This window comes from Bufo bufo, chromosome 6 (genome assembly GCF_905171765.1).
Source record: "Bufo bufo chromosome 6, aBufBuf1.1, whole genome shotgun sequence".
Classification (NCBI taxonomy): domain Eukaryota; kingdom Metazoa; phylum Chordata; class Amphibia; order Anura; family Bufonidae; genus Bufo; species Bufo bufo.
The window spans coordinates 248,379,791-248,623,583 of NC_053394.1; the positions used below are offsets into that span (position 1 = coordinate 248,379,791).

At 45.2% G+C, this 243,793-nt stretch overlaps 1 protein-coding gene across 1 annotated transcript; it reads left to right on the forward strand.

Moving 5' to 3' along the window:
• Positions 1 to 122,701: 122,701 nt before the first annotated feature.
• On the forward strand, positions 122,702 to 242,754 carry LOC121004077 (sphingosine-1-phosphate lyase 1-like). The gene is made up of 14 exons (XM_040436157.1): positions 122,702 to 122,864; positions 151,540 to 151,705; positions 165,848 to 165,915; positions 167,478 to 167,625; positions 170,550 to 170,629; positions 171,594 to 171,722; positions 179,005 to 179,093; positions 181,048 to 181,156; positions 202,322 to 202,420; positions 204,710 to 204,856; positions 206,819 to 207,057; positions 215,355 to 215,501; positions 241,092 to 241,212; positions 241,385 to 242,754. Exons 1-14 carry the CDS (start codon positions 122,853 to 122,855, stop codon positions 241,523 to 241,525), a joined length of 1,695 nt encoding a protein of 564 aa, XP_040292091.1. The 5' UTR covers positions 122,702 to 122,852; the 3' UTR covers positions 241,526 to 242,754.
• The last annotated feature ends 1,039 nt before the right edge of the window (positions 242,755 to 243,793 follow it).

Sequence of the window (243,793 nt, forward strand, 5' to 3'; positions counted from 1 at the left end):
GAATAATTAAGTAAAGCTGTTAAACTTTACTAAAGCCTGCACTTGACTTATTCTCCACCATTACTCATCCCCTTTATTGCTTTGGAGCCAAATCCTGGGGAGCGACGGTATCCAGCACCGTGACACACACAGAAAACTATTGAGAACACACCACTTAGCATTCTGACAAACCTGGGACACGATCGGCCCTGAGGGGTGGCACGTTGCATTATGTAAGACCTTCTGTTGCATCATCATGGTTCTTTATGCTATTTACAGTGGCGGAAATAATTATTTGACCCCTCACTGATTTTGTAAGTTTGTCCAATGACAAAGAAATGAAAAGTCTCAGAACGGTATCATTTCAATGGTAGGTTTATTGTAACAGTGGCAGATAGCACATCAAAAGGAAAATCGAAAAAATAACTTTAAATAAAAGATAGCAACTGATTTGCATTTCATTGAGTGAAATAAGTATTTGAACCCTCTAACAAAAAAAGACTTAATACTTGGTGGAAAAACCCTTGTTTGCAAGCACAGAGGTCAAACGTTTCTTGTAATTGATGACCAAGTTTGCGCACATTTTAGGAGGAATGTTGGTCCACTCCTCTTTGCAGATCATCTCTAAATCCCTAAGGTTTCGAGGCTGTCTCTGTGCAACTCTGAGCTTGACCTCCCTCCATAGGTTTTCGATTGGATTAAGGTCTGGAGACTGACTAGGCCACTCCATGACCTTAATGTGCTTCTTCTTGAGCCACTCCTTTGTTGCCTTTGCTGTATGTTTTGGGTCATTGTCGTGCTGGAACACCCATCCCACGACCCATTTTCAGTTTCCTGGCAGAGGGAAGGAGGTTGTCGCTCAGGATTTCACGATACATGGCTCCGTCCATTTTCCCGTTTATGCGAATAAGTTGTCCTGTGCCCTTAGCAGAAAAACACCCCCAAAGCAAAATGTTTCCACCCCCATGCTTGACGGTGGGGACGGTGTTTTGGGGGTCATAGGCAGCATTTTTCTTCCTCCAAACACAGCGAGTTGAGTTAATGCCAAAGAGCTCTATTTTGGTCTCATCAGACCACAGCACCTTCTCCCAGTCACTCTCTGAATCATTCAGGTGTTCATTGGCAAACTTCAGACGGGCCTGCACATGTGCCTTCCTGAGCAGGGGGACCTTGCGAGCCCTGCAGGATTTTAATCCATTGCGGTGTAATGTGTTTCCAATGGTTTTCTTGGTGACTGTGGTCCCTGCTAATTTGAGGTCATTAACTAACTCCTCCCGTGTAGTTCTAGGATGCTTTTTCACCTTTCTCAGAACCATTGACACCCCACGAGGTGAGATCTTGCGTGGAGCCCCAGAGCGAGGTCGATTGATGGTCATTTTGTGCTCCTTCCATTTTCGAACAATCGCACCAACAGTTGTCACCTTCTCTCCCAGCTTCTTGCTAATGGTTTTGTAGCCCATTCCAGCCTTGTGCAGGTCTACAATTTTGTCTCTGACATCCTTGGACAGCTCTTTGGTCTTTCCCATGTTGGAGAGTTTGGAGTCTGCTTGATTGATTGATTCTGTGGACAGGTGTCTTTTATACAGGTGACTAGTTAAGACAGGTGTCCTTAATGAGGGTGACTAATTGAGTAGAAGTGTCTAACCACTCTGTGGGAGCCAGAACTCTTAATGGTTGGTAGGGGTTCAAATACTTATTTCACTCAATGAAATGCAAATCAGTTGCTATCTTTTATTTAAAGTTATTTTTTCGATTTTCCTTTTGATGTGCTATCTGCCACTGTTACAATAAACCTACCATTGAAATGATACTGTTCTGAGACTTTTCATTTCTTTGTCATTGGACAAACTTACAAAATCAGTGAGGGGTCAAATAATTATTTCCGCCACTGTAACTATTACACCCCTGACTCCTGTTACAGTATTAAAAAATTACTGCCTATAGGCGAGATATGCCCTGAACCTTGAAGAGGTCTAATTGGTTCCACTGACATATATGAGGAGACCAGGAAATATAAGGGTAGATTCACAAATAATTTTATGGAGGATGTGTTGAGGCTGATTTTCCTGCAGGTTTTTCAGCCAAAGCCAAAAGGGGATTCGAAAGGAATCAGAAATATAAAGGAAGGACATATACCTCTCCTTCCTGCTCGATCCACTTTTGACTTTTGTTGAAGGAAGGAAGATCTACAACGTTATCCAGATCCCCCCCCCGCCCCCCCCCCCAAGTGAATAGGGCTGAGCTGCAATACTAAGCACAGCCGCTATACAATGTAAGGCTCTGTGCTTGGTAAGCTGCAAGAAGGCAACGGCTCTCACAGAAACGCCACAGTCTTCTCAAAACAGCTGATCAGCCCTGTGTGTTGGACCCCATTAATCACATACTGATGACCTATCCAGAGGATAGGTCATCAGTAAAAAAAATCTTGGAAAACCTTTGTAAGTTGGAAATAGAAATAGTTGACCGTATGCTTACTGTGCTCCTTCTACAGTACACTTAAATGTCAGAGCATGTACTGTACTGAAAAAGGTCATGGGTCGCTACAGTGTTCCACCTGTTCACTTACCATGTAACTGAAAGGCTCACATCGAAATTCAGCAATATCCAATAAGTAGAATTAAAACTCAGCATAAGCTGAATTGTGCAGCGAGTGCATGTCTATTTTAGTCATATGCAGTATGCGAACCCAACCACCTATTCCGCCAGTCAAGTCAGACGTTGTTACATTTTGGACAAGTGCTCACAGAAAATAACAAGTGAGTATGTTAGCTTCACTGACTTCAGACCAGCCAGGTGTTCCGTTAGGACAATATACAGTCATGTATGCTTGTATGGAGCATACATTGGAAGGCCAACCTCTTTAGGCTGGGCACACACTTTCGATAGCTGTGTTAGCCAAATACTCTTTCAATTGGCAGGTATTCTATCCAAATACCCCATACACGTGTATGCTTAACTTGATCAATCATGCAAAGTGTTCTGAATGGGGATAGGAAAGTAAGTTTCTATCAGATTGGGTATGGTAAAATTCAACAGTTCAGAAAAATCATAGCCTCAAGACTCTCCCCTCTCTTATCCTCACTGGTTCACAATGACCAGGTGGGTTTTATTAAAGGGGTTGTCTCACTTCAACAAATAGCATTTCTTATCTAGAGAAAGTTAATACAAGGCACTTACTAATGTATTGCTATTATCCATATTGCTTCCTATGCTGGCTTCATTCATTTTTCCATTACATTATACACTGCTCGTTTCCTTGATTATGACCACCATGCAATCCAGCAGTAGTGGCCGTGCTTGCACACTAGAGGAAAAACCACCGGCCTTTGTGCGCTGCTGTGGTCCTGGCCTCCAGGGAGGTGAGCACTTTTTCCTGTAGTGTGAAAGCACGGCCACCACTGATGGATGGCAGGGTGGTCGCAACCATGGAAAGGAGCACTGTATAATGTGTTAATAAAATGAATTTAGCCAGCAAAAGAGCAATATGGACAATCCCAGTATATTAGTAAGTGGCTTCTATTAACTTTCTCTACATGATAAATGTGACTTGTTGAAGTGAGACAACCCCTTTAAGGTCTGAGAAGCACACGATTAAAAAAAATAAAACTGTGTTGTTCAGATTTTATCGTGGGCTGGATTTTTTTGACTGATAGGTAGGTTTGGTAGAGGGACCTACCAGTCCACACCCTTACTCCAGAACAGCTATTCCACGTTGCCTGAGGAGATCCCAGGTGTGTCTACTGGGTCATTACTGGGAAATAGAGGTCTCAGCCTCAGTCAGGGTCAGAGTATGCTGGCTATCTGACCGTATAGCTGTGCAAAGCCTAATCCTTATGACATGCTGAAAGGCATAGGTCAGAGAGATGTTCTCTGTAGAGTTAGAGCCCAGACGGGCAGGTGTTCATTTGATGTTTTGTGTTATGCCTTATGTGCTGTAGCTTCACCCTAAGTGTCGGTTAACTTGGATGCACTGGATTGTGTTGTTCTGGATGAAAAATAAAATACCATTTGGACTTTTAACCCTTGAAGTCTGAGAGTCTGTCATTCCTGACCCCACTGCAAGTACACATATACTGACACTATATACATATAAATGAATGCACAGTACAGAGATCTTTGTAATGATCTTTGTAACCTGGCCTGCAACCATGATGAAAATGGGTCATCTTTTACATCTTGAAGAAAGGTTTCACCATCAACATAGATGGGGATTTTGTACTGTAAAAGCAGTGGGATTATGGAACACTCTGCCACAAGATGTTATGATGGCTTATTCATTTGTAAAGATGGGTTATTGATCCAGAAATGTAATTTGATTGCTATATTTGGAGTTGGAAAATTGTTTTTGTAAAATTGAGTAAGATGTCGCACTAAGAACACTCAAACGACACCAGGTGCTCCTGTAAATTGAGGCCACTCACTCAATTTAGAAAAGCATATACGTATATAGGTGAACAGGGCACTCAAGGATAGCTGCGACCGTGTATTTTAAGCAAAGATGAGCTTTATTGATAATATAAATATATTTGATGCATAAAACAATCAAGAATGCAGTAGAATAAATAGGTTATTAATAAATAAATATAATGAATATTCGACAGAGCAAAGGCTATTATTCGATTAATCAGCAAATATTCAATAGTCCAATATTGTAAATCTTGGATCCAATGATTGTGAACATCCAAAGACTTGTTTGCAATAAGTCTATTCGTTTTTTACTTTCATATTGAGACAACAGTCATATGCTTTGCAGTTATTCAAATAGTCTAGAATAACTGTATTTTGTGCTGTGATAACACTTTTTTTTTTTCTTTCTCCAGGGGTTGCACAGGTGAGCAATTAGGGTGTGGCTGTTTAATTAGGGTGTGGCTGTCTAATTAGGAGACTTTAAAAACTCAGCAGTAAGAACAGCACAGCCTTTTTGATTCCAGAGGGGAAGCAAACCAGGCTGGTGCAGTGAGCTGCATTTATATTAATATAAGCAGATATATAACGCGAGTTTGACCGCGACGCGTGGTTGTGTAAGTGTGTGACTTAAGATTAAGTGACTTTAGATTCAGGGACTTCAGAGGGGGACTGCAATTAGCCTGTATATTATTACTACATTGTATTGTATTTTTTTCTTTTGTGGTGTAATCCCCATTTAGTATGTGTTGCACAATTGACAACGCAGTCCAGTGCACATCTTGCATGATGTATGCAGTCCTGGAACAGCCGTTCCAGGGTGAATTTCTTTGTTCAAGATGTGAGCAAATTACCCGTTTGGAATCGCTAATCGAGTCTCTAAATGGGCAAGTTGCAACACTGAGAGGCATTGACAATTTGCAAAAAAGTTTGCTTCTCACCGAGCAAGCACTCTTTGGGGTAGATGAGGGAGAGGGTGACAGAGAGGAGGCTGAGGAAAGTGAGGTAGCTAGCTGGGTAACATGGGGGATGTCAGTCCAGGGACGGCACTGCTGCAGCCGGACACTTCCTCTGCCAGTCAGGGGAATGTCAGCTCCGGTAAGCAGGGGACCAGGAGAGCAGGGCAGGCCAGACAGGTGCTGGTAGTGGGAGACTCAATTATTAGGGGAACAGATAGGGAAATCTGTCACAAAGACCGTGATCGCCGAACAGTGTGCTGTCTTCCTGGCGCTAGAGTTCGACATATCGCGGATCGGGTTGACAGATTACTGGGAGGGGCTGGAGAAGATCCAGCGGTCATGGTCCATATCGGAACCAATGACAAAGTTAGGGGTAGGTGGAGAGTCCTTAAAAATGATTTCAGGGATTTAGGGCAAAAGCTTAGGGGAAGGACCTCAAAGGTAGTATTTTCCGAAATACTACCGGTACCACGGGCCACACAAGAAAGGCAGCGGGAGATTAGGGAAATTAACAAGTGGCTCAAGAACTGGTGTAGGATGGAGGGGTTTGGGTTCCTGGAGAACTGGGCCGACTTCGCTGTCGGCTACAGCCTCTATCGTAGGGACGGGCTGCACCTCAATGGGGAAGGAGCAGCTGTGTTGGGGAAGAAGATGGCTAGAAGGTTGGAGGAGTGTTTAAACTAGGGACTGGGGGGGAGGGTAATTACACTATAGAAGGGGAAGATAGTGCAGATAGAGACCGGGGGCAAGGTAGTGGGACTGGGGGAGAAATGGAAGGAGGGACAAGAACAGTTCAGAAGGAAAGGTGTAGGGTAAAAAATATACATAAACCTCTCATATGTATGTATACTAATGCCAGAAGTCTGACTAATAAAACTGGTGAACTGGAATTAGTGATGTGTGAGGAGGACTATGACATAGTGGGAATAACTGAGACATGGCTGGATGATAGCTATGACTGGGCAGTTAATGTACAAGGTTATAGTCTGTTCAGAAAGGATCGTCAAAACCGGAGAGGTGGAGGGGTCTGCCTTTATGTAAAATCTTGTCTAAAGCCCACACTCCGTGAAGATATAAGTGAGGGACATGAACATGTGGAGTCACTGTGGGTAGAGATACATGGAGCTAAAAACAACAATAAATTACTAATAGGAGTCTACTATAAACCACCTAATATACCAGAGTCCACAGAAAATCTACTACTAAACGAGATAGACAAGGCGGCAAATCATAATGAGGTGGTTATTATGGGGGACTTCAACTACCCAGATATAGACTGGGAAACTGAAACTTGTATATCTCATAAAGGAAACAGATTCTTGGCAATAACCAAAGACCATTATCTCTCCCAACTGGTTCAGGACCCGACTAGAGGGACGGCCATACTGGACTTAATATTAACCAATAGACCTGACAGAACAACAGACGTGCAGGTTGGGGGACACCTGGGAAATAGTGACCATAAAGTAATAACCTTCCAATTATCATTCAAAAGAGCGTTTCTACAGGGAGAAACAAAAATACCAAACTTCAAAAAAGCTAAATTTAGCCAACTAAGAGAGGCCATAGGCCTAACTAACTGGGACAAAGTCCTCAAAAATAAAAATACAGCCAAAAAATGGGATATCTTTAAAAACATCCTAAAATCTCATTGTGAGAGGTACATACCGTATGGGAATAAAAGGTTAAGGAACAAAAAGAAACCAATGTGGATAAACAGAACTGTAAAGAAAGCAATAAATGACAAAAAGAAAGCATATAAAACCCTAAAACAGGAGGGTAGCACGGAAGCACTGAAAAACTATAAGGAAAAAAACAGAACATGTAAAAAACAAATAAAAGCGGCCAAACTAGAGACCGAGAGATTAATTGCCAAACAGAGTAAAACTAACCCTAAAATGTTCTTCAATTATATAAATGTTAAAAAGTATAAATCTGAAGGTGTCGGCCCTTTAAAGAGTAATGAGGGGGGAGTCGCAGAGAGCGACGAGGAGAAAGCAAAGCTGTTAAATATTTTTTTCTCCAATGTATTCACTGAGGAAAATAAACTGTCAGATGAAATGCTGAATGCTGAAATAAATTCGCCATTAAAAGTGTACTGTCTGACCCAGGAAGAAGTACAACAGCGACTTAAAAAAATCAAAATAGACAAATCGCCAGGACCGGATGGCATACACCCCCGTATCCTAAGGGAATTAAGTAATGTCATAGCCAGACCCTTATTTCTGATATTTGCGGACTCTGTACTAACAGGGAATGTCCCACAGGATTGGCGCATGGCAAATGTGGTGCCAATATTCAAAAAGGGTCCAAAAACAGAGCCTGGAAACTATAGGCCGGTAAGTTTAACATCTGTTGTGGGTAAACTGTTTGAAGGTTTTCTGAGAGATGCTATGTTAGAGCATCTTATGGGAAATAAGCAAATAACGCCATATCAGCATGGCTTCGTGAGGGATCGGTCATGTCAAACTAATTTAATCAGTTTCTATGAGGAGGTAAGTACTAGACTTGACAGCGGCAAATCAATGGATGTCGTGTATCTGGACTTCTCCAAAGCATTTGACACTGTACCTCATAAAAGGTTAGTATATAAAATGAGAATGCTCGGACTCGGAGAAAACGTCTGTAAGTGGGTAAGTAACTGGCTCAATGATAGAAAACAGAGGGTGGTTATTAACGGTACATACTCAGATTGGGTCACTGTCACTAGTGGAGTACCTCAGGGGTCAGTATTGGGCCCTATTCTCTTCAATATATTTATTAATGATCTTGTAGAAGGCTTGCATAGTAAAATATCAATTTTCGCAGATGACACTAAACTGTGTAAAGTAATTAACACTGAAGAGGACAGTATACTACTACAGAGGGATCTGGATAGATTGGAGGCTTGGGCAGATAAGTGGCAGATGAGGTTTAACACTGAGAAATGTAAAGTTATGCACATGGGAAGGAATAATGCAAGTCACCCGTACATACTAAATGGTAAAACACTCGGTAACACTGACATGGAAAAGGATCTAGGAATTTTAATAAACAGCAAACTAAGCTGCAAAAAACAGTGTCAGGCAGCGGCTGCCAAGGCCAATAAGATAATGGGTTGCATCAAAAGGGGCATAGATGCCCGTGATGAGAACATATTCCTACTACTTTACAAATCACTGGTCAGACCACACATGGAGTACTGTGTACAGTTCTGGGCTCCTGTAAACAAGGCAGACATAGCAGAGCTGGAGAGGGTCCAGAGGAGGGCAACTAAAGTAATAACTGGAATGGGGCAACTACAGTACCCTGAAAGATTATCAAAATTAGGGTTATTCACGTTAGAAAAAAGACGACTGAGGGGAGATCTAATTACTATGTATAAATATATCAGGGGTCAGTACAGAGATCTATCCCATCATCTATTTATCCCCAGGACTGTGACTGTGACGAGGGGACATCCTCTGCGTTTGGAGGAAAGAAGGTTTGTACACAAACATAGAAAAGGGTTCTTTACGGTAAGAGCAGTGAGACTATGGAACTCTCTGCCTGAGGAGGTGGTGATGGTGAGTACAATAAAGGAATTCAAGAGGGGCCTGGATGTATTTCTGGAGTGTAATAATATTACAGGCTATAGCTACTAGAGAGGGGTCGTTGATCCAGGGAGTTATTCTGATTGCCTGATTGGAGTCGGGAAGGAATTTTTTATTCCCCTAAAGTGAGGAAATTTGGCTTCTACCTCACAGGGTTTTTTTTGCCTTCCTCTGGATCAACTTGTAGGATGACAGGCCGAACTGGATGGACAAATGTCTTTTTTCGGCCTTATGTACTATGTTATGTACTATGTTACTAAAATGCATTCCCACATTTAAGGCCATATTATTAACATATTCTCGACTTGTGTTTTTTTAACCCTTTCAGTTATCACAGGTCCTGGCAGCTGCACCTTCCTGCAAACTACACAATTCTCTCTGTCGCGTCGCAGTCGCAGCATGTCACATGTCGCAGTGCAACACCATAGACTATCATTATAAAAATTGTCGCGCGACATTGGTGCGACATCAATGCCTTGTGACACATGTAGCAGTGCCCTATCTGTCTTATTGTCGCGCGACACATGTTGTCATGTAGCCCTAGCCTAAAGCTGACCTACAGCAGTGAATAAAAATGGCTGGGTTGTTATGGAAAGGAGTAAAACTGTGTGTATGTGGAGACTAAGGGCCTGCGAGCTTCTATTGGATGCTAAGGTACATGTAACCATGTGCATGGCAGTTGGGATATGAAGAGAAAGACTGGCAGGCTTCTATTTGCTAATGCAGGTCATCTTTTGGGAATATCTCATGAACGGTCTTAGAGAATTGAGACCCAGTCTAAAACCTTCCCAGACACCTGATGTACCTATGTGCCATATTTGGTGACGATCGGTCTAGTCGTTTGGTTGCGCATAAAGAACAGACAGACGTCAGGACACGTGTAACGACATGTTACTGTCACGCATACAGGGGAGGGGAAGGACACAGAACTAGGCCTCAAGGCTAGGGAGAGGGAAAAGGTCACCTCCTAGGAAGCCCCTAAACCTGGCCCTGACTCCTGTCAGTATGTATAGACCCTGAAGGTGGGAAAATACTGAAATGCCCTAAGTAGTGGCAGAGAATGAGACTACTGGTTCCTTCCCAGGTGAACGAACCAGCGTCTCCCTGAGGCCTAGTAACAACAAGCACAGGGGAACAACCAAATACAAAGAGCAGTACAACCTATCTTATAGAAAATGGATGAGCACGAACACAGGTAAGGTCCACACACCAACTCTTCCAAATACAAGCAGAGAATATCAACCGCATGGAATGAAGTGTGAGACCAAACTAAGTAGGGAATGCAGTAATGACCACGGGCTGCACCTGACAAGAGGTGTGGTCATTACCAAACCACAACACTGAGAATCAAGAGACTGTCAGTTAACCTCACGTGCATTCAGTCTCTCCGATCTTCTAACCTCTGTCACAGAAGGTACCATGACAGTTACCTCCACAGTATTCTTTCCCAGATAGTAAGTGATATGTGTACCAAGTTTAGTAGAAATTGATCAATGAGTTTTTGAGTTACAGAGCAATATGTGTGTAGCAAAAACAGTTGGCGCATACAAACTCCATGCAGCTGCTGTGTAGGGGTGTATGAGCCCCACAAGATTTCTTTCCAGGTAGCAAGGGATGTGTATACCAAGTTTAGTTGAAATCGATGGTTGCGTATTTGAATGATAGCGGAACATACATACATACACATATATATACGTCCTTCTTTATTTATTATATATATATACAGCATATATGTATGTATGTATATACACTGCTCAAAAAAATAAAGGGAACACTTAAACAACACAATGTCATATTCTAGGTTCTTCAAAGTAGCCACCTTTTGCTTTGATTACTGCTTTGCACACTCTTGGCATTCTCTTGATGAGCTTCAAGAGGTAGTCCCCTGAAATGGTTTTCACTTCACAGGTGTGCCCTGTTAGGTTTAATAAGTGGGATTTTTTGCCTTATAAATGGGGTTGGGACCATCAGTGGCGTTGAGGAGAAGTCAGGTGGATACACAGCTGATAGTCCTACTGAATAGACTGTTAGAATTTGTATTATGGCAAGAAAAAAGTAAGCTAAGTAAAGAAAAACGAGTGGCCATCATTACTTTAAGAAATGAAGGTCAGTCAGTCAGCCGAAAAATTGGGAAAACTTTGAAAGTAAGGGCTATTTGACCATGAAGGAGAGTGACCGTCATCCACAGATCCCCAGTAATAGTGCCATCCACAGACCACCATTAGTTCCAAAGCCACCAAAAGCACACCTTTTGGTTAAAAAATATTTTTTTCTTATTTTCCTCCCCAAAAACCTAGGTGCGTCTTATGGGCCGGTGCGTCTTATAGGGCAAAAAATAGGGTAGGAGGCTCATACCTATTTGCTTAGTTAAATCCAGGTGGCGACTTTTTTTGGGACAGGCAGTGTATATACACTGGTAGTCATATATTTTAAAATGTCAAATGCGGCTTAGATTTTAAATACTGCAGCCATTATTCCAGTCTGGAAGAAAACGCAATTCCGTACTTTATAAAAAAGTCTTATGAACACTCGTCGGTCTTGAATCGGTAATCACAAAGTGCAATTGTGCACAACGGTGGCGTCCCACCTAATTGAGCAACTATGTTGCTTTGTTTTACCTGGCCAGTATGTCCTTATCCTACGTCCGGACCTGAAGAGATCTCTGAATTCTGAGATCTCTGATTCTCTTCAGGTCTGGACGTAGGATAAGGACATACCGGCCAGGTAAAACAAAGCAACATAGTTGCTCAATTAGGTGGGACGCCACCGTTGTGCACAATTGCACTTTGTGATTACCGATTCAAGACCGACGAGTGTTCATAATACTTTTTTATAAAGTACGGAATTGCGTTTTCTTCCAGACTGGAATAATGACTGCAGTATTTAAAATCTAAGCCGCATTTGCCATTTTAAAATATATGACTACCATTGCTGCTATTTGTCTTTGTTCATGTGAATTTAAGTGATTTTATTGTATTTTATATTTTAATGGTATAATTTACTGTTATATTCTATTTCTATTGTGGGAACCTCCCTTAAATAAATAGTTTGATCAATTCACTCCATATTTGAGTGCCTGGTTTAACTTTTATATATTTTTTGCAACTTCTTTCTGTGACTGTGTGGGTCACATAAACCAAGAGCACCTTTAATCCATTACCCAGCTGTAGCGATCCACAGATACCGTACTCTGAGTGTATATACACTCACCTAAAGAATTATTAGGAACACCTGTTCTATTTCTCATTAATGCAATTATCTAGTCAACCAATCACATGGCAGTTGCTTCAATGCATTTAGGGTCTTGGTCCTGGTCAAGACAATCTCCTGAACTCCAAACTGAATGTCAGAATGGGAAAGAAAGGTGATTTAAGCAATTTTGAGCGTGGCATGGTTGTTGGTGCCAGAAGGGCCAGTCTGAGTATTTCACAATCTGCTCAGTTACTGGGATTTTTACGCACAACCATTTCTAGGGTTTACAAAGAATGGTGTGAAAAGGGAAAAACATCCAGTATGCGGCAGTCCTGTGGGCAAAAATGCCTTGTGGATGCTAGAGGTCAGAGGAGAATGGGCCGACTGATTCAAGCTGATAGAAGAGCAACGTTGACTGAAATAACCACTCGTTACAACCGAGGTATGCAGCAAAGCATTTGTGAAGCCACAACACGCACAACCTTGAGGCGGATGGGCTACAACAGCAGAAGACCCCACCAGGTACCACTCATCTCCACTACAAATGGGAAAAAGAGGCTACAATTTGCACGAGCTCACCAAAATTGGACTGTTGAAGACTGGAAAAATGTTGCCTGGTCTGATGAGTCTCGATTTCTGTTGAGACATTCAAATGGTAGAGTCCGAATTTGGAGTAAACAGAATGAGAACATTCCAGCAGGATAATGCACCATGTCACAAAGCTCGAATCATTTCAAATTGGTTTCTTGAACATGACAATGAGTTCACTGTACTAAAATGGCCCCCACAGTCACCAGATCTCAACCCAATAGAGCATCTTTGGGATGTGGTGGAACGGGAGCTTCGTGCCCTCAAATCTCCATCAACTGCAAGATGCTATCCTATCAATATGGGCCAACATTTCTAAAGAATGCTATCAGCACCCTGTTGAATCAATGCCACGTAGAATTAAGGCAGTTCTGAAGGAAAAAGGGGGTCCAACACCGTATTAGTATGGTGTTCCTAATAATTCTTTAGGTGAGTGTATATATATATATATATATATATATATATATATATATATATAGTGAGAGAGAGAGAGAGATCCAGGTTATCTAAAGGGTTCTCTTGCTTTTTTTTGCAACTGTATATATGCGACACAAAGATGTCTTTGTATATTTCTGTTTTAGCTGTCATTTTTACTTTTTTAGTGCATTTTCCATGTTTCGTATTCGTTTAAACGGGATTGGATTTCAAACTCAATGTAGTTCTGCATCAGCAAACTCCAAGCATTTTCCACTTCAAATACTGTCTCATTTAGACATTTATCACAACGCTGACAAACCTGAACTTGCGTCTTTGTATAGAATGACAAGCCGCACAGTAGTTGTTTAATGATTTACTATTTGCTGAGTGAGCACATTACACAGTAGACTATTCTATTCAAATACAGGTAGGTTTATAATACACTTAAACTTGGGGATAAAACAAACTGGAGACTTAGAAGAAGTTCCATTTTTTTTTACAGTTAGAAACTATTGAGCTATGCTGAGCCATTGTTTTAAAATCATGTGACAACAATCATCAAACTTTGCCATTTGTTTCCATGTCCTGTAATGGATACATTGGTATGAAGTGAGATACACTGAAAGCAATGTACAGTCATTGACAAAAATGCTTGTAGAGGACACTTTTGAGTGGTGTACCTCTTAGGCCTCATGCACACGACCGTTTTTTTTTTGCGGTCCGCAAAAACAGGTTCCGTTTTTCCGTGATCCGTGACCGTTTTTTCATCCGTGGGTCTTCCTTGACTTTTGGAGGATCCACGGACATGAAAAAAAAGTCGTTTTGGTGTCCGCCTGGCCGTGCGGAGCCAAACGGATCCGTCCTGAATTACAATGCAAGTCAATGGGGACGATCCGTTTGACGTTGACACAATATGGTGCAATTTCAAACGGATCCGTCCCCCATTGACTTTCAATGTAAAGTCAGGAGTTAATATACCATCGGATCGGAGGGAACGCCTCTATGTTAGAATATACTATCGGATTTGAGTTAGAGCGTGAAACTCAGATCCGACAGTATATTCTAACACAGAGGCGTTCCCATAGTGATGGGGACGCTTCTAGTTAGAATATACTACTAACTGTGTACATGACTGCCCCCTGCTGCCTGGCAGCACCCGATCTTTTACAGGGGGCTGTGATCAGCACAATTAACCCTTCAGGTGCCGCACCTGAAGGGGTTAATTGTGCGTATCATAGCCCCCTGTAAGAGATCAGGGGCTGCCAGGCAGCAGGGGGCAGACCCCCTCCCTCCCCATTTTTAATATCATTGGTGGCCAGTGTGCAGCCTTCCCCCCGGCCCCCCCTCTATTGTAATATCATTGGTGGCCAGTGTGCGGCCCCCCCGGCCCCCCCTCTATTGTAATTTTATTGGTGGCCAGTGTGCGGCCTCCGTCGGCCCCCCTCCACCCCTCTATTGTAATATCATTGGTGGCCAGTGTGTGGCCTCCCCTCTCCCCCCCCCCCCCCGATCATTGGTGGCAGCGGAGATTCCGATCGGAGTCCCAGTTTAATCGCTCTGGGGCTCCGATCGGTAACCATGGCAACCAGGACGCTACTGCAGGCCTGGTTGCCATGGTTACTTAGCAATATTACAATATTAGAAGCATCATACTTACCTGCTGCGCTGTCTGTGTCCGGCCGGGAGCTCCTCCTACTGGTAAGTGACAGATCATTAAGCAATGCGCCGCACGGACCTGTCACTTACCAGTAGGAGGAGCTCCCGGCCGGACACAGACAACGCAGCAGCCAGCAGGTAAGTATGACGCTTCTAATATTGTAATATTACTAAGTAACCATGGCAACCAGGCCTGCAGTAGTCTCCTGGTTGCCATGGTTACCGATCGGAGCCCCAGAGCGATTAAACTGGGACTCCGATCGGAATCTCCGCTGCCACCAATGATGGGGGGGGGGGAAGGGGGAGGGGAGGCCGCACACTGGCCACCAATGATATTAATACAATAGAGGGGGGGGGGCGGGGGGGGCGCACACTGGCCACCAATGATATTACAATAGAGGGAGGGGGGGTGGCCGGGGGAGGCCGCACACTGGCCACCAATCATATTACAATAGGGGTGGGTGGGGGGGCCACACACTGGCCACCAATGATATTACAATAGAGGGAGGGGGGGGGGGGCCGGGGGAGGCCGCACACTGGCCACTAATGATATTACAATAGGGGGGGCGGGGAGGCCGCACACTGGCCACCAATGATATTCAAACTGGGGAGGGAGGGGGGTCTGCCCCCTACTGCCTGGCAGCCCCTGATCTCTTACAGGGGGCTATGATATGCACAATTAACCCCTCAGGTGCAGCACCTGAGGGGTTAATTGTGCTGATCACAGACCCCTGTAAGAGATCGGGTGCTGCCAGGCAGCAGGGGGCAGTCATGTACACAGTTCGTAGTATATTCTAACTAGAAGCGTCCCCATCACTATGGGAACCCCTCTGTGTTAGAATATACTGTCGGATATGAGTTTTGACGAAGTGAAAACTCATCTCTGAAAAAGCTTTTATGCAGACGGATCTTCGGATCCGTCTGTATGAAAGCAACCTACGGCCACGGATCACGGACGCGGATGCCAATCTTGTGTGCATCCGTGTTCTTTCACTGACCCATTGACTTGAATGGGTCCGTGAACCGTTGTCCGTCAAAAAAATAGGACAGGTCATATTTTTTTGACGGACAGGAAACACGGATCACGGATGCGGCTGCAAAACGGTGCATTTTCCGATTTTTCCATGGACCCATTGAAAGTCAATGGGTCCGTGAAAAAAAAAAACGGAAAACGGCACAACGCCCACGGATGCACACAACGGTCGTGTGGATGAGGCCTAAGTGAGAGATCATTGACTGCTAGACATGCCTATTTGACACTCTCGAAGACATTTTGCTCCGTTGACTGACTTTGAGAGTTGGCACATCAAGGGACTGAGAGAAGCAGAATGGTCGTTTTGACAAATCTATACTGTTCTGACCTAGCTGTTAGGAGGTGTCAGGAGCAGTGGTTAAGTGAGGACATGTACACACAGCGAACAGGCTCCGGATGGCCCAAACAGACCACCAGAAGAGAGAATAATTTGATCAATTCAAAAGCATGAGCATTGTCATTGTCCATCAAACAGACACAGATGGCACCTTCATTACACACCCCTGTCTCTACCCAGACCATTTCCAGGTACTTAGCCAAAGGACAAAAAATGGTGTCATGGTGCCCATTACATGTCACCTTCATTTGTGGTGATGTCATGAACAGAAACATGGACTGCTGAAACTGTAGAGTCTTTAGTGACGAATCCAGGTTCTGTTTGGAATTCAATGACAGTTGGGTTTGAGTATGGAGGCCTTAAGGTGAGCACTTCAATCTTGTCTTTACTGTGGAGTGACACACTGCTCCAACTGCTGGTGTGATTATCTTACGAGCCATCGAATATGACAGTCAGTCGCCCCTAGAAGTGAAACAAGGGACACTAACAGCTCAGCATATGTCCGGCCACATGTGTTGCCTCTCATAGCAGGGCTTCCAACTGGCAGGATAATGCTCGCCTACACACAGCTAGGGTCTCCCGGGAATGTCTGTGCTAGATTACTACACTTCCTTGGCCTGCCCTGTCACCAGATTTATAACAAATTGAGCATTTATGAGACCAGCTGAGATGTCACCTTTAGCAACCTACGATTGCGCAGGATCTAAAACTCCAGCTGCAACATCTGTGGGGAAATGTGCCACAGGATACCATACGGTACCTGTATGCCTCTATGCCCAACTGTGTCTCATCTTGTATTCAAGCTGGAGGTGGGCCAACAGAGTACTAGAGTCTCCTTTCAATTGTACAATTTTCCCAATAAACTTATCCTTTCTCTCTACAAAAAAGTTAATAAATTGGGGGTCAGTCAGCACATCCAGTGCACAGGTGCGCGTTGCCATGGCTGAAAGCACAAAGGCAAAAAATATACAATGCAACAGCACTCTGCAAACCAAATAAAGTACAATAATGGCAAAATAATATAAAGTATTTTGGTGCAAGTGCTATGCTATTAAATTTGAGATGCTTGGCAAATATATTTTGTACAAAATTATTTGGGCCCGTCTGCCAAACATCAAGGCGATCTCAGTAAGACGGGAACCTAACACTAAATACTACATTAACTGGTGCCATACTGGCCTCCGCTACATACAGGGAATGCAGGTTCCACATGCATGCCGAGCCCACATCGTATTATGTCTCTTATGGTGCCAAATGGCCTCCATTATATTCAGGAGATGCAGGCTCCACATGCATGCCGAACCCACACTATATAATACCTCTTTGGTGCCTGGCCTCCTTTCTCTCTAATATTGTACTTACATATATCATCATTACTAGTGTTCAGTGAATCGACATTAACGAAGTGGAATTCGATCCGAATTTCAGGAAAAATTCTATTCACCACAAATCCAAATTTCTTCGAGCTTCATGGTAACGAATCAATTTTTTCTAAAATGGTGGTTAAAAAAAAAAACATCAGATGTCACTGCGCCCACCCAGCGTTATGATGTGGTGAATTGGCACATTTTCTTCAATCAAGATGGTTGGGATGGCCTCTTAACTATCAAATGGATGAGATGCATATGTAGGCTGAATGTGGGCATCTGAGGGGTTAAATTACGTGTGTGTGTGGGGGGGGGGAATCCCCATAATTGTGCCTGCTTCATACAATGGACCACCACTGATGGACTGCAGGGTGGTCATAACCATCGGAGCAAGCAGTGTATAATGTGCTGGAAAAATTAATCAAGCCAGGAAAGGAAGCAAGATGGACAATCACAGTACATTAATAAGTGCCTTGTATTCACCTTGTCTACATGATAAATGCTATTTGCTTTAAAGATAAATCATCAGCAGCACAGGGGCACACCCCCAACTGGTAATAAATTGTGGCATGCTCCATATTACTGAGATATTCTCTACTAAAAGCATTGTGGTGAAGCATTTTCAAGAAACAAAATTATAAGATTATTAAATTAATTTTAATCTTGCCAACTCCTGAAACATTCAGAAGACTCCAGAAAAGAAGAGAGATCTCATGGACTCCCAGAAGAGTTGGCAAATCTCCAGTGCACAGCATAAACTTTAATTGTATGAGGTGTCGCGAAACTGTGCAATGAGAATCAACCCAGGACTAACATGTGCAATGAAGAGGAAGAGCTACAGCAGGTAAAGGGGGCACTGCAAGCATAAATAAGCTGTAATATGCAAAAGCGGGCATAGGTGGAGCTGTAAGGCAGAAAGGGAGTGTGATATGCACTAAGGGGTATGATTAGGATCTGCACACTCGCCTCTCCCAGTGGGCAAGTTTTAAAAGTTTGCAAGTACAGTCAGGTCCATAACTATTGGGACAGCGACACAATTCTAACATTTTTGGCTCTATACACCACCACAATGGATTTGAAATGAAACAAACAAGATGTGCTTTATTAATTTGATTTATGGTATTTACATCCAAATGAGGTGAACGGTGTAGGAATTACAACAGTTTGCATATATGCCTCCCACTTGTTGAGGAACCAAAAGTAATGGGACAATTGGCTTCTCAGATGTTCCATGCCCAGGTGTGTGTTATTCCCTCATTATCCCAATTACAATGAGCAGCTAAAAGGTCCAGAGTTCATTTCAAGTGTGCTATTTGCATTTGAAATTTGTTGCTGTCAACCCTCACGATGAGATCCAAAGAGCTGTCACTGTCAGTGAAGCAAGCCATCATTAGGCTGAAAAAACAAACCAAACCCATCAGAGAGATAGTAAAAACATTAGGTGTGGCCAAAACAACTGTTTGGAACATTCTTAAAAAGAAGGAACGCACCGGTGAGCTCAGCAACACCAAAAGACTCGAAAGACCACAGAAAACAACTGTAGCGGATGACCGAAGAATTCTTTCCCTTGTGAAGAAAACACCCTTCACAACAGATGGCCAGATCAAGAACACTCCCCAGGAGGTACAGTGCTGTCCGTTGGATTGTCTGCCTTGAGACATTGCCACCAGCAGAGCCCAGATTCACCAGGATGGCCTTGGTGGTGATCCTTGGATTCTTTTTCACCTCTCTAACTATCCTCCTGGCCAGCACAGGTGTCACTTTTGGCTTCCGACCACGTCCTCTGAGATTTTCCACAGTGCTCAAATGTAAATAAAAGCTGAGAAATGTTTTTTTCCACAATAATGCCTCTTGTACATCGTCTTATTATCTTTTGGGAGACAACTATGTCATTTCCCATCAAAAAATTACTTGCTGGTTGAATAAAAGTAACTTTAAGTCAAAATTTGCCAGGGGTATAAATAATTATGGGCAGCACTGTAGGTGTATGTGTGTCAAAGTTAACAATCAAGAGAAGACTTCACCAGAGTGAATACAGAGGGTTCGCCACAAGATGTAAACCATTAGTGAGCCTCAAAAACAGGAAGGCCAGATTAGAGTTTGCCAAACGACATCTAAAAAAGCCTTCACAGTTCTGGAACAACATCCTATGGACAGATGAGACCAAGATCAACTTGTACCAGAGTGATGGGAAAAGAAGAGTATGGAGAAGGAAAGGAACTGCTCATGATTAGAGTTGAGAGAACCCGAACTGTAAAGTTCGGGTTCGTACCTAACCTTAGGGTTTTCGACACCTGGACCCAAACCCGAACATTTACGTAAAAGTTCGGGTTCGGGTTTCGGGGATTTTTATGGCGCTTTTTGAAAGGCTGCAAAGCAGCCAATCAACAAGCGTCATACTACTTGCCCCAAAAGGCCATCACAGCCATGCCTACTATTGGCATGGCTGTGATTGGCCAACTGCAGCATGTGACCCAGCCTCTATTTAAGCTGGAGTCACATAGCGCCACCCGTCACTCTGCTCGGATTAGTGTAGGAAGAGGCTGCAGCTGCTGTGAGGGAGAGATCAGGGAGAAATCTTATCAAGAACAGTTTTTTTGTACTCAGCGATCTACAGCAAATGTGTTTTGTGGGTGGAGTGCACAATTTTTTTAAGCCTGCCCTGAGCAAACTACTACTGAAAACGAACTTTTTTTTCTTCAGTTAGTCAATATCAATACATAATCGGCATCCATTTTATGCAACGATAGTGCACCAGCACAGGCTATCTGCATGTCTGCAAGTCCAGAAATACTGCTTTTTGCTTACTGAGGTTAAAAAAATACATCTGTTGAATATAGTGCACATCTGGGATTACACGTGCATAAGTGATTGTCACATTTAGGCCAGAAATACGACTATGGCATACTGGGGTGAGAAAAGCCTCTAATATATTGCACATCTGGGATTACACGTGCATAAGTGATTGTCACATTTAGGCCAGAAATACGACTTTGGCATACTGGGGTGAGAAAAGCCTCTAATATATTGCACATCTGGGATTACACGTGCATAAGTGACTGTCACATTTAGACCAAAAATACGGCTTTTTGGTTACTGGGGTGAAAAAACCCTCTAATATACTGCACATCTGGGATAAGACGTGCATAAGTGACTGTCATATTTAGGCCAGAAATACAGCTTTTTGGTTACTGGGGTGAAAAAAACCTCTAATATACTGCACATCTGGGATTACATGTGCATAAGTGACTGTCACATTTAGGCCAGAAATACGGCTTTTTGGTTACTGGGGTGAAAAAAACTCTAATATACTGCACATCTGGCATTAGAAGTGCATAAGTGACTGTCACATTTAGGCCAGAAATACGGCTTTTTGGTTACTGGGGTGAAAAAAACTCTAATATACTGCACATCTGGGATAAGACGTGCATAAGTGACTGTGACATTTAGGCCAGAAATACGGCTTTTTGGTTGCTGGGGTGAAAAAACCCTCTGATATACTGCACATCTGGGATAAGACGTTGTCATGGTCTTACCTTCTTGCTGTTCTCCTTCGTTTGACATGTGCTGGCGGCCATCTTGGTTTCTGGGTTTCTTGTAGCCTCCCACCCTGCGGCTCCTCCTTCCCACTGGGAGGAGCTGGATGCCTAGCTCATATATATAGGAGGTCTGTGGCTTCAGTTCCTTGCTTGGTCCTCCTGTGTTCACATGCTTCTAGACTGCTGCTGCTTCTGGTTCCTGATCCTGGTTTCGTCCGACTACCCTGCTGGTTCCTGATCCTGGTTTCGTCTGACTACCCTGCTGGTTCCTGATCCTGGCTTCGTCTGACTACCCTGCTGGTTCCTGATCCTGGCTTCGTCTGACTACCCTGCTGGTTCCTGATCCTGGCTTCGTCTGACTACCCTTCTGGTTCCTGACCTCTGGCTTCGCAAAGACTCTGCTTCGGTTTCGCCATCCGTTTGGACTTTTGCTTTACAGCTTTATTTTCAATAAAGCCTTCTTATTTTCACTTATCTCTTGTTGTACGTCTGGTTCATGGTTCCGTGACATTAGGACCAAGCCATGAATTCTGACGGTACAGGGCCATCCTCGCTACCCACGCTGGTTGCCAGAATTGATCAGCAGGATCACCTGTTGGGTCGGTTCGCTGTGGCGTTGCAAACCCTGCTTGAACGCACGGCTCATTTCGCTCCCGTTGCCGATGGGTCGGTTGTCGCTCCTGGGCCCGCTCCTACTGCCGCTCCGGTTGTTGCGCCAGAGTCTACCCCGACACCTGTTGTTGCACCTGCGGTGTTTCGGGGTATGACCAGTTCTGCCCCTCTTCCACAGCGCTTTGGGGGAGAGCCAACTCAGTGCCGAGGTTTCCTTAACCAGGTGGGCATTTATTTCGAGTTGCTGCCACATGCCTTTCCTACTGAGAGATCAAAGGTGGGCTTCTTGATCTCGCTGCTCTCGGACAAGGCCTTGGCCTGGGCCAGTCCTTTATGGGAGAACAACAATCCGGTGGTTGCCGAGTTTTCCGGTTTTGTTGCTTCTCTTCGGAAGGTATTCGATGTGCTGGCTCGTGCTGCCTCTGCTGCGAAGCTCCTTATGTCCATCAGACAGGGTTCACGATCCGTAGCTGAATACGCCATTGAGTTTCGTACCCTGGCAGCAGAGGTGGGCTGGAATAATGAGGCTCTGGTCGCTGCTTTCTCTCATGGTCTCTCGGATGCCTTGAAGGATGAGGTTGCAGCTAAGGACCTACCAGTGGAGCTCGAGTCTCTTATTTCTTTCCTGATTTTGATTGACACCAGACTCAGGGAGAGACCTTCCTTTAAGGAGAGCCTGCGGAGGTTTTCTAACAGATTGGCGCCTACGTTTGCTGTCCCACCCGTGCCTCCCTCTCCTCCCACGCCTCCTGGGGATGACTTGTCTGGGGGTGAACCCATGCAGCTGGGGTTTGCTCGCCTGTCCGAGGGGGAGAGGGTACTCCGGAGACGCGAGGGCCGATGCATGTACTGTGGTCTCGGTGGGCATTTTCGGTTGGCATGTCCGAACCGTCCGGGAAACGCTCGCACCTGAGATCCTGTCGGGGGCAGATCTTGGGTGGAGTCTCCTCGTCCCCGGTTTCCCGTGTTGACAAACCACTGATCACTGTTGTCCTCTCCTGGGTCGGGGGCTCGGTGACGACCCAGGCGTTGGTGGACTCTGGTGCTGGTGGTTTGTTCATTGATAGTGTGTTCGCTGCCGCTAATTCCATTCCTCTGCAGGCTCGAGGTTCCCCACTGGCTCTTGAGGCGATAGACGGCAGACCCCTTCTGCCGCCACACGTGACTCATGAGACCCTTCCAGTGGGGATAGCCATTGGTGCCGTTCACAGAGAGTCGGTCTGCCTCCAGGTTATTTCGTCTCCACACTACTCGGTGGTCTTGGGGTACCCCTGGCTCCGGAAGCATAAACCGACTTTCGATTGGAGATCGGCCGAGATCCTCTCGTGGTCACCGCAGTGTGGGGCTAGTTGCATCCATGGGTCTGTCAAGTTGCTGTGTACTTCCTCGGACTCTCTGTTGCCTCCTGAATACGAGGAGTACCGGGATGTATTCGATAAGGTGCGCGCGGTTGCCCTACCTCCGCACCGCCCATACGATTGTGCCATAGAGTTACAATCTGGTGCCGTTCCTCCTCGTGGCAAAGTCTATCCACTGTCGGTAGCGGAGAATGAGGCCATGGAGGAGTACGTGAGGGAGGCGCTTTCACGCGGACACATTCGCAAATTCTCGTCCCCGGCAGGGGCTGGATTTTTCTTTGTGAAAAAGAAGGGCGGTGAGTTGAGGCCTTGCATCGATTACAGGGGTCTCAATCGCATCACGATCAAGAACGCTTACCCGATACCCTTGATTTCCGAGCTGTTCGATCGCCTTAAAGGGGCCACGGTCTTTACCAAACTCGACCTGAGGGCGGCATATAACCTGGTAAGGATCAAGGCGGGCGATGAGTGGAAGACCGCGTTTAACACCAGGACCGGTCATTATGAATCCTTGGTTATGCCCTTTGGGTTGTGCAATGCGCCCGCAGTCTTTCAGGAATTCATCAACGATGTTTTCCGTGACCTGTTGCAGCAGTGTGTGGTGGTCTATTTGGATGACATCTTGGTATATTCTGAATCCATGGAGGCCCACATTCTGGATGTCAGACGAGTGTTGCAACGGTTACGAGAGAACAAGCTGTTCGGTAAGCTTGAGAAATGCGAATTTCACCGATCCCAGGTAACCTTCTTAGGTTACATCATTTCCGCTGAGGGGTTCTCCATGGATCCTGAGAAGGTTTCGGCTGTCTTACAGTGGCCCCAGCCCAGTGGTCTTCGTTCCCTGCAGCGCTTTTTGGGCTTCGCCAATTATTATCGGAAGTTCATCAGGGACTTTTCCATGCTAGCCAAGCCTCTCACGGATCTGACCAGGAAGGGCAGTAATTCCCAGGTCTGGCCGCTCGAGGCCATCCGAGCTTTTGAGGCTCTAAAGTCCGCCTTTGTGTCGGCTCCGATTCTGTCGCATCCCAACCCTGGGTTGCCCTTTGTCCTCGAGGTGGACGCGTCTGAGACGGGAGGAGGCGCCCTTCTGTCTCAGCGTAGAACACCAGAGGGTCCTCTGCTTCCTTGTGGGTTTTACTCCCGGAAACTGTCTTCCGCGGAGTGCAACTATCAGATTGGTGACAGGGAGTTATTGGCCATCGTGCAGGCCCTTAAAGAATGGAGGCACTTGCTCGAGGGTTCGGTGGTTCCGGTCCTCATCCTGACGGACCACAAGAATCTGACCTACCTTTCTGAGGCCAAGAGATTGACACCACGTCAGGCCAGATGGGCTCTGTTCTTGTCACGTTTTAATTACGTGGTCTCCTACCTACCCGGTTCCAAGAACATCAGGGCGGATGCCTTATCACGGCAGTACTCCGAGCTGTCCAGGGAGGAGTCGATTCCGACTTCGGTCATACCTCCGAATCAGATCTTGGCCGCCATTCGCACCAGCCTGACCTCTCCCCTGGGTGAGCAGATTTTGGCGGCTAAATCTGGTGCTCCCTCTGGGAGACCCAACGGCAGATGTTTTGTGCCTGAGGAGTTGCGCACTCGGTTGTTGCGAACCTACCATAACTCCAAGACCGCGGGGCATCCTGGAAAGAATCAGCTGTCCTGGGCTGTTTCACGTCTGTTCTGGTGGCCTTCCCTACGTTCCGACATCGCCGCATATGTAGCGGCATGCTCCGTTTGTGCCCAGAGTAAGTCCCCTCGGCACCTTCCGTTGGGCCTTCTGCAACCCATAGCCACCGGGGAGCGCCCATGGTCACACCTGGGGATGGATTTCATTGTGGACCTCCCTGCATCCCGAGGCCATACGGTCATTCTCATGATTGTGGATCGGTTTTCCAAAATGTGCCACTGTGTTCCTCTCAAGAAGTTACCCTCTGCACAAGAGTTGGCCACGATTTTTGCCAGGGAGGTCTTCCGGTTGCACGGTTTGCCCAAGGAGATCGGATCGGGGGAGTCAGTTTGTGTCCAGGTTCTGGCGCGCCTTTTGCTCCCAGTTGGGGATTCATCTCTCCTTCTCCTCGGCCTACCACCCTCAGTCCAATGGGGCCGCAGAACGATCCAATCAGGCCTTGGAGCAATTCCTTCGTTGCTATGTCTCCGATCACCAAGACAATTGGGTTGACCTCCTGCCTTGGGCTGAGTTTGCCAGGAACACGGCGGTGAACTCTTCCTCTGGGACGTCTCCCTTCATGGCCAATTATGGGTTCCAACCTGCCGTGTTACCGGAGGTATTCTCTCCCCAGGATATTCCGGCTGTGGAGGATCACCTTTCCGTCCTACGTGCTTCTTGGGTACTGATCCAGAAGTCCCTTGAGGTCTCTGCGCAGCGCCAGAAACTCCAGGCTGATCGCAGACGAGCGCCTGCTCCTTCCTACCAGGTCGGAGACCGTGTATGGTTGTCCACCCGCAACCTCAACCTTCGAGTGCCCACTCCCAAGCTGGCGCCTCGCTTTGTTGGTCCCTTCCGAGTGCTTCGCAGGGTAAACCCGGTAGCCTATGCCCTTGCGCTTCCTCCTGGCATGCGGATCTCCAACGTGTTTCATGTCTCCCTGTTGAAGCCACTGGTGTGTAATCGTTTCACTTCCTCGGTTCCTCGGCCTCGTCCGGTCCAAGTGGGCAATCGTGAGGAGTATGAGGTGAGCAATATCCTGGACTCACGCCTGGTCCGCGGTCGGGTGCAGTTTTTGGTCCATTGGCGTGGTTATGGTCCAGAGGAGCGTTCCTGGGTTCCCTCCGCAGATGTCCATGCTCCTGCCTTGCTCCGAGCCTTCCACGCACGCTTCCCTCTGAAACCGTTCTTTACTCCGCGGAGGAGGGGCCCTTGAGGGGGAGGTACTGTCATGGTCTTACCTTCTTGCTGTTCTCCTTCGTTTGACATGTGCTGGCGGCCATCTTGGTTTCTGGGTTTCTTGTAGCCTCCCACCCTGCGGCTCCTCCTTCCCACTGGGAGGAGCTGGATGCCTAGCTCATATATATAGGAGGTCTGTGGCTTCAGTTCCTTGCTTGGTCCTCCTGTGTTCACATGCTTCTAGACTGCTGCTGCTTCTGGTTCCTGATCCTGGTTTCGTCCGACTACCCTGCTGGTTCCTGATCCTGGTTTCGTCTGACTACCCTGCTGGTTCCTGATCCTGGCTTCGTCTGACTACCCTGCTGGTTCCTGATCCTGGCTTCGTCTGACTACCCTGCTGGTTCCTGATCCTGGCTTCGTCTGACTACCCTTCTGGTTCCTGACCTCTGGCTTCGCAAAGACTCTGCTTCGGTTTCGCCATCCGTTTGGACTTTTGCTTTACAGCTTTATTTTCAATAAAGCCTTCTTATTTTCACTTATCTCTTGTTGTACGTCTGGTTCATGGTTCCGTGACAGACGTGCATAACTGAGTGTCACATTTAGGCCACAAATACCGCTGTCATATAGAGTTAAAAAAAAAATTGAGTGCAATACCCTACATCAGGGTTTTTATTGGTGGTTAATTATTTTTAACAGACTTAACCACTTTTTACTTTGCTTTGTAAACACTAACTATGAGGCAAACATCTAATAAGGGACACGGTCATGGTCAAGGTGTTGGTGGAGCCTCTGGTGCAGGGAGAGGACGTGGCCGTTCTGCCACAGCTACACGTCCTACTGAACCTACTACCTTAGGTCCCAGTAGCTGCCAGAATCTACAGCGATATTTGGTCTGGCCTAATGGCGTTCTAAGGATGGTAAGGCCTGAGCAAGTACAGGCGCTACTCAATTGGGTGGCCGACAGTGGATCCAGCATGTTCACATTATCTCCCACCCAGTCTACTGCAGAAAGCGCACAGGTGGTGCCTGAAACCCATGCCCATCAGTCTGTCACATCACCCCTGTGCATATCGGGGAACCTGTCTGAGCCTCAAGTCATGCAGCAGTCTCTTATGCTGTTTGAAGACTCTGCTGGCAGGGTTTCCCAAGGGCATCCACCTAGCCCTTCCCCAGGGGTGGAAGACATAGAATGCACTGACGCACAACCACTTATGTTTCCTGATGAGGACATGGGAATACCACCTGAGCATGTCTCTGATGATGATGAAACACAGTTGCCAACTGCTGCGTCTTTCTGCAGTGTGCAGACCGAAAAGAAGGTCAGGGAGGAAGACTGGGTGGAAGACGATGCAGGGGACGATGAGGTCCTAGACCCTACATGGAATGAAGGTCGTGCCACTGACTTTCAGAGTTCGGAGGAAGAGCCAGTGGTGAGAGCGAGCCAACAGCGTAGCAAAAGAGGGAGCAGGGTGGTGCAAAAGCAGAGCAGCCGTCGCCAAAACAGTTCGCCTGCTACTGGCCTAAATCTCTCAAAATTGTCTGTTCTATTGCTGGGTCACATGAACCCCCTTTTGCCGTGAATGAACCCCTGCTGTGCCTGGGTGACAGGGGCCTAAATCTCTCAAAATCCTCTGTTCTATTGCTGGGTGACAAGAACTCACTTTTGCCGTGAAGGAACCTCTGCTGTGCCTGGGTGACATGGGCCTATATCTCGCAAAATCCTCTGTTCTTTTGCTGGGTGACAAGATCCTCCTTTTGCCGTGAATGAACCCCTGCTGTGCCTGGGTGACATGGGCCTCGTTCTCTTAAAATCCTCTGTTCTATTGCTGGGTGACATGAACCCCCTTTTGCCGTGAATGAACCCCTGCTGTGCCTGGGTGACAGGGGCCTTAATCTCTCAAAATCCTCTGTTCTATTGCTGGGTGACAAGAACCCCCTTTTGCCGTGAATGAACCCCTGCTGTGCCTGGGTGACAGGGGCCTAAATCTCTCAAAATCCTCTGTTCTATTGCTGGGTGACAAGAACCCCCTTTTGCCGTGAATGAACCCCTGCTGTGCCTGGGTGACAGGGGCCTAAATCTCTCAAAATCCTCTGTTCTATTGCTGGGTGACATGAAATCCCTTTTGCCGTGAATGAACCCCTGCTCTGCATTGCTGACGGGGAACAAAATTTTGTGAAAACATCTGTTACTGATCGGAAGATGCGCGACTACAAGCGCACGCTGCTGATGGCATTCCCACCTGACAGTGGGGGCAAAGTGGAAGCACAAGGCAAAGGCAGAGGAGGAGGAGGAAGAGGTCGCCAACGCAGCTGGGGCACCGCCAGCACCTGAGAAGGCAGGGTTAGCATGACCCAAATGTGGAAAAGCTTTGTCAGCCTTGGAGGTGCTGACCTGCCCTGCATCCAGTGTATAGTGTGAACGTGTGTTTAGCACGGCAGAGAGCATTATCACAGGCCACAGCCAATGTGGACAAGCTTACGTTTATTAAATTGAACCAGGCATGGATCCCACAGGACTTGTCCGTACCTTGTGCAGAATAGACATTTATACCAGCCTCAACCATCCATTCTTGTACTCAAGTGCACTTATTCTTTGTTTTATTTTGTTATATGTCCCAATATTTTTAAAAATAAAAAATAACAAAAATCAGTGTTGGCTACCTATTCCTCCTTCACCGCCGCTTCCACCTACACCGCCACGTCAACCTACACCGCCACATCCACCCATCCACCGCCTCATCAACCTCCTACTCCTAGATCCAGATTGTTATTTTTAATTTTTCTGTATTTTATGTTATTTTAAGTCATTTCCCTATCCACATTTGTTTGCAGAACAGTTGCCATGCTCTTAACCGCCTCACGTCCGCCCATAGGATATAAACGTCCTATGGGTGGACGTCTATTTCTGACAGCACGTTTTAAAACGTCCTGTCAGAAATAGCAGCTGCACGCTAATCGTGCAGCTGCTGATCGGGTTGCCCGCTGTCAGTGACAGCAGGGCAACCCTAAGACAAGGCAGGGACAGTTCCCAGGTGTCCCTGCCTTCACGATCGCTGCAGACACAGCGCTCACCGAGCGCTGTGTCTGCAGAGAAGGAAGCGCTGTGCGCTTCCTGTTCCGGCCCGGCGGTCATGTGACCGCCGGGACCGGAGAGTGCAGGGGCTGTGTGAGGTCTCTCAGAGACCTCGATCAGCCCTGCTCTGAGGCTGTACAGCGCAGGATTGCTGCTGTACAGCCTCTCTAGGGGTGCATTTGTCCTGTAACTGGGGCTACTATCTCAGCCCCAGTTACAGGAGAAATCAACTGTGAAAAAAAAAAGAAAAAGTGAAGCAAATGTCCCCCAGAGGTCTTGTATGACCTTATGGGGGACGAAAAGTGTAAAAAAAAATAAAAAAAATAAAGGGTTGAAAAAATAAAATAAAATAAAGTTTCACATGTAAAAAAAAAAAAAGTTCCCAAGTTAGGAATAAAAAAAAAAAAAATTAAAATAGAAAAAATAAAGTAAAATAGACATATTTAGTATTGCCGCGTCCGTAAAAACCAGCTCTATAAAAATATCACATGACCTAACCCCTCGGGTGAACACCGTAAAAAAAAAAAAAAAAAAACGGTGTCAAAACAAGCAATTTTTGTCACCTTGCATCACAAAAGGTGCAACACCAAGTGATCAAAAACGCGTATGTCCCACAAAATGGTACCAATAAAACCGTCACCTCATCCCGCAAAAAATGAGCGCCTACATAAGAAAATCTCTCAAAAAATAAAAAAACTATAGCTCTTAGAACATGGAGACACTAAAACATAATTTTTTTGGTTTCAAAAATGCTATTATTGTGTTAAAGTGAAACAAATAAAAAAAAGTATACATATTAGGTATTGCCGCGTCCGTAAAAACCAGCTCTATAAAAATATCACATGACCTAACCCCTCGGGTGAACACCGTAAAAAAAAAAAAAAAAAAACTGTGTCAAAACAAGCAATTTTTGTCACGTTGCATCACAAAAGGTGCAACACCAAGTGATCAAAAACGCGTATGTCCCACAAAATGGTACCAATAAAACCGTCACCTCATCCCGCAAAAAATGAGCCCCTACATAAGAAAATCTCTCAAAAAATAAAAAAACTATAGCTCTCAGAACATGGACACATTAAAACATAATTTTTTGGTTTCAAAAATGCTATTATTGTGTAAAACTTTAATAAATGAGAAAAAGTATACATATTAGGTATCGCCACGTCTGTAACAATCTGCTCTATAAAAATGTCACTTGACTGAACCCCTAAGGTGAACGCTGTAAAAATAAATAAATAGAAACTGTGCTAAAACAACCAATTTTTTGGTCACCTTGCCCCATAAAGTGTTATATTGAATGATCAAAAAATCATATGTACCCAAAAATAGTACTAATAAAACTGGCACCTTATCCCCTAGTTTCCAAAATGGGGTCACTTCTTGGGAGTTTCTACTGTAAGGGTGCATCAGGGGGCTTCAAATGGGACATGGCATCTAAAAACCATGTGGAGTTCCTTTCCTTCTGCGCCCTGCCGTGTGCCCATACAGCAGTTTACGACCACATGTGGGGTGTTTCTGTAAACCGCAGAATCTGGGTAATAAATATTGAGTTTTGTTTGGCTGTTAACCATCGATGTGTTAGAGAAAAAAATTGATTAAAATGGAAAATCTGCCAAAAAAGTGAAATTTAAAAATTTGATCTCCATTTTCCTTTAATTCTTGTGGAACGCCTAAAGGGTTAACAAAGTTTGTAAAATCGGTTTTGAATACCTTGAGGGGTGTAGTTTCTACAATGGGGTCATTTATGGGGGTATCCACTATGTAGGCCCCACAAAGTGACTTCAGACCTGAACTGGTCCTTATAAAGTGGGTTTTGGCAATTTTCTTAAAAATTTGAAGAATTGCTTCTAAACTTCTAAGCCTTCTAACGTCCTAAAAAAATAAAATGACATTTCCAAAATGATGCCAACATAAAGTAGACATATGGGGAATGTTAAATAATAAATATTTTATGAGGTATCACTTTCTGTTTTAAAAGCAGAGAAATTGAAATTTCGAAAATTGCGATTTTTTTTAAATTTTTGGGTAAATTTGGGATTTTTTCATAAATAAAGGTGAAATATTTTGACTCAAATTTATGACTATCATGAAGTACAATGTGTCACGAGAAAACAATCTCTGAATGACTTGGATAAATAAAGGCGTTCCAAAGTTATTACCACATAAAGTGAGATATGTCCGTTTTGCAAAATTTGGCCTGGTCAGGAAGGGGGCAAAGGGCCCAGATGGGAAGTGGTTAAGCACGTTTTGATGCCTTTTGCAGCCCTCTAGCCCTTTACAGGACTATTTTAGAGCCATTTTAGTGCCCAAAAGTTCGGGTCCCCATTGACTTCAATGGTGTTCGAGGTCAAGTTCGCGTCCCGAACCCGAACTTTTTTTCAAGTTCGTCCGAACTCGTCCAACCCGAACATCCAGGTGTCCGCTCAACTCTACTCATGATCCTAAGCATACCACCTCATCAGTGAAGCATGGTGGTGGTAGTGTCATGGCGTGGGAATGTATGGCTGCCAATGGAATTGGTTCTCTTGTATTTATTGATTATGTGACTGCTGACAAAAGCAGCAGGATGAATTCTGAAGTGTTTCGGGCAATATTATTTGCTCATATTTAGCCAAATGCTTCAGAACTTATTGGACGGCGCTTCACAGTGCAGATGGACAATGACCCAAAGCATACTGCAAAAGCAACCGAAGAGTTTTTTAAGGGAAAGAAGTGGAATGCTATGCAATGGCCAAGTCAAGCACCTGACCTGAATCCGATTGAGCATGCATTTTACTTGCTGAAGACAAAACTGAAGGGAAAATGCCCCAAGAACAGCAGGAACTGAAGACAGTTGCAGTAGAGGCCTGACAGAGCATCACCAGGGTTGAAACCCAGTGTCTGGCGATGTCTATGCGTTCCAGACTTCAGGCTGTAATTGACTGCAAAGGATTTGCAACCAAGTATTAAAAAGTGAAAGTTTGATTTATGATTATTATTCTGTTCCATTACTTTTGGTCCCTTAACAAGTGGAAGGCACATATGCAAACTGTTGCAATTCCTACACCGTTCACCTTATTTGGATGTGAATACCCTCAAATTAAAGCTGACAGTATGCAGTTAAAGCACATCTTGTTTGTTTCATTTCAAATCAATTGTGGTGGTGTATAGAGCCAAAAATGTTACAATTGTGTCGATGTCCAAATATTTATGGACCTGACTGTATATTTGTAAGGCTTGTTAGTGTATGGTTCAAAAAGCAAATAAGCAATGTATTTATTTTTTATTTAACCCCTTAAGGACCCAAGCGGTACATATACGGAGTAACTGCATGTGACTTAAGGACCAGCGCCGTACGTAAGGACCAGCGCCGTACGTACGGCGCAAGGTGCGCGGGGCTCTGGGGAATGATCGGGGGGAATCGGGGCAATATGACTGCTCTTACCGGCAGGCAGCCATGCGGGGTAAGGGCATCATGGTACAAGCGCTGCGATTGGCCAGTCAATGAACACCGGCACATCGCAGCGCCGGAAGATGAAAAAAGCTGCGGGTCGGGTGGGGGTCAGAGGGAGGTGAGGCAGGGGACACCGGTGTTTGGGGTCCCCTGCCAGGGCTGCAATTGGCTGGAATTAGGCTGGAAATAGCTCCCTGTATGTAGCCATTCTAGCTGGTGACTGCATGCAGAGAGGTTCTGTGCTTCTGTTGGCTTGCTAGGACTTGTGGTGCACCACCACTGCGCTTTAATCCTTTCCTGCTCAAAGAAGAAAAAAAAGAAAAGAAGAAGAACATCTGGAATTGCTGCACTGCTTATTATTTTTTCATTTGCAGCTGTTCCAGATCCCTAAACCACCCTCCCCCGTCCTTTTTTTTTTTTACAATTTTCCAGCTCTGCACCGCGTTTTATGCGTGCGAGCTGTGACCGCCAAGTGCTGTTCAGTGCATACCTGCCTGATCAGCACCTGGGGATTATTCTTTGCGCATTTTTTTTTTTTTCACATCTCTTTTTTTTTTTTTTGCCAATTTTTTGGTTGAAAAAGAAGAAATTGTAGTTAGGGCGTTACATAAATATAAATAGAGTTCTATATTTCTATATACCATTTTAAAATTGTATATATATTTGATTAATTTTATAGGACTCATTGCACATTTCTGCACATGGCACTTTACTTATCTGTGTAATATGGGATTGGAGTGCCGGCAACACCACTGTGTGGGGCCGGCATTGCCTGGGCCCCTGTGGCACACATTTGTGAAAGGTCAGATTATGTAAATATAGATTTTTGTATTTTATATGTCAATGTACTCTATTAGATGTTCCAGATGTGTATAAGATATCATGGTATGTATATTAACATCATATGTATTTATGAATATTTGATTAATCATATATAGTATATGTCTCTGATATGTTTGAAAATCATAGGACTTTGACGTTATGTAATATTGGGGAAAAGACTGCGATAGGATATAGCCATATTATAGACTCTCATATAGACTTAGGATATCTACCGCTCGACTCCAGTGCGCATCGCGGGTCAGGGGTGGGCGGACTTGCACCATCCCGTCATCAGTGCTCCTTGTAATGTCAGACGTTGTGCTGTTCTCGCTGGGATCACGTAGACGGAAGGGCGGAAGTCCCGTATTAGCCATACCCATGAACTATCGCGATGCGCCGAGAATAGAGCAGGCATCATGCAGATCACGTGAGTGCTGGGAAACGAATCATTGGCCATAGGATAGTTAAAAAGACCTCCAATTAAACATTGTAGCCAAACCAAGGGGAGCATGGGAGCGTCTGACATGTGACGCTAGGCTCTGCCCCCCCCCACGCCCGCTGCCCGGACCGCTCGCTAGCTCCGACTCTGAAGCGCCCGTCCGGGATGCATAGTTGACTTTGTCACCGATGCCCGATGTCTGATACCTGATGCCCTGATACCTGATGCCCGGGTTCTGACCCCTGTCCGCTGCTGCTGGGAAGGGCTTGTCAGGGGATATCGCTGTTTGGATGGCCAGCCACCGGTGGAGTTGCCACTGCTGAGGAACGGAGGACTCAAACAGAGGAGGCGGTGAGCTAATGCTGGAAGTGGAGTGGCTGTGATTGCGGTGGTGAAAAGGGGTAAAAAGAGGGAGTTTGCTGCACCTGTTTAAGTTTTGTGGGGCTGTTTGTTTCCTCTTCCCCTGGGAAATTTGAATTAAACTGAACTGAAGCCGACTATAATGCCAGATAGAGGTGTTCTTGGAGCCGAATTAGGTGCAGAGTGAGCCCACCGTTTGTTTATGTCCGTTTTGATGCCCCCCACTCTACAATAAATAGAGTTAGTAATATTATAAAAGGGGTGGAAGAAAGAAAGAAGGAGGGACGGAGAGAAGAGAGAAGGGGGAAAAAAGAAGGAAACAAGTAAAAGAGAGGGAGTGGAAGCTGGAGTGTGGAGAGTGGAAGATGGAGGTTGTTATGTAAAACTCGGTAATATCTGTATTTGGGGGTTGAGTGTCCTTTTTTTTTGTTGGAAGAAAGAAAAGTAACAAGTGAGGGAGGAGGGAAAAGAAAGAAAGAAGGAGTGGAGGGGGGGTGGACATATCCAGTCGGTTGTCGACTATAGTGCACAGCAGCCGTTATATTTATACCCCTATTGCTAACTCCATCTGGATTTTGGATCTTGACCCTAACCCTCTGAAGAAGCTCTTTCTACAGAACTAATCCCCCTTTTAAAACCTCCAAACTCTCCCGGGCTAACCAGGGAGTAATCTGCTCCTTCGTATTTAGCAGACATTGTCTCCGCCGAAGTTGTGACCTTTTTTTTTTTACTTTATTTTTGTGGACACAGTTTTTTTTGGATTTATTTTATGTGATATCTCTGGACATTAGGAAAATGTGTTCACAATTTGGACGTTGGACCCCTTTTTTTCTTCCCCTCACATTCCTTTCCTTGTACTATTAACAGTCTTTGTGACTAACAATTCCCTCCTTTTTGACTAAGTTGAATGTATGTTTATGTTTAACTGATTGTTTGTTACAATATTTCAGTATATTGCAATTTAAAGAGTAAACTCAAAATGCCTCCTAAAAAAAAGGAGGAACAGCGCGGCCCTACTGGTGGTAGGAGATCAGTAACAGGGTTAGAGAGTGGGTCTAAACAACAGGGTTTAAATAAATTTTTAGTTCCGAACTCGCCAGGTTCCAATTCTTCACAGAAAGAAAAAATTACAGATGTAGAGCCCCAGGGCTTGACGCATGAGAATGGGTCTACTGGTGGAGTGGGAGTGCAGGGACCCTTGGCGTTATCTACAGAGATAGATGCAGGAATGGAAAACATAATGGGTAATATAGTGACACAGATCGGGGCAGTGCAAACTGATGTCAGTGTAATACGGGATGAGATGGAGAAAATAAGGCAACGATTGCATGAGATGGAAAAAAGGATTCCCGCTTTGGAACACTCTGTTCAGAATTTAGAGAAGGAGGTTGAACAGCAAGATGGAACAAAAATTAATAAACCAAGAAGATAGATCAAGAAGAGCCAATATAAGATGTGTATGGATTCCAGAACGGGCAGAGGGGGATAACTGTATTGAATTTATGGAGGGATGGATAAAAGAGAATTGTAAGGAGGGCATTCTCTCCCCACTCTTCGCTATTGAAAGAGCACACAGGGTCCCCACCAGGGGCGGACTGAGAACCCTCAGGGCCCCCGGGCAAAATAAATCAAGGGCCCCCTTACAGGCCCCACCCATGTTCTGCTGCAAGCCCCACCCTTGTCCCGCCTCCATGTCCCGCCTCCAGCCACACCCTACACAATCTTTAATAAGATTTCAAAGTTAAAGCGACACAAAAGGCACCCAGACCCCTTCAGCTCATTGCAGTGGTCTGGGTACAGTGTCCCTTTTGCAAATGGGGGCTCTGTGGATGGCACTGTTGTGGGGGCTCTGCGGATGGCACTGTTGTGGGGGCGCTGTGGATGGCACTGTTGTGGGGGCTCTGTGGGTGACACTGTTGTGGGGGGGATCTGTGGGTGACACATATATAGCACTTTATGCTATATATGTGTCATCCACAGATCCCCCCATAACAGTGTCGCTGTGAGTGAATGACCCCCAATACAGGGTCTAGGGGCCGGCATCTGGTGTTGTAATGGCAGCAGGGCCCGGTGCAGTCACTGTATTTTATTACACCGGGCCCCGCTCACTGTAATTACTAATATTCATATGTGAACAACTTGAAATCCTCTGCGATCCTCTCCCTCTGAGCTCTCTGTACTCACAAACTCAGTAGCAGGCCGGGCGGCAGCGCAACTCACTGACGTCACGCGCCTGCTCCGCCTGCTTCATTCATAAAGTGGGAGGAGCAGGCGTGTGACGTCAGTGAGTTGCGCTGCCGCCCGGCCTGCTACTGAGTTTGTGAGTACAGAGAGCTCAGAGGGAGAGTATCAAAAAGTTTTTCAAGTTGTTCACATATGAATATTAGTAATTACAGTGAGCGGGGCCCGGTGTAATAGAATACAGTGACTGCACCGGGCCCCGCTGCCATTACCAGGCCAGCATAACATTCGGAATCGGGGTGCTGGGCACAGTGCTCCAGGCTAAAAAAAATACCTAGTAGCCATTGGCTCCTGAACTGAAAAATTTAGGAGCCAAATAAAATTTTTAGTCGCCAAATCAAAACTGAATCAAAATTTTGGTATCGTGACAACGCTACGCCGATCAGATTGGCGTAGGGTTGTTTCGATACCAAAGTTTTGATTCGCTTTCGTCACCATAAAAAAGTATTGCGATACTCAATACCGTGCAAAAAAACACCAAAAAAAGCTGCGTGCATTTTATCAAACGTTCGGCCCATAATAGAACAGTCCTATCCTATTTTTTTGGGGTGACAAGGTGACTAAAAATGGCGAATGCTCACCGCATAGGAGATATTTTTTAATAATTTAATAGTTTGGACTTTTCGGACACAGCGCTATGTAATATGTTTATTTATTGTTTATATATTTTATATGTAAAATTGGGAAAGGGGGGATTTAAACTTAAAGAGGACCTTTCACCTGTATAAACTATGTGAACTGAGTATGCTGCCATATAGAGCGGCGCCCGGGGATCTAACTGCACTTACTATTATCCCCGGGCGCCGCTCCGTTCTCCAATTATAGGCTCCGGTACCTTTGCTTTTTAAGTTATAGTAGGCGGAGTCTGCCCTTGTCCTGTGGGCGTCTCTTTCTCCTAGGCTGCAGCGCTGGCCAATCTCAGCGCACAGCTCACAGCCTGAGAGGTTTTTTTCTCCCAGGCTGTGAGCTGTGCGCTGCGATTGGCCAGCGCTGCAGCCTAGGAGAAGGAGACGCCCACAGGACAAGGGAAGACCCGCCTACTATAACTTAAGGAGAAAAGGTACCGGAGCCTATAACGGGAGAACGGAGCGGCGCCCGGGGATAATAGTAGGTGCAGTGAGATCCCCGGGCGCCGCTCTATATGGCAGCATACTCAGTTCACATAGTTTATACAGGTGAAAGGTCCTCTTTAATATTTTAGGGTACTTTCACACTAGCGTTTTTCATTTCCGGCGTAGAGTTCCGTCACAGGGGCTCTATACCGGAAAAGATGTCTTCAGGTCAGTCTTTTTGACTGATCAGGCAAAAGATAAAACCGCAGCATTCTACGGTTTTATCTCTGGCGAAAAAAACTGAAGATTTGCCTGAATGCCGGATCCATCCTTCCGGTTGAACCGTGCGATTTTCGCGCATGGTTGCTAGGATGAAAATCTATTCACTGTATTACTTTCCCTTATAACAACATGGTTATAAGGAAAAATAATAGCATTCTTTAATGCAGAATGCGTAGTAGAAGGTCAATATAATAAACATTGGTGGCGCAGTGCGTCCCCCCCCCAACATAATAAACATTGGTGGCGCAGTGCGCCCCCCCCCAGCACCCCAGTATAATAAACATTGGTGGCGCAGTGCGCCCCCCCCAACGTAATAAACATTGGTGGCGCAGTGCGCCCCCCCTAATATAATAAACATATCAACATTAGTGGCGCAGTGCGCCCCCCCCCCAACATAATAAACATTGGTGGCGCAGTGCGCCCCCCTTCCCTAGTATAATAAACATATAAACATTGGTGGCGCAGTGCGTCCCCCCCAACATAATAAACATTGGTGGCGCAGTGCGCGCCCCCCCTCCCTACTCCCTAGTATAATAAACATATAAACATTGGTGGCGCAGTGCGCCCCCCCTCCCTAGTATAATAAACATATAAACATTGGTGGCGCAGTGCGCCCCCCTCCCTAGTATAATAAATATATAAACATTGGTGGGCAGTGCCAATGAGGGTTAAAAAAATAAATAAAAACATTGAGTGCGGTGCCCCCCCCAGTATAATAAACATTGAGTGTGGCGCCCCCCCCCAGTATAATAAACATTGAGTGCGCCCCCCCCAGTATAATAAACATTGAGTGCGGCCCCCCCCCCAGTATAATAAACATTGAGTGCGGCGCCCCCCCCCCCAGTATAATAAACATTGAGTGCGGCGCCCCCCCTATAATAAACATTGGTGGGCAGTGCCAATGAGGGTTAAAATAAATAAATAAAAATTAACTCACCTCCTCCAATTGATCGCGTAGCAGCCTGTCAAAGGACCTGTGGTGACATCACTGTGCTCATCACATGATACATCACATGATCCATCACCATGGTAATGGACCATGTGACGGAGCTCAGTGACGTCACCACAGGTCCTAAAGAAAGAACAGGAGACCGGCAGCTGCGCGATCAATTGGAGGAGGTGAGTTAATTTTTATTTATTTATTTTAACCCTCATTGGCACTTCCCACTGAGCCACCAATGTTTATTATAGGGGGGGGCCGCACTCAATGTTTATTATACTGGGGGGGGGCGCCGTACTCAATGTTTATTATACTGGGGGGGGGGGCGCACTCAATGTTTATTATACTGGGGGGGGGGGGCGCCGCACTCAATGTTTATTATACTGGGTGGGGCGCACTGTGCCACCAATGAAGATAACTGAGCTGTTAATACAAATACAGGAGGCGGGTGCCGGAATCAAATAGCGGCACCCGACCTCTATGACAGGGAGCTGCGATCAGCGGCAGTTAACCCCTTAGGTGCCGCTCCCGGTCATAGAGGTCGGGTGCCGCTATTTGATTCCAGCACCCGCCTCCTGTATTTGTATTAACAGCTCAGTTATCTTCATTGGTGGCGCAGTGGCCACAGCCCCTCCCCCTGTCCCTCTTCTTATTGGCCGCGGCAGCAGCCCAGGGGGAGGGACTCTTCCACTCTGCGCTGCTGATAAGAAGTGATAGTTCAGCTTCTGTCTGTGCCCGCCGCTGTATTCAGAGCTGTGGCGCGGCTCTAGTCGCAAATGGAGCCCTGGGGGATAACATTAACACATAATGTTATTCTGCGGCGGGCCCCCATCCCGCCCGGGCCCTCGGACCATGCCCGAAGTGCCCGACCGGTCAGTCCGCCCCTGGTCCCCACAAAAAAGCGGGTCCCAGGGGATTATCCCAGACAGATATTGGTGAAATGTTTACTTACTAAGGACCGCAATATAATATTATCTGATGCTAGAACCTCAGAAAAATACCAGATACATGGTGAAAAGATAAGACTTTTTCCAGATTATTCAGCTAATACTAATGCCCGTAGAAAAGAGTTTAGAACTGTTAAAAAGAGATTAAGGGAGGCAGGCTTAAATTATAGTTTACTCTTTCCGGCAAAAGTAAGGGTGGAACATAAAGGAAGGACCGTTTTTTTTCAGACACCGGCAGAGGTTAGCGAGTGGGCGGACGGGATGGGCCTTTGAGGTGGGGGATGGTGGAGGGGATAGGGAGCCAATATGCTAAGATATGGAGTCGCCTCGACTGCTGGCAAGCAGAGAGGGGGGCTATTTCGGGTGGGGGGGTACTTTTGGGAAGAGGGAGAGGGGACGCTTTTTTTTTCTCTCTTCGCTCTCTGCTAGATGGTTAGGATCCTTTCGTTGAATATGAGAGGTTTACGAGAGAAAGTAAAGAGATATGCTATCTTTGAGTGGATAAAGAGGTTCTTGCCAGCCATCGTCTGCCTCCAAGAGACACACCTAGACAAGGAATCTTTAAGGTGGTTGGAGAGGAGATGGATAGTGGAAGGGTACCATTCGGTATATACTACCTATTCTAGAGGGGTCTCAATTTTGATACATAATAAGATTAAATTCGAGTGTGTTGCGTGTGAGGCCGACGACTGTGGCAGGTTCCTCTTTTTACAATGCAATATACAGGGTGGGCCATTTATATGGATACACCTTAATAAAATGGGAATGGTTGGTGATATTAACTTCCTGTTTGTGGCACATTAGTATATGTGAGGGGGGAAACTTTTCAAGATGGGTGGTGACCATGGCGGCCATTTTGAAGTTGGCCATTTTGAATCCAACTTTTGTTTTTTCAATAGGAAGAGGGTCATGTGACACATCAAACTTATTGGGAATTTCACACGAAAAACAATGGTGTGCTTGGTTTTAACGTAACTTTATTCTTTCATGAGTTATTTACGACATGTCGCCGAGGTTAATACGTGAGGAGCGGATAGAAATTGTGTTGATGTCTGGTGAACGCAGTAACCGGGTCATTGCATCAGATTTCAATGCAAGACACCCTACGAGACCACCCATCTCCCATGCTACAGTTAGCAAACTGCTTGCTAACTGGTTCAGTGTTGGATTTGCCAAAATGTGGACGCATGAAATCTGTCTCTAATGAAGAAACATCAGTGGCTGTCCTAGCTTCATTCAGCAAGAGCCCACAGCGTAGCACTCACCGCATGTCACTGGAGAGTGGCATTAGTCGAACATCCCTTCGGCGGATATTAGCTACTCACAAATGGCACCCTTACAAACTCCAGCTACTGCAGCATCTCAACGAGGATGACATAGATCGGCGCACTGAATTTGCAGAATGGGCAAAACAAAAATTGGAACAGGACCCTCAGTTTACGCAGAAGATTTTGTTCAGTGATGAGGCAAACTTTTATGTGAATGGTGAAGTTAACAAACAAAACCACCGCTATTGGTCTGACACTAACCCACATTGGATAGATCCCTCCAAGACTGTTAGAACAAAAAAATTGATGGTATGGTGTGGTATATGGGGTACAAAGATAGTGGGGCCATTCTTCATCAATGGAAACCTCAAGGCCACTGGATATGCGAAATTGCTACATGATGATGTGTTTCCCTCTTTATGCACTGAAGCTGGCACGTTCCCTGAGTTTTTCCAGCAAGATGGTGCACCACCACATTATGGGTGTCAGGTCCGAGCATTCCTAGATGAACAGTTTCCTGGAAAGTGGATTGGTCGTCGTGGGCCAGTTGAATGGCCCCCAAGGTCTCCCGATCTGACCCCCTTAGACTTTTATCTTTGGGGTCATCTGAAGGCAATTGTCTATGCTGTGAAGATACGAGATGTGCAGCACCTGAAATTACGGATACTGGAAGCTTGTGCTAGCATTTCTCCTGCGGTGTTGCTATCAGTGTGTGAAGAGTGGGAGAAGAGGGTTGCATTGACAATTCAACACAATGGGCAGCACATTGAACACATTTTATAAGTGGTCAGAAACTTGTAAATAACTCATGAAAGAATAAAGTTATGTTAAAACCAAGCACACCATTGTTTTTCTTGTGAAATTCCCAATAGGTTTGATGTGTCACATGACCCTCTTCCTATTGAAAAAACAAAAGTTTGATTCAAAATGGCCGACTTCAAAATGGCCGCCATGGTCACCACCCATCTTGAAAAGTTTCCCCCCTCACATATACTAATGTGCCACAAACAGGAAGTTAATATCACCAACCATTCCCATTTTATTAAGGTGTATCCATATAAATGGCCCACCCTGTAGAAGGGGTTAAAATGGTAATTGCAAATATATATATTCCACCACCATATAAGCCAGATGTCTTGTATGAATTGCATAGATTTATGTTGTATAGACAAGAGTGTATACTGATTGCAATAGGAGATTACAATGCGGTAATGGATCCACTCAAGGATAGAATGTCTAGCAGAGGGGGAAGAACACAAAATGTAGATTTGTTTAAACTAGCCCAGGAATTTAATTGGATTGACGTTTGGCGGTTTCAGAACCCGGAAGAAATCATCTATTCCTGCTATTCTAAATTACATCAAACCTGGTCAAGGATAGATATGGCCCTGGGAAATAAAAATCTAATGTCCCAAAATAGGATTAAGATAAAGTATTCGCCCATGGCTTTATCAGATCATAGTGCTGTGGTAATGGAATTGGATTTGAATAGAAGGAATATTTTGCCACTGTTCAAGTTTAACTCTCACTGGTTATCGTTGATTCCAGATAAAGAAAGTATAATTGAGGAATTAAAAATCTTTTTCTACGAGAATAACAATTCTGCTAGCAGATTGATTGTTTGGGATACTGCCAAGGCATATTTAAGAGGACTGCTGGTTAAAAGGGTTATTGGAAGAAAAGTACTAAAGAAAGGGGTAACGCACTGGAATTTTTTTTTGAATGCACCCTACTGAATATAATAGGAAAGTATGAGAGGAAGAACAGGAAAAGTTAAAAATACATCAGCTAGATAGAAGCAGGAAGGAATTGTTGTTTCAAGGCCTCAGAGAGAGAAAAGGTCGGTAAAATTTTAGCAAATATAGTAAAAAATCAAAGAGGGAAATCCTGGATAGGAGCGATCAGAGATAAAATAAATAAAACAATTAGTTCCCCTGAAGGAATTAAAAAAGTTTTTGTGGAATATTTCCAGGAACTTTATAAGTCTAGGGTACAATACTCGAAACAAGATTTGGAACTATACTTAGACCAGATTGCTTTGAGAGAGATATCTCAGGCCCAAAAGGAATATTTAGAAAAATAAATATCGACGGTAGAAATAAATGAGGCTTTGGGTAAGGTGAAACGATGGTCTTCCCTTCGAAATATACAAAACTTTCTCCCAGGTGCTAATACCAGAATTAAAAATAACATTGTGTGAGGCTCAAAAAATAGGGGATTTACCAGATTCTATGAAAGAGGTTACATTAATTCCAAAAAAGGGTAAAGAATAGTGATGAGCGGGAGGTGCCATATTCGATTTCGCGATATTTCGCGAATATTCGCATGAATATTCGTGTTATATTCGGTGAAATCGAATATTCGCAATTATTCCAATTATCGCGAAATTATTTTTTCGCATATTGCGAAAATTTATCTTGATAGTATAAGGCAACGTTCCTATGCTAATGACTATGGCTAGGCTAATATGTGTATTTTACGAAATTTCGTAATATTGCTCTAACTTCGTCTCTTAGAATATTACGAATATTCTAAAAGACGAAGTTAGAGCAATATTAAGAACATTTGCAAAAGTCGAAATTGCGATGCGAGTAATATAACACGAAATAGTCGCATGAAGATTTAAACTTAGCACTGCTATATTCCATATTCTAGCCTAATATGGAATATAGCTGTGCTAAGTTAGCACTGCTATATTCCATATTAGGCTAGAATATGGAATATAGCTGTGCTAAGTTGAAAAAAATAATTTCGCGATAATTGGAATAATTGCGAATATTCGATTTCGACGAATATAACACGAATATTCATGCGAATATTCGCGAAATATCGCGAAATCGAATATGGCACCTCCCGCTCATCACTAATATGGAATATAGCAGTAAGTTGAAAACGCCACTGACTGGAGCAGCCAGGAAGCCAGGAATCCAAAGGACAGGTAAGAACAACTTTAGGGAAGTGGGAAAGAAAAAAATATAATAAAAAAAAAACGAAAAAAAACGAATATTCGATTTCGCGAATATATAGAACGATATTCTAAATATTCGCGAAATCTCGAAATTGCGATATTCGAGAAAAAAATTCGCAATTCGAATATTCGCGCTCAACACTAGTAAAGAACAACTAGACCCCGGGTCATATAGACCAATATCCTTGTTAAATACGGATGTTAAAATCTTAGCAAAGGTCTTGGCAGATAGGCTTTCTAAGGTGATCAAAGTTATAATCCACGAAGATCAGACTGGTTTTATACCTGGTAGAACAATATATTCAAATATAAGAAGGCTGTTCCTTAATATTGAGGCTAATAGAATAGAAACAGGTGAGAAAGCTGTACTTTCATTGGATGCTCAAAAGGCATTTGATTGTATTGAATTGGAATATTTGTGGGCAGTTTTGAAAAGGGTTGGTATAGGGGAGGGATTTATAAGATGGGTACAGCTTATATATTCCAACCCGAGGGCTAGAGTGATGGTGGACGGGAGCTTGTCCCTGCCTTTTGCCCTTTATCGGGGCACTAGGCAGGGATGCCCTCTCTCCCCATTACTATTTGCTATTGAGCCCCTGGCAAGTATAATAAGAAACGATAGGGAGTTTAAAGGATTTCAATATGCGGAAGGAGATGAAAAATTATTAATGTACACAGATGATATTTTACTATTTATGCACAATACTGGGGACCAGTTTAATAGAGTAATAGATATAATAGATAAATTTGTTTTTTTTTTCTGGTTTAAATATTAATTGGGGGAAATCCCACATGATGATATTAGGAGATGTCCAATCACAGGGAGATTTAAGGGTGCATGTGCTTGAAAAACACGAGAGTTTTAAATATTTAGGTATACAAATCTCCGGAAGCATAGAGGATTTTGAAAAGCTAAATGTACTCCCCGTAATAAAAGAACTTAGAACCAAAATACATATTTGGAAAAGATTACCGTTGTCAATTCAGGGTCGGGTAAATTTAATAAAAATAGTTTTCCTACCAAAAATACTCTATGTTCTACAAAATGCCCCATTGAGATTACCGCAGAAGATTTTTAGGTTATTGGATAGCCTAATGGGGGATTGTATTTGGAAAGGTGCTATCCCTAGGATAAAAAAAGAAGTCCTCCAGCTCCCAGTAAGAGAGGGTGGATTAGCTGTTCCGAATTGGTTTTTCTACTATTTAATAACACAATATAGTCAGATAAAAGGTAGTTTGAACGGTTTAGTGGGAAGGCAGGAATTAAATAAATTGGGTTGGAGAGAGGAATGGAATCACTTAGAGGTATTGGAATCAGGCACATTAGGGAAAAATAATACAGCAAATAGAATATTAAATTCACTGGAGTATATATGGGTGGAAGTTAAAAAAATATTAGAGATTAAAGGTTTTTTGCACTATACACCTATTTGGAAAAATTTCAATTTAAAGGCATTACAAACGATTAGGACCTATATAGACTGGGAAAGAAAGGGGATGAAGTATTTAGGCCAGATATTTGAGGAAGATAAATTGAAGGACTTCAATATATTGGTTAGGGAGTTTGGGATCCCCCAAAAGGATTTTTGCAAATATTTTCAGCTTAAGAATGCATTGAGGACAGTGGTGCAGGTAGACAAATATAGAAAGGAACAATCAGATAGACTATATAAATTTACCAATGGAGGAGAGAAAAAAGGAATAACTGCAAAAAGATATAGAATTTTGATGGAGGGAAAAAAAAAACGGATTATAATACTTGCCGGAAAGAAATGGGAGAAAGAACTGCAGTCTTTTACGGAAGAGAAATGGAAAGACGCCCTTAGAAGTTATGTTATAGTGTCGGATAGGGGTTCACATAAGATATCACAGTTTTTTTATAGTGTATAGATTGCATCGATCCCCTTGGATTTAAAAGAGAATGGGCGTGAGAGCTTCAGATAAGTGCCCAAAATGTAGGGGAGAGAAAGCAGACCTAATGCACTGCTTTTGGAGATGCCCTAGATTGTTTAGATATTGGAAAGAAATAGTAGAGTTAGTATTAGTACTTTTGGAGGTTCAAGTGTTTGAAGATCCAGTAGTTTGTATATTAGGGGCAACTGAACATCTGAAGTTAAATAAAGAGACACGATTGGTTTTGGGTAAAGTACTATTTCAAGCTAGACTCCTTATATTAAGGAAATGGGTAAAGGAAGATCCCCCGACAGTGGGACAGTGGCGAGAAGCAGTTGTCAATTTGATTAAAGTGGAACGGCTTACTGAGTGCTATATCAAAAAATCTGAAAAACTTGATGAAATATGGAAAAAATGGTTATATTAGGGCTGGAAGTTACTTTTTTTTTTTTCTCCCGTCCCTCTCCTTCTCCCTAGGGGTGGTATTAGGGGTAAAGTAAAAAAAAAAAGAAGAAAAAGAAAAAAAAAAAGTTATTATAATATTCATTAATTTGTAATACAGACTTTCTTATTGTTGAATTGTTGTGTTTTGTGCATAAATGTATATGTTTTTATAAAATTGAAATAAAAAAATAATAATTATTATTAAACATTGTAGCCCCTCCTCCTGAAGAAGCAAACGCGAAACGCGCATAAAGGGGCACGCCAGTCAGCGACCACCAATCCTGTTTGATACATACCTGGGGCATCGGGTAAGAGAGGATTAGATTGTTATACCACATTCCTTGGACAGAGTTTAGATTGGTGTCGTGACTGACTTTGATTAATCTGCTGTGTTCCATTTCACATACTGGGAATGTATGGGTATTAGCCAGCATGTACTGTAGTATGTGATTCCCGGATGCTTGCCAGGTATGCATTATGTTTGACTGTTAGGACTATCTGAGAGGAGATGTATATAAATGCGCAGATGGTCACTCTCTCTAAATGGTAGTCCATGTCATATGTTGTATGTGGTCTCACAGGATATATATGAGCTGTCGCTTCTGGCACTTTATGTTGTTTCCACATGTCTGTATATGTGTATGTATGTTTTTAATGTAAATTTAATAAACTTTGATATATTGGGTATTTTGGTACTTGATCTCTGTGTTGATAATACATAGATATAAGTAAATTTTTAGCACTAGTGAATTTTTATACTACAGTTTCTACACTCACGCATGATCTGTGTGCGTGCGTACGTGCGTGCTGCAGAGCACCGATCAGTAATGTGCTCATTTACATCTGCACATTTTTGAGTTTTTTTTTGTGTGTGTGAAAAAAGAACTGCAGTTAGTGGTAGTTAGATATATATATAAATTTCAGTTAGTGTCAGTTTAGATTTTTGCACGAACGCCATCTGCGTGCATGCATTTTTCAGAGCACTGTAGTGAATTTTTATACTACAGTTTTTGCATGCAAGCACGATCTGTGTGCGTGCTGCAGAGCACCGATCAGTAGTGTGCTCATTTACATCTGCACATTTTTTTTGTGAAAAAATACCTGCAGTTAGTAGTTAGATATATATATATTTTCCTCCCAGCATGTGCGGCTGGGCTGGTTTCCAGCCAGGTGAGGTCAAATTCCAGACTGGTGTTTAAGTGCCGGTCTGGGTTTTGGCAGAACCTGGCTGTTCTTAAATAGGCAGATGGTGTCACGAGTTAGAGATCCAGCGACAGACCTCTGCGTCGTCAAGCAATAAACAAATGGAAATCATGTACAGACACACAAGAGTTTATTGCACAAACAAAAAACAGGGAAGGCAGCACAGACAAAACATGAGCTCTATGTACCGTCAGCACAGTGGGAGAAAACCCCCACTGCGCCACTGTCTAGTAATACTCCAGAGGGGCGTGACTAAGCAACTCTTGGTATTCACTAGGGCCCCAGATGGTAGGGTTAGGCTTTGCAGCCGGAAGTTGCCAGCGTCCACCCCAGAGCGTGAACTAGACAGTGACAGCAAGAACGAATGGACAACAGGTACCAGAAGGTACCGACAGCACATAGGCAAACATAACAGACAGGCAAATACAAACAGGGCAACTAATAACACAAGCAGGAGTACATAGCAAGGAAACAGGAGTGACTATGAGCAGGGAAGGACTTGCTCCACCAGTAGTAAACTGCATGGCCTTGCCCATGGCACTCTGCTGCAAAGAAAGGTGCAGCAAGGGCTTGCTGAACAGAGACATAACATAACACAAGGTGACTCAAACATAACTGGCAGAACAGATAACAGAAAGACAGGAAAGAGGACGGGAATAAACAAGTAGGAAACCCACAGAGCACAGACAGACACGGATCCCATGGGTCAGCAGCATGGGAGAGTGAGTACAAACAAGGAGCAGAACAAGACAACACACACCAGGAGAGCTGACACAGAACTGAGGAAACCTCAGCCTTATATACAGGTTCCATGGGTGCAGTAGCGAGGCCACACCCATGGAGCAGACAGAGAGGATTAACTCCTAATAGGCACACAGGGGAGTTAACCCATAAAGAACCACAAATAACACACAGGAACGGAGCTGCAGCGAGAGCATAGACAGAAGGTCACAGCCAGAGGTAACGACTGTGACAGATGCGCTCAGCAGAGAGGTCTCTGTTTATGGGATCTGAGGCTTTGTGCCGTGATAGAGGGCTAAGAGCCGCACGCTGGGGAAAGCCTGCTGTGGACTACTGGAGCCAGAACTGCCAACAAGGTGACTTGTGTTATATGAACTTTCCATTGTGTGTGAATTACCACCAAGACTGCAAAGTTACATGCTGTTTTGTGCAATTTCCTCAAGTGTGAATAAACACTGAAGTTTTTAGTTAAGAACTTGTATTTTGCCTCTGTACTGTGCCCGCTTACCCTATCTACCAGAGTGAAACCCCACAATTGCTGGAGAATGCGGGCAAGAGCAGTGAGGCTAGCATGAACGCCAATATTTTTGGTTTCTGCATTTTTTCAGGCACGTCGTACATTAAACCAGCTGTATTACAACCAGTGCCCCACGACAAAATGGAGGTTGTTGTGAAGGCCCTCATGGAGGCTAATCTGCAGCAGCGAGAGACAAACCTGCGGCAACGTGAGGCTAATAAACAGCAGCAGGAGACTAACCAGTTGCTGCTACAACACGTGATGGCTTTGCAGACAGCAGGAGCAACCCCGACCCTCCACGATGCCTGGAAAAAAGTCTGTGCAACGATTCCTAAGATGACCCCTGCAGATGACATCGGAACCTACCTGGTGATGTACGAGAAAGTGGCCATCAGGGAAAAGCTACCCCGTGACCAGTGGGCTGAGGTCGTCGCTCCTCTCCGGGCATCCGATTCCCAGCGGGTGTATCTCGACTTGTCGGACGATCAAGCGGCCGACTACAAAAAAGTAAAGGGTGAGATTTTGGCAAGACTGGGGGTGAATGTGTTGGTCCGGGCCCAGTGGGTACAGCAGTAGGGGTTTAAGCCGGCTGAGCCTGCGAGGACCCAGTATTATGACTTACTCCACCTCTTGCAAAAGTGGCTACAGCCTGATGTGCTGAGTCCCACGGCTATGCTAGATAGACTATTGGCTGATATGTTCTGGAGGGCTCTGCCACCCTGTCTCCAGCACTGGATCGGCCAGGTGTCTCCTGGCAATGCCCTAGAAATGGTGGACCTGATGGAGCGCTACAAGGCTACTGAGACTGTTACAGGGGGTTCTTTTGGGAGGGGGGCAGTCAAACCCTGTAAATCTCCATCCCAGACCCGGCGACTTGTACCAACCAAACCCACTTGGGGTGTACCCTCTACGGACCTGGCTCCGATAGTCTTCTGGCGGTGTCAGGAGCCAGGCCATGTAAGAGCTGACTGTCCCAATCAGGTGGAACCCATGGATACTAACTATGAATACCATCTGTCGCTATATGCCAGGAAGCTGTGTGCAGCAGTTACCCCAAAAACTCTAAAACAACTGTGCCAGGTGGAGGTAGGAGACACTCCAGCGGAGGCTCTGCTGGACTCAGGGAGTCTGGTATCCCTAGTCAGGGCTCCCCTGGTACGGTCAGTGGAGTATACTGGCCGGAAAGTTAGGGTCATGTGCATCCATGGAGACTTAAAAGACTATCCCACCGCCCTGGTGTCTCTAATCACAGGGGCTGGCAGATGGACTCACGAAGTGGCAGTTGCCCCAAATTTACACTACAAACTTATAATAGGGAGAGACTTCCCAGAACTGTGGCCTGCTATGAGAGAGACTGATACCCATGAGACAGGGGTAATCCCGGCAGAGTGGCCTTGCTCCGGGGGAAAGTCAGAACCCTGGGAACCTGAGGCCGAAGGGCCAGCGGTAGGGGTGACCGCCACTTCGGTGGAAGAGGGGGAGACAACCCCGCTAAGTGTGATGGTGGGAGACGTGGAGGACTTGCCGCCGGGTCCTGAATTGGCAGACATCAATGTCTCCGGTGATAATTTTGGTACCGCCCAACGTTGGGACCCAACCCTATCCCGCGCCTGGGAAAATGTTAATAGTAGATGGTGAACCACAACAACCTGGGGCAGAGTCAGTGTTTCCCTGTTTTGTGGTTCATCAGGATATGAAGTATCGGGTAAACCAACTACGGGGTGAGCCTATTGAACACTACAGTTGGTGGTCCCCAAGGATTATTGCAAGCTTGTGTTAGATCTAGCCCACCAACACATTCTCGGGGGTCCTGGGGCTGCAGAAAACTCAGGATCGTATTCTACATCGGTTTTACTGGCGCAGCATATTCAAAGAAGTGAAAGAGTTTTGTAAGTCTTGCCCGATCTGCCAGATAACTGGCCCCCAGCCACATTTCCGTAGTCCCCTAGTACCTCTCCCGATTATCAAAGTACCATTTGACCAAATAGCTATGGACCTCATAGGCCCAGTACCGAAGTCCGCCAGAGGGCATCAACACATCTTAGTCATTCTAGACTACGCCCCATACCTCAGCCAAACTCATAGCTAAGGAGTTAATGGAGATGTTTTCCCAAGTAGGACTACCTAAAGAGGTTGTGACCGACCAAGGGACCCCTTTTATGTCCAAGGTGATGAGGGAACTCTGTAAGTTGCTGCACATAAAACAACTACGAACGTTCGTTTACCATCCGCAAACGGACGGTCTGGTAGAACGGTTTAATCAAACATTAAAAAATATGTTGAAAAAGGTAGTGTCTGAAGATGGGAAGAACTGGGACCTCCTTCTGCCCTATCTCATGTTCGCAGTGCGAGAGGTACCCCAGGCCTCTACTGGGTTCTCGCCCTTCGAACTGCTATATGGCAGACACCCTCACGGTCTCTTGGATGTAGCCAAAGAGGCATGGGAACAACAGCTCACTCCACATAAAAGTGTCATTGAGTACGCAACCCAGATGCAAGATCAGATAGAGACAGTATTGCCTCTTGTTATGGAGCATATGGAGGCAGCTCAGCGAGCCCAGATTCGGGTCTATAATCGGTAGGCTCGGGTCCGGATTTTCAACCCGGGTGATCAGGTTTTGGTTCTGGTGCCGACCGTGGACAGTAAGTTCCTGGCTAGGTGTCAGAGGTCCTACGAGGTACTCGAGAAAATTGGAGATGTAAACTACAAGGTACCCGAGCCAGAGCGCCGAAAGCCGGAGCAGGTTTACCATGTGAATTTACTCAAACCGTGGAAAGATAGGGAAACCTGTACAGAAGACAGCCCGCAGCCGGGTTTTCTAGGAGAAGCGGTACCGACCCCTCTGTCTGATGCAAGAGAAGCGGCTGCCACAGTAAAAATTGCTGACAGCCCCTCCTCTAAATAGACTCAGGAGGCCAGGGAGTTCGTTAGTCGGAACACGGATATGATCTCGGACATCACTGGAAACACTTCAGCATGACATTGTCACTGAGCCTCAGGCAAAAGTCCGATTAAAACCATACCGGGTACCCGTGGCTCGGCGACAAGCCATATCGGGGGAGGTGCAGCTAATGTTGCAGCTAGACGACATTGAGGAGTCAAAAAGTGAGTGGGCCAGTCCTATAGCATTGATACCCAAGCAGGACGGGACGTTTTGGCTTTGTAACAACTTTTGAAAACTTAACGAGGTTTCCAAATTCGATGCATATCCCATGCCCCGGGTGGATGAGCTCATTGAGAGGTTAGGACAAGCCCGATATTTTTCTGTTTTGGACCTCACAAAAGGGTACTGGCAGGTGCCCTTAACGGAGGCTGACAAAGAGAAAACTGACTTCATCACGCCTGAGGGGCTGTATCAATATAAGATCTTACCCTTTGGTCTGCATGGCGCCCCCGCCACTTTTCAGCGACTAATTGACATTGTGCTTCGTCCACATCGTCGGTACGCTTCGGCTTACCTGGACAATATTGTCATCCACAGTACCGACTGGGAAAGTCACCTACCCAAAGTGCAGGCTGTAGTGGACTCCCTTTGGAAAGCTGGCCTAACTGCTAACCCAAAAAACTGTGCGATAGGGTTAGAAGAGACTAAGTACCTGGGGTATGTCATTGGGCATGGAGTCATCAAACCCCAAGTGAACAAAATAGAGGCGATACAGAATTGGCCCCGACCTGTCACAACTAGGCAAATAAAGTCATTCCAGGTAATGGTGGGCTATTACATGAGGTTTGTTCCCCACTTTGCTACTCTAGCCGCACCCTTGACAGGGCTCTTGAAGGGATGAAAATCAGTGATGGTTCGCTGGGATGATCGTGCGGAAGAGGCTTTTGCCGCTTTGAAGTCGGCCCTGTGTGGGTCACCGGTTCTGGTGACGCCCGACTTCAAGAGGGAGTTTGTGGAACAAATGGAAGCCCCTGAAGTAGGCCTCGTTGCTGTACTGTCCCAGGAAGTCAACGGGGAGGAACATCCCATTGTCTTCCTAGCCCGCAAGCTCACCCCAGCCAAAACCAGGTACAGTATAGTGGAGAGAGTGCCTGGCTATCAAGTAGGCACTCGAGTCTCTCCGCTACTATTTGTTGGGGAGAAAGTTCCCCCTGGGGACCGACGTGCAGGGACAGACGTGAGAGGGCGCTAGGGACAGCAATTAGAAAAACCTAATTGTGAAAAAAAAATGAAAAAACAATTTATAAGTGCAGGGAAAGGATAGGGAGGAATCATTTCGCAGCATCTTAGTGCAGGGAGAGACGTCAGAAGGCCCTAGTGACAGTGCAGGAAAACATTATTTGGGGATCCAAATAGCCATTATACAGCTCTGGCATTCTAGCAAGTGTTATGTTGAAAAGCCTTTAGTGGCTTGTATCTGTGGAAAAAGAAAAATATATACGCATTTCACTTCTGCAGTTATTTGTGAAGAAAGAGTTTAGCAGCCTAATTCAGTACAAAAAAGGAAAACTATATCCGCATTTCAAGTAATAGGAACCAGCGGCTCAACCTGTAGACCGGATGGAGGTGGGTGCTCACCTCTCGGTCCACCCAGACCGCACGGCAGACAGAAATTAGTAATAAAGAAATGAGGGGCACTCCTAATAAGGGAACAAAGAGCGGTAATCAAGATGAAATATTATCCAATTAAAATTTAATACACATACACACATCACATCCAATTGTCATATAAAAACATTTCATCAATAACAATAAAAAGTAGAAAACCAGGTGGGGTCCTGAAAAATCCTGTTGCAAATGAAAGTTCAAGGGTTCTGGGATACTGCCCACAATAAGAATAAGTCCCAGCCGGTCAAATGGACCTGAATGCAATTCCAAAAACGTGTAGTTAAATAGTATCAGGTGGAGGTATAGTTGCCACACAATGTCCAGCCTCAAACCTCCAGGGCAGGAGGATAGATGGTTAAATCAAGTCCTGTAGATAATCGCTTTGCAAATGTAACAAAAATGTAGCGAAATGTAGCGCTTATCCAATGTAGCGAAATAGCAGTGAATGCTTCTTACCATATGCCTTCAGTAGGCTCGTTGTAGTGAAGCGAAGTAGCAGCCAAACACAGCTGAACGCGGCGTCCCACGTGGTATGGAGTCAGACGTGACGTCTCACGTGACTCACCAGCTGGAGTTATGGTAGCGTATCTTGTTACGCTTACAAACACCACCACCAAAAATATTTATTTTACATAAAATATCCTGCAAGTAGGTACAACATACAAATGACAATGCAGATGCAATCACAAAAGCAATTGGAATATAAACGCATAAAAAACGCACATGCGGTCAGGTGCGTTTCTGATGCGGTTCTGATGCGTTTTTTCAAAAAATGATAAAAACTGTAAAATCAGCCTATAGAAGGTTAAAAAAGCATACTGGATAGTAAATAGCATCAAATAAAACTCTGAAAGAATAGTATAATCAAAGGAAAACAAACATATCCGTCAAATTCTTATGGAAATCTCTATGGGTCGGAAAGGGGGGGGGGAGCAGGGCAGGGAGGAAGGAACAGAGTGCTGATAACAGCCAAACTCTGAATCAACATCACTACCCGGCTCACCACCCGTTCCTCAGAGGAATCCAAACAGTTCCCATTCGGCATTCAAGCCTCTGGGGATCAGGGATTCAAATTCAAAAATCCGGCGGGATTCCTGCCTGGACATGGCAGCCACATGATTACCACCTCTCCATGGTTTCTTGACTCTCTCTAATGCAAAGAATTGCAAGGACGAGGGATCACAATTGTGTATATCTTTAAAGTGTTTAGAGAGGGAGTGTAATAGATACCCCTTTTTAATATTGGCCAGATGTTCTGCCACTCTCTTCTTTAATGTCCTCTTTGTCCTTCCTATGTATTGTTTATGGCAGCTACACTGTAGCAGGTAGATAACATCCGTTGAATCACAGGTTAGACATTCATCAATGTCAAGCCTGAAGGAATTCTGAGTGGAGGTGACACTCGTAGTTTTCCTTGCGAAATTCGTCACCTTACAGTTCCCACACCTATGAAAGCCACCAGTTCTAAGCCAATTATGGCCTTCACTTAAAACTATCTTACTGTTTCTCAGTGTGGGTGCTACTTTTGCTGCCAGTGTAGTGGCTCTCGTATATGTAATCCTTGGATCTTTAGTGAGAGATGAGCCTATGATCTTATCATCCAGGAGGAGATGCCAATGTCTCCTGATGATTTTTTCCCACCTGTCGGTACTGTGAATGATAAGGTAAAATCATCCTCAGTATCTCATCTGTTCTGGATATACATTTTGGAACGAAAAAGTCCTGCCTATTCATACTCCTGACCTTGTCTAGAGCTTTGTTAACTGTCTGGTCTGGGTATTCTCTATCCAGAAACTGTTGACCAAGGGTAGTGGATTCTTCTTCAAATTGCCTCTGGTCTGTGCAATTACGCTTCAGTCGCCTAAATTGGCTGACTGGTATGTTTAACAACCACTTGGGTAGGTGGCAGCTGGAAAAGCGGATAAAGCTATTCCTAGCTACTTCCTTGACAAAGGTACTACATTTGATCAACGTTCCCTCAATTGCTACTTTGATATCTAGAAATTCAATTTCTTTATAGCTAATCTTTGGGGTAAAAATCAAATTTCTTTCATTCATGTTGATTTCTACAAGAAAATCATCAAGGGTCTCCTTAGTACCTTCCCAAATGAACAGAATGTCATCAATGTACCTTCGCCAGAGCACCAGACTCCCCCCCCAACCTATGCCCAATGGTCTCATATTCCCACTGTGCCAAGAAGAGATTGGCATAGCTGGGGGCGAATCTGGTGCCCATGGCGGTACCTGTCAACTGCAGATAGAAATCCCGCTCAAAAGCAAAATAGTTATGTGACAGGATATATTCTACTCCTTCCAAGATGAACATCATCTGTTCATTTTTCAAAGTGTTATCCCTTTGGAACAGTTTCAGTAGTGCATCAATCCCCATCCTGTGTTCAATTACAGTATAAAGGGAACTAACATCAAGTGTGCCCAGCATCCACCCTTCTTTCCATTCAAGAGATTCAAGCAATTTGACAATATCAGTCGTATCTTTGATATAAGAGGCGGTAGTTTTGACCAATGGTTGAAGCCAGCGGTCAATATATCGCGATAAATTAGATGAAATAGAATCGATTCCCGAAACTATTGGTCTTCCTGGGGGACATTTCAGATCTTTATGGATCTTAGGAAGACAATAGAAAACGGGAATCCTTTTTTGTGTATCCATAATATATCTCGCCTCATGATCCTGCAGGAATCCTGCCGTAGTTCCCTTATCACTAAAATTCTTTAACTCTGTATAATATTCCTCTGTAGGATTTCCTTTCAATTTCTGGTATGTAGTCCCATCTTCCAACTGTCTTAAACATTCACCTCTGTATGCTTCTGTGTCTAAAATAACTACCGCTCCGCCTTTGTCGGCAGGTCTGATAGTGATCTACACGAAGGGGTAGACACGCAAAAAAAAAGAAATTATCACAATTCACCGAGGAAATATCAAACATAATTAATATCAGCACTACCACATTGACTGAAGCACAGACACGTCTTCTGAATAAAGGTTTGAAGTTCTCTCCGACCAGGGCCCTCGACAAATTTTCCACATATGTTGGTATTGAGAAGTTTGTACGTAGGCTCTGCTTGAAGAAATACTTTCTTAAAAACCCGGTTGCTGGCATGACCCCGGATGCTCCAACTTTCATTTGCAACAGGATTTTTCAGGACCCCACCTGGTTTTCTACTTTTTATTGTTATTGATGAAATGTTTTTATATGACAATTGGATGTGATGTGTGTATGTGTATTACATTTTAATTGGATAATATTTCATCTTGATTACCGCTCTTTGTTCCCTTATTAGGAGTGCCCCTCATTTCTTTATTACTATATCCGCATTTCACTTCTGCAGTTATATGTGGTGAAAGCGTTCATTGTCCCATTTCAGTACAAAAAGGAAAAAAAATATGCATTTCACTTCTGCAGTTATATATGGTGAAAGCGTTCAGTGTCCTATTTCAGTACAAAAAGGAAAAATATATACGCAATTCACTGTTGCATTTATTTGTGAAAGAGTTTAGTGGCCTATTTCAGTACAAAAAGAAAAAATATATACGCATTTCACTTCTGCAGTTATATGTGGTGAAAGCATTCAGTATCCTATTTCAGTACAAAAAAGAAAATATATACATACTTCACTGTTGCGTTTATTTGTGAAAGAGTTTAGTGGCCTATTTCAGTACAGAAAGAAAAACATATACGCACTTCATTGGTGCATTTATTTCTGCTAAAAAGCGTTTACTGGCCTATTTCAGTACACAAAGAAAAAAATATACGCACTTCACTGGTGCTCTTATTTGTGGCAAAAGCGTTTAGTGGCCTATTTCTGTACAGAAAGAAAAATATATATGCACTTCACTGGTGCATTTATTTCTGCTTAAAGCGTTTACTGGTCTATTTCAGTACAAAAAGAAAAATATATTCTCATGTTCACGTCGGTGGTTATATGTGTTGAAAGCATGGCTGGGAGTCAGTAGGGTGGCAGCAGTGGGAGGTCAGGAGCCAAACGTGCCCGGGGTAGACCACCTGATTGGCAGCAGCCTACCTGCCCGGGAAGTAGTGGTGCAGGGGTTCACGGAAGTAGCGGCAGTAGCAGTCAGTCAGTACGGCGGTTATATGAGTTATTTAGTATTTCAGTACAAAAATAAAAATATATTCTCAGTTCACTTCGGCGGTTATTTGTGTTTAAAGCGTTTAGTGGCCTATTTCAGTACAAAAAGAAAAATATATTCTCAGTTCACGTAGGCAGCGGTTATATGTCTTGAAAGCGTTTAGTGGCCTATTTCAGTACAAAATGAAAAATATATTCTCAGTTCCCTTCTGCAGTTAAATGTGTTGAAAGGGTTTAGTGGCCTATTTCAGTACAGAAGAAGAATAATATATACGCACTTCACTGGTGCATTTTTTTCTGCTAAAAGCGTTTACTGGCCTATTTCAGTACAAAAATAAAAATATATTCTCAATTCACTTCTGCAGTTATATGTAGTGACGGACGAACATCGGCCGGGAAGGTTCGTGAACGCGATCGCGCAAACGCGATCAAATGTTCACGAACCGCTAGTTCGCGGCAGGCCCCACTCACTTTAATGGCAGGCGAACCTGAAAAACCTTCAGCTCATATTTGCAGCCACCAAATACTTAGTAGAAGTGTACAAATAGTCCCACAACATGGACAGTGACATACTAGAGGGGGATCAATGACAAAAATTCCAACAAAAAATATTTATCTTAATCAGGGGACATTTTTATGTGTCTTAAAGGGAAATTCTCTGAAATGTGCCCTGTTGGACCCTAGAAAAATTAGGCATTCACCTGACATAAAAGAAATTGCGATTATGTGGCTCGAGGTACATTATGCGTTCACTGAATAACAATTTTTACTGTAGCCCACATTGTTTTTTTTACTTTTTTGGGGGGGCAACTGGTATATCACACCAGTAGAAATTATTTGTTCCAATGTCGTTTGTCACTATCTGTAGCTGAGGTAACGCAGCAAAACTGCAAACCAATGCTGCACTACCCAAATGCACTAAACAGAAAGTATATAATTGGTATATAACACCCCTGCTTCAATCAGTTTTTTTGGGGGGCAACTGGTATATCACACCAGTAGAAATTATTTGTTCCAATGGCGTTTGTCACTATCTGTAGCTGCGGTAACGCAGCAAAACTGCACACAACTGATGCACAATACAAATGCACTATAATATACTTTCTATGTTAGAAAGTATATTATAAGTATATTACACCGCTATCGATAGCACACCTATACCGGTCCTTAAAAGGACTTTTGTGGCCCTATTAGCTAGCGTTTGGTGTCCCTAACACTCTATCCCTGCTCCACACAGCAACCTTTCCCTACACTGGCAAAAGACTGAATGTAAAATGGCAGCCAGATCAGGTTTATTTATAAGGTAGGAGGTATGTCCATGTGCTGAAACGTCTGAATTGGCTGTCCTGTACTACCTGATGGATGTGTCATGGGTCAAAGTTTTTCACAATGTAAAAGAATATGGCGCCGGCAGACATCTGCATATGTTCCCCCGTTCGTCGAACCGCAAGACGAGCAAACGACCGCCGGGCGAACCGCAAGGCCATCTCTAGTTATATGTGTTTGAAAGCGTTTAATGGCCTATTTCAGTACAGAAAGAAAAAAATATACACACTTCACTGGTGCACTTATCTGTGGCAAAAGTGTTTAGCGGCCTATTTCAGTACAAAAAGAAAAGTATATACGTATTTCACTTCTGCAGTTATTATTATTTCAGTACAAAAACAAAATATATTCATAGTAACATAGCATATAAGGCCGAAAAAATACATTTGTCCATCCAGTTCAGCCTGTTATCCTGCAAGTTAATGCAGAGGGAGGCAAAAAAAACCTTTGAGGTACAAGCCAATTTTTCCCACTTAAAGAGGACCTTTCACCTGGAAAAACATTGTGAACTAATTATGCTGACATGGAGAGCGGCGCACAGGGATCTCACTGCATTTACTATTATCCCTGGGCGCCGCTCCGTTCTCCCGTTATGTCCTTCGGTATCTTCGCTCAGTAAGTTATAGTAGGCGGTGTCTGCCCTTGTTCTGTGGGCGTCTCCTTCTCCTAGGCTGTAGCGCTGGCCAATCGCAGCGCACAGCTCACAGCCTGGGAGAAAAAAAACATTTGACATGTGTCACTTTATGTGGTGATAACTTTAAAACGCTTTTACTTATCCAAGCCACTCTGAGAATGTTTTCTCGTCACATATTTTACTTCATGAAAATGGTAAAATTGAATCAAAAAATTTCATTTTTATTTATAAAAAAATACCAAATTTACCCAAAAATTTTAAAAATTCGCAACTTTCCAAATTTCAATTTCTCTGCTTTTAAAACAGATAGTGATACCTCCTAAAATTGTTATTACTTTACATTCCCCATATGTCTACTTCAATTTTGGATGATTTTGTGAATGCCATTTTATTTTTTGGGGACGTTAGAAGCAAAACCCACTTTTTAAGGACCAGTTCAGGTCTGAAGTCACTTTGTGAGGCTTACATAATAGTAACCACCCAAAAATGACTACATTTTAGAAACGACACCCCTCAAGGTATTAAAAACTGATTTTACAAACTTTGTTAACCCTTTAGGTGTTCCACAAGAATTAATGGGAAATGAAGATGAAATTTCACAATTTAACTTTTTTGGCAGATTTTCCATTTTAATCAATTTTTTCCAGCTACAAAGCAAGGGTTAACAGCCAAACAAAACTCAATATTTATTGTCCTGATTCTGTACTTTACAGAAACACCCCATATTTGGTCAAAACTGCTGAATGGCCACACGGCAGGGCGCAGAAGGAAAGGAATGCCATATGGTTTTTAGAAGGCAGATTTTGATGGACTGGTTTTTTGACACCATATTCCATTTGAAGCCACCCTGATGCACCCCTAGAGTAGAAACCCCAAAAAACTGACCCCTATTTAGAAACTACACCCCTCAAGGTATTCAAAACTGACTTCACAAACTTTGTTAACCCTTTAGGTGTTCCACAAGAATTAATGGGAAATGGAGATGAAGTTTCCGAATTTCACTTTTTTGGCAGATTTTCCATTTTAATAATTTTTTTCCGCTAACAAAGCAAGGATTAACAGCCAAACTAAACTCAATATTTCTTGCCCTGATTCTGTAGTTTACAGAAACACCCCATATGTGGTCAAAAACTGCTGTATGTCCACTCGGCAGGGTGCAGAAGGAAAGGAATGCCATACGGTTTTTGGAGGGCAGATTTCACTGGGATAATTTTAACTTGCCATGTCACATTTGAAGACCCCCTGAAGAACCCCTAGAGTAGAAACTACAAAAAAATGACCCCATTTTAAAAACTACAGGATAAGCTGGCACTATCTTAGGGTACAGATCAATATGACTACTTTTTTGGGTTGTTTGTTTTAGTTTTACATAAAGCATTTTTGGAAAAAAATGATTTTTTAGTGTCTCCATATTCTGAAAGCCAAAGTTTTTTTTTATTTTTTTGGCAAATGTCTTATGTAGGGGCTCATTTTTTTCAGTATGAGATGACGGTTTGATTGGTACAATTTTGGGGTGCATATGACTTTTTTATCGCTTGCTATTACACTTTTTGTGATGTAAGGTGACAAAATGGCTTTTTTACACTGTTTTTATATATATTTTTTTACGGTGTTCACCTGAGGGGTTAAATCATGGGATATTTGTATAGAGAAGGTAGATACGGACGCGGCAATACCTAATATGTATACATTTTTTTATTTATTTAAGTTTAATACACTAATATAATTTTTGAAACCAAAAAATAATCATGTTTTAGTGTCACCATAGTCTGAGAGCCATAGTTTTTTTTTATCTTTTGGGCGATTCTCTTAGGTAGGGTATCATTTTTGCGGGTTGAGATGACAGTTTGATTGGTACAATTTTGGGGTACGTATGACTTTTTGATCGCTTGCTATTACACTTTTTGTGATGTATGGTGACCAAAAAATTGCTTTTTTACACTGTTTGTTTTTCACTTACCGTATATACTCGAGTATAAGACGAGTTTTTTGGCACATATTTTTGTGCTCAAAAAGCCCCCTCGTCTTATACTCGAGTCTAGGTCTGTATTATGGCAACTTACATTGCCATAAGACAGACCATGACATGTTGGGGGCCGGAGAAGTTGTTACTTACCTTTACAGCTGCTCCGGTCAGCTCCCAGCACGTCCGCGCGGCACCTCTGTTAAGCTCCCAGTGTAAATCTCGCGAGACACGCGGGCCGCGAGATTTACACTGGGAGCAGACCGCGAGATTTACACCGGCAGTAAGTACCGGCCCCTGCACAGCCTCCCCTGGACAGCCCCCCCTCCCCCTGGACATCCCCCCCTCCCCCTGGACAGCCCCCCCTCCCTGGCCAAGTATGAAGTAGGGAGGGGGGGAACAGAAAAAATAAATAAACAACCAGATAAATATTAAAAAAATAAATTAAAAAAATGCCCAGTTGATGGGAGTCTGACTCCCTGTATTTAATGCAGAGTGTGTGTGTATATAATGCACACACTCTGCATTAAATACAGGGAGTCAGAGTCAGACTCCCATCAATCTGAGTCACCCTCTTGCAGATGTGTGTATATAATGTAGAGTGTGTGCATTATATACACATACACTCTGCATTATAGCTGCATTTCCCACCCTAGTCTTATACTCGAGTCAATAATTTTTCCCATTTTTTGGGGGTAAAATTAGGGGCCTCGGCTTATATTCGGGTCGGCTTATACTCGAGTATATATGGGTATTTTTTACGTCATGTGGTATTTTTATAGAGCAGGTTTTAACGGAGTATAATATGTATACTTTATTTTTTTTTTTACATTTAACACAATAAAAGCATTTTTGAAACAAAAGAAAATCATGTTTTAGTGTTTCCATAGTCTGAGAGCCATAGTTTTTTTTATTTTTTGGGCGATTGTCCTATTTAGGGGCTCATTTTTTGCGGGATGACAAAAACAGCTTTTTTTTTACACCATTTAATTTTTTATGGTGTCTATCGGACGGGGTTGATCATGTGATGTATTTATATTGAAAGAACTTAAGAATATGAAAGATGTCATTATAAAACCTGTGGACAAGGGGGGCAATGTTGTGGTCTGGCCGGTGCAAATGTATGAAAAGGAGGTGTTCCGCCAATTAGGTGATGGGTCCTGTTATCGGAAACTGGACTGCAATCCCATGGTACAATATAAACTGGAACTGGATGGAATACTTAGGAGTGCATATGAGAGTGGTATAATCAGTGAGAAGATGTGGGAGGGCCTGGTTACAGATTTTCCAGTGCTTCCCACATTTTACTTACTCCCCAAGGTACACAAAGACCCCAGATTACCACCAGGGAGACCCATAGTATCTGGAATTGGGGGTCTGTGTGAGACGATCTGTCGCTTTGTGGACTTCTACCTACAGAGATGTGTAGAGACTTTACCCTCCTTTGTCCGTGACACCACTGATGTCCTGAAGAGACTTAGTGGGATGCATTTGGACAGCGACATGCTCCTCGTCACATGCGACGTCGAGTCCCTGTATACGTCCATCTGTCGCGGCCACGGACTACGGGCGTTGCGATTCTTTTTGGAAACAACCAACTTGGACAGAGATCTAATTGATTTGGTCATGACATTACTAGAATTCGCATTGACACATAATGCGTTCACGTTCAAAGATCGTTACTTCCTACAGCTCCGGGGAACGGCTATGGGGGCGACTTGTGCGCCCTCATATGCTAATTTGTTCCTTGGGCTGTGGGAAAGAGAGATAGTCATGAATCTGGAGGGTCACGACGCCGTAGTCTAGTGGTCGAGGTATATTGATGACGGTTTTTTCATCTGGCAGGGCTCGACATCGCACTTGGAGGGGTTTCTACATGATCTCAACCTGAATAATCAGAATATTAAAATTACGTTGAATTATAGTAGGGACCATGTAGATTTCCTAGACCTTGCGATTACTGTGGAAAATGAGGGCTTCCTAGGTTTTGATATACATAGGAAGCCCACTGCGACCAATTCATTGTTGCTCTCCTCTTCCTCACATCACCCACAGGTCTCTCGTGCTATACCCATTGGTCAATTTTGTAGGGCTAGGCGGATATGCTCCAATGAGGCCAGTTTTTGAACGAGAGGCAGAGGACCTATCGAGAAGATTCCTGGAGAGGGGTTATAGTAAAAAAGTGATCAGGAAGGGATACATTAGGGCTAAGAACTCCTCCAGGGATAATCTGCTAAATCATTCCCCCCGTAAAAAAGGAAGAGATCATGGCTTCCCCAGCTTTATTACTAACTTTAATGCTCAATGGAGACAATTGCAGGATATCCTCCAAAGACACTGGCAGGTCCTTCGAACTGACAGGGACCTAAAGAAAGTCATTTCGGAGAGACCACTGGTCACCTGGAAGAGAGCAAAAAATCTTAAGGACATGGTGACTAGGAGCCATTATGTGGCTCCGAAAAAAGGTGGTCTCTTTGGTGATAAGGGTCCACAGTGGGGATTCTTTCCATGTGGAGACTGCACTGCATGTAAGTATATGGTGAGGACGGATAAGTTCACTAACACAAGCAGGGAGAAGGAATATAAAATTGTACATCCCATCTCCTGCAAAACAGAGGCAGTGATTTATCATGCTGAATGCCCCTGTGTTCTGATCTACATTGGGATGACCATAAGGGCACTCAAGACGAGGGTTTCGGAGCATATTCGTGATATTAAGGTGGCCGCTGAGATCACTGAATGTGACAAACTCAAAAAACTGAAACCAGTGGTGAAGCACTTTAGGGAAGCCCACAACTGTAATCCTAGAGGTATCTCTTTTAAAGGGATTGACCGTGTACGACTAGGGATCAGGGGAGAAACATAAAACGTTGTCTCCTCCAAAAAGAAACAAAATGGATGGTTCTGCTCAATACTGTAACTCCTCACGGATTGAATGAGGCTTTGAGTTTCAAATCCTTTCTTTAGTTTAGTTTTTATGTTGACTTCTTTAGTGATTTTAACTGTTTTCCTATTTATACAGTTTCTTGTGTGGCCATATGACCTGATGACTGGAGAGATGTGAGGAGAGAGATGATTCGTATACATTGTGAACATGGCGATGGACCATCATGGAAATACTATGACGGACCTTTATATTTATGACTTGTGCCTTATACATTTTGTCACTGTTATGTACTTGTGAGTCTATTGTCTATCATTAGACCTTCTTTGATGTTAATATTGGGTTGTCCAATTATTGGTTATAATATAGTACTCTAACCACACTATGTGTATTGTGTCGCTAATGTGATTTGTGATGCCTCTCTTGTTTTGTGTATCCACTCATAATCGGCTTTATAGCCCCAATCACACTGGCGATACAATTTTTCTCACTTTAATGATCAAGTAGGATCACTTTTGTATTTTTGTTGTTTATAATTTTTATGCACATAGCACTTTATATGAGATTGTCCGTGCTTCCGATCCATGTTGTGGGTTGGCAGTATGACCATCTCGTTCTTTTCAGTACTGTTTTGCTTTACACTAGGATCAAACTATGCAATTCAATTATGATATTTACACGTTTATATTATAAATTCTATGTATCAGGTTCTCATGCATTAATTAATCAACTATTTTGTTCGCTATGAATTTTTTACCTTTATGTACTGGGGCTTGAGGACAGTAGGGTACAATCATGATATATGTGATTATACAGTGTATATTATGTATTCCTTATTGCCATCTACATTCCCATGATCATGTATGATTTTTATCTATAGCAACTTTTGTATCATGACTACATCAATGGGACATCATTGTCACGAGTTGGAGGTCCCAGGAGAGACCACCGCGTCGTCATGCAATAAACAAACGGAAATCAGGTACAGACACATAAGAGTTTATTGCACAAACAAAACAGGGAAGGCAGCACAGACAAAACAAGAGCTCTATGTACCGTCAGCACAGTGGGAGAAAACCCCCACTGCGCCACTGTCTAGTAATACTCCAGAGGGGCGTGACTAAGCAACTGGTATTCACTAGAGCCCTAGATGGTAGGGTTAGACTTTGCCGCAGGAAGTTGCCAGGGTCCACTCTGGAGCGTGAACTAGACAGTGACAGCAGGAACAAATGGACAACAGGTACCAGAAGGTACCGACGGCACATAGGCAAACATAACAGACAGGCAAATACAAAACAGGGCAACTAATAACACAAGCAGAAATACATAGCAAGGAAACAGGAGTGACAATGAGCAGAGAAGGACTTGCTCCACCAGTGGTATACTGCGTGGCGTTGCGCATAGCACTCTGCAGCTAGGCGCTTGCTGAACCGAGACATATGAATACACACAAGGTAACTAAGAATACAAGCAAGAGTTCATGCAAGGGAGCAGGAGTGGCAATGAGCAGAGAAGGACTTGCTCCACCAGTAGTAAGCTGCATGGCCTTGCGCATGCCACTCTGCTGCAAAGGCTTGCTGAACACAGACATATGAAAACACACAAAGTAACTAAAACATAACTGGCAGAACAGATAACAGAAAGACAGGAAAGAGGACGGGAAAGGACGTAAATGAACAAGTAGGGAAACCCACAGAGCACAGGCAGACAGACACGGATCCCATGGGTCAGCAGCATGGGAGAGAGAGTACAAACCAGGAGCAGGACAAGACAACACACACACACCAGGAGAGCTGACACAGAACTGAGGAAACCTCAGCCTTATATACAGGTTCCATGGGTGCAGCAGAGAGACCACACCCATGGAGCAGACAGAGGATTAACTCCTAATAGGCACACAGGGGAGTTAACCCATAAAGAACCACAAATGACACAGGAACGGAACTTCAGCGAGGAGCGCCGAACAAGCAATGACAGAAGGTCACAGCCAGAGATAGTGGCTGTGACAATCATGTTTTTTGGCCAAATTATGGCATATACATAGCGCTAAATGGCATGTCATGTAATAACCGTGATATTATCTATCTACTTTCTCTTGATGGTATTTATGCCTAGATGTATTCAGATGTATTCAGCTCCGTATTTATGCCTAGATGTATTCAGATGTATTCAGCTCCGTATTTATGCCCTCCTAATAACTGATATCTCCTATGTAGACTCTCTATACAGGGCTCCCCATTGCGGGGTTAATATATTAGATATACTTTGGACATCCTATTGATAGGATCAGTTGATGCAGCGCTATGCTGTGATGCGCTCCTCCTGATGAGTGCGGCACCGTCATTGTGTACTCGACGTGCATCATCAGGCATGGAGCGCTCGGTAGTAAGTATCAGCTGTTGTAATTGTCCATTATGATCACATGCCCTGGAGCTATATGGTGGATACAAATAGGGGGATATGGCCACACTCTCATTTACTTCCTGACGAAGCTGAGGCGAAACGCGCGTCAAGGTTCTTAGCCTGTCCCGTGCCTGCTGCTTTTACCCTCCATCATGTCTCATGGTATGCTTTAACTCTATATCTGTTACCCACAGATGAGCTCCTTCATATCCTTTACAATAAGGCTTGGTGTGTGTTGTCTCACTTATGTGAGGGCTCTATATGTTTTTCCCTTTATTGCTAGACTCTAGCGGATGTTTGATTATTTGTCTCATTACATTTTGGGCTGAGTTGAGACTCATCTGGTGGTTATGCAACGGGGTGATGATCACATGAGCTAGAATAATCATATTTTATGGGCTATTGTGTTGTGAATCACCCCGATGCATACTACTGGTATACTTGACATGTTTTCCACCTTCTGGCGGGTAGCAGCGACACCGGCCAGTGGATAGCGGCGTCCGGTTTTTCTGCTGACTCTTCATACCCTTTTCTTGCTATCTTTAATATTTTAGTAATCATGATATGTTTATTATAATTAAATAAAAGTATATATTTTTTGAATACACTGGGCATTCTTTTGTTGTTTGTTCAACAACACTATAGGTTTATATGGTTATTCATTCCCTGCCCTAATTTACGGTTTTACATTGAGGCTTTTCTATTTGGTTCTATATTTATAGAGCCGGTCATTACGGACGCGGCGATACCTAATATGTGCGTTTTTTCTTTATTTATTATAAAATCAGAGGAAAGGTGTTTTTTTTTTTTACTTGAAACTTAATATTTTTTTATTCAAAACACTTTTTTTTAAAAACTTTATTTCTGGGACTTCAACTTTTGAGTGTCTAACCCCCTTCTGCAATGCATTACAATACATCTGTATTGTAATCCATTGCCTGTTCGTGTACTACAGTGAGTAGTACACACACAGGTTGCCTAGGACAGTGTTTCCCAACCAGTGTGCATCCAGCTGTTGCAAAACTATAACTCCCAGCCTTTGGCTGTGCGGGCATGCTGGGAGTTGTAGTTTTGCAACAGCTGGAGGCACACTGGTTGGGAAACACTGGCCTAGAAGACCCAGCCTGAGGCTGGATCTCCTCTGCACCCGTAGAAGGCAGGTCCGATGCTATGCAGGGCATTGGGCAGCCTCTGCACGGCATCGGGCTGCCTTGTCACGCATCGGGTCCCCGCCACAGCAGCGCGGGGATTCGATGCGCTGCTTCACCCGCCGCAAACAACTTCTATGTCGTGGTCAGAGCTGACCGCTGCATAGAAAGGGTTAATCCGCCGGCATCGCTGTAAACAGCGATGCCGGCGGATACAGCAGGGGCCCAACTACCAGGGATTGCCGGACCCCTGCAGTGATCATCCCGCCGTGCATGTATGGCGGAATGCATTCTGGCAATGCATCCCCCGCCGTACATGCACGGCGTTCTGCATTTAAGAGTTAAATTGAACCAAAACTTGATTAAAATTATAAGAAAGTAAACTTAAATTTGCCAATATATTATCCCAATCTTCGAGGGAAATTCACAGACAATCAATTTGCCAAGCCTTTTGTGCCAGATAACATGTATTATTAAATCGTGTTTTAAGCAACACTTTATAAAGTTTTTAATTTTAACCTTCTGTTCTGTCCCATATTCCCTATAAATGAATAGACTAAGCGGCCACTCTGTGGCCTCCTCATGCTGCTGCCACCTTCACAATCCCTCGTCGTCGTGCCACTCTGTGGCCCCCTCATGCTGCTGCCACCTCTGCAATCTCTCGTCATCGTGCCACTTTGTGGCCTCCTGATGCTGCCGCCACCTCCACGCTATGTCACCTTGTCACTCTGTGGACTCCTGATGCTACCGCCACCTTCAAACTATGTCAACTTGCCACTCTGTGTTCTCCTGATGCTGCTGCCACCTCCATACACTGTCATTGTTCTTCTCGGTGGCCTTCTCCTGATGCTGCTACTGCTGTTGCCACCACCTCCAGACTCTGTCATTGTGCCACTCGGTGGCTTCCTCATACTGCTGCCACCTTCACACTCTGTCATTGTGCCACTCGGTGGCCTTCTCCTGATGCTGCTGCCACCTCTAGACTCTGTCCTTGTGCCACTCTGCGGCCTCCTACTGATGCTGCTGCTATCGCCACCTCCAGACTCTGTCATTGTGCCACTCTGTGGCCTCCTCATACTGCTGCCACCTCCACACTCGGTCATTGTGCCACTAGGTGGCCTCCTCATACTGCTGCCACCTCCACACTCTGTCATTGTGCCACTCAGTGGCCTTCTCCTGATGCTGCTACTGCTGCCACCTCCAGACTCTGTCCTTGTGCCTCTCTGTGGCCTCCTGATGCTGCCGCCATTACCACACTGTCATTGTGCCACTATGTGGCCTCCTGATGCTGCCGCAACCTCCAGACCCTGTCATTGGGCCACTCAGTGGTCTCCTCATGCTGTTCCTACCTTCACCATGTCATGACTGGGCCAATATTTTGCCTTTCGGCCTGGCTGACATCATCTTTTGTTTGGCTCTTCTTCTGATCTGTCAGAAGGAAGGAAAAATGAGACGCACAACGGATCCTGCCTCTTTAGCAGCTGTAAGGCCTGTATGGTCCTATCAGAATTGGCTTATGATTTGGTAGCCAAAAGCAGGATTGGGTACAAAACACAGAAGACATGCAAATATTTCATTCACGTGTCATCTCTGTTTTAGATCCAGTCCTGTTTTTTTGGCATTAGCAATACTGATGGATTATTGAGCAAATGCTGACCGAGTGTATTTAAAAGAAGAAAAACTACCACAAGAGGACACAGTTTTAAATTAGAGGGGCAAAGGTTTAAAAGTAATATAAGGAAGTATTACTTTACTGAGAGAGTAGTGGATGCATGGAATAGCCTTCCTGCAGAAGTGGTAGCTGCAAATACAGTGAAGGGGTTTAAGCATGCATGGGATAGGCATAAGGCCATCCTTCATATAAGATAGGGCCGGGGGCTATCCATAGTATTCAGTATATTGGGCAGACTAGATGGGCCAAATGGTTCTTATCTGCCGACACATTCTATGTTTCTATGTCTATGTTTCTATGAGTGAAGGCGTATGCTCCACAGACAGGATCAGTTTTTTGGGGGTTATTGTCAATCAGTGACGTCAACACAAACTTACTGCTGACACCCTCTACACTCGGTCGGCTCTACTTGTATAAGCGTTTAATAGAACAGGTTCTGATAACATCTATGTGGAATCAGCTGGCAACGTAATTCACCGCAAATATATTCGGATCGAACCGAATTCTTCCCGAAAAATTAGGCGAACTGGCGAATCAATTTTTTTTTTAATTCGCTCATTTTTAGTTACCACCTCTATGTGGATAACTATTGTACCAGCATACCCCTATTCACGTCCATAACTGCCAGAGGTACTGCGGCTTGCTGCACAGTGTGCAAAAATCAGAGAGGCCTCCCTAGATCCCTGGTAGGGCAACCACTGAGAATGGGGGAAAGTAGGGCTCTCCTACTGACCACCATTCACACTAATGCCAGCTTCCCTGCTCCTGTACGAGGTACCACAACCACTACCCTCCTTTATGCTCCCTGTAATATTTCCACTTTATATCTCTGATTTAGTCCACCTCGCTTGCATATTGTCACGGCTGAGGATGGGGGAAATCCTCAGCCGTGTGGAGCCCGGTGATGTTACAGCTGCTTGGCCATGAAGACAGGATTAGGGAGCAGGTCACCTCCTAAAGGCATCCCTAACCTGACCCTGACTCCTAGCTACATGAGCCAACCTTGATGGTAGGAGGGCTCATGCTCCGGAACCTAGAAGTCCCTGCTAGCCCTCAAGATGGCCCTAAGCTAGGAGCTGAGTAAGACAGCCCACTCCTCCTAGACCCGGAGGAGCAGGAGTCTCAACGGCCAAGCTGCAGGAAAAGGGGAGACATAAACAGCTCTATGGATATGGCAGGTGAACAAAGAGTTCCACCTACCTGCCACAGCCTTGCTGACTGGATCCCTGTGTTAGCAGGGTGCAGATCACAAACGCATCCCCACACAGGGACCCAGATCCATAGCTGCACAAAAACACATATAAAACATCACACGGACATCACACATAACTAGAAATAACTTAAAGCGACATTATGGTTATGACATTAAGGTTTATGACCACAGGGGTGGCTCTTACTGGCAGGTAATAAATACATGAGGCTGCTCTCAGCTAAGCATGGCTGAAGCAACCTGAAGGCCTGCAAAAGCAGTGAGGCTTTATAGGCCAAGAAGCCACACCCCACAGTCGGACACACCCAGTGCACACACACACACTAGGAAGGAGATTAACCCTTCCAACACCAGGGAAGGGAAAACACCACTTAAAGGAGACGTGCACACAATAACATAAAAAGGAAGTGCACACATACACACAACTCAAAACCGCATGCACAACGTAGCGAGCTGCAATGGCACAGCTCAGCCTGCTACGCTGCCACATACACACTGTTGCCAGCGGCAACCACAGGTGAGGCAAATACCACAGCCCTCACCTGTGATTGAACACCAAAGAAAACCGCTGACAACCGCATGCGGTTCAGGAGTCATAGCCATGGCCGTGACACTCCCACCCCTCAAAGCCCCCCCACCAAAAAAAAGACACGTGAGGGACTCACACAAGGGGATGAGAGAAGGGGACGTCCACTCTCAGGACATGGTTCCCAGAAAGTCGCTGTCAGCTGCATCCTCTCCCAGCACACAACACAGCCAGTCCGACGAGGCCTGCAGCCCACACCAGCGACACGGAAATGGAACCACTGAGAGTGGACGAGGGGACTCTCCACTCACGTCCCCACTCCAGTCGCTGCCAGCAGACACTCCTAACCAGCACGCAGCCGGACCACTTACGGAGTGCTGCCAGCAGACGACCAGAGATGGGAACATGGAGAGGGACGAGGGATCCCCAACACGGACGGTAAGGTGGCGGGGAATAAGCCACCAACCGTGCCGTTAACGGAGAACCCCCAGGAACGCTCTCCCTCCGGAGAACGCGCATGCAGGCCACAAGGATATGGCACTGCATGCTGCACCCTCTTTCGAAGGTATGCATACCGCATACCAAACACACACCACGTGTAACTAAAATCAGGGGGAACGCCAAACGAGGCAACGATGATGGCGGGGAAAGCCACTCACCGCGTCGTCAGAGGCGAAACCCCCAGAACGCTCTCCCTCCGAAGAGCGCGCATGTACCCCTTACACAGACGGCGGTACATGCTTCACCCTCTTTCGAGGTGTGGTCATACTGTCACGGCTGAGGATGGGGGAAATCCTCAGCCGTGTGGAGCCCGGTGATGTTACAGCTGCTTGGCCATGAAGACAGGATTAGGGAGCAGGTCACCTCCTAAAGGCATCCCTAACCTGACCCTGACTCCTAGCTACATGAGCCAACCTTGATGGTAGGAGGGCTCATGCTCCGGAACCTAGAAGTCCCTGCTAGCCCTCAAGATGGCCCTAAGCTAGGAGCTGAGTAAGACAGCCCACTCCTCCTAGACCCGGAGGAGCAGGAGTCTCAACGGCCAAGCTGCAGGAAAAGGGGAGACATAAACAGCTCTATGGATATGGCAGGTGAACAAAGAGTTCCACCTACCTGCCACAGCCTTGCTGACTGGATCCCTGTGTTAGCAGGGTGCAGATCACAAACGCATCCCCACACAGGGACCCAGATCCATAGCTGCACAAAAACACATATAAAACATCACACGGACATCACACATAACTAGAAATAACTTAAAGCGACATTATGGTTATGACATTAAGGTTTTGACATAAAGGTTTATGACCACAGGGGTGGCTCTTACTGGCAGGTAATAAATACATGAGGCTGCTCTCAGCTAAGCATGGCTGAAGCAACCTGAAGGCCTGCAAAAGCAGTGAGGCTTTATAGGCCAAGAAGCCACACCCCACCGTCGGACACACCCAGTGCACACACACACTAGGAAGGAGATTAACCCTTCCAACACCAGGGAAGGGAAAACACCACTTAAAGGAGACGTGCACACAATAACATAAAAAGGAAGTGCACACATACACACAACTCAAAACCGCATGCACAACGTAGCGAGCTGCAATGGCACAGCTCAGCCTGCTACGCTGCCACATACACACTGTTGCCAGCGGCAACCACAGGTGAGGCAAATACCACAGCCCTCACCTGTGATTGAACACCAAAGAAAACCGCTGACAACCGCATGCGGTTCAGGAGTCATAGCCATGGCCGTGACACATATCCACTTTCCAACAACCACTACATATTCTTTTCTGTGAGACAACTGTTAGGTCAAAAGTGCCCTTTCCACCCCTTAAAATGTTTGTACGGGGGTGCTCTTTCCAAAATGGGGTCACTTTTTGTGGTTTTAAATTTCTGGAGACCTCAGAAATCTTTTAAATGTGACATGGCACCTAAAATCCATGTCTGCCAGTTCAGGTCAACAAAATCCATATTTTGCTGTTTGACTCTAGAGCCCTGCTGTGCGCCCATACATCTTCTTTTTTTTTTAGCACATATGGGGTGTTTCCGTATTCGGGGGGAAATGGGGAACAAAATGTGGGGTGCATTTTGTCCTGTTACCCCTTGTGAAAGTGAAATTTTTTTAATATTTCCTTTTCACAGCCAAGTGTTTCCTAATTCTGTTAAACGCCTAATGGGTCAAAGTCCTCACTACACACCTTTAAATATTCCTTGATGGGTGTAGTTTCTGGAATAGGGCAAATTTTTGGGGGTTTCCACTGTAGGGCCACCTCAGGGTGTCTTCATATGCAACATAGCTCCCAATTACCATTTCAGCTAAATCCGCTCTCCAAAAGGCATATGGTGCTCCTTCCACTCTGAAGCCCATACATCAGTTTTTGAGCACACATGGGGTGTTTCTGTAAACTCCAGATTCAGGATAATAGAATTTGAGTTTTGGTTGGCTATTAACCCTTGATGTGTTGCAGAAAAAAATAGATTAAAATTTAGAATCTGCTAAAAAAGTTACATTTTATATGTCATTCCCATTTTCCTTTAATTCTCGCGGGGCACCTAAAGGGTTAACAAAGTTAGTAAAATCAGTTTTCAATAGTTTGAGGGGTGTAGTTTCTGAAATGGGGTGATTTATGGGTGGTTTCTAATATGTAAGCCCCAGAAAGTGACTTCATAACTGAACTGGTCCTGATAAAATTGGGTTTTGGAAATTTTCTTGAAAATTTTAAGATTTGTGGGGGCGGAGCCTGCGCCTGAACGAGATGGCTGCCTGAATCAACTGCTCCGTTATACACATCACCCTACTAGCCTGTAATCACAGCGTGGAGTAACCAAAATGGTTAAAATAGGTGGCTCAAAGGCTGGAGAAGCCGCTGGTCAGCAAAGAGCATCTGCAAGTGGCGGCGAAATGGATAAATTTATCAAGAAAGCAGCCGTTGCCCGAGAAAGCAAGATGGCGCCGGAGCAAGATGGCGCTCCGAATCGCAGACAAGCGGAGCAACCAACACAAAACTGGGATAGCGGAGACGACTTAGTCAGTCAACCTATCTCCCGCTCATACCTGAAAGTCTCCTTAGCTTCCTCACTACCTTCGGCACTTGAACTGATTAGCTCGGACTTATCCTCCATCAAACAGGACATGAGGCAGATAGGCACGAATCCCTGGAAGACGCCCAGGCAAGAGTTATTCAACATCAACATGCACTGTCACAAAGCATCTCTTCAATTCAAAAGAATTTAAATACCCTGTACACCGCTATTGAGGACCAGGAGAACAAAGGTAGGCGCAACAACTTTTTTTTCGCGGTATACCTGAGACTGTAGCTGCAGGCGACCTCTCTAACACTGTAGTGCAGATCTGCCTATCCCTCCTAGGCCCCGATACGGCACACAAAGTTATCCTGGAAAGGGCCCATAGAGCCTTAAAACCAAAGCCTGCTCCCTCTGAACCGCCCAGAGACGTAATTTGCAAATTTCTGGCATTCCCAGTTAAAGAAGCGATTATGTTTAAAGCCCGTTCTAGCGGTTCAATTCAGTGGGATGGCAACAACATATACATTTTTTAAGACCTGGCCCAATCTACTCTGAGAAAACAAAGAGCTATCAAGCCACTAACCGATTGGCTCAGAGCCAACAAAATAATTTACAGATGGGCATTCCCCTTTGGCATCTCTTTTATGTTTGAAGGCTGCAGATTGTCCATAACCTCTTTCCAGGACTTGGAAACAGCATATGACCTCCTAAGATGTGGTCCTTTGGACATCCAAAACTGGGACCCTATCCAAGACCTATCGGACTTGCCGATCCTACCCCACGTGGAACCATGGGAAAGACAACGCACTCCAAAGTCTCAAAGAAACACCCCTGGACCGACTCCAAGATGTCTTCCAGGGGTCCCCTCTGTCGTCAGATATGATCAGGGCACATATCACCATCCTGCCCAAAGAAGGAACAGGTCCAGCCCAGTGTGCAAGTTACCGCCCCATATCTCTGTTAAACCTGGATTTAACCACCTCCCGACCGCCTATCGCACGGATGCGTCCGGAAGGTGGTTGATTCATTCCTCCTGGACGCATCCGTGCGTCATCTCGCGAGACGCGAGATTTCGGTCAGAGCCGGCCCGCGCATGCGCATGGCGGGCCGGCAAAAGTTAAAGAACAATTTCGTCACCAGCCTGCCAGCAACAATCATTGGCTGGCAGGCTGGCGATTTTCAAAAAAACTAATCACAAGCCGTATAACAGATCATATTAGTAAATATGATCTGTTATATGGCTTGTCTGCTCCTCTGCTGGTTGGATCCAGCAGAGGAGCAGACTGAACTGTGAGTAGCACCAACAGTACACTGTAGCCCCAGATCACCCCCCTGCACCCCAATTAACCCTTTGATCGCCTCTGTCAATCACTAGTGAAAGGAAAAAAAGTGATCAGTGTAAACTGTCACTTTTTTTTTTTCACTGGTATTGACTGTTAGGTTTTAGGGATAGTTTAGGCCCCTTGGTTAGGTAGTTTAGGGATCAGTTAGCGCCCAGCCCACCGCACCGCAGTCACTTATTCGCTGTTTAGCGTATCGCTAATCAGCATTTGTACTTTTATAGTATCTGTAAGTGATCAAAACTGATCACGGTCAGATCTATAATAGTATTAGTGTCACCTTAGCTCGCCCTCCACCCAAAACGCAGTGTTTGCCCGATCAGGCCTGATCGGTCGCCCACACGTGCGTTCACCCACGCCCGCCCCGCCGCAGTGACAAAAAATATATATTTTTTGATCACTGCACATTCACTTTACACGCGCTGCGGCGATAAAAAAATCAGTTTTGATATTTTTTATCAACCGCAGCGGCCTCCGGTACTTCGCTAGCCTCCCCTTTGTAAGACAGGATTGCTTTTTTTCTTGGGTAGTCTCAGGGAATACCCCTAAATTTAGTAGTCCAAAATGTCAAACAGGGGGTATTCTTCTGAAGAGGCCTACAGGATTCTGACCCAGTCGGATGAGGAGTGGGAACCCTCATCTGACGAATCTAGCGGGTCAGAATATGAACCTGTAGAAAGCAGTGGCTCTCTGACCCAAAGTTCGGACGAGGAGGCTGAGGTCCCTGATAGCACCAGGCGTACCCGGCCCCGTGTCGCTAGACCACAGGTTGCGCAGGATCCGCTTCAAGAGCAGCAGAGTGGGGCTGTCGCTGCCGGATCACGTGGTGAGGCATACACCAGCAGCGCAGCCCTTCCTGGACCTAGTACCAGCACTGCCGTACAACATGGTGAAGTAGCGAGCACCAGAAGGGCAGTTAAAGCTGGTACGGTGGCACGTGCAGTAGTTACCCCGTCGCAGCCACCGCACAGACAGGCCCGTAAAGCCCCTAGAATCCCTGAGGTGCTGGCAAACCCTGATTGGCAGTCACCAACTTCAGCCGCACCATTAGTTCCCCCTTTCACCGCCCAGTCTGGAGTTCGGGTTGAGACGGCTCATATCGGTTCGGTCCTGGGATTTTTTGAGCTGTTCTTGACTGCGGAGCTCTTAGACTTAGTTGTGGCAGAAACAAACCGGTATGCCACACAATTTATAACCGCCAACCCGGGAAGCTTTTATGCCCAGCCTTTCCGGTGGAAACCAGTCCAAGTTTCCGAAATTAAAATTTTTCTGGGCCTTCTCCTCAACATGGGTCTAACTAAAAAGCATGAATTGCGGTCATATTGGTCCACAAACCCAATTCATCACATGCCCATGTTCTCTGCTGCTATGTCCAGGACACGATTTGAGACCATCCTGCGTTTCCTGCATTTTAGCGACAACACAACCTCCCGTCCCAGAGGCCACCCAGCTTTTGACCGGCTCCACAAAAGCGTGCCCGGTATAGGGTCAAATTGTATAATCTCTGTGAAAGGGCCACAAATTTCGTGTCTATGAGGGAAAAGATCAGACCCTGGAGCCGGTCGGTTGCCCTGACTACCTGGGGAGCAGTGGGAAGACAGTCTGGGACTTGGTGTCACCCTTATTCGGCAAGGGGTACCATCTTTATGTGGACAATTTCTACACAAGTGTGGCCCTCTTTAGGCATTTGTTTCTAGAACGGATTTGCGCCTGTGGCACCGTGCGACCTAGTCGCCGGGGCTTCCCCCAACGGCTCGTTACCACCCGTCTTGCAAGGGGGGAGAGGGCTGCCTTGTGTAACGAAGAACTGCTCGCGGTGAAATGGAGAGACAAGCGTGACGTTTACATGCTCTCCTCCATTCACGCAGACACGACAATCCAAATTTAGCGAGCAATCCGTGTCATTGAAAAGCCCCTCTCAGTCCACGACTATAATTTGCTCATGGGAGGGGTGGACTTCAATGACCAGATGTTGTCTCCGTATTTAGTTTCCCGCAGAACCAGACGCTGGTATAAGAAGGTGTCTGTATATTTGATTCAATTGGCTCTGTACACCCAAAGCTATTAAAAGAGCTGGGATACACCCAAAGCTATTAAAAGAGCTCAGCGTTGAACTAGCAAAACCATTAACAGATTTATTTAACCAATCGCTGGCAACAGGAGTCGTCCCAGAAGATTGGAAATTAGCAAATGTTGTGCCCATTCATAAGAAAGGTAGTAGGGAGGAATCGGGCAACTATAGGCCAGTAAGCCTGACATCAATAGTGGGGAAATTAATGGAAACCATACTTAAGGAGAGGATTGTGGAACATCTAAAATCCCATGGATTGAAAGATGAAAAACAGCATGGGTTTACTTCAGGGAGATCATGTCAAACTAATCTTATTGATTTTTTCGATTGGGTGACTAAAATAATAGATGGAGGAGGTGCAGTAGACATCGCTTATCTAGACTTTAGTAAGGCTTTTGATACTGTCCCACATAGAAAGCTTATCAATAAAGTGCAGTCTTTGGGCTTGGACTCCCATATTGTTGAATGGATTAGGCAGTGGCTGAGGGACAGGCAACAGAGGGTTGTAGTCAATGGAGTATATTCAGACCAAGGTCTTGTTACCAGTGGGGTACCTCAGGGATCTGTTTTGGGACCCATATTGTTTAATATCTTTATCAGCGAAATTGCAGAAGGCCTCGATGGTAAGGTGTGTCTTTTTGCTGATGACACAAAGATTTGTAACAGGGTTGATGTTCCTGGAGGGATACACCAAATGGAAAAGGACTTAGGAAAACTAGAGGAATGGTCAAAAATATGGCAACTAAAATTTAATGTTGATAAGTGCAAGATAATGCACCTGGGCCGTAAAAACCCAAGAGCAGAATATAAAATCAGTGATACAGTCCTAACCTCAGTATCTGAGGAAAGGGATTTAGGGGTCATTATTTCAGAAGACTTAAAGGCAGGCAGACAATGTCATAGAGCAGCAGGAAATGCTAGCAGAATGCTTGGGTGTATAGGGAGAGGCATTACTAGTAGAAAGAGGGAGGTGCTCATGCCGCTCTACAGAGCACTAGTGAGACCTCATTTGGAGTATTGTGCTCAGTACTGGAGACCATATCTCCAGAAGGATATTGATACTTTGGAGAGAGTTCAGAGAAGAGCTACTAAACTGGTACATGGATTGCAGGATAAAACTTACCAGGAAAGATTAAAGGACCTTAACATGTATAGCTTGGAAGAAAGACGAGACAGAGGGGATATGATAGAAACTTTTAAATACATAAAGGGAATCAACAAAGTAAAAGAGGAGAGAATATTTAAAAGAAGAAAAACTGCTACAAGAGGACATAGTTTTAAATTAGAGGGGCAAAGGTTTAAAAGTAATATCAGGAAGTATTACTTTACTGAGAGAGTAGTGGATGCATGGAATAGCCTTCCTGCAGAAGTGGTAGCTGCAAATACAGTGGAGGAGTTTAAGCATGCATGGGATAGGCATAAGGCCATCCTTCATATAAGATAGGGCCAGGGGCTATCCATAGTATTTAGTATATTGGGCAGACTGGATGGGCCAAATGGTTCTTATCTGCCGACACATTCTATGTTTCTATGTTTCTATGTTTCTATGTTTCTATGTATGTTTCTGTATAATAGTTTTGTTCTCTACAGTAAGGCTGGGAGAACACGATCCTTCCTCAAATTCCAGGAAGAGATCATCGAGAACCTCCTGTATCCAGAAGGTTCCGTGGCCCCATCCACCAGTGTAGTTAGCCGTCTACACGAGCGACATTTCCCCAATGTCGTTGCTGGTACCTCAACCCAACCGTCACCCCGAAAAAATTGTCGTGTCTGTAGCAGGAGTGGAATAAGGCGTGACACCCGCTATTTCTGTCCTGACTGTCCTGACCACCCTGCCCTATGCTTAGGAGAGTGTTTCCGGAAGTACCACACACAGGTACACCTAGCATAGGGATCACATCTCACCAGGACAGGCACACAGGGCTATTAGGGCCCATTCACTCACAGCTGCTGCAAACGTCTCCTTTCACATGGGACAAAGTGCATAACGTACTTCGCCACATCTTTGGGCGATTTGCGCTTTGCACATTGACCCATAGGGAAGGAGAGGTTTGTTCTATAAAGGTAAAAAAAAAAAAAACACCAGTAAGCAAAAAGGTTAATGTTCAGTTCAAAAAGTTAAAGTTTATATGTTCTCTTCCAAAGTTAATAAAATTATTGTGTTGCGGCCTGGTTTTTTCTTTTTTTACCTTCCAGGTGGACCAACCGATCGACTAGCTGCAGCACTGATGTGCATTCTGACAGAAGCATTGCGCTGCTGTCAGATTACACGCAAGTCGGTATATGCGGCGCTGCAAGACGAGATTTCTCCTCTGCAGTAAAAGATACGTTTGCCGAGGCATATGAGCTGAGGAGGTGGCGGTGTTCCTATGCTTTGGCAAACACTTTGTATATAAAAAAAAAATTAAAAATCCCGGCAATGATTTATTCATCCACATCGATTGATGTGAATGGAGAAATCTGGTTTGCCAGGGTATACGAGCTAAGTGGGTATGGATGTTGGGCGGAGCTCCTATGTCCTGGCGGACGCCTTTCCCCTCCTTTTTTTTTTTTGGCAGAGATTTTTTCATCCACATTGATCGATGCGAATGAAGAAATCTGTGCCGTTCATTTTTTTCTTTCAGCCCAGAGGCTGAACGGAAAAAAAAAATCTCATTACCCGTATGCTCAATATAAGGAGAATAGCAGAAACTCCTAATGCTGGGCATACATGTAATGATTGCGGAGACCCTCAAATGCCAGGGCAGTACAAACACCCCACAAATAACACCATTTTGGAAAGAAGACACCCCAAGGTATTCACTGAGGGGCATATTGAGTCCATGAAAGATTGAAATTTTTGTCCCAAGTTAGCGGAAAGGGAGACTTTGTGAGAAAAAAATCAAAATAATCAATTTCCGCTAACTTGTGCCCAAAATTTTTTTTTTCTATGAACTCGCCATGCCCCTCATTGAATACCTTGGGGTGTCTTCTTTCCAAAATGGGGTCACATGTGGGGTATTTATACTGCCCTGGCATTTTAGGGGCCCCAAAGCGTGAGAAGAAGTCTAGTATCCAAATGTCTAAAAATGCCCTCCTAAAAGGAATTTGGGCACCTTTGCCCACCTAGGCTGCAAAAAAGTGTCACACATGTGGTATCTCCATATTCAGGAGAAGTTGGGGAATGTGTTTTGGGGTGTCATTTTACATATACCCATGCTGGGTGAGATAAATATCTTGGTCAAATGCCAACTTTGTATAAAAAAAATGGGAAAAGTTGTCTTTTGCCAAGATATTTCTCTCACCCAGCATGGGTATATGTAAAATGACACCCCAAAACACATTCCCCAACTTCTCCTGAATACGGAGATACCACATGTGTGACACTTTTTTGCAGCCTAGGTGGGCAAAGGGGCCCACATTCCAAAGAGCACCTTTCGGATTTCACAGGTCATTTACCTACTTACCACACATTTGGGCCCCTAGAATGCCAGGGCAATATAACTACCCCACAAGTTACCCCATTTTGGAAAGAAGACACCCCAAGGTATTCGCTGATGGGCATAGCGAGTTCATAGAATTTTTTATTTTTTGTCACAAGTTAGTGGAAAATGATGATTTATTTTTTTTTTCTTACAAAGTCTCATATTCCACTAACTTGTGACAAAAAATAAAAACTTCCATGAACTCACTATGCCCATCAGCGAATACCTTGGGGTGTCTTCTTTCCAAAATGGGGTCACTTGTGGGGTAGTTATACTGCCCTGGCATTCTAGGGGCCCAAATGTGTGGTAAGGAGTTTGAAATCAAATTCTGTAAAAAATGGCCAGTGAAATCCGAAAGGTGCTCTTTGGAATGTGGGCCCCTTTGCCCACCTAGGCTGCAAAAAAGTGTCACACATGTGGTATCTCTGTATTCAGGAGAAGTTGGGGAATGTGTTTTGGGGTGTCATTTTACATATACCCATGCTGGGTGAGAGAAATATCTTGGCAAAAGACAACTTTTCCCATTTTTTTATACAAAGTTGGCATTTGACCAAGATATTTATCTCACCCAGCATGGGTATATGTAAAATGACACCCCAAAACACATTCCCCAACTTCTCCTGAATACGGAGATACCACATGTGTGACACTTTTTTGCAGCCTAGGTGGGAAAAGGGGCCCACATTCCAAAGAGCACCTTTCGGATTTCACTGGCCATTTTTTACAGAATTTGATTTCAAACTCCTTACCACACATTTGGGCCCCTAGAATGCCAGGGCAGTATAACTACCCCACAAGTGACCCCATTTTGGAAAGAAGACACCCCAAGGTATTCCGTGAGGGGCATGGCGAGTTCCTAGAATTTTTTATTTTTTGTCACAAGTTAGTGGAAAATGATGATTTTTTTTTTTTTTTTACAAAGTCTCATATTCCACTAACTTGTGACAAAAAATAAAAACTTTCATGAACTCACTATGCCCATCAGCGAATACCTTGGGGTGTCTTCTTTCCAAAATGGGGTCACTTGTGGGGTAGTTATACTGCCCTGGCATTCTAGGGGCCCAAATGTGTGGTAAGGAGTTTGAAATCAAATTCTGTAAAAAATGACCGGTGAAATCCGAAAGGTGCTCTTTGGAATGTTGGCCCCTTTGCCCACCTAGGCTGCAAAAAAGTGTCACACATATGGTATCTCCGTATTCAGGAGAAGTTGGGGAATGTGTTTTGGGGTGTCATTTTACATATACCCATGCTGGGTGAGAGAAATATCTTGGCAAAAGACAACTTTTCCCATTTTTTTTATACAAAGTTGGCATTTGACCAAGATATTTATCTCACCCAGCATGGGTATATGTAAAATGACACCCCAAAACACATTCCCCAACTTCTCCTGAATACGGAGATACCACATGTGTGACACTTTTTTGCAGCCTAGGTGGGCAAAGGGGCCCACATTCCAAAGAGCAACTTTCGGATTTCACTGGCCATTTTTTACAGAATTTGATTTCAAACTCCTTACCACACATTTGGGCCCCTAGAATGCCAGGGCAGTATAACTACCCCACAAGTGAACCCATTTTGGAAAGAAGACACCCAAAGGTATTCGCTGATGGGCATAGTGAGTTCATAGAACTTTTTATTTTTTGTCACAAGTTAGTGGAATATGAGACTTTGTAAACAAATCAAAATTTTTTTTAAAAAAAATCATCATTTTCCGCTAACTTGTGACAAAAAATAAAAAGTTCTATGAACTCACTATGCCCATCAGCGAATACCTTAGGGTGTCTACTTTCCGAAATGGGGTCATTTGTGGGGTGTTTGTACTGTCTGGCCATTGTAGAACCTCAGGAAACATGACAGGTGCTCAGAAAGTCAGAGCTGCTTCAAAAAGGGGAAATTCACATTTTTGTACCATAGTTTGTAAACGCTATAACTTTTACCCAAACCATTTTTTTTTTACCCAAATATTTTTTTTTTATCAGACATGTATAGCAATAAATTTAGAGCAAAATTTATATATGGATGTCGTTTTTTTTGCAAAATTTTTCCACTGAAAGTGAAAAATGTCATTTTTTTTGCAAAAAAATCGTTAAATTTCGATTAATAACAAAAAAAGTAAAAATGTCAGCAGCAATGAAATACCACCAAATGAAAGCTCTATTAGTGAGAAGAAAAGGAGGTAGAGAATAATATGTGTCTTCCCAGGATAAAAGACTGCGGGGGCAGTTCGCCTGGGTACCGCTCAGGAAGGAAATGCAAATGAAATGAAGGGGAGCAGTAACACTTTAAAATATAACTTTTAATGTGTCTATTCTCACACAGGAGTAAAAGACCCCTTACAAACAAAAAAACACACGTACAAAAAGACAGACGAGACGCCTGGAGGGTTGTGCCGCGTAAAAACGCTGCGCACGGATCCAGGTGCCAACCTCCCTAGGTCTATGAACAATTGTACAGGCCTATAGTGGAGGAACCGTGTGATTCCTAGTATCTATGGTGTATGAGATAGTAGGGAATCAGGTAATTTAGAAGTGGAACGGTCTTACCAGTTCTTAAGAGAGCCTCACTTGAATAACCATAGGGAATAGGTTAATGCAGGAGGAGGTCACAGAGTGTGGGTAGGTGCTCCGTCAGATGTCCATAGGTGGATGAAACATCCAAGGTGTCCAGACGGCTGGGTACGAGAGTAGCCTCAACGAGAAACTAACCCTAGTACCTCCCTGCTTGACTTAGCCTGGCCCTGATGACCTATCACGGGGTCCGTGCCCCGCAAGGGGTGGCCCCGTCCGGAACCTTGCCCTGTTGTGAAGACCCTAGGTAACCCTAACAAGGGTAGCTAGGGACAGGATGCTAATAACAAGGCCGGTGAAAATACAAAATTAATAAGGTCTCAAAGGACCATGGGAAATGGAAGTAAGCACTATAGGTGCATATATATCGATATGTAAGCGTGTCCCGACGCGTTTCTTTATTGTCACATATCTTAAGTAAACTTATAAACCAAAAGGCCCCAAAAAGTCATCAGGGGACAAGGGGCTTAGTATTGAAGCTCCTGCCGATCTAATTAATGCCACTGTATAAGGTATCTCAGTGTAGCAAATAAATGGGGTAATTGTTTAAAGAAACAAGTAATATACTCCACATCAAAAAAGGATCATTGGCAGTGTGAGGCATGCACAGTAGTGTACCTATGGAGAAACATAGATAGAGACAATGCAAATAAGCATCTAAATCAAAGTACCCATGCTGCCCACACGGTGGTGGGTGCGAGTAGGTACTCACATAACTGCTGGAGCAGTGGCATCCGATATCCAGAGTTGGCGGCATGAGGGACAATCTCCCCTTCCTAGACATCACTGTTTCTAGGGATGATGTGGGCGGGTTAAAAACAACGATATATCGCAAACCAACGGCAACGAACTCACTACTGAGGTGGGACAGCTGCCACCCCGCGCCACTGAAACGTGGAATCCCCTTTGGTCAGTACATTCGTCTCAGACGCAACTGCTCTGAATATAGAGAATTTAAACAACAGGCATCCATCATGAGAGCTAGATTTTTAGAACGGGGCTACCCAGACAGAATATTGAAACAAGCATACCAAAAGGCCTTGGCACGTAGTAGAACAACTCTCCTATATCAAACCACACGCCCTAGTACAGCTTCAACAAAAACAATAAGGATAATCGGCACCTTTGACTCGGCTGCGACCCAAGTGAAAGGTATTCTGGGACGCAACTGGGAGACGCTTTTGATGGACCCAGACCTAGCCGAAATCCTGAGCCCACACCCCTCAGTAACATTCAGAAGGGGGGTCAACCTAAGGGACAAATTAGTACACAGCCATTTCAGTCCCACTGTGACCCAAGGGACATGGCTGGACAGAAGTACTATGGGTTGCTATAAATGTGGCCATTGTAGTTTTTGTGAATGGCTGGTCAAGGGCAAATCTTTTGCGACGAACCCTCCGGATAATGCCTACACGATCAAACAGTTTATCAACTGGCGCAGCGTGGGGGTCATATACCTACTTAGCTGCGAATCTGGCCAACGCTATGTGGGCAAAACCCGGAGGGAACTGCGTAAAAGGATGGGCGAGCACCTAGGAGATATCCGTAACGGAAGGGACACGCCGGTAGCTAGGCATGTCATTTCGGTACATGGTGGCCGCACATCTGCCATCAAGTTTATGGGTATCGAACGTGTGAATAAACCATCTCGAGGGGGGGATTGGGACAGACGGATACTCCAGCGTGAATGCTGATGGATTTTCAAACTCAATACATCCCACCCCCATGGTTTGAACGAACAATTACACTTTGGATGCTATCTATAAAACTCTTATCATTGTGCCAGTCATGAGGAATTTCACTTATGAGTGGAGCAGCGTTGATTATGTGCAGTTTCATTCATAGTGCTTTGTTTATCTCTCTGTAGACTGCAACATTACATTTTCCTGTTTAGCCGCTTGTCTCTTTCCCCCTCCAGACTAGGTGGTATGTCAGCCCACCAAAATGTCCTATTTGTCATATATATTGAGGGGTTTATCTCTCCCCCTTTGGGGATGAGCTGTGTAGTAGCCACCCGGTTTATAATTTATTTCTCCAGGTTTTGCTCCACCCCCCCTATCTGCAGCTATTGCTGTAAGCGACGCACCACTCTGAGGTGGTTCGAGGACCTTTGCCAACTCCCCCAACCTTAGTTGCGCCGGGCGGCCCGGTAGGCATGACGACGCTGTCGCGTCACAACAGATGCCTCCCCCTTGGCCTTGCTCGTCTTTCGCCGTGTCTCTGTGCGCAGGCGCCCTGTGGGTACGCCGCACCCCCGTTTGGCCCGATCATGTGACGTGATCCGGTCACGTGGGGCGGCGTCATACATGGCGCAGGCGCACTGACCGGCCTCTCCCCTTCCTTCCATTTAAATACAGCGCGCCTTTGCACACATGCTAGGCGTGCTATATAGACGGACGACGTGGTGCACCTCCATGCCGCCAACTCTGGATATCGGATGCCACCGCTCCAGCAGTTATGTGAGTACCTACTCGCACCCACCACCGTGTGGGCAGCATGGGTACTTTGATTTAGATACTTATTTGCATTGTCTCTATCTATGTTTCTCCATAGGTACACTACTGTGCATGCCTCACACTGCCAATGATCCTTTTTTGATGTGGAGTATATTACTTGTTTCTTTAAACAATTACCCCATTTATTTGCTACACTGAGATACCTTATACAGTGGCATTAATTAGATCGGCAGGAGCTTCAATACTAAGCCCCTTGTCCCCTGATGACTTTTTGGGGCCTTTTGGTTTATAAGTTTACTTAAGATATGTGACAATAAAGAAACGCGTCGGGACACGCTTACATATCGATATATATGCACCAATAGTGCTTACTTCCATTTCCGATGGTCCTTTGAGACCTTATTAATTTTGTATTTTCACCGGCCTTGTTATTAGCATCCTGTCCCTAGCTACCCTTGTTAGGGTTACCTAGGGTCTTCACAACAGGGCAAGGTTCCAGACGGGGCCACCCCTTGCGGGGCACGGACCCCGTGATAGGTCATCAGGGCCAGGCCAGGTCAAGCAGGGAGGTACTAGGGTTAGTTTCTCGTTGAGGCTACTCTCGTACCCAGCCGTCTGGACACCTTGGATGTTTCATCCACCTATGGACATCTGACGGAGCACCTACCCACACTCTGTGACCTCCTCCTGCATTAACCCATTCCCTATGGTTATTCAAGTGAGGCTCTCTTAAGAACTGGTAAGACCGTTCCACTTCTAAATTACCTGATTCCCTACTATCTCATACATCATAGATACTAGGAATCACACGGTTCCTCCACTATAGGCCTGTACAATTCATAGACCTAGGGAGGTTGGCACCTGGATCCGTGCGCAGCGTTTTTACGCGGCACAACCCTCCAGGCGTCTCGTCTGTCTTTTTGTACGTGTGTTTTTTTGTTTGTAAGGGGTCTTTTACTCCTGTGTGAGAATAGACACATTAAAAGTTATATTTTAAAGAAAAGGAGGTAAAATTCATTTGGGTGGTAAGTTGCATGACCGAGCAATAAACGGTGAAAGTAGTGTAGGCAGGGCCGTCTTTAATATTGATTGGACCCTGGGCAAGAATTTACTTGGGCCCCCTGGATCCCGCCTTCCCACACCTTAAAAAAAAGCGAAAATCCTATACTCACCTGTTTCCTTTCACTGGCGCTCACTAGCTGCTGGTACGGCGAGGGATGGTGCAATGCAGACGCGCACACCTCACCGCGTCCTGGCACAGGCGGGCGTGATGACATCATCACGCCTGCCTGCGCTGAGATTTCACTACCAAATAGACCTCAGGCCTGTAGTCTATGACAAGTCTTGTCGCCATCTGCAAATTTTAAGGCACATTGGCGACCATTTTGCTCGCCATCTGGAGCGCTGTATTGCATCAGTGACATGAACACTCTCCACATATAATGATATATTACATCAGTGACATCACCGCTCTCCACATATAATGTTATATTACATCAGTGACATCACCACTCTCCACATATAAGTGATATTTTACATCAGTGACATGAACACTCTCCACATATAAGTGATATATTACATCAGTGACATCACCGCTCTCCACATATATGTGATGAGCGGTGATGTCACTGATGTAATATATCACTTATAAGTAATATATTACATCAGTAACATCACCGCTGTCCATATATAGGTGATATATTACATCTGTGACATCACCGCTCTCCACATATAAGAGGCATATTACATCAGTGACGTCATCCTTTGGCGCTGGGGTGCGCAGCCAGGGCCGGCCTTAGGTGTTCAGGCGCCCTGTGCGAGCTAACCTTGTGGTAGTGTTACCTGCAGTCCTATGTAAAACCACAGATAACACTAGTGCTAAATAATGTAGTAGTGTTACCTGCAGTCCTATGTAAAACCACAGATAACACTAGTGCTAAATAATGTAGTAGTGTTACCTGCAGTCCTATGTAAAACCACAGATAACACTAGTGTAGATCATGTGGAAGTGTTACCTTCGTCCTTAGTGTGCCTCCCTGTGTCTATCGCACGGACTCCCTGCTGGCGCTGCCTCCTCTTCCATCTTCTTCCTCTTGTCCCGCACAGAACGTTCTGAAGCAGCTGCGTCAAGACATAGGAACACTGTGGGCATGGTGATACACACAGGGAGAGACACACACACACAGGGACGGACACACACACACACAGGGACGGACACAAACACACACAGGGACGGACACACACACACACAGGGACGGCCACACACACACAGGGACGGACACACACACACAGGGACGGACACACACACTGGCACACTCAACATCAGCAGCAAGGAGTTAAAGTCCAACCCTTAATGCCCCCAAGATCCCGGGGGGGGGGGGGGGGGTTGATGTAGTAGCAGGAAAGCACACACTGTCCCCCTGTCCTATATGAGCCCCCCCCTGTCCTATATGAGCCCCCCCCCTGTCTGTCCTATATGAGCCCCCCTCCCCTGTCCTATATGAGCCCCCCTCCCCTGTCCTATATGAGCCCCCCTCCCCTGTCCTATATGAGCCCCCCTGTCCTATATGAGCCCCCCCTGTCCTATATGAGCCCCCCCTGTCCTATATGAGCCCCCCTGTCCTATATGAGCCCCCCCGTCCTATATGAGCCCCCCTGTCCTATATGAGCCCCCCCGTCCTATATGAGCCCCCCCTGTCCTATATGAGCCCCCCCTGTCCTATATGAGCCCCCCCTCCCCTGTCCTATATGAGCCCCCCCTGTCCTATATGAGCCCCCCCTGTCCTATATGAGCCCCCCCTGTCCTATATGAGCCCCCCCTGTCCTATATGAGCCCCCCCGTCCTATATGAGCCCCCCCCGTCCTATATGAGCCCCCCCCGTCATATATGAGCCCCCCCTCCCCTGTCCTATATGAGCCCCCCCTCCCCTGTCCTATATGAGCCCCCCCTGTCCTATATGAGCCCCCTGTCCTATATGAGCCCCCCCTGTCCTATATGAGCCCCCCTGTCCTATATGAGCCCCCCCCTCCCCTGTCCTATATGAGCCCCCCCCCCCCCCCCCCATGGCTACCAAATACCTGTAAGTTCAGTTGCTTGGCTGGCTCAGGCTGTCTGTTGTGGCTGCCGGCTGGGGCTCCGCCTCCTTCCTCTCTCAGCCTGTGCGGCAGCTGCATCACGCTCCAGCAGCCACTGGTCTGCTCTGTTAAAGAGACAGGCAGGCCAGGCAGCAGAGCGGAGCGCAGAGCGGCCCCGGGCCCCGCCCCCTCCTCACTCTCTCTTTCTATAGTCCGGTCCTCCGGACCATGACTTTGTTATGTTACATGGCCGGCGGGCGGCGGCGGCAACAAAATATAGGGGGCCCAAGTAAAATCCAAGTAAAATGCTGCTTGGGCCCCCCAGGAGCAACTGGGCCCGGGGCAGCTGCCCCTTTTGCCCTGCGGTAAAGACGGCCCTGAGTGTAGGTCAGAAGTGTAAAAAGTGGCCTGGTCTTTCAGGGTGTTTAAGCTATAGGGGCTGAGGTGGTTAAAATTAATGGACAAAATGCTCGCCAACCGCCTCTCACCTTTCCTTCCCACTCTGATACACAGAGACCAGACAGGTTTCAGCAAAGGTCGGAAGGGAAAAGATAATTCTGCGAGAATCATTAACGCCCTCTACCACCCAGAAAGAACTCCATCCCCCTTGCATTGCTGAGCACGATGCAGAAAAGGCATTTGATAGTGTCAATTGGGATTTCATGCGCCATGCTATGATCAAATTTGACCTTCCAATGCCATTCATATATGCTACATTTGCCATGTATACAAATGCCTCTGCATTGGTGCTGGTTAATGACATTAGCTCCCCTACATTCGGTATTCGTAATGGTACTAGACAGGGGTGTCCTCTATCTCCCCTACTATTTGTCATGACTATGGAACCACTCCTCCAAGCCATCAGGCAAGAACCTAAAATTGAAGGGATTAAATTGGGCAAACAAGAACACAAGGCAGCTGCCTTTGCCAATGACTTGCTGATTCTAACTATAAACCCGCAAACTTCTCTGGCTGTCATCTACAATTTACTAGAAAAATTCAGCCCACTATCCAACTTCAAAATAAATATGAATAAATCTCAGGTCATGAGTGTAGACCTTTGCCTATCCATGACAAATTCCCTAAAAGCCATATCACCCTTTAATTGGGAAGCCCCGCACATCACATACCTGGGGATTAAAATAGGCCCAGACCCGAATGACCTCTTCAAACTCAACTACACCCCTTTACTCCAAGCTATAAGAGATCAATTGACCCAAATTGATCTTCAGACTTTATCTTGGTTTGGTAGGAAAAACTTAGTCACCTCCCTGGTCATTCCCAGACTCAATTATCTACAACAAGTACTCCCTATCCCAATACCTAAAAATGTCTTCACTGCTTTATTAAAACAAATCCGCAGATTCATATGGAAGCAGAAAAACCCTAGACTAGCGACACCAACCCTCCAGAGACCTAGAGTTATGGGAGGTATAGATCTACCAAATGCCCTGCTCTATAACAAGGCCATTCACCTAGCCAGAACACTAGACTGGTTTCGTAAACCGGTACACAAATCTTGGGTCGAAATGGATTCATCGACCTTCCACTTTTCATTTAGGTCACTTTTAATTGGAGATTCAAATCATACCAACCTCTTCTCCAAATCCAATCCTGTGATAAAATCTACTATTGAGGTTTGGAAATGGTTCAAAAACTCTAACTGGGGTTTCCCACTCCCATCCCCTTTAATCCAATGACGGGATTTGATAGATTTAGCCGCAGTGGAACTGAAACAAAGTCTCCCACTTCAGCTAAAAATGTCCCAAATTCCCATTGTGTCATTTTAAGACAAAGAAGGTGGACTGATAAATAAAAGAAATAAAAGAGAAATCGCCACATTATTATCCCTTTCGAACGTTTTCCCCTCCCTAACTTCCTTCCTTCATTTCTATATAGCACAGAATATCCCTCTCCAGGTCCTTCTCAGGCCTATCTCATGGTTTGAGGGCTGGATTTGCAACCAGCACCCTAAAAAAAAAAAAAACAATCTCACATATATACAAAAAACTCATTGTACCTGTCATGACTCTGAAACCTGCTTTTATAGGCCTTTGGGAAAGGGACTTAAACACATCCTTCTCGGCACAAGACCTATCAAAGCTTTTTATCTCTCCACACAAATCATCAAGGTGTGTACTTATCCAAGAGAATGGATATAAAATCCTTACAAGGTGGTACAAAACACAGGACATTACATCTAGATACGATAGCACTAACCTAGATAAGTGTTGGAGATGTGGAGAAGAGAGGGGTACCTTCTTCCATACATGGTGGTCATGCTCCTCAATACTTCCATCGTGGGAAGAACTATTCAAAAAATGTAACAAAATTTGCAAAACCACTATCCCTCCTTCTCCACAACTAGCTCTTTTGAACCTACCACCTTCAGATTTAGCTTATAACATCCCTCCCCTATTCTACATTCTACTTACGGCTGCACGCCTCCTTATTCAACGTTTCTGGCTGTCAGCTGAACTCCCTACTATAGACCATTGGACGGGGAAGGTAGATGCTATCTATAGATTTGAAGAGATCGCTGCAGCAGAATCACGTAAACTACTTGTCTTCAGGTCCAAATGGAAAAATTGGATAACTCATAGAAATATTATTTTTAATGATTGACTCCTGTTTAGCCGGTCGTGTACCAGATCATAATATACACTATGTGCTTCTGATAGCCGAGGGTTGACTATTAGTTAATTTATGACTAGCTGCAATATAAGTGTTTACTTGCCTGATATATTCTTATTGATGTAAAACTGCATACCTTCTTCATTGTATGTACCCATTTCTCTACAAGTTACAGTTGTTGAATCGATAAGATTCTTTTTCCTTTTAAATGTCTGCACATTTATACTTAATAAAGCTTAAAATAAAAAAAATAAAGATTTGCTTCTAAACTTCTAAGCCTTCTAACGTCCCAAAAAAATAAAATGTCATTTTCAAAATGATCCAAACATGAAGTAGACATATGGGGAATGTAAAGTAATAACTAGTTTTGGAGGTATTACTATCTATTATAAAAGTAGAGAAATTGAAATTTAGAAATTTGCAAATTTTTCCAAATTTTTGGTAAATTTGGGATTTTTTCATAAATAAAGGTGAAATATATTGACTCAAATTTATGACTATCATGAAGTACGATATGTGACGAGAAAGCAATCTCAGAATGGCCTGGATAAATAAAAGAGTTTTAAAGTTATCACCACATAAAGTGACACGTGTCAGATTTGCTAAAAATGGCCTGGTCCTTAAGGTGAAAAATGGCTGGGTCCTGAAGGGGTTAAACTTATATAGTTCTTAACATTTTACTGATTTAAAGATTCAGCCCTCCTAAACAGAACTGCACACAAACTCATAGGTGTACTAAGACCTATTACAGCATCCATGGAAGTCTATGGGAACATACCTAGGCATGCAGATTATGCTATGTTCTATGGGATGCCATATTGTAAAGGTACCTTTTCATACAAGCACTTCTAGGAAAAATGTCTGTTATATGGGGTGATACTGCTCCTTGTAGAAAACGTTACAATGTAAATGAACCTGCATTTACTACAAGCATCAGGTTGGCATTCCAAATCCTATAATATACCAGGCGTCTTTTTGACACAGTAATAATGCACAATGTACAATGATATGCTTTATCAATGCCACTTTATAAATATACATACAAATATAAATGAAATCTATGCATTAGATTGAACAGATAAAGCCATTCTGGACATGTTTAGTGGAAGTCTCCTCTCTCAGGTCTATACATCTGGTGAAAAAAAGAAAACGGTATAAAACACAGCTTCCAATGCATTATGTGCAAACCTGTCAGCTGGATCAACCCTATTAAACAGGCACAGTGTCTGATAGGGCAGATCCTGCTGATGAAAGCATACATTTCTTATGTAAGTTGGTTGTGCCATTAAAAATTTTATTATGCAAATTACATGTTCACCGCATGGAGGGGTGTGCCCCTTATTGTGCAATATCTTGTACCACCCTCCTTATATTTCCAGCATATCCCCTGCTTATACAGGGGGATGTGCTGCTAACCATCGATCATTTTTGCAGACGTGTCGGCTGCTTGATTTCCTCAGGGCAATCATTACAAATGAATGTAAATGGCCCTTTATATGTGCTCCATAGTGTTACAAGGCCCTGCAGGAGACCCTGTACATGTGCTCTGCAAGGATTTAGTGCAGCAGGTTCAGGCTGGACCTTTGCTTAGGAAATCACTGCTCCTGGCTGTGCCCGCTTCTCTAAAGCCTGGCATAGCAGATTGGCACAGGCAAGCGATGTGTGCTACTGCCTGTACAGCGCCCATGGCGGTCCCACAGTGAAATCCATACATCCAGTAGTCAACGGTGTACAAGTGTAAGGATTCCAAAGACTTTGGGTGCCTATTTTGTAAGTAAAATTGGGAAAAAGTATATTGCAAAAATTAATTATATGCCATTAAATAATAAAATTAATCAAAAATGTAGGTAAACTTTAAAGGGAATCTGTCACTGGTTTTATGGTGTCCTAACAAAGGGCAATATAAACTAGTGACAGATTCTCTTATCAAAATGATGGGTCGCTTTCTTTAACTGCCATTTCGCTAAAATCTTGTGCTAAACAGCTCCAGCGCATGCCAATAAGTCCCCATATTCATGAGCTCCCGGCTCCCCCCGCCCAAATGCTGCTGATTTATATGGAAAAGGGTCAGAGGCTGGTGGGTGGGTAGAGAATATCAGGACTCATTGGCATGCGCTGGAGCTGTTAGAACCTAGCAGCAGAAAACAGATTCCTTTTAGGCCCTTTCACACGGGCAAAATTTCCATGAGGGTGCAATGCGTGAGGTGAACGCATTGCACCCGCACTGAATCCGGACCCATTCATTTGTATGGGGCTGTGCAGATGAGCGGTGATTTTCACGCATCACTTGTGCGTTGCGTGAAAATCGCAGCATGCTCCTCTTTGTGCGTTATTCACGATACGCAGGCCCCATAGAAGTGAATGGGGCTGAGTGAAAATTGCAAGCATCCACAAGCAAGTGCGGATGCGGTGCGATTTTCACGCATGGTTGCTAGCAGACGATCGGGATGGGGACCTGATCTGTATTATTTTCCCTTATAAAATAATAGCATTCTTAATACAGAATGCTAAGTAAAATAGGGCTGGATGGGTTAAAAAAAATATTAAAAAATTTAACTCACCTTAATCCACTTGTTCGTGCAGCCCGGCTTCTCTTCTGTCTTCTTCTTTGCTGTGCACAGGAAAAGGACCTGTGGTGATGTCACTACACTCATCACATGATCCATCACCATGATAAAAGATCATGTGATGGACCATGTGATGAGTGCAGTGACGTCATCAAAGGTCCTATTCCTCAAAGAAGAAGACAGAAGAGAAGCCGGGCTGCGCGAGCAAGTGAATAAAGATGAGTTACATTTTTTTTACATTTTTTTTAACCCCTCCAGCCCTATTGTACTATGCATTCTGTATTAAGAACGCTATTATTCTCCCTTATAACCATGTTATAAGGGAAAATAATACAATCTACACAACCCCGATCCCAAACCTGAACTTCTGTGAAGAAGTTCGGGTTTGGGTACCAAACATGGCGATTTTTCTCACACACGTGCAAAACGCATTACAATGTTTTGCACTCGCGCAGAAAAAACTAGCATTTTCCCGCAACGCACCCGCATCTTATCCGGGCCAAAAACATGACGTCCGTGTGAAAGAGGCCTTAGGGTCCATTCACACGTCCGTAGTGTATTGCGGATCCGCAATACACCCAGCCGGCACCCCCCATAGAACTGCAATTGCGGACAAGAATAGGACAAGTTCTATTTATTTGCGGAGCCGCGGCCCGGAAGTTCGGGGCCGCGCTCCGGAAATGCGGATGTGGAGAGCACATAGTGTTCTCTCCGCATCTCTTCCGGCGCCATAGATAATGATATCCGATATTGCGGAATGGATGCGGACCCATTTGCGGACGTGTGAATAGACCCTAAAGGGAAGGTCATAAATTAAAGGGGTTGGCCACTTTCTGGTTACTGTTGACCAATGTGTTTGTGAGATGATTACCGTATTTTTCGCTTTATAAGACGCACTTCCCCTCCCCCCCCAAAAAAGTGGGGGGAAATGGCCGTGCGTCTTATAAAGCGGATACTTCGCTGGCCGCTATGCTGCACAGCGCGGCCAGCGAAGTATCAGTGTGGAGGGAGGAGGCGGGAACAGTCATGGCGGGGCCCGGTGCAGTGACTCTACTCTAATACACCGGGCCCCGCAGCTGTTAAGTACATTCAATCCGAATGGGTCCGCAATTACTGTACTGTACTTACTGAAGTACCTTATGTATAGCATTAAGACGGCGCAGACCGGCAGCTCCCTCGGTCATGCGCCGCCTGTCCCGCCTGCCTGTTCATTCATAAAGTGAGATAAGCAGGCATTCGGGCAGGCGGCGCATGAGGAGGGAGCTGCGGCGGGCGGCGCATGACCGAGGGAGCTGCCGATCTGCGCCGTCTTAATGCTATACATAAGGTACTTCAGTAAGTACAGTACAGTAATTGCGGACCCATTCGGATTGAATGTACTTAACAGCAGCAGAGCCTGGTGTATTAGAGTAGAATCACTGCATCAGGCCCCGCCATGAGTGTCTCCGCCTCCTCCCTCCACACTGATGCATCTGATGGGGGATCTGTAGATGACACTTATGGGGATCTGTCAATGACATAAGTGTCATCCACAGAGCCCCATAAGTGTCATCCACAGATCCCTATCAGTGTAATCCATAGATCCCCCATCAGTGTAATCCACAGATCCCCCTTCAGTGTAATCCACAGATCCCCATAACAGTGCATCATCCACAGATCCCCCCATAACAGTGCGTCATCCACAGATCTTTCCCATAACAGTGCTTCATCCACAGATCCTCCCATAACAGTGCGTCATCCACAGATCCTCCCATAACAGTGCGTCATCCACAGATCCTCCCATAACAGTGCGTCATCCACAGATCCTTCCATAACAGTGCGTCATCCACAGATCCTGCCATAACAGTGCGTCATCCACAGATCCCCCCATTACAGTGCGTCATCCACAGATCCTCCCATAACAGTGCGTCATCCACAGATCCTCCCATAACAGTGCGTCATCCACAGATCCCCCATAACAGTGCGTCATCCACAGATATCTTAAACCAGTGCGGCATCCACAGACCACCATTATTTCAAAACCTACCAAAACCACACATTTTGGTTCAAAATATTTTTTTCTTATTTTCCTCCTTAAAAACCTAGGTGCATCTTATCATCAGGTGCGTCTTATAAAGCGAAAAATAGGGTATATGGCACCTACTAACATAGCCTTTGATTAAATGCTGTACCATTTTCTATTTTATAAGGTATTCTCCATTCTTTACAAAGTCATTTGTGCTGTGCACACAGAGGTTCTGTCTATAAAATGGCTGACGATGGAGGGTCATGTGACCAGATAAATCACCTCCATGTGATGTCTCCTCCATCCAAACACACTGCACCTGCACTAAACTCCCAACAGAGCAAGTGCAGATGACAGGTGCAATGTATTTGAATGGAGGAGACATCACATGGAGGTGATTTGCCTGGTCACATGACCTTCCATCAGCGGCCATCTTATGGACAGGACCTCTGTGTGGACAACACAAAAGACTTTGGAAAGAAAGGAGTATACCTTATGAAATATTGAAAATTGTGCAGAATTTCAACAGAGACTATATTAGTAAGTGTCATATACTCATCTCACAAACATGTTGGTCAGCAGAAAGTGTCCAACTCCTTTAACTTTTTTCCAGTACATTATTTTCAGTCTAGTAATAGATATGTAATGGCAGCTGTGTACAAGATAATAATTTCTTAGGACTTTGCATTTCATCCCATAAAAATGGTCTCTGAGATAATTTAAAATCTCAAACGAGGCTCCCAGTTGTCTAAAATGAAAAATAAGGGTGTATTCACCTCTACACCTCTAGACACCTCTACCTGTCTACAGCGCCACTCTCTGCCAATCACTTTTCTCATCAGTCTACCAAGATTGGCTGCAGCAGTCATGTGCTGTACACCTGTATGTCACTGTGTACATCACAGTGTCACTGATGTGCAGAGTAATGTGGAAGTGTATGGCAGCAACGCAGAGAATGGTGCTTGCAAATTTTCTTGGATTATGCAAACACTGGCCTCATAACCCATGGAGCCCCCCTGAAAACTACAGAGCGGTTAGTTGGAAATGCGATCTGCCGATCCATTCATTTTTATGGGAGTGCCAGAGGTAGGCAAGCACTGTCCTCGCCTATCTGCAGCACTCCCATAGAAATGAATGGAGCGGTGGTGCACATTTCCCACCAGTCGCTCTGTCCATTGCAGGGAGGCTCCATGGAGTACGGGGCCCCCATTCTCATGATTGGTGGGGGCTCCAGTGGTAGGACCCCTACCTATCTAATAGTTATCTCCTATCCTGTGGATAGGGGATCATTTTCTCTAAACAGAATACCCCTTTAAGGGAGGTATGCTGCCATGGATTTTCAGCTTGTCATATTGCTGATCTACATAAATGGGGCTTTCCTTGCCGATTTCATGTAGATTTGGCGTCAGGATGTGACATGGCATTACATTTATTTCTACAATGTGCACTTAAAATCTGCAATATAAAAATTTGCGCCATATGATCTATTATGTATCTTCTTATTTAAATCAATAGGAAGATGTGGTTGCACATATTTCGTGTGGGCTGACCCTTGAAAAATATGCTGTGTCAGCATATCTGAAAATATAACTACTTTGCTTTATTTTGAATATAATGCATGGACAGGGATGTTAGAGAAATGTGTAATATACGTCACTAGGAAAAGATGCTTCTTTGTTCTAGAAAACAGGGTGTAAAGAGTGCAAAGCTCTAACGGTGTTGCTAAGGAGAGTCTGTCTGTCCTCAGTTCTACACCTCTGTGTAACATATGGTGGCTTCCAGCCGGCTCTTGTCTCCACCTCAGTCCCTGACTATGGACACTATCACCCTGCCTGTATAACTTGTTACACACGGCCGTCTTTAGTGCTCAGTAAAACGCTGAAGACAGAATCGACTTAACAATGCTCAGTTGGAGCTTCTAGTTTTTTTTTACCACTAACAAAAACACCATAAACACAATTAGCGTTCTTTGCATACCATATGCATTTTTAGATTTTTAGTGGCATTTTTTTTTCTGGCATTTTTTCTCTCTATAAAGAAAGAGGTGAGAAAGCACTTGAAAAAAAAACAAAAAACGCCATTGCACCAACATATTACATAAAATAAGCCAGAGAGACAAAAATTCCACCAAATAGGCAAAAATGACAGTACCAAAAAAAAACACTTGTATGTCCTAAATTTTTTCCCTCATAGAACATCTGGAGCTGAAGCTTTTTATGCAAAAAATGCACAAAAGATTAATAAATAATTGTGCGCACAATGTTTTTTTTTTTTTTATGCCATATCAGTTTTTTTTTTATTTCACCAAAGCCAGAAACAGATCCCGGAAGAAGAAATATAAGCCCCTGCTTTATGTTCATTGGCTTATACTGCATGTCCCATTCCATGTGAATCCACTTCTGGCTTTGGCTCATAAGAATGCATAAAAAAGTGCCACAAAAAAATGTTGTGTGTGTATAACTACCATTAATCGTTGGATTTCTGAATCTCTATGTAAAAACTTACCATGAGCATCAATATTCTTCAGAAGTGTCAACTTGCTCTGTGCCTTTCTCCTATATAAACTATAAAGGACATTGCAGAATCACTTGCGTTTCTAGATGTCCACATTTATAGGGGGTACCGATAGAATACAGACTACGTTATTCCACAAGAGTACAGTGAGTATTAGTCTACTACAGTGGGAGAGCTTTCATCCATACTCACTAAAGAGAGGTAACCCAAAAGGCCTATTTCTGAGGGTTTGCAGAAACTGCTCCAATGATGTGTCTTTCCATCAGGAGTCTGCCAAACTGGCCAGTAGGTTCAAAGAAAGAGGATATCCCTCATGTATTGTTTTGTTCTGCTTATAAGTAGGCAAGCTTTCAACCTAGGAGCCAGTTACTAACAGCCAAATGGAAAAAAGATGACTCTGTATTATACAGTAGCTACATATGATGCTCAATTTGAAACCGTACCAAAGATTATCTCTAAGTCCTGGATGCTACTCTGGACAGATCCAGATGTATCAGAATCTATCTGAGTTGCCAACAATTACATATAGAAGAGGCCGGAATATACGTGACTGTTTAGTGAAAAGTCATTTTTAGTCCCCCAGAGAAAGCACTACATCGAATGGGACTCAACGTAGTGCCAGATGCAAAGCCTATCAGTATATCTGCGTCAGGGGTGGACTGGCCATAGACCCTACAGGGAAATTTCCCGGTGGGCCAATGTTCAGGGTGCCACCCAAAGCTGCCACTAGGTACATAAAGATCTAATGATCTCAGCATGAATTAATGTAGGAGCATCAGGTACTTATACGCCCGGCCAGCGGCCGCAGGTGCCCTGTTGAGTTCATCTTTATAACCATCTTCAGGTTCATACTGCGGTGGGGGAGGCATTGTGGCATTTCATTCTGCTGGGGTGCTATTTTGTTTTGCACTACAGTACTGAAGACCCCACCTACTTCTGTTGTCCATGCCCACATTTGTTGACACTGCCTACATGTGTTGCCCCACCTTCTGTCAGTTTGGACCCACCTACAACATGGGGCCACTTTTTTTTTTTTTCCAGGGCCACTTTTAGTTCCCAGTCTGCCGCTGATCTGCGTTGTAGGTAGACAATATGAGACCAGAGACTTTGCTAACTGTCATAGGAGGGAGGTTGTGTACCTTCACCAATGCATTTGTGGTCTATGATATATTGGTAAGACGGTTCGGGAGTTCCGTACCGTTCTCCTGAAAAACACTGGAGATATAAACCATCAAAGGGACAAACCAGTTGCTAGGCATGTTAATGGTAACCACAATCATGACCCTAATGTACTTACGGTAGATTCAGTGATTGAGGAAATCTGGGAACCGCTGCCACAAGGTAATTGGGATAAGAGGATTTGTAGAGACAGAGTAGCTATATGGGATGCAGACTGTGGGGCTGACTATTTACTTGGCCTATTTCTATCGGGGGGTGTTTGCATGGTAATTGTCTTGGTTTTTGCCTCTTAGAGTATTAAACTCCAGGCCCCTCTATTCTCTAAGGCGGCATAGCTCCTCCCCTGTCATGCACTGTGGTACGGTGTAGTCCTTTCTTCACTTATGCGGGATAATAACCTGCCTCCCTGTTGCTTTTTCTTCTCATTTGTTTCTATTTGTATAATTTGAGACAATTTTCACTCTCATTATTAGTGTCTGTACTGTTTGTTTGAGGGAGCAGGTCATTGGATGTGTGGTGGTTACTGGCTGTGTGATAACGGCTGGTACGGTGGTTTGCCTATAATTACTACTGCAACCTATTCAGGGTGCGGGCATGGCTGGCTTTAGGCACCAGTGGTCTCTGGAAGGGCAATAAGAATGTTTACAGTAGATACCTGTAGTGTATTCTGACACCTCCATTACGGTGACTTCCATAGTCACATGTTTTAAGCCCTATGATTTTTCATTTTCTATTATTTTTATAAAAAATTTTAACAACCAGCAAGATACTGAAAAACATTTAACATTCAAAAATGTTATGGTACCATGCAAATGGCAGAGCCATAGTAACACCATGTTTCTCGGTACTGCACAGTATTACAGAGATACTCTTCCCTAAGCAATGCTTCTAAATGAGAATACCTCTGTAAAATGGCATCCAGTAGAGCAGGTCACAATTATCAGTTCAAGCGCAATCAGTCACAAAAATACTCTGTATCACATTAGAGGCATCCAGAAATTTAGTGTAAACCGATAGAGTGTTTTAGATACCTGCATTACAGCTCTACATACCTCAGAGCAGGGGCTCTGGTCCAAGGCTCATGGGCCCTGGTCCAAGGGTTCAGCTTGGGGCCCCCCCTTTTCTCAGTGTTTTGTGGCTAGGGAAGCACATATGTAGTGTCCCACTACGTAAGGGTTGGCACTACTCAAGGGTCAATTGGGTCACGTTTGTTCTCCACCTCCTGTGGAACATGGTCATTGTATTTTATATAGCATTTTAATGTATATTGTCATGTTATTTATGTTATCTCCTGTGTACCAGGCCTGTTAGGGGTGTAATTTCTCCTCCCAAGCTGTAGAGGTAGCTAGGGAACCCCTTATATATATAGTCAGGTCCTGTTCAGAGAGGGTGGGGAGTGTTCAGAAGCCTAGTTGTGCACCTTTAGCCCGAGGAGTAGCTGAGGAGCAGCTTCTGACATGCAGCTAGATAGCCCAGGCTTCTAGCTTGCCTCCAGGAGAAGAGTCTGCCTCCTGAGAAACTAAGTTCCTATAAAAGTACAGTGCAGAGCCAAGTTGATTCCAGCTAAACAGAGAGAGCTGAAGGGCAGAAGGATATATTTACAGCAAGGAGACATATACGAGAGGAAGTTTTCCCTAACCTAGCCAGCAATAGGGCATACGGGCCTTGGAGAAAGTCAGACAGGATTCTGAGGAAAAGTGCAGCCTGATCTGTAAGTGTTTAACCCTCTGAGTATCTTGCAAGAACATTGCCTGCCATTTGATATCAAGCCTGCCTGTCACAACCCTTTTACACGTGGAACTGCCTAAAGACTGTAAATAGTTAAACTGTTCAGTAAAAAGAAGTTTTGGTTCACTGCAACTTGTGTTCCTCAATTATTACTACAAGAAATCGGTGTGCCACCGTTACCGGCACTGGCGTCACGAACCTAAAGGGATCTTGCCCCCGGCACATTAAACCTGCAACACCCAGGGCACCTCATCTACCACCTGGCCTGGTCCCTTATACACAGAGAGTGCCCCAGAGGATCCATGTGCCAGCCTCTCCATCACTGCTAAACGCCTGCCCAGGGTCACCTATAAACTGTGAGTACCAAGAGCAACCTCGTTCTGCCTATTAATCGTGACCTCACATTCGCTCACCCTGCAGGGCTGTGTACTGCACATAGCCTGCGGCAAAAAATTTAAACAGTAGACCCCCCCCCAACCCAAATTCTTGACCTAACCCCTTCCCTCCAGCCAGAGCTATAACTTGACCAGCATGCACTTGCTATAATACTGGTGTCTTCTTATGTGGCACAAGGGTCTTTGGGCCCGCTCAGGCTCCTGGGCCCGGTAGCGACTGCTACCTCTGCACCCCCTATAGCTATGTCCCTGCCTCAGAGGTTACTTGTGTGGTCACAACAGGACACATCATATGTCATTACAGTCAGTTTTGAAAGGTGGGGACCTGGGTGATTTTTTTTTAAATGAAGGGCCAGAAGCACCCAGCTGCCATTCTGATGTGATCGGCTTTGCTCAGCAGTCTGGATTCGTAGAAGGTCCGTACACCATTAACGCTGCGTCTCTGCAGACAACCAAGCAGAGCTGATCACAGTCAGTGGGGCACAAAAAGGATCTGACAGTTTGTTCAATAAATGTAGACCAGTTCCTTAAACAGAACGTGCTTCCTCCTGAGGAAAAGCTTACTGTTGGCTGCACATAAAACAAACCAGGGGGCATCCTGTTACAACATGTCGTAGACTGATGTAAATTACCAGTTGCATAACTATGGCAGCAATAAATCCTCTTCACCTAGAGATGTGTTGTTACAATACATACAGGTCTGGTGAACTATAGAAGATTAAGATGTGGGGATATACTTACTATATAACAAGGCATGTGCTGCCAATCAGTGTTAGGGCCACCACCTAAACGGAGCGAGGGTCACCAGCCATCAGTTGTAACAAGTCCATTTTCTGGCATCTACTGCCAATGTAACCTTTGAAACATCTAAGAAAGAATATATAGAGCAGTACTCCAAAATAAGTTGTAATTAATATTTAGGGAAAGTAGGTTGGTAGAGGGGAAGGTGAGAGCTGCTGTGTGCTTCAATGTAATTAATATTTAGTATCAGAAATTCTGCAGAACATCATTATGAGCATTTCCTGATGAATTAAATGAATTGTAAATACCATACATGTCTGATTGGTGGGTGTGCGGAGCAAACTTATTAATAATGTCACAGACAGGTACAAGATACATCAAATTTTATCACAAAGGTGCACACTTCGGATTTGGTGCATCTTAATAGACACGTTGGGCATTTTTATCTAATTTAAGCCACCTCTTGGTTGGCCCAGACTAGTTTTAACAGGCAGTGGGTATGGACCCACTGTACAAATTGACCGATTTGACTTTAGGCTAGTCCTAAGGGCGTTATCTTGGCAATCCTTTGGTTTTCACCCTTTAACCCCTACTTAGGGATCTGGCTTTCACTGCAGGGGACCCACCAGGCTGCTACCTCTTGGAATAGTCTATGTGTAGTTAGCAGATGACCCATAGGGTCAGAGACACTTCTGCACACAACCAATGGGTCAAGCAATACTAGTCGGTAAACAGGCAGAGGTCAAGGCAAGCAGAGTTTGTGCAATTCCGTGAAACTATCTGAGGTCAGGGAAGGCAGAAAATGGACAGTATGGTAGACAGGCTAAGAACAGGGTAGGCAGAAAAGGAACAGTATGGTAGACAGGCTAAGATCAGGGTAGGCAGCAAAGGAACAGTATGGTAGACAGGCTAAGATCAGGGTAGGCAGCAAAGGAACAGTATGGTAGACAGGCTAAGATCAGGGTAGGCAGCAAAGGAACAGTATGGTAGACAGGCTAAGATCAGGGTAGGCAGCAAAGTATCAGAGTCGGTGAACAGGAAGAAGTTCAGTACACAGGCAATTAGAATAGCACATCTTCCCTGATTAAAGTAGTAAACTAGGAACCTAAGCTCAGGCAAGGAGTGGGAGGGATGGCCAGCATTTAGGGTCCATTCACACATCTGTATGTGTTTTGAGGATCCACGGATCCGCAAAACACAGACATCGGCAATGTGCGTTCCGCATTTTCCGGACCGCACATCGCCGACACTATAATAGGAAATGCCTAATCTTGTCCGCAATTACGGACAAGAATAGGACATGTTCTATTTTTTTCGAAAACGGAATTGCGAACCCGGAAGTGAGGATCCGCATTTCCGGATCCGGACAGCACATAGTGTGGCCCCATAGAAATTAATGGGTCCACAATTCCGTTCCGCAAAATGCGGAACAGAATTGCGGACGTGTGAATGGAGCCTTACAGCAGAGGCTGATTAATAATTAACAGCAGTCTTGCAACTGCACACTGAGCAAGGAGAAGAGGGGAGTGGTGATGATGGCAGAAATGAAAATAGTAGTAGTAGTAGTTCAATGCATAATGTTCCTAATAGAAGTAGCAGAGCAGAAACAGACACAGGCCGCCAATGTAACACCGGTACTTTGTGGCAACATTGTGGTGCACGTTCTTAATAAATCTGGAGCATATTAAGATGCCTCTATGACATGGCTCCTTTCTGCAAAAACTGTGTAAAACACTTTACAAATCTGGTATCTGGCATGTATCTCATTTTTTTGTGCAATTTGCTCCAGAATTCTTGCATATGAACCACAGTAAATCTGCCACATTATTCTCATACTATGACATCACTATGTGCAATAACCATTTCTTGTGACATCACTGTGTTCGTTATCTCTGCACTGTGACATCACTGTGCCGATTATTCATGTCCAGTTAATTTGCTTTGTTTATTACCCCTGTACAGTTACATTACTGCGTTTTCCTTTTTTACAGAGTATTACCTGTATCACCATTTACCGTATTTTTCGCCCTATAATACACACTTTTTCCCCCCCAAAAGAGGGGGGGAAATGGCAGTGCGTCTTATGGGGCGAATGCTGCTATTTAACACTGATACATCGCCGGCCGCAATGTATTAGCGGGGAGGGAGGAGGAGCTGGCAACTGATTTTGGAATGGCAGCGGGGCCCGATGCAGTCACTATATTCTATTACACCGGGCCCTGCTCACTGTAGTATTCATATCTAACGTGTAGGCATGGGCGCTTTGTTAAACTATAGCAATCCTCTGCAGCAGTAGAGAAATCCACTGTAGTACTCACTTGAAATTCCCGTAGCAGGCAGGCCGGGTGGCAGCGTAATGTCACTCACTACGTCATGCGCCTGCTCCTCCCACTTTATGAATGAAGCAAGAGGAGCAGGCACGTGACGTAGTGAGTGACGTTACGCTGCCGCCCGGCCTGCCTGCTACGGGAATTTCAAGTGAGTACTACAGTGGATTTCTCTACTGCTGCAGAGGATTGCTATAGTTTAACAAAGCGCCCATGCCTACACGTTAGATATGAATACTACAGTTAGCGGGGTGCAATAGAATACAGTGACTGCATCCGGCCCCGCTGCCATTCCAATATCAGTTGCCGGCCCCCAGCCCCTGTATTGGGGGTCATTCACTATTTAGACAGAAACACTGTTATGGGGGGGATCTGTGGATGACACATATATAGCATAGGATGCTATATATGTGTCATCCACAGATCCCCCCTTAACAGTGTCATCAACAGATCCCCATAACAGTGTCATCCATAGATCCCCATAATAGTGCCATCCACAGATCCCCATAACAGTGCGTATCCACAGATCCCATAACAGTGCGTATCCACAGATCCCCATAACAGTGCGTATCCACAGATCCCCATAACAGTGCATATCCACAGATCCCCATAACAGTGCGTATCCACAGATCCCCATAACAGTGCGTATCCACAGATCCCCATAACAGTGTGTATCCACAGATCCCCATAACAGTGCATATCCACAGATCCCCATAACAGTGCGTATCCACAGAGCCCCATAACAGTGCGTATCCACAGATCCCCATAACAGTGCGTATCCACAGATCCCCATAACAGTGCGTATCCACAGATCCCCATAACAGTGTCACCCACAGATCCCCATAACAGTGTCATCCACAGATCCCCATAACAGTGTCATCCACAGATCCCCATAACAGTGTCATCCACAGATCCTCTCCATAACAGTGCGTATCCACAGATCCTCTCCATAACAGTGTGTCATCCACAGATGGCCCCATACCAGTGCCATCCACAGATCCCCCCATAACAGTGCCGTCCACAGATCCCCCCATAAGTGTCATCCACAGATCCCCATAATAGTGCCATCCACAGATCCCCATAACAGTGCGTATCCACAGATCCTCTCCATAACAGTGCGTATCCACAGATCCTCTCCATAACAGTGCGTATCCACAGATCCCCATAACAGTGCGTATCCACAGATCCCCATAACAGTGCGTATCCACAGATCCCCATAACAGTGCGTATCCACAGATCCCCATAACAGTGTCATCCACAGATCCCCATAACAGTGTCATCCACAGATCCCCCATAACAGTGTCATCCACAGATCCTCTACATAACAGTGTCATCCACAGATCCCCCATAATAGTGTCTTCCACAGACCACCATTAGTTCAAAACCCACCAAAAGCACACCTTTTGGTTCAAAATATTTGTTTTCTTATTTTCCACCTCAAAAACCTAGGTGCGTCTTATGGGCAGCTGTGTCTTATAGGGCGCAAAATACAGTATATACTTACATGCAAGAAGGTGTCCATTCTGCTACCAAGAACCGGCATGTACCGTGGAAACAGAAATGAGTGTATGCATCTGGACATTCGGCAAATAAAATCTTAGATGATGCATTTGCTATAAAGTAAGCTGAAAAAAATGTGGAAAAGAATTTAATACTGAAATGCGATTTAATAGCCTAGATATATAAACCTTTTGTATTGATTGGATAGGTCATCCCAGGTTCTAGTTCTGAATAGCTTACTTTGTAATATAAGGTGTTATAAATGTGAGAAGATCTGAACCTATAATTTGTGATAATAGCTCACTGTGAAATGCAAGAATAGAGTGTACAATCCACACAATCCCTTTATAGCACTTAAAGAGGACCTGTCCCCTCTCCTGACAGGCCCCTTTTAAGAACTACTTGCATCTCCCATGTAATAACAGTTCTGGAGCCTCTATTCTTATGACTCCATGTTGTGCCGTTATGAACGAATGCTAGCAGTTTGCAATGAAGTTCCCTGCACAGTCTTACCCTATCCAATCAGTGGTGCCAGTAGCAGACTGTGCAGGGACATACCCCTAACTGGTAACACCTACCATTTTTTTTACAGCACATTATAATCCCCTTAACGTAGGGATATCACCCATCATCAACAAATAATTCAATTCTACAGTATATATATAATATCGTAATTAATTTGAACTCCTCCAATAATGCCCCCCAGTAAACATAATGCTCCCATTAGTGCCCCCTAGGAAGAATAATGCCCCCATTAGTGCACCCCAGAATTAATGCCCCCAGTTAGAATAATGCCCCCCATTAGTGCCCCCAGATAAAATAATGCCCCCATTAGTGCTCCCAGTTAAAATAATGACCCCTATTAGTGCCCCCAGTTAGAATAATGCCCCCCATTAGTGCCCCCAGTTGGAATAATGCCCCCCATTAGTGCCCCCAGTTGGAATAATGCCCCCCGTTAGAATAATGCCCTCATTAGTGCCCCCTTCTTTGTTTCTGCAAACCAATTCCACTTTTCATTTTTTAGCGCTCCTTTGGAAAATGAAAGCATCAATCTGACTGGTTGCTAGGGACAACTAAGCCAGTTTTCCATTACACCAGCTTTCATAAATCGGGTTCATTGGGGGACATTTACTTATCATGTTGTGACAGAATTATGGGGTAAAATGTGCCCAAAAAAAAAATGGCCTTTTCATTTGCGCCAAATATATCAAAAGTTTTCTCTTTACTTTTCCCCAGAAAGAATGATACATGCCAGAAATATATTTTGAATGTCAAAGTGGGTGGAGCTACCAAATTTGTGCATATTGCATATATTACGACTTATTTATGAACTTAAGTTCGGCTTAAAAGGCGCAAATCGTAGAGGTAGATTAAGCCTGCTTATGTGGTATTGATTACAGTTAAAATGTCGCACTGCACATCAGAAAGATGCAACTTTTTGACTAAAAGTCGCATGTCCACACAGAAAAACAATCAAATATAAAACGTGGTGCAGATCTTAAAGTTTAAAAATCTGCATATAACTTGTCTAATCCCAGAATGCGGATACATTTGAGATAGATGTAGAAGAGACCTGTCAGCTCCCCGCCCTCTTCCTGTCATCAGTTTGGCGCAAGCAGACGTGATATTCTGACGTCATCACATCATGAATACGAGGCAAAAGTAGCAATTTTGTCATTAAAATGTTGCAAATCAGCCTCTAAAAGTCGCACATTCTGCTGCTTTGGGCCGAGTGCATGAGGACTAAGTGGAATAAAATAACAAATAAAGTCATAGTTACAACTTTTCTTCCTTGCTGTCTCCAGAGCAGTGCAGACATCATTTTCCTGGTTGCCGTTCGTCACCGCGCAGTCAATCGCTTGCCTTAGCAGTGTATGGCATGTGACTTCTGAGGTCAGTGATTGGCTGCAGTGATGATGTGGTGTATACATGATGTCATCTTTGCAACCAGGAAAACAAACACCGGTGGGAAGGACTGGAGCATGACGCAAGAGGCCACAGGTGAGGAAAGCGAAAAGTGTGACTTTATTACATTTACCGCTGCTGGGGAACTATTTAGTTAACTTGGACAACCCCTTTAAAGTTCATTTTATTTTATTTTTTACAATTTCTTGATTCATTTGGGTGGGTATGGGTGTATGACTTCACAGCGTCCAGACTGCAGAGCAGCAAACGCTGGAAAAGCAGTTAGGCATCAAGATTACCGATTCAGATTTGCAGTACAACCATTTCCGTGTCCGTGATGACATCCGTGACAAGATGATCAGTGTTTCATCTGCGAAGATGTCTATAAAGGGGGGGTTGTTGGTCCATGTCTGTTTTTTGCCCTTCTTGTTTCATCTATATCCCATGTGCAATGCTGGGCTGAAAAATGGATTTTCAGAGCATCTCCTACCAATGGTCAGTGAAAACCACTGAGAGGACACTGATGTCATCCATGTTCTGTCAGTGATTTCCACAGCCCTATAGGAGATTTGTTAAACTGGTGAAAAGGAAAACTGGCCTAGTTTCCCACAGCAACCAATCAGATTTCAGCTTTCAGTTTCCAAAGGAGCTCTGACAAATGAAAGGTGGAATCGGATTGGTTTTGATAAATTTACACTTCAATGGACATGTTTAGGTCAGCATCACAGACCAAGTTAGTGCATTTCTCCATTGCTGTGAGTCAGTGGATGTGAGAACAAACACATGTGTGAACGAGCCTAAGGCTGGATTTTTTAAACCAAATCCAGCAACGGATCTTAAATGGAGGGCAGATGTAAATGAAAGACTTAAATCTTTTCTTTTTGAATCCTCTCCTGGCTTTGGCTTCAAAAACTGCATAGAAACAGCTGAATGTGTGACTGCAGCCTTAGGCCTAGTTCACACGAACGTATGGCTTTTATAGTTTTTTGCGGTCCGTTATTCACGGATCCGTTGTTCCGTTTTTGAGTTCTGTTTCTGTTCCGTTTTTCCGTATGGCATATACAGTATACAGTAATTACATAGAAAAAATTGGGCTGGGCATAACATTTTCAATAGATGGTTCAGCAAAAACGGAACACATACGGAAGACATACGGATGCATTTCCGTATGTGTTCCGTTTTTTTTGCGGACCCATTGACTTTAATGGAGCCACGAAACATGATTTGCGGCCAAATATAGGAAATGTTCTATCTTTCAACGGAACGGAAAAACGGAACTACGGAAACGGAATGCATACGGAACACATTGTGGTTTTTTTGCGGAACCATTGAAATGAATGGTTCCGTATACGGAACGCGAAAAAACGGCCCGTACACCCGCAAAAAAAACGTTCGTGTGAACTAGGCCTTAGTGTGTGTTTATGCAGCAAGCCCCCGAGGAGCCGGTGCAGAGGATGGGAGTGATAATGACCCTGATGAAGTGTTGTGTAACTGGGGCCGTTGCTCCCTTGGGATCAGTGCAGTGAAAATATACAGTAGTTTGAAGCATGATGCCAGGGGTGTACGTATAACAGTCTCTTTTTACTAAGTGCAAAATATAACTCCTGCTACATCCAAACGCAGAGGATTCAAAGTGTAATTTCTGGCACCAGTAAGAAAATGTGGAGGCAGGTGGGATAGCTGCAACTTAGCGCTTGTGGATGTACAGTACAGACCAAAAGTTTGGACACACCTTCTCATTCAAAGAGTTTTCTTTATTTTCATGACTATGAAAATTGTAGATTCACACTGAAGGCATCAAAACTATGAATTAACACATGTGGAATTATATACATAACAAAAAAGTGTGAAACAACTGAAAATATGTCATATTCTAGGTTCTTCAAAGTAGCCACCTTTTGCTTTGATTACTGCTTTGCACACTCTTGGCATTCTCTTGATGAGCTTCAAGAGGTAGTCCCCTGAAATGGTCTTCCAACAGTCTTGAAGGAGTTCCCAGAGATGCTTAGCACTTGTTGGCCCTTTTGCCTTCACTCTGCAGTCCAGCTCACCCCAAACCATTTCGATTGGGTTCAGGTCCGGTCAGGGGTCGAGTCGAGGGGGAATGCGTGGGAACGGCGTTCCTGCACTTTTTTCATGGCAGGAACGACGTTCCCTTTCAGGGCAAAAGGACCAGGAGGGGAAGCGGTGAAATCAGATTCACAGGGGGCGGAGAGGAGGCGAGGCCCTGCATGACTCGCACTGTGCAGGGCAGGCTAAGTGAGGAGGGAGGAGGGGCGGCTTCAGTTAAGGACGGAAGAGGAAGCTGTGTGCAGCAGTGCTGGGCTGGCTGCGAGTGACTCACTGACTGACTCCCCCCCCCCTCCTGGCTGAGAGCTCCCCTCCTCCTATCCTGAGCCTGCGACTGCCTGACTGCTGAGGTGAGCGTGGCTGGACCATCCGACCGGACCGGGGTCCTGGTGGTCTGGTACAGACCAGTCTAAGTGTCTGTGATTGTCCCTGACTGAGTCCGGGGGCCCTAACCCGCCTGGTGGGTGAGCCGGTGGCCAGCAGCCCCAGACCAGACCAGTCAATACCCCCTCCTTTATCTCAGTCAGTACTCTCATCAGATGTGACTGCAGGCCAGAAGCGATCGATCAGCCAGGATTAATGTGCACAGCCTGGGTGGGAGGCCCCCCTTACCCTGGCCTTAGACAAGTGACAAACTGCCCCCCCCCCCTCAATCTTAGGCAAGTGACAAACTCAGCTCTGCTACATCTACAATGAGCAACTACAACAAATGTAATGCCAAACTGCAGTTCCTCTATGTGATTTTGATGCCTTGGATAGCTTCCACTGGACCCAGTGGGTCCAGTGGAAGCTATCCAAGGCATCACATAGAGGAACTGCAGTTTGGCATTACATTTGTTGTAGTTGCTCATTGTAGATGTAGCAGAGCTGAGTTTGTCACTTGCCTAAGAATGAGGGGGGCAGTTTGTCACTTGCCTAAGGTAGGCCTCCCACTGTGCACATTAATCCTGGATGATCGATCGCTGCTGCTCTCACATCTGATGAGAGATTTCCTAAGGGGGTATTGACTGGCATTAGGGACGGGCTGGTGGATGAGGGCAGCCACCCGGTCCTGCCTATGGATCACCCAGTTTGCACTTAGCTATGCCCAGGCCCCATGCCAGGGGGTCCCTGATGTATTAACTGACCAATAACATGGAGATCCCAGTGCCAGCTGCCTTGCTGGTGGACGATTGGCATATACTTATGCTGTGGGCCACAGTAGAAATATATGCCAATCGTCCACCAGCAAGGCAGCTGGCACTGGGATCTCCATGTTTATTTCATATTTAATTTTGCAGTTGTTTGTGTAAACTGGCACTTTACAATAAATGTTGCACTGAATTTTCAGCGAAATATATATTTTTTTTTGGTGGGGGGGGGGGGGGGTTTGCAGTGGATCTTGGGTGAGTTCCCACACTTTTTTTTCCCAGGACTTGACCCCTGGGTCCGGTGACTGTGGAGGCCAGGTCATCTGGCGCAGCACCCCATCACTCTCCTTCACGGTCAAATAACCCTTACTTTCAAAGTTTTCCCAATTTTTCGGCTGACTGACTGACCTTCATTTCTTAAAGTAATGATGGCCACTCGTTTTTCTTTACTTAGCTGCTTTTTTCTTGCCATAATACAAATTCTAACAGTCTATTCAGTAGAACTATCAGCTGTGTATCCACCTGACTTCTCCTCAACGCAACTGATGGTCCCAACCCCATTTATAAGGCAAGAAATCCCACTTATTAAACCTGACAGGGCACACCTGTGAAGTGAAAACCATTTCAGGGGACTACCTCTTGAAGCTCATCAAGAGAATGCCAAGAGTGTGCAAAGCAGTAATCAAAGCAAAAGGTGGCTACTTTGAAGAACCTAGAATATGACATATTTTCAGTTGTTTCACACTTGTTTGTTATGTATATAATTCCACATGTGTTAATTCATAGTTTTGATGCCTTCAGTGTGAATCTACAATTTTCATAGTCATGAAAATAAAGAAAACTCTTTGAATGAGAAGGTGTGTCCAAACTTTTGGTCTGTACTGTAGATGTCCACTAACAGGTCTAGAATTGCTTTATCTGGCCTAGTGATAGTTTCGGGTGATGGGTGTCTGAGCCATTGTCCCTTTTCTTACAGGGGTCTATTATGTAGATTTTCAGCTGTTCATTGAGTTGTCCCATCTCTCAACTATTTGCTTGAGGCTGAAAATGAATTGGTCTCTCTGGAGAAACCTTCAAAGGAGCAGGAGCTCTGAAGTGTGCTTCCTCTCCCTCCGTATCTCAGCAGCAACTCCCCCTACGGAAATAAATCGGGATCAGCCGACTCCTACCAAGTGGGGAGGAACAGGATGGTTAGCCCTGTTACTGCCAACCATACCTCTTACTGGAATAACAATACATAATAAATAACTACATACAATAGAAATAAACAATTTGCAGATAGGTCTGTGGTACTGCATTTATGAGTGTCTATTAAATCTCTAGATTTTATTTCTTGTTAGCTTAATAGATACTCTACCTGCAATGGCAAAAAGAACCCCTCCAAGCATGTTTGATGTGTAGCCGCAATTACACGTTTGAACGCAGGGTCCTATTCTCTATAAAGTAAGGACAGTAAAAGAGGTATTCTGGTATCAGCAAATAAAGCTTGCTCAAATAAAGTCATTTTATAATATACCTGTACTTTGTACCAATTCCTTACATCTTTCAAAATCTCAGCTGTCATTGAATGGGAACCTTCAGTATATGGTGAGAATCTGTTCTGGTCATGTGAAGATGACTTCCATAGGTGGACATCAGAGATCATCACATGGTGAGGACAGATAGTCCTCCTCTGGAAGTAAAGAAGGAGGGATCCTATTCCATGACAACCATGCGTGTACTTGCAGAAAGTGGTGAAGCCCTTTAAGAGGTTTTCTAATATAGGTTGGTTTAAATATTTCATGATTTACTAGCTTTTTTGCTCATACATAATGGATTACATTTTAGTCAGAGGCGTATGTCCAAAATACAAACATTTATTTAATATGCATAAAGCTTTAATACTTTACTCTCCAAAGATCAAACTTCCCATTAAAAGGCATTCAGACAGAAAAGTACCAGTTGAGCGACCGCCAGCATAGCTCGGCTCTTCTCTTCCTCATAGAAGGTAAGTGACAATTCTACAGCGGTCACTCAATGAATTCACTTTGCCCCCTGGATTGCTACTACAATATCGGAGACGTGTATTGTACAGTGGAGCATTCCTACAGTTTCACTCTATTTTTCTATTTTTTTACATCTGCACAAACTGGAATTTATGAATTACCATCTATACATATCTTTGTTTTGTGGGTCTGCTGCATTCTTACCATTACCACATGTACAAACTTACGGAATTGTGCCACCATTAAATGCTATTTTAATATATTTAAAGGGGTTGTGTCACTTCAGCAAGTGGCATTTATTATGTAGAGAAAGTTACTACAAGGCACTTACTAATGTATTGTGATTGTCCATATTGCCTCCTTTGCTGGCTGGATTCATTTTTCCATCACATTATACACTGCTCATTTCCATGGTTACGACCACCCTGTGGTGGCCGGGGCCGTAGGAGTGCACATAGGCTGGCGCTTTTTTCTATAGTGTGCAAGCACGGCCACTGCTGCTGAATTGCAGGGTGGTCGTAACCATGGAAACAACATATTCTCTTTATTTCATTATAATGGCACCCCCTGGTGTTTAATCTGTATAGTAATGTGCACATCCAACTACTGAGGTGGTGACGTATGCTTAGTTCAATCCTCCACCTGTCACCCATCATATCTACTGTTAGGCCCCTTTCACACGGGCGAGTATTCCGTGCGGGTGCAATGCGTGAGGTGAACGCATTGCACCCGCACTGAATCCGGACCCATTCATGGGGCTGTGCACATGAGCGGTGATTTTTACGCATCACTTGTGCGTTGCGTGAAAATCGCAGCATACTCTCTATTCTGCATTTTTGACGCAACGCAGGCACCATAGAAGTGAATGGGGCCGCAAGCAAGTGCGGATGAGGTGCGATTTTCAAGCATGGTTGCTAGGTGATGATCGGGCTGGGGACCCGATCTGTATTATTTTCCCTTATAACATGGTTATGAGGGAAAATAATAGCATTCTGAATACAGAATGCAAAGTAAAATAGTGATGGAGGGGTTAAAAATAAAAAAAATTAACTCACCGAGTCCACTTGATCGCGTAGTTGCGGATCTCTGTCTTCTTCTGTAATGTTGAGCTGCCGGCTAAGGACCTGTGGTGACGTCAGATCACATGGTCCAATCACATTGTCCCTCACCATGGTGATGAACCATGTGATTGGACCATGTGATGAGCACAGGGACGTCACCACAGGTCTTTTGCCAGGTCCTGAAGATAGAACAGAGACCGGCAGCTATGGAGCAGGTGAGTTAACTTTTTTTTTTTTTTAACCCCTCCATCTCGAATTTACTTTGCATTCTGTATTAAGAATGCTATTATTTTCCCTTATAACCATGTTATAAGGGAAAATAATAAAATCTACACAACACCTAACCCAAACTTCACGCATTTTACCGCAACGCACCCGCATCTTATCGGGCCCTCACACCCCACGCTCGTGTGAAAGGGACCTTAGAAACTGTGACAGTTACAGGAAGGGAGCTGTAGCAGAAAGGACACACCACCTGAGCCTGAAGAGAATTGGAGCAAGGAATGGAAGAAACTCTGGATCCATGTGAGGTACAGGGCTGGTTCCTACTTTGTTAGGCTACAAAAAGTCGTTTGCTGTCAACAAATTGCTGATCCACAAAACACGGATACCGGCCGTGTGCGCTCCTCATTTTCTGCGATTTCAAACAAAAATAGGACATGCTCTATATTTTATGCGGGGCCACGGAACAGAACTACGGATGCAGACAGTACACAGTGTGCTGTCCGCAACTTTTGTGGCCCCACTGAAATGAATGGGAACGGGTGTGGAACAGGCGCAGTCCCAGAAATACGGTCTTCTGAATGCACCCATGTACTATATTATGTCTGATTTTCAGTCATGGTATAACCCTAGATATTTTTTCTCTTGGTATAAATATGGGGCTATTGACTTAAAATGCTTCCTGCATAGATTTCCGCCATGAGTTTACAATGAATGTACATATTGTTAGCATTCAAACATTTGTCATAGGACCTCACTCATAGTAACACCACAAACAAGATCACAAGGCTCCATTCATAGGAACCCTGCCGATCACTAGAAAAAGGGTCCAGAGTCCTCCACTTTTCCTTATCTGCATGACCATGGTGAGAAGTTTTTTGGAAGTTACAGAAAAGCTGAGCTTTACTACCGCTTCCTACAAACATCTCCTTACCATTGTTGTGCTGGTGGTGGAGAAAAAGGGGACCTGAGACCCCTGCTCTAGTGGTCACTTAAGCTAGTTGAAAAAATACTGAAGTTTTTGATTTAATTACACATATCACGGGAGTGGCGTGGATTTCTTATACTTGGGAGGACTTTCCTAGCGCTGAGCACCAACATTTTTAGCCAGAGTAATGACCAGTTATCACCCTAGTGATCTGTGGAGGCCTCTGCAATGAAACATCTAGTCTTGACCGTAAACATTAGTCTTAAGTCAATGAAATCAGATGATATCAACAAAAACCATAGATAGTTGGGTGAAATTTTGAAGAACAACAGGTTGAACAACTGTAAGGACCAGTATGGACTAAAATGTGTATGGCTGTGTCTGCAAAAGGATTGTTCACCAGATGATTGTTCAACTGATGTTCTTCCATCAACCAACTTCTATCTAATGTGTATGGCCACCTGAATTCTTGTGTATAGGTGATATATGTGTTTGGTGGGAGAACCCTTTTTAACACAACAACTTACTCTTCTTAACCACTTCCTGACATCTGCCGTACATCTATTCCAAATATGGCTGGATAAAGAAAAAAAATGCAAAAAGTTTGGGACAAAAATGTGATTTTGCCACAGTTTTATTTTACGGGGTTTCATTTTTACAGTATTCCCTATGAGATAAAACTGACCTGTTATCTTCATTATGTGGGTAAGTACAATTACAGCAATACCACATTTTATAGTTTTTCTTCTTTTTTAACACAAAATAAAAAAATAAAAACTTTGGAAAATTTTTTTTTTTTTCTTTGCATCGCCATATTCTGATGCCCATAACCTTTTTTATATTTATGTCTACGGAGTTGCAGAGGGGCTCATTTTTTGCAGGGCGATCTGTAGTTTTTATTGATACCATGTCTGGGTGTATATAACTTTTTGATTACTTGTTATAAAATTTTTTTGGGGAGGTGAAGTGACAAAAAAAAAATAGCAAATTGGGCATTCTAATTTTCTTTCCCCGTTACGGTAAACACCATATGGGATGATTTTGTTTATATTTGAATAGATCTGGCATTCTGGAATGTGGCAATGCCTATGATCTTTATTTACCGGATATATTTATGGATAATTATTTCAAACTTCCTCCATATTTTACTGGTTGGGCCATAGGATGACACCATGTTATTGTTTTCAGTTATATTATTCCATGACCATCTGCCAGTTACTAGACATAACACTATTGTAGATTTGGCCCAATAATACTGCTTTTCACTTTCAGCGCCCTCCGATGGATGTCCAGATATAATAGTACATTTTGTCTGTACAGCGTGTACCTAGGGTACCTGGTTAAGACACTGTATATCTAGAAACACACAACACAAGAATTAAAATAATAAGAATCATGGGAGATTATGGGGTCATTTATCAAACGGGTGTAAAGTAGAACTGGCTTAGTTGCCCATAGCAACCAATCATATTCCACCTTTCATTACTCACAGCTCCTTTGGAAAATGAAAGGTGGAATCTGATTGGTTGCTAGGCTCAGGGTACTGTAAATGTATATTGGCACTTTTTGTACATTTTTATGGACTCGATTTGAATATTAAAGAAATCCTTGAAGGACATGCTGCCGTCAACTATGTGTGGATTATCTAAGGAGCAACTGTAGAGGATCGGGGGTTGCTGACTGGCTGGGCATTCCTGAGGTCTGAAAGGTATACTAGTGCTGCCTTCACCCTGCTTTTACTGCTATATTACTAGTGGTCACCACTCTAACTGAGTGGGCAGGTGCCAGAGCTAGGAGGCGTGAATTACTAGCAGCGCCATACCACCGGCTGATTGTATAGTGGCCTGTCTGGAAAGGCTTGGTTATACCAATCATTAGCAACATCAAGGGATGACTGCGGTATGATCTGTATGGTCTAATCTTCTCCACAGTTCTGCCCGTGAGACGGACTTGTGCCACTGAGCTACATGCACCCTCTCGCCTCGGCTTCTGCAGGCACAGTGTACAATAGAATGTGAGGACCAGCTCATACAGCACACGTGTGAGAATCCTACCAATGTGATCGACAACCAAACCACACTGCGCCATCGTATTGTTTGGCCACACCATATGGCTATTTCCCTACCCCTATATGTGTTTTATTTAAAGTATATATCTATTAAAGTTCATTTTTGTTTTCCTCTTTTTTTTTTATATTGATGACCTATTCTCAGAATAGAGAAAAAAGACAATGCAACAGCACTCATAAAGTACAACAATGCCATAGTCACAAAAAATATTATGGTGCTAATACTACGCTTATTTATAAAGTGAGATGCTTGGACAATGCATTTTGTACAAAACCATCTGAGCCCGTCTGTCAAACGTCAAGGCGATCTCTGTAAGACGGGGACCTAACACTAAATACTACCTGTTATGCGCCATAATGGCCGCCATAAAGTTAAGGAAGTGTTGGATCCACATGCATCCACATCCACTCTGCCTTTTACCATTTTTGGTGCCACAATTACTCCCTCCATTACTTCCAAGGGATGCAGGTACCAACATGCATGCCTGAAACTGAAAGCCAAAACGCGAGTGTGAAAGTCTAATTACTGAGAGGTCAAAAATACTTATATAAGCCACATTCTTATCAGTAAGATAAGAACTGAGCCATAATGAGTGTTTAGGAGGTCAGAGAGCAGAGATAAGGAGCTCCTGGTCTGACAGAAGATTCAAAGGGTGCCTGTCAGCCCTGTACAGAAAAAAGGAAGCCGTATTTTTAATAAAGACCAATTTAAAAAAATACATTTTAGCTCAAAATGAGTACAATGCAATAATTAACCCATTAACGCAGAACGCCGTGCATGTACGGCGGGGGATGCATTGCCAGAATGCATTTCGCCGTACATGCACGGCGGGATGATCAGGCGGGCACCGGAGCGGTGCGCGCCCGATCACTGCAGGGGTCCGGCAGTCCCTGGTAGCTAGGCCCCTGCTGTATCCGCCGGCTGGATCTCTTCGGCACCCGTAGAAGGCAGGTCCCGATGCCGTGCAGGGCATTGGGCAGCCTCTGCATGGCATCAGGCTGCCTTGTCACGTATCGGTTCCCCGCCACAGCAGCGCGGGGACTCGATGAGCTGCTTCACCCGCCGCAAACCACTCCTATGTCGCGGTCAGCGCGGACCGCGGCATAGAAAGGGTTAATCTGTGAGGAAAAGGAGCTGTGGTGACGTCACTGCGCTCATCAAATGATCCATCACCATGGTGATGGATCAAGTGATGGACCATGTGATGAGCGCAGTGACCACAGGTCCTTTTCCTCACAGATAAAGGCAGAAGAGAAGCCGGGCTGCGCGAACAAGTGGATTAAGGTGAGTTAAATTATTTTTTATTATTTTTTAACCCCTCCAGCCCTATTTTACTAAGCATTCTGTATTAAGAATGCTGTTATTTTCCCTTATAACCATGTTATAAGGGAAAATAATTACATCTACACAACCTTGAACCCAAACCTGAACTTCAGTGAAGAAGTTCAGGTCTGGGTACCACATTCAGGTTTTTTTTATCACGCGCCTTAAAAACGCATTGCACCTGCGCAATGCACCCGGGACGCATCCTGAGCCAAAACTTGACGCCCGTGTGAAAGAGGCCTAAGGGGTTAAAAAAAATTGCCCCCAAAGGTGTACATAGCCTTTAAGGGTACTTACGCCAGTTTTATAGCACAAGTTACACCTGGAATCTACGCCTGCTTCTAGCGGGTATACATTTCAGACACTGGCTCACAGACCCGCCAAGATGCACCCCTCTTAATAATATTTGCATATGTCACACTACCATTATAGAGACCAAGACTGGTGGTAGAAATGCCAGTCTTGATAAATTCCCCCATTAGGTTTGTTTTTCATGGTTTTGAATTTTATGTGTTTCTAGTGTTTTTTGTTTAACTTTTTTATTCACACATTTAGTATGCTTTCTTAAAGGAGCTGTCCAGCCCTTTTTAAGTGATGGCCTATTCTCAGTATAGGCCATTGACAGCTGATCGGCAGGGTCTGGCAACCTGCACCCGAGCTGATCAGCTGTACTGTATAGCTGCTTCACTGGAAATCGGTGTTAGAACTTTACAGCGCTGTCAACCCTTAAAAAAGGCTGGACAATCCCCTTTAAAAGGGGTTTCCAGGTCTATTAAACTGATTGTGGGAGTCCGACACCCGGGACGCCACCGATCAGCTGTTTGAGAAGGCACCAGCACTCCTGTGAGCACTGCGGCCTTCTCCATGCTTACCAAGCACAGCGCCGTACACTGTATAGCGCTTGTGCTTGGTATTGTGCTCAGCCCCATTCACTTGAATGGGGCTGATCAGTACCTAGGCCAGTGGTGGCAAACATGCCAGATGCGGCTTTCAGAGCCCTCTCTGTGGGCACCCGCACCCTGAAAAAAGTCAATGGTGTACCAATATGCCTTAGACTTTCCCTCCATTCATCAGCGCAGGGCGCACTACGAACAGCGCAGGGCGCACACTGAATGTAGACAGGCTGTTATGGCTAAGTGATAAAGTACATGGAAGATATACTATACTGTACTGTAGTATTCAGGTTAAATTGCTGTGTTGGCACTTTGCGATAAATAAGTGGGTTTTGGGTTACAGTTTGGGCACTTAGGGGCACATTTATTAAGACTGGCATTTTAGACGTCTGTCTTAATAAAGCCCTAGGCTGGCGGTGGATCCGCCAAAGTTCTGAAGATACGCCGGCCTCCCCATAACTTCCCCCGCCAGTTCTAAATGTCAGACGGCTTCCTTGCTGTCTTACAGTTAGACCATTTTCTATGCCTAAAACAGGAATAGAAAATGATGAATGAGACGGGCCTGCCGGCCAGTCCTCTTCCACGCCACAATTTTAGACCTGGCGTGAGCGGGGCGAAGTCGTAGACAGCGGCCCAACTAACCACTGATAAGTACGTTCGGGCATATCTGGGAGTGCCCCTTTAATAACTTGGCATATACATGAAGATATATTGAGTTGAGGATCAGGCCGTATTCTGCTGCCCATGTTTTGTTGGCAGTGTACTAAGACATGGCAGTAAAAGAGAGGCGCGCCAGCTGGGCACTGTGTAATCAAAGAGGCATGCACTGGATGGAATGGATAATTGTGTGATTAGAACGTTCCCTTTCCATCTAACTAGCATAGTACTCTATATATACCAGACCGCCATTAATAATGTACGTACGCTTTTGGATCCTATCCAGATGTTAAAGCACTGCATGCCTTATGGATCCACAGAGAATGAGCCCCAGCTTCTCCGCAGAGCGGTCTGGGAGGTTGGCTGGTAATACGGCTATTGTACCCGTTCACCCGAGGCAGAGGTGCAGGTCGCTTCCCTGGTCCTGTATCTTAGAGGGATTGTCCAATTTCAAGTATTTTTTAATAACCCCCTCCTCATCCAGTGGGACCTGTCAAGGGAAACATACTTACCTGCTCTCCGATGCTTGTTTCCGGCTATGAGGGTCCTGTCTTCTCTGCGCTTTATATGTAAACTTCTGCCATGGATGGGGGTCACGTGCAGGGGCGGGCTGGTAACTTAAAGTGGCCCTGGAAAAACATAAAAGTGGCCCTGAGTCCAAATTGACAGAAGGAGGGGCAACACAAGCTCCAAGAAGGCAGAGCCAATAGACGCAGGAGGGGCCAGCAATACCGTAGTGCAACACAAAATACCGCCCCCGGGAAACCAAATAATACTGCCCTAACACCATACTGAGGACAGTGATACGGTGGAGTTCAGGAGGGTCAAGTACCTGATGCTCTTATATGAATTAATGCTGAGGGCATCAGATAGTTAGGAACCTGGCCAGCTGTGGTGAGGAGGGCTTGGGCGTCCCCCTGGGCATCAACCTGCCAGGAAATTTCCCTGTAGGGTCTGTGGCCAGTCCGCCCCTTGTCATGTGCACTGCTGCAGCCAATGAGGGGCCTTAGCGGTCATATGTCCCAAGCGGCACATCATCCAGCAGTGACGTGTCATTTGGGGACACATTACCGCTACGCCAAGTCATTGGCAGCAACATGTCCGTACCGGGCATCCACAGAGCCAAAACCGAGTATCGGCCCAGAAAGTGAGCAGGGTGCACCACTGGGTGCATGGGTTTTCCCACAATACAAACATATCCCCTATTTATACGATACAAAATATAGGGGGTCATTTAACCAATCAGAGTCCACCTTTCATTTTGGACGGCTCCTTTGGAAAATGAAAGGTGGAATCTGATCGGTTGCTATGGGCAACTAAGCCAATTCTACTTTACACCAGTTTGATAAATGACCCCCATAAATAAGTATCTGATCTGTTGGGGGTCTGACCTCAGGGGCCCCCGCCAATCACAAGAACAGGGCTTCCATATGGAGCAGCAGGCTCTATAGGACCACTGGCTGTTCATGGCAATGCATCCATACTGGGGCACCATGGCACCACTTATGTTCGGTGGGGGTCCCAAGACTCCCAACAGTCAGACCCCCACCAATCTGATATTTATCAACGTTCCTATGTTTAGGGGATATGTCTGTATTGTGCGAAACCCGGAAAAGTGGCTGGCTGACACACCCTGGCACCCGGGAAAGCTGGGTGGACTGCTCTGTGGAGTGCTTGCTGCAGCCTCCTGTACTATATATGATAACAAACTGCTCTGCCCACATCCAGTGTCTGCGATCAATTACTTGGGGGATCGTCCGATACCGCTGCGCTGAGGTAACCCTTTTCAGCTGCACTTCCGTCCCTCCGGCGCTAGATGTCGCTGCAATCAGCGGCCGTTATTAACCCCCAGCATCGCGGGTTGGCGCCGTTGCTATGTGCGATGGCGTCGTTTCCAAGCGTGAGACAAGGCACCACGCCATTTCCGGCCGGCTGTGAAGGAGGAGTAAGTGAGGGAGGCAGGAGGAGCTGGCAGAGCCGACAGGCAATGAGTAGCAGAGCTTTAAATCAGGGGAGGAGAGCAGGCCGCCGCCGGAGATAGGAAGACCCAATATCAGCTGCCTCCCTCCTATCTCCAGTCCCTAGACAGAGGTCACCGTCCTGACTGACGTTCCCGACATGGACTTCCAGGTGAGAAAACTTTCCCGCAAGTGGTTCCACTGAAAAGCAGTGATCTGTGATTCCCCTGCTGCCGTAAATAGTGCCGGGCATGCTGGGAGTTGTAGTTTCAGTGTATCTGGGGATCACACAATACAATTATAAGTGGCAGGTATTCAGGCAACTTTATGGAAGTCCATGGCTGCTTGGCAGTCTTGCTGGGAGTTGTAGTACCTAAGCTGGGGAGGCTCAGGGCAGTAGTCTTGAGGCTGCTCTCCATTGTCTTTGTTTTCTTGTTAAACTCTGTAGAAGTGATACCTGTGACCTCAGTATACTGGCAATATAGATCCATCACGTGATGGACACTAGTGGCCCCCCGCGGACCCCAATGACTAAGGCCTCTTTCACACGAGTGTGACGGATCTGGTCCGGATGCGTTAGTGCGAAGTGCGTTAAGTTTTGTCTGCAATCGCAGGTGCGATGCGTTTTTCACGCGAGTGATAAAAAACGGAAGGTTTACAAACAACATCTCTTGGCAACCATCAGTGAAAAACTGGTACCCAGACCCGAACCCGGACTTCACTGGATTTGGGTTAGGCTACTTTCACACTTGCGGCAGAGAGATCCGGCAGGCAGTTCCGTCGCCGGAACTGCCTGCCGGATCAGGCAAAATGTATGCTAACTAATGGCATTAGTAAGACTGATCAGGATCCTGATCAGTCTTAAAAATGCCTGATCATTCGAAAAAATGCATTGAAATGCCGGATCCGTTTTTCCGGTGTCATCCGGCAAAAACGGATCCGGCATTTATTTTTTCACCTTTTTTTCAGTCTGCGCATGCGCATACCGGAAGGACGGATCCGGCACTAATACATTCCTATGGGAAAAAATGCTTGATCCGACATTCAGGCAAGTCTTCAGTTTTTTTAGCCGGAGATAAAACCGTAGCATGCTACGGTTTTCTCTTTTGCCTGATCAGTCAAAACGACTGAACTGAAGACATCCTGATGCAAACTGAACGGATTACTCTCCATTCAGAATGCATGGGGATATGCCTGATCAGTTCTTTTCCGGTATAGAGCCCCTGTGACGGAACTCTATGCCGGAAAAGAAAAACGCAAGTGTGAAAGTAGCCTAAGGGCTCTTTCACACCTGCGTTCTTGTCTTCCGGCATAGAGTTCCGTCGTCGGGGCTCTATGCCGGAAGAATCCTGATCAGGATTATCCTAATGCATTCTGAATGGAGAGAAATCCGTTCAGGATGCATCAGGATGTCTTCAGTTCCGGAACGGAACGTTTTTTGGCCGGAGAAAATACCGCAGCATGCTGCGCTTTTTGCCCCGGCCAAAAATCCGGAACACTTGCCGCAAGGCCGGATCCGGAATTAATGCCCATTGGAAGGCATTGATCCGGATCCGGCCTTAAGCTAAACGTTGTTTCGGCGCATTGCCGGAGCCGACATTTAGCTTTTTCTGAATGGTTACCATGGCTGCCAGGACGCTAAAGTCCTGGCAGCCATGGTAAAGTGTAGCGGGGAGCGGGGGAGCAGTGTACTTACCGTCCGCGCGCTCCAGAGTGATGTCAGGGTGCCCCAAGCGCATGGATCATGTGATCGCATGGATCACGTCATCCATGCGCATGGGGCGCTCTGACGTCATTCTGGAGTGCCCCGGGAGCCGCACGGACTGTAAGTATACTGCTCCCCCGCTCCCCGCTCCTACTATGGCAGCCAGGACTTTAATAGCGTCCTGGGTGCCATAGTAACACTGAACGCATTTGGAAGACGGTTCCGTCTTCAAATGCTTTCAGTACACTTGCGTTTTTCCGGATCCGGCGGGCACCTCCGGCAAATGGAGTGCACGCCGGATCCCAACAACGCAAGTGTGAAAGAGGCCTAAGGTATTCTGTAGATTTTATTATTTTCCCTTTTAACATGGTTATAAGGGAAAATAATATCATTCTTAATACAGAACGCATAGTAAAATGTCAATTGAGGGGTTAAAAATATTAAACAAATTTAACTCGCCCCATCCACTTGATCGCGCAGCGCGATGACGTCAGCGAAGGTCCTTTTGCAGGTCCTTCAAGAAGAACAAAGAGGATCCCGACTGCGCGATCAAGTGGATGAGGTGAGTTTATTTTTATATATTTTTTAACCCCTCAATGGACATTTTAGTAAGCATTCTGTAGGAAGAACCATGTTAGAAGGGAAAATAATACAGTAATTTTACTTTAATGGGGTCCAGGATTGCTCATCACTATTTAGTAACATCTTCTCCTTAGCAACCATGCGCGAAAATCACACCGCATCCGCACTTGCTTGTGGATGTGATGCGACTTTCACGCAGCCCCATTCACTTCTTTGGGGCCTGCGTTGAATTAAAAACGCAGAATATAGAACATGCGATTTTCACGCAACGCACAAGTGATGCGTGAAAAACACCGCTCGTGTACACATCCCCATTGAAATGAATGGGTCCGGATTCAGTGCTGGTGCAATACGTTCACATCGCGCATTGCACCCGCGTGGAATACTTGCCCGTGTGAAAGGGGCCTAAGGGTGTATTCACCTTGCCCTTTAGTGTGCATTTATCATATGTCCTGGAAACTCCTGGCACATACCGTAACCAGACCTATAGGCTCCAATGTAGGCCTCTGTTCGCCAAGCTTTCCATTTTTTACACCATGCAGTATTTTTTTATTTTTTAAATACTTGATTGAGAATAAATAATGAGATACATATAATTGTAAGCATATCGTACAGTATCAACAACACTAAACTGTACGTGAGAAAAGTACAAAAACACTGAGTAGGTATAACTGACATACGAAAGGGAACCTGTCGCCTCCGACAAACATCCCAAGCCGGCAGCAGTACCTGAGACCAGTGATGGTCAGTTCGCAGTGTTCGCCAGCGAACAAATGCAGGCTGCCATCTTTAGTAAGGTAGACTCACCCGTCCGGCGATGCACAGGTAAGCCCTTACCTGTGCCAGGAGCCGGTCTGAAATCAAATGCAGTCACCGGGAGCAGGCAGTTCCGAGAACAGCCCGATGAAGGCCCCCGGCGGCTGTTCTCAGAACTGCCTGATCCTGGTGACTGCATTTGATTTCAGACCGGCACTCGGCACAGGTAAAGGCTTACCTGTGCATCGCCGGACGGGTGAGTCTACCTTACTAAAAGATGGCACCCGCATGTGTTCGCTGGCGAACACTGCAAACTGACCATCACTGCTCCTGAGAGTAGCTAGCAGCCTGTTTGTAACGATCATTTTCTTCCTGCAGGTAGTTGAAGCAGAAGCTGTAAAAACGATCTTTAATCCCCTTCCGGCGCGCTTCTCTAGTCAGGCAGCGGCCTCCTTGCTTCAAGTCACGGTAACAACGCCCCCTTCGCTGGGACTGATAGCGCATATGCACAACAGTTTGGCTGGCTTTGCCGAACTGCCGGCTGTCAATCACAGCGAAGAGGCACGGAAGGGGGCGTGGTTACCGTGACTTGAAGCAAGGAGGCCGCTGCCTGACTAGAGAAGCGCGCCGGCAGGGGATTAAAGATACTTTTTACAGCTTCTGCTTCAACTACCTGCAGGAAGAAAATGATAGTTACAAACAGGCTGCTAGCTACTCTCAGGTACTGCTGCCAGCTTGGGATGTTTTCTGGAGGTGACAGGTTCCCTTTAAGTTGAATAGATGGTATGATCAACTACATATGCATATCAATCTAAGAGTATAGCAGTAATGGCATAAAAAAATATAGTTAGCCTGGTTACATGGTAAGAACATTGGTGTTAAAATGGTTGTGTTACTAGGAGTAAAGCCTCTGTGCGAGCCTCTGCTGCAGCTATTTCCTCAAATCTATATATTGCATCTATCTTCCCTATCCAAAGATCATGTGAGGGAAGTTCTGCTTTTAACCAAAAGCGTGGTATAAGAAGGCGAGCTGCCTGAAGCAAGGATGGTATATTGGAAATGATGTTAGAGGGAGGCCTAACAGAGCTATTTGAGGGGAGGGGTGGATAGACATGTTGCGTATCTTGTTACTTTTCCTGAACACATCTTCCCACCAGCTTAGGATGGGTGGGCAGGGCCACCATATATGAAAGAAAGGGCCCTTTTCCCTTCCACACCTCCAACAAATGTCTGAGTTTGAGCTACTATATCTGTATGTGATATCTGGTGTTTTGTACCATCTCGTGAGAATTTTATATCCATTCTCCTGGATGAGTACACGACGTGAAGAAGTATGTGGAGGCAAGAACAGTTTGGACTGTTCAGATAGACAGAGACAGGGATGTCTTAAGATCTCTCTCCCAGAGACCAATGAAGGCTGGTTTTGGCATAGGAATGGGATTATTAAGTTTTTTGTATAGTTGCGAGATTAGTTTCTTTTGAGGGGTATGACTACATATCCATCCCTTAAACCTAAGCCTGGTGAAGGACGTGTTTGGATACATACGAAAGAAAAAAAGAGGCCAGGGAAGGAAATGTATTGGAAAGAGGTAGTAAAGAAGCAATGTCCTCTCTATTTATTAGTTCTCCTTCATCTTTGAAGAAGGATAGGATGGGGAGTTGGGACATTCTCAGCAAAGGTGGAAGACTTTGTCTTAATTCCACTGGGGCTAATTCTATCAAATCCCTAACCTGAATGAGTGGGGAGGGAAGTGGAAAACCTCATACTGAATTTTGGAACCATTTCCACACCAAATGTGGTTTTAACTACCGGATTAGGTCTTGTATTGTTAGGGGCATTTTTAGTGTCACCTATAAGTAGTATTCTAAAGGATGACTGGAAGTTCAAGGATTCCATCTCAACCCAAGATGTATGTGCTGGTCCACAAAACCAGTCCAAGACTCTTGACATATGAATAGCCCTGTTATATAGCAGAGGGTTAGGTAAACCCATACCACCCACTGCTCTTTTTCTCTGAAGGGTTGATATAGCTATCCTTGGACCTTTCTGTTTCCATATAAATCTGTGTATCTGCCTTGTGAGAGTTGTGAAGAAATCCTTTGGTATAGGAATAGGTAATACCTGTTGTAGATAGTTAAGTCTAGGGATGATTAGCGAAGTAGCCAAGTTTTTACATCCAAACCATGATAATGTCGGGAGATCTAGTTGGGTCAGCTGTTTAAGTATAGATTGGAGTAGTGGGCTATAATTAAGCTTGAAGAGTGCTTGGATCTGGACCAATTTTTATCCCTAAGTACGTGATATATGGAGTATCCCAATTATAGGGAGAGTTAACTTTTAAGGTCATTTTTAATGAGGGGCACAGCCCTACACTTAGGATTTCAGTTTTTTTCATATTGATCTTGAAATTGGATATAGGGCTAAATTGTTCCAATAGATTATATATAAGAGGCAGCAAGGTCGTTGGGTTTGATGTCATTATCAATAAGTCATCGGCAAAGGACGTTTTATGCTCTTGTTTGCCCAGTTTAATTCCTTCTATTTTGTTCTCCTGCCTGATGGATTGGAGAAGCAGTTCTAGTATCATCACAAACAGCAAGGGGGACAGTGGGCATCCTTGCCTGGTGCCATTTCGGATCCCAAATGGGGGAGATATATTATCATTCACCAGTACTGCTGCCGAGGCATTGGAGTACATAGCAAAATTGGCATTAATGAAATCGTCTGGAAGGTTGAATTTGATCAGGGTATGGTACATAAAGCCCCAGTTGACCCTATCAAACACCTTTTTCCGTTTCAGTACTCAACAATACCAAGGGGAGGGAATGCTTATTTGCGTGATACAGAACGTTTAAAATTCTAGCTGAGTTGTCCTTGCCTTCTCGCCCCTTGATGAAACCTGTTTGGTCTCTATGAATCAGAGTGGGGAGAAACGGTGAAAGACGGTTGGTTAGCATCTTTGCAAGTAATTTTAAGCCAACATTTAGTAATGAAATAGGGCGCTAGCTCGAGCAATACGCTGGATCTTTACCTTCTTTGGGGAGGATGATAATATGGGCTCTTGTCATGTCAATAGTTAGAGGGGAACCCCGGAGGAAGTGGTTGCATATAGGTAACAGGTGTGGAATTAACGATTTGCTAAAGGTACGGTAGTAAAGAGCTGGGAAGCCATCAGGGCCTGGAGCTTTCTCTCTTGGCAGTTGTTTTATGGCCATTGCCAGTTCTTCTCAACTAAAGGGGGAACCCAGGGCCGTTTTTTGGACGTCATCCAACTTGGGAAGTATTATAGAGCTGAGAAAGGCATTAATAGATTCCGTAGGGGAGGGGTTATTTTTTTCCTATCTCGTGTTGGGGAATATTATAGAGTGAGTGATAGTAAGCCTGAAATTGTAGGGCTATGTCCTTGGTTGTTATGGCTGTTCCTTCTTCCGGTTTATTAATTTTACTTATGTGATTGTGTGATTTCCTCTTTTTATTATATACCATGATAAATATGGAGGCTTTGTTGCCGTGATCAAAATATTTGAATTGGGAGTGTAAATAATATTTAGCTAAAGTGGTATTAAGGAGGTTTTTTACTTCGGATCTGCTGTTATTGAGCTGGGATAGATGTGTCTCCACCAAAGTCTGTTTGTGAAGACCTTCTATTTTTTGACTTTTTGAAAGGAGTGTTTCCATCCTAGCTGATTTTTTTTTTTTCTTTTTAAGATATGTTCCCATTTTAATAAAATGGCCTCTTATATACGCTTTGTGAGCATCCCATATCGTATGATGGGATGTCTCTGGGAGTGAGTTCAGATGAAAATATTTGTCTAGAAGGTTTTGTACCTGTTCTTTAAGGTCCTTTGTTCATTGAGCCTCCATTTGAAAGTCCGTGGGGCTACTTGTGGAGTTGTAATGGACAGATGTATTGGGTAGTCATCTGAGAGGTCTATAGAATCGATGTTGGTTCTAGTACAGTACTGGAGGTGTTCTCTGGATAAAAATAAATAGGTCATACCATAGACCAGACTATGTAAATTGTGGGGGAAAAAAAGGTATAGTCGCGACAGTGGGGATTCAAAATTCTCCATGCATCAACCAACTGGGAGTTGTGGAACTTTTTGCGTAGGGAGTTCAAAGCTTTGTAAGAAAGTCGATTTTTGGCATGATGAGTCAATCAGTGGTTCCAAGACTAGGTTGAAATCTCCTCCCATCACAACCACACCTTCTCTAAATCCCTCCATAATTGGGAAGGCATTTTTAAACCATGTATGTTGGTTAGAATTGGGAGCATATATATTGATGAACTTAAACATCTGGTTACAGATTGTGCCTTTAAGCATATTATAACGACCTTCATGGTCCTGAATATGGGAGCAATATTGAAATGGGAATCCCTTTTTGAAGCCAATACTAACACCCCTGGAGGCCAAGGAATTTGATCCACAATGATACCTTATTGGGAAATTAGAGTGTGATAAGTTGGGGTAGTGATTCAATTTAAAGTGTGTTTCTTGGAGGAAAATGACCGAACTTCCTTTATTTTTTTTCAATTGGGAGAAGATTAGACATCTTTTTAGAAGGTGAGTTAAAACCTTTCACATTGTAGGTAGTTACGTGTATGTCAGTCATGATTTAGTATATAAAGGGGATCCTTGAGCTATAAATTAATAAATGGTGTGGATTTCTTAAAATATAGATATAATACTCAGCCTCCAAGAGTGTAGCCGACCTCCCTGTAGTGGAGTCCCATCTAATATGTTCAGTACCAGTTTGTTCACAATTATACCTACTGAAACAAAGGATGAACAAGAACAAGAAATAAAAAAGAAGCATAGAGTAATGCACATGCCATTGCTAACAGGTAATACATTTTCGTCATAGTATGAAAAGTAGGACGATTAATATATGGGGAAAAAGAACTATGTTCTTGTTTAGTTCACCCTAGATCAGAATTGGGGATCGGGTCAATATAGAAGAAGTATTGGCCAATGGAGGCCATTAATGAGGTATATTAGCATAGTGGAAGTTGGCTGTTAGGAAAGTGAGATAGAGCTTATGAGAATAGAATGGTTTAAAGTATATTGAAACACTGTACTGAGAGAGGACAAGTGCAACCATATAAGTAAGTTACATCCCCATAGGAAGGCGTCTGGAGGATGGTCCCAGGTTTCCTCTTCTGTTCCTCTGTGGTTTTGGGGTACGCTGTTTTTCCCATGGTTCAGCTTGAGGTAAGTCCGGGAGGGTAGTTAAGTCCTGGACAGGGTCCCAGTTCTGGATGTCAAGAGGGTTAATTCCCAAGAGATCGTGTGCTGGATCCAAATCCTGGAAGGAGTTGATGGAGACTCTGCGGCCCTCATACATGAAAGATATGCCAAATGGAAAAGGCCTTCTATAGATTATTGACCAGCTGGACTCTTCTCCTTAGTGTCGAGATAATTTTTTCTGCGACTGTCACGTCGCAGTCGCAGCATGTCACGTGTCGCCGTGCGACACCATAGACTATCATTATAAAAATTGTCGTCGTATAGTCCTAGCCTAAAAGTGAAAAACGCATGCAAACCGTTTTTCACTGATGGTTGCTAGGAGATGTTTTTAATTCTTCAGTTTTTTTTCACATGTGTGAAAACCGCATCTAAACTAATAGCATCCACGTGAGAAAAAACTGAAACGCTGAATGCAGTCGCAGACAAAACGGACTGCACTTGCTTGTGAAATGGTACAAGTTTCACTGAATGCATTTTATACTCCTCCCTTATAGAGCAAGAGAAGCTGAGCAGATTCATTTATAGTTTTGTGGGAAAACTTTGTAATTTATACATTTAGGCTACCTGTATGCAGATGCGGTTTTGGAAACCATATCCACAGGGATTTTTGTGCAGATTTCTCTAAGTTTCCACACCAAAATCACAGCAAAAATCACAATTTCGCACAAAAAATGCTCAAACAGTTGACATGCCAGTAGGTCTATTTCTGCACAGAAAAAAACGCAAAGTGTACATAAGATTTGTCTGGTCTCCTTCATTTTGGCGGTACTGTATTGGGGCCCATTCAGACTGCCGTAGTGCTTTGCGGATACGCAAAACACGGCTACTGGCCGTGTGCATTCTGCAATTTGCGTACCGCACATGGCCACAACAATAATAGAAAATGCCTATTGCGGACAAGAATAGAACATGTTCTATCTTTTCTGCTGAGCCGCGAAACGGAACCACGGATGCGGACAGCACACTGTGTGCTGTCTGCATCTTTTGCAGCCCCATTGAAATGAATGGGTTCGCACCCGTTCCGCAAAATTACGGAACGGATGCGGACTCATTCAAACTGCCGTCTGAATGAGCCCTTATGCCAGGGCTCGACAAATCCCGGGCGCCAGGTCGCCATGGCGACCAGGAATTTGGTCCTGGCGCTTGGGTATTTGTCAGCCCGTTTTCAAAGATGCGCTCTCGGCGCGCACCATGGTTTCCTGAGCCGGCACAGTGGAGAAGGAGAGGAGTCCCTCCCTCCCCACTGTGCGCAGCTGCCGCTGACCACTAAGAACAGAGTAGGAGGAGGAGGGGAGGGACTGTGGCCACTGCGCCACCAATGAATGTGCCGGCCATATCCCGGCCCCTATGACTGCACGCTGTGATCCGCGCGATTAACCCCTCAGTTGAGGGTGTTATCCGCGCGGATCACAGCGTCCTGTCAGAGGTCGGGTGCCGTGAATGTTCTTCAATCTCGACTCTCGGCAGTTCCGATCGGTTACCATGGCAGCCAGGAGTCACGCTACTGAAGTCCTGGCTGCGATGGTATGTTAGTAAGCAGCATTATACTCACGTGCGCCGTGGCCGCCGGGCGCTCTTTCTTCTGTCTGTGCGGCTCATTGCTAATGCTTATAGCATTAGCAATGCGCCGCACAGACCTATGAGAAGAAGGAGCTCCCGGCGATCACGGCGCACGTGAGTATAATGCTGCTTACTAACATACCATCACAGCCAGGACTTTAGTAGCGTCCTGGCTGCCATGGTAACCGATCGGAGCCCCAGCATTACACTGGGGGGGCTGATCAGAGGCTGGTGGGGGGGGGCTGATCAGAGGCTGGTGGGGGGGGGGCTGATCAGAGGCTGGTGGGGGGGGGCTGATCAGAGGCTGGTGGGGGGGGGCTGATCAGAGGCTGGTGGGGGGGGGCTGATCAGAGGCTGGTGGGGGGGGGGGCTGATCAGAGGCTGGTGGGGGGGGGGGCTGATCAGAGGCTGGTGGGGGGGGGGCTGATCAGAGGGTGGGGGGGGGGGGGCTGATCAGAGGCTGGTGGGGGGGGGGCTGATCAGAGGCTGGTGGGGGGGGGGCTGATCAGAGGCTGGTGGGGGGGGGCTGATCAGAGGGTGGTGGGGGGGGGGCTGATCAGAGGCTGGTGGGGGGGGCTGATCAGAGGCTGGAGGGGCTGGGGGGGGCTGATCAGAGGCTGGAGGGGCTGGGGGGGGCTGATCAGAGGCTGGCTGCCATGGTCATCTCCCTGCTGTTGTGTGCACAAAGCACAGGGCAGCAGGGAGAGTGTAAAGTCCTATTCACCCTAATAGAGCTCTATTAGGGTGAATATGACAAGGGTTCTAGCCCTTAAGGAGGCTAATAGTTATTAAATAAAGTTAAAAAAAAAATTTAAAAAAAAGTTTAAACACCCCCCCCCCCCCCAAATATAGAAAACAATATATTGCGATATACATGCTTAAAATTATATCGCAATATAGATTTTATGACGCGGCTCCGCCTGGCTCCTAACTTTTTTAGCTGGCTCCTAGATTCCAAGGAAATTTGTCAAGCCCTGCCTTATGCTGTGGAAAAATGTGTGTAATCTGCAATGTGTGCAGGCACCCTTAAGTATCTGCTTTTTCTGGCTTCAGTTGTACAAAGGGTCCTCCTTATCAGTAAGTAATAGCTATCTACACACTAACTTAGGGAATGCTATAAATTGCTTATAATAGCCAAATGTGTCCTTCTGAGCTCCGAAAGAGCAGAAATTTAATGGAGTTCCCTGGGCTTCAGATATTGATGACTTATTCTCCAGATGGGTCATCAATATCAAATTGGTGGAAGGCCAATACCCAGAACTAGGGTTTAGTGAATTGAGATTTGGATTATAGATTCGAGATTGATTCATTAAAAAACGTTGTAATGCTGTTTCCATACAGCGTTAAAATGTATGTGCTCCTTGAAGGAAAACTTAGTCTCAACCGAAGTTGCGCATGACTTCGGTATTCCTCTCTGCGTATTTAAAAACATATTAAAATAGGAATTTGAAGTTGGATTCAGTACTGAGGTACCAGCCAGTACCAAAGCCTACTTCTGATTTCTATACATTTTAAGGGCTCATTCACATGACCGTGATGCAGAGGTTGCAATAACGCCTGTACAAGCGTCATTGACTCCTGTTCAGGCCATTTTACTCCCTGGAAAAAGTCTAAGGCGTACCAATACACCTTAGATTTTTCCCCCACATTCATCAGCGCAGTCAGCGCTGTGAATGGCATGGGCAGCGCAGCGATGCTGTCTGTGCCTGAAATAACCAATAACAAAGCTCTGTACGGCAAGGAGCTATGTTATTGTTTGGTATGAGCGTGCAATGGATTGATTACAGGTCTTGCAGCAGGGGAAGCTGCTGGAAGAAAGAGGTGCCAGCTCCCGTGGGTGGCTGTAGTAAGGAGAGCCGGGTTCGCTGCCCAAGGCCCCCGGGAAACATGGCAGGGCCACTGGAGAGCTAAGGAGCAGAGGACTCGCGTGACTGGTCTGAGAGAAGCTGCCCCCGGGCCTGTGACAATGCCAGGACGGAGAAGTCCTCCTTTTTAGGATGGGACCGCGGCGCTCAGGCATGGTCACTTTAAGGAGGCAGGGCAATGTTTGGATCACACTGTGACTGGCTGCGCAATTGACATCAAGCTGCCCTGCCCAGGTAATTCTGGTTTGTGCTGGAGCCTGGTGGGAACTAGTCGGGAACAGAGGAGAGCGAATCATGATGGGACGTGACTGTCACGGGTGTGCAGCTGCGGACTGCCGCTGCAGAGGTGCTGCCAGCCCCTCCCCCAGGCCGCTGAACACCCCCGGGTCAGTCAGAGGAGTATTTTTTCTCTTCTGGAAAAAACGTAGTGCGACCTCTGACCGTATGAATAGGTCAGCATCGGTTCTGCAAAATTCTGGAATGGGTGTGGACCCCTTCATTTCTTTGGGGCTGCAAAAGATGCGGACAGCACACTCTGCAATTGCAGGACAAGGAATAGGCATTTTCTATCATAGTGGCTGCCATGTGTGGTCCGCAAATTGCGGAATGCACATGTGCCGGTATCTATGTTTTGCGGATCCGCAGTTTGCGGGCCGCCAAACATTACGGTTGTGTGAATGTAGCCTAATGCTGCACACAGAAACAGCATTACAAACAAAAGGGGTCAATTACTATGCTGAAATAAATTAGGCGTATTTCAGGTGCAGATAGTGGCACAGCGATTAGTTGCGCCGCTATCTGCGACTTCACCCCACTTACGCCAGGTCTTAAATTGTGGGTGTGGCATGGAAGGGCCTGCAGGCGCGTCTCATTCACCATTTTCTATATCTGTTTTAGACGTAGAAAATTGTCTAAATGTAAGACCGCTTCCTTGCGCATCTTCATAACTTCAGCTTTATTAAGACCGGCGTAAATGTGCCCCAAAATTTTTAACGAGTCGACTTTGGCATTATTATCCGAAGCTCGATTTGCTCAACCCTACCCAGCGACCCCATGGTTGGTTATTTTCAGCTGCCGCAGCACCAGGTACTCTTTAAGCAACCTCGTTCCCATTATACGTGGAGTAACCAAACAGGTTTTTCTGCTCTACATCTGGTCTGGTAAGCAGATTGTTGCCTCATATATTTTTATTTTTGCTGTTTGTATAATTATTGCATTATTAGAGTACCATGATGATGACATGTCATTGCAAAATGGAGGCGGTGATGGAGACGATCTCATTGACACACATTCATCACACTGCTATCCTTTAATAATTCATTCTGAACTGGTCCTGCAGCTTAGTAATCCACCAGCACAGAAGTCAATAGGCCTCCTGTATGAAAAGTCTACAAACCCTCACGTGGCTTTATTTGGTCTACACATCATCTCTACCATGGTTCCTATAATCACCGGACGCTACTACCAGCTGACCTCTTTACAGATGAGTATCACTTAGGATACGACCACACCACGCGATCATGTCATGGTTGTAATGTCAGCCATGTTAAGTTCAAAGACCTGAGACTTCACTGTTCTGTGGGTCTGTACAATTAATGACCTTGGGGCACCTTCAATACCTCGCGGCCATTAACAATACAGATCCACTAAACGGTGTGGTTTTTGTTCATTTAGGCTACTTTCACACTCGCGTTTGTTGTTCACCCCCGCCGATCAGCTGTTTTAGAAGGCACTGGCGCTCCTGTGAGTGCCGCGGTCTTCTCCTTGTTTACCAGGCACAGCGCTGTACATTGTATAGTGGCTATGCTTGGTATTGTGCTCAGCCCCATTCACTTTAACGGGGCTGAGCTGCCTCTAGGCCATGTAAACGATAAACGTGTCGTCATTGGCTTATAGGGAAAATGGGTGAAGGCTGTGGCGCTGTCGCAGGAGCGCCGGTGCCTTCTCAAACGGCTGATTGGCGGGGGTCCCGGGAGTCAGATCCCCACCGATCAAATACTGATGACCTATTCAGAGGATAGGTCATCAGTTCTAAAGTCTCAGAAAACCTCTAACTATAAATAACTGTATATCGAGCCCTAAGGTGAGATGCAGAGCACCAGAATTATATATACAGACCTATAGTGACGTATGGAGCACTATTATTACACATACATAGTAGTGCATAGCACCCTTTATACAATGGGAGGAATGCTGTTATGTCATGTTATCGGGCAGAGCTTGTGCATAGACTGTACCTGTTATTACAATTGTATATATGGATGAGGAACAGTACTAATAATGCCATATGGTGTAATGGCTCTTCAGCGTCATGAATGCCCAGTGTATCAGGGGCGACCTGATGAAGTCCTAACATGACTGGCCCACTGGGAGTTCGCCCTCTTGGGGTACAGCCACACTGTCAGTTTTTTGCGTACAGTTTTGGAAGCCACATCTCTAATGTCCACCATTATCCTGGGGCATGCTTCTGAGTGCTTAAGAAAAGGTTAAGGAGCAGATTCTCCTCTACTTGCTGAAGACTATCAGAGAACTGAATACTAGACATTCAGTATGCACAAAGAATGCTATACACTTGAATAGGAAGGAGCCATCCCATGGAAGTGAATGGGATGGCTTCTTGTAATTACACTTGTTCGCCGCTGCGATGTGGACACCGAGCAGGTAAACAATGAAGGGAAGGATGCACTCACACAAGCTGAGCTTTCTCTTAAAACCGCTCATCGGCGTGGGTGCCAGGTGTCGGACCCCCGCCGATGTGATATTGATAACTTATCCTAAGGATAGGTCATCAATATTAAAATCAATTAACTTCCTGCACACGACCGTATCCATTTTGCTGTTTGCAAAACTCTGATCTTCTAGATATGGATGCGGTCCGTGTGCCTTCCACAATTTTCACGGGAGCCACTGTAAGAAAAAGACTATCTTTATCTGTAAATTAGACAAGAATAGGACAAGTTTTTAATTTGTGGCCCAGCCGTATGGATGCAGACAGCACACGGATGACATCTGCTGTGTGCTGTCCATTTTTTGCGGACCCATAGAAGTGAGTGAAAAATTAGTGATTCTTTTAGGCCAGTGGTGGCGAACCTATGGCACGGGTGCCAGAGGCGGTACTCGGAGCCCTCTGTGGGCACCCGCCCCCTGGAAAGAGTCTATGGTGTACCAATATGCCTTATACTTTTCTTGCAGCGCACTGAATATAGGCAGGCTATTATAGCTATATGATAAAGTACATCGAAGATATACTATATTGGACTGTAGTATTCAGGTAACTTGCCATGTTGGCACTTTGAGATAAATAAGTGGGTTTTGGGTTGCAGTTTGGGCATTCGGTCTGTAAAAGGTTCGCCATCACTGTTTTCGGCCCTGTTAAGACTGCATGATTTTGGGCCCGTTATCGGGAACAAGTATTTATACAAGCACTTGATCGTGAGAATTGGCGCGTATAATCATGCATCCGATCCGCCAAGCTCGTTCATCGGCTGATGGGCATCTTTCTTCAGGATGAAAGATGCCTGATTATCGGCAGCGCATCCCTAGATAATGCATAGAAGTGAATGAGGGTGGAATGACAGGTGTAATGGGCTCTTCCCACATTGAGTTTACATCGGCCTATGTAAGACACTCGCAATGCCCGAACATTGAGCGGTGTAATGGGCACTTTAGGATCAATGGCCAATTTGCCCCTCGTCATAATCATGATATGTTGAAATGTTTACCAAATGATTGTTTTGTCTTTAGGTGTGTAATAACTGATGTCGTAGAGCAGTGAGGGGCAGTCTAATTACCATTCAGAGTAGCTTCACAAATATATCTGCTGACACGGTCAAAGGGGTTCCTCTGTTCTTTTATGCCACCATAAGCTTTGTGACCGAATTCCATAAAGATAAGACATCTGAATGTTGCTTCTTCTGAAACTCTGTATAAAGGTGCTGATAAAATAAGGATATCGCTCCCATATCTGGACCTTACACTTTGGTGCTAGTTCTTCATGGACCTTTGAGCTACTAATCAGCATTGCTAAGCACATATCAGGTAGTTTTGTCAAAAGTTTTTATTCAGTGAATTCATGTAGCGGGCACATCCTGATTTATCATGCCTTCACTTCAGAAGTTGCCAATTGGGGCTTTTGTGGCTTTTTGGGCTCACTTGCACAAAATGTTTGCGATTTTTCCATTCAGTTTTTAAAAATTTACAATCTCATTTCAGTAGTAGGGTAGAGTAGGAAAACTGGAGGAACTTTTCTTGACAAGTGTTAGGTCCCTTTCACACAGGTGAGTTTTCCGAGCGGGTGCAATGCGTGACGTGAACGCATTGCACCCGCACTGAATCCTGACCCATTTATTTCAATGGGGCTGTGTAAATGAGTGATGTTTTTTACTCATTACTTGTGCGTTGCGTGAAAATCTCAGCATGTTCTATATTCTGCGTAAATGGCGCTGTGTAAAAATCGCATAGCATCCGCAAGCAAGTGCGGTTGCTATGCGATTTTCACGGATGGTTGCTAAGGAGATGATATTAAATAGGGACGTCATCGCAGGTCCTGCAAGAAGAAGACGATAACGGCTGCGCGATCAAGTGGATGAGGTGAGGTTGTTTTTTTTTTTTTTTTACTTCAAGGGACATTTTACTTAGCATTCTGTATTAAAGAATGCTATTATTTTCCATTATAACCATGTTATAATGAAAAATAATAAAATCTATAGAACACCGAACCCAAACCCGAACTTCAGTGAAGAAGTCCGGGTTCGGGTCTTGGTACCCAGGGCTACAGATGGCGACAAGACCCGCAGCCGCAGCTCTGCCGTTGAATACAGCGGCGGGGCACGGGAGATAATAGTTCTCTGCCCCGCCGTCGATGTTCTTCTCAGCAACGCAGTGGAGAAGGAGTCTCTCCCTTCCCCCTGTGCTGCTTCTGCTGCTGCCGCTGCCGCCAATAAGAAGAGAGACCGGAGAAAGAGGGGAGGGGCTGTGGCCACTGCGCCACCAATGAAGATAACTGACCTGTTAATACAAATACAGCAGTCTTGTGCCGGAATCAAATAGCTGTCACCCGACCTCTATGACAGGGAGCTGCGATCCGCTGCAGTTAACTCCTCAGGTGCGGTACCTGAGGGCTTAACTGCAGCGGATCGCAGCTCCCTGTCATAGAGGTCGGGTGACGGCTATTTGATTCCAGCACCCGCCTCCTGTATTTGTATTAACAGGTTAGTTATCTTCATTGGTGGCGCAGTGCCCCTCCCCCCCCCAACACCCTAGTATAATAAACATTGGTGGCGCAGTGCCAATAAGGGTTAAAAATTATTATTATTTTTTTTATTAACTCACCACCTCCAATTGATCGCGTAGCTGCCGGTCTCCTGTTCTTTCTTCAGGACCTGTCAAAGGACCTGTGGTGATGTCACTGAGCTCATCACATGGTCCACATGGATCATGTGATTAGCTCAGTGATGTCACCACAGGTCCTTTTCCTCACAGATGAAGACAGAAGAGAAGCCGGGCTGCGCGAACAAGTGGATTAAGGGGAGTTAAAAAATTTTTACAATTATTTTTAACCCCTCCAGCCCTATTTTACTTAGCATTCTGTTTTAAGAATGCTATTATTTTCCCTTATAACCATGTTATAAGGGAAAATAATTACATCTACACAACCTTGAACCCAAATCTGAACTTCAGTGAAGAAGTTCGGGTCTGGGTACCACAGTCAGTTTTTTATCACGCGCGTGCAAAACACATTGCACCCGCGCAATAAAAACTGAACAACGGAACGCAATCGCAGTCATGACTGGCTGCAATTGCGTATCTACTGGCGCGGGTTTGCCGCAATGCACTCGGGACGCATCCGGAGCCAAAACGTGACGCCCGTCTGAAAGAGGCCCAAGGCTACTTTCACACTTGCGGCAGTGTGATCCGGCAAGCAGTTCCGTCGTCGGAACTGCCTGCCGGATCCGCCGATCTGGATGTGACTGAAAGCATTTGTGAGACGCATCAAGATGCGGCTCCGTCTCACAAATGCATTGCAAGAACAAATCCGTCTCTCCGCTTGTCATGCGGACAGACAGCTCCGTCTTGTATCTTTTTAGACATTTTTACCGGTATTTCCTATGGAAAAAAATGGCATTCAGGCAAGTCTTCAGTTTTTTTTTTTGCCGGAGATAAAACCGTAGCATGCTGCGGTTTTATCTTTTGCCTGATCAGTCAAAATGACTGAACTGAAGACACCCTGATGCATCCTAAACGGATTGCTCTCCATTCAGAATGCATGGGGATATAACTGATCAGTTCTTTTCTGGTATAGAGCCCCTGTGACGGAACTCTATGCCGGAAAAGAGAAATGCTAGTGTGAAAGTACCCTAAAATATTAAGTTTAAATCTCCGCCCCCCCCCCCCCTTTCCGAATTTTACATATAAAATATATAAACATATTACATAGCGATGCGTCCGAAAAGTCCAAACCATTAAATTATTAAAAAATATCTCCTATGCGGTAACAGAAATAAATAAATAAAAACCATGCGATTCGCCATTTTTTAGTCACCTTGTCACCCCAAAAAATAGGATAGGACTGTTCTATTATGGGCCGATCGTTTCATAAAATGTGAAATGCACGCGGCTTTTTTTTTTTATTTTGAATTTTTGCGTGGTATTGAGTATCGCAATACTTTTTTATAGTGATGAAAGTGAATCAAAATTTTAATATCGAAACAACCCTACGCCGATCTGATCACGATACCAAAATTTTGATTCGGCTCCTAAATTTTTCAGTTCCGGAGCCAATGCGGAGCCAATGGCTACTAGGTATTTTTTTTTTTTAGTCTGGAGCACTGGTACCACATTCAGTTTTTTTTATCAAGCACGTGGAAAACTCATTAAAACGCTTGCACTCGCGCGGAAAAAACTTAACAACGCAATCGCAGACAAAAGTGACTGAAATTAAGTGCGCACTCGGGCGGGTTTCCCGCAACGCATCCGGACCTGTTCCGCAATGCCCGTGTGAAAGGGGCCTTAGGTTTAAAGGAGGTGTGCAAGCATTTTATATTGATGACCTATCCTCAGGACAGGTATGGGAACCTACTTCCTCTTCATTACAATGCCAATCATCTCGGAAGTGCAGTGTAACGACGAGCACTTGCTCCCTCCACTTGAATGGAGCGAGTTCTTGTAATTATACTATGCCGCCGCTACAAGGGAGACGAGGCATAGCATAATGAGCATGGAGCACCAGCTGATTGGCGGTGGTGCCTGGTGACTCCCACTGATCAGATGTGGGTGAAATCTCAGGATGAACCTAAAATGCACTCTAACCTTTACAGGTGAACTTAATGTAACCTTCTGTAAACTTCTGAATGCACATGTCCAACTGTTAAATGTTTCAGAAATTTTGCACAACTTGCTGTTCTCTAACAAGGAGCTTAACTGCAAAATTCAAAACAGGTGTTTGATCCACGAATTGCCCAATAAATTTCCTGGTACTATTAAAATTGGTATTTGAACAGTCCTCCTCATCATGCTGTTCACATTTTGACATCATGAGTCCAAGACGACACCCAACAATTGATCAACAGTACCTTGCCATTGTGAGGCTTCAAGGAGGATGTTCTCAGATGGAAGTGGCCACTGAGTTTAGAGTTTGAGTGTCATCAGCAGGTTGCAACAGATATACATAGAGACTGGAAGAGTCACAGAAAGGCATATAAGTGGATGTCCTTTGGCCACATCCCACACTGATGACCGCTTCATTGTGAATAATGCCCGGCAGAACCGGATGATGAATACCACACAACTCCAGGCACATTTCAGGAAGGTGAGCGGCACCCAAGTGTCATGTCAGACCATTTGAAACCATTTAACTCAGCGTGGTCTGCGTGTTAGACGACCTGCAAGGGTACCCGACCACAGACGTCATCATCTTGCATGGGCCAGGGAGCATCTACGCTGGACGAGGGACCAGCGGGCCTCAGTGCTGTTCACTGATGAAAGTAGAGTCACGCTGAGAAGAAATTATGGCCGCCAACATTGTGGAAGTCAAGGAGAGCACTTTGCATCAGCTACTGTTATCACCAGATGAGCCTCTGGTGGTGGTGTTAGTGTGGGCAGGTGTCTAGTCAATACAGAACTGCCCTACGCTTTGTGAATGGTACAGTGACAAGCCCATACTACTTGAATAACCTCATTAATCCAGTCATTGTGCCTCTGCATTAACAACACATTAATTTCATCTTCGTGGGCGAAAATGTACCAGCTCATCGAAGTCGCATTATTAGGGAACGGCTGCTGGAGACTGGGGTACCTCAAATGGAGTGGCCTGCACTTTCTCCAGACCTTAATCCCATTGAAAACCTATAGGATCAGCAGTCGCTGGGTAGAGGCTCGTAACTCTGTACCCCAGAACCCCAATGACCTAAGGGCCACCCTTCAAGAAGAGTGCTATGCCTCAGCAGACAATAATTTGACTTGTGAACAGCATGAGATATCGTTGTCAATCTGTAATAGATGCTCAAGGCCACATGACAAGTTATTGAGACAATGACATTTTTTGTGGAGATATAACCACCACTGTTGTTGGCTTTTGTTCCAATCACCCTTGCATGCTTCTAGTTAAATGTCCTACTTTCATGATATAATATCACTATCCTACCCAATAAAAGTGTGCCTGCGCTGTGTCCGTGGTGATCTGTTAAGTGCGCAGTCCAATAGAATCACAGCGCACCAAATGCCGCCCTGAACTGCCCAAGTCAGCGCGCCACCAGCCAATAAAAACACAGCGCACCTCAGGCCTCATGGACCGCCCACAGCAGCAACGCTGTCCTATCAAAGCCACCCCACACGCTGCCTGTACCACCCACAATTGTGCCAGCCAATAAACACAGGGCGCACCACACATCACCCACAGCAGTGCACCGTTATTATTGTGTGCTGTGTCAGTTTGAGCGCCGCCATTACAGTCCTGTCAGACACGCACAGCAGATGCTGCTGCCAGCAGTATTAGCCACCAGTTGCTGCCAGTGGTCTCAGCACCACCAGTCAGTTCCAGTCGTATCAGTCAGTGCCGCCAGTCACAGTGACAGCAGTCAGTGCCAGCCGTCTCAGCCACCAGTCACAGTGCCCGCAGTCTCAGACACCAGTCAGTGTCAGCAGTCTCAGAAATTAGCCACAGTCTCAGCCACAGCCGCAGTCTCTGCACCACCAGTCAGTGCCAGCCATCTCATCACCACCAGTCACAGTGCGTGCTGTCTCAGCCACCAGTCAGTCGTCTTAGCAATCAGTCGGTGCCACCAGTCACAGTGCCAGCAGTCTCAGCCCCAGCAGTCAGTGCCCGCCGTCTCAGCCCCAGAAGTCAGTGCCCGCCGTCTCAGCCCCAGCAGTCAGTGCCCGCCGTCTCAGCCCCAGCAGTCAGTGCCCGCCGTCTCAGCCCCAGCAGTCAGTGCCTGTGACACATATTACAGCCACATATAAGCTAGTATTTCAGTAGCAGAAAATATTACAAAAGTATAAGCCTATATTACTGGGACTTTCAACTAACAACATTCCACCCAAAAAAAAGGACATGTCAAGTAGGACAAAAGACAGACAATGAAATCCTACAGAAGCAACTTTTCCTGGAGAAACGGTCAGCTCAGCAAGTAAACATCAAAAAAAGAAAGGCTGAAAAACAAAGTAAAAAATGAGCAAATTGATCAAATTAAGAAAAAGAAAATGAATGTCACTAAAACTCTGGGAAAAGGTGTTGTGGTCTGATGAAACCAAGGTTGAACTTTTTGGCCATAATTCCAAAAGATATGTTTGGCGCAAAAACAACACTGCACATCACCAAAAGAACACCATACCCACAGTGAAGCACCATGGTGGCAGCTTCATGCTTTGGGGCTGTTTTTCTTCAGCTGGGACGGGGCCTTAGTTAAGGTAGAGGGAATAATGAACAGTTCCAAATGCCTGTCAATATTGGCACAAAACCTTCAGGCTTCTGCTAGAAAGCTGAACATGAAGAGGAACTGCATCTTTCAGCATGACAACGACCCAAAGCATACATCCAAATCAACAAAGGAATGGCATCACCAGAAGAAGATTAACGTTTTGGAATGGCCCAGCCAGATCCCAGACCTGAATCCGATTAAAAATCTGTGGGGTGATCTGAAGAGGGTTGTGCACAGGAGATGCCCTCGCAATCTGACAGATTTGGAGTGTTTTTGCAAAGAAGAGAGGGCAAATCTTGCCAAGTCAAAATGTGCCATGCTGATAGACTCACACCCAAAAAGACTGAGTGCTGTAATAAAATCAAAAGGTGCTTCAACAAAGTATTAGTTTAAGGGTCCATTCACACGTCCGTTTTTTTCTTTCCTGATCTGTTCCGTTTCTTGCGGAACAGATCAGGACCAGTTCTGGACCCATTCATTTTCAATGGGTCCTGGAAAAAATCGGAGAACACAATGTGTGCTGTCCGTTTCCGTTGTTCCGTTCCGCATGTCCGATTTAAATATAAAACTTGTCCTATTCTTTTCTGCAAAAATCGGATCCTGGTACAATACAAAGTCAATAGATCCGCAGAAAACGGAAGACATTCGGATGTCATTACGTATGTCATTCGTTTTTATGCGGATTCCGTTCCTGGAAATTACATTTTTAATTTTTTTATTTTTTTTTATTTTTTTTAAAGAAATCCAAACAACTTTATTTGCTTATTGAAATTTATACATGTTTCCGTTTTTTGCGGATCCGCAAAAAACGGATGACATACGGAAACATTTTCAGGAACAACGGATCCGAAAAAAAACGGACCGAAAATCGGGATATAGAAAAATACTGACGTGTGAATGTAGCCTAAGGGTGTGCATACTTATGCAACCATATTATTATTATTTTTTTTTTTTCCCTCCACTTAAAAGATTTCAGTTTGTTTTTCAATTGAGTTGTACAGTTTATAGGTCACATTAAAGGTGGAAAAAGTTCTGAAATGATTTATCTTTGTCTCATTTATTTATTTTTTTACATCATAGAATCCTGACATTTTAACAGAGATGTGTAGACTTTATATATCCACTGTAGTTATAATACCGCCTGCATAATACCTTTCTTTAAGGATAAGGCTACTTTCACACTCGCGTTTTGGGCGGATCCATCATGGATCTGCAAAAACGGATCCGTTACAATAATACAACCGCGTGCATCCGTGAATGGATCAGTTTGTATTATCTGTAACATAGCCAAGATGGATCCGTCATGAACTCCATTGAAAGTCAATAGGATACGGATCCGTTTTCTATTGTGCCAGATTGTGTTATAGAAAACTGATCCATCCCCATTGACTTACATTGTGTGCCAGGACGGATCCGTTTGGCTCGGTTTCGTCAAGCGGACAGCAGAACGCTGCAGGCATTGTTTTGGTGTCCGCCTCCAGAGCGGAATGGAGATTGATCGGAGGCAAACTGATGCAATCTGAGCGGATCTTTTTCCATTCAGAATGCATTAGGGCAAAACTGATCCGTCTGAACGGATCTCACAAACTGAAAGCCAAAACGCCAGTATGAGAGTAGTCTAAGACAAACTTATCATATATGCAACATTTGATAAATGTAACATAAAGTACTCCAACACCTGCTCAAGCAAAACTGACTTTGCATATTCCCCTGATAATAAATTCCCCCTGCGGTCTTTTACATGCCCTGTGTGTTCCTTTGTCTCTGCTAACAGCCGTATGACTTCCTCCTAAGCTGTGGTTGCAACATATGAAGCAGACTAGTCTGTGCCCCCACCTCTTCCCTCTCATGAAAGCTGCTACTTTCACACACAAAACCTTTGAAATCATGATTTTATGGTGACTCAGAATGCAGTTAATCCAGCAAAAAGTCATATTTGCTGATTTAGCCTTAAACAAAGTAAAGGTTTATTGGATCGCATTACTTAAGCGCTTGTTTTTTTGTTTTTTTTTGTTTGTTTTTTCTCTCAAAGGAGTATTCCCACATCGGCAGTCGTGGTTAAACTCGTTAGCTAATGTCAATTGTATGAATTTTTGCAAATGCCTTTCATTTTCACTATTGCACTCTTACGGGGCTCTTGAATCTTGTCCTGACTCATTCTGGTGGTTGCCTGGCTGGGTGGGGAGTCGGTTAGCAAAGTCCATCTCCAAAGCCCACAGGAAGATGAAAGGTTAACAGTGGTAGGTGGCACAAGGGGCAGAAACAAGTGCTTCCCCTGTCTACAGCCTTTCTGGTTTGCACACCCTGAAAACCTGCATGTTTTACCCCCTGTACATGCTCTGTTCTGCTGTGTATATCCTCCTTTTGATTCAGCAGGACAAGTAGCTATGTGAAGGACTTGCACAGACTCCGTAGCGGCAAAATTCAAGTAGATTTTTAATGAAGACTCAGCATTCTTAGTCTTACCAGGAAATTCACCGATAAACCAGGCGCAATGCCTTGTAGAGCTAGCTCAGCTGATTGTAATGATACCTGTTACTTGGTGAAAGAGTGCTTTTAATACATATGCAAATGAGCAGTTAAGTGCACTGAGGGTGGGACAAAGTCGGTCATTGGGAAATCCACCCAAATGATTTGTCTGACAGAAGGTTCAGATGTGAACAAACAGAGTAGTAATTCTACCCCAAATATGACCCTTTAAACCCATGTATGCTTTACCTAGGGCAGATTTTCTGGAACAAGCGTTTCTGCGAATGCTCGTTCCCGACAATCTGCCCATCTAAATGTGCCGCCGATGAACGAGCGAAACACTCTTTCATCAAGTGATCCTGTCGTTTCTGGTCAGCAGATTGTGCCCTCTAAACAGAGATCTGCATCCCAGAAACAATGCAGCTGTATGGGGACGAGCAATCGCATTAGTGATCCCTCATCCTCATACTGTGGAGGTAATCGCTGCATTAAAGCATCACTTCACCTCCACTGAGCGAGCAGCTGACTTCCTTCCCGACAATCGGCTGTTATATCGGGACGTATAAACCTTCTAGTTAAAGTACTATTATCTTGGTTTATTTTTATTTATTTTATGCACTTATATAGCGCTACTATATTCCGCAGCGCTTTACAGACATTAGCATCCAACTGTCCCCAATGGGGCTCACAATCTAAGGTCCCTATCAATATGTCTTTGGAGTGTGGGAGGAAACCAGAGTAGACGGAGGAAACCCACGCAAACACGGGGAGAATATACAAACTCCATGCAGATGTTGTCCTTGGTCGGATTCAAACCTAGGACCCCAGCGCTGCTAGGCACTGAACCACCGTGCTGCCCAAACTGAGCTTTACTTTTGTTGGTGATGAGTCGGTTAGCAGGACTTGTAATTGAGTGCACCTCTCCCCCATATTCCTGGGCCGTTCAGAGATGTTGTACTTGCCTCGCTCCCCGCCACCCACGTCGCTTCTCATACCAGCGCGGATGAAAACATACAGCGTCGGGAAGGGGGGGGGGGGGGAGCAGCCAATAGCAGCTGAACCCGGACAACCCCTTTAATTGCAGACCCCATCTAAGGGTCCATGTGTGTGCGGTGTTAGGGGGTATAGCCATTGGCTGAGCATATCGCAAACAGTAATCTAAAGTTTTTCGGCAGCTTTAGGTTATGTTCCTGCTATGTTCTGAGTATCATGGCGCTGTCCACGCACATCAAGAGTGTCTTTTGGGATACGTTGGGCTGGTATATGTTGGCATACCATCTCTTCCCCTGCAAATGAATACAGAAAATGTGGCAGAGGAATGCATCACATGTATACCCCCCCCCAATATAATATATGTAGAAATAATATGCTGATCTTTTAAAAACTAAACCCAATAGGCTATATGAACCTTTTTTTCTTCTGTGCATTTCACTTTTGTCCTTTCCAAGTCTGCTTCATGTAATTTCCAGCTTTAATACCCTGCCAAAGCTTTTAACCGAGTTGCTTGGGCCCTTTTTTATTTTTAAGTTTTTGAGCATTTTATTTTATTTTTTGTGTTTTGCATGTTTCTCTCTCTCGTTACCCTACTTTCTCCTCACTTTCTTCAGTAATGACATAAAAATGTGAATGCTGAAATTAATCTTTATCCATTGATGATTTTGTTCATGGTAACAGTCATACTCCTGGTTGATCTTCAGATCTATTAGATGATAGAGGATGGTTTGCTTGCTTGCATTTTAAGCCTTAGAAATCAGCTATAGCTATAGCGCTGTTAACATTTGTACCATGCACCCAAGAGATACATAATGGAATCTCATCAACGTAACACAAGTATGGCCCAGCTTAATAGCATCTCAAACTTAAGCTGGATTTGCACAGACCAACCTGGCAAGCAATTATCAGGAAGGAACTTTTCCATCCTAATAACTGCCTGCTCGTCAGTGGAGCTCAGAGCTGCATTTGCATTCAGTAATCTCCTCCACAGTATGGGGTCGAGGGATGGCTACTGCAGTCACTCATCCTCCTTCAGATTCATTGTTTCTGGGCATCAGATCCACAGCACGATCTGCTGCCCAGAAATTATGATTTAATGTGATCATTTTACCCATTGAACAAGAGTTTGGCTTATTCATTGGGTGATTTCTGGCACATTTACATGGGCCTTGCTACAAAGCTCATTCCTGATAATCGGCTTGACAATTGGGCCATGTAAATCCAGCATTAGACTGCTTAAGAGTAGACCAGGCAGGTAGAAGGTGTGCCAAATTTATGACGATGGCTCTTTCTGTATGATAGATTTGGTGCATCTTATTTTAAACATATTAGACATTTTTCCTTATGCCACCTCTCGGTTGGCTCACTATAAGCCAGTATTTTGGCCTTAGAGTTTAGGCTGAGCTGAAAGGCTATGTACACCTTTTGGGGGCATTTTTTTTATTATTGCATTGTACTCATTTTGAGTTAAAAATAAGTTTTTTTTTCAGTTGATCTTAAAAAATGTTGAGCTATTTTCTCTGCATTGACTTGAGATTCTCTAGTAGCCTGCTGCTGTTTTCTGATAAGAATGTGGCTTAAATAAGTGTTTTATGACCTTTTTAGTAATTTAGAGATAAGGGTTATTAGATGACCGGCACAAAATGAAAGTACGATTCACGCATAACCCTTTGTGACAGAATGGCTGAATATTCTTAATAAAGACCAATTGAAAAAAGATTTTTACCCCAAAATGAGTAAAATCCAATCATAAAAAATTGCTCTCGATGGTGTACAATATCCTTTAAGCTAGGACTAAGCTTGTCACGATACCAAAATTTTGATTAGATTTCGATACCATAAAAAAGTATTGCGATACTCGATACCACTCGAAAAAAATAAAGCACCAAAAAAGCTGCATGCATTCTGCATTTTATCGAACGTCCGGCCCATAATAGAACAGTCCTGAAAAAAAAATGGCAAATCGCACAGTTTTTATTTATATTTTTTGTTACTGCATTCACCGCATAGGAGATTTTTTTTATTTTTTTTATATTTTAATAGTTTTTAGGACTTTTCGGATGTGGCGATTATGTAATATGTTTATTTATTGTTTATATATATTATATATAAAATTGGGAAAGGGGGTGATTTTTAACTTTATTATTTATTATATTTTTTTTATTTATTTTTTTTACTTTTAATTTAATAACTATTTCTCCCTTAGGGGTTAAAACCTGGGATCTTTTGATCCCTTGTCCTATTCACCCTAATAGAGCTCCATTAGGGTGAATAGGACCTTACACTCTCCCTGCTGCCCTGTGCTTTGTGCACATAGCAGCCAGGGCTTCAGTAGCGTCTGCGATTTTACTGCTGGGGCTCCAAACAGAATTGCCACCAATGAGGAGGGTAGCGGACCCTGTGGCCACTGCCACCAATGACTTTAATACTGGGGGGGGGGTTGAGGGGGTGCACTGCGCCACCAATGTTTTTAATACTGATGTTGGTGGAGGGGATGGGTGCACTGCACCACCAATAAAGATGACTAACCTATTAATACAAATAAAGGCAGCGGGTGCCGGCTGCAGAATCACATAGCCGGCACCCGGCCTCTATGATAGGGACCTGCTATCCGCGGCAGTTAACCCCTCAGGTGCGGTATATATCCGATATATGCAACCTGTGTAAAAGGGTTCTAACTAGGGTTGCACCTGGTATCGAATTATCAATACACAATCGATATTTTTGTACCCGGATCGATTAGATACGGGGATTTGCCTTTTACCGATAATAGGCAGCGCTACTGCACAGCCTAGTATCAGAGAACATGGCGCGTGCTGCTGTCAGCGCACTCAATGTTCCCTCAAAAGCACAGTGGAGGAATCTCTCCCTCCCCACTGCCGCTGCAGAATCGCATAGACGGCACCCGGCCTCTATGACGGGGGAACTGCGATTCTCGGCAGTTAACCCCTCAGGTGCGGCACCTGATGTGTTTATTGCTGCGGATCGCAGCGCCCTGTCATAGAGGCCAGGTATGTGATTTTGCAGCCTGCACCCGCCGCCTATATTTGTATTAATGGGTTAGTTATCGTCATTGGTGGTGCAGTGGCCACAGCCCCTCCCCTCTTGTCATTGGTGGCAGCAGCACAGTGGGGAGGGAGGGAGAGATTCCTGCCCTGTGATTCTGAGGGAACGTGGCGCGCGCACTAAGAGCAGCACGCGCCATGTTCTCTGATACTAGGCTGTGCAGTAGCGCCGCCTATTATCGGTAAAAGGCAAATCCTCGTATCTAATCGATCCTTGTACAAAAGTATCGATTGGGTATTGATAATTTGATACCAGATGCAACCCTAGTTAGGACCCTTTTACACAGGTTGCAGATATGGCCATTTATTGGGAATTAATGTTCATATGAATATTCGTTCCTGAATTGGCTCATGTAGAGCTGCCACTAATCATCTCTCAAGGTATCGCATCTTTCAAACTGCGCCAAAAATAACTATGGTTGGCAGCATGTTGCCCCTTTAGTAGACAGGATTGTGCCACTGAAAAACAAGGAAAATGCATGTGGGCGAAGTCGAACCATCGTAGTAATGTTACTTACTGATCATTGCTGCATGTGTGAAAAAAGGCCCTTAGTTGATTAGATGACCAAAGACAAAGTTGCTCTGAAAAAGACTGTGCATTACTGTGCAGACTTAGAAAAAGAGCACAAGTGTTTGATTTCTATTTTTATTCATGTTTTCATATAAATGTTTTTTTTTCTTACAGAAAACCTTAATGGATTATAAAGAAATTGCTGTACAACATGTGCTCGACATTCGAAGCTTTATCAATGATTCCTTCAAAGAACTTGAACCATCCCATCTTATAACACTAACTGTTGCCTCAACACTGGTGACCATATGGACGTACAACTTCATATTTCAACGTGAAAGTAAGAATTTATTTCCAATGTAGAAAATCGTAGCAAAAATTGGAAAAAGAGAAAACATAACATTCTGTAGGTCTCTTGCTAAGGCTTATCCTAAATTATTATTTCTGCTTCACTAGTTCAAATGTATTTTAATTATCTTATTTTTCACTTTATAAGGTGCACCAAGATTTTAGAAGAGGAAAATGTATTAAAAAAATATTTTTCATCGGCTCTAAGATCAGACATTTCCCCGCCCCCCCAAATCGGGTCCCCAATCTTTATTAGACCTCAGATCAGACCCCCAATCTGTATCAGACCTCAGATCAGACCCCCAATCCTCATTAGACCTTAGATCAGCCCCCCAATCAGACCTCAAATTAGATCCCCCAGTCAGACCCCCAATCTTTATTAAACCTCAGATCAGGCTCCCAATCTGTATCAGACCTCAGATCAGATACAGTAGTCTCGGCTGGAGATGATGAGGAGATGCCAAATGTCCGGTCTGTGAGGTATGATATGATCCAGGAGAAGGACAGGTCAGTGATGCTAAGAGATGAGAGAGTTTGTAACAGAAGGCAGTGGTCAACAAGGCAGAGGACAGGTCAAGGAGAAAGGAGGACAGAGTAATGTTTTTCGGTTTTGGCTGTTAGCAGGTCATTTGGTGACTTTGGTAAGGGCAGTTTGTCAAGTGGTGGGGTCGGAAGCCGGATTGTAGACTGTCAAAGAGGGAGCAGGAGGAGAGATGAGGACAGTTTAGAATAGACATGTTGCTCAAGTAGCTTTGAGGCATATGGAAGAAGTGATATAGGGCGATAACTGGATAAAGAAGATGGGTCAAGTGAAGGCTTTTTGAGGATGGGTGTAATGGTAGCATGTTTAAAACCAGAGGGGATTACACCTGAGGTTAGTGATAGGTTGAAGAGATGAGTTAGGGCTGGGATTAACACTGTGGTGAGATTAGGGATGAGGTGGGATGGGATTGGGTAAAGTGCACAGGTGGTAAGATGTGATCTGGAGAGTAGGGTGGAAAGTTTTTCTTCTGTAATGGTGGAGAAGCAGGTTTTGGGAGAAAAGGACTGAGTAGTTGTGTAAGGGAGCTGTGGGGACTGTGCACTGAAGCTTTCTCTGTTGTTGACTATCTTTTGTTTGAAGTATGTGGCAAAGTCCTCAGCTAAGGTGAGGGTGGGGGCGTTGGGGGACGGAGAAGGGAGTTGAAAGTGTTAAATAATTGTTTAGGGCTGTGGGACAGGGAAGATATGAAAGATGAGAAGTAGGCCTGTTTTGCATCGGCGAGTGAGGATTTGAAAATGAGGAAGGATTGTTTGTATGTGGTGAAGTGTTCCTTAGAGTGGGATTTCTTCCATCGCCTCTCTGCAGCCCTGGAAGCTTGTTTGAGTTTTTTGGTCAGGTTGGTGTGCCAGGGTCAGGGTTGTCTGTTTTGTTGCAAATAAATAACAGATGAAGGCTCCAGCACTCACTTTTGTTGAAGTGTCATTTTCTCCATTCTTTATTGGTAGGTATTCACAGACAAAAATATTTGCCTGTATTATATGAGGATAATATACTAGATATAGTACTCAAACAGGGCTGTAGAATTGCATCAAAAAGACCAACTACAATAGGGAATACCTTGTCTCTATCATTGTTTGTACGGGAAATACACCCACAAAAAAATACATGGTTAACATACAAAGGATTCACACGCTGCGGTAGCCAGCGATGCCGCACCTGCAATTATGTGCAAAATACAGACCACACACAGACATTTTAATATCAAGTCTTACATCAACTGCAATACAAAAGCTGTGGTCTACGTGATCTTTTGTGAACAATGTGATAAAATGTATATAGGGTGTACTATAAGAAAATTAAAAAATAGAATTTTGGAACACCTGAATTATATAGAGAATCCCTCATATACTAATATATCAAATGCCGCAAGACATTTTATAGATAAACACAATCGCAGTGCAAGGTGTTTTAAAACATTTGCGATAGAACATGTAAAAACTCCGGCTAGAGGAGGAGATTTTAGGCGTCTAGTAAACCTCAGAGAGGCCTTCTGGATATTTAAACTGGAAACAAGGCACCCAAAGGGAATGAACATGAGGAGGGAAATCATGCATTTCTACTAGGTAATATAGAGAAGGTGAGATGCGTTTTTCTCGTGCTTTTTTCCATTGGGGGACACAGACCATGGGTATAGCTTGAGGTATTAGTAGGAGGGACACTATGCAAATGAAAGAGCTCCTCCTCCTCGGGCTATACCCCCCGACTCCACCAGGAGGAACTCAGTCTTTGCTTATTGTCCGGTGAAGGAGGTTGACACGATCACTATCTCTACTCCTTTTTGTTATTTTCTTTCTAGATGGGGACACAGGTCGGCATGGCGCCTTCCTGGTCCCCCGTGGAGTGCCCGCCGCCGCCCTTGGACGCTGCCTGGCTGCCTCCATTGCCCCCAAAGAAGACAAGTGGATCCGGGTTCGACCTGCAGCTCCGGTTTCCCACCAGCCACTGGGTCACCTGCTGCCACCCTCCACCAGAGCACTGCACTCCTGGGCAAGGAGTCAGAAGCCTAAAGAGGTGCATCCCTGCTGGTCCTGGAGTGGAGGGAGAAGATCTGCAGGAGCAGATAAGTATACCTGCATCCCTGCCTTACCCCTCCCCCCTCCACCATTCTCATTCCCCTGAGCTGCCTGGGTGAAGCAGAGATAGGAATCCTTCTGGGGGCACGTTGGGCTCTTTATTAGGGGCACATATTGCCTGCCTTTAAGGCAGGCTCAAAGGCATCTGGCAGGCTATGCGTGGCACTTGCCGGCATCGCTCTTTTTTTTCTCCTGAGCAGGGACGCACCACAGAGTTCGGCGGTGGTACTCACCGCGGCTGCGCTGGCTCTTCCCTTCTTAACCCAGGGACATTAGCCCCCGATACATGTAAAGGGGCCCGGGTAACGATGGGTCAATTTTTTTATACGGCGCGCGCGTTCTTTTCGCGCCGTTATGATGCGACCGGGGGGGCGGAGCCTCTGTTCTGCTCTGGCACTTCCTCTTGCTGTGTTCGGCCGTGCAGTCCGAACTCTCGCGCGACTTCCCTGCTCCTCTCAAATCAGGAGAATGGCGTAAAAAGCCGCCGGTGGTCCTCTTCTTCTCCCCATTAATACAGCTTTCTGCTGTATGAGTAAATGCCATGCCTTTGATGTGACAGATACAAATGGGCGTTATGAGACCTGGCTGCTAAGCTAAAGCAGGTGTGGGGATAAGTCTTCCCCTTAGTTTGCCATAACTTTTTTTTCTCAGGCCCCACTAGGGTCCTGTCAGATGTGCCATTAAACCTTTTTTTCGTCGCCTGTCTCTTGTGCTCTGCTCCTGGACAGGATATCCTCCATCTCTTGCTCAGCCCAGTCCTCCCTCCGCATGACGCTATCCTGCCTCTCTGCGGAGACGGCGGTACTACAGCTCATAGCTGTGTGAGTTAAGGTCTTGACCTCTGATGTTTAAAAAAAAAAAAAAAATTTAAAAATTTCCCATCTGGGTTTACAAAGACCAGCGGTCCCCGCTTGGGCATCTGCCATGTCCAGCGCAGCCGCTGAACTGGTCTTAGTCGCCAAGGCAGCCATGTCCTTTAATCCTGTGGCGCTAACCTCTCCATCTCTCTCAGTGGTCCCCACAGTGGGTGCCTGACTACGTAGAGGCAGCGTGAGCGGCAGCATCCCACCTCGGATGTCTCCGTCTCCCCCCTCGCCTGTGGTGCTTTCGGACTGCTCTTCCCCCTCCCCTAGGGAGAGCAATCCGAAGGGGAATTATCCGGCTCGGATGAGCCAGGTCCTTTTTTGGACTATAGGGCATTTTCAAATCCTGTGACGCCAACCACCTCTCTGTGGTTTTTCCACAGAAGACGCCCGACTACTAACAGGGAGCGTGAGCGGCAGCATCCATCCTCGGATGGCTCCGTCTCTCCCCCCTCGCCTAGAGGCGCGTTCGGACGACTCTCCCCTCCTCCCTTAGGGAGCGCAAGTCTGAAGGGGAATTTCCGGCTCTGACCAGGTCATGGAGCGTGACCCCTCGCCTAAGCTCTCCACCGTGGTGGCTGACTTAGTGGCGACTGTCTGAGACACCCTTATTCTCCAAGGGGATTCTCCTCCTTCCACTGGTCAGGAGTTCCCCCCTTTTTTCTGTCCAGGGAGTCAGAGACTACCGTGTTCCCGGTCCATGAGGGATTTTTCCGCGGTCATATCCAGGGCCTGGGGTCGTCTTAATAAGGTTCTCGACCACCCAGCGGGTGAATATACTTTATCCTTTCCTGCTGATGGCGAGGAGAGGTGTCTCCTCCCCCTAGGGTGGATCCTTGGTGGCCGGATTAGCCAATTATATGGCTCTCCCTGTCTTAGACAGTTCCTCTTTGTAGGATGCTGTAGACAGACGCATAGACTCTCTTTCCAGGTCCTTTTCTTCACTGGCAGGCGCGTCCCTGCGACCTACCTTTCACTCAGCAGGGGTAGCCAGTGCTCTCTCGGTGTGGTTACAGCGCCACCACCAGGAACTGGCGGAGCAAGTTGCGTCTACTGACACACTGGAGTTGGTTCTCCAGATGTCTCAGGCTTCTAAGATTCTTTGCGAAGCTTCTAGGGACATTGTTCCCCTCTTTGCCCGCAGGTTGACCATCTCTGTCACTCAGTGCGAAGAGATCGGATTAAAGGTGTGGGACGCCGATGCCTCCACCAAGCGTTCCCTCGCTAATCTCCCCTTTGGGGTTTCCAGACCTTATGGGGATCAGCTAGACAAGTTCATCTCTGCATGCCTTTTGCCGTTTCTCATCTGGTAGGCCGTCGCCTGCTTCCCCCGCCGGGGGTCTCAGGTCGTCCGCAAAAAGGCCTTCCTTTAAACCAGCCTTCCCGGCACTAGAGGGCCCAGTCAGCTCGCCCTGCTGCGCCCAAGCCTATCTGCATGTCACGATTGCGGATTCCCACCAACGATTCCTGCGCTTCGCCATTAGGGGTCGACACTGTCAGTTTGTCACCCTTCCTTCGGTTGGCGACCACCCCTCTGGTCCTTACCAAGGTCCTGGACCGCTCATGGCGCTTTTTCGTACCAGGGGCATTCCTTTGCTGCCCTATTGGGACGATATCCGGATAGAGGCCCCCTCTCTACCGCAGGCCGAGGATAGCGTCCGGATCACTGTTCAGACTGGAGCAGTTCGGCTGGCTGATAACTTTCCCAAACTCCTGTCTCTTCCCGTCCCAGAAGCTCTCCTTCTGGGGGATGTTATTGGATACCTCGGCCGCCAGAGTATTCTGCCTGCCTTTAAGTCCTCCCAGATCCAGGGAGCAGTGCCACATCTGCTGCGCTAACCGTGCCTATCCATACGGGAGTACATGCAGGTCCTGAGTCTTATGGTAGCCTCTTTCGAGGCCGTTCCATATGCCCAGTTTCACACTCGCCTGGTGCAACAGAAGATCCTTTACCTCTGGGACAAGACCTCTCGCGGTCTGGACGATAGCGTCTGCTTGTCTCAGCGGGTTCGGGCAGCTCTTCCTTGGTGGCTGTCCCCGATGAACCTGAGGTCGGGGAGATCTTTTTTCCCATTTTCCTGGACGATCATCACCACCGATGCCAGCCTCCTGGGTTGGGGCAGCATTCTCCAGTCTCGCACGGTTCAATGGATTGGGTCGGCGGCAGAGTCTCGCCTTCCAATCAACATTCTGGAACGGGGTGGCGATTTTCCGCTCTCTCTTTCTCCCATTGGACCCCTCTCCTTGCGGGCCTCCCAGTGAGGATTCAATTGGACAATGCCACGGCCGTGGCCTACATCAACCATCAGGGCGGGACCCGCAGCCGGATGGTGATGCAGGAGGTGACGAGAATTCTGATGTGGGCGGGGACGCACGTTCCGGTGTTGTCAGCAGTTTACATTCCAGGAGTGGACAACTGGACAGCGTTTTTTTCTAAGCCGCAACTAGGGGAATCCAGGCGAGTGGTCTCTGCATCCAGAAGTGTTCGAAGAAATCTGCCACAGATGTGGCCATCCGGATGTGGACCTACTGGCGTCCAGGTTCAACAACAAGCTCCCAGTGTTCCTGGCTCGCGCCCGAGATCTGAGGGCGTACGGATGGACGTGCAGGTGTCTCCGTGGCAGGACTTCAGCCTCCTCTGTTTTCCTCTCCTACCAAAGGTTCTACGCAAGATCGAGACGGAAGGGATCCCGACCGTTCTCTTCGCCCCAGAGTGGCCTCGCCGCGCGTGGTTTTCGGACGTGGCTCGGATGCTGGCGGACGCCCCATGGCCTCTTCCCGACAGACAGGACCTACTGTCTCAGGGCCTGCTTTTCCACCAGAATTTCCGGTCTCTTCGTTTAACGGAGTGGCTGTTGAAACCGCCATCCCGAAGAAGAGGGGGTTCTCGGATTCAGTGATTAGGACCATGATCAGAGCGAGGAAGTCGTCTTCCTCTCGGATTTACTATCGTACCTGGAAGGCTTTCCTGTCCTTTTGTGAGAGTTCGGGGTTCCCTCCCCTTCGCTTTTCCATCATGATGGTACTGTCTTTTCTTCAGTCTGGGCTTGAGCAGGGACTGTCACCTAGTTCCCTGTAAGGTCAGGTTTCGGCGCTGGCCGCCTTTTTTTTTTTCAGTGGTCCCTTGCTCTTATGGGTCCGGTGAAGACCTTTCTTAAGGGGGTGGCACATTCGGTTCCCCCGCATGTTCCCCCTTTTGTCTCCTTGGGATCTCAATTTGGTCCTGCGTGCTCTGCAGTCGGCCCCCTTTGAGGGAGGTCTCTCTGACTGTTTTCACCTGGAAAGTGGTCTTCCTTGGGGCTAGGGATCGACCGATATTGATTTTTTAGGGCCGATACCGATAATTTGTGAACTTTCAGGCCGATAGCCGATAATTTATACCGATATTCTGGGAATTTTCATTTTTGAGAAAAAAAAAAATTCCTACACAAATCTGCTGAAAATTAATATGTTTATTGTTAATGTGTATTTTTTTTTTTATTGTTAATGTGTATTTTTTTTTTTATAAATCTTTTTCATTTATACTTAATATTTTTGTGTTTTTTTTTTTTACTAACTTTTAACCCCCTTAGGGACTAGAACCTTTGTCCTATTCACCCTGATAGATCTCTATCAGGGTGAATAGGATCTCACACTGTCCCTGCTGCTCTGTGCATAGTGCACACAGCAGCATGGAGCTGAACATGGCAGCCAGGGCTTCAATAGCGTCCTGGCTGCCATGGTAACCGATCGGAGCCCCAGGCTTACACAGCTGGGGCTCCGATCGGAGGAGCAGGGGAGAGGGGATCCTGTGGCCACTGCCACCAATGATTAATACTGGGTTGGTGGGGGGGGGGGGGGGGGGGCGCACTGCGCCACCAATGTTTTTACTATTGGCCGGGATTGGGATGGGGGTGGGGGGCGCACTGCGCCACCAATGATTAATACTGGGGGACTTGGGGGGGCGCACTGCGCCACCAATGAAGATAAGTCTCTCGATCATTCATATATAGGAGGCGGGAGCTGGCTGCAGAATCACATAGCCGGCTCCCGACCTCTATCAGCGGTAGCTGCGATCCGCGGCACCTGAGGAGTTAACTACCGCGGACCGCAGCTATTGCTCATAGAGGTCGGGAGCCGGCTATGTGATTCTGCAGCCAGCTCCCGCCTCCTCTATATGAATGAATGAGAGGCTTATCTTCATTGGTGGCGCAGCGGCCACAGCCCCTCCCCTCCTCTTATGTTCTATCCCCTCATTGGCGGCAGCGGCAGCAGCAGCACAGGGGGAGGAGACACTGCTTCCTTCTCCCCTGTGCTGCGGAGGGAACACAGAGCGCTGAGAGCAGCGCGATCTGTGTTCCCCATACGTTATCGGTATATCGGCAAAATAGATGCCGATACCGATAACGTTCAAAATCCTCAATATCGGCCGATAATATCGGCCAAACCGATAATCGGTCGATCCCTACTTGGGGCCATAAGTTCTAATGCAGCTACATAGCGTAGTGATTAAAGTTCTGGGCGATTATGCAGAAGCTGTGAGTTCAAATCCCATCTCAAGTTTTTAAATCAGACTGGTGTCGGAGCTGGCCGCTCTTTCCTATCAGGAGCCTTTTCTGGTTTTCCAACAGGATAAGGTTGTGCTCTGTCCGGTCCCCTCCCTTTTGCCCCAGGTGGTCTCTCCCTTCCACCTTAATGAGGATCTGGTCCTGCCTTCCTTTTGCCCTTCTCCGGCTAAGCCCAAGGAACGCACTCTGCAATTCCCTGGATGTTGTACGGGCCCTGAAGGTGTATCTCGCGGCTATTGCTTCCGTCCGCCGTTCACGGCACTCTGGATCTGCTCGGCTATTTCCACGGCTTATCGCGCTTGTGGTAGAGTTCCCCCTGCTAGGATTACCGCTCACCCTGCTAGGGCAGTGGGGGCTTCCTGGGCAAGACGCAATCATGCCTCTGCGTCTCAGCTGTGTAAGGCGGCCACCTGGTCGTCCTTACATACCTTTACAAATTTTTATCAGTTGCATTCACTGGCTTCGGCTGATGCGGTCTTTGGCCGCAGGGTTTTGCAGGCTGTGGTTCCTGTTTGACCGTTGGACGTTCCTCCTGGCGGTGCTGAGATTTTTTCCCACCCCATGGACTGCTTTAGGACGTCCCATGGTCTGTGTCCCCCAATGGAAAAAAGCACGAGAAAAGGAGATTTTTGTGAAACTCACCTGTAAAATCTTTTTCTCGTCTTTTCCATTGGGGGACACAGCTCCCACCCATTCTGTCTATTGCAGGAGGGGTCTTCAATTCAGTTTTCTGCTTATGGTTGGACCTTATGGCTTGGTCCGATGGTTTCCTTAAGTTTTTCTTGCTCCTTCTCCTACTGCTTGTGCAACGCCTGAGTTCCTCCTGGTGGAGTCGGGGGGTATAGCCCGAGGAGGAGGAGCTCTTTCATTTGCATAGTGTCCCTCCTACTAATACCTCAAGCTATACCCATGGTCTGTGTCCCCCAATGGAAAAGACGAGAAAAAGATTTTACAGGTGAGTTTCACAAAAATCTCCTTTTTTCCTCAAAAATAGGATAGGCGACCAATCCAATGTGAATAAGTACCTAAAAATTGCAGGAGTTAAATAGCAGAGTTCCCCTTTCTTTCTTTTCTTTTATCCATATGATTCACTGTTTTTATGTTAACAACATGAGTAATTATGGGTGCGCAGTGAAAGATTTATGGGTGGTGGTGGGGGGTTAAATGACAGCTACTTGGAGGTTATAGGGAGAGTAGATGCGAACAGAGTGTACTTCAAATGAAGTGAGCGTAATGGAGGGTGGCAGTGGAGTTGGGATGTAGGAGCAGGTGTCTGATAGAAGACAATCTCCTCCTCCATGTTTGCAACCGGGGCAGGGGGTCTGAGTGAAATGAGATCCGCTCTAAGAAAGTGCAGCAGGGGAGGAGGTGTCAGAGGGTGTCAGCCATGTTTCTGTGAGACCCAGAAAGGAAAGTTTTCGAGAGATGAAGAGGTCATAAATGTAAAACAGTTTGTTAAACAGAGCGCCCATTCCATAATGCTCCTGTATAAGGGACCAAGGGAGCAGGGGACAGGAATTTTTTTTTAGGTTTAAGGGGTTGCAGAAATTTGTAGAAGGGGATTTGTAGTGGGAGGTAGAGGTGATAATGGGGATTTGCTGAGAGATCGCCAGCAATAAGGAGAAGTAGAGAAAGTGTTAGTAGGTGAGAATAAGAGAGGGCATGAGGTATCTGTTTGGGAAGGAAGTGTTTTATGTTGCCAAACAGGTTTGTACAAGTGGTCAGATGAGTAAGATGGAGGGTGAGATGAATAGTTCCTTGCTGGGTTAATGGATGTGGGGGTATTTCAGGAGGTTTTGGGAAAGTGCGAAGAGGAAGATAAAAGATTGTAACATTGTTTACATTAACTATGTCTGTAATTATCTTTGGTCCCCTAATAGTTCAATTCTGGTATAATTCGGTATGTGCACTTAGAGTGGCACTTGAAAGATGTTACATTGAAAAGACCAAGGTCTGAAAGATCGAAGGACTTCGATTTATACCACTCAGTGTTCAGGTGTGAACAACATGGGAGGGGGCTACTTATAGCCTAATCAATACTCAATAAATCCAGCAGGGAAAGAGACATTACAGCTCAATACAGACATACCAGGGGATGAGAAGGAAAGATGAGAGATGTGGACAATATCAAACTCTGGAAAAGTTGGGTGCCTTAGGCTAGGCCGCCACCTTTTTGCAGTGGCCTAGTCTGAGGCTCCAGTCACACGTCCGTAGTGTGTTTTTTGCGGATCCGCACATTGCCGGCACTAATAGAATATGCCTATTCTTGTCCGCAATTGCGGACAAGAATAGGACATGTTGTATATTTTTTTTTCGGGAGCGCAAATGTGGACCCGGAAGTGCGGGTCTGCATTTCCGGAGCCGGGCCGCACATCGTGCGACCCCATAGAAATGAATGGGTCCGCAATTCCGTTCTCCAAATTGCGGAACGAAATTGCGGACGTGTGAATGGAGCCTAAAAGATGCACAGATCTCCCATACAGGGATAAGCAGGAGCTCAGCTCTTCTGCTCTCATGGCCCAGATCGGAAGCACCGATCTGGGCCATTTAAACCCTTAGATACCACAGTCAATAGCGACTGCGACATCAAAGTGGTTTAGACGGAGGGCGGTACTGATGTCTGAGTATGGCATCTGGGGGCCTAATGAAGGCCCCCCAGCCTGACCTCAGTGATTGCATATAAGGGCTGTACCTCTGTTAGTGCCTCTATAATACACTGTACAGTGTATTATAGAAACACACAGAAGATCGCATGTCAGAGTCCCTTTGTGGGACTAATTAACTGTAAAATTATAACTTAAATAAAACTAAGCACTTACACAGCTCAGTGGAAAGAAAAATAAAGTTATGGGTCTTGGGATGCAGCAATGCAAAAATATATACACGGTATATATTTTTTTTAAAGGGGGGTGAGGAGTTTATTGTGCAAAAATGAACACCGCAAAAATGATACTGTAAAAACTCATTGGCAGTATTGCTGCTTTTAGCCACCCCCCCCACTCCAGAAAGATTTAATAAAGTTCATCGGTAAGTTATGTGTACCCCAAAATGGCTCCAATAAAAGCTACAACTTGTCCTGCAAAAAAAAAATATATATGGAAAATTAAAAACTACAAAGTTATAGCTCTTAGGATGCGACAATGAAAAAAAGTCACTTGGTCACTGAGGCCCAAAACTGGCTGATCACTAAGGGGTTAAAAAGGTTTTCCAGGATTGTAAAAACAGGGCTGCTTTTCTTCCCGAAACAGTGGCACCTCTGTCCACGGCTTGTGCACTCCATAGAAATGAGTAGAAGTGAGCAGCAATTCTGCGGATGGTATGGGGCTGTTTTTGGAAGAACCCTGAACCAGTCTGCTATAGAGCCCCACAAGTGATTGTCTCCTGGGGAAGAAGGTAGACGGCATTTATCTAGATGTGATGGTGAGCAGTGGTAGGTAGCCCAGTGATCGTCTCCTGGGGAAGAAGGTAGACGGCATTTACCTAGATGTGATGGTGAGCAGTGGTAGGTAGCCCAGTGATCGTCTCCTGGGGAAGAAGGTAGACAGCATTTACCTAGATGTGATGGTGAGCAGTGGTAGGTAGCCCAGTGATCGTCTCCTGGGGAAGAAGGTAGACGGCATTTACCTAGATGTGATGGTGAGCAGTGGTAGGTAGCCCATATGCTTGGCTCCTATGTGGGGGTCTTATTGTTGTTTTCCTAAGGTCGTACTTCACAGGCGCTCCCAGCATGCCACCTGTCTGATGTCTCACTATTCGGCCTAGGGACATCTGAATAATACATGGAGTTATGCCAGTTACAGTACATCCAGTAATCTGTTCACAATCTAGCTTTATAGAATTATTCTGCTCATTAGTCATTGATTCCCATTTCTGACATATCCACAGGATAAAATGATGATGGTCAGATGAGGGTCCAACCTCTGGGACCTCCATAGCCGCTGTGACTGGAGATGTGGTCATGCTTGTAAATCAATCTCTATTGACTTTTATGGAAATTATGATGGGCCGATTATCTGACAGATAATTGAGAAGGACTCAGACGCTCGTGATCACGGTCAGGTCATCTGCGGAGGTGTCTGCAGCATTTACACGCAGAGATCCCCTCTGCTGTATGGGGACAAGCCAACAATTCAGCAATTACTTCTTCCCATAGAAAATCATTGTTCCAGCGCAGTAGATTGCTGTTTATACTCCAGGATCTGCTGCGCAGGAACAAAGTTTTCCTGTGGCATCTGACCAACATGATCACCCGATGAATGAGCATTGGCTGACACCTTTTACACTAGCAGGAACGAGCATTTCTACAAAGGCTCTTCCCCAGTATTCGGTCCGTGGGAAAGGGTCCTTCTTGTCCAGTTAGTGCTGACAGTGGCTGCGCAGGGACACATCCCATTGGTAACGCCCAAGTGTCAGTTTATTAATTTATTCTTTGTAGGAATAAGGGCTCATGCACACAAACGTATTTTCTTTCTGTGTCCGTTCCGTTTTATTTTTTTTTGCGGACTGTATGTGGAACCTTTTCATTCAAATGGATCTGCAAAAAAACGGAAGGTACTCCTTGTGCTTTCTGTTTCCATCATATGTCCGTATTTCGGTTCCGCCAAAAAATAGAATATGTCCTATTGTCCCCATTACGGACAAGGGTAAGACTGTTCTATTAGGGGTCAGCTGTTCCGTTCCGCAAAATACGGAATGCACACAGACGTATGTTTTGCGGATCCGTCTTTTGCAGACCGCAAAATACATACTGTCGTGTGCATGAGCCCTAAAAGGAAGAGTGCAGCACATAGAAATAAGATGTTCCAGACCCTATATTTAATGGGAAATGCAAAAACACTTCAGGAGAACTGAAAGGGTTTCTATCACTTGGTATGACATAATTAGCTGTCAGACACTAGCGATCTGCTAGTGTCTGCTCTGGCCAACCATCCTACTATAATCACTTGTGGGGCAGCGGTTTTGCTAAAAAACTAACTTTTATAAATATGCTAATGAACCTCTAGGTGCTATGGGGGCGTCATTAGCACCTAGAGGCTCCGTCTACCTTCATACACAGCCGCCGCCCAGCGCGTCCCTCCAGCCCGCCCATGTCCTCCTCCGTGTGACGCAGCGGACGAGTTCTCGCGCATGCGCCGTGCGCGGCTGTATTCGGCGCATTTGAGATCTCAGCTCGGAGCGGTCAGACATTCAATGCGCATGCGCGGCTGTATTCGGCGCATGCGCATTAAATGTCTGACCGCTCCGAGCTGAGATCTCAAATGCGCCGAATACAGCCGCGCACGGCGCATGCGCGAGAACTCGTCCGCTGCGTCACACGGAGGAGGACATGGGCGGGCTGGAGGGACGCGCTGGGCGGCGGCTGTGTATGAAGGTAGACGGAGCCTCTAGGTGCTAATGACGCCCACATAGCACCTAGAGGCTCATTAGCATATTTATAAAAGTTAGTTTTTTAGCAAAACCGCTGCCCCACAAGTGATTATAGTAGGATGGTTGGCCAGAGCAGACACTAGCAGATCGCTAGTGTCTGACAGCTAATTATGTCATACCAAGTGATAGAAACCCTTGAAGGTTCTTTTTAAAGAGGACCTCTAACCTCTCTTGACTATTTACATTCCCCATGTATTAATTCTACAGCATCTATTCTCATGACTCCTTTGTTATGCCATTCCTTTATTATTCCTGCTAGAAGTTTATAAATGAATTGTCGGTGGTTTGCAATAAAGGTCCAGATGGGTGTTACCAGTTGGGTGGGGTGAGTCCCTGCACAGTCTGACACTGGCAGCACAGATTGGATAGTAGCGGAATGTGCTTGGACACACTCTGACTGGTAACACCCAGATAGACCTTTATTATGGACTACTGTTAATTTATTCATAAGCGTCTGGCAGGAATAATAGAGGAACGGTCCAACATAGTCCTAAGAATAGATGCTCCAGAATTGTTATTACATGGGTAGTTGCTTCCACAGACACGTCAGGAGAGGGGACAGGTCCTCTTTGAATGTCCCTCTTGACATTATATGGACAGCAGTGTCATACATGCGGAGCTCTTGTTTAAGGCTTTCCTTTTCCTCAGGAATTCTGATTTGGTGAATTCTTCATTAAACAGGTATAAAGTCCAGATGTAAGAAGCAATTTTTCCGGATAATCAGAAGAATGCCATTTATAGGTTCAAAAGTAAGTAAACTCGACCCCAAGTGTTTTATTTTTCCCTTTGGCGTTTGTGAGTTGCTGAACCCGCTGGATAGTTATTGATAGTACAGTCCTGCCATTGTGTGGTGACATTGTTATTTCCCACGTTCCACAAAGTGACTTTATTATCACGGGGCACTTCTTCTGATTTCCCTCATCTGTCTCAAAGTTTACTTCCAGTCACTGGACTGAAGTTTTTTTTACTCTGACCAGCTGCCTGTTCTATCTGTTAGCATTTTTATTTTTATTTTTTATCATAATCACCCTGCTGCTCTGTTCCAACATCCTGTATCACTACAGCAGTCTTCTGGTCCCTGTCCTTTAAACTGTTGGATAGACACGATATCCTGCACCTATGCCACCACTGACTGGCCTCAGTGGTGACATGTTCCCAGTTGGTTTGTCACTGCTGGGTGCTGTGCCACTTGGGGAAACGTCACCTCAGAGGTCAGTCATTGGCTGCAAAAATGCAGAGAATCAGCCGCTGCATGCTGCGGTTTGTGTCCGGCTGATTCCCGGCAGACAGCTGGATCGGATCGTAGTGCTGCCAGTCTGAATGTAGCCTAAGCATGGCCAGCAGTACCTTAGTGCAGCACAAAATACCACAGTGCAGCACAACATACTGCTAAACCCACTGCAGTATTCCACTGTATCACTGTCCTTAGGATGGCGATACAGTTGAATTTAGAAGCGGACCTATGGCCAGTCAGAAATTTCTCTGTAGGGTCTATGGCTAGTCCGCCCCTGTCTAGAAACCTTGTTGGCCATTATCATATATTGCCACAATAGATTTTTACACACACACACACACACACACACACACACACACACACACACACACACACACACACACACACACACACACACACACACACACACACACACACACACACACACACACACACACGGTTTAATCTCTAAACTGAACTATGAACCTTGAACCCACACGTGCTTATAAATCTACCTCCTCGGATGACTAGTGCCCTAATAGACTGATAAGACTAGTACAGCAAAGTGTCCTTTATCTTAATAGAGAAGAGATCACAACAACTTTTCTAGTACAGTATCGGTAATTTTTAGATATATTTTTTCTCCTAAAGTAATTTACACTTAGTAGAGATTTGTACTGTTTGTTTACTATAAAGACCTCTGTGTCTCCATGGTAACAGACTGCAAGCAAACCCTGTAGTCTGATCCTTCAGTCTTTGTCCTTTTCCATATTTCTTGTTAAGCTACCAAATGTTTGGGACCCGTGGAAAGTATTATGACTGCAGGAGCAGACTACGCTCAGGGTTTGTGTTCCGTTGGGAACCCAGAGCATTAGTCATAGGTATAAAGAGAACTTTATTTTTTTTCGTTTAACCAGAGGTGAGACCTTAAGTTTGTATGTTGTAGCATTTATAGCAATTCTGTAAAATCTTAAAGGATTATCCATCCTCCCTTCATGAGCAGGAGCGATGTAATAGAGCCACTTTAGTGGCTTCCATAGACTTGGCTGCAAAGTGTTTATTATAGGGAAGTTCTGATTCTTCATTTTCTTTACACAGATCCAGAATGAACTCAATAAAGCTTTGGATTACATGGCTCATGGAATGCTCAATGAGAAATACGGAATGAGCTTTGTAAAAACTCTCCCGCACACTGGACTTAAGCAAGAACAAGTTATGGAGAAGTTAAAGGAATACTCTGCTCTAAGTATAACCACCTGTTTACATGATAACTGTTCAGAAAATAAGGAAAAGAGGATCCCAGAGAAATTCCCTATCAAGGATTCTTAAAGGGGTATTCCCATCACAGACAATGGGGGCATATGGCTGGGACTCGCACCTACAACGAGAACGGAGCAGGGAGAGCTGTGGCTGGAGGAGCCCTGATTTCCTAGGGTCCGTCCACCAACCGCTGCTCCCATAGAAGTGAATGGGAGCGCATCGCGCACGTGCAGCTCCTGCTCCCATCCATTTCTATGGGGCAGACTGAAGTAGCCGAGCGCTGGTCCTATAGAAATGAATGGAGGGAGACTGCGCTCTGTTCTCCTTGTAGGTGCGGGGCTCACCTCTAGAACCCACACCTAACAGATAATGGGGGCATATGCCCCCATTATCTGTTATGGGAATACCCCTTTAAGGCCTTTATAAATTTTATGACAACATGCCTAAGAATGATGAGAATTCAGAGTCTTAAAGGTGTCCTCCCAAGATTTTCAAAAACTTGAGTAACTGCAGGAAATGGTACAACAAAAAATAACCAGTACTTCTCTGTAAAAGCCGCTACTGACCATGCAGCAATGACTTCACGAGCATCATTCACATGACTGCTGCAGCCAGGTACACGGTGACTGCTGACTCCAGTGATTGGCTGCATTCGTCATGTGAATTATGTACATGAAGTCATTGCAGGACTCCTATAGTGGTGGCACTTGAGAACCAAGTGATTTAACAGGTAGTTTTTTTTTTTATGTAGTTTCCTGTTCCTACTTAAGTTTCTGGAAATCACTGACAACCCCCTTAAGAATTTGCAATTTGATGCCACATTAAACAGTTATGTTGTGCTTTTTTTTGTTTCGGTTTTGCTATTATCGTCATGGTTTTAGAAAAAGCTGTTTTAGGGACGGTTTTCTAGAGCTACTACTGTGATCATGTAAACCCCAACTTGTGGTTTTATATGCAGTTCAATTAAATTTTCTTCACCATTTAAGTTACTGGGTGAAACTGGCACCAACGCAGTAATTTAAATCTGCATTGTGTGAACGGGATTTCATCCCTTGACGCTGTAGACTAGCTGGACGATAGTTTATTGTGATTGCTGGAGCCTCGTAGGCTGCTGTAGACGCAGTGGTTTGGTTGACGGCTTTCTCTCCTGACTCCCTCTCAGATTCCCCATACACATATACATTTGGCACGGCAGAACTTATGTATTCTATGGGGAGCCTCGTCCAGACACTGGAAGAACAAAAAGATCTGGTGGAAATTAGGGCTGCAGTAAATGATGATTTCAGTAATTGAGTAATCTATTAAGAAAAAAATAATTAATAGACTGTTTTCCTTTATAAAAACACATCAGACCCCCTGCCATCAGTCCCCAACACCCTTCGTTCCCCCCTGTGCTATCAGCCCAAGTGCTTCAGTTCCCGCCCAGTGCCATCAGCTCCGTTCCCCCAGTGCCTTCAGCCCCTCTGTGCCATGTCCCCAGCACCAGTGAAATAAAATACTTACCTTTCCTGTAGGGGCTCCGCTCCACAGCTCCTTCCTCTTCTTTGCGCGCTGCACTGGATCCTGACGTCACACGGCGTCGGGTCATAGTGCACGCTTACGTGCACTATGACCTGACGATGTGTCAGGATCCAGTGCAGCGCTGTACTGGCCGGTGGGTGACCACGGAGAGGTAAGTAATAGCAAGCGCTTCACTCCCGCTCCGTGGTGACATGACATAAACGAATCCTCGATGCAAAAAATTTGCATCAATGATTTTTTTTATTTTTTTTGTGTCGAATTACTCGATTCAGTTAAGTAATCGTTTCAGCCCTAGTGGAAATCTTTCTCTCCCCCCATGTTCTATGTTGAGGGAGAGTCAGGAGCTTCCCACACAGCTTAGACTGTCAGCCATGGGGGCCTTTACTCCACTTTTTTCCAGATTTGGTTGCTACAAACACCAGATAAAATATACAAGTAGTTCAGCTTAACACCTTGCAGGAGATTGTCTAAAACTATACATTGTGGTCGGTCTTTGTCTTTTTATTTTTTATTTATTTTTCTAGAATTATCAAATATATAGACATAGTGAAAATATACTAGAATTCCAGGTTGTTTGTATCAGAGTCTTATAAAATCCGTCTTGTAGTGCTTTTATTAATGAGTTAAAATAAAGAAGGAACTCCAAATTGTATCCACTCTAAAATGCAGGACCCCCTCTTAAATTGGCACTGTGGCCTATCTATACGAAGCCCTGTGATCGTTTTAAACACATTTAAAGGGGTTGTCCAAGTTTATTTTTTATTCATGACGTGTCCTCCGGATAGGGCATCAATATCAGATCAGCGGGGGGTCCGACACTCAGCTGGTTGAAGAGAAAGTGCACGTCGTGCCATCGCTGCCTTCTTTTCATTGTTTTCCTGCTCACTGTCGCAACAGCAGCGATGATGAACAGGTGTAGTTACAAGAAGCCGTCCTATTCACTTCAGTGGGACGGCTCGTTCCTATCCAAGTATATAGGACATCAATAAAAATAACTTGGACGACCCCTTCAAGGGTTAAGGTATACGGCAACATGTGTCGCATGACACAAAGCGTTATGGCTACATGGCGACATTTGATATAATGTATTTCAATGGTGTTGCTATGTGGCATGCCACATGTTGTGACCGCAGTAAGATAGCATTCGTAGCGTGTAGCAAGTGACTAGGGTTGTCACGATATCAAAATTTTGATTAGATTTCGATACCACGCGAAAAAAATAAAACCCCAAAAGCTGCGTGAATTCCGCATTTTATGGAACGTCCGGCCCATAATCGAACAGTCCTATCCTAATTTTTTTGGGGGACAAGGACAAAATGTTGCGGTGTAGCTTCTCATTGTCTGCAGTAGACTTGCTGTATAATTTACAGCCCTAATTGTCTGTTTCAGGTGAGGTGTCATGGGAGCAAGGAAAAGTGTCTGGAACGGTTTATAGCGGAGATGAACGGCTTACCCAACTTCTTGTGAAGGTAGAAGTCAGAATAATGCTGTGTCCCTGCTCAAAACCCCCAGAAATATCAGCGGATTGATACTCTGCTGGGGCTGCACTAGAAATGGTTTGAAGGGGATGTGCAGTGGTATATATTGATTACCTATCCTTAGCATAGGTCATCAATATCAGATCGGTGGGGGTCCGCCTACCGGCAGCCCTGCCGATCAGCTGTTTAAAGGGTTTGCTGTGCTCATGGGAATTCTCCTTCCTCTTCAGTATTTTCCTGGACGCCATCTCTCTTGAAGCAGCAGCGCAGTGTAACTACAGATTCTCGTCCTATACAAGTGAATGGAACAAGCAGTTGTAATTACACCGCGCCGCTACAAGGGAGACATCGTGCAGCTCAACTTTGAAGAGGACACATAGCTTGCACGAACGCCCTAACCCCAAATAGCTGATCGACGAGGGTGCTGTATATATCCTGAGGATGGGCCATCATTATGAGACCAATGCACAAGCCGCTTATATGAATGTATATGACAATGGGGAGACCTGAACTGGAGTTTCTCTTTGCAGCTCTCTGATCCAGATAATGGGGGGAGTGGTTCCTGAACGTCCTCTATGATGTTTATAAGGTGCCTATGGAATTCATGCTTCTATAGTGCATGTATTTGATTCATGTGAAAGCACGCTTAGGGGTACAGCTAAGGGTCCATTCACACGTCCGTAGTGTATTGCGGATCCACCCGGCCGGCACCCCCCCCATAGAACTGCCTTTTCTTGTCCGCAAGAAAAGGAAGTTCGAGTCCGCACTCCGGAAATGCGGATGCGGATAGCACATGGTGTGCTCTCCGCATCCATTCCTGCCCCATTGAGAATGGGTCCGTTCCCGATATTGCGGAACCCATGCAGACCCATTTGCGGATCTGTGAATGGACCCTAAAAGCTACGTTGTTTCTCATTGAAAATGATGTTAAAACCATTCTCTTTGCTGTATACAGGTGTATGGAGAGTTTGCCTGGAGCAATCCTTTACATCCTGATGTTTTTCCCGGTGTACGTAAAATGGAAGCAGAAGTAATAAGAATGGCGTGTAACCTTTTTAACGGAGGTCCTGAGACATGTGGAGCAGTGAGTGATTTTTCTTTTCTCAAGTCTTCAGCACTGTTAGGCTCTAAGAAAAGGAAGTGCAGTGTGAGATTCGGATTAACCCCAGCAGGAGCTGTTTCCTTTTGTGATTAAATACTTCAATATCCATGTTTTTTTCAACATAAGTGCGGTAACACCTTTAGACCTCAAGCACATGGCATTGCCATCCGCACAAACCCCATACCGCAGCACATGTGGACCTATAGGCACTGTGGGGGGTCACTTGCCATTGCCCCTAGCCAGAATGCTGATGTTAATAAGTTGTAAACTGCAGGTTTTACACAGCCCTTGCCAGTTTCCAAAAAAGGTGGTGTGGAAGAGGTCATAGGCCCTTGTCAGATTTTTCATAATTTACGCCAATTTTCTTGCATAAATGGTTACCGGAAACTACACCAGCTGGCATAGATTCCACTCTAGGCGCATGGACTTCTGGAGGATATGGTTAATTTAGGAAGAAGCGGGAGCCTCCTCATGAATTAGGCACGTTCTCCAGCAGCCCAGTGGATATCAAGATCGGAGAAGAAAACATTGATCTCGATGAATGAGTCCATGTACAGCGCCGTTCTTCTAGCCGAGAATACTTCTAAAATACAGCAAGTCATGGATTTCATATGAATTCCTGAGAAAAACCTGTGTGTGCCTCTCACCGATGATCTGTTGCCCATAGATCCCATTCCCATTTTGGTGCTGGCTAGCTAAGGCTTCTTTTCCAGAGTTAGGGTGCATTCACACAACTGTGCCATGTTTTGCGGTCTGCAAATGGCAGATCCTGGCCGCGTGCGTTCTGCATTTTGCGGACCACACATGGCTGGTGTAATATAGCATTTAGTAATTATAAACAAAAAGAGGATGACAGGGAAAGTTATAAGATTAGGCAGAGCGAGGCCAAGCAAGTTATAAGAGCTTCTAAAGCACAGGCAGAAGAGAAATTAGCTCAGTCAGTGAAAAAAGGTGATAAGATATTCTTCAGATACATAAATGAAAAAAGGAAACTAAAACAAGGAATTACCAAATTATAAACAAAAGAAGGAAGGTATATGGAAGAAGATAAAGAACTAGCTGACTGCCTCAATGAATACTTCTGTTCATTTTCCTTTGTAAAAACTGAAGGAAAAGGACCTCAGTTAGGGAGGAATACTAATGAATCTTTTGATGCATGTGTCTTTACAGAGGAAGAGGTTCTAAGTCAGCTGTCTAAAATTAATACAAATAAGTCACAGGGGCCTGATGGGATACACCCGAAGCTATTAAAAGAGCTCAGCGGTGAACTTGCAAAACCATTAACAGATTTATTTAACCAATCAATGGTAACAGGAGTCTTCCCAAAAGATTGGAAATTAGTAAATGTTGTGCCCATTCACAAGAAAGGTAGTAGGGAGGAATCGGGCAACTATAGGCCAGTAAGCCTGACATCAATAGTGGGGAAATTAATGGAAACCATACTTAAGGAGAGGATTGTGGAACATCTAAGATCCCATGGATTGAAAGATGAAAAACAGCATGGGTTTACTTCAGGGAGATCATGTCAAACTAATCTTATTGATTTTTTTTGACAGTTTGACTAAAATAATAGATGGAGGAGGTGCAGTAGACATCGCTTATCTAGACTTTAGTAAGGCTTTTGATACTGTCCTACATAGAAGGCTTATCAATAAATTAGAGTCTTTGTGCTTGGACTCCCATATTGTTGAATGGATTAGGCAGTGGCTGAGGGATAGACAACACAGGGTTGTAGTCAATGGAGTATATTCAGACCATGGTCTTGTTACCAGTGGGCTACCTCAGGGATCTGTTCTGGGACCCATATTGTTTAATATCTTTATCAGCGAAATTGCAGAAGGCCTCGATGGTAAGGTGTGTCTTTTTTTGCTGATGACACAAAGATTTGTAACAGGGTTGATGTTCCTGGAGGGATACACCAAATGGAAAAGTATTTAGGAAAACTAGAGAAATGGTCAAAAATCTGGCAACTAAAATTTAATGTTGATAAGTGCAAGATATTTCACCTGGGGCGTAAAAACCCAAGAGCAGAATATAAAATCAGTGATACATTCCTAACCTCAGTATCTGAGGAAAGGGATTTAGGGGTCATTATTTCAGAAGACTTAAAGGTAGGCAGACAATGTCATAGAGCAGCAGGAAATGCTAGCAGAATGCTTGGGTGTATAGCAAGAGGAATTACCAGTAGAAAGAGGGAGGTGCTCATGCCGCTCTACAGAGCACTAGTGAGACCTCATTTGGAGTATTGTGCTCAGTACTGGAGACCATATCTCCAGAAGGATATTGATACTTTGGAGAGAGTTCAGAGAAGAGCTACTAAACTGGTACATGGATTGCAGGACAAAACTTACCAGGAAAGATTAAAGGACCTTAAAGGGGTTGTCCGAGATCTAAATTATTTTTTAAAAACAGTTTACTCACTATTACTAGCCGAGTCAAGGTTCCCCAGATGTATTTAGGTCGTTTTTACACTGCTGCATGGCTCCTATGGTCCCCAACAGATTGTTGACATAGTTGTTTATCTGTGCGATCACTTCCTGCCGCACTGCACTGTGGGTCCCAGCGCAGCATGGCATCTCCCACTTTCTACAGTCTAACATCTCGTCCCTGCACCCGCCCCCCTCATATCGTCCACTCCTCCATCTATCCGCCCCCTTATAGAAAGCTGCATGACCGGTGACGTCCCCGGACTGGAGGGGCGTGGCTTAGCGCTATGTCAGCCAGCCTTGTTACCGCCCCTTCAACTCTGCATAATTACTTAGCGCTAAGCCACGCCCCTCCAGTCCGGTGACGTCACCGGCAGCCTAAGTAATTATGCAGAGTTGAAGAAGGGGCGGTAACAAGGCTGGCTGACATAGCGCTAAGCCACGCCCCTCCAGTCCGGTGACGTCACGGCCAGCCTTATGTCGGCCAGCCTTGTTACTGCCCCTTCTTCAACTCTGCATAATTACTTAGGCTGCCGGTGACGTCACCGGGCTCCCTGAGCAGCCGGAAGAAGAGGCTGCGATCGCCTGCAAGGGACCCGGTACGTCACCGGGTCTAAGAAAACAAACACTTCCGGCTAATAATTTCATATATGAAAACTGGGCTTCACAAATATCTGTCAAGTGTAGGACATGCATGTATGTAATATGTATGTCACTATAGTACTATTGCAACCATGTCCCCAATCCCGGACAACCCCTTTAACATGTATAGCTTGGAAGAAAGACGAGACAGAGGGGATATGATAGAAACTTTTAAATGCATAAAGGGAATCAACAAAGTAAAAGAGGAGAGAATATTTAAAAGAAGAAAAACTGCTACAAGAGGACATAGTTTTAAATTAGAGGGGCAAAGGTTTAAAAGTAATATCAGGAAGTATTACTTTACTGAGAGAGTAGTGGATGCATGGAATAGCCTTCCTGCAGAAGTGGTAGCTGCAAATACAGTGAAGGGGTTTAAGCATGCATGGGATAGGCATAAGGCCATCCTTCATATGAGATAGGGCCAGGGGCTTTTCATAGTATTCAGTATATTGGGCAGACAAGACTGGGCCAAATGGTTCTTATCTGACGACACATTCTATATAGAAAATGCCTATTCTTGTTCGCAATTGCGGACAAGAATAGGACATAATCAATTTTTTGGGGCGGGGCCACGGAACAGAACAACGAATACAGACAGCACACCGTGTGCTTTCTGCATCTTTTGAGGCTCCATTGAAATTAATGGCGCAGCACCTATTCCCCAAAATTGTGGAATGGATGCAGACCCATTCATATGGTTGTGTGAATTCACCCTTAGTGGATCAGAAGAATTCCGTACTGAAGATTTGTATATGGTTGTACAGACAATTGGCATAGGGAGTCTTTTAGGCCAGGCAGTGCTCCTCGGGGGGAGGATAAATTATGTAAATTAGCTCTCGCCCCTATCATGCTACCCCAAAAGTCAATGTCTGACCCTTTAACATTTGTTAAACGTTGGGTCCAAGTACTAGTAAAGGTAAACACCATTGAAAACTAGAGCTTTCTGTACTAATACATAACTTGGCTCTCCTTCAGAACGTTATTGATGGTAGCTACAAGTCATTTTGCAAGGCCTGTTAAAGGGTTGGACATTGACTTATAGGGTAGGTACCTTCAGTAGGTGGCGCTGGAGTAGTATGAGCGGTCACTTGCATATTACTGAACAGCTCCACATTTCAATGGAGTTGACCTTTATCCAACTAAAGCCTCATGCACACGTCCGTGGAACACGGACCGTGAGATACCGGGCTGGATTCCTGCTGAGTGCAGGAGCGCATGGCGTCATTGCTTGCTATGATGCCATGCGCCCGCTGCTGTACAGTAATACACTCGTATTATCTATACGAGAGTATTACTGTACAGCAGCGGCGGCACGAAGCGCACAGCGTCATAGCAACCAATGACTGCATGCGCTCCTGCACTCAGCAGGAACCCAGGCCGGTATCTCGCGGTCCGTGTTTCACGGACGTGTGCATGAGGCTTAAGTTTGGAAACCCTGGGGCTATGACGTTTGGCAGTGTACAAGAGCCAGCCTCTGCTCCAGTCTTTTCTGGATTCTGAAATTGGAGAAATTCAGAGGGGTAAGTTTAGGAGAAAAACCGAAGAGGAGAAATCCAGACCGTCGTGATTGTGATGAAGGTTACATTTGTCGTTTTCAGCATGTCTGCACAAGGTCACGGCCGAACTTGTGTTTTGTGCTGATCTGAGAAGACGCAGGAAGCCAGACAGCTGTGCCTCACATGACTTCACTGTATGGTGTCTGCTATGTATTGAGCAATACAGTACGCTTCATAATGTCTAGAGGCCACAATTACACATCGGGCTGGATTTATCTGTGGGACTCAGCATTTGTATATCTGTATGAATAAGGCTACTTTCACACTTGCGGCAGAGAATTCCGGCAGGCAGTTCCGTCGCCAGAACCGGATCCGTCTTTCCGGTGTCATCAGAGATGCATTTGTCAGACAGATCCGGATGCGGATCTGTCTGACAAATGCATTGAAATACAGCATCCGTCTCTGGTGTCATCCGGAAAAACGGATCCGGTATTTATTTTTTTCACAGATTTAAAGGTCTGTGCATGCGCGGATCGGAAGACCGGATCCGTCAATGCGGCAATTTTAATGCCGGATCCGGCACTAATACATTTCAAGGGAAATTAATGCCGGATCCGGCATTCCGGCAAGTGTTCAGGATTTTTGGCCGGAGAGAAAACTGCAGCACGCTGCGGTATTTTCTCCGGCCCAAAAACATAAGAGGGACTGAACTGATGCATCCTGAACGAATTACTCTCCATTCAGAATGCATTAGGATAAAGCTGATCAGTTATTTTCCGGTATAGAGCCCCTAGAACGGAACTCAATACCGGAAAAGAATAACGCTAGTGTGAAAGTACCTTAAGTAAATCCAGTAAATGACGCCTTTGACTTGTGCTGTTTTGTCTTAATTAAGTAATGCACAACAATTATCTGTAATTACAGCTCCCTGCAGGACACCTAAATAACAAGGAAATACTGGGTCACAACGCTTGCGTCTCTATTAATTAATGGAACCATATTAGTTTCACCCAATGGATGATTTGTATATGTGTTTCTTAAAGGGGACTTGTCACATTGAACATGGTGTTTAAGCTGCAGGCAGCATGTTACAGAGCAGGGGAGAAGCTGAGCAGATTGGTATATAGATTTATGGGAAAAGATTCAGTAAAACCTGTAATTTATTCATTTAAACTCCTCCTCATTCTGGGCTTTGAAGTCAAGGAGGCGGTCCAATCAGTGACTGACAGCCTTCCCTCTAGGACTGTGTATCCAATCACTGACAGGACCGCCTCCTTGACTTCAAGGCCCAGAATGGGCAGGAATGTAAATAAATTTACATATGTTACTGAATCTTTACCCATAGAACTACTGTATATATTATTCCTTTGCCGACATGTGATGTAACAGTACATCACATGTCGGGTCATTAAAGATGGTGCCCGCAGACCCCTGTTCCTAATTTCCACAGCCGGCAGTAAAGATGTACATGGACATTTAACCCAAAATATGCCGTGGTCAAATGCGACCACAGGATATGGGAGCACAAAAACCCATAAGAGTGCTTCTGGGTGCGTACCGACTCTCCCTAACGATGGTCGGGGGAGCCGGATGGTGTATACGGCAGCCTTGGTCCTCCTGAATGATACGAGGCTGCCGCACATAGGTTCCTATGGAGGACTCCATAGGAATATAGTGTAAGTCTTATAGGAATATAATATAAGTCTCGGTCCCCCCCCCTCCCCCAGTGACTAACTCTGTCATCCCCCCCTTCCCCCTCCGGTGAACGTTTTTGTCAGACTATTTGGCAGAGAACCACCTGCTGGAGTTCACCAGATCCAGCATGGTCGAATTCTACAGATCACTGGCGGATCACTATTTATTATAATGGGATCAAGAGGTGATCCGGACGCTTTCTGGTCATCAGTCCCCAAGTGCATCAGTTCCCCCCGGCGCCATCAGCTCTGTTCCCTCCCCCCCCCCCGGCGCCATCAGCTCTGTTCCTTTCCCCCCCGCCATCAGCTCTGTCCCCCCCCCCCCCCCCCTAGTGCCATCAAGATGACATTATATTGTATGAGGCGGCTGGGGACATGGTGACATTATACTATATGGAGAGGATTATACTGCAAGGGGCAACAATCCCCCTCAATACAATGTCTATTCAGTGTCTGCATGGCATAAATAGCTGAGGGCTTGCTGGGCTTTGTAGTGCACTTAAGGCCACAGGTTGCTTCTTTAACATTAGCTTATTGTATGATGCAAACACAAAGCATTGCCTACCTCAGGCAGTAACAGTGACAACCCCATGACAGCAGCTAGGGCCCAGACAGCACACAGGGTGATGCACTGCAGGTAGTCACCAGCCCCAGTCACACTAACCTGAAACCACTACACTAAGCCCCGCCCCAATCCGCTTATAGCCAATCAGCATTTGTCTTACCACTAACCAATCAGCGGGCCTGTTATGGCTGCTCTTACATGAGGTGTATATGAGAAAAGCACTGGGATTGGCTGGAAGCAGCTGCCTGAAGGATTGTCATACTGGTATGGAGAGTGCCGGCTCCTGCAATCGCTTCACTCCCGCTCCGTGGTCACATGACACAAGATTCCTCGATGCAGTAAATTTGCATCGAAGATTTTTTTTGTGTCTAATTATTCTATTTAATCGAGTACTCATTGCAGCCCTAGTAGGAATATAATTGTCTCTGTTCTTTTTTGCAGGTGACATCTGGAGGTACCGAAAGCATCTTGATGGCCTGCAAAGCGTATAGAGACCTGGCATATGAAAGGGGAATCAAGTACCCAGAAATGTATGAATTCTCTGGTTTACAAAAATGTATTGCTTCTCTTCTGCTGACTAGCACCATAGACACTTTAGAGGACACTAGTGTACACGTACTGTACTTTCCACAGTTCTCTGTTCTGTATACTGGGCTATTTTCACATCTGCGTTTTTGCTGGATCTGTCATGGATGAGCAAAGAACGCTTCTGTCATGATAAGGCTACATGCCCCCCCCCCCCCATTGCGGTCCACATACAGCGGGTCGCAATACACGGGCACCGGCTGTGTGCATTCCGCATCACTGATCGCGGAACGGAGATGCAGAACGTAGGCACGGTTCGGAACCACACAGAAGCACTACTTTTTAGAGGTGCGGACCGTCTTATGCGGATCGCGGACCCCATTCAAGTGAATGGCTCCGCATGCTGCTGCCCTACTGTCTGTGCCCGTGCATTGTGGACTGCAATTTGCGGTCCGCAGCATGAGCACAGAACCCTAACGTGCATGTAGCCTAATGCAACCGTCTGCATCCATTGTGAACGGAATCTGTTATATTATCTCTAAAATAACCATGACTGATCCGTCTCTAAAACCACTGAAAGTCAATAGGGGACGGATCCGTTTTCTTTTGTGTCAGAGAAAACTGATCCTTCACCATTGACATGTATTGGGAGTCATGACGGATCCGTCTCGCTCCGCATCCCAGGATGCCCTCAAACGTTGCTTGCATGGCTTTTGTGTGCGTCATGGGAACACAATGAAACGGAACGGAATGCATTCTGGTGCCCTCTGCTCCCTTCAGATCAGTTTTGTCCCCATTGACAAGCGTTTTCCCCCGCTATTCAGATCCTATGATGGATCTCAGTAGCAGAAAGGGAAAGTGCAGGTGTAAAAGTAGCCTTATTTAAGCTGTGACATGGAGGAGGGGGGTTATTCACACATACTGTGTACAAGCATAGGGAAAAAATTTACAGCACCCGCAGCAAACTCTGTAGGGGGGAGGAAAGGGTTAAGGCCCCTTTAGACTGCCCTATGTTGAGGCAGATTATTGTTAACAAGCGTAAACAATACGATAATCGGTCACTTATATCATCGTTTGCTGCCAGCAGATCATGCTGTGTAAACGGCCTCTGCTGCCGACATACAGTGATTTTGTAAGGGGACGCGCAATGGCATTTGGGATTGCTCCTCCCCATACTGTGGAGGAGATCCCTGCATGTAAATGCAGCTTTCTCCTCCCCTGACAAGCAGGGATAGTCAGGAAGGAACACTTAGAGGCATTTAGGGTCCATTCACACGTCTGCAAAATGGGTCCGCATCCGTTCTGCAATTTTGCGGAACAGGTGAGGACCCATTCATTTTCAATGGTGCCGTAATATGCTATCCGCATTTGCGGATCCGCACTTCCGTTCCGCAAAAAAATAGAACATGTCCTATTCTTGTCTGCAATTGCGGACAAGAAAAGGCATTTTCTATGAGAGTGCTGGCGATGTGCTGTCCGCAAAATGCGGGACGCTCATTGCCGGTGTCCCTGTTTTGCGGATCCGTAAAACGCATACGGACGTGTGAATGGACCCTTAGTCACATGCTTTTTAGCATCAGAGTTTATCAGCACAAGCCAAAGAGATCTCTCGCAGGCTGTAGAAGGAGTAATCGGTACAGGAATGAAGCAGTGCTGATGCATTCGAGCTAGTGAATACAGCAGCATCTTGGACACACAAGCCTCACATTCAGCTTGTTTTCTGGGAGTAGTCTCCTACCTTTCTGCAGTATGTGAAGGCATCACACAGGTTACTGACCATTGAGCCCAAGGCCATGTACGTGGAGGGGGTTGAACTGCACAGTCCACAGACAGGAATGATGTTTCATTAGGCAGAAGGCTTTTATGTTAATCTGTTGATTGCTTCATGTGATTTTCATGTATAAAATAATCTGTATGCCGGGACATAGATGACTGTAGTGAATTTTTTTTGTATTGTAGTGTTGCTCCAGTAAGCGCTCATGCAGCATTTGATAAAGCGGCTCATTATTTTGGCATGAAGATTGTGCATATCCCCCTGGATAAGAAAACCATGAGAGTGGATGTGAAGGTAGTACATTTATTAAAGGGTGGTTACATCTTTGCAATCCTTTTTATCACTCCAGAGAATCTACAAGTAAAAAATCTATTTTCAAATCTCTTACCATTCTGCATCTACAGCTCCTATGCGGTAATATGTTTGCGGACTCTACAGGCTCTGTCTAGTCTGGCCGTGCAGTCTTTTCTTGGTAAACTAAACCAAACCAAATATATGTTGGCAATAAGTAGGGGACAGGTAGAAGGGAATCTGCCTGCAGTATTAGGGTACACAGGGCTTTATTGTAGTCTGCAACCATGGACACATACTGTTATGTAAGAGCTCTATACATTAAAGGGGTTGTCCCATCTCAGTGAAGGACGCGCTCCTGGTGCTGGCTTTCTCACTGTGAAGTAGTCGGCGCAGTGAGGAAGCCGACACCAGGATCGCGTCCTTCACTCACCGCCGAATACAGAAGTGGACGGCGCAGGCGCAGGATTTCGTCAGCGATGCTGCGAACATGGACATCAATCAAGAGGAGCGGGGCGGGCTAGACTGAGTATCTGGGCGGGATAAATGGTTAGTATAACGAGCCTCTAGGTGCTATGTGGGTGTTGATTAAGCACCTAGAGGCTCATTAGCATATTGTAAAAGTGTGTTTTTTAGGAGAACGGCGTCAAGGGACAAATGTAAATTGAACACAGTTATGTACTGCTGACATTAGCACATCGCTAATGTCAGTCAGCTACATAACAGCAATTCTGATGGTAGAAACCCTTTAAGAGTTCATAACCATGCCCTACAGCATCTCCATACCCCCTACCAGTCCAGACCATAGGAAATTTGCTTTGTTACGTAATTATGTTTAATAAAAATCGAAGGTGTACGTGATTTAAGCAAAATGTCTTTATTTACGACGCATCACGGTACATTTTTCAATAACTCAGTAGGGTAGACACGTTTGTGCGTATTTACAGCAACGTATACATGCGCTTTGTTAAAATCACTCTAAAATATTCTGAATATATTTTCAAAAGACATGCCTTTAGCGATACAATGTAAGATATAGATGCAGTAATGCCCGCAGACCAAACTAACAATGTCCTGTATTTGTCTGTTTTGACACCTTTAGGCTGGGTTCACACGAGCGTGTCCGGATTAGGTCCGGATGCGTCCCGGTGTGTTGCGGCAAAACCGCGCGAGTAGGAATGCAATTGCAGTCAGTTTTGACTGCAATTGCGTTCTGATGTTCAGTTTTTATCGCGCGGGTGCAATGTTTTTTGCACGCGCGTGATAAAAAACCGACACTGGTACCCAGACCCGAACTTCTTCACAGAAGTTCAGGTTTGGGTTAGTTGTAGTGTAGATTGTATTACTTTCCCTTATAACATGGTTATAAGGGAAAATAATAGCATTCTGAATACAGAATGCATAGTACAATAGGGCTGGAGGGGTTTAAACTCATTAACTCACCTTCTCCTCTTGATCTCGAAGTTCCCGGTCTCTTCTTTACTTGAGTTGTGGGCTAAAGGACCTTTGAGTTGAGTTTACTGATGAGTTGTGGGCTAAAGGACCTTTGGTGACGTCAGATCTCATGCTCCAATCACATGGTACATCACCGTGGTGATGTACCATGTGATTGGAGCATGAGATCTGACGTCACCAAAGGTCCTTTAGCCCACAACTCAAGTAAAGAAGAGACCGGGAACTTCGAGATCAAGAGGAGAAGGTGAGTTAATTAGTTTATTTTTTTAAACCCCTCCAGCCCTATTGTACTATGCATTCTGTATTCAGAATGCTATTATTTTCCCTTATAACCATGTTATAAGGGAAAGTAATACAGTTTATAGACTGTCACCTAGCAACCATGCGTGAAAATCGCACCGCATCCGCACTTGCTTGCGAATGCTTGCGATTTTCACGCAACCCCATTCACTTCTATAGGGCCTGCGTTGCGTGAAAAACGCAGAATATAGAGCATGCTGCGATTTTCACGCAACGCATAAGTGATGCGTGAAAATCATCGCTCATCTGAACAGCCACATAGAAATGAATGGGTCCAGATTCAGTGCGGGTGCAATGCGTTCACCTACCGCATTGCACCCGCGCGGAAATCTCGCCCGTGTGAACGCAGCCTTATAGTCTTAGAATTTTTTGATTAAAATTTCATAAATTCGCCAGGGAATTTTTCATTCGCGGGCGATTAATCCATAACTATCAAAAACAGAGACGCCATTTGGGTATAATTATAATTAAAATCCAGTGTTTTCCCCGCTGATACGAATTGTCTGTATTTACAATATAGGCCACCGGACGGTCGATTATTTTATTTTCCAGTAATAAATCGCACGGAAATACGACTTTAAATATGCGTCAGGCGTGAAAGTCGGCTTTAATAGTGCAGGTAATTTCGTAATTATTCATTTTATTGAAAATCATATAAAACCTCCCTTCTATTGTTTATTCCAATAACATTTTCATGTATGGAATACACAATCATTTTAGTAGTGTTTACCACCGGCTCAGCAAATCTAATTTCAGCTCTGAGATTTTTCAGTTTTTACTAGAGAGAAATGGCCGCCAGACTCTTGATCCGGCGATAAATCAAAAGCAAACAAAGTGTACCCGTTCAAAAATTCTGACCGATTCACGGATAAAGCATTGTCAGCCTTTTCCATCCCCAAAATGTGTACAAGCGACATATATTCACGAACGGCCTATTCATCTTGAAAATTTGGTTTAAAACAGGTTTTGCAGGTATTTGTTGTCCGTCTAAATATAAGGCGGCATAATTAACATTATAGTAATTGAAGCACTAAGGATTTCTTTGGTAATTCCCGGGAAATGATTTGTTGTCCACAAACGCTAGTACTACAGTTTTTAGGATGTTTCCCAGAAAATGATTCCTATGGTTAGATATGAGAGTACTGGTGGGGACGCTATACACTTTAAGCGACGCGCGATCGTCCGAATACTTTGCGTTAGCGGTAACAGAGCGCGACTGTGTCCGATTCTCACAGCGGGCGATACTTGAACTCTTTTGACAAACAATGAAGCGTGCTGTATTTGAACTTTAAAATGGGTCGCCTCGGCAGACGGGTCCATAAATATTGGGACATTGACACAATTCTAACATTTTTGGCTCTATACACCACCATAATGAATTTGAAACGAAACGAGCAAGATGTTCTTTAACTGCAGACTGTCAGCTTTAATTTGAGGGTATTTACATACAAATCAGGTGAACGGTGCAGGAATTACAACAGTTTGCATATGTGCCTCCCACTTGTTAAGGGACCAAAAGTAATGGGACAATTGGCTTCTCAGCTGTTCAATGGCCAGGTGTGTGTTATTTCCTCATTATCCCAATTACAATGAGCAGAGTTCATTGGACCTTTTCATTTAAAAGGTCCAGAGTTCATTTCAAGTGTGCTATTTGCTTTTGGAATCTGTTGCTGTCAACTCAAGATGAGATCCAAAGAGCTGTCACTATCAGTGAAGCAAGCCATCATTAGGCTGAAAAAACACAACAAACCCATCAGAGAGATAGCAAAAACATTAGGCGTGGCCAAAACAACTGTTTGGAACATTCTTAAAAAGAAGGAACGCACCGGTGAGCTCAGCAACACCAAAAGACCCGGAAGTCCACGGAAAACAACTGTGGTGGATGACCAAAGAATTCTTTCCCTTGTGAAGAAAACACCCTTCACAACAGTTGGCCAGATCAAGAACACTCTCCAGGAGGTATGTGTAAGGCTGCGTTCACACAGGTGCAATGCAGTAGGTGAACGTATTGCACCCGCACTGAATCCCGACCCATTCATTTCAATGGGGCTGTTCAGATGAGCAGTTATTTTCACGCATCACTTGTGCGTTGCGTGAAAATCGCAGCATGCTCTCTATTCTGCGTTTTTCACGCAACGCAGGCCCCATAGAAGTGAATGGGGTTGCGTGAAAATCGCAAGCAAGTGCGGATGCGGTGCGATTTTCACGCATGGTTGTTAGGTGACAGTCTATTCACTGTATTATTTTCCCTTATAACATGGTTATAAGGGAAAATAATAGCATTCTGAAAACAGAATGCATAGTAGGTGATCAATTGAGGGTTCAAAAAAATTAAATAATTAACTCACCTTCTCCTCTTGATCGCGTAGTTGCCGATCTCTTCTTTACTTCTTTAATGATGAGCTGTGGGCTAAAGGACCTGTGGTGACGTCAGATCACATGCTCCAATCACATGGTCCATCTTGATCGCGTAGAGATCGGCAACTACGCGATCAAGAGGAGAAGGTGAGTTAATTATTTATTTATTTTTTAACCCTCAATTGATCACCTACTAAGCATTCTTTTTTTAGAATGCTATTGTTTTCCCTTATAACCATGTTATAAGGGAAAATAATACAATCTACACTACAACTAACCCGAACTTCTGTGAAGAAGTTCGGGTCTGGGTACCACAGTCTGTTTTTTTTATCACGCGCGTGCAAAACACATTGCACCCGCCCGATAAAAACTGAACATCGGAACGCAATCGCAGTCAAAACTGACTGCAATTGCGTTCCTACTCGCGCGGGTTTGCCGCAATGCACCGGGACGCATCCGGACCTAATCCGGACACGCTCGTGTGAACCCAGCCTAAGTGTGTCAAAGTCAACAATCAAGAGAAGACTTCATCAGAGTGAATACAGAGGGTTCACCACAAGATGTAAACCATTGGTGAGCCTCAAAAACAGGAAGGCCAGATTAGAGTTTGCCAAACGACATCTAAAAAAGCCTTCACCGTTCTGGAACAACATCCTATGGACAGATGAGACCAAGATCAACTTGTACCAGAGTGATGGGAAGAGAAGAGTATGGAGAAGGAAAGGAACTGCTCATGATCCTAAGCATACCACCCCATCAGTGAAGCGTGGTGGTGGTGGTAGTGTCATGGCATGGGCATGTATGGCTGCCAATGGAACTGGTTCTCTTGTATTTATTAATGATGTGACTGCTGACAAAAGTAGCAGGATGAATTCTATGTTTCAGGCAATATTATCTGCTCATATTCAGCTAACTGCTTCAGAACTCATTGGACGGCGCTTCACAGTGCAGATGGACAATGACGCAAAGCATACTGCAAAAGCAACCAAAGAGTTTTTTAAGGGAGAGAAGTGGAATGTTATGCAATGGCCAAGTCAATCACCTGACCTGAATCCGATTGAGCATGCATTTCACTTGGTGAAGACAAAACTGAAGGGAAAATGTCCCAAGAACTGAAGACAGTTGCAGTAGAGGCCTGGCAGAGCATCACCAGGGATGAAACCCAGCGTCTATGCGTTCCAGACTTCAGGCTGTAATTTACTGCAAAGGATTTGCAACCAAGTATTAAAAAGTGAAGTTTGATTTATGATTATTATTCTGTCCCATTACTTTTGGTCCCTTAACAAGTAGTAGACACATATGCAAACTGTTGTAATTCTACACCGTTCACCTGATTTGGATGTAAATACCCTCAAATTAAAGCTGACAGTCTGCAGTTAAAGCACATCTTGTTTGTTTCATTTCAAATCCATTGTGGTGGTGTATAGAGCCACAAATGTTAGAATTGTGATGATGTCCCAATATTTATGGACCTGACTGTAAGACAGAAGGTGTCTTTTTGTTTCTGTTCAACTTTATCTTTAGATCTAGGCCGTTCAGTATTAACTTAGGCTGATTAAATATATCGGCAGAAATGGGGCCCATTAATTCTACACTTTTAGAGCGATTCGTATACTGAGCTCTCTTGGCGAAACCGACATTACGGCCGTCGAGAGCCCAGTCATCATGATGCCCGTGGTATCTTTATAGAATAAGCCGGATGTAAATTAGGACGCTAAAGTTTGTGAATAATTTATCAGGGACTCTATATATACTCTATACGTATAAAGGTTGTCGCTTCTTAAAATCAACGTGCCGCCGAGCGTTATGTCCAATTGATTAAAAAGGCTGGCAGTAGGGTAGTTAATAAGGGCGACACGGAATCCGTCGGGTATGGGTGTGTTATCAGGATTAACTATTACGATGCAATTGATCAGGTATTATTTAGGTCGTAATAATATTCACCGCTGCCCGAGATGAAGAACTCCAAAGGCTTGTTGTCGGCGATGGCCGCTATCGGTTGTACCTCTACATAAAAAGATTTTTCAATACTTGTTTGCGTAGGCGGTATTTGAAAGATATCCAACTCTGATATGGCGTACTCGGCGGATGCGTCATGTACAAAAGCCATAGCTGTTAATTAGAAGATGTCGCTCGGTGAACGGCTTCTTGTTTTCTGGCGGCGACGTCTTAGTCGGCTCTACTTTATTCATAAAAAGGGGTAGTAAGGCGCTGTCGCAACCGCGTTTTCTTTTCAGCATTTCTCTCCGAATTTGCGCTATGCCGGAGCCCTTGCATTGGTCTATTTATTCGATCCATAACGGCGGTTGACACCATAGAGACTTCTTTAGCGATATTCCTGGCAGCTGTTTTAAAAGTTCCACACCTTTCTTGAATGGGGGAACGACTCGTCGGAACAATCCGCAAAATAACCCAGCGAGACCAGAACTGTGCATGAATTCTGCTCCGTGAAAACCGTCCAAACCATGCCCGGCTTGCGCTATATAATAATGCGTACAAGCGTCGGGATCGCCGTACACTCGCTGGGACAACATTTTAATGTGTCGTCACAGCGCGAGGTCTAAAGTGTAATTGCACGATAGTTGTCCCGTATTTGAATTTAACGAGTTTAGCTTGATCCGTGAGTATCAATATTGTAATGGTATCAAAGTTTTGTTTGCAGAGAGGTATATAGTCCGGCCTAGTTATACGTTTCCGTGACTATTTCGCCATTTTTGCCGCATAGCTCCAAGTTGATGCTGAATGATATCGGTTTAAACCAACGTTGTATAAAATCCGGCTTTAATGTCGGGGTGAATTTTTCTCTTTATAGGTAAAGAATCGTTCTTTTTTTGCTAAAACTTAATCGTCATCCGCGAAATGTTCTAAAACAGGCAAGCCAAATTCGTTGTAGCACAAAACAATGTGCCCCGCGTCTACATTTTTGTTTGAGCGATCGTGCAAATAGCCCTGAAGCCCCAATATATTGCCTAACTTTTCACCGGGCATGAACTTGTATAAGCTCAATTACATAGACGGTTCTGTCAATCTCGTCGTATCTTAGATGCAATTGATCAGGTGGTATTTTTATAGAATCAAGTTTGTTATTAATGGCTTTGATCAGCTTGTTCATATTAGGGTGAAAACCCGATTTAACAAAAAACTCTTTGACGGGGTCATGGCCCCAGGTGACGTAGAATACACCATCGCTGGTCCCAAAGGTTTTGCACGTATGAGGGTACTGAATCTCTACTAACGCTGCTTCAAAAGGACCGCGGAGATGGACGGCTTTTGCTAATTTAGTGGCGTAATCGGCGATGGTATTTTCGTGCTAAAGTGTGGCGGAGGCGTTGAAGGGTAGCGTAATAAAAAAACGAGCTGTCTTTACACGCTCAACAACTGCTAACTTTTCAGGGGAACTAACTCACTTTACAAAATACTGCGTTTTTCTTCTTTTTCCTGATTTTTATTTATTTTTCTATCCGGTAAACGTGCCGCCTATTGAGGGGTACTTTTTGGACTTCCGCGTAGAACAAACCTTCAATGATCTCGTCGGACAGGTCTTTCAACTTATAAAGGGGTCTGAGGCCCCTAGTGCTTACGGCGTCCAGACACCCAAGCGTATTTCGAAAGAATATCAACGACCGTTAGCAAGTATTTTACACCATTATTTTCTTTAAAAAAAATCTATCATTGACACAAGATCGGCTTGCCATTGGTCGTCTATATCAGACACCACAACTTTGTTTCTTTTAAGTTATTTTTTTAACCGGTTTGTGCAATGTGTAAGTATCCTAGTTGTTCAACCAAATTTTTTTTACATGCCTTTTCTTAATCCAAATTTTCAGAATTCTCTGAATAGGGACTCAACGCCTTCGTAAGAACCAACAGTTTTTGGCGTGTAGTACTGTTTTCTCAATATTTCAGCGTTCGCGATCATTTTAGCAACGTTTTTAAGCACCTGCTATAGACAACGCGCCCTAGCGGTTTATGCAATTTTAACTAATCCAAATAGTGTATTTATTGTAAAGAAAAACTGACTACATTTTTTTTTTTTTTTAAGTCATTTTATGTGAAAAAAATTGATATTACACGCAAATACATTTTTATATACCGTCAAAGTAAAATTTACAACGATAACCAAGCCATCTGTAACAAAGTAAAACAAATAAAAACATTATCAGGCGCTACGTACAAATACAAAGGCCTCTTTCAGACGGGCGTTGCGGGAAAATGTGCGGGTGCGTTTTTCCGTGCGAGTGCAAAACATTGTAATGCGTTTTGCACTCTCGTGACAAAAATCAGCATGTTTGGTACCCAAACCCTTACTACTTCACAGAAGTTCGGGTTTGGGTTAGGTGTTCTGTAGATTGTATTATTTTCCCTTATAACATGGTTATAAGGGAAAATAATAGCATTCTGAATACAGAATGCATAGTAAAATAGCGCTGGAGGGGTTAAAAAAATAATAATTTAACTCGCGTTAGCCCACTTGATCGCGATGCCCGGCATCTCCTTCTGTCTCCTTTGCTGAACAGGACCTGTGGTGAGCATTCATTACAGGTTAAGGACCTGTGGTGACGTCACTCCGGTCATCACATGATCCATCACATGATCTTTTACCATGGTGATGGATCATGTGATGACCGGAGTGACGTCACCACAGGTCCTTAACCTGTAATGAATGCTCACCACAGGTCCTGTTCAGCAAAGGAGACAGAAGGAGTTGCCGGGCATCGCGATCAAGTGGGCTAACGTGAGTTAAATTATTATTATTTTTTTAACCCCTCCAGCGCTATTTTACTATGCATTCTGTATTCAGAATGCTATTATTTTCCCTTATAACCATGTTATAAGGGAAAATAATAATGATCGGGTCTCCATCCCGATGGTCTCCTAGCAACCGTGCGTGAAAATCGCACCGCATCCGCACTTGCGTGCGGATGCTTGCGATTTTCACGCAACCCCATTCACTTCTATGGGGCCTGCGTTGCGTGAAAAACGCAGAATATAGAACATGCTGCGATTTTCACGCAACGCACAAGTGATGCGTGAAAATCACCGCTCATGTGAACAGCCCCATAGAAATGAATGGGTCGGTATTCAGTGCGGGTGCAATGCGTTCCACTCACGCATCGCATCCGCGCGGAATACTCGCCCGTGTGAAAGGGGCCTAAATGTTACAACGTTAACCAAGACGTCTGTAACAATGTCGGGTTCTCTTTTTAGGTAATAAAGAGCCTCGCGTTAACACTGGGGTTGTTGTTACGATCGGCTGCTGTCTAAAAGGGGTAAGAACCGTTTCAAAAGGTTCGTCGGGCGACCCCCTTTTTAAATTAAAGTTCTCTCGTTCTTGCATTACCGGTCACGGTTGATGGCATGTGCAGTTCGGCGATGGTTTCCATGAAGTCCCACCCGCAAGGCGTTTTGAGCTTTAAGCAACCCGTGACTCTGCGTCGCGACACGAATCACGTCGATGATGTTGGATGCTGGTATAACTTGATCTTTATAAATGAATTTACCCCTATCGTTCCAGTACGGCTTGTTACCCGATCTTCGCAGTTTGTTCAACAAAAGTTCAGCATTTTTCCTATACCATATATTAACATTGTCAAGTATCTCTTTAACATCTTCTCCGCTACAAGCGTCATTTGCCGATCGTTGTTTCGAAAGAATATCAACGACCGTTAGCAAGTATTTTACACCATTATTTTCTTTAAAAAAAATCTATCATTGACACAAGATCGGCTTGCCATTGGTCGTCTATATCAGACACCACAACTTTGTTTCTTTTAAGTTATTTTTTTAACCGGTTTGTGCAATGTGTAAGTATCCTAGTTGTTCAACCAAATTTTTTTTACATGCCTTTTCTTAATCCAAATTTTCAGAATTCTCTGAATAGGGACTCAACGCCTTCGTAAGAACCAACAGTTTTTGGCGTGTAGTACTGTTTTCTCAATATTTCAGCGTTCGCGATCATTTTAGCAACGTTTTTAAGCACCTGCTATAGACAACGCGCCCTAGCGGTTTATGCAATTTTAACTAATCCAAATAGTGTATTTATTGTAAAGAAAAACTGACTACATTTTTTTTTTTTTTTAAGTCATTTTATGTGAAAAAAATTGATATTACACGCAAATACATTTTTATATACCGTCAAAGTAAAATTTACAACGATAACCAAGCCATCTGTAACAAAGTAAAACAAATAAAAACATTATCAGGCGCTACGTACAAATACAAAGGCCTCTTTCAGACGGGCGTTGCGGGAAAATGTGCGGGTGCGTTTTTCCGTGCGAGTGCAAAACATTGTAATGCGTTTTGCACTCTCGTGACAAAAATCAGCATGTTTGGTACCCAAACCCTTACTTCTTCACAGAAGTTCGGGTTTGGGTTAGGTGTTCTGTAGATTGTATTATTTTCCCTTATAACATGGTTATAAGGGAAAATAATAGCATTCTGAATACAGAATGCATAGTAAAATAGCGCTGGAGGGGTTAAAAAAATAATAATTTAACTCGCGTTAGCCCACTTGATCGCGATGCCCGGCATCTCCTTCTGTCTCCTTTGCTGAACAGGACCTGTGGTGAGCATTCATTACAGGTTAAGGACCTGTGGTGACGTCACTCCGGTCATCACATGATCCATCACATGATCTTTTACCATGGTGATGGATCATGTGATGACCGGAGTGACGTCACCACAGGTCCTTAACCTGTAATGAATGCTCACCACAGGTCCTGTTCAGCAAAGGAGACAGAAGGAGTTGCCGGGCATCGCGATCAAGTGGGCTAACGTGAGTTAAATTATTATTATTTTTTTAACCCCTCCAGCGCTATTTTACTATGCATTCTGTATTCAGAATGCTATTATTTTCCCTTATAACCATGTTATAAGGGAAAATAATAATGATCGGGTCTCCATCCCGATGGTCTCCTAGCAACCGTGCGTGGAAATCGCACCGCATCCGCACTTGCGTGCGGATGCTTGCGATTTTCACGCAACCCCATTCACTTCTATGGGGCCTGCGTTGCGTGAAAAACGCAGAATATAGAACATGCTGCGATTTTCACGCAACGCACAAGTGATGCGTGAAAATCACCGCTCATGTGAACAGCCCCATAGAAATGAATGGGTCGGTATTCAGTGCGGGTGCAATGCGTTCCACTCACGCATCGCATCCGCGCGGAATACTCGCCCGTGTGAAAGGGGCCTAAATGTTACAACGTTAACCAAGACGTCTGTAACAATGTCGGGTTCTCTTTTTAGGTAATAAAGAGCCTCGCGTTAACACTGGGGTTGTTGTTACGATCGGCTGCTGTCTAAAAGGGGTAAGAACCGTTTCAAAAGGTTCGTCGGGCGACCCCCTTTTTAAATTAAATTAAAGTTCTCTCGTTCTTGCATTACCGGTCACGGTTGATGGCATGTGCAGTTCGGCGATGGTTTCCATGAAGTCCCACCCGCAAGGCGTTTTGAGCTTTAAGCAACCCGTGACTCTGCGTCGCGACACGAATCACGTCGATGATGTTGGATGCTGGTATAACTTGATCTTTATAAATGAATTTACCCCTATCGTTCCAGTACGGCTTGTTACCCGATCTTCGCAGTTTGTTCAACAAAAGTTCAGCATTTTTCCTATACCATATATTAACATTGTCAAGTATCTCTTTAACATCTTCTCCGCTACAAGCGTCATTTGCCGATCGTTGTTGATCAGGTTGCGGCTGCGTAATCAAAGTTAGGCCCCTTTCACATGGGCGAGTATTCCGCGCGGATGCGATGCGATGCGTGAGTTGAACGCATTGCACCCGAACTGAATCCTGACCCATTCATTTCTATGGGGCTGTGCACACGAGCGGTGATTTTCACGCATCACTTGTGCGTTGCGTGAAAATCGCAGCATGCTCCTCTTTGTGCGTTTTTCACGTAACGCAGGCGCCATAGAAATGAATGGGGTTGCGTGAAAATCGCAAGCATCTGCAAGCAAGTGCGGATGCTGTGCGATTTTCACGCACGGTTGCTAGGAGACAATCGGGATGGTCCATCACCATGGTAAAAGATCATGTGATAAATTATTATTTATTTATTTTTAACCCCTCCAGCGCTATTTTACTATGCATTCTGCATTCAGAATGCTATTATTTTCCCTTTATAACCATGTTATAAGGGAAAATAATACAATCTACAGAACACCGATCCCAAGCCCGAACTTCTATGAAGAAGTTCGTGTTTGGGTACCAAACATGCACGATTTTTCTCACGCGAGTGCAAAACGCATTACAATGTTTTGCACTCGCGCAACGCACCCGCACATTTTCCCGCAACGCCCGTGTGAAAGAGGCCTTAGGGTTGACATTTCTTTATCTGACTGTTTGTTGAGCGTCAAGTATCTCTGTAACACGTTAATGTATCTCTTAATTTTTTCATCATCTGAAAGGTCATTTCTGTGTAATTTAGCTAATTTCGACGTCCAAATGGCGCATAATGGCTTGTCGTATGTCTGGTGTTTCTACAACGGTTTCTGGAATTTGAGGGCCCTGCTAAAATACAAGAAAATGGGTGTTGAAATTGCTCGGCCATGTTTAATAATCGAAAGGTAGCGTCATAAAGTCCGTCGTGAGTCGTCTTTGTGTAGACTTACTTTTACTTAGCGGTCTTGTATCAATGTCCCGACGCTTCCTATTTCTAAAAATGCCGTTTTGCTCTATACCCATTTGATGCATCTTGGTATCGAGATTGCGCGAGTAATCCAACACAAGTTTTTTTTTTTTTTTTTTTTTTTTTTTTTTTTTTTTTTTTAAGCTGGCAAAATTAACAAGTCGGGTGTTAGCGACGTTGAGAGTTATACCTTTAACCTTTTAATACGGTGGCGGGTTCCAGTCGCTGTCTCTACTTACGAATATGACTGAGTCTGTGTCGTGATAAAGACAACATTCTTGCAATCTTTCTAGGCGTGTGTATAATTAGAGTCTGGCGTAGGCGTTTGTAAACCAGGCTACAAAAATGTTTGTGTTTTTGTTGAGCGTGTAGTGCTCTTTTACATAACACCGATAGATGGGTAGATAGAAATATATATGGATAAATAGATATTAGAAGTTTACATTTCTCGTGCATGGCATTGGGGGACACAGCACCATGGGTATATGTCCAACTACCACTAGGAGGCGACACTAGACATAAAAAGTGTTGGCTCCTCCCCGTTGGGCTATACCCTCTCCACAGACACTAGGCAGCCCAGTTTTGTTCTAGTGTCCATAGGAGGCAGACCTGACCTGCTTTTTTGTGCAGGTCATCCTGCTACTTTTTTATTTTATTTTTTCTTTAATCATTTTTTCTTTCTCTGCAGGTTTCGGCCTGCGGCAGGGGTGGCTCCATCGTGTTCCACTTTAGTTGCCCCCCTGCGGGCGCGTACTCAGGTACCTGGCAGCCACCCAGTCCCCAAATCTGCTTCCGCAGTGGAATTCCGGTAGTCCCACGGTTCCTGTGTTGAGTCCGCCGAGGGGGTGGTTACTGCTGCGCCTGAAGACGTCTGAGGGTGAGTATGTTAGTTTAGGGTCTCCCTCCCTCCCGGGCCTGGGTGCGTTCCCTCCTCTCCTCCTTTCCCCCATATTTGATACAGCTCCATTGCTGTGTGGGAGCCTTGCCTCTGATAAGTGCCTTACCTCTGATACAGCAGGTTGTAGGTTCAGGCCCCAACAGTCACTTTTAACTCTCTGCTGTATCCTGGCCCCAGAAGCCCCCTGGCCTTCCGTTTTTCTCTCTCTGGGGGTCGCTTCTTCTGTTCTCCCCCCCACCTGGCCCCCGTTCGTCGCGGCTTCTCTGGGGCACTATCGCGATCGCGGCCGTTTTTCGGGCCGCGCTCCACTAATTTAGTCCCCGGCTTTTCGGGCCTACTAGGCCGCAACTTCCCGCCCACTTTCTGACCTTCCCGGGCTAACTCTATCACCTCCCCTCCGTGGGGGGAGCCTGGGAGGGGCCTCTCCTGCCTGCCAGTCCAGCCCCAGGTTCCTTCTCTCTCTCTGAGGGACGTTTCTTCCTCCGGCTGTCGGCTCCTGCACTCTCCGGTCGCCATCTTCTGGTCTCCAGCTTAGGGTGCGCTGCACAGTTACTGGGGTCTGGTAGGCAGCCTCTGGCTGAATTTCCCCACAGGCTCTTTTCCTTCCCTCCCCTCTCTTTTGCTGCATTCTCCTGCAGCCCTTCCACTGCTCTATAGCTGCTGCAGCACCTCTTGGGGGACGTGACATCCGGGGTCAGATAGGACAGCCCTGCTGCTCTATGGGGCCTCCTCTCCCAGCCTCCCTATCGGATCGCCACGTATTTACGTGCGTCCGTTGTCTTCAGAGGTTTCCACGTGGTCGCCTTGTCCCCCCTCCCACCCTTTTGTGTGTAGGTCCCCCCTGAGTGGGCTTCCTCCATGTCGTTCCATGGGAACCTTGCCTGACTCGCCCAATCCCTGGCGGAGTCACTGGAGCGCTACCTACAAATTGCGGTCTCCTTCCCCCCCCCCCTGAGCCACGCTCACGCTCAGATACTGGGTCACACAAGGAGTAGCCCATGGACCAACCTCGGGTGGTCTCAACTAGCTTCCACCCCTCCTCGGCATCCTCGGGCCCCCCAGGACAGGCCGGAGGCTGGTGACGAAGCCTTCTCTGTCAGTTGCCTCTGGGGACACCTCTGCACCGATTCCCTCGGAACAGAGCATCAGGCGGTCTTCCACTGTGCAGAATCCCTCTGCGTGGTCAAGTCAAACGTGCATGGTGGTACCTACCCTACCAGGTTTGGTGCCCCTCTAGTGGACTTTCGGATGGCGCTCTCCTGCCTGCACAGGTAATTATCGCACAGGTAAGGCAGCCGTCACCGTGCTTAGCAACTGGGACACCTACGCGGTGTCTCTGGTATGTACGCCCTCGTAGGCTGTGCACGACAGACCTTCCTGGTTCCCCTATCCAGGGGCTATGTTCTAGGCAAGCTGATAATTCAGGCAAACGCCACTTGTAGGGTTGGCTCCCCTTCTCGGCCTCTAAAGGTTCTTTTGTAGTGCCTGTACCAGAGAATACAGGCCGGCTTCTATGCTGTGGCGATTACATCTGTCTGTTTCCAGCTGCCTTGTTACTTTCGCAGGTAGAGTTCCTGCTGACTGGTTAGATGTTCCATGCGGCACTATTTCCCCCTACCGGGCGAAATACACAGGCTGCCTTCAATTGCCGTAGCAATTGCACCTGTCTGTTTCCAGCCACCTTGCTCCCTTCATGGGTAGAGTCCCTACACCATCTCCTGATGCTGTATCCAATATCCCTGGCGGGCTCTATTGTGTTCCGTGCGGCACTATTTCTCCCTTCTCGGCGAGATTTAGAGGCCACTCTCAATTGCTGTGCAATTGCCTCTGTTTGGTTCTAGTGGGCACCAGGCTGCCCCCTTGTGCCCTTCATTTTTATTTAACTTCTCTATCTCCAGGAGCTGTTGCCGTTGCTCCTGTCGGGCCTTATGGTGTTCCTTGCGGCACTTTTTCTCCCTTACTGGACGAGATATTGAGGCCACTTTGTAGTGCCGTTGCCACTGCAACCTCATCTAGTGTGCACCAAACAGCCATCTTACTCCCTTCTTAGGTGAGTTCCTGCACCGTCTCTGATGCTGCAGCCGTTACACCTGTCGGGCTCTATGGTGTGACATGCGGCCCTGTTTCCCTCTTTCAGGTGAAATAGAGGGCATTCTTCATTTGCCATTGCACTTACCTAGTTGTGGTGTGCACCTGTCGTTCCTTGTGGTACCGTGCGGCCCTATTTTTCCCGAGCGAAATATAGGTGCCATAGCTAACGTGGCAGCCGTTGCACTTCTCTGGTCCTAGGGTGCTCCATGTGGCCACATCGCTCTAATCTTAGACCTAGTACCTCTGCCATCTCCAGATGCTGTACCCATTGCACCTCGCTGGTCGTATCTCTTCACTACACAGCCTTTTTTCTACCTTACAGGTTGAGGACCTGTACCCTCCAAATGCGGTCGCATTCCTGGATGCTGTGGCTTTGTTTCCACCCTCCTTAGTGTGCAACATGCAGCCACTTTACCTCGGTTTTGGGTGTGTATTTTTAGTCCCCACGTGCTGGGCCCTATGGTGCAATCTGTGGCCCATACGGTTTCTGTATTACTGGGTGCTTCCTTCCCCGGGCTCTACTCTGTGCTGCGGATGTTGGTTACTTCCCTTTTCGGCCATCCTGGTTCAGCACGAACATGGTAGCCATATCTGGCAGGGGTGGGCCAGCCCAACCTCCTCCTTGTCGGTCTATTACTGCTTCTGGTGTACCCAGTATATGACTGATCTGTTCTGATCTGGTGGGTGGTCCACATACAACCACGCTCCCTACACTATGGCCTGGTGGTTGTTGGTTTTTGTGCTAGGGTTGCTATTGCCATCCCTATCAAATACTACTTTTGGCTGCACTCCGCGTTCCCCATATTATAAAGGAGCACCGCGTTGTTTTCTATTACAGGGCGGACCATTCCTGGTGGAGTACAGTGATCTCCACTGGATCTTCTCCTTTTTGGGATACGTAGCTTGCTGAGCACCGGCCGCTGCAGCAGTTTTCGGCCATCACTGGATGTCCTCCGCCACACGGAATCCTCCTGGGGTCAGCGACATATCCTCGCTGGACGTCCTCCCTGATGAGTCAGGGACAGAACCACTGAGCGTCACACACCTGCCTGGTAGGTGAATTTTCTGCTGATTGCTCTGACATAGGACAGGGTTCCGTAGTTCCTTCTGGGTCCGGGTGTTCCCTTATATCTATGCTTAGTTGTACTATCTATCAGAGGGCAGTCCATCGGGACCTTGCTATTGTCTGCGCCCATCCGGTACTCTCTCCCCCTGGGAGCCTTCTGTATGTCGGTCGCAGCTGGTTTCTACATTTCGTGTAGTCACTCCCGCTTCTTTTATAGCGACTTCACCATTCCTTATGCATATGGGCGTCTGTTGTTTTAGTGGTACAACCCAAGCCGCTGTATTTGCCCTCCCCGGGACAATGTATGCTGATTGCTAGCCACTATTCTTTGAATGGCTAGTTGTCCATGGCCAATTCCTTCCCATAGGGTGGTTCTTTTCATTTTTTCTTGGATATTCTGGTTTTTGTTGTCCTCTGGTGGTTCGGTTCCTTGTGAGCCCATTGCGGGTACTCCTTTCTGGAGTCCCTGTCCCCGTTCATTTGACCACACAGATTCTGTAGGATAATCGTTGTTTGGGAGGGGCCTGGGTTGATTGTTCCCCTTGCGGGTTCCAATAGCCTTTTGGACCTCATGGGGTTCATGTCTGTCTTTCCATCCTCCCACTTCAAGTACCTGGTATTGAGTGGTTTAGTGCTACGGTTTGCATTTCCACCTTATGGTCTCCTTCGGGAGGGACTTCCTCCTGTTTGAAGAGCCTTCCTCCTTAGACTGTTGGGAGTACTTTCCTTCTCCTTCCATGTCTCTCAGTCCAGTGTGTCCCTGCTGAGATTTCCTGGGCCTGCATCTCCCTGATACTTCATTTGGCCGGAGTTTCTCCGGTCTTGCGCTTCTCAGCGATATTTTGTTTTCAGAGGCTCGTTCCTCATCTCCTGATTTTGGGATGCAGGTCTTCCTTTATTTTTTTCTTTTTACCTGGCCCTTACTTCCTACCTCCTCCCTTTCCAAAGGTTGGCGGTTTCCCTTAGCGCCTTTGGGGGTTTTCACTTTCCAATAGGACGTTTAACTTCATCACCTGCTTTGCAGTGGGGGGAGTCCTGCTCCCTTCATATGTGAGGCTTGCTATGGCTTCCCTCACTCCAGTGTGCCCCTGCTGAGATTCCTGGGCTTGCATCTGGTTCCCTTCTTCCTGATAATTAGTTTCGCCAGAGTTTCTCCGGTCTTGCGCTTCTCAGCGATATTTTGTTTTCAGAGGCTCGTTCCTCGTCTCCTGGTTGGGGATGCAGGTCTTGTCTTTTCTCTTTTCCTGGTTTTTACTTTCAACCCCCTCCCCTTCCAGGGGTTGGCGGTTTCCCTTAGCGCCTTTTAGGATTTTTTCCTTTCAATAGGGCGATTTAATTTTTTCACCTGCTTTGAGGTGAGAGGAGACCCGCTCCACTCACATGTGAGCCTTGCTATAGCTTCACTCTCTCGTTTGGCCTTCAGTGATTCCAATTTCCCTTGCTCCCCTGGCCCTTCAGGGGTTCTCCTCAGGGTGTCTGTGCTTTCGCCTGAGGCAATTGGGATGTTGGGTAGATCCGATACGCGACGCTGTCCTACTTTCCCTCCAGCCTTCGGCTGAGCTGGGTGTTCCTTTGCCTTCTTCTTGCATTTGGGACCTTCTCCCAGGCATTTGTCCTGGGGTGCTGGCAGTCGTCACTGTGGCCTCCGAGTTTCTCCCTTGTTATGAGGCTTCCTGCTTATTCCGTGCTTTTCTCCTGTTGGGTCACATGGTTCTCCCGCACCTGTATGCCCACAGGTGGCATGGTTGTTCTTCCCACCCTCGGGGACTGCTTTGGGACGTCCCATGGTGCTGTGTCCCCCAATGCCATGCACGAGAAAATTGGATTTTTTGTACTCACCGTAAAATCCTTTTCTCGTAGTAGGCATTGGGGGACACAGATCCCTCCCTATGTTGTTTTACTTCAGCTTCTCCGGGCTGGTCTCTTGATCTTTCCCGGTACGGGAGTTGTTGGTTCCTTGCCTTTCTTCTCTCTCCTACTGCTTTTGGTACAAACTGAGCTGCCTAGTGTCTGTGGAGAGGGTATAGCCCAACGGGGAGGAGCCAACACTTTTTATGTCTAGTGTCGCCTCCTAGTGGTAGTTGGACATATACCCATGGTGCTGTGTCCCCCAATGCCTACTACGAGAAAAGGATTTTACGGTGAGTACAAAAAATCCAATTTTTGTATATTTATATAGATTTATAGTTTTTATTTTATATTTTTATATTTGTATATTTTTTAAAGATAGTTAGCTGTATAGACAGATGGATAGCTGTGTAGATAGATTGTAATGGATAGCTGTGTAGATAGATTGTAATGGATAGCTGTGTAGATAGATTGTAATGGGGTTCCGAAGGTGCACTCGGTCCCCCATTACCCGTAGACCTGTTGCTTAGCTTTAGGAATGAGGATCTGTGTTTGACCTCATTCCCAGGGCGGCTTTACTGCTGGGTGATTCCCTGCTCCTAAGTCTTCCCTGCTCCTAAGTCTGCCTTGAGCGCCGAGCTGATCACTCGGTGCTCAACTGGTTGGTCTGTCGGTCATGTGACGCTGGCCACGTCACATGACCCTCACTCCCCACTATAAATACAGGCAGCCTGCTAGCCACAGGTTGCCTGTTAATTTCTAGGTTCCTGGCTATTTGTTGGACTACTGAATACTCACCTGATTCCGTTCTTTGACTATCCTTTGCCTGCTCCTCCTGTACTGCGCCTTCCGCTTCTGGACTGCGTATGTGCCTTGGTCACATTTGACCATGACATCCGAAAGGGAAAATGTATGCGATCAGCCTTATGGCTGATCGCATATATGTGCCGCGGGTCTCTGCTATTTAAAATAGCAGAAACCCTGCAGCTAAGACGCCCGCTGCACGTGCGAGTGGGCTCCATGTTTGGGGACCGGACTTCCGCCGTACATGTATGGCGGACGTCCTTTAATGGTTAATACAAGCTTAATATCATTTTATTTTTTAACATATTAAAACTTAATTGAATTACTGACTCCTTATCGGATCTGAAAGAATGGAAGGGGATTTGAATGGGCGGTATTTTAGGCGTGATTTGGTTGGGATTGTATGTGGAGTTATGGATGGAAAAGGGACGTGGCCATCTGTCACTTTGAGTTTGACAAGAACATTAGCGCTTCACTACGCACATACTCTGAAATTATTGTCACAGCTGGATGAGGATGTGCTGCCCCTCCATTCAACTATACAGGACTGCTAGAAATAGCCAAATGCTATGCTCAGCTTTTCATTATCCCTTAGAAAGTGAATGGAGGGGCACGGCGCATGGCTGTTTCTGCCAATCCCATAGAGTAGAATAGACAATAGAGCATGCTCAACCACACATTCCATTCACTTCGGGGTATGCGGCACATTTTCTCATGATCAGTAGAGGCCCCCGTTGGTTGGACGTCTGCTGACCTAATAGTTGGCATTTATACATGTGGGTAGGGATATATTCTTGTAACCACAATATTCCTTTAATAACCTCAAACATTCATAGCTGGATGTGGTGCTGAGGAGTTCTGGTTTACAAGGATCCACAAAGGCTCCATGATCTATGTGTATACTCCACCTTTGTAATGTGCATTTTATTCCCCTTACTGTTTATCCTGGGACCATCCCTGGTCCATTCTCCTGATGCCTCTTGATGCTTCTTTCAGGGTTTCAAGTATATCAGATGAGATGTAATATATTCATGTTTTTCACTTTGCCCCATCTTAACCCATCTATGGAACAAAATAGTTAAACAGTATCACCTAACCTGTATATTAACCTGTATGTGCTATGTAGGTAAAATCTTAAGAGTGGTCAATGTGAATAAGAAACACCCCCCCCCCCCCCCCCCATACAGACCTCAGATCAGACCCCCATGTTAATCAGAGCAAGCAGAGAAAAAAAATCAGCTTACCTCTCCTTCTCCGGACACTACCGCTACTCCTGAGATCCAGTGCTCTTCCTGATCTTCTTGCCGTGCTGGGCTGTGACCCCACGTCGCACAACGCACAACGTGAGGTCAGAGCACGCCAATATTCTCATGCTGTGCGCAGGTCCCAGCACAGCGTGCGTAGCCCTGCAGGAGAAGACCAGGATGTGGTGAGTACAGAGCCTGCACATTGAGCTTCCCGATCCTCCTGTTACCCTAATGGAAGCGCTCATTCATATCCGCCCCATAAGACACACTGACATTTTCCCCCGACTTTGTCTTATGCAGCGAAGAATACAGTGTGTGTGTGTGTGTGTGTGTGTGTGTGTGTGTGTGTGTGTGTGTATAATATATATATATATATATATATATATATATTATACATAATAACATTTTTCAAAATAGATTCCATGTGTAGTGAATTCACATATGTGTATTAATTTTTATTGCAGGCTATGAGGAGAGCAATCTCTAAAAACACAGCGATGCTAGTTTGTTCTGCCCCGCAGTTTCCACATGGTATTATTGATCCTATAGAAGAAGTAGCTAAGGTAAGTAGAAATATTAAACTCACAAAATGTGCAGAAAATAACAAAAATATCCTTACACCCTTCATCTCCTCCTTTCCCTTGGTCCATTTTGTCTCATATAACAGTTATAACTGAGAAATATATAATAAAACCTACTCTGTGTTCTGGGAGTTTAGCCTTGTCCTCCTCCATTGGATGTGGGAAATGTATCTGATATGTGACGGTATGGCTGCTGGGACCCCACCGATCACAAGATTGGGGGTCCCTTGTGCCAGTATGGATGGCAGCATGTCCGCTGCCACTCCGTTCATTCTCTGTGGGACTGCCAAAGATGATAGAATACAACGCTTGGCTATTTACATCAGTCCCATAGATAGTGACTTGAGTGGCAGCAGACATAAGCTGCTCTATCCATATGAGCACACGGGGCCCCCATTCCCATGATTGATTGGACTCCCAGTGGTCGTATCCCCACCAATCGGGTATTTATCACCTATATTGTGGCTAGGGGATATGCTTTTCACTTGGCACAACCCCTTTAAGTCTAAATAGCCATTGATAAATGCCAGCATATGTTTCCAAGCACATCTGGTGCTGAGCTACTGTAGATAATACAGCCTGGAGCTGCATGTTCAGTTTTGCAGGCTTCAGAATTAAAACCTTCAGAGCTTCCTCCAGTGATTTGCATTATAAGGAAGTGTCATCTTTTCTCTGGTTCTGCTGCGTCTTGTCTGTAAATATGTCTTCAGTTATTTCCAAAGGCAAACGGCAGAATTACAGTATTAAGCCCTAAATGCTTGAGCTTGCACGATGGGCTCGCTCCATACATGGCGGGTGCCGTCTGTAGAATACAGCAGACACCTGCCGGCAGTGACTAGGCATTTAGCCCCTTAGATGTTGCCGTCAGTATTGACTGCAGTGTCTGGGGTTAGACAGAGGGAAGAAGGGCTCCTTCTGTGCCCCATTCGGAGCCTGCATGGTGAAAAGGCAGGGTTACCATTGGTTACTATGACAGCCTGGGGCCTTGTGAAAACTCCTAGCGCTGTCACAGCAAGCTGCATACTAGGCTGTCATAAAAAGCATATTGTACAATACTATTCTGTAGCAGTCAATGGTACAGCGATCAGAAGATTGCATGTACAAACTCCATGAGAGAAGTAAAAAAATTACAAAAAAGAAAGTTAAAAAAAAATATACGAGACCACAAATGTATTCAAAATTCAATGTATCCCCTTTCCTGATTTTACATATAAAAATAAACAATACAAAAAGTTTTGACATTTCCGACCTGTTAAAATATTTTTCCTGAGCGTGATCAAAAAGTCGTAAGTACCACAAAATGGTACCAATAAAAACTGGTTCACCCTCCAAAAATAAGCCCTCACACAGTTATGTAGACAAAAAAAATTGCTATGAGTGTCAGAAAATGGCTATGCAAAGAATTTATATTTTTCAAAGGTTTTTATTTTTTTTAAACTAGTAAAACATAATAAACACTATACAAATTTGGTATTTCCAAAATCGTGTTTACCCGCAGGATAAGGATGTCATTTTTAGCGCATAGTGAACGTCATGATAACAAACCAAAAAACCTTGATGAAATTGTATTGGGTTTTTCATCCCACAAATAATTTTTCTGTTTTCCCATACAAGATTTGGTAAATAAAATGGCGCCTTTAAAATTGGAACTTGTCCTCCAAAATATAAGCCCTCATATAGCTATATGAATGAAAAGTTAAAAAGCATGGCATTTGGAAGGTAGAACGGAAAAAAAAACTAAAAATTGGCCCGGTCGTAAAAGTTAACTATATATATGCACGATGAAAGAAATGCTCCAGCACCAGAAGGACGTAATGAGAAAATTCCCGGTCTTTATTCAAATCACCAGCATATCGGTGCATACAGCGACAGTGACACAATGACCCACTTGTCCCCACGATCTACGCGTTTCGAACGATGTTGTCCTTAGTCATGACTAAGGACAACATCGTCCGAAACGCGTAGATCGTGGGGACAAGTGGGTCATTGTGTCACTGTCGCTGTATGCACCGATATGCTGGTGATTTGAATAAAGACCGGGAATTTTCTCATTACGTCCTTCTGGTGCTGGAGCATTTCTTTCATCGTGCATCTACTATTGGACTGGCTTGTGTCCGCCCCGTGCACCATCACACAGGATCGGAAGGTGAGCTGGCTGTAACCTCTTACTATTAACTATATATAGACTGGTGTTTTAATGGCTTTTATATCAAATGTTCAGTTTGTTCTTGTGTTTTATAATTTTCCTTTTTTTTTTTTAAATAACTTTAGCTGGCCCTAAAATACAAAATCCCTTTCCACGTGGATGCCTGTTTGGGTGGATTTCTCATTGTATTCATGGAGAAAGCTGGTTTTCCTCTTCCGCCATTTGACTTTAGGGTCAAAGGAGTGACAAGCATCTCGGCAGATACTCATAAGGTACAATAATAAAGTTAAAAGTACTTTCATCTTTTAGCAGGACACTAGTATGTTAAGTAAACCCGCTATAACTGCTAATTTTACGGAAAGGTTCAATAGTTAAAGGGGTTCTCCAGGAATTAAAAAAAATGAAAATGCTTAAATATTACTTTATTATAAATATATTCACAAATACCTTTCATTACTTAGAATGGCTTGTTTTGTCTAGGGGAAACAAAATGTCCGCTGTCCTATTAGTCCACACAAAACCTGTCCTAATCACACAGGAGGACAATTTAACTCGCAACAAGGGCTGCCTCATCCTCCTCTCTGCTCTACTTGTCAGGAATCTTGATCCTCAATAGAGGTGAATCTCTGTGGGAATGGAGAAGATGAGACGTGAGAGGAGGGTGAGGTGGCGCTAGTGAGCAGCAGCACTTGTTTATAGTCTTTACCACAGCAAGACATTACCACAGTCTGTCCTCTCTGTACTTCATGTCTCCTCATGAATTTAATATTCCAGAGATTCAGCTAAAGTTCGTATCTGTATTCAGGATCATAATCCCTGACAAATAGACCAGAGAGGAGGATGAGGCAGCTCTTTACCTCAGTGTTGTGAAGGAACTTGTCATGTGTGATCAGGACAGGTTTTGTGTGAACTAATGGGACAGCGGCCATTTTGTTTCCCCTGATTGCTCCCTAGACAAAATGAGCCATTATAACTAATGAAAGGTATTTGAGAATATATTTATTATAAAGTAATATTTAAGTATGTTAATTTTCTTAATTCCCGGAGAACCCTTTTAACCTACAACCTTGATGTTACTTTGCTCTTTAGGAATTTTAGGAACCCTAAAGAGAAGGCATCACAACAAAATGTGCACTCTGCAGGCATCATGTTATAGAGCATGAGGCGTTCCGCAGACTTATAGATAGTTTTGTAAGAAAAGATTCAGCAAAACGTGTAATTTAATATATTTGACTTTGCTTTTTCTGACTTCAGTTGTACATGGGGGAGGTGTCATCAGTGATTGAGAGCATTCACTGTGTAAGTATGTATACAGTGATGGCTCTCAGTCATTTATAGCTGTACACAGGGGTAGTCTTAAGCTCAAGAAAAGCTGAGATATAACTCTATAAATTACAATGTCAATCTGCTCAGCTCTCCTGTTCTATAACATGCTGCCTGCAGATTGCACTTCCTTTTGTGGTAACGAGTCCTCTTTAAAAGTGTTCTCCAGGAATTAAAACTATTAAAGTTCTTAAATATTCATGTATATTAAATATATTCCCAAATACCTTTCATTAATTATAATGGCTCATTTTGTCTAGGGAACACTCATTAGGAGAATTAAAATGGTCGCCAACCTATTGGTACGCTCAAAAAGTTTCTTCACAATACTGAGGGTAAAGATGTGCCTCATCCTTCTCTCTGCTCTACTTGTCAGGGATTGTTATTCTGAATACATTTTAATATAATCTTGAGCTGAATCTATATAGGAATGGAGTTCATAAAGAGACATGAAGTACAGAGAAGAAGGTGGGGATTAGGCTAATGAGCAGCAGCCCTTGTATGCGGTCTCCATTACCACAGCCCCACATTACCACAGTCTGTCCTGTCTGTCTTCTCTGTACTTCATGTCTCATCATGAACTCCATTCTCACAGAGATTCAGCTAAAGTTCTTATCAGCTGTATTTAGGATCGTAATCCCTGACAAGTAGAGCAGAGAGGAAGATGAGGCAGTTCTGAAGTAACTTGTCCTCCTGTGCGATTAGGACAGGTTTTCTGGGCGGCGGCCATTTTATTTCTCCTGAAGATTGTTCCCTAGACAAAAGGAGCCATTATAACTAATGAAAGGTACTTGGGAATATATTTATAACTTAATATTTAAATATTTCAATTTTCTTTATTCCCAGAGAACCCCTTTTAAGTAACTGTGTATTTGACTTCTTACTGGTTTTCTCGTCTGATTTCCTTTCAGTATGGCTTCGCACCTAAAGGGTCTTCAGTGATACTGTATAGCCACAAGGACTATAGGCACTATCAGTACTTTGTTGCATCAGACTGGCCAGGTGGACTGTATGCTTCTCCCTCTATAGCTGGCTCTCGACCTGGTGGGATTGTAGCTGCTTGTTGGGCAACAATGATGCACATGGGGGAAGACGGATATGTTGAAGCCACCAAGAATATCATTTCGACTGCACGATTCATCATAAAAGAGTATGTGAACTTGTGTTGATTTGATTTATTAATTTAGCTACCTATTAAATCATCTTCTGTATATTCCTTACTTTACAAATAAGTCACTCATGTTGATAAGTCTTCCTTCTTTATTTAAAGGAATATTCTGGATAAAACAAGTTATCCCTATCCCCTGTATAGGGGATAACTGTTTGATCGGGGGGAGGGGACCTCTACCATTCACGAGAACGTGAGTCCTGTGTCCCCTGTTAAAAGGAATGGTGGTCGAGCATGCGTCCCACTTTTCTACTCCTACACTATGGGACAGCCAGAGATGGCAAGTGTGATGTACTCTGCAATCTCTGACACTTCCATAGAGATGAATGGAGCGGCAGCATGCATGATTGCATGCTTGACTGTCACGTCATTCCTTTTGAGGGGGCATACGATCCCTGTTCTTGTGGTGGGAATCCCAACAGTCTGACCCTCATTGATTTAACTTTCATTCCCTATCCAGTGGATAGGGGATAGCTTGTTACTGGAATACCCCTTTTAAAGGGGCTTTCTATGCTCCTGATATTGATGACTTATCTTCAGAATAGGTAATTAATATCTAATCGGTGAAGGTTCGACCACCTCCCTCCCCCAACCCTTACGAACAGCCATTCCCTGGATCCTTGGCCACTGGAACTAACTTTGTGAATGGAACTGGAAGCACAGAACCATTCATAATGTAGTGGCTGTTTTTGGTTACTGCACCTCAGCGCTGTAAATATGGGAGCTGCAGTAACCTGGCATGGCCACTACACTTTGAGCGGAGCTGTGTTTCCTGTTCCATTCACAGTTTTGGTTCCAGAGCTGGAGGCTTCAGAGAATAGCTGATTGGTGGGGGTGCTGGATGTTGGATGCTCACTGATCATATATGAACGACCTAGCCTGAGGATAAATCATCAATATCAGGCGCCTAGAAAGTCAGATAGTAGTCAATGTATTCACATGTTGCATGCCCAGTTTTCACAGTGTAGCAGGGCAGCCATAGGAATGAATGGGGTCACAGCGCGACTCGTGCGTTTGCCGCGACCACAATACTCAAGTCACAAAAAATCCAGCTCACTGATCCACACTGCATTTCTATTTATTCCTATGGCTGCACTGCTACGCTCCGATACTTGCGTGCACAATATGTGTCACGCCCAAAATTGCTGTGTAGACGTACTCCTAGAAATTGAATTAAAATTGAAACATCTTTTCTAAGGAGGACATAGATGTTATTTTTAATTTAGATTTGATAACCGAAAATTAAGATTTCTCGCTCGTATCATTGGGGGACACAGGACCGTGGGTATAGCTACTTGCTGCCACTAGGAGGCGACACTAGGCTGAAAAGTGATAACTCCTCCCCTGCCAGCTATACCCCCTCCAGCCTGGGGAGAGCATATCAGTTTTTAGCTTAGAGCCTCCAGCTCTGGAACCAAGATGAAAAACAACATGGGTTTACTTCAGGGAGATCATGTCAAACAAATCTTATAGATTTTTTTGACTGGGTGAATAAAATAATAGACGGTGGAGGTGCAGTAGACATCACATATCTAGATTTTAGTAAGTCTTTTGACACTGTCCCACATAGAAGACTTATCAATAAACTGCAGTCATTGAACATGGACTCCCATATTGTTGAGTGGATTAGGCAGTGGCTGAGTGACAGACAACAGAGGGTGGTAGTCAATGGAGAACATTCAAAACAAGGTCATGTTACCAGTGGGGTTCCACAGGGATCTGTACTGGGACCGATTTTGTTTAATATCTTCATAAGTGATATTGCAAAAGGCCTCGCTGGTAAGGTTTGTCTTTTTGCTGATGACACAAAGATAGGTAACAGGGTTGATGTTCCTGGAGGGAAACGCCAAATGGAAAAGGATTTAGGAAAACTAGAAGAATGGTCAGAACTCTGGCAACTGAAATTTAATGTGGATAAGTGCAAGATAATGCACCTGGGGCGTAAAAACCCAAGGGCAGAATATAGAATATTTGACACAGTCCTGACCTCAGTATCTGAGGAAAGGGATTTAGGAGTAATTATTTCAGAAGACTTAAAGGTGGGAAGACCATGTAATAGGGCAGCACGAAATGCCAGCAGAATGCTTGGATGTATAGGGAGAGGTATAAGCAGTAGAAAGAGTGAAGTGCTTATACCGCTGTACAGAACACTGGTGAGACCTCACTTGGAGTATTGTGCGCAGTACTGGAGGCCATATCTCCAGAAGGATATAGATACTCTAGAGAGAGTTCAGAGAAGAGCTACTAAACTAGTACATGGATTGCAGGATAAAACTTACCAGGAAAGGTTAAAGGACCTTAATATGTATAGCTTGGAAGAAAGAAGAGACAGAGGGGATATGATAGAAACTTTTAAATACATAAAGGGAATCAACTCTGTAAAGGAGGAGAGCATATTTAAAAGAAGAAAAACTACCACAAGAGGACACAGTTTTAAATTAGAGGGGCAAAGGTTTAAAAGTGATATAAGGAAGTATTACTTTACTGAGAGAATAGTGGATGCATGGAATAGCCTTCCTGCAGAAGTGGTAGCTGCAAATACAGTGAAGGGGTTTAAGCATGCATGGGATAGGCATAAGGCCATCCTTCATATAAGATAGGGCCGGGGGCTATCCATAGTATTCAGTATATTGGGCAGACTAGATGGGCCAAATGGTTCTTATCTGCCGACACATTCTATGTTTCTATGTAAGTGTCGTAGGAGGCAGACCTCCCTGCTTAGCAGGGTGGCTTTTTTGATCTTTTTCATTTTTGTTATTTTTACAGATTTCCTGGATGGGGCACAGGAACGCTTGCGTCCCCGTCTCCCTGGGAGGCTGGCCAGTGTAGCTTGTTCCACCGCCTTGCCTCCCCCAAGAAGACAAAGCTGACCACGGCAGCCTCACTCCCCTGCTTCCCGCCAGCAAGAGGGCCACCTCCTCTCCAGCCCTTCTCTGCCCGGACCCCTGATGCCTGGTGCTAGCAGTCGTGGGGTGGCCCTGCTGGTACAATACTAAGGGTGAAGAGCACAGATGAAGACAGGTGAGTATTACTGTCCCTCACACATGGCCCCCTTCTTAAGGGGGTAGCGAATCCTCCACCCGTCGCCCATCTCACCTCAGCAATAAACGGGTTAATCCCATTCCACGGCGGCGGCATCTTAGTTTCTGTCTCCCCACCCCTCTCCGATCTAGACCTATCAGGACAGGGGACATTCAAGAGGATTTCTCAACAAACAGGCGCCTTCTGCGCCCCATTTCGGGCCCCCCGTTCTCCGACCGACCAGGTGGGCCAAGCGCCACACCTTCTCGGCAGATCCATCCCGGGCGCCCGCTAATGCCGTTCTGGGTCCCTCAGTTTCCCAGAGGGAGAGCAGGCAGAACAGATACCCCAGTCGGCCGGACGCCGCAAAATCTAGGCCCCGGCTTTATTCGGTATGGGGGGGCGGGTCCATCTTTCTGGCGTGAATCTCCCCGGGAGCCTGCTGGCTCCACCCCGCTCTTTGGCCAGTTTAACCCTTCCTGCACAGCCACCTCTTTAAGGCCGGCACCAGTTTACCCTAGGTTTCTATCTGCAGGCACAATGTGCCTTTTTAATATTGCAGTGTTCAGCCCTTCCTGCCTCTTCTCCATGTGAGGCTAGGTCCTCACCAAAAAAATATAAAAAAATGCGCCATACAGAATTTGCCCTCCTCAGTTCACATCACCGCAGGATCACCCTGACTGGTGTACCAACTGGGCCTGTACCCTATCCCGGACAGTGAAGGATTTCTCAGTTTCCCAATCGCACTCCGGGGCCGTTGGTTGATAATGCTCCACCTGCGAAAATTCAGTGGAGGACATCTGAAGGATTCCCAATCCGCCCTCTGAGGCCATTTGGTTTATAATGCTCCACCTGCGCAAAGCCAGTGAAGGACAACTGAAACTTCCCAATCCACCCTCCTGGGTCGTCTGATTGATATTTCTCCTCTGCGCAATACAACGGAGGGCCTCTGGAAGTTCCCAATCCACCCCCCTGGGTCGTTTGGTTCATAGAGCACCATCTGTGCAATCCGGTAAGCGGACCTTTAGTTCCATTCCACCTCCGGGGTAGTTTGGTTGTTATATCAACACCGACACAGCCTGCAACAGCCATGGGCTAGAGCCTGAGAGGTGGAACAGCGCACGAGCGGGCCGAAGCAGGACAGTTTTTTGGGCTCTGACATGAATCCGGCTCAATCTTCCAAGATTACGTCCGTGCTAGCCGGCGGTTCTGGTGTATGCATTACCCCCTTCATTAGGCGGTATTTGCACTTCTACTGGATACAGTACTTACCTTATGTATTACCTCCTTCCTTATGTAGACTGACCGCACTAGCACTGGTCTCAATGCCAGCCATGGGCGTCCCCCGTTCCGTAAGTGGCGGAATTGCAGTTCCACTGGGCACAGTATTGTCAGTATGCATTAACCTCCTGTATAGGTGGCATTATGGCATTCTCACTGCCGTTGCAGTGTTTACATATGCATTACCCTCTTACTGGGGTGGAATAATTGCACTTCCCACCGGGTACAGAACTCGTCATATGCCTTCTGTTGGGTGCGTTAGCCCCTTCGATAGGTGATGTATTTGCACTACCTCGAGTTACAGTACTTACTGGATATGGTACTCCCTATCATAGGTGGAGTGATTGCACTGCCACTGAGCGCAGTGCTTACCAAAGGCATTACCCCCCTCCATAGGGTGGGTAATTACACTTCCGTAGATTGCGGTTCTGACTATCGCTCTACCCCCTTCCCTAACCGGGGGATTACACTTCCATTGGTTGCTATTCCATCACTCATTTGCCATCACATACTTCCTGTGGCATTACCCTCTACAAATGATCCATTAATCGCTAAGCATCTTTGCATGCTATAATTCAACTACGCCACGACACTAGATGCCTTGGCTTCCTTCACAGGTGGTCCGTGGCAACAGTCGGTACCCGCTGGTGCCTGGTACTCTCCATCTAGTGGCATATGGATACTGCCACTGGATACTATGGATACTCCCATATTGTGTCCTTTTCTTCCGGCACTGGTTGGGGACACAAAAATGTCGACCTTTGTGCTCTCAGGGGGGTCACCCAGCAACACTTAGGTGTCCTAGAGACCCCCCATCCCCTTGAGCCTCCACTGTTCAGGTCAGTCACATTACACAGAGTACTGTGATTGATCACGATCCAGCAAGCAGAATATTCCACTGACTCTGGATGCTTCGTCCACCACTCTTCCTTATCTATGTGAGGGTGTTATGCTGGCACTCTGCAGTGACTACTACAACAGGTTCTCCTTCGCAGGTAAGTCTTCACCCTAGGGCTAGATGATCGTAATCGCTGTAGTGGGACAGCCCCACTCGGGTAGGGGTTCTACCCTGGCACTACTTCGGTGGTTGCTCCTGTTCAGCGCCCTTTTCAGGTGGAGGGTTTAAGGTTAGCTCTACTAACTGAGACAGCATGATACCATGACTTCTACTGGATGTCCTCAGGCCTTCCCCTCAGTTTTACGCTGGCGGAGCATGCGGTAGCTCCTACTGCACAAGGGGTGTTTGCATCACCATTACATGCTAAGGTCCCTACTGCACAGCTCTTTCGTCAGGTGACGGATTCTTCTAACACGAGAATCAGTGATCTCTACGGTGTAGCCTACTCCTCAGCTGGAGTATGGCGTGAGCATTACTCTTGTGGCTTCCCTTGTATGGCCTCCTCTTCAGGCGGAGTATCGCATTACCACTAGATTCTGGAGAGCGCCAGTCTCAGATGGGAATGGGCTTTAGTTCTGGCCTCTTTTTGGTTTACACTACTGATAAGGGTCCGTTGCTCTGACAACTGTTGTCCTTCTGTCGTCAACTCGGGCGTGGCGATGGCATAATTGCCATTGCTGATCAGCACCTACCTTCGAGTGCTTTCTACTGGGTAGCTTAGTCACTGTGGCACTCGTCAACCACTAGATTGCCGTTCTAAGCGGGACTTGGGTTCTACTAGTGATGCCGTGACGCCATCGGTGCTACCTCTCTTCAGATATCAGTAATGTCTACGTCACCTCAAGCCAATGGTGGACATTCTTTCACTGCTCATTCCGGGGGTGGGCTGAGTCTTCTCACGACGGGTAGAGCTGGTGTCTGTCACGCCTTGCCACCGCTGGTAGGGGTTTCCTCCCTGGAACAGAACACACTTTTCCTTCCCTGTCTCTCCTCGAGCTGGATAACTGATCACCTTCTCCTTCTGTCTAGCTGACCAGTAGCCATGGGTTGTACGACTCTGGAAGCCCATCTCTATTTTTTCCACGGGCCCAGGGTTCCTCTGGTATGGTGGAGGCGTTGGACGTCGTAATCGCACTCCACCCGGCAAGAGTATTTCTCTCATCTTTGTTCCACTCATCTGCCCTTCCAGGCAGGGTTGCCACATTGTCAATATATGATCACTGACGGGGCTTCCCATCACCGGTGATGCTCACATCGGCTTTACTTTACCTTTCTCTCGAGGTATTGGTTCTTTGGCCTGCAGTGGGGCACGCCTGGCTCAGGTTTTTTTTTTTCTCTGTGGTTTTTCAGGCAGCTTCTCTCACTAGAAATCCCCACACAAGCCTCTACGGCTATATGGGCATTGGTCTGTCAATATTCTGCTCCCTAGGGGGCGTTCTCTTGGCCAGAGGAGGATCCTGCGGACTTGGCTTTTTAGTTCTACTTCCACAGTTGCGGCCAGGAGCCAGCTGTTTGGTGACATTTTTTCGGTGTTGATACGCCTTCTTGTACATACTTTTTTTTTTTCTTTTATCATGAACATAAGGCAGTGCTCCGCCCAGTATCCTCTTTCTTTACAGAAAGTGGTCGCCCTTCCACTTCATCACAGACATGGATTTCTCTTCTTTCTCCCTCGCATTATACAGACTGAGCTCTCCATCAGCCATGTGATTTGCCCTCTGAGATTTGCTTGTCCATGACTAGCGATTACCGCCGTACGGACTTTTACCAACTTTTTACCTGGGGTCCTTGTCAAAGCTGACGGCCTCCAAAGTATGTTTTCCAGATATATCTGTTCAACAGTTGCTCGGGCATTCCACTCCCGGGGTAAGACACCGCCCAGCTGAGTCTTGGCCCACCCGACCAGCGGTCGGCGCTTCTCGGGTCCATCTCCCTCATGCAGTAGCTTTCCAGTGTGGAAGGCAGTATCTTGGTCTTCCGGGCACTCGTTCACAAAGTTTTACCTGGTGCCTTCCTAGGCACCGGCGGATACTGCTCCAGGCAGCAAAGTCTTGCAGGCGGCAGTAAGTTACGCATCCTCGAGGGCATTTTTCTCCATGGGCGTGTGATTTGTTCCCTCCCCGTGGACTGCTTTAGGACGTCCCACGGTCCTTTGTCCCCCAATGATACGAGCGAGAAAACTAGATTTTTTGTGAAACTCGCCTGTAAAATCTTTCTCTTAGTTCATTGGGGCACACAGCTCGCACCCAGTAATTTCTGTTTGCCGTAAATGTTGGCGGTTGTGGAGCCAGTATGGCCCTCAGTTCTGGTTTGATCCGACTGGCGTTGGTCAGTTATTGGTTGTTTACCGTATGTTTTTTTTTTTTTTTTTTTTTTTCCCCTCCTACTCCTATTGCTTGGGCACAAACGGATATGCTCTCTCCAGGTTGGAGGGGGTATAGCCGGCAGGGGAGGAGTTATCACTTTTCAGCCTAGTGTCACCTCCTAGTGGCAGCAAGCAGCTATACGCACGGTCCTGTGTCCCCCAATGAACTAAGCGAGAAAGAGATTTTACAGGTGAGTTTCACAAAAATCTAGATTTTTCTGTAGCTAAATAATGTTACCTGTTAGAGATATGTAGAGGACCTGACATCTCTATACTAATAATAGTACTAATAATCCTAATACATATAAAAATAACAAGGCGGGAGCTTCTTTTATTAGAACTCTGTGTTGTTCCTTGAAATTCTTTCTGGAAAATGGAGTGGTCAGTACAGTGTCTCGCTACACAATATGACAATGTCAGCACTGAATGCAGTGTCAGTGTATGGAGGAACACAATACTTTGAGCTGCGGAATAACAGGAACGACACAAAGCAGAATTGTAAAGGGGTTTGTGCAGGCCCTTGTATATTGATGACCTTTCCTCAGGATCGGCAGGGATGCCAAGAGTCAGACCCCCACTGATCTCATATTGACTGCCTCTCCTGAGTGTATAGGCCATCATCATCTGGATCAATTAGTTTTTTTATGCTGTTCAATGTTAACTGCTGGCATATAATAGGATTTTTACTCCATTTGTATTTTTGATTTATTCAAGGTTGCAGAAAATGAAAGAAATCTTTGTTTTTGGGAATCCTGAGGTTTCAGTGATCGCAATTGGTTCAAAAGTTTTTGATATCTACCGCCTGTCTACCTCTTTGACAGCAAAAGGCTGGAATCTGAATACACTTCAATTTCCATCAAGGTAAATAAATTATTTAGTAAGAGGGAAGTAATGAAACCTGTATTACTGTATTTTTCGCCCTATAAGACGCACCGGCCCATAAGACGAACCTAGGTTTTTGAGAAGGAAAATAAGAAAAAAAATTTTTTTTAAACAAAAGGTGTGCTTTTGGTGGGTTTTGAACTAATGGTGGTCTGTGAATGACACTACTATGGGGGATCTGTGGATGGCGCTGTTATGGGGGTGTGATCTGTGGACGGCACTGTTATGGGGGGGTGATCTGTGGATGGCACTGTTATGGGGGGGTGATCTGTGGATGGCACTGTTATGGGGGGGTGATCTGTGGATGGCACTGTTATGGGGGGTGATGATCTGTGGATGGCACTGTTATGGGGGGTGATGATCTGTGGATGGCACTGTTATGGGGGGGGGGGTGATCTGTGGATGGCACTGTTATGGGGGGGTGATCTGTGGATGGCACTGTTATGGGGGGGGATCTGTGGATGGCACTGTTATGGGGGGGGATCTGTGGATGGGCACTGTTATGGGGGGGGATCTGTGATGGCACTGTTATGGGGGGGAATCTGTGGATGTCACTGTTATGGGGGGGGGGGGATCTGTGGATGGGCACTGTTAATGGGGGGGGGATCTGTGTAGGGCACTGTTATGGGGGTGGGGGATCTGTGGATGGCACTGCTATATATGTGTCACCCACAGATCCCCCCACCCCATAACAGTGCCATCCACATATCACCCCCCCCCCATAATAGTGGCATCCACAGATCACCCCCCCTCCCCCATAACAGTGCCATCCACAGATGCCCTAATATACGGGAGCTAAACCTGTGGGAGGGGGCCGGTGTCATGCAAATGCGGCGGGGGCCGGTGTGGTCACCGTACTCCAGCCCCCACCGCTCACGTTCACTTCCTTAATGCCTATACATTTATAATAGCTTTCATTGAAGTTCCGATCCCCAGCCCCATCTGTACTATTTACTAAATGTCCTGTAGCAGGCAGAGCAGGGCGGCCGGCCGTAACTCACTGACGTCACATGCCTGCGCCGCCTACTTCATTCATAAAGTAGGCGGCGCAGGCACGTGACGTCAGTGAGTTACGGCCAGCTGCCCGCCCTGCTCTGCCTGCTACAGGACATTTAGTAAGTAGTACAGATGGGGCTGGGGATCGGAACTTCAATGAAAGCTATTATTCTGAAATGTTTAGGCATTAAGGAAGTGAGTGAGCGGTGGGGCCGGAGTACAGTGACCGCACAGTTCCGCCGCATTTGCATGACACCGGCCCCTCCTCCCACCCCTGTCCAGCTGATACATTGCAGTCTGCGATGCTGCAGCATCGCAGACTGCGATGTAAAATGGCAGCATTCGCCCCATAAGACGCAGGGGCATTTTTCCCACACTTTTTGGGGGGGAAAAGTGCGTCTTATGGGGCGAAAAATACGGTACCTTTTATTAAATATGTAAGTACAATCTTCACAAAAATATTTTTGTATACAGTATGAGGATGAGAAGTACATATGGCGCGTCATTTTTCACCTCTTATTGGCACTTTGTGAGAGTGGCTAAATTGTAGAGTGTCAGAGCTCCAAATAGAGCTGCATGCAAAAATGCCCATGCTATTAAAATATAAAGATATTTATCCCATACGGAAAATGGTGAAACGCAAAAAAGTTAAAATGGCGTATTACCTCTCCTCCCACAATTTTTTTTATAAAAAGTGATCAAAAAGTCGTACACACACCAAAATGACATCAGTGAAAAGTACAGATTGCCCTACGAAAAAGTGACCATCACACAGTTCCATACACATAACTGAAAAAAGTTATAGGGGTCAGAATTAGTGATGAGCGGGAGGTGCCATATTCGATTTCGCGATATTTCGCGAATATTCGAATAAATATTCTTATTATTTTCGTCGAAATCGAATATTCGTAATTATTTAATTTTTCGCGAATAATATGCGATTAAAATAATCGTACGATTATTTTAATCTTATGATTTTTTTTTTCTTTCCTATGGCTAGGCTAATATGTGTACTTTACGAAATTTCTTAATATTGCTCTAACTTCGTCTTTTAGAATATTCGGAATATTGCTCTAACTCCGTCTTTTAGAATATTACGAATATTCTAAAAGACGAAGTTAGAGCAATATTAAGAAATTTCATAAAATACACATATTAGCCTAGCCATAGTCATAGGAAAAAAAAAAAAAATCATAAGATTAAAATAATCGTACGATTATTTTAATCTTATGATTTTTTTTTTTTTTTCTATGGCTAGGCTAATATGTGTATTTTACGAAATTTCTTAATATTGCTCTAACTTCGTCTTTTAGAATATTCGGAATATTGCTCTAACTCCGTCTTTTAGAATATTACGAATATTCTAAAAGACGAAGTTAGAGCAATATTAAGAAATTTCGTAAAATACACATATTAGCCTAGCCATAGTCATAGGAAAAAAAAAAAAATCATAAGATTAAAATAATCGTACGAATTTTTTTTTCGAATAAAAATACGAATATTCGATTTCGCGAATGTTTGGAACTATATTCTAAATATTCGCGAAATCTCGAAATTGCAATATTCGAGAAAAAAATTCGAAATTCGAATATTCGCGCTCAACACTAGTCAGAATATGGTGATGAAAAAGAAAATATATTTTTGTCAAGGCTTTTATTTTTCAGTATAAAAAAAACGCAAGAAAATCTAGGCATTTGTGTTATTACCATAATCGTACTGACCTGGAGAATGAAGATAGCTGGTCAGTTTTTTTTTTGTTGTTTGTTTTGGTTTTGTTTGTTTTTTAACCCCTTCCCGACACATGAAAGTCGGTGACTTACCGCATCATGGATAGTACGTCATGGATAACTCTGCACCACTTTTTTAGTGTGCGAGCTGTGACTGGCAAGTGCTGATTAGCACTTGTGTTTTTTTTTTGGTGCTATATATATATATATTTATATATATATATATATATATATATATATATATATATATATATATATATATATATATATATATATTTATATTATATTATTAACCACCATTCACGCAAACACCAGTTCTCCTGCCCAAGTGCGAGGTACCGCTACCCGTCAACAAGCCTGACTGCATCCTTGATTACAACAGGCACATGGGAGGGGTTGATCTGTCCGATCAAGTTCTGAAGCCCTACAGTGCCATGCGTAAAACTAAGGTGTGGTACAAAAAGCTTGCCGTATACATTGTACAGATGGCACTGTACAATGCGTACATTTTACATAGAACTGCAGGCCAGACAGGAACTTTCCTTCAGTTCCAAGAGGCGGTAATCAAGGCCCTAATTTTCCAAAGTCAGGAAGGGGAGGGCCCGAGTACTTCAGGAGGTTCATGGTACCCGTGTTGTACCAGACAACATTCCCTGGTGAAGTCTGCAAAGAAGGGAAAGACCCCAAAAAGAGTGGTGGTTTGTTACAAAATAGGGAAATACGAAAGGACACCAGTTTATCAGTGCGACCACTTGTCTCTGATGAACCTGGCCTCTGCATGAAAAGAATGCTTCCGAACATACCACTCATCCATGGATTTTTTATTTCATCCTTTATGCTCCCTGTAATATTTCCATATCTCTGATTTAGTCCACCTCACTTGCATACCCACTTTCTTACAACCACTACATAATCCATTCTGTGAGACACCTGTTTGGTAAAAAGTACCCTTTCCACCACTTAAAATGTCCGTACGGGGGTGCTCTTTCCAAAATGGGGTCACTTCTTGGGGTTTATCATTTCTGGGGACCCTGGAAATTTTTTTAAATGCGACATGGCAGCTAAAATCCATATCTGCCAACTCAGGCCTGCAAAAACCATATTTTGTACTTTGCCTGTAGCGGCCTGCTGTGCGCCAATACAGCAGGCTACGAGCACATATGGGGTGTTTGCAAAATGGAGAGAAAATGGGGAACATATACTGGGGTGCATTTTCTCCTTTAACCCCTTGTGAAAGTGAAAAATTGGGGTCTGCTAGTACTTTTTCATTTTTACAAATGTGTGCTTTGAAATCTTCTCTCGTATTTCTCGTGCATGGCATTGGGGGACACAGCACCATGGGTATATGTCCAACTACCACTAGGAGGCGACACTAAACATAAAAAGTGTTGGCTTCTCCCCGTTGGGCTATAACCTCTCCACAGGCACTAGGCAGATCAGTCTTGTTCTAGTGTCCGTAGGAGGCAGACCTGACCTGCCCTTTTTGTGCAGGTCATCCTGCTACTTTTTTATTTAATTTTTTATTCTTTTTCTTCTCTGCATGTTCTGGCCTGCTGCAGGGGTGGCTCCATCGTGTTCCACTTTAGTGGCCCCCCCTGCGGGCGCGTACTCGGGTACCTGGCAGCCACCCAGTCCCCAAATCAGCTTCCGCAGTGGAATTCCGGCAGTCCCACTGTTCCCGTGTTGAGTCCGCCGAGGGGGTGGTTATTGCTGTGCCTGAAGATGTCTGAGGGTGAGTATGTTCCCTTAGCTTAGGGTCTCCCACCCTCCTCCCCCGGCCTGGGCGCGTTCCCCCCTCTCCTCCCTTCCCGGATACCTGCATCTCTTAGCCTGCATCCTGGCCCCAGAAGCCCCCTGGCCTTCCGTTTTTTCCTCTCTGGGAGTCAGTTCTCTCCCCCACCTGGCCCCTGTTTGTCGCGGCAGCTCCGGAGCACTTCTGCGATCGCGGCCGTTCGTCCCTGGCCGCGCTCCACTAATTGAGGTCCCAGCTTTTTGGGCCTACTAGGCCGCAACTCCCCGCCCACTTCTGAGCTTCCCAGGCTAGCTCTGTCACCTCCCCTCCGTGGGGGGAGCCTGCCCAATCCAGCTCCAGGTTCCCTGCTCTGTCTCAGAGGGGCGGTTCTTCCTCTTGCTGCCGGCTCCTTCTCACCGGGTCGCCATCTTGCTGCTTTCCTGCATGGGGTGCTCTGGGATACAGCTCCTGGGGTCTGGTAGGCAGCCTCTGGCTGAATTGCTTCTGCAGGCTCCTTCCCCCCCCCCCCCCCCCTCTCAATTGCCTCATTCTCCTGCAGCCCTGCCACCTGATCTATAGCTGCTGCAGCACCTCTTGGGAATGTGGCATCCGGGGACAGATAGGACAGCCCTGCTACTCTGAGGGCCTCCTCTCCCCAGCCTCCCTATCGGATCGCCACTATTTCACGTGCGTCGTTGTCTACGGAGGTTTCCATGTGGTCGGCTTGTCCCACCCTTTTTGTGTAGGTCCCCCCTGAATGGGCTCCCTCCCTGTCGAACCATGGGAACCTTGCCTGACTCTCCCAATCCCTGGCGAAGTCGCTGGACCGCTACCTACCCAAATTGCGGTCTCCTCTCCCCCCCAGGGTCCTCCCTGCAGATGGGCCACGCTCACACTGACGCTCAGATACAGGGTCACGCAAGGAGTAGCCCACGGACCAACCTCGGGTGGTCTCAACTAGCTTCCACCCCTCCTCGGCATCCTCGGGTCGCCCCAGGACAAGCCTGAGGCTGGTGACGAAGCCTTCTCTGTCAGTTGCCTCTGGGGACACCTCTGCACCGATTCCCTCGGAACAGAGCATCAGGCGGTCTTCCACCATGCAGAATCCCTCTGTGAGGTCAAGACAAACATGCACGGTGGAACCTACCCTACCCAGGTTTGATGCCCCTCTAGTGGACTTTTGGATGGTGCTCTCCTGCCTGCACAGGTAATTACTGCACAGGTAAGGCAGCCGTCACCGTGCTTAGCAACTGGGACACCTACACGGTGTCTCTGGTATGTATGCCCTCGTAGGCTGTACACGACAGACCTTCCTGGTTCTCCTATCCAGGGGCTATGTTCTAGGCAAGCTGATAATTCAGGCAAACGCCTCTTGTAGGGTTGGTAACCCTTCTCGGCCTCTAAAGGTTCTTTTTGTAGTGCCTGTACCAGAAATACAGGCCGACTTCTATTGCCGTGGCGATTACAGCTGTCTGTTTCCAGCCGCCTTGTTACTTTCATAAGTAGAGTTCCTACACCTACTCCAGATGCTGTAGCCATTACTCCTGGCTGGCTCTATGGTGTTCCATGCGGCACGATTTCCCCCTACCGGGCGAGATATACAGGCCGCTTTCAATTGCCGTAGCAATTGCACCTGTCTGTTTCCAGCCACCTTGCTCCCTTCATAGGTAGAGTACCTACACCATCTCCTGATGCTGTATCCAATATCCCTGGCGGGCTCTATTGTGTTCCGTGCGGCACTATTTCTCCCTTCCGGGCGAGATATAGAGGCCACTCTCAATTGCTGTAGCAATTGCCTCTGTTTGGTTCTAGTGGGCACCAAGCTGCCACCTTGCTCCCTTCATAGGTAGAGTACCTTCACTATCTCCAGAGGCTGTAGCCGTTGCTCCTATCTGGCCTTATGGTGTACCTTGCGGCACTATTTCTCCCTTACCGGACGAGATATTGAGGCCACCTTGTATTGCTGTGGCCACTGCACCTACCTCATAGTGTGCACCAAAAGGCCATCTTACTTCCTTCATAGCTGAAGTTCCTGCACCATCTCCAGATTCTGTTGATGCGGCCCTGTTTCCCTCTTTTCAGGTGAAATAGTGGGCCTCCTTCAGTTGCCATTGCACTTACTTAATTGTGGTGTGCACCTGTCGTTCTTTGTGGTACCGTGCGGCCCTATTTTTCCCTTCCCGAGCGGAATATAGGTACCATTGCTAACGCGGTATCCGTTGCACTTCTCTGGTCCTAGGGTGCACCATGCGGCCACATCGCTCTAATCTTAAATCTAGTACCTCTACCATCTCCAGATGCTGTACCCATTGCACCTGTCTGGTCGTATCTCTGCACTACACAGCCGTATTTCTACTTTACAGGTTGAGGACCTGTACCCTTCAAATGCGGTCGCATTCCCGGATGCTGTGGCTTTGTTTCCACTCTCCTTAGAGTGCAACATGCAGCCACTTTACCTCTGTTTTAGGCGTGTATTTTTAGTATCCCACATGCTGGGCCCTATGGTGCAATCTGTGGCCCATACAGTTTCTGTATTACTGGGTGCTTCCTTCGCCGGGCTCGAATCTGTGCTGCGGATGTTGGTTACTTCCCTTTTTGGTTCTTCCATACATCTGCCACTCCGTTACTGTCGTGCTCTATGGTCTCCTTGTACTTTCTCAAAGCACTGTTCACAACAGGCCATCCTGGTTCAGCATGTACATGGTAACCATATCTGGCAGCGGTGGGCCAGCCCAACCCCCACCTCCACCTTGTCAGTCTAGTGCTACTTCTGGTGTACCCAGTATATGGCTGATCTGTTCTGATCTGGTGGGTGGTCCACATACAACCACACTCCCTACACCATGGCCAGGTGGTTGTTGGCTTTTGTGCTAGGGTTGCTCTTGCCATCCCTATAAAATACTACTGTCTGCTGCACTCCGCGTGCCCCTTATTATAAAGGAGTACCCTCTTTGTTTTCTATTATAGGGCGGACCATTCCTGGTGGAGTACAGTGATCTCCACTGGATCTTCTCCTTGTTGGGGTACGTAGCTTGGTGAGCACCGGCCGCTGCAGCAGTTTTCGGTCATCACTGGATGTCCTCCGCCACACGGAATCCTTCTGGGGTCAGCGACATTATCCTCGCTGGACGTCCTTCCTGATGAGTCAGGGACAGAACCACTGACCGCCACACACCTGCCTGGTAGGCAAATTTTCTGCTGATTGCTCTGGCATCGGACAGGGTTCCATAGTTCCTTCTGGGTCCAGGTGTTCCCTTATATTCTCTGCTTAGTTATACTATATGACAGAGGGCAGTCCCCTTGGACCTTGCTATTGTCTGCGCCTGTCAGGTACTTTCTCCCCCTGGGAGTCTTCTGTATGTTGGTCGCAGCTAGTTTCTACATTTCATGTAATCACACCCCGTTTATTTCATAGCGACTTCGCCATTCTTTATGCATAATGGTGTCTGTTGTTTTAGTGGTACAACCCAAGCCGCTGTACTTGCCCTTCCCGGGACAATGTATGCAGATTGCTAGCCTCTATTCTTAGAATTCAAACAGTCCAGCAATTGTACCCTGTTAAACGATTAGATAACTAAATTTAATGAGAAACATAAACAAACCTCTACATAGTCTATCGGGGGGGGGGGCCACGACACAGTAAGACACACTGGGTGAGTGGTGGGGGGGATGTCCCTACCACTGCTACCCTACTCTGGTCCTCTGCCCAGGGACGTCTCCTGGTGGTGGGGACTCCCTGTCCTCGTACCTAGCCTCAACCTCCTGTCTAACCCTGATAAGGTGACAGGTGGAAAGAAACTAGTGTCAGAGTGGCACCCCAACGGATGACTAGCACAGAAATGGAAAGAGAAATAGAGGTGTCCACTGTATAAAGCCCTCGTGACGGATCGCCAGGAGGTACAGGGTCCACCTAGTGGATAAAATACGCAGACAAACACATGCACATGAAAACACTGATACGATAAATATATGATACACAACAATCCCGACGCGTTTCACCCACAAAGTGGGATCATCAGGGGGTGATACGAGGTAGGTATAATATAGACAGGAAGCCCTTAAAAATAAATAAAGCAGGCCCTGTCCAATAATGATGCGTAATTAAAGATTACGTTTAGAAAATTACGTAAAGACAACAGACCCAAAATTGATAAATCTGTGCCAAATGGCGGAGTACATACGGTCACTGGGCAGTGGGATTGGCGATGGAGTCAGACGAACGCATGCAAAAATGCGAATCTCTACAGAGGATAAAGACAAAGATGGGAACATATATGGATGTAGAAAATCCACTAGGTGGACCCTGTACCTCCTGGTGATCTGTCACGAGGGCTTTATACAGTGGACACCTCTATTTCTCTTTCCATTTCTGTGCTAGTCATCCGTTGGGGTGCCACTCTGACACTAGTTTCTCTCCACCTGTCACCTTATCAGGGTAAGACAGGAGGGTGAGGCTAGGTACGAGGACAGGGAGTCCCCACCACCAGGAGACATCCCTGGGCAGAGGACCAGAGTAGGGTAGCAGTGGTAGGGACATCCCCCCCACCACTCACCCAGTGTGTCTTAGGGCTCTTTCACACTTGCGTTCTTGTCTTCCGGCATAGAGTTCCGTCGTCGGGGCTCTATGCCGGAAGAATCCTGATCAGGATTATCCTAATGCATTCTGAATGGAGAGAAATCCGTTCAGGATGCATCAGGATGTCTTCAGTTCCGGAACGGAACGTTTTTTGGCCGGAGAAAATACCGCAGCATGCTGCGCTTTTTGCTCCGGCCAAAAATCCGGAACACTTGCCGCAAGGCCGGATCCGGAATTAATGCCCTTTGAAAGGCATTGATCCGGATCCGGCCTTAAGCTAAACGTCGTTTCGGCGCATTGCCGGAGCCGACATTTAGCTTTTTCAGAGTGGTTACCATGGCTGCCGGGACGCTAAAGTCCTGGCAGCCATGGTAAAGTGTAGTGGGGAGCAGGGGAGCAGTGTACTTACCGTCTGTGCGGCTCCCGGGGCGCTTCAGAGTGACGTCAGGGCGCCCCAAGCGCATGGATCATGTGATCACATGGATCACGTCATTCATGCGCATGGGGCGCTCTGACGTCACTCTGGAGCGCCCCGGGAGCCCGCACGGACTGTAAGTAATCCTGCTCCCCCGCTCCCCGCTCCTACTATGGCAACCAGGACTTTAATAGCGTCCTGGGTGCCCATAGTAACACTGAACGCATTTGGAAGACGGTTTCCGTCTTCAAATGCTTTCAGTACACTTGCCGGAATTACACGCCGGATCCGGGAAAAACGCAAGTGGAGTACACGCCGGATCCGGACAACGCAAGTGTGAAAGAGGCCCTTACTGTGTCATGCCCCCCCCCCCCCTTCCCCCCCCGATCGACTATGTAGAGGTTTGTTTATGTTTCTCATTAAATTTAGTTATCTAATCGTTTAACAGGGTACAATTGCTGGACTGTTTGATTTCTTTACTATTACCCTTATTCTGTATAAGTTGATATCATTACTGCTGGACTTACTATTCTTAGAATGACTAGTTGTCCATGGCCTATTCCTTCCCCTATGGTGGTTCTTTTAATTTTTTTCTTGGATATTCTGTTTTTTGTTGTCCTCTGGTGGTTCAGTTCCTGGTTCCTTGTGAGCCCATACCTGGTACTCCTTTCTGGATTCCTTGTCCCCGTTCATTTGACCACACAGATTCTGTATGATCATTGTTTGGGAGGGGCCTGGGTTGATTGTTCCCCTTGTGGGTTCCAATAGCCTTGTGGACCTCTTGGGATTCGTGTCTATCTTCCCATCCTCCCACGTCAAGTACCTGGTATTGAGTGGTTTAGTGCTACGGTTTGCATTTCCACCTTATGGTCTCCTTCGGGAGGGAACCTTCCTCCTTAGACTGTTTGGAGTACTCCCCTTCTCCTCCAATGTCTCTCAGTCCAGTGTGTCCCTGCTGAGATTTCCTGGGCCTGCATCTCTGACACTTAATTTGGCCGGAGTTTCTCCGGTCTTGCGCTTCTCAGTGATATTTTGTTTTCAGAGGCTCGTTCCTCGTCTCCTGGTTTTGGGATGCAGGTCTTATCTTATCTTATCTTTTCTTTTTTCCTAGCCTTTACTTACAACACTCTCCCTTTCCAAGGGTTGGCGGTTTCCCTTAGCACCTTTGGGGTTTTCACCTTTCAATAGGGCGCTTAACTTCATCACCTGCTTTGCGGTGGGGGGACACCTGCTCCCTTCATATGTGAGCCTTGCTATGGCTTCCCTCACTCCAGTGTGTCCCTGCTGAGATTTCCTGGGCCTGCATCTGGTCCCCTTTTTTCCTTGATACTTTGTTTGGCCGGAGTTTCTCCGGTCTTGCGCTTCTCAGTGATATTTTGTTTTCAGAGGCTCGTTCCTCGTCTCCTGGTTTTGGGATGCAGGTCTTATCTTTTCTCTTTTCCTGGCTTTTACTTACAACCCCCTCCCCTTCCAAGGGTTGGCGGTTTCCCTTGGCGCCTTTGGGATTTTCTCCTTTCAATAGGGCGCTTAACTTCACCTGCTTTGCGGTGAGGGGAGACCTTCTTATTGCATTTGGGACTTTCTCCCAGGCATTTGTCCTAGGGTGCTGGCAGTCTTCACTGTGGCTTCCTTGGGGTTTCTCCCTTGTTATGAGGCTTCTTGCCTATTCCGTGCTTTTCTCCTGTTGGGTCACATGGTTCTCCCTCACCTGCCCAACCGGTGGCATGGCTGTTCTTTTCCCACCCTCGGGGACTGCTTTGGGACGTCCCAATGCCATGCACGAGAAAATTAGATTTTTTTTATACTCACCGTAAAATCCTTTTCTCGTAGTAGGCATTGGGGGACACAGATCCCACCCTATGTTTTTTACTTCTGCTTCTCCGGGCTGGTCTCTTGATCTTTCCCGGTACGGGAGTTTGTTGGTTCCTTGCCTTTCTTCTCTCTCCTACTGCTTTTGGTACAAACTGATCTGCCTAGTGCCTGTGGAGAGGGTATAGCCCAACGGGGAGGAGCCAACACTTTTTATGTCTATTTACTGTGTGGCAACACCACAATCCATCGGCGCTACTTAGTTACAATTCTGCAGCAGTGTTCCAAAACAGCGCCGTACCTCCGCTGTAATTACACGAGGGGAAACAACTTCTAAATTAATACAGGAGCACCGCGCACCTCCACTGGACTTCTATATGCTAAGGTAGGGGGATACTACTTAATATCAGATCTGAGAGAAGGATTTACCTTATTCTCTTAGTAGGTCCTCCTCGCGACTGCTAGTGAGTCCACTTGTGGAGTAATTTAAATATTGTTATTCTTCTTCAAAGGGCTTCAGGGATCTCCGCTGATAATAGGCAAAGTTCTTTTCAGGATCTTTTCAAAGCTCGCCCCGGCCGGTGGCGCAGCTTTTACTTTTGTATTTCGCTCGCGCTCACAAAAGTGGAGCGGGTGACGTCACCAGAGCTACGGTTCCTCTCAGACACCAAAAGGGAGTAACCAACGCGTTTCTAGCACTACTGTGCTCTTCGTCAGAGATTCACTTAGGTGCCTTCTTTGTCTATCTTTTTTCAGCTGCGGTCCTTGTCTGTTTAACCCTTACCCTGACAGGCATTTATCCTTGCAAAAAATGTGCTGGATGTAGGCAGACACAAAATAAAAAGCGGATACATATAGAAAATAAAAGTGGTACATACAAATACCAAATAAAAGACCATATATCCTGTAATACAAAAGGGGTCATTTATGCTATTGAATGCCCATGTCAAAAGATCTATATAGGCCGTACTAAGAGACCATTGAAGAAGGGAATAAGTGAGCATTTATATAACATAAAAAAGAAAGTAGATGACCACCCGCTATCGAGGCATTATAGAGAACAGCATAGGGGTAGGTTTGAAGGCTCTTCATTTTGTGGGGTTGAAACAGTTAAGGTGGACATACGTGGAGGATATTACATCAAATATATGTCAACAAAAGAGACACAGTGGATCTTTAATATGGACACAATGGAACCGAGGGGGTTAAACAAAGAAATTGAATTATTTGGGTTTGATTAAATATACTACAGCAGGGTAAGGGTTAAACAGGATAAAAGATGGACAAAGACACCTAAGTGAATCCCTGACGAAGAGCACCGTAGTGCTAGAAACGCGTTGGATAATCCCTTTTGGTGTCTGAGAGGAACCGTAGCTCTGGTGACGTCACCTGCTCCATTTTTGTGAGCGCGAGCGAAATACAAAAGTAAAAGCTGCGCCACCGGCCGGGGCGAGCTTTGAAAAGAACTTTGCCTATTATCAGCGGAGATCCCTGAAGCCCTCTGAAGAAGAATAACCATATTTAAATTACTCACGAGGAGGACCTACTAAGAGAATAAGGTAAATATAAGGTAAATCCTTCTCTCAGATCTGATATTAAGTAGTATCCCCCTACCTTAGCGTATAGAAGTCCAGTGGAGGTGCGCGGTGCTCCTATATTCATTTAGAAACTTTTTATGTCTAGTGTCACCTCCTAGCTAAGGGAACATACTCACCCTCAGACATCTTCAGGCGCAGCAATAACCACCCCCTCGGCGGACTCAACACGGGAACAGTGGGACTGCCGGAATTCCACTGCGGAAGCTGATTTGGGGACTGGGTGGCTGCCAGATACCTGAGTACGCGCCCGCAGGGGGGCAACTAAAGTGGAACATGATGGAGCCACCCCTGCAGCAGGCCAGAACCTGCAGAGAAGAAAAAGATTAAATGATTGAAGAAAAAATAAAATAAAAAAGTAGCAGGATGATCTGCACAAAAACGGCAGGTCAGGTCTGCCTCCTACGGACACTTGAACAAGACTGATCTGCCTAGTGCCTGTGGAGAGGGTATAGCGGGTATAGCCCAACGGCGAGGAGCCAACACTTTTTATGTCTAGTGTCGCCTCCTAGTGGTAGATGGACATATACCCATGGTGCTGTGTCCCCCAATGCCTACTACGAGAAAAGGATTTTACGGTAAGTACAAAAAATCTAATTTTCTGCCTTCTGTGAGACACCTGTTTGGTAAAAAGTACCCTTTCCACCACTAAAAAAATGTCCGTACGGGGGTGCTCTTTCCAAAATGGGGTCACTTCTTGGGGTTTTTCATTTCTGGGGACCTCTGGAAATTTTTTAAATGCAACATGGCAGCTAAAATCCATGTCTGCCGGCCTGCAAAAACCATATTTTGTACTTTGCCTGTAGCGGCCTGCTGTGCGCCAATACAGCAGGCTACGCGCACATATGGGGTGTTTGGAAAATGGGGAACATGTACTGGGGTGCATTTTCTCATTTAAACCTTTGTGAAAGTGAAAATCTGGGGTCTGCTAGTACTTTTTCACTTTTACAAATGTGTGCTTTGAAATAATATCTCTAGTATTTCTGCCTTCTGTGAGACACCTGTTTGGTAAAAAAGTACCCTTATCACCACTTAAAATGTCCATACGGGGGTGCTCTTTCCAAAATGGGGTCACTACTTGAGGTTTTTCATTTCTGGGGACCTCTGGAAATTTTTTAAATGCGACATGGCAGCTAAAATCCATGTCTGCCTATTCAGGCCTGCAAATTTTACTTTGCCAGTAGCGGCCTGCTGTGCGCCAATACAGCAGGCTACGAGCACATATGGGGTGTTTGCAAATGGGGAGAAAATGGGGAACATATGCTGGGGTGCATTTTCTCCTTTAACCCCCTGGTGAAAGTGAAAAATTGGGGTCTGCTAGTAATTTTTAACAAATGTGTGCTATGAAATGCTTGTCTCAAAATAATTCTGCCTTCTGTGAGATAACGTGTTTGGTAAAAGGTGCTCTTTCCGAAATGGGGTCACTTTTTGGGATTTTTCATTTCTGGGGATCTCTGGAAATTTTTTAAATGTGACATGGCATCTAAAATCCATTTCTGCCCATTCAGGTCAGCAAACTTCATATTTAGCTGTTTGACTCTAGAACCCTGCCAATGACCCATACATCATTTAATGAGCACATATTGGGTGTTGGCGTTTTCGGGGGAAATGGGGAACAAAATGTGGGGTGCATTTTGTCCTGCTACCCCTTGTTGAAGTGAAAATGTGGCCCCACAGTTGTAAAGCTACTTTTTCTCGGGAAAAAAATTGTCCTTTTTTATTTTTCACAGCCCAAGAGTTTCATAATTCTGTGAACGCTCGATGGGTCAAAGTGCTCACTACACACCTTGGGATATTCCTTGAGGGGTGTTTCCAGAATGGGGTCACTTTTTGGGGGTTTCCACTCTAGTGTTACCTCAGGGTGTGTTCAATTGCAAGATTGCGCCTGTGAATTATTCCGGTGAAATCTTGCTTCCAGAAGCCATTTGGTGTCCTTTCCTTCTGACCCTGTGGTAGCCCATATAGCAGTATACAAGCACATAGGGGTATTGCTGTAATCAGGAGAAAAATGGGCAATTAACTTAGGGGGGTACATTTTCTCCAGTTCCCCCTTTTTTGAAGGGAAGAAAATTGGGGGGCTAAAGTCCATTTTTATGGAAAAATTGAAATTTTTCATTTTCACAGCCAATTCCATGTTTTACTTTTGAGGACAAAGTTCTCACTACACATCTTGAAATATTCCTTGAAGGGTGTAGTTTCCAGAATGGGGTAACTTTTGGGGGATTTCAAATGTAGGGGTACCTCAGGGTGTCTTATATCGACCTAGTTCCCAAAAGTCAATCCTGCAAAATCTGTCCTCCAAAAGCCCTATGGCGGCTACTTCCCTTTTGGACCCTGCCATGCACCCATACATCATTTTACGAGCACATTTTGGTGTTGGCGTATTGGGGGGGAAATGGGGAACAAAAGGTGGGGTGCATTTTGTCCTGTTACCCCTTGTGAAATTGAAAAATGTGGGTGTAAAGCAACTTTTCCCTTTCGTCCACCATGACGGCTCTACTATGAGATTGACCCTTGACCTCTGTAGGGGCAGGAACACACAGAGTTTAAAAGGCCACCACCCACTCTCACCCTCAGTGTTTTCTGTCCCTACGGCGGCAACTCACAGAGAGCCCTCCTGGTGGAGGTGAAGAACTTTTTATTATTTTTAAAATACCTGAGGATTTGCGTCGTCCTCCTCTGCCCTCCTGCGGTCGGGTCCAAAGCTGGGCAGAGGATACACATGGAGTCGATCTCGTTCCTGAGTGCAGGAGCCTGTATCTCTCCCACAGCGTCGGTCCCCCTTCCCTGCATTGAGGAAGTTGACCGCACGCAAGCAGAGCATGCTGCACGCCGACTCCGGGCGAAGCCTCACCACTACACTCTGCTCTGGGATGGCAGGAGGCGGAAGGGGCGGAGCTTGGACCAGGCGCACTGTGACGTCAGACGCCGTGCTGACTATTTGAAGCGGCAGTTTCAAACAAGCAGTGGCACACACCGGTCTTCTCCTGGAGCATACACACACAGATGTCTGCCCCTGACGCCTCTGCAGCCCAGATGGAATCTGAAGCCCCCTCGGCTACTCCCTGTGGGGAAAGGACAAATGATGTATCATTTTTTTTTTTACTTGTTGATTATCTTGTCTATTGATACCTGGCTGCTCCTCTCTTATAGGGAGTTAAAGAGCCCAGAACAAGAACTAAAGTTCAGGAGATGTGCGACTTGTAGCAAGAGGCTTCCTGAGAATTATAAAAAGAAGCTCTGCCAGGGATTGCATAAATGTTCTTATAAAAGAGGAGCAACCGTCCATTTTGTCAGAGGTCAAATCACTTATTCAAAATGAAATTAAGTCTTCTCTGGCCTCCCTCAGATCAATCCGCCTACACCTCCAGCGAAAAAAACCAAGATTGTCGGTTCCATCCTCCTCTGTCTCGGAGGATATGGACGAGGAGGCCTCCACCTCAATCTTGACGCTCTGTCAGAGGGTGAAAATCATGGAAGATAGTAAAAAATAATGTTTCTTCCGAGGATATGGAGGAGCTTTTGGAGCTGTTAGAGCAACCATGGGGATTGAGGAGGTGAAAAAACCAAGGTCCGTCCTGATGAAATGTTTGGGGGACTCAGAGCCAAAAATTTTTAAGTTTTCCCAATGAATGAGAACCTAAAATACATGATACTGGATGAATGGACCGACCCCGAGAGAAGACTTGGGGTATCCAGAGAATTCAGAAATAGGCTGTTATTTGACCCAGCGGACGTCAAACTATTTAACGAAACCCCCAAAATTGAACCATCCAGTAGAAAAAAGTAGTTAAAAAGACTTCCCTCCCCATTTGAGGACTCTTCACAGCTACAGGACCCAATGGAAAGGAAGGCCGACTCTCTCCTAAAAAAAATCCTGGGAGGCATCTGTTTGGGGTTAAAACCAACATAGCCGCGACGTCGGTTGCTAGATCCATGTGTTTTACCTTAACGAGGTTAGAAGAAACACATCAAAAACAAAACCCTAGAGAGGACATATTAAACCACCTCCGGACCGCCTAACGCAGGATCGCATTCCGGAGGTGGCAGCCCTGCGCAGAGTCACGCATATATGCGTCATCTCGCGAGACGCGAGATTTCCTGTGAACGCGCGCACACAGGCGCGCGCGCTCACAGGAACGTAAGGTAAGAGAGTTGATCTCCAGCCTGCCAGCGGCGATCGTTCGCTGGCAGGCTGGAGATGTGTTTTTTTTTAACCCCTAACAGGTATATTAGACGCTGTTTTGATAACAGCGTCTAATATACCTGCTACCTGGTCCTCTGGTGGTCCCCTTTGTTTGGATCGACCACCAGAGGACACAGGTAGCTCAGTAAAGTAGCACCAAGCACCACTACACTACACTACACCCCCCCCCCGTCACTTATTAACCCCTTATTCACCCTTGATCAACCCCCCTGTAAAGCTCCATTCAGACGTCCGCATGATTTTTTACGGATCCACTGATAGATGGATCGGATCCGCAAAACGCATCCGGACGTCTGAATGAAGCCTTACAGGGGCGTGATCAATGACTGTGGTGATCACCCCATATAGACTCCCTGATCACCCCCCTGTCATTGATTACCCCCCTGTCATTGATTACCCCCCTGTAAGCTCCATTCAGACGTCCGCATGATTTTTACGGATCCACTGATAGATGGATCGGATCCGCAAAACGCATCCGGACGTCTGAATGAAGCCTTACAGGGGCATGATCAATGACTGTGGTGATCACCCCATATAGACTCCCTGATCACCCCCCTGTAAAGCTCCATTCAGATGTCCGCGTGATTTTTTACGGATGCACTGATAGATGGATCGGATCCGCAAAACGCATCCGGACGTCTGAATGAAGCCTTACAGGGGCATGATCAATGACTGTGGTGATCACCCCATATAGACTCCCTGATCACCCCCCTGTAAAGCTCCATTCAGATGTCCGCATGATTTTTACGGATGCACTGATAGATGGATCGGATCTGCAAAACGCATCCGGACGTCTGAATAAAGCCTTACAGGGGCATGATCAATGACTGTGGTGATCACCCCCCTGTCATTGATTACCCCCCTGTAAGCTCCATTCAGATGTCCGCATGATTTTTACGGATGCACTGATAGATGGATCGGATCCGCAAAACGCATACGGACGTCTGAATGAAGCCTTAAACGGGCGTGATCAATGACTGGGGTTATCACCCCCATATAGACTCCCTGGATCAACACCCCCTGTCAATTGATCAACCCCCTGTCATTGATCAACCCCCTGTCATTGATCACCCCCCCCTTGTCATTGATCACCCCCCTGTCATTGATCCCCCCCCAGTCATTGTCACCCCTCTTGTAAGACTCCATTCAGACATTATTTTGGCCCCAGTTAGCGGAAATTATATTATTTTTATTCTTACAAAGTCCTCAGTATTCCACTAACTTGTGTCAAAAAATAAATCTCACATGAACTCACCATAACCCCTCACGGAACCACATGCGGTAACAGTTTTTAGACCATTTATATTCCAGACTTCCTTCTCACGCATTAGGGCCCCTAGAATGCCAGGGCAGTATAAATACCCCACATGTGACCCCATTTCGGAAAGAAGACACCCCAAGGTATTCTGTGAGGGGCATATTGAGTCCATGAAAGATTGAAATTTTTGTCCCAAGTTAGCGGAACTGGGAGACTTGTGAGAAAAGAATTAAAAATATCAATTTCCGCTAACTTGTGCCAAAAAAAAAAATTTCTATGAACTCGCCATGCCCCTCAATGAATACCTTGGGGTGTCTTCTTTCCGAAATGGGGTCACATGTGGGGTATTTATACTGCCCTGGCATTCTAGGGGCCCCAAAGCGTGAGAAGAAGTCTGGTATCCAAATGTCTAAAAATTGCCCTCCTAAAGGAATTTGGGCACCTTTGCGCATCTAGGCTGCAAAAAAAGTGTCACACATCTGGTATCGCCTGTACTCAGGAGAAGTTGGGGAATGTGTTTTGGGGTGTCATTTTACATATACCCATGCTGGGTGAGAGAAATATCTTGGTCAAATGCCAACTTTGTATAAAAAAATGGGGAAAAGTTGTCTTTTGCCAAGATATTTCTCTCACCCAGCAAGGGTATATGTAAAATGACACCCCAAAACACATTCCCCAACTTCTCCTGAATACGGCGATACCACATGTGTGACACTTTTTTGCAGCCTAGGTGGGCAAAGGGGCCCATATTCCAAAGAGCACCTTTAGGATTTCACAGGTCATTTACCTACTTACCACACATTAGGGCCCCTGGAAAATGCCAGGGCAGTATAACTACCCCACAAGTGACCCCATTTTGGAAAGAAGACACCCCAAGGTATTCCGTGAGGGGCATGGCGAGTTCCTAGAATTTTTTATTTTTTGTCACAAGTTAGTGGAAAATGCTGATTTATTTATTTATTTATTTATTTTTCATACAAAGTCTCATATTCCACTAACTTGTGACAAAAAATAAAAACTTCCATGAACTCACTATGCCCATCAGCGAATACCTTGGGGTCTCTTCTTTCCAAAATGGGGTCACTTGTGGGGTAGTTATACTGCCCTGGCATTCTAGGGGCCCAAATGTGTGGTAAGGAGTTTGAAATCAAATTCTGTAAAAAATGACCTGTGAAATCCGAAAGGTGCTCTTTGGAATATGGGCCCCTTTGCCCACCTATGCTGCAAAAAAGTGTCACACATCTGGTATTGCCGTATTCAGGAGAAGTTGGGGAATGTGTTTTGGGGTGTCATTTTACATATACCCATGCTGGGTGAGAGAAATATCTTGGCAAAAGACAACTTTTCCCATTTTTTTTTATACAAAGTTGGCATTTGACCAAGATATTTATCTCACCCAGCATGGGTATATGTAAAAAGACACCCCAAAACACATTCCTCAACTTCTCCTGAATACAGAGATACCAGATGTGTGACACTTTTTTGCAGCCTAGGTGGGCAAAGGGGCCCATATTCCAAAGAGCACCTTCGGATTTCACAGGTCATTTTTTACAGAATTTGATTTCAAACTCCTTACCACACATTTTGGCCCCTAGAATGCCAGGGCAGTATAACTACCCCACAAGTGACCCCATTTTGGAAAGAAGAGACCCCAAGGTATTTTGTGATGGGCATAGTGAGTTCATAGAAGTTTTTATTTTTTTGTCACAAGTTAGTGGAATATGAGACTTTGTAAGAAAAAAATAATAAATCATCATTTTCCGCTAACTTGTGACAAAAAATAAAAAGTTCTATGAACTCACTATGCCCATCAGCGAATACCTTAGGGTGTGTACTTTCCGAAATGGGGTCATTTGTGGGGTGTTTGTACTGTCTGGCCATTGTAGAACCTCAGGAAACATGACAGGTGCTCAGAAAGTCCAGAGCTGCTTCAAAAAGCGGAAATTCACATTTTTGTACCATAGTTTGTAAACGCTATAACTTTTACCCAAACCATTTTTTTTTTACCCAAACATTTTTTTTTTATCAAAGACATGTAGAACTATAAATTTAGAGCAAAATTTCTATATAGATCTCGTTTTTTTTGCAAAATTTACAACTGAAAGTGAAAAATGTCATTTTTTGCAAAAAAAACGTTAAATTTCGATTAATAACAAAAAAAGTAAAAATGTCAGCAGCAATGAAATACCACCAAATGAAAGCTCTATTAGTGAGAGAAAAGGAGGTAAAATTCATTTGGGTGGTAAGTTGCATGACCGAGCAATAAACGGTGAAAGTAGTGTAGGTCAGAAGTGTAAAAAGTGGCCTGGTCTTTCAGGGTGTTTAAGCACTGGGGGGCTGAAGTGGTTAAACTCTATCCCACTCCTCAGATCTGCCACGGCCTTTTTGGCGGATGCATCGGCGAGTCGGTGAGGTTCGCCGCTAAGGATGCGGCCCTCACCAATTATGATAGACCAGCATTGTGGATGAAAGCCTGGGGAGGGGATAGAGCATCAAAAGCCAAGCTATGCTCTATATAGCTTTCTCTGGGGAATACGTCTTTGGACCAGTATTAGACTCCATCCTGGAAAAGGCGGCAGATAAAAAGAAGGGGTTTCCGGAAGAAACTAAAAAGAAGCCCTTTCGTTCCTTCAATTCCCAGACTAGACCCTATAGGGGCAAAGGGAAGGGGGATAGGTGGAGTTACCAAAAAGGGGGAAAAGGCAGAGTGTTCCTTCTTAACCCCCAGAATAAGCAGTCAGATAAACAATGACGCCAAAGTGGGGGGAAGACTGGGGAATTTTCTGTCCCGGTGGGAATCCATCACCAAAAATCCTTGGGCCTTAAACATCATTCGGGATGGCTACCGGATAGAATTTTCCTCAGCCCCTCCAAAAAAAATTCAGAATAACGTCACACAGCCCAAAAATTATAGGAAAAATCTGGCAAGGGGTCCTGTAGCTTATAGACTCAGGGGTAGTGACCGAAGTCCCAAGTATGGAAAGAGGAAGGGGTTACTATTCCAGTTTATTTCTGGTGCAAAAACCAGATGGTACCTTCCGCACCATTATAAATTTAAAGGGACTAAACAAAGCGGTCACATACAGAAAGTTCAAGATGGAATCCATAACATCCATCATTCCCTTGATCAAAGCAGGAGACTTCATGACGTCCATAGACTTAAAGGACGCGTACTATCACGTCCCCATAAACAAGTCATCTCAAAAATTCCTCAGATTCGCCCTAGTGGACAGTTTAGGAGAGGTAAAACACTTCCAGTTCACCGATTTACCCTTTGGAATCTCATCTGCCCCAAGGGTATTCACGAAGCTCGTAGTAGAAATGATATCCCCCCTGAGAGCAGAAGGAATAAAAATATTCCCATACTTGGACGATTTTCTGGTCCTAGGACCCTCGGAGCGGGAAACAGCCAGCATTACCAAAGATCTGATGCGCAGATTTTCAGACCTAGGTTGGGTAATAAACCTAAAAAAATTATGTATAATCCCTTCAACCAAAATGAAATTTCTAGGAGTGATCCTGGATTCAGTCTCCCAGGTTACATCCCTCCCTCAGGAGAAAATAACATCCTTTGTGGACAAAACAAAAAAATTCCAAAGTCAATCTCAGTGCTCCATTCGCAGTGCCATGAGCCTCCTGGGTATGATGACTTCCTGTATAACAGCAGTATCTTGGTCCCAGGCTCACACCAGGGTTGTCCAGTCGTGGATTCTGAGAAATTGGGACAAGAGACAATGCTCTCTAGAAAAAAGAATCCCCATTCCAAATCACGTAAGATCAGATTTAAACTGGTGGACGAAAGAGAGAAATCTGCTAAAAGGGATACCCTGGGTAAAAAATCCAGAAATACAAATAAACACTGATGCAAGCGGTACAGGATGGGGAGCAAAAATAGGCTCGCTAAATTACCAGGGCACTTGGTCAGGCACCATGACAAAAAGATCATCAAACCACAGAGAACTGAGGGCGATCTGGGAGGTGCTGAAGGTGTCACAAGACAAGGTCTCCGGAAAACACCTGAAAATCTTTTCGGACAATGTAACAGCTGTCGCATATCTGAAACATCAAGGGGGCACAAGATCAACAAGCTTAAAAGAACTGGCGGAAAAAATATTCTCCTGGGCCGAAAAAAATGTTCTCTCCATCACAGCTATCCATTTAAAGGGTACAGAAAACATACAGGCGGACTTCCTCAGCAGGATGACCATAGATCCGGGAGAATGGACTCAGACATATTCCATCAGATCACCAGGAGATGGGGAGCCCCCCCCAGATAGACCTGTTTGCGTCAAGAAAAAACGCAAAGGTCCATCCTTTCTGCTCCGTAAACCCAAGGGACAACCCTTGGGCAACAGATGCATTCTCAATCAGGTGGACTTGGGATCTGGCCTACGCCTTTCCCCCTTGGCCGTTAATACCCAGAGTGCTGCGGAAAATAAGGTCGGACCCAGTAACAGTAATTCTGGTTGTCCCATACTGGACAAAAAGAAATTGGTTCCCAGTACTAAAAAAATCCCCCCACAGGAGAACATTATTTCTCAGGGTCCAGAATGGGGTGACTTTTTGAAGGTTTCCACTGTAGGGCCACCTCAGAGTGTCTTCACATGCGACATAGCTCCCAATTACCATTCCAGCTAAATCCGCTCTCCAAAAGCCATATGATGCTCCTTCCACTATGAAGCCTGCTGTGCGCACATACATCCGTTTTTGAACACACATGGGGTGTTTCTGTAAACCCTAGATTCAGGGTAATAGATTTTGAGTTTTGTTTGGCTTTTAACCCTTGCTTTGCTACTGGAACAAATGGATTAAAATGAAAAATCTGCCAAAAAAGTGAAATTCTGAAATTTCATCTCCATTTGCCATTCACTCTTGTGGAATACCTAAAGGGTTAACAAAGTTTGTAAAATCGGTTTTAAATACCTTGAGGGGTGTAGTTTCTAAAATGGGGTGATTTATGGGTGGTTTCTAATATGTAAGCCCCAGAAAGTGACTTCATAACTGAACTGATCCTGAAAAATTTGGGTTTTGGAAATATTGTTAAAAATGTTAAGATTTGCTTCTAAACTTCTAAGCCTTCTAACGTCCCAAAAATATTAAATGTCATTTTCAAAATGATCCAAACATGAAGTAGACCTATGGGGAATGTAAAGTAATTACTATTTTTGGAGGTATTACTATCTATTATAAAAGTAGAGAAATTGAAATTTGGAAATTTGCTAATAATAATTTTTTTTACTCCATTTCACCAGTGTCATGAAGCACGATATGTGACGAGAAAATAATCTCAGAATGGCCTTTATAAGTAAAAGCGTTTTAAAGTTATTACCACATAAAGTCACACATGTCAGATTTTCAAAAAATGGCCAGGGCAGGAAGGTGACAACAGGTTGAAGGGGTTAAATCAGATAATTTTTTTTGTTGACATTTTGTGAAGAAACAAGTAAATCAAACTGCCAACCCTTCCAGCCTTACACAAAATACGTTATGTTAGGGCTCTTTCACACCTGCGTTATTGTCTTCCGGCATAGAGTTCCGTCGTCAGGGCTCTATGCCGGAAGAATCCTGATCAGGATTATCCTAATGCATTCTGAATGGAGAGTAATCCATTCAGGATGCATCAGGATGTCTTCAGTTCCGGTACGGAACGTTTGTTGGCCGGAGAAAATACCGCAGCATGCTGCACTTTTTGCTCCGGCCAAAAATCCGGAACACTTGCCGCAAGGCCGGATCCGGAATTAATGCCCATTGGAAGGCATTGATCCGGATCCGGCCTTAAGCTAAACGTCGTTTCGGCGCATTGCCGGAGCCGACATTTAGCTTTTTCAGAGTGGTTACCATGGCTGCCGGGACGCTAAAGTCCTGACAGCCATGGTAAGTGTAGCGGGGAGCGGGGGAGCAGTGTACTTACCGTCCGTGCGGCTCCCCGGGCGCTCCAGAGTGACGTCAGGGCGCCCCAAGCGCATGGATCACGTGATCGCATGGATCACGTCATCCATGCGCATGGGGCGCTCTGACGTCATTCTGGAGCGCCCCGGGAGCCGCACGGACTGTAAGTATACCGCTCCCCCGCTCCCCGCTCCTACTATGGCAACCAGGACTTTAATAGCGTCCTGGGTGCCATAGTAACACTGAAAGCATTTGGAAGACGGTTCTGTCTTCAAATGCTTTCAGTACACTTGCGTTTTTCCGGATCCGGCAGGCACCTCCGGCAACGGAAGTGCATGCCGGATCCCAACAACGCAAGTGTGAAAGAGGCCTAAGAGGTCTATAACATCGGTCCAGTAGCGTCTTGGTCTCGGGCAGTTCCACATAAGGTGAATCAGATCAGCATTAGGTGGTCTACATCTTGGGCAGTCATCATCCTCTTGATATCCCATTTTTTTCAATACTACCGGAGTTCTATATACCCTGTGGAGCAGATATAGTTGGGAGACTCTATTGGGCCTCTCTCACTGCCACTTCTGTGAAATCTTCTAACACTCTATCCCATTGTTCCACAGTTAGGTCAGCTATATCTTTCTGCCATTTTTCGTGTAGCTGTAAGGGGTGTTTTTTAAATTGCATCTCCATAAGACTCTTATAATGAAGAGAAATAATTCCATTGGTATCCCCCTGTGAATTAGTTAGGTCTATAATGGAGTGTTTTGTAGCAGGTACTATCGCCCCCTGCTGTTCCTGTGACTGTATGGCATCCCTGAGCTGTAAAAATGGGTTTTCGGCAGTTTAAACTCTCGTTGTAGCTTGGCGTATTCCTTAAGGTTACGATTATCAAAAAATTGGTGAATACGATAAAATCCATATTTCTCCCAAATCTGGGCATTTACTACTTTATAACTGGTCAGTTTTACTGTATAGGGATCGCCGAAAAAGCAAAACCTAGAAAACTGTTGCGGAATTGCGTTTTTTCCCAATTTCAACTCCTTTGGAATTTTTTGCCATATTCTCACTAAGCTATACAATATTAAATGGTGGAATTATAAAGTGCAAATAAACAGGCCTCATATGGCCATGTGGACAAAAAAATGAAAAAAAAAGTTATGGCCCCAGAAAGGCAAGGGGTGAGAAACATAAACGCAAAAATGGAAAAAAAACTCCAGTGCTGAAAGGGTTAACTTAAGTAATAAATGAGTCTATATGTATGTAGATAGATTCAGCACACGTTGTGTCCATCTATTTTCATTAGTAATCGTGTGTGATAAATTAGGTTGTATTGTGTGATCTCCTACAGTATAATATCTTTCTTTTCCTCAGTATTCATATATGTCTCACATTGCTGCACACAAAACCTGGAGTAGCGCAACTTTTTGTGAAGGATGTCCGAGATTCATTGTCTGTGATCATGGAAGATCCTGGAGCCAAAGCTACTGGAGTGGTAACTTGATTTTATTTCAATACTTTATATTGTATAAAGAATTTAATGGGAGCCCCAAGGAAGTCCCTCAATGTTAGTTTTGGTCTGATAGGAATCTGGTAGCCATTAACACCTTAGTAGAATGAATTCTGGATATGCAGATTTTCACATAAATGTTTTTTTTTCTCTTAAGGGTGCGATCTATGGGATGGCGCAGACGATTCCAGATAGATCCATGGTTTCTGAAATTTCAAAAGCGTTCCTGGACTGCTTGTATCTCACAGAATTGCCACCCAGTGTCAAACATATAAATGGTTCACCTGGACACCAATAGACATTACTGTTTTCCTTTAGGCGGTACTATTCCAAATGGTTCCACAGGGCAGCAGAATCTCACAGAGACTGCTTTTTATTACTTTTTGTTGACTTTTAAGGGATGTGTCTTTTTGATGTTTTATATTCCCAATGATTAAGGTGCTTGTTGCCTAGAAATATTGTTCCCTTTCCTACAGAATTGACAACATGAGTAATGTATGTGCCTCGTAACATCCGAGGATTTGAATAGCCTGATGTCCAGGCTCAACAATCCACAAAACTGCAACATAGGGATACATGTGAAGAACGTGATGCATCACTAGTCTTTGCTTTCTTTACAGTGACCATATTAGAAAAGTCCATGGAAAGCACAGGGATGGGACAGTTTTATGTATTAATGGGATTGATTAAGTATAGTCTTGGTGGCCTATATCTTAGAATGTGTCATCGGGGATTAACCACTGTCGCCATCCAATATTACTAGAATGAAGTGGCAGCAGCAGTAGGAAGCACAGAACGGAGCCAACAGTAGGCACAGCATGGTGCTTCCATAAGCATAATTCCATGTACAACTATTCTCCATAATTGAATGTCTAGTACAATGGAGATTCTAAATACAAATGGTTAATGGTGTAGCTGGTGGATGTCAAGATTTATAGATAGAAAACGGTTTCTGCCAATAGACAATAGAAACATTTTATTTTTATTTTTTTCAATTTTACTCATCAAGAAGTTGCTGCTCAGTAAGATTACTGGAAATCACAAAGGACAATAATTGTTCTGTTGCACTTCAGCACATTTACTGTATGTTCTGTTTTCACAATTGGCGATTGTTATACATTTGTTTTACAGTTTTTTGTTTTTGTTTTTCCTTTTTTTTTATCCAAATTAATCTGTAACCTTTGTAATTATTTCCTATAAGATGTAAAGATGACCATACACACTTGATTGAAGCAAGTTAATGGTTGAACAACCATTTAAAGAACGATCATCTGGTGAATGGTCTTACGCCGATGCAGCCATACACATTTGAGTCCATATGGCCATACGTGTTTAGTCTATAAAAGGGAGAAAAGAAAATGGCACTGTAAAGTACATGGTATTGTAAATGGTGGAGTGCTAACCTGATCAGATTGTATAGGTCGAGCACGATACGAAATATCAACTGTTTCGCTGCTGCTGCTGCTCTGATTAGAGTCATGGGAGTCAAGTCTGAAACCAATAGATTGCAAAGAATCGTAAAAAAAAGTAATTCAGGCAAGAGTGTTGCAGTTGATACAAAACAAATCAAATAGTATCAGTCTCCAGCTCAATTACCCGCTAATTCAGATTTCTTTGCAGTTCTTCAGGTGACGTGCAAACTGTCTCTCTAGGAATCTTCTTTCATGGAAAAATAGTTTGTGGTCTATCCACTATTGGATGAAAGCACAGCCAATGATGGCTGCCTATCTTCAGCTGAAGCAATTGTATTTTAAAATTTTATCTGATGATTGATCGTTGTGGTTGAAATCATTAGTTTTGATCAACTATAGTGACCTGTCACCATAAAAGGCAGCATGTTATAGAGCATGGAGAACTGAATGGATTGATATACCGGTAGTTTTATCAGAAAAGATTCAGCATAACTTGTAATTTATTGATTTAACTCCCTGCTGTTTCTTAGGCAAGTTGTACACAGGAGCGTCTTATCAGTGATTGATAGCATTCCCTATATAAATGTGTATTAATAGATAGCTGCCAGTCACCTAAGACTGTCCCCGTGTATAACCTGAGCTCAGAAAGAGCAGAGATTTACAAGTCTTAATGAATCTTTTCATAGAATTATATATATCAATCTGCTCACTCTTCGTGCTCTAGAACATGCTGCTTACAGATTGCACTGCTTTTCGTGGAAGCTGGTTGTTTTAAATAGTTTTGTTGAGCATAGCTGTAGGTGGTGCAGAAATAGCAGTTGCATCCAGGATTGGTACCTCAGGTTGGCTCCAAACCACCTCTGCCACATAAGACACCACAGAAGTTTGGTCCCACAAGTTATGCCTCTGATTTTGTGTAATTTTATATCAATTCTCGTCTAAAGAGTAGCAAGCAGGGAGATGGGTGGCTGACCTCTGGGCTCGTGCACATGACCGTGCTCGATTCAGGAAACATGGCAACACATGATGATGTGACTGAAGTACAGTAGACCAGCAGTCAGATAGGAACTCACTGCATCATCAATCAATATGATGGAGTGCGTTCAGGTCAGAGGAGCCGCCATCAGTCCGGGACATGCGGCTTACACACAGGC

Excerpts from the sequence above, each read along its gene's own strand:
- LOC121004077 (XM_040436157.1), top strand. Across the intron at positions 151,706-165,847 it reads CTTCATATTTCAACGTGAAA|GTATAAAGTCCAGATGTAAG; the intron begins GTAAGAATTTAT and ends TTCATTAAACAG. Across the intron at positions 167,626-170,549 it reads AAAGGAATACTCTGCTCTAA|GTGAGGTGTCATGGGAGCAA; the intron begins GTATAACCACCT and ends TGTCTGTTTCAG.